This window comes from Phlebotomus papatasi, chromosome 2 (genome assembly GCF_024763615.1).
Source record: "Phlebotomus papatasi isolate M1 chromosome 2, Ppap_2.1, whole genome shotgun sequence".
Taxonomy (NCBI): Eukaryota; Metazoa; Arthropoda; class Insecta; order Diptera; family Psychodidae; genus Phlebotomus; species Phlebotomus papatasi.
Genome location: NC_077223.1, coordinates 57,913,377 through 58,160,980, shown reverse-complemented (window position 1 = coordinate 58,160,980; position 247,604 = coordinate 57,913,377). Strand labels below are relative to the sequence as shown.

At 33.0% G+C, this 247,604-nt stretch overlaps 2 protein-coding genes across 25 annotated transcripts; one reads left to right on the top strand and one right to left on the bottom strand.

The window, feature by feature from the left end:
• Positions 1–22,027: 22,027 nt before the first annotated feature.
• LOC129800996 (odorant receptor 82a) lies at positions 22,028–26,187 on the top strand. The gene is made up of 2 exons (XM_055845746.1): positions 22,028–22,507; positions 26,119–26,187. The coding sequence occupies exons 1-2, from the start codon at positions 22,028–22,030 to the stop codon at positions 26,185–26,187; spliced, it is 549 nt and encodes a 182-aa protein (XP_055701721.1).
• A 24,734-nt stretch (positions 26,188–50,921) lies between these two features.
• Positions 50,922–235,535, bottom strand: LOC129801883 (capon-like protein). Of its 24 annotated transcripts, none has more exons than XM_055847305.1 (10): positions 234,949–235,532; positions 234,406–234,742; positions 120,638–120,709; positions 112,517–112,612; positions 109,133–109,300; positions 76,476–76,668; positions 71,009–71,100; positions 70,761–70,931; positions 68,352–68,474; positions 50,922–51,897 (listed from the first exon to the last, which is right to left on the bottom strand). In XM_055847305.1, the coding sequence occupies exons 2-10, from the start codon at positions 234,505–234,507 to the stop codon at positions 51,622–51,624; spliced, it is 1,293 nt and encodes a 430-aa protein (XP_055703280.1). In that variant the 5' UTR covers positions 234,508–234,742; positions 234,949–235,532; the 3' UTR covers positions 50,922–51,621. The 24 variants fall into 24 exon arrangements, with proteins under 24 accessions (XP_055703280.1, XP_055703282.1, XP_055703285.1 ...); XM_055847307.1 differs by having other exon boundaries at positions 70,761–70,928; XM_055847310.1 differs by having other exon boundaries at positions 70,761–70,928; positions 235,140–235,532.
• Between the last annotated feature and the right edge of the window lie 12,069 nt (positions 235,536–247,604).

The window sequence follows — 247,604 nt, the reverse complement described above, 5'->3', positions numbered from 1 at the left end:
ATTCTTGTAAATTTATTCTTTAATATTTCTTACTTAGTAATTATACTTTCAATCAAAATAAACTTGTCCTCTCGCATCACTTAAATAGGATAAAAAAATATAGTTCTTAAAATGACCATATCCTCAATTTAAATTGGATTATGAAGTATATGAGACTATTTAATCATAAAGATGGGGCTCTCATTAGCGCAATAGGCAAGACGGTTGGCTCTTTGGCGGTGAGATCTCTGACTCGACTCTTATGGTTGTGAGTTCGACTCCCGCCCGATGAAGCAACAGAATGTCAGAAAAGACATTTTCACTGTGATAAAATGTAATAAAATGTACTATTTCTGTCCAATAAACATCAGGAACACGGAAGAAGCATTCACTACAGGATAATAATATAATTATAACATTATATAATCATCATCATAATATCATTATATATATAATGTTTACATTGTAATACAAATAATGTGCCTCGACACGATTAATAATAATAGTAATAATCATAAAGATGTATGAACGTCACTTAGAAGTAAATCTCCCCAAGTGAATACCCTGAATGGGCTCCGGTGTACTGGTCATCTGATTCATGAGTATAAGAAGAACCCACCCAGTCTTAATGCTTCAAATAGACGTGGTCTAAGAGCAGGACCCAGCCTCCGATGAATCGACGGCGTGGAGTGGTCTAGGCCATAAGATTAAAGGAATACTAAAATCGCCAAGCATCTGCACGAATGACGAATAATCTTGATTCAGATCAAAACCTGCTTATAACGCAAGCTAAGTGAGTAAGTGAACATTTTGTAATCTAAATGAAAGGTTTATGCCCAACGTACAATAACTTTTGTTTAGGAAACAAGTTTTTGACATTTCAATGAGAGTGAATGAAACATAGATCTAGTCATCTCGCTCATTCTCATGAGAAATTTTGAAAACACGTTTACAAACAAAAGTAATTGTGCGCAGGGCATTATAATGAATTCTAATTGTTTGTACAATTTTACTGCTCAAACTCAAAGCTGTTACATAATCCGTTTTATTCAACCGTTACCGATTTGAAGCCCAAACAGTAAAAAATATTAACTCCCAGTCTTCGGTGACCCCCAATAAAGACACAATCTTCATACGTTTTCTTATTTCCCCCCTTCTTCATTTCGTCTTCTAAAACCATATTTTTCTGTTTTTCTAAAAATTGGTCTAAGCTTTCTCAATGATTATCGGATATGTTTTAGAATTAGCCTAGGTGAACATAACTATACATAGGGGAAACTGGGGCACCACCAAACACGGGGTACCACCAAACACTGCGATTTTTTAATCAGATATTCGACTTCTAAGGACAAGGCCTATAGGAATTTATAGGCACTATAGGGATGCTTGTTTACTGAGGAAATGGTTGAGATAGTCCAAGTAGTTAAGAAATAAAAATTAGTGTTTGGTGGTGCCCCAGTTTCCCCTACATTCGCCATTTTGAATTTTTGAACCATTTTAGAGAGCTCATTTTTTTATGTAAACTTTGCACAACTTGTAGTATTCTAAGAGACTTATGATTTGTACCATTAATGATCAAATTCGAATCAAATTCGGATAAAAGATATATCCATTTTAACCCATTCAGTCAATCTGCCAGAAATATTTGAGATAGAATGTTCATATATTTTGGGATTGGTTTCCTAAAGATTAATAGAAGAATTTTTTGAAAAGAAAAAAAAATTATCCATAATGAGGGCCCGGGGAGCCTCCCTCAAACACGCGTTTTAACGGTCACTGAATTTAAATTCTGTACATTAATTCATTATAAACTCTATTGATTTAGATAGAGTAACTATCCAAAAAAAACACATTGGCAACCAGAATTCAAATCAGGAAAGAGAATAAAGGCCAATTTTAACAAATTTGACAGGATGTCGAATTTTCCGTCCGCCATTTTGAGCAAAAATTTTTGCATGACTTCACGCGAAGCGAGAAAAGAACAACAAAATGTATTCCCATCTCTGTCGGACTATTTTTCTTAAGAAATTGAAGGACTAAAGTAACTAAAAACCCATTCCCGACAGAAATTCGAATATCAATTACCCTGGAATAAATTATCTAATATCACTCAATTTGCGTATGATGTATAATACCATGGTAAGAAATGGGTTAAGATTTGTTTTTGGACGTTTTTTTAATCGCAGAGAGACCAATACAAGATCGAGCTTTTTCCATAGAAAATAAAAATTTGAGATCATGAGCGATAGTGAGTGAGGTATTGAGAAATGAACGTTTAACTTTAACCCTTTAAGAACGAATGGGACACCGCTGTCGCAAAAACTAAAACTTTTTTTTACTATAGAAAGTTGTCACGTCCTCTAAATGATCAGAAAAAATGGTTTTTGCTTTTGGTACACCGGTTTCTCACTCTTCCTTAAAGGGTTAAAGAAGTTAAAGTCGTTCCAATATGGCAAAAAACAGGATATATTTTTTTCATTTTGCGTCATCTTGTTATAATATACGAGTTACAAAACCAGTGATAAAGCAAACATTATTCACAGGCAAATTCGAAAGCTTGCATCTTGTGATACTTACAAACTGGAAAACGTGCAAATTCGATTTTGAGTTGAATTTTGGGTTTTACCAATCGCGTCGACTGAATTGTTCTCGGCAACCAAAAAGAATAAGATTTAAAAAAATTATATTTAGCCACAATTTAATTTGTAGGGTAAAGTGGTACAAGTTGGACAATGATACAATTTGGATAGGGCTTTTTTTCTTGATAAATTTAGTATTTCATTTTTATTTGTATATTTTTAATGCTTTAGTTTTATAATTTAGTTCCTTGTGCTTGAAAACAAATTTTGTATTGTATTTATCAAGAAAAAAGCCATGTCCAAGTTGTACCGGCGAATTGTCCAACTTGTAATACTATGTCCAACTTGTATCACTTTACCCTATGTGTTCCGAATTCTTCTTTGGGAAGACCCCAACTTATTCAGGTACAGCATACTAAAATTTTATAAAAATCGGTTAATTAACGCCAAAAAAAAAAACAATAATATCTAGTTTTTTTGTTTATAGTTTGGATCAGGGTACTGCAAGGGTAATGATTAACCCATCGTTGTAAACGTTTTGGTCTCAGCTGCTATACAATATTATCAAGATTGAAACAGGAAATTTTGACTTTGAATTTTTGGAAATCTATATTCCAATTTTGGCACCCCAATATGTAGTCTTATGAATAATTTCAATGTTCAGTTGTTGAGATGTAGAGACCTCTCCAAATCATTAAACCACTGATAAACCCTGATAAGATTATGGTAGCTGAGATTCTTAACAGGCAACATCGGAAAACGTGCTATTCGGGTTGAGTCACATCCATCAAAGAAGTACAGAAAAAGTATGAATTGTTCGAAGTCATATAGTGTGTGCGAAGCTTGTGAGAGCCTTCCCCTACTGTAGTTAAAAGGTTATTTTTCCACATCAAGCAAGTTTTTCCTCGGATCGCAATAAATGGGGGATATTTTAGAGCAATAATTCATTTTTGGAAGTTAGAAATTTAAGATCATGCATTAAAAGTTCAGATTAAGTTAATTTTTCATAGCTTTAGGTCCCTCTGGAAATCAATGTGTCTGTCTGCAAATCATATGATTCGGAAGAGAGTGTGAGGGAGGGAATGAGGGAGGGAAAGTAGGTGAATGAATGAGTAACTTGGGGAAAGTGGGTCGTCCGAGTATGAGTGGTTTGTGGGGAAATTCGACGCCACAGAATATTGAACTATCCCCGCGTGCGAAGCGTGAATATGTAGTAATTTTTCTTATTTCATTATGTCTCCCGATGGGGTGCCTTTGTATGCCGGATGGCTCTCTCTATCTGGCCGGATCTCTTCGGTCAGGGCTGGGTTGGAAATGGTTGGAAAAGGGCTCGATTGGGAGTGGCATCGTGTTGGAAAGCGATACTGGAGGGTGAATAATCCACCCACGATCACTCTTCTCCTTTTACACACATACACACACTTCATACCCACCAACATGCAACTGGTTGATTGGGGTTTTACTGAGGAGAATTCTCACGCTGGAATAAAAAATTCCGCACAAAAAAAAACTCCTACTCCAAAGCTCTACTGCCTTCAGACAAGTTTGCTGTCTGAGTTGGAAAGTGTATAATTTAAGATTTTCTCTGAAAAATTAATCTAAAATCTACATTAGGAGCAAGTCTTGATTACGAACAGATAAAAAAAAGAAAAAAAATATAATTTCTCAATTTTCCTCCTCCTCGAGAGAGCTGAAGAAATTCTCATAGAATAACAAAGAGAGGTTTACAAAGTTTTTCTACCAGCATGAAGATAAAAAAGAACTGTGTGGTGGGATTAAGTGGTGTACCTCACCTCCCCGAGAAGTTCTGGCTGACTTCGGAATTCCACAGAGCCACCTGATGACCTTCTTGGTTTGCTGATGTCCAACCTGAGGATTCCAGAGGGTCGATGCCTCTTCTTATCATCCTCCTCTTCCATCGTGTTCACCACAGATTTGCACAAAACACCAGAGTCACCCACTCAGGGTGAGCTTCTCATTCTCAACAAATTCTCAGATGTCAGGCAAAGTCTCGCACTGTTCGCGGCTGGTGGGTGGGTGGTGTTATTCACCTAGTCATTCACACGAAAACTGACCAAGAGAGTGAGACAAAAGAAAAACAATTACCAGTGGAGAAAAAAAGCTCAAAGACGCACGAGAGCTTAATTGACCGGAACTATGTGGCGCTAGAGATGCGTCTCCCATTCGAGCGGAACGCCAAGCAAACACCAACTACCGAGTCTGCTGTTTTATTTTAATGGGCAAAGTACAGAGGTAAATTGTCTCTTACGCTCTTGCACGAAAAGCGCGAGTGGAAAAAAAGCTCGAAGGGGTGGCAGTGGTGTAAAAGGTGAAGCATGTTGTATATCGTAATGTGTGAGCTTTATGGTGTGTACAACGCGCTTTACAACATCAACAATACCGCGGATCGTATAATGGGTTTATGTGGTCAAAAATAGGATTTCTAGTCTGCACGATTAATTGGATTTTAGATTTTCTGATTTATAAACCTGAGTCCAAATTCACAAGCGTAAACAAATGAGGTTTTAACTGGTTACTGGATTAATATATTTTATAAAGATAATTTTCTCTCACTGTGCTTAAAAGAAGGGAAAGTATTTCAGGTTAATACAAAATAGAGTATTGTACGAGGTAATTAGTTTTGGCCTTTTTCGCCATGGCTAAATATCCGATTAACTAGGCAATCGACAAACTAAATAAGCACTAACCAGTAACCAGTTGTTGTGATTGGTTACGTTCGAGAATTTGACTTCTGGATTATAAAGTAGTAATAATTTTATTGGTTCGTAATACAGTATCAAATATGTAGAAATATAATAAAAATTATATATACATAATATGGAAATGAAAATATCGTCATACCCATCAACCCTTGTCGTATCCGCATTTTTAATTCATTTTGGTTTTATTTGTATATCAATTTTTTCTCTTGAAATTTATCATCTGAATTATTTATTTTACTGCTTGAACTCAAAACGTGAACAGTTATATAATCGACTTTTTTTCAACTTCTCACTTTTCTGGAGCTTAAACGGTAAGAGATATCGACTTCCGGTCTTCGATGACCCCTCTTCAAATGACATTATCTCGTACCTAACCTCTTTACTTTCCCCCTCCCCTTTCGTACGTTACCTATCCCCCAAAAATAGGTCAAAAATTAGGTTTTCCAATTTTGCAAAAAATTGGCCCAAGCTTTTTCAATGATTTTTGGATATGTTTTAGAGCTGGTCCAGGCGAATATTTCGCCCAAACATATCTATGACCGGAAAATTCGCCATTTTGAATTATTGAAGGTCAAAGTTCAACCACTTTGGAAGGCTCATTTTTCAACCGATTTGGTTAAATTTGGATTTTTTGGAAAGGTACTGCAATGTCGAACCCGGCTGCATCGGTCTTCATCGGTATTGAACTGGTTAAGTACCGATTTTTGAATAATTTTACATCCCTAATAATTAATATTTCCTAAAAATAATGTTTTTTCATTTTTTCTCAAAATTGGCCCAAGCTTTTTCAATAATTTTTGGATATGTTTTAGAGCTGGTCCAGGCGAATATTTCGCCCTAACATACCTATGACCGGAAAATTCGCCATTTTGAATTATTGAAGGTCAAATGTCAAATACTTTGGAAGGCTCATTTTTCTTTTTGGTTAAATTTGGATTTTTTAGAAAAGTATTGCAAATTAGAACCCGGCTGCATTGGTCTTCATCGGTAATGAATCGGTTAGGTACCAATATTTTGATTTTCAAATGCTTTTGTGATTTATGAATCAATTTGATCTCTAGTAGATCAGTTATTCCAAAAGATTATGCAAAAAGCTAATTCACGGTGAGCTCTATCTCGTGAGTTCGAGCAATCCGCAAAGCTGGAACGCTTTGCCATCTCTTTTTTTTAATTCCAGTTCAGTGAAAAGGATTATAAATTAATTGAAAAATTAATTAAAAATTATCGAAAAATTGCGCATACAATAACTATTTATGTCAACAACTATATTACTATAAGTACATAAAAGTACAGTTAGACCAATAATGAAAAACTACAGAGCAACAAAGTTCTTGAAATAGAGAGCACGTTGTGAGTAAAGACAAGATATCGAATTAAGGTTTTCAGTGATTCTCCATATATGTATATATTTCTCAGAGAGCTATCAAACTTTTGTGTCTATATACAAAAAGAAACTAAAAAGCTACCATTTATTTTCTGAACTTTACAAAATTACCAAATCATAATTTTTGATATTAGGCGAATATTAATGTCTCTTGAGAATAAAAAAAATCAGAGATAATTTCAACTTTTATTTCCTGCAAGGGTTAATGATCTGATCATTCAACATTTATATGCTTAAGCGCTTAAATTAGAAGCATCCCAGGCTTTGCGAAATGATCGAACTCGTGTCTTAGATGCTATACCTCAAAAGTACTTTCGCATCATTTACCATTTACCGGTTCTCAAACGATTTGAACTGATATATAAATCACTCAAAGAACCCCTAAAATAGTTTTAAGAGTAATAAAATTGATTTTCAGACAAAAAGTACTTGCCGGTTTATAACCGGTTGGAAACTCAATAAGTCAAGTGGTAGAACACTCGCTCTATGATGCAAGTATCCCGGGTTCGAATCCCCTTTAGATCACCAGGAGTTTTTCTTGCATCAAAGGTGTTCGAATTGCAGCCAGTGAACTTCACTGCACTTGATTTCACGTTACATGGGACTGACAATCTCATCTCGTATAAGAAAAAAAAATTGGATGTTTCGAACTCCTCTTGCGGGAAGGCCTAAGTTCCTCTATGGAATGTTGCCACCAAGCGCCTGGCAAGTTGGCCTTTTTATATGGAGGTATTTGAAGCCAATTCCTAAATTGATCTCGGACTTAGCTCACAGTGCTCAAAGGAAAAAACTTATTTAAACAAAAATTTAGTATATTTATCGCTCCATATGAAAAGGTATCTTATAATACGGAAAAACTTCTCGCTTTTTAAATATTTAGCATAACGATTACGAGTGCAGAAAATTCCCATACGCATTTGTATGTGACAGTACGAAAATGGCTTCAACTTTGAAGGCCACTCGCCGGGAACTAGGTTGCCACCATTATTATTATTATTATTTACAATCGGTTCATTACCGGTTCACAACCGATTTGAACCGACTTATAAATCACTCAGAATATTTCCCAAAATACACCTCAGGAGTAATTTAATTGAATTTCGTATGAAAATTAGTTATCAGATTTGGAACCGGTTCAGTTTTACAGGAAATTCCAAGACCATTCCAACGAGTCCAAACATGACCCCATTTGCTTTGTAAATGCGCTCTCTAGTGTCTTTTTAACTTTTGATCTTGAAAAAAAAAACGTTATTAGGAATGATTCAACGATATTTTCGTACATGGTCAAATTTCCGTCTGGGTAATCTCTAAAACATATCCAAAAACACCCCTCTGGCATGTGGCATGTAGAGTTGAAGTCAAAGCGCATTTTTACGTGAAAACACGTAGGGGAAACTGGGGCACCACCAAACACGGGGTACCACTAAACACTGCGATTTTTTAATCGGATATTCGACTACAGAGGATAAGACCTATAGGAATTTATAGGCACTATAGGGATGCTGGTCCACTGAAGGAATGGTCGAGATAGTCCAAGTAGTTTAGAAATAAAAATTAGTGTTTGGTGGTACCCCGTGTTTGGTGGTGCCCCAGTTTCCCCTATGGGAATTTCTCTGCTTCTGCAACCGTTATGCGAAATAACTTAAAAGTGGGGACTGATCCCCTTTTGGAAGTTACTGATCTCTATGGAGGGATAAATATACTACATTTCTGTCCAAATAACATTTCTCTATCGGCTCTGCGAACTGAGTAAAGGAGCTGGTTTCAAATAGCTCCATATAAAAAAGAGAACTTGCTTTGGAGGTGTCCAAAAATGCAAAAAAAGAACGGACGACACGTTTTCAAGCAATCCAAACAAAAACATGGTTTTGGGGGAAGGGGGGAAGTGAGGGACGTGTTAACGATTCTTGGGTCGACTTATGTGTGGGGGGGTCTCTCGAACGTCCCAAGTCGTTATCTTATACCGTTTGGCCTCTGAAGCTGGAGACAGTCGGACGGACAGACGGACAGACGGACAGATGGGCAAACAGCGTGACGACTTTTCTCAGAAATCGTCTGAAACGTGAGGTTTTCTTGAGAAAAGTGGTCTCCCGGGGGTGGAAGGTGGAAATTTGGGGGGGGGGACTGAAAAAATAGGGGGATTGTATTATACTGCTCTCTCCGTGGAGTTGGAGCAGTAAAATTAAGAAAATATGACGTTTTTTTTTTAATTATTATTATTTTTTTAAATATTTGTAACCCTTGTTTTAAAAATGCTATCGGAAATTGGGTAGCGTGAAAATTGGGAGGGAATTTAAAAAAAAAACTGATGGGAATAGAGGAAAAGTGATTGGGAAAATTAAGAGTTGTGAATAGATAACCATAGTAAAAGAAATTTGGATTATTCTTAAAGGTGAGATAGTTGCTCAATAACTTCATACACATTCACTTACTGTAGCATAGAAAATTTTGTTGTCACAATAAAACCATATTATATAAAAATTGCTAACGTAAGCAATACAAGTAAAATCACTCCCGAGATATGAGGAAACTTTTAGTTGTTAGCCAAATGTTAAAGAACTATATAGTTCCCATAAGGCATTTTTACTTATTTATTTATTTATGAAGAAAGTATAGTTTGAGGTGCAGAAAGATTAGAGGAATACTTTCCTTCTAAAACTCGCCTCTTGTTCAGTTTATAGTGGTGTTTCAAGATGAGTGGTCACAGTAATAATTTCTTTGACTTTTTTAATGATTATCTGATTTTGAAAAATAATGTTGATAGATGCAGAAAAATTATTAATCTCTCGTTCATACCATTGAAGATTGCACAAACCCATGGAAAATTCTTTTTACTTGGATTTATATTTTTCATAGTTCTTTCCAGTGGCATTTCAACATTTCATCCTACAGGCGGTATTTTGAGTTCTTTCATAAGTATGCTCATAGTATTTCGATTTCTGCAAGTATTAGGCAGACTTTATGCACTTATTACTCATGAGGAAGACTTAAGCCAAGTGTTGGATTGGATTGAATCTCTTCATACGGTTCCCGATTTTTCTTTGATTAAAGATGCAGCTGGATATCATCTAAAAAGAACTATGCGAGTTGTAAAAAATATTTCAAGGTATAAGTGGTCTGATACTTCATCGTGGAAACGGGATCCAGAAGGACCGTTAATATACCTCTGGGGAATTGAATACATAGAAGTAGATTTAATCTTTAAGGAGTTATTTAAACTTTGTTTTTTTCAGGGTTGTTGTGATCCTTTATACTTTCACTAACATCACAATAACTATATATACTTAATCATCACTGATTCTAAAGTATTTGAACTACCTGGAATATCTAAGGAAGGGTCATCTTTTACAATAAGACATATTCTGCAATCTTTCCTTGTAACAGTGCCAGCTCAGCTTCTTACAGTATCAGATGCAATATTTATCTACGTAGCTCTATATTTAGCTTCATCTCTTAACATTTTGCTGGACTGTATTGGAAGTGTGGATAGTACCGCAATCATGCAGAAAAATGAGAACCTCATTTTGTATCTTCAATTCTACCACTTGAAAATCATGAAAAACCTTCAGTTATTTAGCGATATACTCTATTATGTTTTCGTTATTCAATTTAGTACCAACTTTTTCTTTTTACTAATCATGTTTTTTATGATTGGAAAATTCCAAGATATGTACTTGATTTATCCTCTAGTTGGGGCAGTTTTCTTTCAGTTAAGTATCTTATGTTTCTTCGGTGAGTTTATTATCGGAAGAACCGAAAATGTCTTTATAGAATTATACATGACAAAGTGGTATGAGTTCTCAAAAGAAAGCAAGAGAATTCTTTTTATTATGATGATAGTATCTCAAAAGCCTTTCAGTTTTAAAGCTGCAAAAATGTATGATGTGAATCTCATCATGTTAGTTCAAGTGATAAAAATTACATTTTCTTATTGTACAATTCTTTACTCATTAACGTAGTCACACTTTCATAAATTGTATTTAAAAACTGATTTTTTTTAATAAAGGGCAATGGGCAAAATGGTCCAACTTTTCGCCACGAATGGGACCTATACGATCGAATAGGTATTGGCAAAGATAACACTACCAACCGGGACCAACACCAAAAGTATGTAGGAAAAGCACTGGAGCATAAAATATATAATTAACCCTCTAACAGTGTATTCTTTAATATGCGAAAAAAAGTTCTAAAACAATATTTTCTAGGATAACTATGATCCAATAAAGTCGAAAAAACCATCCATTCTTCATTATCTCTTTTAGTTTAGGCGCTAGGTAAGAAAATATAAACATTTTTTGACTGTTTTTGCTTCTAAAATTCACATTTTTAGTTTTTTCAAATTTTTTAAATAAAATATTCAAAGTAGAATGACATATCTTTCAGTAAAAAAAAATTATTTTAGTCAGATAACTTTAAATCGGTATTTTTATGGAAATGCGAAATGAGTTTATTTGCACAAATATTTTTTGTTGCTTTTTCTCTAACCTGTCACACAAAACTGGAAATAGCCAAAACGAAGAGTCAAAATGAATTCAAACTTTCAAGAGATGTTTATAAGACTATTACGGAGGACACTATAGCACTTTTAAATAAATAAAACCTTTATTGTCGCTGTAAATGTGATTTTTGTGACCCGTTACCCATTAGAGGGTTAAGAAAAGTGATGATTTTTTTTTACAAAACTCCTTTTATAAAATAACAGTTTATCTTATGTTGGTCGTTTCAAAGAACAATTTGTAAAGAGGGGATCAAAGAAGAATTTTCTAGAACAAACTATATCTTTATCTCTTCATTTTTCTGCAGTTTTCCAGATTTACCTTGAATATTCTTCAAAGTCAAAAAACGATTGTATGTAGGGAAATGTCTGGCTCAGTAAATATTCTCCTTGAATGAAAAAGCGTTAGCCTCTGAAGATCACATGGTCCTAAAAGTTACCGTTATTCAAAAACACTGAATAATAAGTTTAGAGAAAAATATTTTAATTTAGCCATTATACTCTGAGCCTCTTATTAAAATTCCCTTGATAACGGTACCTTTCCAACCCTATGATCTTCAGCAATCCTAGCACCCTTTTTAAGGAGAATATTTCTTTTAAGGAGACAAAGGGACGCAATGCTTCTAATGGGATTAAGGACATTCGAGGATATTGGAAGAATAACGGAGAGATAGGGTATGGTTTCTTCTAGGAAAATATTCCTTGAGTTCTCCTTTAGAAATTATTCTTTGGCACTGACAATTTACGATAACCCGTTATTGAGAAAGGAAGCAAGTTTCAGAAAAATAATTCTACCTATTTTTTAAGAACTTTTATTTTAATGTATCTCAGAAACTTGATGCAACGTACTGTAAGTTTCTTTGGGAGATATGTTCAAGATACACCAAGGACTCCCAAAATACCAATGGTTTCCCGTCATACGATTTTTTCTTCATTTTATTGTCCTGTAATGTTCGAAGGCTTTAAAACGCGATTAGTTTGTATGGGAGTCACCAGATAGAGCAGTCAAAGATAAAATCTAAAAATATATATTTAAAACTTAGGTCGCACATTAGCTTTGACCCGAATTTCATTAAGATCGGTTAAACCATTTACAAGAAATAAAATGTCAAACTTGTGAATTTTCAGAAGGATATCGCTAATTTCTCAAGGACTGATAGTCCTTTTTGACTTGCGTCTCCGCAATTTTTAAGTCATACACCAACACTTACAAAATGGGTCTACTCCTATCTCTGGCGAAGGGTTGGACCAGCTCTCTTGCATTTCTGCCCATTGTCCTTTAGCACTTTTACATATTTTTGATAAAATATTTATATTTGTGACGTAGGATTATGAAAAAAATAGTTTGTAATATCATACCAATAGAATAAAATATTTATTTTGAACTTGAAAACTACTGCGACTAACTGATGCAATACCTCTAACCACCTTTAGTATTATAAGAATACTTTTTTCTGTATTGACTACTTGTGAACGTAGCATTATGAGATTTTTGTTTGTATATCACAGCTGCAAAATAAAACATTTATTATAAACTTGAAAAATGTTTAAAGTATTATATGTTCCACATGCCTTAACCCTTTAAGGACGAGAAGCTTTCCGCTAAGGGAAATTCAACGAAATCAAGTTTCCCTCGATATTTTAGCCTAAATAAGAGATTTATGGTTAAAAAGAAATTTTCCCATCCCTAGGAGTCCTGGAAAACTATGGGTCATATATGACCCAATCGTCCTTAAAGGTAAAAAAGCACAAAATTTTCCAGACGACTAGTTCACTCGTTTGCTCTGTTATTTTTGAAAGATAAATAACTTGAATATATTTGTAATAACAAAAAAAATATTTAGAGTACGAGTAAAAATTAAAACGATCAAAAATTAATTTTAAAAAATCTCATTCAATTTTTGGTCTCAAAGACTCTTGAAGACTTGTACACAAAAACAATAATTTTTATGAAAAAATGTATTAATGTTTACTTCATTTTTATTTTTTATGGTATTCATCGAAACAAATTTCGCATACCGGTAAGGTAACACAGAGATAAATATCGCATGCCTCACAAATACAATTGGTCTTATAATCCTTTTTTATGATAGCACCATGTACACCTCAGTTTTCTTCGAAACAAGTTTGATGGTAATGGGTAGGTGCAATGTTGTTTGCCTCTGGGAATTTAAGACGTACAGTTGCACATTGCTGTGGATCTGGGAGTTCTTCCGGAGTTGATGCGTTTTCGATGAAGACTTCAAAGTCCACTTCATCAACGTCTTGTTCCAAATATATTATGTCGCTTTCGTTCAGGACAAGACTGTCGGCATTCGGGTTCATTGATCATGATTTTTTTCCATTCTTGAAGTCATGTTCAAGAGTAAAATATATGAATTTACATAACACATACGCAGAAGTATCTTATAAATTATCAAAATATTACCTCCTTCAGTCAGTATTGCACTGGGAAATTTCAGCTAATTGATATATCACACAATATTACACGAATAATTAACTATTTTGCGCATACATAAACAAAAACATGAAACAGTCTAACCTCAAATCTTCGAAAATCCACGAGAGACAAATTTTTGGTGTTTTTTTTACCTTTAGGGACGATTGGGTCATATATGACCCATGAAAATTATGAAGCTTTCCTGAAAATACCAATAAACTATAATTTTTACTTTGTTGAGAAATATTATGTATAGTTATTATAGTTTCTAGTCCCAAGAGGTTTTTGCTTAAAAAAAATTAGAAATATTAAAATTCAAGCACCAACGTGAAAATTTGAAAATTCGTTATTTTTGAGCTCAAATATTTTTTATATAGCAAATAGATGGAGATTTGCAAAAAATATCCTAGATTCTTACATCTTTCTACTTCGTGATTATGTACAAACATTAGAAAGAAATTACTTCAGGTAGTCAGGAAAAATTATTTTCTCTATGGGACACGGGTGACCCAATCGTCCTTAAAGGGTTAAACCCCTCAATTACGCTTTATAGTCTTTATGTTTAATATTTATACAGCAAACTTTAGTGTAATCATAACAAAAACTTTATGATTTCAATGCTCGAACTCTAAAAAAAATAGGGCAGCAGCGAATGGGTAGTATTTTCGTAAAGAATGGTATGTAAAAATGAAAACTTGCAAGTAGTGAAATATTCTTGGTAATGGGAAAAGTAACAAGTCTTTAACCCTTTAAGGACGATTGGGTCACCCGTGACCCATAGAGAAGATAATTTTTCCTGACTACCTGAAGTAATTTCTTTCTAATGTTTGTACATAATCACGAAGTAGAAAGATGTAAGAATCTAGGATATTTTTTGCAAATCTCCATCTATTTGCTATATAAAAAATATTTGAGCTCAAAAATAACGAATTTTCAAATACTCTGTTCATATTTTACTAACCAAAATGAATTTTTTTTATTTACCATAATAGATTTTTCACTAAGTATTTTAAATTATTTTTCTTAATTTCTTTTTACCAATAATAATTATAGTCTCATTAGAGTTCTTATTGTGATGCTATATAGTTGATAACTATTTGTAATTGAGCATCCTGAATTCCGAATACAGTCAACTGCTAGAAATGGTTTAGCTAGGATTTGGGCACCAACGCTAAGACGGCGGTGGACGCATAAGCCTCTGTTATTATGCCTCTAAAAGAGACGTACAGTTTCAAAGGATGTTTGGTTTAAATAAAATAAATAGGAATGCCAGCATACCTATTTCTATTTAAATAAAGTGCGATATAATTCAGGTTTAAATATCTATGCGGATATATCTAAATCTAAATTTGTTTTAAGTAAGGTAAAGTGCCCTGTAGTTAGACAAATCATCCAGTGTTGTAAAACTCAAAAGTCCTTAAATAATTTTTGATGAATGGACGATCGTATAAGAAATCAGAATCAATGATATAAAAAAAATCATCGACTATTCACTTATGAGTACGAGCATACCGCGAGTTCTGCTTCTTCAGTGTTTCACAGTAAGAGTTGCATGTTGCATGATTTCCAGAGTTTGTCGCTAGTCTCTCTATCTCTAGTTCTTAAAGATTCTTCGAAATGAACGGTCAAGTATATTTCTATGAGGATTACCTCGCCCTTAGAGAAGTTATTAACAAATGTAGAAGAATTCTAACATTGTCGTTCATTTCACATAACATGTTTCAAAAATATGGAAAATTTGTTGTTATTGGATTTTTATCTTTTGTCACTTTATTTAATGCTTTGTCGATGTCACAGTCGAAAGAAAATAGTTTAAATATTTGCATGAACATCCTTGTGTTATCTGGATTTATTCAAGTTCTAAGTAAAGTATATGCAATAGTAACTAATGAGGAAAATTTGAATAATATTTTGGAATGGATAAAAGATCTTCATACCATTCTTATTTGTGATTTAGTAAAACATGCAGCTGAAAATCATCTCGGAAGATTTATTCGTCTCGTAAAAAATATATCATTGTGAGATATTTTGATGTCTAAAATTTCGATCTATTCTCTAAAATTTATTTCCGGTTCTGATTTCAGGATTCTTGTTGTACTCTATTTCGCTACTAATCTATCAGTATCACTGTACTTGATTGCTACTGATACAAGGGTTTTTGAATTTTCTTTGATAGTAACTGATAAAGTTCCTTACATCATAATACATATTTCTCAATTCTTATTTGTGACCATGCCATCACATCTTCTTACATTATCTGATTTGGTGCTCATACATGTGTCCCTGTACTTTCTTGCATCCCTTAATATTCTTTTGGATAGCATCAAAAATTTAAAAAAATTATCTGCCAATCGAAAGAAAGACGGATCAATACGATATCTTCAAATATACCACTTGGAGATCATCAGGAATCTTCAGTTATTCAACAGAACACTCAACTATGTACTTACTGCGCAATTCAGCACTATATTTTTCTGGTTCATTGTAATGTTCTATATGATTGGAATATTCAAAGATATGCTCTTCATTTACCCGGTACTTACTGCGGTTTTCTTTCAATTGAGCACTTTCTGTTTCTTTGGAGAACTAATTTTTGGAAAAACTGAAAGTGTTTCCACTCAATTATATTTAACAAATTGGTATGAATTTTCTAGAGAAGAGAAAATGATTGTATCCATGATGATGATGATGTCACATAAGTCTTTTACATTTAAAGCTGCTGGAATGTACGATGTAAACCTTATGATGCTTGTTCAAATTCTCAAAATAGCATTTTCTTATTGTACAATACTTTTCTCATTGACTTAAAATATCCTGCATTATATTGAATTTGTTGTTTTATTTCTTCATTAATAAAAAAACCAATATGAACCACAATTATATGCATGTTTCAACACCACGATATCATGTTGTTACCGAAATTTGGAATTCTGAACTTTTAAGAAAAACCATATTGCCTTTGCCTCTTGTTAATACTAAACCAATTTTCTTCAGAAATTAGGTACATTTTTATAGGAAATCATCTGAACTAAGGTGCAAAGGGTGGAAACGTTAATATTCTGATTTGTGTAATTTTTGATGATAATTACTCTAAATATGTAGAGGTATTAAACAACAAAATGATGGTAAAGCATCCCAGCTTTTTAAAATTCTTAAATTTCTGAATTCAATGCTACGCCTTCATGTCAGTACCTTGAATCAGTAGAGCTAAAGCACTATATAGGATCCACTAAGTGCATCTTTATAATGTGAAGATTATTTTTGTATTAAAAACTTAATTAAATTTAAATATATTATTATGAAAATACCAGTATATTTTATTCAGTATTTATAACATACATTCCTAAAAAAGTTTTTTTCAATTGTACTATCCATTTTGGTATGAAGAACAGTGAAATCACTCAGAAGATATCAAATGGAACCAACTATTCAGATAAAAGCAGCTTCTTCCTATGAAAAGTTGCAATAACCTATTTACAAACACTTACATAAATATCGACCAAAGATCAACAATTTAATTTCAATTTCAATTTATATAAAAGTTTGCTGGGTAGTAGGGGGAAGTGGGGCACCTTTGAAAGCGGGGCACATTTGAAATTGGCATTTTTCACCTATTTTTAATTAAAATTGAGCCTTATCGTGATACAATTTAGATACACGAACATATTGAGAAGCTAAATCACATTTTGATATGGCTCATTTCTACTTAAACATAGGAGAAAAATCTCAATTTCAAAGGTACCCCACTTTCAAAGGTGCCCCACTTCCCCCTATCGAAGTCGCTTTTGTTGACCAAATCTGATTTAAAAAGTTATCTATGGCGACACTTTGATTGTGCTAATTGCTATGGTAGCAAAAGTATGACGTTCTTCAGAAACTTGGGAATACTTCAAATATTCCTCCCTCTCATAAATATTAGGTGAGATTCTTAACAATCTCACCTACTATAATCCTAACAAAATTTCATGTCGTCCGATCGACCTCAAATTTGGCCAAAATGTGTTTCGCCACTTCCTGATTCCGAATATATATGTGGCTAATTTACGTTCCCGGCCGGCCGGCCGGCCGGCCGGCCGGCCGCTCTTTGGAGCTTAATAGCTCCTAAACTAAAAAAGATATCGACTTGCGGTTTTCGGCAAAGGTTATATATCGGGTGAAAATTGCAACTTGGTGCATAGACCCCCCACCCCCCACCCCTCCTTCCGCCATTTTGAAGACCCCCCTTTTTTTGTTTTCTCAATAGCTCCGCCCCTATGGCATTCAGCGGACTCAAATTTTAGTATGTTATAGCTGGGCCTTAGAGCTTTCCATCAATACCAAACTTAAGGTCCCTCGACCCCTCTGACCCGAGCTATAAGGGTCCAAAAAAAATTTCTTAAAATGGCCATAACTCCGGTTCTAATTGTCAGAATTTAAAAACTGAGGACTTTTTGGAAAGATCTCGTAAAATGCCACCTCCCCTTCTAACATCGTAAGTTCATAAAACCACCGCTAGGGGCGCTATTATTAAAAAGAAAATTTTTAAATCTTAAAAGTTAAATAACTCAAAAATTTCATTGTGCATCGGGCTGAAAATTTAGTATGTTGTAGCCGTTGATTATACCTATCAAACAAAAAAAACCTTAAGTCGATCTAAAACCCCTGACCCGAGCTATAAGGGGTCAAAGTTCGAACATTGACCGGCCTCTATCTCCGGTTCTAATTAACATAGCGAACTAAATTTTACCTTTTTGGTTTCGTCTCGATGAGCACTTTCAGATGGAAGTTCAAAAAGTCACCACAGGTGGCGCTGTGATAGCGTCAAAATTCATCGAAATTCAAAGTCACTTTTCTCAAAAACGGCATTGTGCAAGTTAATGAAATTTTAGTATGTTGTAGTCCAGTCTAGGACGTTTCCAAAATGGTGCGTATGCGCGCTGTGGTTAAAACAGAACCGGTGATATGAGGGGTCAAAGTTCACAAAATTCAAAAAATCATATCTCCGGTTCTATGTGACCGATTTTGATGAGTGAGGGCTTAAACGAAAGATCTCACCAAATGCTACAACTTTCTAGAATATTTGAACTTCGTGGGACCAACACCAGGGGCGCCACAGTCGAAAAACCAATTTCAATATCACATAACCTCAATTATCTCGACTGTCGCTGAACCGATTTTGATGATTACTTCAACATAATTGTAGAGCACATTTGTCTCTACATTTCGTCCATACATCATTTTCCGGTCAGACTACGCTATCACTCCGATTTTGCCGTTTAAGTGTTAAAAAATTGATTTTTCCAATAATAACGCTTTGAAATCACTCAGATGCCAATTTGACTGCCTCTACTCCACCAAGACACTTAAAATATGGTTTTAAATGGAAAGTCCCACAAAATACAACAATTCTTTGATATAGTTGAAGTTCAACAAATGAACACTTGGGGCACTCTGGATGAAAAAACGAGTTAAGAAACAAAAAACCTCGCTTATCTTGGCTTCTGAGTAATCGATGAGATCAAGTTCTATGGCAAAATTATAGAGAACATTCTGGTCTACATTTCACCCATATAACACTTTTCTGTCAGTTCATCCAAATCCTTGATATTTTGGTTTAAATACAAAATTTGTATAATTTCACGAATTTGATTCAAGATAACTGAATGGCGTCTCCCAACTTCAGCTCCAAATCGAATTTGCATGCACTCCGAGTTAGCTCACGTTAAGAATCTCACCTACATAAGCCGGTTAGGATTATCTGTCCCTTTTAGCCTCTTCATGATAATAATCGACTTGCCATTTGTTTCTTTCCCAAGTGATAAATGTATGCATAATGCAAATAATGCGCAGTCGATTTTTTATGTCGCGTACTTCATTATCGTCAGCCTCTTTATCTTGCTGAGCTGCTTAAACCTGGGTCGTCAGCCAGGAGGGGAATTCTGTAACGCTCTGGCAATGCCATGTGACAAATTGGGTTCGAATCTTAGGAGAGCTTTTTCGAAAATGCGATTCTGCAGCCGTGATATTGCCATTTCAGCTCACGTGGCATTGTCAGAAGTTACATATTTGAGATTTCTGGCAATTCAAATGACAATGAATTTTGTTAAACAAATCAACCAAGACGAACTGTATTTTCATAAAATCATCAATTAAAGGGATTTCATTAAAAATTCAATGAATTGCATTTTCGAACTCATATGATATGACAAAAAAAGCTCAAATGGCATTGTCAGGTTTCGATTTCGAACTCACGCGTGACAATACTACGAAAGTTACAGAATTCCCCTACAGGAGGTGAATTCTGTAACGCTCTGGCAATGCCATATGACAAATTGGGTTCGAATTTTAGAAGAGTTTTTTCAAAAATGCGATTCTGTAGCCGTGACATTGCCATTTCAGCTCACATGGCATTGTCAGAAGTTACATATTTGAGATTTCTAGCAAATTCAAATGACAATGAATTTTGTTAAACAAATCAACCAAGACGTATTGTATTTTTATAAAATCATCAAGTAAAGGGATTTTATTAAAAACTCAATGAATTGCATTTTCGAACTCATATGATGTGACAAAAAAAAGCTCGAATGGCATTGTCAGGTTTAGAACTCACGCGTGACAATGCCACGAAAATTAAAGAATTCCCCTACAGGTCTTCCTGTCTCGTCGTTCCGTCGAGGAGCCGCATTCAGCTCACTCTTTGTCAAAGGGGTGACTCTCTGGAATGAACTGCCCAGAGAGAAGAGGCGGCGGCTCATTCGATCCTTTCTGTCGTCTTAAAGTCTTTTTTTCTATGTCTTGTCTTGCGTATTTGTTTCTTTTAGCTTTTAATTCTCTGTTTAACTTGTACTTTTTGAATTTGGTTGGCTCAGACAGCTTATACAACCTGCGAAGGAGTTTTTCCACCGTTTTGCTCTGGAGATTGGTCACCAACGCTAAGACGGCGGTGGACACTACCTGTCTCTTTACTTGTTTAAACCATCTATGTGTTTTCCAGGGATTTAATCCCAATAGCACGCATTATCATTGTAAATAAATAAATAAATAAATAAATAAATAAACAAAATAAACAAATATCTTGATTCTAGTTAAATTAAAAGCAAATTTTTTGGGCTTTTAACTGGTTTTCTGATTCTCAAGACTAATTTTTCTTTTTATTGGCTAAATAAATCAATAAATTTCTCTTTATAGGCTCGATTGTTATTCTGGATTTCGAAAAGATTTTGTAATATTATGGGCTACAGTTTTAACAATTTTGAACTTACATATATTAGGATGATTAGGATATAAGGTCAATATTTTAAATTATAAATTAAGATATGATTTATGTACAGTATGAGATTTATTTAAAATCAATATTTTGTCTCAAAATGTACTTTTCTTTTCAAATTTCTTATACAAAGTTATCATTTCACAATTTTCTTTGGTTTTTATGGTTTAACTATGAATTACACTTAAGAAAATTGAAAATCTGTTTAAATTTTATTCTCAGACGAAAATTTAAGTACTTAAATAGTTTGAGTGCTTGAAATATCATAAAAGTAAACCGAGAATTTCATGTAGTTTAGTCATTTCCTTCTCCTTGAAAAGAAATTGCGAAAAAACTGCCAAGTTTTGATACTTTTAAAAATCCATTGAAAATTAAAAATGTACATATTGGTACAAAAAAACAATTGCAAAAGAAACTTTAGAAAAATAAATACTAAAACTTTTTTAAGTAAAAGCACTCCATGAGTTTTCCTTCGTCCTTTTTTATTACAGTTGCATGTTAGAACTATTTTTAAAGTATTATGTTTAGCTTAGTTCTTGAATGTTCTTCGAAATGGACGGTCAAGTATATTTCTATGAAGATTATCTCGCCCTGACAGAGGTTATTAATAAATGCAGAAAAATTCTAACATTGTCCCTTATTCCATTCAAAGTGTTTCAAAAATTTGGAAAATTCATTGTTCTCGGCTTTTTAATATGTGTTACACTGTTAATTACCTCTTCGACCATAAAACTTAAAGAAAATAGTTTGAATGTTTGCATGAACTTCCTTATGTTATCCGGATATATTCAAGTTATAATGAAGGTTTATTCAATCGTAACTAAATCTGATTATTTAAACAGTATTTTAGAATGGATTCAATCACTTCATTTAGTTCCTGACTGCGATTTATTTAAGATTGCAGCGGAGAAACATCTCAAGAAGACCATGTGGATTATAAAATATATTTCAATGTAAGTAGTCTGCAGTTTCCTTCTCTGTTTTCCAATAATGTTTTGAATTTTACTTTCAGGATGCTTGTGATACTTTATTTTGCTACCAATCTTTCTATGTCAATATATTCGATTGCTACTGATAGAAGAGTGTTACAAGTACCTTCGATACTATCTCAAGAGGTCCCTTATATTGTAACATATATTCCTCAAATACTATTAATTACCGTATCATCACATATACTTACTATGTCTGATATGGTATTCATACACTTGGCCTTATATTTTCCTTCATCTCTAAATATTCTCTTGGATTGTATTAAAAATTTGGATCATCCCTCAGCTAATCGCGAAAACCAAAGACTAATACGCTATCTTCAAATATACCACTTGGAGATCATCAAGAATCTTCAGTTATTCAACAGAACACTCAACTATGTACTTACTGCGCAATTCAGCACGATATTTTTCTGGTTCATTGTAATGTTCTATATGATTGGAATATTCAAAGATATGCTCTTCATTTACCCGGTACTTACTGCGGTTTTCTTTCAATTGAGCACTTTCTGTTTCTTTGGAGAACTAATTATTGGAAAAACTGAAAGTATTTCCACTGAATTATATCTAACAAATTGGTATGAGTATTCTAGAGAGGAGAAAATGATTGTATCTATGATGATGATGATGTCACAAAAGTCTTTTGTATTTAAAGCTGCTGGAATGTACGATGTAAACCTCATGATGCTTGTTCAAATTCTCAAAATAGCATTTTCTTTTTGTACAATACTTTATGCGCTAACTGAAAAGTTATCTTAAATTAGAAAAACTTAAAAATTATTTTTAAAGCAATAATTTTAGATTAGGGATGTTTTTACAAATTTTATACTGATCCCCAGCAATATAGATATTGTAATTCTATTTTAATCCTAATAACAGAAATATAATCTAAATTGAATGTAGCATTAACTATTGCTTTTTATCAAAGTTACGCTTATAAAAATAAAACAAGCACTGCAGAGATGTTTGTTATTTTCTTTACTTCCTATTCTTTTAAAGTTAGGTTCAATATAATAAGTCTCTATTTATTGTAATGTCCTGAATAAAATAAAATTGAAAAACTGTCGATTTTGAATCTCCAATACTAACATCTAAATATTTCCTCTTGTTGACCTTAAACTGATTTTTTTTAGCTTTTTCACGATATGGCATAATTTTAGATTTTCATATTAGAAATTTGAAGAAACTTTGTGTATTTTTTTAAAGCTCTGACTTCTTACTTAGTTTTGAAAAGTTTGCTTTCTCTTTTTAAATAATTATGTGTTATAGAATTTAATTCAAAGTTCAAGAAAAGAAATAGTGTCTTTCTTTGAGTTGAAAAATAAATAATTTAATATGAAAACTAAGAACTTGTGAAAGTCGTACACGACCGCAATATGTGTTTGTGGTCAAAGTTTCTCAGAATGTGACTTAATGGAAAGAGTTGTCTCGAGCAATGGGTTGTGTCTCGATTTTGCATACATTACACCACGCAATCATTTCCCCATACAACCATCCTACTTCATTTACCCCCTTTTCACTGGAATTCTACAATATGAGAGCAATATTACATAGTGACTTTTTGGTTTTTGAGAATAATGCACAGCTTTTAATGATTTGACAACAGTGGAATGATTTGGAAAAATCTTTTTGGTCAGTAAAAAAATCAAATTTGTCAGTAAAAAATAAAATATTGGTCAGTAAAAAATCAAACTAGGTCAGTAAAAAATCAAATTTTGGCCAGTAAGAAATAAAATTTGGTCGGTAAAAAGTCAAATTTGATCAGTAAAAAATCAAATTTGGTCAGTAAAAAATAAAATTTGGTCAGTAAAAAATAAAAATTTGGTCAGTAAAAAATCAAATTCGGTCAGAGAAAAGTCAAATTTGGTCAGTAATTTTTTTTTAAAATCCAGTAAAATGTGAAATTTAATTCGTGGAAATTTAAATATGATCAGTGAATAATAATTTAGTCAATAAAAAATTAAAAGGAAATCATTAAAAGTTAAAACTTTGCATATCAGGATAAAAAGTATTGCACATTTCGTATTGCGGAAACTTCGTATTTTAGAACATTTCGTATTTTACCATTTCGTATTTCATATTTCATCTTTCCTAAATTTTGTAAAAAAAATTAAACAGTACTGGTATCTTCCCAAAACACAGAAAATTTCCCTTTGCCTCAACAGGCGATACAGATAACTTTCCGAAGCACAGAAAATTTGATTTTTTACTGACCATGCAGGCTCTTTATTTTTTATTGACCATTTTTATATTTTACCGATCAAATTTCATTTTTTACAGATCAATTTTAATTTTTCACTGACCAAATTTGACTTTTTACCGAACAAATTTGACTTTTCTCCGACCGAATTTGATTTTTTACTGACCAAATTTTACTTTTTTTACTGACAAAATTTTAGTTTTTGCTGACCAATATATACGCTGATAAAATTTGATTTTTTACTGACCAGATGTACTCCTTGGTAGCCTCTACCTTTCCTGTGAATATTATACCGGAAAGTTAATTATTCCCAAAGTTATAGGGGTTTTAAATCATATCCTATACTCAGCATGTAAAATCTCAGCTTAAAATCGCTCTCCTGTAAAGTTTGCCATTCGCGAGATATTCTTTTTATATTCTGAGCTATCGATATTATGTCTTGAAGATTTCGTTTATAAGTATTAGTGATCACTATCATATCTTGCTTACGGTAACTGAAGCTTAAATATACAACAGTTTTTTTTTCAGAAAATATTGATATATTCATATTCATATCACTTGTTCTCAAAGATTTTTATTTTTTTTTGTATAGTATAGAAAAATAGAAAATTATCAAAGCATAAGCAGAAGCATTATTATAACAAAAACTCAAATAAATTTTAATAAAATTTGTTCTATATCCGCCAGTTTAAGAAAGATAATAGTTTACAACGAGTTCGAGTTATGGTCAATAGAAAATTTTTATGTTATTTGATTCCATGAAGCATGAAACTAGCAAACACCGATTAAAAACATACATAGGGGAGAGCGGGGCAGAATTAGCCACTGACAGAATTAAATACTGCAGGTGTTATAGTTTTGCTTAGAAAAAAAATTGAGTAAACTTCTATTTATTCGGAGTAATTAACTCTCTTCCTATTAATTGGATTATTTATCTGTCTGATTCAAACATATTTCCCACAAATTATAAGCAAATGAAAATTCCAATAGTTGGCTAATCCTGTCCGGTCTCCCCTATAGTAAATCTTTGTCATATAGTACTACTTCTTATGTGAAATATTAATCTGTATTATGACCAATTTAATAATATAAACCTACCATATAGATATACACTAACGGCCAAAACATTAAATACACCCTTCGTAAGCTTAAATACGCGTGATTTGGACCGGGAAAACGCTGTAATATCCAGTTCTATTGACTGAAATAGTTTCGTATATAAACATAAGAACAGTTTTAAACAATATTTGAGAAAATACATGAGCTACAAAATTTATAATTTGAGGATCAGTCAAAAATTAGCTTTTTTGACAAAAATGCAAAAGTAGCCCCACATTCTAAAACTGATCTAATCTTTTAATAATCATTTAATATAAGCTAAATACTATTAGTAAATATTATTAAGAGTCAGAAAAACTGAAAATAATACCGAGGGAATATTTTTGGTACGGATTGTGGTCGGTTTCCGGTGTGATCTGTTCTGAAAGGGGTTTCTTTTTTGAATATTGAAATTTTCAGCCCAAATTCTACTTTTTCATATATTTTTTATTATTTTTCAAATTACTATTTATTATTGTTGCAATTTCATTTCTTTTACTTCATTATTTTGTTTAAAAAACATGAATAAAATCATCAAATTCAGCTTTCCTCGAAGAATTTTCCTTTAGCTTTGATAAGCGCCTCACAAATTCGGGGCATCCTGTTGATCAATTTCTCCAAAATGTTAGAAGGAACTCTGCCCATATATCCTGAAGTGTTTCCACCAAGACTGGAACTGATGTCGCGCCTTCTCTCGAACCATCTGGTCTAGAAAATTCCAGAAAATTTCGATGTAGTTACAATTGGGTGATTGGGGTGGCTTGATCAACAGGATGACTCGAATATGTGAGGCGCTTATCAAAGTTAAAGGAGGATTCTTCGAGGAAAACTAAATTTTGTGGTTTCACTCTGACCACAATTAATTATTTAAATCTTTTATAAGCACTCGCGATCTATAGTAATGAGGGAGGCGACTATGCATCCTACTATCCGAGCACGCAATGTCACGCTCTCTACCTCATCACTTTTCACTTCTACATCCTAGCACGGTCACCGAGAGAATGATCGAGCTCTCTCACAAAAACTACCCCTAAGTGACAAAGTGCTCGAATAGCCGGATCCGCCGGAGGAGGGCACCACTGGTACCAATTCAAATGGGATTCCTAAGAGGGGTTATTCAACGGTGCCAGAGAGTGATTCCACACTCGGCCTTTCCTGACGTCCATCAACAACTGGTTGTTAGATGGGAATAAGGGCTTCTTGCGTAGCTTTTCCCTAATATATGCACCTAAATATTCCTTATGTCTACCTTTTATTTAAAGATAATACTACTCATCTACTTCTTCTTGTTCTTCCGGTGGGTATTCTAATCAAGTCTTCTATTGAGCTCATCTAATTGGCCATGATATGCATTCACATGATTCACGTTGACTGGAAGCCACTACCGCGATCATCTTTACAATTGCGTAGTTCTTCCAGCTCAACCTTGGGATTCACATCCATAGATAGCAATCCACTGATTGTCTATCCTATAGTAATATCCATAAGTTTTGTGATCCATAATGTGCAAAAATCCTCAAATGTGAATTAAATCCAACATCCACATTAATTTCCAAATTCAGTTATTATTTCCATAGTACAACAAAAGTAATGAAATTTTCCACATAAATCAATACTTCATTTTCCAAAAAGATCGGTAATTCAAATTCCACACATGACTAAATTAATTCTCATCATCGTCCACATAAGCTTTCTCAAGTGCACTCAACTCACCATTGTTACCCCATGGCTTCAATCTATCTGCTGAACACACATTTTCATAAGGAATCTGTGATACCTGTGTCAATGGAGTATCCTTCACCAAATAACGGTCACGTCCCATTATTTCCTCAACAATGTAGGGTCCTCTGTACCGAGGAAGAAGTTTCCTGGAAGTTCCGGTTGCTGGTGCATTCCATCTACAGAGAACAAGATCTCCTGCTTTGTACTCGTGCGGTGCCTTGCGCGACTCGTTAAATTTTTGGGCTTGTTGTTCTTGATGGTTGGTCATCCTCATCAGAGCGGCTTCACGGAGGTCTGGAAGTGGCTCTTGGAACTCCCTGTCATCAACTGTATTTGAAATGGCATTCATCAATTTGTTCTTCAGGACATTGCGGGGTCTATATCCCATCAACAACATTTGAGGTGACTCTCCAGTGACTCTATTCTCAAATGAATTAAGTGCCCACTGGATAGCGGGTAGACTTTGAGCCCAATTCTTTCCTGTCTGCTCACTGGAAAGGCTGCGCAATGAGTCCTTCACTGTTCGGAACATCCTCTCAATCTGCCCGTTAGCCCTCGGGGTGGCAACTGCCACTGGAGATCTCTTGATGTCATATTCTTTGCAGAAATCCCTGAACTCTTTTGACTCGAAGGCTGCACCCTGATCGCACACCAATACTGCTGGCATCCCAAAATACTGAGCTACTTCCTTTATAACCCTGATAGCTGCTTTGGAGGTCGGTGAAGGGACAGCTCTCAGAATACAGAATCTGGTGAAAGCGTCAACCAGACCAAAAATGTGTCCCTGTCTTTTTCCTTCGTCGAATGCTCCACAAAAATCGACATGAATAACATAGAAAGGGATAGGTTTCTTTTCCAATACAAAGATCTGATGTCGATTCTCATCTTCTCCGGGTTTGGTTAGGTCACAGCTCAAGCATCCGTCAATATACTTTTTAATGTCTCGTCTCATTCTCGGCCACCAGTAATCCTTCCGCAACTGATTCAAGCAACTTGTCAATTCCCGGTGACCCATCTCATTATGTACTGCATGCATTACGTTGAATCTCACTCCTCGGGGGACATAAAATCTCAATCCTTTCTCCGTCTTGACAAAAACTCGTCCCTCCACTATTTCAAAGTCATTTCGTATCTTCTTTTCATCTGGTTCACCTTCTAATTTATCTTCCAGAATATCCTTGATCCGACTGATCTCATGATCCTTCAGTTGTAGGGCAACTACCCAGTCATCATTTTGAGTGTACACATTCATAACTAGTTGATCCTCTTCATCATCCTCTTCTATTTCATCTTCTCTATCTGGTGGATGGCGGCTAAGAGCATCAACGTGTGCCATTCGTTCCCCTGGTCGATATTTTATTTCAAAGTCGTATTCCATGATTGTCAACCACCACCGAGCAATTCTATCATCCACTCTCCTTGCTCGATGAGTCAATCTAAGAGCATTACAATCTGTGTAGATCGTAAAATGTCGGCCAAGTAGATAATATTTGAATCTCTTCAGGGTCTCTACTACGGCCATGGTTTCCCATTCGAAACTGGTGTACTTCTTTTCTGCTGATGTGAGAGCTCGCCTGAAATAACTGACTGGTCGAGGATTCCCATCTTTGTCCAATTGGAGGAGAACACCAGCTATTCCGACTTTACTACCATCACAGTGAACTTCATGCACAGCATCCCTTGAGAACAAAGCCAGTACTGGATGATGGATTAAAGCTGTCTTGAGATTGGTGAAAGCCTTGTCCTGTTCTTCCGTCCAATTAGGATTTCCATTCTTCCTCAGCATCTGAGTCAGAGGAGCTGATATGATTGCGAAATTTGGGATGAATCGGCGGAAAAACCCAACGAGACCTAGAAATCTTCGGACTCCCTTCAGAGTTGTGGGTTGTTTGAATTCTTCAACAGCTTTAGTTTTTAAATTTCCTGGTGAGATTCCTGATGGGCTGATCTCATGTCCCAAAAATGTCACATTGGTACTGAGAAACTTACACTTATTCGGATTGAGAGTCAAATTGTGGAGGACCAGCTGTTGGAAAATCTTCTCAAGTATTTGAAAATGTTCCTGCACACCTTCTGTGGCCACCAAAATATCATCCATGAAACAGATGACATTTTCGTTTCCAATTGGTCTCAAAACGTGTGACATAACCCTCATAAATATAGCTGGGGAGTTTGACAATCCAAACGGCACTCTTTTGAACTCGAAAAGTCCTTCCGTTGTGATAAATGCAGTCAACTTCCTGCTGTCTTTGTGAACTGACACTTGGTGATATCCCATTAGGAGATCGAGGCAAGAAAACACCTTCATACCACTGAGCCTTGTCAATTCTTCCTCGATGTGGGGTATTGGATAGTACTCCTTTTTGATACATTCGTTCAGCTTCCGGTAGTCCACACACATCCGGATATCGTTGCTGGACTTCTTCACGTGAACCACAACAGGGCTGGCATAATTGGAAGTAGAAGGTTCGATGATGTCTGCTGCTAATAACTCCTTTATCTTGTCACTGAGGGCTTTCCTGTATTCATATGGGACTCTATAAGCAGCATATTTTACCGAAGTGTCATTCAAGAGCTCAATCTTCATTTCCTCCACTCCAGTAAATCCCAATTCCTTGGTGTTCATGGCAAAACAACTTCGATATTTATTCAGCAAATTTGTCAATTCCTTTTTATACTCCTGAGTAGCAAGATCTCCAACCACTATATCATTCTCCTTCAAAGGAGTTGGAGTCGAAATTGCCATAATCCGATTTTTCTTCTCCCTCTGAAAGTCTTCAGATTTCTCTGGATCCATAACAGTCAGTCCTTCTTTGGAAATGATCGCAGTCAAATTATTTTGGTCGAAATAGTCTTTTCCTACTAACAGTGGTTCCTCCTGAACTTCATCTGACACAATATGAACGTTGATCTGTCGTGAAATCCCATCAATTGTCAGCATTTGAGTAGAACAGCCGAATGTCCGATATTTTCCTCCCCCATAAGCATGAATTGTCGATTTCGGGTCCAATGTAGCAATTCCTAATTCATCAGCCACCTTCTTCCTCATAAGTGTACAATTGCTGCCCAAATCAATGAAAGAGGGGAAGGCCTTACCCAGAACTGTAACCTCCTTGAGCAACTCATCTTTATTTGGTCGGGTGGTAGTTGCTGAAGCCACCCTAATGGGAAAATCCCTCTGTTTTGGACATTGACGGATCAGATGATCTGGGGATTTGCACAGAAAACAGAGCCTCACTGTCTTTCCGGAAGTTCCCTGTGCCACATCTTTTTTCTTGTCGTCTATATTTTGATTGGATGAGGGTTCTGCCCGGTCATTGCGTCGATTTCCGGAGTCATTGTAGCGAGATTTCCCCTGGAATTGTGACCAATCTCCTTTGTCGTTGTGGGACTGAGTGTGAGACTTTTGGGATTTTTCGTGCCGCTGATAGGGTGAATATCGTCCCCGATTGTCCTTTTTATTTGCCCATTTGTACCCTGATCGTGATGTGGATTGAGTATTTTCTTCCTTTACTTCCGCTTTTTCCATCCTCTTCATCATTTCCAGAAGTGCAGAAGGGGAAGCATGGGTAGTAGCTGACAAGACGCTCCTTTGGTGGTTATTTTTCACGCCTTTTATGATGTAATTCATCGTTGTGGTATCGTCCAATTTGATTCTTTTTGCCATGCTCAGCTGATCGAAGTAGTAAGCAGTGGCTGTCTCTTTCGCTCCTTGACGACGTTTGCTCAATTTATCCAGGAATTCCGTCTTATCAATCACAGTAGGGAAGGTTTCCTCCAGGCAAGAGACAAATTCCTCCCAGTTGTTAATATCATTTTGAGCTGACTGGTACCATGCTCTTGCTGGGCCTTTGAGCGTCAAAGTGGCCTGAAGGAGTTTCACTTCATCGGGAATCTGGTATTTAGTGCACACTTTGTTAACGGTATCAACCCATTGCTTTGCTTCCAAAGAATTGTCCCATTCAGGATCGAAATGGGGAAGTAAATCACGTAGATCTCTCACACTAATCTCCATTTTTGATGGCATCAAAATTCCCAACGTATCCCCTGAGTTTGAGGAGGTGGGGTGGGATCCCCCACGTGTATTGGGCATCCTACTTTTTCACTGGAGAGTCTTGTGTGGGTTTAAAAGGGAAAAATCGAAAGAAAATGTCTCAAACAAATATTTCCAACATAACAGCTCTATTTGTCACTTTATAGAGCACAAAACTCTCAATTCCTCAATTAGTGTGTAATTACATATTTATTTTCATCCAAAATTACTCGAAAAATCATTTATTTGCACAAATTGCCTGGAAAATTTCATACCTTTACTCTGTACGAACACGATAAATCTTGTTTCACTTGGGATAATATTTCACACAGAAAACTCACTGAAAATGTCAAATATTCTTCTCAGGATATGCTACTTGGGTGGACAATAATTTAATTAATTACCTCTCAATAATTTTAGAACACTTTATTGCAAATAAATTGAATAAATCAGGGAATTCACAAGAAAATGTTTGCACTCACCACAATGGCGTCTGACTTTGGAATGCTCTGCGTAAAAGGCTGAAACGAAATCCCTTCTCAAGCAGATCACGCCACTCGTCACACACACACACAGTCGCTCTCAAGAAGGCCTTCTCTATCATTCTCTCGTTCACCCTCACACATTCCAATGTGCATCAATTTAATTTTCTCCCTCTCACCCTTGTTATTTCTTACTCAATTTTCCATCTCCTTCGATCGCGCCACCGATTGCGTCATCCCGCCAATTTTCCTTTCCTGAAGTCCCAAGCTCCCTGATGATTTTTTTTTTCAGTCTATCATGAATTTTGGTGTGCTTCCATTTTCTCTCGACATGGATTTCAGCGCCCCCGAATCTCACTCAGAAGCCTCATCTTCCTGGGTGTCACTTTTGGCGTTTCTCACTCACACACACGCGCGTGCAACTATTGCGCAACGATTCTAAGAATCTCGTATCCCACTTCTGACTCTATGTGGTTTCACTCTGACCACAATTAATTATTTAAATCTTTTATAAGCACTCGCGATCTATAGTAATGAGGGAGGCGACTATGCATCCTACTATCCGAGCACGCAATGTCACGCTCTCTACCTCATCACTTTTCACTTCTACATCCTAGCACGGTCACCGAGAGAATGATCGAGCTCTCTCACAAAAACTACCCCTAAGTGACAAAGTGCTCGAATAGCCGGATCCGCCGGAGGAGGGCACCACTGGTACCAATTCAAATGGGATTCCTAAGAGGGGTTATTCAACGGTGCCAGAGAGTGATTCCACAATTTGATGATTTTATTCATGTTTTTTAAACAAAATAATGAAGTAAAAGAAATGAAATTGCAACAATAATAAGAAGAAGTTTGAAAAATAATAAAAAATATATGAAAAAGTAGAATTTGGGCTGAAAATTTCAATATTCAAAGAAGAAACCCCTTTCAGAACAGATCACACCGGAAACCGACCACAATCCGTACCAAAAATATTCCCTCGGTATTATTTTCAGTTTTTCTGACTCTTAATAATATTTACTAATAGTATTTAGCTTATATTAAATGATTATTAAAAGATTAGATCAGTTTTAGAATGTGGGGCTACTTTTGCATTTTTGTCAAAAAAGCTAATTTTTGACTGATCCTCAAATTATAAATTTTGTAGCTCATGTATTTTCTCAAATCTTGTTTAAAACTGTTCTTAAGTTTATATATGAAACTATTTCAGTCAATAGAACTGGATATTACAGCGTTTTCCCGGTCCAAATCACGTGCATTTAAGCTTACGAAGGGTGTATTTAATGTTTTGGCCGTTAGTGTAATTTCGTCTTTTCAAAGTCGAGCATTTAACGAAATTTAATCCACTACGCTACATTAATCTACTACATGGTGTTGCATGTCCCATTTGCCTAGGCAGTTCCCTTTCGGGGAATGGTGGATTTATTTTTGGAAAACTGACCGGAAGCATCTGCAGAGTCTCACCACAGACACCAGAGAGAATTTATTGCTCAAGGGACTGACGTGAGGGATGCAAGCATTTTGCTGTGTAAAAAACCATCTCAAATGTTAATTCATAAATCACTTTGCACGCCATGAAACTTTTCAATTGGCCAAGAGTTGCAGTAATTAAATTTTCGAGCTTTTGTGTTTTTTTTAGAGGCTCTGGGAAAATGTGAATGAATCAGCATTTGATTTAAAGCGACTCTTTCATGTGAACTCTCCCCTCCGACCTTATTATTTTTTTGGTCGTATATATTTTTCGTCGCACCCACGCCCAGCCTTAAAAGAACACACAAGAAGACATTTCGGCGAACGGGGTGCCTGAGGAATGTTTTGGAGGTTGTTTGATGTGTATGAAAAATGATGAAGGACTCGCCTTCCAGACCAATTAACTTCGCGAGGTCGAATTGTCATTTTTTTTCGTGTGGAAAATCTGAAAAAATTAATGCTTGTTATGTAGGGTATATTTGTGTAAAGGGTGTGTAATATGAAACGCATCAATACCAGAAGTATCACATTGATAAATTATGCAATGGTTTATTAGGTACCTTACAAATACGTAATATTTAACTTATTTTAAATAGGATGAGTGGGTAGTTTCAGGTAGCCAAAGTTTTTTAGTATGTCTTCATCCGTGAGCCATATTAGGGTAGAGTCAGCCCTTTTGGCCATGTAAGCACTTTTGGCCACGTAAAGTAAAATCTTTGAGCTGCGGGGCTAGATTCTTATACGACTTTTTCGCCTATTTCTAAATGAAGCTGGTCCTTACAATTATTTTATTTAGTTCCACAATTGTTTTATCTATTCAAATTACATCATGTTAAAACCCAGTTTCCTTTACAAATATGCGAAAAATCGTATAACAATATATCCCCACAGCTCAAAGTAGCCCCACTTCCCCTATATGAAATATTTTAAACTATTTTGACAAAAAAACAAATACGGTAAAGTGCCCTCAGTCGACCGGATTTCTCGACTCGGCTTATGGGGTCAATTTTTGAATGTTTGATGGTCAATTTCTATGAAATTGTCACTTATTCGTATTATTTATGGTATAAATTGACTTATTATTGTTAGATCATACACTAAATATTATAGTTAAATATAAATAAATTTAATAAATAATTCTACCGATCGAGTCGAGGAACCGGTCGACTGCGGGCACTTTACCTTGCCTAATTAAAATATCGTCTAAAGATTTGCAGGGGACGCATTCAAGGCTTCGCTCATACAGTGGCTTCTAATACTTCGTATTTTTACTACTCCTACTTTTTAATTTGTCAATAATTGTGCCATCTGAAACAGTTCATGGGGGGGATGATAACTTTTTGATACTATCGAATCGATAGTATCGACAAATCTATATCTACTAGATTATACATATCGACTTTTTATGCAATGTTGAGCCATTTATTGTGATACTCTTAAAAGTATGTAGCTTTTGAAAAATATCTAAATTAGTTACAAAAAATGCAGTTATTGTTTAAAGTTTTGAGTATCGACGGTCAATACTATCGAAATGAAGTTATCATGTCACCCCAGGATTTATTAAGTGATGTTTCCCTAGCGCAAGCAAATGCTAATTCCTATAAATTGATAACAGTATTGTAATGCAAAAGATTTGTTCTATCTCATTGTTTTTTATCGTGCTTTTTTCAAAAAAAAAAAAACTCCGAAATAATTTTACTCCTGTTGTTTGATCATTCAACACTCCTATTTGTGAATGTCATCATTGTGATGATGGTAAATCCAATTGATGAAAAATCCAATTGCCACTCATTTATTATTCACATCTCTTCTTTGTCGCCCCATCTTGCCCAATCCTGTAACATCTTCACTCCCTATTAACGACCACAAATGCTGAGCACCAAATTGAATTCGTCATTTGGGATTTATTTTGTGGAGACATACAAAAAAATAAGAATAAGAGCACCTATTGAACAGGCAAAGAAGAATGGCATTTTCTTCAGAGTATCTCCCCAATCGGAATCTGTTCAATGCCAAATCAATTATGGATCGTTACTCCAGGACGACTTCATGAATCACTTGTCGTGCGTCGTTCCAGGACGTTTCTGCAAAAATATTGCTCGATGAATATTGCCAAAGTGTGGCAAAGAATAACACTGGGTGGAAGAATTTATTCATTGGGGAGGAGGATACTTCCATTCTAGGAGATATTTCATCCACTGGAAAACATATGATTTATTCATTTTTCCACGTCCATCTATTCTCCAATGTAATTGAATATTCCATTCTTAGGCGAAGAAGGATTGTTTTTCATTTTTCTGGCTGAGAAGAGTCTCACAGTGAAACTTTTTCATATTGAAGATGTCACAGGACTGCGTTAAAAGATGTAGAGATAGCAGCTCTTTCACAAAATAATAAAAGATGACAACTATTTGAAATATAATCAATTGTGTTACTTCAAGAAAAATGCTGTTGAGTCACTTTTGCTTTAATTAGGAAATAAAATAAATTACATCCTTTCATTACTTCTCTTTACTTGATTTTTTTCCCTTAATTCTTTAATTTCTCCAATGTTCTCATATCGTTCTTCTTGAATGTTGACATTCTAAGTACAAATGAAACAATTGAAATGATCTTATTTCTTCTTAGTGATGTCCTTCAGAGGCTTATTTAGTATTGAAATAATCGAAATTAATTTTTGATATTATACTTAGTAAGTTTTAAATCTTATAAGAGGCGTGGCCTAAAATTCAAGGGCGGAGCCTAACAATAGTTACAGAAATCGTGAAGAAATTTCAGAATTTTAAGTAATCGTGTATAAGATAGTGCAATAGGTGAAAGCAATTTTGAGTACTTGTACAAACATCTTCAGATTTGTATCATACATTGCTGCAGCTTTAAGTCCAAAAGGTTTCTATGGAACCATCATCATCATAGACAGATTTTTTTTGCTGATTTCTAGAAAATGCATACCACTTGGTTAAGTATAATTCGGTCAATAACTTTTCCGTTTTCCCATAAATAAATTCCCCGAATATACAAAAAGTGCAGAATTGAAAAAATATTCCCGCAGTTAAGGGATAGAGGAAAAATTCTTGATACTTTCTTAACATATAAAATGTGCCAATAAAAAAGAAGAAACTTGTGATAAATTGAATTACAAAAACATTATAAATTGTATCAGTAAACAACTCAAGATTTTGTATATATGTGGAGCTCAGAGGCAAAATGACACATATCCTATGGCTAAAGCATAGGATATGTGTCATTTTGCCTCTGAGCTCCACATATATAAACAGCATGTGATAAATCTGAAGGTACAATATTAAGTTTTTCTCTGTTTTTATGACTGAAGAATCGTTTAAACTTCTGACACTATCTAAAAGAATATTAAGAGATGGTATAAAATATAAGGCTATAGAAATAACAAATATATCTGTAAATACTAAAATTAGTCCCGTTGTTGCAATAATGGAGGATTGTAGAATGTGTCTTATCCAAAAATCTGTTGTATCTGCAATTCTAATGAGTTACTAGAAGTTTTACAATAAAAAATGCAATAGATGTCATGTAACTGATGCTGAGTAATCTAAAAAGAAATAAATTGCAATTTTATGTTTTACTCTATTAATATTCGACTTACTTTGAAATTCCTTTCAGTGTGTTAAATGTATTTTTTAGGTGAAATTCAGCAGAATTCCTAATAATATTACAATCAGGAACAAAATATAGTGTTCTAATCCATTCTAAAATTTTATTTAACTCTTCAGCTTGAGTGACAATTGAATAAAATCTACTAATTAGCTGTATTAATCCAAATAACATTATGATATTCAAGGAAAAAATCATGTTATTTCCTTTGGTTTAATTGTAGAAATTGTATTCAAGAGCGAAATAATTGCACTGAGTGAGAGAAATCCGAAAAAGTTAAAATAACATTCCAGAAATGCTTATTTTACCCTGCAGTATTGGTCCGAAATCGATGTAAATATTATATACTTTTTAGGTGTATTATGGGTTAAAGTTACCCTCTTCCGTGTTAATTTTATCCCTAAAAAGGTGTAAAATTAACATTAAATTTTTTTTAATATATTTTTACACTTAAAAAGTGTTAAATTTATGAGGAAAAAAAGTTTATCGCACCCCCTTTTTTCTCAGTGTATGAAATATGCAAGAAAAATAAATTTTCCTTATTTATGAACAGGCTTTAAAGGCATTTGTCAAAACCAGGATACTTTTGTATCTATTTAAAAGTTCTCTCAAATAAAGATAATCTTCAAAGCAATTAGTTTGAACAATCATCTTTGGAAATCGCAATGAGAAAAGTTACTACAAAATGTTTCAATTTAATATAGATTGTCTAAAAAAGGTTAACTGAGGAAATTATGTGCAGTATATCCCAGTATAATATTGACAAAATTATGGGTTACTACAAACTTTGTTCCATAATGTTTAATAAAATATTAAGTATATTATTATTAGTATAAAATTACTACTTTCACTTATTTTTTTTAAGTCAAAGTGAGGCATGTGAGGCATGAGGCATGGCTAACGTATAATTATTTCCATTTCATATCAAATATTTCGCATAATGTAAATTAAGATAGGGTATGTGTACAAAATTTCGACCACCTTGAAATTTCGGCCACTATGAGTATAACTTCGGCCAAGAAACTAAACAATTATGGATTTGATCTTCGAATAGTCAAAAAAATTTATTTTTTTTTTAATTTTTCACTAATTTTAGAATGTTATAACATAAAAAATGTTACAATTTGGGTATAATTTGAAATAAAATTGAGTGTGGAAAGAGTTTTACAAAAAAATGTGACAGATCGCTGTTATTGCCAGCATTCTTGTGGTTTGTAGTGAAGTATAAATGATTTTCCTTAAAGATCTTTCAATAAAATTGATAACTGTTAATTAAAAATTGCTCTTATTTATGTTAACGGTGAGTTGTTCTTTAGATTTCGAGTTAAATTTTCTAGCTAGACAACGTATTTGTAATGTTTACAATCTCAGCCACATCTTTTGCTTCCGAAAAATTCTTATTTATTGCATTTATTTTTCAATTTTTAGGTTGTAAAATGCCCAAAGAAAAAGAGAGGGATTATCTCTATGAAAAAGATGATGTGGAAATGGTCTTAGAAGACATCCGTAAGGGCAAGTAGCTACAGAAATCTGGTCGTAAATTTGGGATGACAAGGTCAACTCTTCAGGTTTTTAGGATAAATTACACGGAAGATCTTAGGGCTTATGGATCATATAAATGTAGTATACTAAATATTAAACTCGATCCGTATCACGTTTTGAAACTTTCTATCCGTTGTTCCACATGGTCACAAATAAGGCGCCCGAAATTTTACTCAAAGTGGCCGGAATACTACACAAAGGAATGACTATATTTTTATGAATTTTTAAATATTTTAGGAATTGGTTTGAAAAGCAAAGATTATAAACTACTTTTCAAGGTTCCGAGCAACACCCCTGAAAAATTGTTTTAGTCAGGAAATATCCGGGGTGGATCCGTACACATCGTATGGCAGAGCTTCATGCAACTTTTTCATATTTGAAAGTATTTGAGATATTATTCATTGATTTTATTTTTTTTTTTAAACAGATTCTAAAAGTCTAGGTAATGTTAAAAAAATATTTCAATATTTACAATGAAAGAAGAAAAACTAAAAAAATAACACGCAAATCCGACATATTTCTAATACCTTGTCAACAATTTGAATTATTTCTTGACGTCGTAGATAATAATTTAGAAGTTAAATTTTCCATGCTTCTATAGTTATTTTTATTTGTGGGGGAATCGAAAAATTATGAATTTGTTTGAATTGATATTTTACTTGCGGAATAAAAGTTCTTAAGAACGAAAATATAAGATTGGTCTAATGTAATACATCGGATCGCAACATTACAGTAGGTGTAATTAATTAGGAAAAAAATCCGCTTATACTAAACGTGCATAAGATTTTTCATATTATTGTACATATAGGGACTAATACCGAATAGTTTAATCGTTCTAATTTAATTTAAAGTACCCTCTCATACTCTCCTATTTGTATTTACACTTTCTTGACCTCCTTGACAGTCGTCTTCACCACTCTTACAGTTTCTACTCCTGGAAAGCAGATTATTGACTAGAGAAAGCGAAATTTTTTCTAAAATAGAGCTTTAAATGTTTATAGCGGCTTTTATAGATCTTATATTAATATAATTTTTGAATTTAAATCGCTATATTTGAAATTCTAAAAATGAATCTTATATTATCATATCTATGGTAAAATTAAGATAAATGATATGGTAAAATCATAGAAATATAAGCTTTTCGGATAAACTACATTAGCTGTTATCTCGTTTAATGTAAAAGATAAAAAAGCACAATGTTCAGAAAGACTCGATACCGAAAGCTCGTTAGAGCCAAAACAAATAGCAATTTATATTAGCAAACGATAGTGTTAAATTTACATTCAAATAGAATTAGGGTAATTTACAAAATATGTTATGAAATTCAAATTGAATAATCTATTTATTTTTAATTTAAATATTTTGCTATGAGCTGTTCTGATTTATTTTCAAGATATTCCAAAAGCGCATATTTAGAAGAGGAAGAGTCGAAGCATATTGCTTCAATGAACATTGTGTCAGCTTATATGGATACCCTGAAAGTCTCTATGTCTAACCGTAGAGATTCTGGTAGTTCTAATGAAAAACAGATAGATACGTTTAACAGCAGCGTGATGATTTTTTTTAGATTGTCTTTAACTCGTATAAGGGCACTCAATGGGTCAACTGGTAGAGCACTAGCTCTATGATGCAAGTGTCCCGGGTTCGAATCCCCTTTAGGTTACCAGGAATTTTCTGGCGTTAAATGTGTTCGGATTGCATCCAGTTAACTTGAACTTGATTCCACGGGGCATGGGACTGACAACCCCATCCTTGGATAAGAAAAAAATAATAATGGGATGTTCCGAACTCCCCTTGCGGGAAGGTCTAAGTTCCTCTACGGAATGTTGTGTCACTATTATTATTATTAATATTGTAGAGCGTACAGCTCATTCGACAATTGTTAAGCCAAGCGACGGCCAAACCCACCAATCCCAATCTTTCATTCATTTGACACACCCAACACACCATCCCTAGGTGGGTGCTGAAGGTTGCTGGGACTTTTGTTCGAGTCAGCTGTACCTCTACTTCAGTGAGTGAGCATCAGTCGCCGTGGACAGTTCACTCCGAGGAAGTTGAAAGATGACTGGCACCTTCAATTCCCCATTTTCCCTTAGTTATATAAGTTATAATATTATTTCAGTAAGCTCCATCAAAGATTACATTATTGTTATTATAAGTCGTATAATTTACAAAGATCTTATGACATCAAAATAAAGAATTATTTAATTATATTGCCCTTTATGTGTGGATTCCGAACAATAAAATTTAATAGAAAATATATTATTTGGTTTTAATTTTTATATGAGAGATGGCCTAAGATAATTTTAAGGATGGATCGCTACTGTAATGCCCTAGACACACTTACGACTTAAATCGAGAGACGGCTTAATGTAAAATAAAAATAAAAATAATGATTTGACCAAATTCCCATAAGAAAGCTTAAACCGGGAGTAGGATAAGTCATAAATTGAAGGATATATAATTTAATTATTATTTTGATCTTAATTACATTATGCTGTCTCTCGGCAAAAGTCGTAAGTGTGTCTATGGCATAAGCGAAGTAGTTTTAAAATTCTAAGTAATAGTGTACAAGATAGTGCAATAGGTGAAAGCAATTTTGAGTACTTGTACAAACATCTTCAGGTTTATATCATACATTCCTGCGGCTTTAAATCCAAAAGGTTTCTGTGACATCATCATCATCATAGACAGAATTTTTTGCTCATTTCTAGAAAATGTATACCACTTTGTTAAGTATAATTCGGTCAATAACCTTTCGGTTTTCCCATAGATAAATTCTCCGAAGATGCAAAAAGCAGAGAATTGAAACAAAATTCCCGCAGTTAAGGGATAGAGGAAAAATTCTTGATACTTTCTTAACATATAAAAAGTGCCCAGAAACAAGAAGAAACTAGTGCTAAATTGAATTACAAAAACATTATAAATTATATTGCTATACCGATTGAGATTTTGTATGATCTGCATGTGATAAATCTGAAGGGACAATATTAAGTTCTGCTTTCTATTTACAGCTAAATAGTCGTCTAAATTTCTGATGCGATCTAAAAGAATATTGAGAGCCGGTATAAAATATAAAGGTATAGAGACAACAAACAAATCTGTAAATATTAAGACACATCCTGTTGTTGCAACAAATATAGTTTGTAGTATGTGCCTTATCCAAAAATTTTCTTCTGATACTGCAATTTGAGGAAATTCAAAAATAATTGAATTAGTTATTAGAAGTTTCACAATAAAAAATCCAATAGATGTCATGTAACTGATGCTGAGTAATCTAAGATAGAAAGAAATTGTAGTTTTATTTTATGTTTTACTCTATTAATATTCGACTTACTTTGAAATTAGTTTCAGCGTATTAAATGTGTTTTTCAGGTGAAATTCAGCAGAATTCTTCATAATATTGCAATTAGGAACAAAATATAGTGTTCTAATCCATTCCAAAACATGATTTAATTCTTCATCTTGGACAACAATTGAATGTAACCGACTTAGAAGTTGAATTAATCCAAATAACATTATGATATTCATAAAAAGTATCACGTTATTTTCTTTTGGTTTAATTGTAGAAACTGTGTTCAATAGCGAGATAAGCGTGAAATATCCCAGAAAAATAAATTTCCCATAGTTTTGAATGGACTTTAAGGGAAAATTCATAAACAAAAGAATACTTTTGTATTTATTCAAAAGTTCTCTCAAATAAAGATAGTCTTCAAAGCAGTAAATTTGACCACTCATCTTAGAACACTCTTGAAAACACAATAAGTCACTTTAAAATGTTTCTATCAAAGATCGTATTTTATAAGTTACTGCCCTAATAAAAATAAAAAACATGTGCAATATATCCCAGTGAAATAATAACAGATTATGTGAATATTTATACAAACTTCTTCAAAAGATTGTGCTTTTAATATTTAATACATTATTAGGGGGAATAAATTTGTTCTACTTTAGAAATATATACTTTGAAAAAGCTATATTGAGTTTTTATTATTTAAGCCTAAAGTGTTACGTGTGTTAAAGTTTTAAATACGTGTTGTGGAGGGCTTTCAGGCTTAAGAAATATGACTTATCTATGACATATATTAATAGCTAATCTTCAGTCACATAGTTTCTTGAAAAAAAAAAAAAATGGATCGAATTCATTAAAAAGAATATTGGAAAAATTATGAAGTATTCGAAGCCAGAGGGTCAGCGAAGCTTGAAATCCTTCCCGTATTATTGTCTAATAATGTAAAATTATGAATATATGAAAGCTTCAAATCTCATAGTATGAATGTTCTTTTTTGTCATATTGAGATTGCAGATTTGTGTGTATTGTGATAGAAGCATTAAAAAGTTTCATTTTAATTTACCTTATAACAATTAATTAAAAAAAGAAAAATTCAAGAAGGGAAAGGCTTTCAAGCTTCGCTCACACTCTGGCTTCGAACATTTCATATTATTTTTCTTAATTTTTATTTTTTTCTTGTTTTCTGGTCAGGAGGATTTTTTTCTCTTTAATGATGCAGATATGGCTTATACAACCTGAGAAGAAGTTTTCCACCGTTTTACTCTGGAGTAGGTTGGTCACCAACACTAAGACGCCGGTGGGCGCAAAAGAATACTTCCTGACCCCATTTATTTACTTGTTTATTATTTATATGTATCTCTGGAATTTTTTTTGTATATTAAGCTTTCAAGAGTGCAAGCTCAAAAGCAATATATTGAAATTGAAATTGAAATTTTAATGAATCTTATGTAATCTATATTCCAATATACATATTGCGTGACATTTCATGAAAAAATAAAAAATTTCTAGATTTCCTGATAGGTATGAAGTGTTCAAAACCAGGTAGATTAAGGGCTCATAATTTTGTCCAGTCTGCTTATAAGCATCGATGTTCCAATGCGATATTTTCGATATTAATTGACTTTTTTTGTTACTCTCTTTTCAGAAGGGTTGTTTAGAAACTTAGCAAGCTATTTAGGGTAAGGGCTCATAATTTTGGACAGTCTGCTTACAAGCATCGATGTTCCAAGTTTGAAGTACGATATTTTCAATACTAATTGACTTTTTTTGTCACTCTCTTTTTAAAAGGGTTGTTTAGAAACTTGGCAAGCCATTTTTCGTCTTATTTTTACTAAAATTAGTTTTAATACGTTTAAAAATCAATTGATATGTAAAGGTGAATTGTGGAGCTCAGAGGCAAAATGACACATATCCTATGCTTTAGCCATAGGATATGTGTCATTTTGCCTCTGAGCTCCACAATTTGACTCTTATTTTGGACAACTTGTTTATTAATTTGGCCAACTTGGCTGTAAATTTGGACAGCTAATCCGCTCAACAGGATGCCCATTGTTCTTCATTTCATGAACCAATCTTACAAAGTCCTTTTCCTGTTCATGTTAGGGAAACGTAGAATGCCACAAGGAGCCCGGAAACTTTCCATATCATTCATTAAAGTGAGTTGACTTCGATACTCCAAGTACGTGCGGATTCGCTCATTCCCTGACCTTTCCGGGAGACTTTCAAGGCGTTTCTCGCTACATCTCTTTCGTAGAGATGATGCTCCTTTGTTTCTCCAGGCATTTGTCCAACCTAGTCATCACAAAAGCCAAAACTTCACGAAATTTCGTGAGAAAAACACCTGTCCAAAATAAGATCCATCACCTCACTGGTATATGTCTTAAAACATTTCCCATTTTTCACACGAAAAATCTAATTCACAAGGCAAATCTCACTTCAGGTGAAATGCACAAATCACCACTAACGTGAATCAACACAATTTTCAATGTATTATATATACAATAATATCACTCAAAAAAAGCGAAAAAAACATTGGTAGTACTTCATCACAGCTAAATAAGACTGAAGTAAACACGAAGTTCTGTCATATTTCTCGTGAGCAATTGCTCACACTGAATTTTCAACAAAGCAATTTTAACTCAAATCATATTCAAAATTTAACGTATTTAGTGTTAAAATCTTCCAAAAAGAACAAATATTTAGATAGTATTCATTATTCATCAAATATTGGAATAAAAATCCATCATTTTATTTAATCAATTTATTTTTAGTGTCCAATTTTATCCTCAAAGTGTCCAAAATAAGAAACTGGACAAAATTATGAGCCTATTCCCTATGTGATAATTTATTTTATTTCATCTTTTTATGATTTTGAACATTCGTGATTTTGGCTTTTGGGATTTTCGCCCTTTTGGGATTTTGGCTGCGTCCGGTCTATAAAAAATACATTTTCACATGTGAGAAAACGTAATAAAATGCACCGCCTATGCCCAAAAACTCCGGGAACATTGAAGAAGCACCCACACTGCGAGGAAGGCATTCCCGGGCGATCTGTGATCATCAGCAGATTCTTCCAAATAAAGTGTCTTGATACGATTAATATAATAATCCTTTAACGATTTTGACATTTTCATCCTAAAAATGTTTTTTATCATTCTAGTGTAATATGTAATATCTTTCAATTAGCTCACCTTATTGTACTTGAAACATCTTAAGTCCAGATGAAGATTGTGTAAGTTTCCATAGAAATTACTCTAGGTCTTTTTTTTTATTAAATAAGATGAAGGTAGTCACGCTTGAAACGTCATCATGGTCACATAATTCTTGTTCAATGCAGTCTTATTGATTACATAAGCAAACTTCTTAGTCTTTAGATTGATACTTAGAAATATTGATTGCTGAGGGTAGGCCTCTTTACAGTAATAAGGCATATGAGGTATTACAATAATTCTTTCGAGGAGCAAAAAAAAGTATTATAATCACATGAAAATAAAAACAGTGTTTTATTTTTTTTTATTCTTTGCAGCTTAAGTTAAAGCATAAAGGATAGTGCAATAAGAAAATGCTATTTTGACGACTTGAAGAAACATCATGAGGTTTACATCATACATTCCAGCAGCTTTAAATCCAAAAGGATTTTGCGATATCATCATCATCATTAGCATCATTCTTTTGTCTTCATTGGAAAATGCATACCACTTTGTCAAATACAATTCTGTAGAGATCCTTTCCGTTTTTTCAAAGATGACTTCCCCGAAAAAACAAAAAGTGCTAAATTGAAAGAAAACTGCTATAATTAGTGGATAAAGAAAGAAAATGTTATGAGCTCTGCCTAACATGTAGAAAGTAACCAAAAAGAATAAGAAGTTTGTGCTGAATTGAACAACAAAAACGTGGTAAAGCATATTACTGAATAACTCAAGATTATGTAAAATTTTCAAGTGGTAAAAGTAAAGATGTAGCAGTAAATTTTTCTTTTTTCCAATTACTGAAATATCGCTCAAACTTTTGATAGCATCTAAGACAATGTTGAGAGATGACACAAAGTACAAACTGAGGTGAACTATAATAAGATCAGAGGATGCAAGAAGCGGTGCACCTAAAATCATAAAAATGAGTTGAGGTAAATGTCTGTAAATGTAGGATTGTTCATTTGTTAATATTCCAGGAAGTTCAAAAACTTTAGTATCCGTTGCAAAGAGATAAATAGTTATTGTTACGTTTGTTGCAAAATAGAGGAGTATTAGTAACCTTAAAGTAAAGAAAATTTTCTTAATTTTAGAAAACGAAAATAAATATGTTTTGAGTGACTTACTTAGAAATATGCTTTACTATATGAATAGATTTCCTTAGATGAATTTCTGTTGGTCTGTTCAGAGTATCGCGTCTGACAATATGAAGTGACTTAATCCACATCAAAATTTCATTTAAATCCTTGTTATAAACCATAATAGCGTGGAGTTTGCTCATAAGTTGCAGCAGAGCAAACAATATGATAATGTTTATAAAGAAATTATAAAGATTTTTAGGCTTCATGGCGGACCCTGCATTGGAGATAGTTATAGATGTTGCAAATCCAAGTACAAGAAATTTTCCGTATTTTTGGACTATTTTCAAAGGAATACATGACAATGACAGAATTGCTCTACATTTACTTAAAAGGTTAATTAACGAAAGGTAATCTTCGAAACAATCAACTTGACCACTCATCCTGAAGTTTCTTAGTACACTGAAGGAAGTCAAACTTCGCGGAAGAATTACAAATTTAGAAGTCATTTTTTATTTATTGTATGTAACACACCACTTGTTCGTAAAATATAATTTTCCCATGGATATATATAGAAACTTTTAAAAGAAATTAACCTGTAAATGGCATTTATTTCGTATTTGCCAAGCTGTCCAGTCAGGCTGGCGACGCCGATGTCTATTTGCGTCAATTCTCTTTGAGAAAAGTTGTCATACCAATCAAACTTTGTTTAATCACGCGAAATGGCATTGTGGTACATTCGTGCTATTCCAATCAAAAATGAACGAATTATTTTTTTTAGCATTTAACTGTTCTCAAGGGCAATTCTCTCAAGCATTTTACTGTTCTTTTCTCTGTATTGGTTCCTTTCACGACTGTTTAGTGGTTTTAGAACACGACAAGAACTGAGGGAAATAGTCGGTACATGAACCAACACATAAGAAAAGTCGATAATGCAGCAGCACTTGAGAACAGTAAATTGCTAAACAATATGTTCAGTGTTCATTGGAAAGGCACCATTATGTGCCCAGAAAATTTGCATAACTGCAGGATATTTTTTATGACTTAATTCAACCGTAAAACGAATTGCCATGGGTAAAAGTAGTCAGAACAAAAAGATTCAAATGTTAAAAAAATGCCTTAATAAACAGGATTACATTTTGCACTTATGTTTCTCAATAAATTGTTAGAATGTTCAAATATGTTATTTTAATAAAAGAAATTGAAGTTTTTTTTCAGAAAGAGCATAAAGTGTTTTCAAATTTCACAAAATTGTATTCATTGAGACATAATTTAAGATTTCACAAATTGATTCCAAATGGTAGGCAAATATGCATAATTGGATGTACATAATCACGTCAAGTGCATTCATAAATTGCAAAAACCCAAGATCTGTTGTACCTATAAAGCTATTCCTTCAATTTAATCATAAGATAGAGATATTGTCTGTGCGGGATAGTGGAAATATTAAGTTTCTTTTTCTTTTTCTTAATAATCTTTTTAAAGTTTTCTTTTATGTAGGGTAAGTGTGCTAAATTTCGGCATAGTTGCATGCAAGCGTCAAAGTCTTAAGTTTGAAATGTAATATTTTAAATTCACATTGATTTTTTTTTAAATTCTTTCTTCTGAAACAGTGTTGCTGGGAATCTTGTAAAGAGTTTACCGTCTTTATTTACTCTAAAATCATTCTTAAAACATTTTAAAGTGAATAAAAATATAGATATAGCTTTGGTACCCTATTTCGGCCACCTTCATTCTCATAGTTCCTTGCCCTTCGGGAATTCTTCCAATTTCTTTTTCACGTCACGTCATCTCGTTTGTCGAAGCTACATTTTTTGTTATTCTTTTGCATTGTATAATCTCTAGAGTACGTAAAATCTAAAACTTCGTGGAAATTCGAGGAACAAAAAAGGTGGCCGAAATTGCAAGCTAGCCGGAATTTGGCACACTTACCCTATTTGACTCTCGTTTAACACGTAAGATACAAACGAACAGAGAAACAGACAGATAGCGTGACCTAATTTCTCAGGAATAGTCTGAAACATAAAAAAAAGTAGAGAACAATGGTCCCCTGGGGGTGGAAATTTTGAGGACTTAAAAAATTAAGGGATTATATATAGGGGAGGGCGGGGAAAATTTAGTCACAAATAGTATTAGATAGTGGGATGTTCTAGTTTGTCTTAAGAAGAATATTGAGAAAATCACTGTTTATTTGAAGCAAATACTTCCCTTTTTATTCAATTAAATATTTATCTTACCTGACAACGTTTTTTTTTAAATAATATATGCCCAATAAAAAATGTCATTTGTCGCTAATTCTACCTCGGTCTCCCCTACTGTATTTACTCTCCTCACCGTAAAATTCGAATAATATAATATGCGTAATTGTAATTATTTCTCTCTCTTCTTCCGATCGCCATGAATTTATTCGTATAAAGGGCATTTGGTTCTATGTATTAAATACAAACTAACGCAATGTATCCTTGCAGTTAATTCGTAAAAAAATAACTACTAATATTAAAAGCTTTGTTTTATTTTAAGACAATAATGAGAGGACCATAATTTGATGGCCCGAGGAATATGAGAGATCTTTTGTACTCTTTCCCTTATTTCTCAATAATTTATATAAACACCATAAAAGCTCATAATAACAGAGAGTTGTTAAAAACAAACATTGAAGTCCTTGTAAATCAGAATGTGTGAAAATTCAAAATTTTTGAAATAGAATTACGCTAACGAGAGACTCACAAACAAAAGGGATAAAAAAAGTTATCATGTTGCGCCTTAACTCTTTCGCGTCTTTAGGGTCATATATGACCCGGGGAAAAAGTTTCTTTTTGGCTATTTACATTAATTGAAATCTAACTGGAGTCTTGAGAAAATGAGCCAAGAATCTTACATCCTTCTATTATGATGTCGTGCACAAACAGATAGATTTCAATTAATGTAAGTACCCAAAAAAAACTTTTTTCCCCGAGTCATGACATTACCCTAAAGACGCGAAAGAGTTAAAATGAATAATTGCAAGGCATATAACAATTACATTACTTAAATACAGATAATCACACTCTGATCATTTGAAATCAATTTTCAAGGATATAGATCAATGTTTGAAGTTTTTTTGGTTTTTCGATCTCTAGTAAATTTGAAATATTTTTGATACACGCGCATTCTCTAGTTATTTAGAACCAGTACATATACATTTTTACCTCTTAGAAAAATACTTGTACTCATTAAGATTTGAGCCCTTAAAATATACAACACGTGTGCCATTATTGGGTTGGCCAATCTGTTTTTTTTTTTTTTTTTTTGTAAAATTTATAACTTAATCTACATTGATCTTTTTCAAAATTTCAGCTAATTGCTAATTTTACTGCATTACTGTACAAATACAGCGAGAAAGCTCAAATGGCGCATTTTTTTATTTCAAGATATATTTTAGTGACCGATTAAACTGACATTTTGTCCATATCGAATAGGAATAGTTTAACAAATGAAACTGTCGTTTAACAAATTTACTTGAACGGTTAGTAAAGTTTAAAAGTTAAACAGATAGAGTGTGTTTTTCTCAACAGATTGGAATAACTTCAGAGGTACTTAATAGGAAACTTTTCGAACGCGTAACAACCTTAGTGAATTTAAATTAGTTCTAAATCTGCTATAACTGATATCTAATTTAGATTTATCCAAAAGTTTAATACTTTATTTGATCTATGAATTTAGTTTATATCTATTTATAGGTCAATTAAAGAAAAAAATACAAAGTGCGATGCTGGAAGTCACGAGTATGATTACGACCGACGTTATGAGTTTAATTGAAAAATTTTGTTAATATCCAATCAATTATTGCAAAAGTATTTGTGATATTTAGCATTCGTTCCATATGTCGAAGTACAGAAAAAACGAGCGTTCTGCAAAACTTAAGTCACCTTGGTACCCCTTTGATATGTATTTTATGTCAAGCTTTTACCCCTATGCAGCTTGCGCACACACCGAGAGTGAAATGAAATTTTAAATCTGTTACTAACATCTTTTGAAAGTTTGAAATAATTTTAGAAAAAAATTATTTCACTGCTACTTTTTGCATAAAGTTGGACGTTAGAGGTTTAAATTAAAATATAATATTATATCAGATTAAATTCATTAAAAACATATTGAAAAAAAATTGTTCGAAGCTGGAGTCGTCCGAAGGTATAATTTAAACCGACTCACGGCTTAATTCATAAGTTAGGGCATAAGGTTTAGCTATATGGCTTAATCTCCCATTTCTTATCAGGTAAGTGAATTGGATTTCAAGAAGAAATGCTCCAAGGAGAAAAGGGAGCAATGATTTCAAGTCTATATTCCTCAACCGAATAGAATAATTTTGGACTCGAATTTTGTAAAAGTTTGACGTCAAGGGTTAAAAAGTCTTCAGACTGCGTATTTCTCAACCAAGGTGTCATTTTTGGGTTTATTGGAATGGTTTTGGAATTCTTGATAAGCCTAAACTAGGTCGTATAGGATATGTACCTATGTTGAAATGATAAATGAACTGATATTTTTTTCTGAAATAAATTGTTTTACTTGTAAGCTTTAAGAGATCTCTAAGTAAGAGAAAATCTTTTAAGTTATTAATAAATCGTTTCAAATCAAATCCGAACTTGTAATTTTTAAACAGTAAGTTTCACAGTAGAAATAGCTTTTCGAAACTCGTAAGCGCTATGATTTATTGTGAAATTGTACGCTAAAGAACTTTCGGTAACTGATATGAAGCTACTTTTGGAGTGTAGCACTTACTTACGAGTTCCAGTATTTCCAAAATCTTAGACGCTTTATCACCTTTTTCATTTACTTTTATACATCATTAATCAATAATAAATTATTCATTTATCAATAATTATTTCTAGAGTTAAATTTCTGAGCGCGTATTATATAAATCACTGTGTATAAATTTCCGCATGTTTGATGGAAAAGAAAAAAAAATATTTCCTAGAAAAGAAGACAGCTCCGCGATCAAAGAGGACGGAAATTCTCATGGAGATTGAGGTGAATTAATGTAGTCAAATTATGAGTGCTGTGTGCTGTCTATCTCACTTCTTTTGCCGTGTCCAACCCTCTGCAATTTTCCACCCAATTTCCCGCCTTTTTCTACCACCTCACTCAATTAATAGAACGTTGGAGGAAATTACAATTTATGATGCTTTGGCCCAAGAGGTGGATGAACGTGACACATGACAAATTGCTGGATTACCGTCGAATCGAGATAATTTCACATGAGAATGATTAAGTGAATCTCACACGTTATTTATCCCGACAAATGACTTTTTCTGCAGAATATATCCTTCTTATGTGTTGAAAACGTTGAAAAGGACAAAACAAAGAATTGGATGGCATGCAATTATTCCCTTTATTCTAAACGCTTTTGCTACAGGTATTACAAAAATTACACTACAAAAATAGGACCTATATTTGTTCTATAAAATAGAAATTTTCTATATCATTAAATCTGAAATGTATTGTCAGTCTTATTAAATATATAATGTTATACAAAAATTTTGGAGCAATTAAATTTTCCATCTCAATTGTTTACATTAATTGGAAAACAATGAGAAGAACATGCTCGAGGATCAATTCAATTAAATCAATAATTAGGCTCACAAGTCGTTTTAAATTTATATTGGCGATAATGATGCAAAATTATGGATAGTTACGCCAACAATTTTTTTTAGAATGTACGAGGAATTGTTCGAAAATAATTTATTTAAAACCACAAAATGGAATGTTTTGCAGTTTGAGGCAATATTTTTGTAAATTGCAAACGAATGTCACAGTAAATTTTGAACACATAATGAGGATAATTCGATGAGTGAATCCTAAATTAAATAGAGCGCACAGTAAAGTTTGCAACTCTACACCTTAAATTTAAAGTGAAAATATATTAAGTATTAAATTGCCACTTAAAATTTTAATTTGAAATCGACAACCTAATCCTATTAATTATTGGGAACTACACTACATCGTTTCTAAAATTAAACTAAAAGTTAATACTTCTACTGTTGGGAAGGTCAAATTGAGGGAAGTATTCCTCAGAACGTCGTCACTTTTCCAAGACGTAGTCCGAGCAATTTCCTCCGTTTCTTTGCACTCAACTTTGCCCAGAGATTTGCTGTTCCTTCTACTAAAAGATATTCATCGCAAAATTCTGGCTCCTTGGCACCTCCTGCGTCTAAATTGTCCTCGCCTAGGATGTTCTTTTCGCTTCGGGAATCTCCAGAAACGAAGCCACTCTCTGGGCGAGATAGTGAGGCTTGATTCCATGGCAATTGAGAAAACCAGCGAGCCACTTTGGCTGTTGATGACAGCTGAAAGATAAGACATATTGATTTTGAATTGATAAAGAATTCTAAAAGCTTTCAGTTGAACCTTAAGATTTGCCTCATCTCGAATCTGAACCTCTAGTTTATTTGAAAATATTTTAATAGATATAAAAGGAAGAACGTTTTTGAAGGAGCTAAATATTCATCACGTACATAATATGAAATTAAATGCATAAAACTGTAAAGACCCAAATAAACTCAGGCTGATATTTAGAAAATATTTGAACTGTAAAATTTAAAAGGTGTAAGTTAAACTAAATAAAATAAATTTTTATTTCTCAGTATGATAGTTTCTTCTGATTCCTTAACGCTAAATCTTGCAAACTAAATATTTTCGTAGATCAGCATTAAGGGTCAATTTGGGATTTAACAGAAGATCCAGATTGGTAAAGTATTGAAAAGTGTGAAAAGTGATAGGGTAAGTGTGCCAAATTTCGGCACAGTTGCACGAAAGCGCCAAGGTCTCAAGTTTTAAATGCTATATTATTAATACAAATTGAATATTTTTATTACTTCTTCTTAAGGAGTGTTGCTTGGAACTTTGTACACAGTTTATCGTCTTTATTTACTCTAAAATCATTCGTAATACATTTTAAAATAAATAAAAATGTTGACATAGCTTTGGTGCCTTATTTCGGCCACCTTCAGTCTCATGGTTCTTTGCCGATCGGGAATTCTTCAAATGCCTTCACGTCATCTTGTTTGTCGGAGCTACATTTTTTGTTATTCTTTTGCATTGTATAATCTCTAGAGTATGTAAAAATTAAAAATTCATGGAAATTCGAGGAACAAAAAAGATGGCCGGAATTTGGCACACTTACCCTAAGTGGGAAATTTTGCAATTAAGAATTACAGAGTTCTTAGAAATAGGCATCACGATAATCTGTGTTAAGTACTAAAACATAAATAAATATATATTTCGTGACTATTGAAAATTGCAAACGTTTTTTGAGACATTATCTAAACGTGATTTATACACATCGTGGTCTCTGACTAAATGTTCTGTTTGAACAAAAAAATGGAACCACTTTCATTTATAGTCATAAACTGAAATTCATTTCGAGTATTTCAAAAATAACAAAATGTTAGTGTAATGTCAATATTTACTGCCCAATGGTAATAAGAAAACAAGATAATTCAGGATTTTCGAATTATTCATTGTGTTACAATCGACCTAGGATTTCATCGCATGGTATTCTATGGCACAAATAATGTTGAAAAGGTTCTCAGATAAATCCTGGGTAAGTTAGAAGTGGGGAATAGGGATATGAAATTAAGACTTATGCTGCCTTCTTAAATATAAATATAAATTAAATTTCGTCTCCTGGTGACTTTGCCCTTAGGAGTTACTTAGCTGCTGTGTTGTTCGTAAGCTTTTCTTAAATTTTAGCGCTTAAGGATTGTCTGTCTTTGAGTGCTAGAACTAAAGAAAAGCTTAAAACATCAGGAGAGTAGAGTTACCCCGGAGGACAAAGTCATTCGCATCTACGGTATATTCCCTAACTTTGACTCAAGGAATACAATGATGATAGCCCCAGAAGTCGATAGATTAATGTTCACCATATAGGGGAAAGGTTCATAATTTTGTCTAGTTTCTAATTTTGGACACTTTGATGATAACATTGGACACTAAAAATAAATTGATTAAAATGATGGATTTTTATTCCAATATTTGATGAATAATGAATTCTATCTAAATATTTGTTCTTTTTGAAAAATTTTAACACTAAATACGTTAAATTTAGAATAGGATTTGAGTTACAATTGCTTTGTTGAAAATTCAGTGTGAGCAATTGCTTACGAGAAATACGACAGAACTTCGTGTTTACTTCAGTTTTATTTAGCTGTGGTGAAGTAGCAAGGTAAAAAACTGTCTTCATAAACATATTTCTGGATGAAGTGTAGGGGGATGAGGTAAACGAAAGATCACTACATTCGTTTCTATGGTTGACTTTCAACGATTTCCGAAAAGATCCAACGACTGTATCTATTAGCTAGCGTCTACTACACCCAAAATAGGGGAGACTGGGGCAACACTTGTCAAAACGCATATTTAATTCTTTCACGAGCTCTGAGAAAACTTAACGTTTTCTTTATTTTTTATAATTTTCCTCTATCTTTTCGAGAAATGTGCTTAAATTGAGCTAATCAGTATTGATATTTTTTGTAAGCCAAATATTCCAAAAATAGAACTCAAAATTTAATTTTTTTTTTATTTTACATAATCCTTCCTCGAATCCCTTGAAACTTTGTAAGTTTAAGAAGGTTCATGAAGGCTATCTATAATAAAAATTTCAAGCCTCAGTCTCTTATATTTTAGGAAATAGTGAATATTGAAATTTTCGTTTTGACAAATTTTGTCCCAGTCTCCCCTACTTAAATCTTTTTACTATTTTCATAACAATCTTTCGAAATTTGGGACTATCACTAATAGATTTCTTAGGTCAGAGTTAGGAATCACAGAAAAATTTGTTAAGAAATTCAATTTCGAATTGGAAGACCCTTACTAAAGAGTTTGCATTGGCACGCTTGGCTGAAAGAAATCTCAAGGTATGATGAAAAACAATCACAATTTTTATAATTAATTCAATGAAGCTAGAGATATATTAGTTTTAGTATAGGTTTATGTCAATTCTACTTAGACATCTTAGCACATTTTTTCTCTTTCGTATAAGAATATCTGAAAAGTTTCATTGGAAAAAAGTACAAAAAAAATCCATCAAGTTCTTCTGCTTGAATTTTCGAACTTCCAAGTACTTCTGAAAAAAAAAAGAGATTGAACAATCCTTGGCACTGAGAATTTGCATTTAAGACAGTTAAATAAATTAAAACTCTTATTAAATTCACTATTTTTATTCATTTCATGACATCATTTTCGGATATCCTCCAAATCGATATACAAAAGTAATTGTAACACTGGTAAAATATCTCTTGACCGCAAAATTAACAATTTATAATCTGATCTTAAGAATTATGTACAATTTCTAATTTCATTCAGAGGTTTGTATACCTTGCATTCTATCCATTATTTCAATTGATTTTCCGTCCTGAGTATTTCAATATTGAGGCTCAAATGTTCTTAGTAAATCAAAGGACAAAATAACATTTATACATAATAAATAGACTATAGTAGAGTGTTTTGAATCTGTAATTGAGCCTCAGGTGGACTTTGTGAAAGTAATTAATTTTTCAGCATGCATTTTCCAGGTGCAAATGACCAATTGAACATCTCCTCTGAGGATTCTTTGCTAAGTGCCCCAGAGACTTTACACATGAGAACGTGTCTCGTAAACTGAGTTATATTGGTTATTTGAAACTGGAGAGTTGCCAAAAACCACAGGACAGGGTCAAAGAAATGCCTTTAGTTCACATTTCAACATCATCCCTTAAGAATAAAATACTATAATCAATTTAAAATTCTTTCCTCATTCTTTGGCACTTTTTCATGGTTGTTCCTATATTTTTTTCTCATATATATAATCTAAAGATATTCCTATAAATATAAGATAATTTATTGAGTGTGTGATATTACTTGATTGATCCAAAAAAGAGAATTGAGTCAACATTCATTAGAAAGATCTATCTCACAATTTTAATTTTGGCACCACTTTCGTCGATTTTTTCATGTGAAATTGATATTTTTCTGAATTACTTAACTATAGACTGTATATATTTTCTTAGCTAAATAGTAGAATAGATTCATCTTTTTTTTTATTCATAAATATAAAATTGACAATTAGGAGTTGAAGCTATATACAGAAAGAAATTCTAAAGAGTTTTTTTTTGAAAGAGTGCGAAAATGTTCTTTTTTCTTGTGATGACGGCTCCTGAATCCCTGTCAGTTTGTTTCAGGAAGAAGGTAAATTGATGACTCGTCTGTGGAGCGTCTTTATTGAAATTTGCACAACAATAGAAAACACCTTCTTCATTAGTGAAAAGGACAGAGATTCAAAGGAGTTCTTGAAGTATTCACAAAAGTAGGAGTCTTTTTTTATCCTAGGAAAAATTCATGAAGCTTTCACATTTTTTGTGAACTTTAATTTTTGGCGTACTTTTTATTGAAGGAATTTAATAACTTATGGTGTCTACACACTAGAAGCAATTTTCGTCAAAAATTGCTTTTTTTTTAAATTCTGACGTTTCTGCCTACAAGGATATGAGAAATTCTCTTTTAAAAAGGCATTTTTTAAAGAAATTACTCCTAGACGCCATTAAAGGCCTCTACACACTAGAGAAATTTATGGCCATATTTGAGAAGAAATTTTTTAGAGAAATTTATGTCGATATTTATTCACAAATTTGTGTACAGAGACAGAACATAGGGGGAAGTGGGGCACCCTTAAACTGAAGTAACTTTGAAATTAAGGTTTTTTTCTTCCATTTTTAAATAAAACTGGACCTTAATGATGTAATTTAGCTTAAAAAACTACCTACGAAGCTAAACTATATTATTATAAGTCCCAATTCTAATTAAAAATAGATGAAAAAGTCCAATTTTAAAGGTACTACAATTCAAAGGTTCCCCACTTCCCCCTACATAAATAAATAAAATATTCTTTATCATTGCATTTATTTTTTCTTTTATTTTATGGGATATGAAGTCATTTAGAAATAGAAAAATATTTAAGGATTTTACAATGAAAGAAACGTTTTAAGGCAGTTTAATTTAAATATTAAAACTGATAATGTCATAGGGTAGAGTCATCACTTATGGACGTTATATACTTATGGATAGCTTGAAAAATCTTAAGGGCTTACATAAAACAGATTTCGAAAAATCACAAAATTGTTAATCACATCATAAACTAATAATTTTATCATTTTTCGAAAATTGCTTAAGAACTTAAGATTTTTGCACGCTGACCATAAGTGTACAACGTTCATAAGTGATGACTCCACCCTATAGAAAATAGTTTCGCGCAATTTTGTTTTTCTTTTCCGAACCGAAGATCCTAAAATCAAGTCATTTAATACGTAGAATATTCAACAAGTTTTTATTACGCAAAAAATGAATTTTGAAAAAGGAAATCAAATGGAAAAAAATATCGATTAATTATGCACATATTTGATTTTTTCAACGTTCCTTCGTCTCTCATTTGACATAGTAAAATTCACAAAATCAAAAATATTGAGTTTACCGTATAATAGAATAATTATACTTAGTGTAGTACGTTAGTATACGTTCATAATTATTTTCAGTATAGAGTCAGTACAAGGACTGAAATAGTAGTGTCAAGGCAAATGATGTACACAATTAAGCTTTAGGGATTCAAAAGAAAGGCAGAGACTTTAGTCATAGAACCACGCCCCTGGCAAGTTGCCTGAAATTTGAAGCCACTTTCTCATACTTCGATTTAAATTTATATGGAAATTTTTTTGCACTTGCAACCGTTACACTAATTAACAAAAAAGTGAGAAGTTTTTCCGAATTATAAGATACCTTTCCGAATGGAGGGATGAATATACTAAATTTTTGTTTAAATAATTTTTTTCCTCGGAGCACTGTGAGCTGAGTCCGAGATCAATTTAGGAATTGGCTTCAAATAGCTCCATATAAAAAAAATTAACTTGCAACCGATTAATCTTACAATTAACCGTCTAATTTTTACCGTTTAAGCCTTACAAGCTTGTCCAGTTTATTGTCGACAGCGTCTACTTAATGTTTTAATTGATTTTAGAGCTGTTTAATATTTTCAATTCAGTTATGATTCCAGAGAAATATTTATTTGAATAAATTTAGAAATATTTTAAATGACAATTATAATAAAATAACGCTAAGAATAAAACTTTAATAATAACAAAGATAAACGCAAATGATGCTATTCTGTGAGATATTAAATGATTCTTACATAATAATTGAATAAAATAAATCAAAAATGTAAGGAACAGATAAATAATTCAAGGGTCCCTAGGACTGAGTTCAATCGTTTGATTTATCATACGCTGACAAAACTGTTTCGATCATAAAAAATAAATCAATTGAAAAATTTAGTCGACTTGAAACTCAAACTTTGCTTGTTGTTTTTATGTAATATTGTTTTTGTTTATGAAAGGTTGAATTATTCTCGTTTTGAATTAAAATTAAATTAGACCAATTTATTTTTTTCTTACTTTTTTTTAAAAATTATTATTCAATTGTATAGGACATGCGATAGATAAATTTGATGAGATAAAATAGAAATCGGTAAATATTTGACGGTTAGTATGGTTCTACCCTAAACTAGTCCCCGGCGAGTGGCCTTCAAAGTTGAAGCTAATTTCTTACTTTCACATACAAATGCGTATGAGAATTTTTCTGCACTCGTGATCGTTATGCTAAATATTTAAAAAGTGAGAAGTTTTTCCGTATTATAAGATACCTTTCCAACTTGCCAGGCGCTTGACCCTAAATTTCAACCTGAGTCAAAATCTAATATATTTTGCATTTAAAAAAATTATATGTTCTGCTTAAATGGTTAATTCATTTTTTTTTGGCGAAGTTTTTGCCCTTCTTTGTGAGTAACTGCACAAGTTATAAGGACAGTTTTGGTTATTTTTAACTTTTCACGTTTTAATTATCCTCATATCAACCAACAGTAGGGGACACCGGGATAGAATTAGCCACCAAATGAAATTTTCCATTGCGTATAATTTGTACAAAAAATGTTTGTATGAGGCTGATAAATATTTCAATGAATAGTAACACTGAGAGAAATCCGAAAAAGTTAAAATAACATTCCGGTAATGTTAATTTTACCCTGCATTATTGATCCGAAATCGGTGTAAATATTACCCTTTTTAGGTGTATTAGTGATTAAATTAACCCTTTTTCACGTTAATTTTACACTTAAAAATGTGCAAAATTAACATTAAAAAATGTTGATATATTTTTACACCTAAAAAGTGTTAAAGTTACGAGGAAAAAAAGTTAATCGCACCCCCTTTTTTTCTCAGTGAAGGGAAGTATATATTTAGAATAAAGAGTGGTTTCCTCAATATTTCTTTGCAGGCAAACTATAACCACTATTTAATACTATACGTGGCTAATTCTCCCCTGGTCTACCTATAAGTAATATAAAAGAATAATTTTTAGAGTAAAATGAGTATTATTGACGTGGATTTTCTTTTACCTGTTGTCCCTTCCCTCCACTTTCCCCAAAATAATAAATTTTAAATAATCTATTATTCTGAATAAATAAAAAATTCCTAATATTACTATAAATACTATTTTCAAAGTGAATAAGACCTTGATTGCTTAACAATACACACTATTCATCAATAATTTTTTTTGAGCTGAAAGTGGCGGAAAGTATACGAATCGGTTGGTGAAACGGATGAGGAATCCATCTGGAAAGCTTCATGAATATCCTAACTAAAATGCCCTGCTTTTGTCAGATACTTTTCTTAATTCTAACTGAGCCCCCTATATGGGAAATCTACTTGGTCGTGTGTCGTGCCCATTGAGTTCTCTGTACTTGGACCATCATCTGACTCCGACTGGGCACCTTCTCGCTGGTGCTTCTTGTGATAAAGCTAGGTGTTGCGGGTAGCTTCTTTGTCACATTTCCACTCTCATCTGTGACTTTGAGAGTCACCATCTCCGGAAGAGTGACCTTCTTCTCAGTCTTTCGTCCTACAGCTGCCTTAGAGCTCGATGAAGCTGCTGATATTGGAACCAGAACTTTAACTTTACCCTCAGAATCAAGAGTAGTAAGTGTGCCCACTTGCGATAGGGGTTTTATAAGATGAGTTTCATGATCACTAGCATCTAGATTTCGTTCTAGGCTCACAGCTAGACTTTCGTCTAAAGGACTAGCTGAGAATGATGACCTATTGAGGGTACCTAGGGGCGATGGTGTTAAGTTGCTGCCACTTGATGGTGAATTGAGCAGGTTAGCATTGTTATTGCCACTTAAAGCGCTGGAGTTGCAGAAGATGTAAGAACTCTGAGGAGAATTATTGTTCACCCCGTTTTGAGTGCCATTTTGACCGAAATTGAGATTCTGCAATCGCGATAAGAGTTCTGCATTGAGCTGGAAGAGTTCTTGCTGAGATATTAGTTCCCCACTGCTCGATGGGGTGCTCCTGGGAGGACCAAAGCTCGTGGGCAGAGGATTGGCACCAAAAGTCAATTGCTGTAGATTGTGGAGGTTTTGCTGCTGCTGATTGAGTCCTGATAGCTGTTGGCTAAGCGTGGTCAATTGCTGGTTAATGGTACCCAGTTGACTAAGTGTTGCCGCATTTGGCGGCGCGAATGTCTTGCGAACAGGTGATCCTAGGTCATTTCCATCAGATGTTGGAGTAAGGAAGAGTGGCGACTATAAAATAAAGTCAGTTAGAAATGATAGATATCGTTTTTAATTTTATTGTTTTCGTGTAATATCGAATTGGAAAGCCTTAAAAACAACCATAGGAAGCATGCAAGAACTTTTTTTTTTTAAAGAAATTAAATTAAACAAAATTTGCCACTTACCTCAATCTTCCTAAATTTGTGACTGTGTTCGTGTATTTGACGCATAAATAAAATTAAAGAAAAAGAAGAGAAAACAACGTAAATGAACACGCTCTAGAGAACACATGCAAAACACACGAATTTAATTCTTTCGCTTGTTATAAACTCTGGCAAGTGGAGCACATAAAAGAGGCTGATGTGCACAATATAACGCAGGGATTTTTTTTCTGGTTAAGGAAAAACGGGGAATATATTGATCATTCCCAACGATAGTATTCTAATGTCATATTGTCTGTTAAATGAATTTTAAACTCTGATTAAAAAGATAAGATAAGGATATAATATAAGAGCCTATTAAAATCTCAAAGTTTAAATCAAAATTCATCATAATTTTTGTATAATTAATTCTTAGAAAAGCATTTTTTTTTAAATTGCGGTCAGTATAAAAGTAAATTCACTGATAAAGTTAAAATAAACAAATTACGTCAATTTAGACCTAGTAAAACAATGATTTTTCTATTTCAATGGATAATTGAAGTACTAAATTGACATAAACATTTCGTAAAAATGAAGCATTTTGAAATAAACTGCTTACATTTACAAATATGTCAAAATGCTTCATTTTGATGAAAATTTCTCAGAATGTGTAAAGGTCGTAAGGGTTACTGAATTGAAAACTTCGAGCAAACTTCTTATTCCATTTCTTCTACCTAATTCCAATCAGTTTAATTTTAACAATAAATGGATTATGGTGAACAACTATGGGATGTACTGCACGAGTACGAACTGTCTTGAATTGGTGGGAGCCATTCAGTCATTGTACAGAGACTGTAGTAGCTGTGTTCATGAAAACGGATCCAAGTCGATAGGTTATCAGGTATAGGTATTGGACTGTGCCAGGAATGTGTTCTATCACTATTGTTGTTTATATTATATATGAACAAGATGATAGAGTGCAGTCGGGGACAGAATGCGATTCGAATTGGAGATTTCAGGGTGAGCCATGTCCTCCTTGCAGATGATTTGGTTCTTTTTGAATCTTCCGAAGAAGAGCTTCAGAGTTCACTTGACCGATTTGTAAATGTTTGTGCCGAAACAGGTATGAAGGTGAACCTGGTTAAGTCGGAGGCAATGGTAATCTCCCGACAGCCTGAACTAGTGGAGACCCACTAACACAAGTGGAGAAGTTCAAGTATCTCGGGGTTTTATTTACGAGTGATGGTAGTATGGACTCGGAACTCTCGTCGCGGATCGGTCAGGCTTCTGCAGAAATGAGGGAACTTGGTAGAAGCGTGGTTAGGAAGGCCGCGACTTTAGTCGTTCTGCTAAATTATCGGTTTTCAAAGCTGCACTGGTAAAAATAAAAGGGTCAAATTGACCCTTTTCCAAAGGATGGATCATATTTGACTCTTTGAAAGGGTCACCAGGTACCCTTCGAAAGGGTCACGGTTTTGACATCTATTTAATTCCGGAATAAACGAATAAAAAAACAATGAAAAAGTGATCTTTGGTGTTCGCTCAGATGAGAGAAATATGATATCAGTAATAAGTTTACAATAAAACATGATTATTCGTGATAAATGTGCATACTAAATTTCAAGAGATACAAAAGTGAACCTTTCAAAGGGTCAAATACGATCCATCCTTTTGAAAAGGGTCAATTTGACCCTTTTATTTTTACCAGTGTGTGTTCCTTCCTATTTTCACTAATGGTAATGAGATTTGTGTAATTACCGAAGGTATAAGACCTCGTCGACCTCTAGGCAAATCTAGGACAAAGTGTCTGAAGCAAATTCAGGATCTTGTCTTGGAATGCCTTGAGATCGTACCCGAGCATCTTCCGGAACTGGCAGAGGATCGACAAGCGTAGGTTGCTAAACTAGATTGGTGTTATAGAACACGACGAGGAGTCGCGGAAACAGTCGAGACAGGAACCAACACAAGTTACCAAGTTGAATTTATCAAGTTGTTAATGCAACAGCATTTGAGAACAGTAAAGCTATCAAAACGTTGTTCAGGAGAATATTTTTCTTTTCATTCTTCATTAGAATATCAATTTTAGTAATGATTAAGAAAAAGAAGGGTGTGAATTTCGACTAGGAAATTTTCCTGTTCTAAAATATGTGCCGCAGCCATTATAAAACGTTTGCAAAAGTTTTTACACTCTTTTGCTCGTAAAATTGGATTGAACAGATTGAACTAAATTGTATTTGTTGTGGCATTTAAAAAAAGAAAAAGAATGCAAAAAAATGCAACAGACATAAGCAAAACTAGGGTGTGTTAGAGCCATAATATTCAGAATTCTTATATTTCGACAAATAAAATTTGATTTCTTATGGCTCGGGCACACCTTTTATATCGGTAAAATTTCATGTGATTGAAATTCACATCCCTCTTTCTTTCTCAAATAATTTGCATACAGATGTTTCATTCTTTCGCACTCAAAATTCAATTGAACTAAATTTAATTTGGTGTGAAGTTCAAAAGAAGAAGAAGAGTCCGAAAGACTGAGACAGATATATACAAAATATTTGAGAAAGAAAGGGATGTGAATTTCGATTATATAAAATTTTCTTGATCTAAAAGGTGTGCCGGAGCCATTTGGTATCCAAATTGAAAGAAAGGGTTAAAAAATATATGATTTTTTTTCGTATTCTAAATATAATACTATCGGTGGGAATGATCGATGTAGGGTTCTTGGGAAGGGAAAAATAAAAATTTAAGCATGACTTTTCTGACAGTGTGATTTTTCTTGTAATGTTTCGCCGATTACACAAATTGGCCTGTGGAGCTTTTTTTTTGTAGTTCACAAAGGGATGTGGCGGAGTGAATTCTCATGAGGAATCTCATCTCACAGTGTTTTCCACGCAACTTTTCCCCATTTTCCACTCGCTTCTCCTTTTTTTGCACCCCGAAATCAGATGAATTTATGTGTTTTTTTTTGGGGAAGTACAGGCGGTGATAGTTGATAAAAGTTTTCAGAAAGAATTTCCTCCACGTTTATCATGGGTTGAATTCTGTGCTGTTGAACATTTTTCTGGAATTCTTTTGAAAAGGATTCTGGTAACGTGTTTTTGTGTTTACAATGGTCTTTTCTGTGAATTTAGCATTTTTCCACTACGAAATGAGCTTTCAAAGTTTATCCCTTTTTTCTCCTTTTAGCAATTATTCGCAAAAATCCACTGTAATTGCACTAGAGCTTTAGCAGAGCTTTTTGTGGGAAACGCATAAAAAGAACCTGACAAGAGGCGCTTCTAAACGAAAAAAATAGTAGGTGAAAAAAAGAGGTATTAACAGGAAATTAAATTGAGAAATTTTCGTGCTATTTTCCTGTTATTTTCAGTCTGAAGGAGAACAGCTCTATAGGATAGGAATTTCTTCATTTTAGGGACGGTTTTTTTTCCAACTCCATCAGATGAATTATATCCACCCTCCCACTGGATCCTCTAAAAATTTATAGTTGTTAGATAAAAGAGCAACTACACCCTAATTCACTTCTGCTACATTTAATGCACAAATGAGGAAATTCCATACTTCCGTGCTCTCTCCCTTTTCACCCAAAAAACTTCATCCAAGAATTTCGTAGAAAACTTGAATGGCAATTCCTGTGCTTTCCCAAAGGACTTCTTCTTTCCAAAGATTCACAGTAAAAGTCTTTTCATTCATTTCTATAAATAAATGGTATGATAAATATTTTTGTTTTGCTTTTACAACTTTTGTAAGGTGATATACTTGTTATGAAACTTTTACTATCTTGTGAAAGCATCTGATTAAATATTTGCGGATTGTTCATTTTACTGTTGCCACTCAAAACTTCCAATTTGATTATTACCAGTAGATTTCAAAGTGGTGTTGAAAATCTATTTATTTAATTTAAAAATCCTAACACAAAATAAAGAGGAAAGTAACATCGTTTTTTTTAAAGAACTATAACAGAATTAAGTACCGTCGTTGCGGGTGACTTTGCACTCGGGGGGTGACTTTGCACTCTGCTGTCCGTAAGACTTTCATAAATTCTAGCACTTATTGATGGTCTTCGCCGATCCGGTCTACCATGTCAAAGTATATAGGGATATGTTATGTACCAAGTAAGGTACAATGATCCCTAAAAGGATTCTTGTAGTTTCAGTAATAGTCAATGAAATGCTAATATAGGTATTTTGTCAAAAAACGGCTCCGTGAAAAAGTAATCTGAAGGTGCAATTTTGAAATCGATTTCAGAGTAGTAAATTAACCAAATCCAATCTAAATTTATCTGGCTAGAATAATCCACTTCGATTTTGTTGATTATTTTTATTAAAATATTTTTTTTTCTCTATTATCTTCCTAAGAACGCATGATTTATGTTATAAAATTGCATATAATGGTCTTTCTAAAGCTTTAGTATAGTATTTGGCTAAAAATTATCCAATTTTGTGTGAATTTAATATAAAGTGACCGAGATCTACAAGATGGTATGGTCGCCATCTTGATTTGACGTTTCTGTCCGCCATTTTGAATAACTGTCAAAACAAAAATCTCATCCGTTTGAGCTGAAATTTTAGTATGTTCTAGCTGATGTCAAAGCCTTTTCAGAACATATATAAAATCCGACCTAGGTCAAGTGATTGTCTGGATATAGGGATCCAAGTTCAAAATTTTGACATTTTCATGACAGAACTACAGGGAGCTTCTTTTATCAAAACCATCACAAAAAAGACAGCGCTATCGTTAGGCGATGAGATCTAACAAAAAGAAAAGTAATGTTTTGGTTTATAACAGTGCATTATTTGAGAATCTTAAAAACTGTTTTCGCAAAGATGAAAAATAAAAAATTAATTAAATGCGCTTTTCGTTTATTTTTTTCAATTATGTTAGAGTAAATTAATATATAAAAAAAATCTCAACCATTTTTAATAGTTACTGAGGCATTTCGTTTAGGTTTCAAATATTGAATATTGAAAAATAAAGACCGCCAAAATATGAGTATTACAAAATTTAAAACTTTGAGCCTCTGTATCTAGGTAAATACTTAACGTAGACTGGAACATAGATACGTTTTGAAAAGGTCTTGATATTAGCTACAACATACTAAAATTTCAACCTAATCGAACTAGTTTTAGGGTTTGACAGTTATTCAAAATGGCGGACAGAAACGTCAAATCAAGATGGCGACCACGTCATCTTGTAGATCTCGTGCATCTTAACCCTAGAACTGAAGATTTTCATTGTCGTTTATTATCAGAAATTGTTGATTTTTTTGTATTTATTAAAAAGTGCAAAGTCACCCGCACCTTATCCTTAGTGCAAGCCTTTTTTCTTGATTTTTTTAAACATAGTAAAATTTTATAAAATTAATGTTAGTGGCACAAAATCCATTCATTATCAACTGAATACATATAATTTTACCCATTAACCTCCCTCCCTTCACTTTAACTGTCTACTTTTAGAGGGTAAAGTTGAAAAACAGCGAAAAAACGTGCAAAGTCACCAGCAACGACGGTATTTAAGTTTTAAATTTTATTCTATACTTAAATAATTTTACAAATCCGTTAAAAGAATACTATCTAAGAAAAAAAAAACAAATTACTATTGATAGGGATTGAAATTTTTGATTGTATATATTAGATATATTTGTAAGATACATCGACTTTCGGTACTCAACGACCCCTCCTCCTAAGTCATTATTATCTAGGACTGTTTATTCTTTTCTTTTTCCCAAATTCCCTCCTTTCTCTCCAAAACCTAGTTTTTTTTATTTTTCTTTCATTTTCGAATATGTATTAGAGTTTTCGGATAGTAAAGATGCATATTTCGTCCTTAGAAACCTGTCCGAAAAAACATTTCGAAATCGAATTTTCGAAAGTCAAAGTTCAACGACTTTGGTATTGTATTTTCTGAAAGATCTTGAAATTTCCTTCTTGATTTTAAGTTTTTTTTTAATAACAATCTTTCTTTACATCTTGTTCAATTCCATCTTTAAGAAGGTTGGAGATAAAAACAAACCCAAAAAAAGTAAATTTTTAAAGAAAGGTATTTAGAAAAATGTTCTGTCAAGATTTATTATATAAATAAATTATATAAATTACTTAAGCACGATCACTAAATTCTATAATTTAGAATAAAATTTGATTTTATAGATCTTTTGATTAAATAATTTTAATATTCTTCTCAAAAGATCTAGGTTACAGTCCTAATTTTTGTGGTGATCCGATAATAAATTTAAAAAAAAAAATGTATTTTTTAATATGACTCCGTAGTTGTAGGCTACATTAAGACTAATTAAAACTTGTTCCCAATTTGTGTTATATTTTTTCTGCCAGTTTCTAACTTGATTTTATAAAAATTCACTAATAAAATCATTAGCGTTCTTATAATATTTCAAATATACAGGCAAATTTTCTGATTGAATATTATCAGAATAAATTAAGCTTCAGTTTTTTAAACTTTTTTTTATCGATTTTGATTTATTTTTGTAAATTCATTAATTATTCATTATGTTTTAATTTTTATCGATTATAATTAATTTCTATCACGTTCCTTCATTGGCTAGTGCTTAAAATGCTTTTAAGCTCTAGTTAATCAACAACTGCACTGAGACTAAAATATTTGGTTAGTAAAGTATAATGTTTTGGTTACTTGTAAACGAAAATGTTTATAAAAGAGGGTTTAATTTATTTAATTTACTTAAGATAATTGCAGGTAAAAATGAAAATTTTTGATATTTCTCTCTCTAAAACTTGCCTGAAAATTTCACAGCTTTTAAAGTTCTAAATTAAATAAGAGGAAGCGAGCAAAATTAGCCAGGGGTAAAATTGGACAGTGCGATTAAAAGGAATATTGAATAAATCACTATTTATTAAGGGTAAACACATCCGTTCCCTATCCATTCAGTACATGTGGTATATTTCTTTACAAATAATTGTTAAAGAATCTACGTGGAAGCTAATACCGGCTCTACTGATCAAGTCGGATTTTTTACTGACTAAATTTAATTTTTGATTGCTCATTTCTTATATGAAATATTTAATAACATGTGAATTCGATTCCTTGACAATGTAATCAATAGAAAATATAATGAAGCTTATTACTTAAACTTTGTACATAACCAAAATTATATCAAAAAATATAAGCAACATATATCTAAATTTGAATATTTATCAATTTTTTTCCTTCTTGTATGAAATTTTTGAAGATAATCATCATACAAAAGCTCATTCTTTCTGAAGAAATAATTCTCATTGGAGCTTTCTCTAGGACAATATTCCCTTCTCCCAGTTCCATTGCAATTTCATTGAAAGCTATTTTGATGTTATTCACCAAGTGACCAAAATTGGGGGGAATTTCTCTGGGAGAATTGCACCAATAAACTGTGATTGTTCCTTGAGGGTAGATTTTTTTTTCTCTCGTACAAGATTCACCCCCAAGAAATTAATGAACAAGCAAATGTAGTGTGTGCTTCCCTTAAAGTCTTTTTCGTAATTTTCTTGCAACGAACAATGACGTTGTTGAGTCAATGAACAGTAAAGAAGACCACCATGTGTTTGGAATGCTAGCCACGTAAAAATGCTTTAGCTAGCGAGAAAATGAGAAACTTAGAAGAGATATTTAGCAGACAGCTAATAGCTATCTCATCGATGTTAAATGAATTTTCAATGATGGTACAGCATGAGACAATAAATAATACAGATAATCGCATTGCAATCCCTCTTGTGGAGCTTATGCTCCAAGGGATGTGCTTTGTTCAAAGAGATGTTCTCTCTACTATCCAGAATACCAAAATATGTATATATATAATGTTATTCTGTCGCCTTGAGTGTATATTTGTGTGTGATGTCAGAAGGTATGGCGTCAAACAATAAAATTTGCGAAATAAACAATAATTGTAGCAGATGGGTGAGGATGCTGAAGGCACAAAAAAAAATATAACACACACAGAAAATTGAATCAATATTAGAGACAGGCAAATCGGTGGATGGTATCTCCAGGCATAACATCCAAGTTTAGGGTAAAAGGAAGAGTATGTTACCTGAGGCGCAATCCCGAGGGTGGCCGCCGTCAAACTGGGTCTATCTGGCTCATGGTAGCCTCCCAAGGCGGCAATATGCTCCAGCAGTTCTCGATTTTGTTGCAGAAGTTGCTGTGTTCGGGCCTATAGAGTGAGAAAACAACCATTCAGAGACATACTCTCAACTCCACAGGATCAATAAAAATATCTTCCAACCCCATCTAAACAAAAAAAAACCCTCAGCTTTGGCATAAAATACCGCCAGACCCTCTTCCTCTGCTCGTCTTCACACAATTTAATATTGCTGAAATGCTATTGATTGAAACACTCGAGCAATCTTTCGCCCAGACTTTCAATTACTTTAAACGAGTTTATTGACGTTTTCTGATTCAGGGTAAAAATCCTCGCAAGGATTAAATTTTTAAGAGAGTTTTTTTCCTCCCAGCTTTTCTATAAATGGAATGGGAGCTGTACACATCCCTATGAATTTCTAAAGAGATGTGGCTGAAAATTCCTCATAGAGCCAGATGAAATAAATTTGATTTTTGTAATTGTATAATTTCATTTAATAGTTGTACCGTTTAATTTGCTGGATAAATTTGATCAAAACATGTTTTAAAACTGAGATAACTGAGTTACAAGAGTTAGGGGAAAATAGGGTAGTGATGAACACTTTTGATAAGTGAAAATTTCACTTGATTTTCCAACCATACAGTAAATTTTAGGAAAATGTTACGCAGCTCCCTTGATTATGCGGTATATCGAAGCTCGTTAATTAAAATTATTGCACTGTATATTTTTTATTCGTCACAAAATATCTGAAGCAGACAAACACGATCATTGAAAATAATGTAAATCTAATTTATATTATAAATACACTAATACTATGTTAAAAAGAACTATATTTTGCTAAATTATTTAGTTTTTTCATTCTCATATAAAAATCTAAAATCTTATAGCGCCCCTCAAAATGACCATCCCAGCTGAACAGTGGTTAGTACCATTGACTTACTGTGTTATCACACTTGCACATTAAAATTTTAATATGATTCACATTAATTATCACTGGTGAGAGTCCAAATGTGTAATTTGTGTGTTTGAATCATTTTATATTCAAAATTTGATCTATTTGTTGATAAAAAGGTATACTTGGCCCGCAAAATTTGATATAAATTGATTTATAGCATTAATGCGAAAAATTAATACGATTTTCTCATTAATTTTTTAATGTGAAAAATATTTATGCTTTAGGTAAATTTAAACTTATTTTTGCAGGCCAAGTCCACTTCTTTATCAATAAATAGAAAAACCCCAAATATTAAGTGACTCAAAGACACAAATAACATATTTGGACGCTCACAAACGACAATTAATGTGAATCACATTAAATTTTTAATGTGCAAGTGTGATAACGCCGTCATATTTAAAGCTATAAAAAAGTCTATAACCTGAAATTTTATTATAAATATATTTTTATAATATTTTTAACAAATTAAAAGGACATTAAAAATTTTGAACGGAATTATTTTGTGAAATTCCTGTTTATAATTTTCAAATTTCCGCCATTGAGATATGATTTTCAGGAACCTTTGTGAAAGAGTGTTTTTTGATAGACAATAGCCCATATATTGAATTAATTAAAAAATGTAGTGAAGATATCAGGGATATATAGCTCGTAATAACACAAAAATAAATAAATTAAATGAAATTTGAATTTTTAGTGAAGTCTTTCACGAAATCCACACAATATTTAGTGAAATTACACAATGTTTTCTCGTGTCGTCACAATAAGTTCGTTATCAAAGAAAAAGCAAATGATTAATCTAGATCAACTTATTGAAAAGAATAAAAAATACTTTTTAAATATTTGAGACATAACTCAGTATTAGGGAATCCTCAATTTTTACACTTAATATTTAACTTTAGTTCTTCTTTAAACTTTTTTAGTCTCAGAATTTAAGGATTGAAGCCCAGTTCAACCGCACCTTGAAGCTCAGGGTAATTTAATGGTTAATGTGAAACTCCCATAACTATTTGCTTAGTGTGGGAATACCTGGTACATTTAAATTAGAAACTTTCTATTGAGTTCAGCATACAATAGTTTATAATTTTTATAAAATAAAATAAAATCAGCAATGGAGAAATGTATAATATCTCTTATTATATTTATTCAACTAAAATAAGGTGCATTTCTATTATGTGCCAACAGTCCACCGTTGATTCTTTTTTTTTATTGAAGAAAATACCTGCTGCTCCAATGAGCTTTTGCTTGCATCGAGTGTTCAGTCAGAAACCATTCTTTCACAAACCCTAGTCATTCAAACCTGTGCCACAAAAACCCACTTCTCTCTAATCCCATTCTTTTACCCGAACTTTACGCTTGGCAGACACGATTGTGATAAAAGCTAAAGAAAGAGTCCCTTTTCCTACCTGTGCTTCCACCCTGGCATTCGTTTCAGATATCAATTGTTCCCTCACGAGCATCAACTGGGCAAGTGCCTGACGTGTTTGTAGGCTCTGTTGTTCCAGCTGCTCCTTCAGCTTCTGAATCTCTCTGGCAGCTGGCAAAGGACTTGTGGATCTCTCCTCGTTCTCTTGCTGCTGAAACAGTATGACACGAGTGATTTGGGTGCTCATGCGGAAAGGCAGTGAAATGGAAAATTGGATGTACTACTCACCGGTGACTTCCGGCTGTCGTAGTTGACCTGCGACAGGATGTCCAGGTGATTCGGTCGTGCCAATACTGGCTCAGGCGTTATAGGGATGATTTCTGTGAAGAAAGAGAAGAAAAATAGATTTTGAGAGAGAGAGTTTCATTGATTTTTCGAACAGTACAATGGATCACGTCGTATGATTTCGTCACGCTCTTGGGAGGCATTAGCTGGGTAGGAGAGGATTCAATTGAAATGACCACAGATCTCACTATGTTCTGTGAATCGTGACCATCCTGAGGGACACTATGGTCACTGATTGGCTTCAAAAGGCCAAGCAGGTGATGGTGCAAAAGTCCCTGCTGAATTCATGAGGCGTGCAGACAGAGACAAATTGTTGGGATTTAGAGGGGATGAAATGCAGGATAAATTATATTCTTTTAGATAGAATAGAAGATATTCCTTCTAGTTTTTTTTTCTCAGAAGTTAACTGTGATGAACATGCAACAACCACCACAAAACACATTCCGATTTATCTCAAAATAACAATGAAATTCTATTCTATTTTCCCCACGCGACAAAGCACTAAAAGTTTGCATTTGATGTAATTTATGTCTCACAAATAAATCAAAATGCGTATACTATATAGTCGTTGACAAGGGAACTTCCTCATGCTCCAGTTGCAACTTTCATGTCTAAAAGCGAGGGGTTTATCTTAAAGCGTCCTCCCATTTATCTCTCCAGGGCTGAAGCATTGAGGCACACGCGACGAGGAAAAGTCGTGGAAATGACAATGTTATTGTTGTAGCTTCCGTTTTTGGTGTTCTCTCTTCCCTCCTAGACTTCTTAAGCGGAAGTATGGCTGAGGAAGTTTGGGGGGGAGAAAGAGGCCAAAAGACACACAATTTTGCGCGCGAGATATCATGGACTCATTTCGCAAAATTTCATACAAAGTGAAATGGCGCTTTTTTGTTTGTCTGGCACACAACTCTATGGCCATTAATTGGACTTGATTGCCAGATGTTTTGGTAAACAAGTCGATGAGACAATTGCCGGGAAATTGTGGCGCGAGAGTGGGTGGCAATTTGGCGAAACTTAAGCTTTTTTTTTGCAAGCTTGGTGGGAAGATTTGGGATATTTTTTTCTTGGTGAAAGCACCCAATTAACTGCCATGGAGGTGATCAACAAGTTGCTTCTCTTTGAACCAAATATAGGAAGAAGTCTTTGATAAGTTCATAAGAATTTTTGACATACTTCAATAATAAAAAAAAAATCTGTAGGAAGTTTAAGGAATTCAAGTGTAACGTGTAGATTTGGAAAACGAATTTGAGTAGAGAAATGTGGTGGAAAATTCATAAAACAGATCATTTAATCAGGAGATAATAAGAAATAAGGATATTCAAAGGGTCAAGTGGAAGAGTACTCGCTCTATTATGCAAGTGCATCGGGTGCGAATTCTCTTCAGGTCATCAGGAATTTTCCTTGTGGTTCGGATTGGATCCAGTGAACTTCACTGCACTTGATTCCGCGGGGCATAGGACTGACAACCTCAACCCGTATAAGAAAAAATAATGATGCATGTATAGGGGAAAGTGCTCTCCCTTCGAACGTTCATGCCTTCGAATAATGTGAATTTCTTTTGTTCATCTTAAGAGATTTACAATAAACTATCACGGAATTATCAACAATTAATGATAATCTAACATTTAATAGAAATATGTAAGTCTCTTAGGAAAATTAAAAGAAAATGCACATTATTCGAAGGCATGAACGTTCGAAGGGAGAGTACTTTCCCCTAGAGTATCTTCTTGCGGGAAGGCCTAGTATGAAATGTTTTGTCAGCATCATTATTATTATTATTCTTAGTAAAAAAAACATTATCAGTAAAAATTAAGTTTGGCCATTTTGATCAGTAAATAAATTCAATGGAATTCACAAATTTTGAATAAGGTATAATTTAGGTAATTTGGATAAATTTCTAATTCCAAATTTTGAATTTTCTTCACTATTTCAGATGGGCAAAGTGAAAAAGAAAACCACGAAGTATGTATCTACAAAACTATGAACAATGAACCACATTTTCTGAAATTTTCATTTAAAAATTCAGTCGTTTGAGCCTGATTTTCGAGGACTTTTTTGAAAAACCGTTGTAGTGGACAAAAAATGTCTCAAACCATATACATCTGAAGTTAAAAAAGGAAAGACAAATATTTTCTGTTAGCAGCTGAGACAAAATTGTACTTGAACGGTATGTCTTTTTTTGGCATTGAATAAATGAACAGTAAAAAGTTAAAATTCATCAGTAACAAAAAAATTTGAAACAGTGATATTATCGTCCAAATTTTGGCAAAGGGAAAATAAGGGGCTTTTCACTCTATATGGAAATATTTTAAATGTTAAATATATAAATTAGGCCCATTTTTGTAAAGATTTAGGTATTTTACCGACCATAATTAGATATTTTACTGCTCATTTTTAATTTTTTACTGCCCATTTAGAATTTTTTACTGATCGTTTTTTTTTGCCTTTTTTTAAATGAAATTTTTGTGTTGGAGAGGAGATAAATTGTAAATTGTGATCAAGGCAAAAACGTTCCACAGTGCAAGTACGAGTTTAACTAACTCATCTTCTAAAAGGAAATATTTTACTTTGATTTTGTCTTTTTTTATTTATTTTCTGTTTTTTATATCAAAAGATTTTTATTCTTTTTTTCTAATTTATATGATATAATAAATTAGAAAATTTGTTAAACGTTGATAAGAGAATTTCACTCACTCTAGGTTTGAGAGCCTTGATGCAGTAGGGTAAATTAAGCTAATTCAAAACCTGTTCCAAATGGAAACTTTTCGCTACTCCAAATGGAAACATCATTTTTTTTCATGATGAATATAGTATTAAATTTTTATTTATATATTTTCTATAACTCAGTTTCATTATTTAGTTAATTTTGCTCTAAATAAAGCGAAAATCCATTCATATTCACAAAAAATAATTTATAAATTTCTCAGAAACACTAAAAGTGTACATTTTCACTATCGAATTTTTCATCAATCAACCATGTTTTCTAATGAAAAACACATTAGGGTGTTTGTTCTTTATTATATTATTTTTTTAGATATCTGGCAGAATTATGTGAAATTAAGTGCTAATCTTTATTGTTAACGGCACGTGAAGTTTTCAACAAACAACAAACAACAAAAAGGGTTTTTCTGAAGTGTCTGCAAATGCTTCAATTGGAAATACCGGAAATATGATTTTTTTTAAAGTAATTTTCTTATTGTCTCATATGGGAAACAAGAAAAGACCAGGAATAAGAACAAATCCTGCACTCAGGAGCAACTCAACAAGGTTTTGGAAGCCTTTCGTCGCGATTTCACTTACACTGTTTGTCTCCAATTAGAAACTTTCCTTTGTCTCCAATTGGATTAATACATTTTTAATAGAAGCATTTTACGCTCGCGTATTCTTGTATTTAAGAAGTTTACATATTATATTAAAGAATTTTTAATAAAAGGTAACATTCTAGAAAAATTAAGGAGCAAATTTATGTAATTTTCTTCAGAAAAATATTGACCTAATGTGATGAATCTTCTGTCAAAGTTAAGCGTCTGGAAATGGTTTCGAATTAGGACATTTACCCTAGGTTTTTCTTACATCATGTTTTTCGATATTTATCTAGGCCTCTACATTGATAGCAATTTTCGACAAAAATCACTTTTTTCAATTAAAAAAATGCCTAAAATTCTTCAATTGGATTTTTTTGGAATATCAAAGCGAACTTTTCGCAAAAGATTTTTTTAGAGCAATATTAAAAATTTAAAATTTTTATGAGTGAATTGAAAGTGTCCATTTCAAAGATCATCACTCTGAGTGACAGAAATCGCAAAATATACTAGTAACTTAAAGGATAAATTAATAAACTTTTAGTTTATGTTTTGTATTCAATTTAAAACTCTTGCGCAGAGTTAATTTTCTATATTTAATTTTCAATGTCCTCAAAAGTTACGACAGCTATTAGTTACCATCCTTTGGACAAAATCCATTCTGGAAGGTGTTGGAAATTGTGCTAAAAAGCAGTGGGAGGTACACAAAATAGTCCCTGGCCACATTTCATATTCACTTCCTGAAGCCAGAAAGTTGCCACAATTAATGATTCTTTGGGAGTGTTTGTGATTGCTGAAGCATCATTCTCGTCATGACAGACATTTCCTGTCCCATACAGTTTCCTCAGAAACGCATTTGCATATGGTTGAGCTTTTCCTGGGTGCTTCCAACCGTGGAAAGCTTTCATCAGATCAATAATATGTGTCTCAGAATTGCCCATGATTTCACTCAACTCTGCGGAGATTAATGAAAGTCCTCCCCATACCCCAAATGTAATAAATTTGTGAAAAGGGTTAATTAGGGTGGGTGGATGGGTTGTTGTCTGTTTATTAAACAATGGGACTCTGAATTTTTCTCAATAAATCATTTCCATTGCATTAATTGCGTCACTTTTGCTGACTATTTTGCCAACACCCTAAATGCACACATTGTAAATTAAATCGTTAAATACAACACACACATGCCCTTTTTTCATGACCTTTCAACCCTCAAACTTCCATATACTATCCCAAATGGGGTGGATAGCAATAAATTCACTAAATGTTTTCCTGGCAAATTTTTTTTTTCTACTTATCGTGTGCATCACATTTGAAGTCGATGTTGTGCAATTTTTTCCTTGTTTGCAGGAAGAGTCAAACAGAATGTTAATGGTTAGAAAAAAAAAACCCATAAAATTCCACCCAATGTTCTCAAAAGAATGGGAGATGTGAGCATTATTTCTGCATTTTCATCTTACTATCATGTTCTCTCCTTCGTTGAGAAATTTAATAAATTCTTCCTTGAAAAGCTTTTTGCTAAAAGCTTCTCAATTGCGTAAATGCTTCAATATCGTCCCTTCTATCTCAACTTTTGAAGGCTTCTGAAGACATTGACTTGTGGATTTGGGTGAACATCCATACCCACAAAGCTTCATGAATTGACTCATCTATACCAAACTAATTTGTCCATCGTTTGAACATTAAGATAAATTGATGACAAATCAAATTAATTATGCATTGTAAGCAATTTGTCCATTTCAACTCTGTCAACTGTGGCTTCAAATAAATCAACAGTGAATCTATTCCATGTGAAGATATCCAAAATTGCCGTCAATTGTTCACTATATTCTCAATTTAATGGCATTGAGCATTGAATCAATTTCCATCCAATTGTTTAGCAATTCTACCAGCCATTTCCATATTTTCCACACGAAAATAATAACCCAGGGGGGGGGGGAGGTCAAGGGTGATTTTTAGCCCATCAATAACCCATATAGATCTAAGCGGAAAAAAGTGCGGGAGTATTGCGATTGAAAATTGGTCAGAGTACTGAAATCCATGCATTCCAGATAAATAAAATAGCATGTGTTTTGGTTCAATGCAACTGCACGCATGGGGTTTCTGTGGCTTACCTTTACGAGGTTCCTCATCATCAGAGAGTGGGTCTGAGCATCGATCCTGTTCTGATGTATCACAGGGCGTCTCTGAGCCTCCATCTTCAGCACGATCCAGGGCTGTAACCTTGGTATTTTGGGCAGACACCTTCCTATTGTGACAGACCTCAAATGCCTGACCAACTGTGCGGACAATCCTCATTGCCTGCGACTGAAAGGAAAATCCAATTTAATTTAATCAATTCTGACTACATTTGTGTATTATAGAACGTCTATTTTCTTTCATTTTTGCAGAGATTTACTATTTTGACCCCCTAAATAAACCTAGTTTAAATAGACCACGCCCCTCATTAGCTAAGGTCAACAAAATAGTTTTCAATTTCTGATATAGAACAATCAAAGGTTAAAGTTAAAAAACAAAATTTTGAAAAAGAAGCCTCAACTTCTGAATTTGTTACTTGGACATCATGAACGAGGCGTGGCACAAAATTCTCTGTAGGCGGAGCTAACTTAGAGAGCTAGGGGAATGTAGGCATGGTTCGCACAGAGTGAACCTTCAAACAATGCGAATTTTCTCTTTGTTTGCAAAGAGCTGATTAACCATTTCTTGTCTCGTATCATGAGCTTAATATCTTATATGGCTAAGAAATGACGAACTAGCTCTTTGCAAACAATGAGAAAATTTGCGTTGTTTGAAAGTTCACTCTGTGCGGACCATGCCAACATTCCCCTAAATACTATATCTCTGAGAATAAAAGAACATTCCCGTAAAAATTGATTCTAAAAATTTATAACATTTGAAAACCTTAAATTCACAGTCAAACATTTTTAGAGCTAGTCTACCTCAAGTTCAGAGTCTAAACTATTGCTCCTCTGTCGTATAAAGGCATCATTTTCTGGTTCTCTGAATGAAAGTTTCTTGCGTGGCTTTTGAGGAAGTTCCAAATTATGGTTTTCTTCGAGAACTTTGTCCTCCGAAATGGTTGGTGATCTTGGATCATGAGAATTTTGTCGTATAATTGTTGCAGGTTTCGGAACATTCAAAGTGCTCTCATCGTGGGACATAAACTTCTGAAGCTTTAGCCTGGCTTTAACTGTAACATTTCCCTCATGGTATGACACTGGACGAGTTCTAGGTGGAGATTCTTCTGGGATCCAATTGAGATTCTCTCCCAGAGATAGACTTAGATCATCCCGCCTTAGCGGTACATTTTCTCCACCTTCACAATCCAAGCTTTTATTGCGTGTAAACTTGCCCCTTGGACGTTTTGTAACTGCTTCAGTTGTAGCATTTTCTCCCAAAATCTCCTTTTTGGAATCTATCTTCTTGTGTTTCGCACACAGAAAGAAGTCAAATGTACTGCGGTGCTTATGAGGTGGTTTTACAGTTGTCTTCGAAGCTGATGGCCTCTTCATAACATCACCCAAACTACTCAGAGTTGATCTAGCTCTGAACATAACATCATTTTGAAGCTGCCTCAAAGTAAAGTCAGCACGACGTCGCGATGACGGAGACATTGAGATGTCTCTAGCTACTGGAGAGTCTTCCCTTCTCTGATGACCAACCATTTCACTCATAGTACTTTACACAAGTTTTAAAATTAAAAGTTCTACGCTGCGATTCTTCTTTCTTTTTTCAAAATGAAAATTGTCCACAAAACATTTTCATTATAAATTTTCATAAATTCACTTTTTACCTAAATTAAAAAAAAAGGTTTGTATTGCAGCATTTCTGCAATTTATCTAACAGATAAAACTTGGAATAATAATATCTAATAAAACAAATTATTATAAAATACTGTCAAAATGAGTGCTTTTGATAAATATTTATGATGATGATAAATATGTTAATTAAATATTGCTCACAAAAGCTTATCATAAATAACAAAGCTAATTGATATTCATCTAGTGAATTTCCACAAATAAATTATAGAAATATCATTTTCAATTTGAAATATATTTTAAATAATTCCATAGGTAATTGACAAAAATTTTATTTTTGGCGAGTAATTTCATATATTAATTGAAAAAAATTCCGTGAACAAAAATAGTCCCAGAGAGTGTGTCTTTCAGTGTTCAAAAGTACCAAAACCAAACAAAAATAATTTTAAAAGTGTGTTTATATCTCATCTTTTTCCGTTTCTGAAGTATTTGTCTTAAATGTTCCAATAAAATCGATTTTATTGGTTTTTCTCCGTCCATAAACAAGATCATAAAACTCATCCAAAGAGGAGCAACTTGTGTGATTAATTGTCTTATTGGGAGGATCGATTGATTCACTGGTAAATTCTTGTATATGCCTTCTTGATATCAAAATAAATCATCTAAGTATGTGAATTAAAAGAAATTCAGTCGTGAGAAACATTTTCTATAGAAGTCAATTTTGTCAATCACTCTGGTAATCTATTTTGGCTGAACTGACAGCTGAAGCTTAATTTCAAGCCAAAATAGACTCAATATACTGCAGTTTGTGGGATGCAAAGTGGCGGAAGTATATTTACATTGGCGCTCTTTAACAAATCTTGCACACTGTGCACTTTTCTAGGGGTGTACAAGTCCTAAAGTGGGACGAAAATAGAAAGAAAAGTAATTTTAAAATTCTAATTTTAATTTCAAACATTTTTGTTTTCTTTTTATACTAGGAGAGGGTCTTCATATTTGAGATACGGTGGATTATTTATTTGATTATTTAAATAAATGTGACAAAAACACTAATCGAGTCATTTTAATAAAGTTTCTAGTGAATATACTAAGCGCTTTATGCCCAACGCACAATCACTTTTGTTTGTAAACATGTTTTCAGAATTTCCCATGAGAGTGAGCGGGATGACTAGATCTAGATCTCACTCACTCTCATTGAAATGTCATAAACATGTTTACTAAACAAAAGTTATTGTGCGTTGGGCATTACAAAATTTGAAGATAATTTTTTGAGTTTTGAAAATAATACCTTAAAGTCAAAATACAAAAAAAAATGTCTTAAACATTCCGGCTCTCCCCTAATGCCGCAGTTTAAAAAAGACTAAATGGAAAATGGGAAAAATGTAATGAAAAATCTGTATCAAACGCAAGAAAATATGTATCATTGATTGGATCAACAATGGAGTCGCAACTTTCTTATCATCTTTATCAGCAATTCTTATATCATTATTTGAAATACACAAGCTATACATAAATTTCAGATTTAGGTGACGAACAAGTTACGACAATTGCTAATCTAAGTTACGTTGCGTACATATTTGTACATATTTCAGACTTTAACTCCTCAAATTTTAGTTTTATAATCTTCAATGGATTTAGAGAAATGTCATTAATATTCCTCAATTATATCGAGGTAAGATTTTCATCGTAAGAAGTAGTTTTCATAAAAGGAACACTAAACGTTACGGCGTTATTACACTTGCACATTAAAATTTTAATGTGATTCACATTAATTGTCATTTGTGAGCGTCCAAATATGTTATTTGTGTCTTTGAGTCACTTAATATTTGGGGTTTTTCTATTTATTGATAAAGAAGTGGATTTGGCCTGCAAAAATAAGTTTAAATTTACCTAAAGCATAAATATTTTTCACATTAAAAAATTAAAGAGAAAATCGCATTAATTTTTCGCATAAATACTATAAATCAATATATATCAAATTTTGCGGGCCAAGTCTACTTTTTTATCAACAAATAAATCAAATTTTGAATATAAAATGATTCAAATACACAAATTACACATTTGGACTCTCACCAGTGACAATTAATGTGAATCATATTAAAATTTTAATGTGCAAGTGTGATAACACAGTCAAACTTTAATGTGGTAAGAAAATGCTACAGTGGTAGTAAATCCATTTCCTTCGGAAAATATATTATGTTCTTCCTAGCTAACGCAATAAAATAAATAAAATTAGCAATAACTACGTCCTCTTGAAAGGGTATCCATCAGAAAACAAATATAAAATTTAATATAAAATCCGAAACACATTTTGATCACTGTTGCTGACTTTGCAAATTGAAAATATTTGCCCTCTTTTCTTCAGTGTTTTTTTCATTTCCTTAATTAAACACCTCCAAGCATTATTTGCTTTCCTTTTCCTCGGAAGAGATGAAATTCATGGGGTGACATTTATTTGACTTTGTGCAAAGTAATACAATACTTGTTCAATAAATTGTCTCATTTGTCTCCCTTTTACTGCAATGGCACTTTCTGTGGGTATTTTTCTGGAGTTGAAAATTGGATTCCTCCTGAGACATGCCATTCATATATTGCAGATATTTTCACTATTTTTCCACCACCAGATCCATTTCACCTTACAATGTGCTAAATCACCCTCCATTAGCTTCTATGCAGAAGCTCTTTTGGTTGGGCAAGAGCTTTTCTCCAACGCGCGCGTTTGGGATTATTTTTCCAAGGGATTTGCACATTTGGACGACACTGAGGATGAATTGCATTAAATATTCCTCCCACTTAAAAATCCTGCTGTAATCCTTGGGCGAAAAATCCTTCTAGATGGAAAGGTATGGGTAAAGATGACGAAAATTGTGCCATAACACTCTATGATACTTTTGTTGAAAATGAGCAGAATCATGGTTGGTGTTTTTGAGGGACCATAACACAACCCGGGATGTGATACATGGCGTACAAAAATAGACCATACAGAGAGCTTGGCCACAAGAGTTCAATTTACTTTCAACAATAAACAAGCAAATAGAGAGTGCAATCAATCACTGTGGAACTCTAAAGTCATTAAGAGATTGATAATCTCTTGCATAGATACTCTACTGTTTTCTGTCGCACTCAATCTTCTGCTAAAACATGGGTGGGTGTATCTGCGGGAAATTGCATTCACAGAATGTTAATATTGGCATTACCCTTTTGGGCCATAAATTCTCCCAGAAAAATTACCTACAGAAAAAAACTAGAAAATCCGACGACTTAAAAAAAACGAATATTAAACGAGCTAGGGATAAAGTTAATTAAATTCGACGATTCTATCGGCTTTTGTCAAAGTTGAAAGAAGAAAAACAATAGATCGTTTAACTAGGATATTTTCAAGGGGGAGATATTAGGCTGAAAATATGTACATCACTTTCAGACACTTCCACAATTTTTATGGAAGAGCCCTTTACACTTCCAGCATTTCGGAAGACTCCCGAAAAAGCTGTAATACTTCCATTACTTGCAACACATCTTGCACTTCATGCACTTCTCATACTTAGGAATCAGTAATTTATTCAACATTATGAAAAATCTAATTAAAACACATTAAAAATTCTCAAGAAATTTATTTTTACGTATATTTTTTTTTAATATTTTGCTTATATCTTAAATTTCTAGCGGTAGATTGTCTTGCATACTAATGCACCGAGAAAAATTTTATGGGTAGTATTAATGTTTTTCTGGGTAAAATCAAAAAAAAATATTTTTTTCGTCAGCCAATGGTGAAATATATTTGTTTCTAATGTTTTATTTGATTTGAATACAGACGACTTTTACTTCAAATATTTTTACATTTGATCTGAAAGGCAGTAATCATAGCCACAACAAATATATTTGTATTTATTTTGAATGGCACTGTATTTGAAAAGAAAACATGTCTTTTAAATCAAATACATTTGCACTTTATTTCTAAAGTGGATTTTAAACACTTTCATGGGTAGAATCAAAAATTTCTGGGTAGCACTACCATAGTTTCAATAGTAGAAATATTTGTTTTAACCACGATTTACCATTAATTTAAATAGACAATGGGTAAAATTAAAAATTTCCTTGGTATATTTAAATGTTCTTTACCATAGATTCAATGGCAAATATGTTTGCTTTGATATTCCTCCACATTAAATAGAAAAAAAATCATTTGAAATAAAATTTTGAAACAATTGTTTAAAAAGTCTTTTTCATTTGAAATAAATACAGATAATATTAAGATGTATACAAAAATGTCAGTATTAAATTTTACCCATTAAATTAATGCTTGTTGCATTTGATTTCATAAAACAGTACTTTTAAATCAAAAGTAAAATTTTATTTTTGACAACACAACGTTGCACATTTAATATAAATGTGTAGTTTTTCATTTTCAATGCATAATTGTTATTTTTACCATATATTATCTTTGATTCAAAAGCTGAGGTATTTATTTCAAATATTTAAACATTCGCGCTAAAAGAAAAATTATTTATTCTCCGTATGAATGTAAAAATATTTGAAATTATTGTTATTACTTTCAAAATCAAAATTATTTCGTTTGTATTGAAAGAAAAGTCAATTGATTCGAATATTTACCCAGAATTTTTAACATTAAATGCAAAATATTCAATTTAAATAAATTCCATTTTTCTCGGTGTGGTATTTTAATATTATCTGTGTTTTACGACCAATAGAATTTCTTTCTATGGATTTTCTAAAATACTAGTGAAACTACTTTTGGAAAAGAGAGTCTTTAAAAAGTGTATTGTAGTTTCTAATTTATTGAAACTGTGTTGGAAAGTCTCTAAGATACTAAAAGTAGGAGTGCAACTGATTCATTACTTCAGAACTACAGTATCGGCCAATTTTTTTTACAAAGGTATATTTGAGAAATCAGGTGGGAGGTGGGAGCAATGATAAAAAAAATGCTTTTTTAAATTTTTCTTTTTGAAAATGAGGTGCCTGTAATTCATAAATATTATTTATATACTTCAAAAAAAAATATCGTATCAAAAATAATTCTTTACCAAGTTAATAATTTTTTACCGGCTAAAACTTCCTTGTCACATTTGAAAAAGTTACTTAAGTTACTCTGAAAAATATAGATCAATCGACAGGATAGTGGTCAGATAAGTGAGATCTTTTTAAGGTTAATGTCAAAATCCTATGCACCACCACGCTATTACTTCATTGCCGTTAACCCCAAAGACTTCGTACCCGTTCAACCACCGCTCATGATCCGGCAAATCATATACTCCGGAATTGAATACAAAGGTCTTTGGTTAAAAAATTACCATAAAATGTACCATAATAACCCGTAATACAGTTCCTACACTTCTCCTTATTCCTTTCAGTTAAAAGATATGGCAGCCATGTATCGAGCTTTTAAATATATCCAACCTTTTATAAATAGCGAAATACGATTGAATTATTGTTTTCCACAACCTTAAAAATATCTTCAAATGTTATCGATAAATTTTCTTCCACACGAATACTGGAAATATTGCCATGAAAATGATTCAAAGTCAACTGCAATAGGTATATCATTATTTGCGAACAACTAACATGAATTTGATACTCCTGTAAAAATTAAAGAAAATTATATTGCAATGAAAGACACATTTTTCATTAATAATAAATATTGTGAATAAATTTATAGCCTTCAACAGAATATTTTGTCGGCCAAATTACAACAAAAATTAAGCTATAATAAATTTCAGCTTTATTTACCCCGTTTTGTTATCATAACCGAACTTGTAAATTGTCAACCAACTTTTTCGAATTAAACAGAAAAGACTTTATTTTCGGACACTCCCACTTCCAAGAACTTCCAAGCACTTCATTTTCAGCTGTCCATCACTTCCGACCCTAATATCTCCCCCTTGGATATTTCGAAATTGTAAATCTTTCTCAGTAGTTAACAAAAAATTAATTATTTTTTGTGTGGTGTCGAAAATATTTTGCATTGTGAGTATTAATTGCGAATTCGCGCGGTTTTAGGTCTTGCTAATATTCTTAACTCCTAGAATCAGTTCAACTAATTAGGATTTTAAATATTCCTCTATATAGGAACTTTGATAATTGACATTTAGACGTAGCTTTTGGTATATTAGGTATTAAAATCATAAAAAATCCATGCTAATATCTAGACTTAAATACATATCCCTTCTGGCAGTCGAGTAAAAATTACAGCTTTTGTTAGTTTTTTTGGCTCAGAGCTATGCATTGAAAATTTTATGTATGTTCCATGCATATCCAATATATTGTGTAACAAATAAAATCCAATATTCAATGCAGATTGACTAATTCATTTGCTATTTCTATAAAAGTCAATATTGGAGCATTTTTTCAGTTATACTTGTGAACAACGCTAGGAAATTTTCACATTCAAAATACATTCAGGGGGATTGCTATTCAAATAGATACTACTGTATAGTGACGTAAAAGTTGAAAGCACCCCTTACGCCAAGTACCTATACTTATGGCTACTTTTACACTTTACTATAGTGTAAGATACTTTACATATTTACGTAGTATTTTATAATAAATCCTATTGAAAAATTAAAGTAAAATAGGGAAATAGCATGGTACGGTTATAGAATGTTTTCAGCGTTATATATAAATAATAACTTTAAAAATGGGTATAAAGGGTGTAAGTCATATTAAATTTGCTACAAGGGAATGCATATACCTTATGGCGAATGTCCCATTACATACTATTCTAACATAAAACACTAAAAAATCAGGAGAGTGATTTTATGTTGAGAAATTTGAATCATATATGGGATTACTTTCTTTCTCGAAAAAATAAGTAGAGGAGAGTTGCGCAGTTTTGTGAACTGTAACTTTAAATTTTTACAATTTTTTACTATCTTTTTGAAAAGAATTAGATGAAACCCTTGGATCATAATAGCAATATTTAGTTTGCATCTCCACGGAAACTCTTAATTTTGTAAAGCTTCTAGGGCTAGATGCTGAATTTTGCGTAGTAGGGGAGACCGGGGAGGTTGGGACAGGAGTAGTATGAGACGAGGAAATTTTTTCATTAATTATTGAGAGCTCATGTAAATAATCAAGAATTAGAATAAAAAAAGGAAAGAAATCTAGGACAGTAATACAAAGAAAATACATTGATTGTCGAAGTGATTGACAAAAAATGACTCTATTGAACAAATAAAATTGATATTAATTTCTAAGTGTGAAATAAAAGATTAAACACTTTTATTTCTGTTAGAAATATTTTTAATCTAATATTTAAAATTAATTAACATGCTCCAATAATGCAAATTATGCGAGAAAAAATGCGTCCCAGACATCCCCTTTACGTCTCATACTGCCCCACATTGGGGAGGTTTTATCTTCTCCAAGAAAATTCAGCTGTTTTCCAAGTTCTATCGAGTACTTTTTATAAAATCAATACTCATAAGTATCCCCTACACTGAGAGAAATCCGAAAAAGTTAAAATAACATTCCGAAATGTTAATTTTATCCTACAGTAATGATCCGAAATCGGTGTAAATATTACCCTTTTTAGGTGTATTATGGGTTAAAGTTACCCTTTTTCATGTTGATTTTACCCTCAAAAGGTGTAAAATTAACATTAAAAAATGTTGATATATTTTTACACCCGAAAAGTGTTAAAATTATGACGAAAAAAAGTTAATCGTAGCCTTTTTTTCTCAGTGTATAAACCGCATGAAATTGTAATACATTATCGTGATTTTTTGGAATACTGTCTCAAAGTCAAAACAAGAAAATGTGTCCCAATCTCCCCGGTCTCCCCTATTTGGATTAAATACATTGTTTGAAGGAAGCCATCAATCGAAAACAAGGGAATTGTGCCTTATCAGACAGCGCAAGGCCACACACATTTTTGGCGACTTGCAAGAATGTCCGGGAACTTTGTTGGAGAGTTTTATTACATATAGGGGAAGTCTTTCAGGTTTAGCACATACTCTGGCTTCAAACACTTCATATTTTTGTCATTACTCCTTTAATGAATTTGACCTAAAGGCAAAGTATTTAAATAGCTAGTCTAATATATTTATTGACGTATAACTTATTCTCAGTCGACTTAAAACAATATGGATTGAAACCACCGACATGTGAAGTGTCTAAATCTAAAAGAATGAAGCTTTCAAATGTATATCCATCACTTCAATTCCATTTTCCAGCGAAAGAAAAAAACGGTGAAATAAGTCGATCTGATTATTGATCTCCCAGTTGAATTGGTAAGACAGCCACCATCCTTGTGATTGACATTCTAATCACAGACTGACGACTTGTGCATCAACCCGCCCCCAAATCCCACCCATCAAGCGCCCCCATCGCGACATTTTGCGCTAACGAACCATCAAACTCGAAGATGTTGATTGTTTACACTATTCTGCACACATTCGATGCTCAAACACTGACACAAATATTTTTGTCAGACAAATTCTCCACAGAGGAAATTGTCACAGGCATTTGGATTTTCTTAAATTGAGAGATTTATTAATTTGTACTCATTTTTTTTCTCTCTTATGAATGTGTAAAAAGGTGGCCCCAAACTGCCATATGCATCGTAATTGCTGAGAAATCAAAGAGATGTGATTCACAATTAAATTTCTCAAATAAATTCATCTTCGTACGCTGCTGAAACATCATAATTCTTCCAAGAGTATGAAAAATTAGATATACAGCGCCTTTGATATTAATTTAGTGGATGGGAAGACTCCACATTCACGTCACAATATTTTTAATTCATCATTTTATCACACCAGATTTTTCTCATCAACACGATCAAAGTGATTAATTTATGGACTTTGTAGCTGATTGATTATTTTGAATAAAGTTGTTTTGAGGATGGTAAATCATTAGACAGACACTCTCTATATCCCCCATGCCCATTTCATGTAAATCGCGGATTAATTAACGAATTTTCCCCAATAGCATCCCAAAACCCACAACTTTTCCGCACAAGTCATCAAATGGATTGTTAATGTGGAAAAAAGCGATTTTGAAGCTGTTCTATGTTTGGTGCGAGAAAGGGTTGAAATTGCGTATGATGAATTCAAACTGAGAATATTGGATGTTGTTCGTGATTATTGGCAAAAACGATTTTTAATTAAATCCCAAAATTCAACGGGAGCACCATTGGATTTTGGTGCTGAATGGCACAAACGACAAGCGCTGATGGTGCTTTCGAGATTGATGTTTTGGGTCGGATATAGTGGTTGATAAGCCGATTTATTGATTTTTGACTTGCAACGGAAAAATAATTGAAAATTGTCTTCACACTAATATATATTGAACGCTTTAGGCTTCCACACTCCCTGGACATCATTTTGCATTCACGCAACTGGCTTTTATCCCATATATATTTCAATTTAGCCTACCCCATTTCCATTCTCATTGTATATTTTATTTGATTAGCTTTTTCACTGACAGAGCTTTTGGTTTAGTCGTTATGTACTAAATGTACGCTGTTGTACATAAATAGTTTTAAAGTTCATTTATTTGGTCTATATCTGCTGAAAATTGTCCACTTATGCACCGTAAATTTTCTAAAATGCCAATCTTTCATCCAATAACAATTACTTGGTCATCTGCCAAATGTCTCTCATAAGCTTAGCCTACGAATAACCCCTTTTGAGATATCTCATTGTGACACTTTAATACACCACTCGTATTCTTATCTCAAAATTAAATTACATATCATATGAAATTGTTAAATATAATCCATGTGAGTTCAAATTGATCAAAGACATTTTCTCAAAATGTCATATTCAGAATTTAATTGCAAATTCAAGATTCAAGATCACCTCTTTCCGTTTTAGATTAATGTATATAATAGTTTCTTCTTTCTGCTGGAGGTTGGATGGGGCAGTTTCACTTAGCTGAACTTTTTTAGTGACTCATTTGCTAAACGAATATGAGCCATTTACAAACTAACTACGTTCCCATTAGTTTCTCTTAAGTATTGACTAGGGAAAAATGGTACAAGTTGGACAATGGTACAATTTGGACAGGGCTTTTTGTCTTGATAAATTTGGTACTTCAATTTTATTTGTGTATTTTTAATGCTTTAGTTTTATAATTTGGTTAATTGTGCTTAAAAACAAATTTTGTACTGTATTTATCAAGAAAAAAGACATGTCCAACTTGTACCGGCGAATTGTCCAACTTATAACACTAATTCTAAATTATATCACTTTACTCTATAGTAAAGTAAAAAGGTAATTCCGATGCTTTTCATAGAGTGCGACTTTAACGCTTGTTTTTGGACTGATGAAATATTTTTCCCCATTCCAAATCAATAGAATTATTCTTTGTTTCGTTTAGAATCATGATAGAAAAAGAATTTTAGCAATAATATTGAAGAAAAATAATAAAATTACGATAATATTAATATATGCGCAACAACGTTACTGCGATGCTTTTTTCTAACTCCGTTGAATTCGATCAAACTCGGATGCTCATTTTAAGGAAAAGTTTAATGCATAAAAATGAGAAGATATCATTTCAAAAACATTTTTTTAAGTTTTATTCCATTAATTCACATTGCTGATTTCGATCCTCTTCTTCTGGCGACGTTTTAGAATTTCTCCTGGCCAAAAATAGCACTGTTTTAGTGTGTCGAAAATCGGTTGAGTTTCAGGAGGATCGAGAGCCTCAGAAATTTGCAGAGAGTTGATTTCCAGGGGTGACTGGATCATTGTCGGTGGCCTGATCGTGCTGGTTATTGATAATGGACTCCTCTTCCGAATGTAGCAGATGGCTTCATGCCTGGCAGTGTCTCCTATAAGAGACATCCGATATTGGCCATCTGTAGCTCATGGAATGGCTTGATGGAATAAAACTTAAAAAATATGTCTTTGAAATAATATCTTCTCATTTTTATGCATTAAACTTTTCCTTAAAATGAGCATCCGAGTTTGATCGAATTCAACGGAGTTAGATAAAATCATCGTAGTAACGTTCTTGCGCATAATATTAATATTAACGTAATTTTATTATTTTTCTTCAATATTATTGCTAAAATTCTTTTTCTATCATGAATCTAAACGAAACAGAGAATAATTCTATTGATTTGAAATGGGGAAAACATATTTCATCAGTCCAAAAACAAGCGTTAAAGTCGCACTCTATGAACATCATCGGAATTACCCCTCTTTACTATATACGATTCTGCTAAATATTTAAAATGTAAATATTTATGTATATTTTTGATTGCATTACGAAAAATCACAATTGTATTCTACTGTTTAACGGTGATAAGAAAAAGAGTGTTAAAGACTGGTATATATATATATATTACTAATAAAATTTTCCTGATCTAGGAATAATTTTTTTTGAAACTATTACAATATTTAAAATTAAACACGCGTTAATTTTTGAAAATTTTTATGATTTTTTTCGTGACTTAGGGTTTTATCAATTTTTCCTTAATTCTTCAATTCACTTTCACACAAAATCGAAATTTAAATTCAGAATCGAAAGTAGTATACAGAATGAGGTTGAAGATATTTTGAATTGATAAACTTTTGACATAACTTATTCACAAAACCACAAAAAAAACTAAACCGTTCTTAAGGCAAGTAAAAACTCTTGTAATTGTATAATATAATAATAATGGTGGCACTACGTTCCATAGAGGAACTAGGCTTTTCTAAAAGGGAGATCGGGACGTCCATTATTATTTTTTCTTATACAGGGATGGCGTTGTCAGTCCCCTGTCCCGTGGAATCAAGTGCAGTGAAGCTCACTGGATGCAATTGGAACACCTTTAAAGCCATAAAAAATCCTGGTGACCTAAAGGGGATTCGAGCCTGGGACACTTGCATCATAGAGCGAGTGCTCTCCCACTTGACCCATTGAGTGCCCAACCGGTTATAAACCGGTAAGTCATTTTTGTCTGAAAATCAATTTTATTACTCTTAAAACTATTATAGGGGTCCTTTGAGTGATTTATAAATCGGTTCAAATCGTTTGAGAACCGGTAAATGGTCATCATTGTACCTTATGATAGAAAAGAAAATACTATAAATACAAAAATGATATAATTGTTGTTAAAAATCAATTCTTGTATTCTTAAACATTTAGAAGAAAATACAACAATAAAATTCATATGGAAAATTTAATTTATTATCACAATTTTATGAATGTAGGTCAAAAATAGAAGCTTTGATTATTTTAAAATATATAATACAATAATTTTTGGAAATAGCAGAAACTAGTATATATAATTGTGCCAAGAACTAATGAATTTTCCCTATATATTATTAATCTATGGCAAAGTTCTTTGTTTTCGGAATTTTCTTGTTAAAGGTGAAGGTCTTTTAACAAATTGTTTGATGACTTGTATTATTCACATAAAAATTTGTGTCTTTTTTTCATTTCAAATCAGTCAGTGTATGAAAATTCAGTGAAAATTCTCACCGCGACAGCATCATTAATTTTCTTTTTCCCCAACCTCCTTCGCGCTAAAGCGTCGTTTTATTATTAAACCCAGTCGATGGAATGGGTATAGCAAAATTTAGCAATATTTTATCCACCGTCACAGATGATCTTGTGTATTTTCTTGTGGGTATTTTTCAAGTTTTTTCCGAATAATAAAAAGAGTTATTGGATAGTGTAATTGAAACATCTTTTCATGGTCAAATTAATAACTCAGAAACAGGAAAAGTAAGAAAAAGCATATTTCCTAGTGAGAATTTCTCAAATATGACACAAACTGCCAATTTTTTGGGCATAAAAATTGAGTTAAAAAAAATTTATAATAATTTTTTTGGGTTTGAAGGTGTAGCAATTTTTTTGAATGGTTTTACCACTGTTTTTTTTTTTTGAGAGAGTATCATTTTATTTGCCACTTCTTGTGTACACCAATGCTCAAGACCACAATCGATCAGAAGATTAAAAGAACTGCGAAAATATTTGTTTATCCTAAAACGTGTGAGAAATGTTCCTAAATTCAGCCCCAAAGCACTCATTTTGACCCTCTCAAGATTTTTTTTTCACTTTTCTCATTACATAATCCACAAACACTTGGAAAAATTGCCAGAAAATGCTACAAATTGAAAAGAAAGTCACTGCTTAGAGCCACTCTTGATGTGAGAAAAACTTGCCACCAACAATTTATTAAGTGTGAAATTCTCTCAAATTTCGCGCTATTTTAAAACCACAGAAACGCATCTAATGAAAAAAGTTACCAGCACTATTTTCAACGATATCTGGATGCTCACTGAAAACAGGGTGAGTTGGGGAAAAAGCGGATCCCGATGGATCGGAGAAAGATGCCCGCATCGGACGCCAATCGGTGCCTCGAATCGCGTTTTGTTGGAAATTTCTGGTTTACATTGGAAAACTGCGTAAGTGGCCACGATCTTGCGCGCTTGATGAGCTTCCGCACTGCGCAGGTGAAAACGCATACAAAAAAAATCATCTTGACTTGACTCTCAGTCTCTCCCTCTTTCCATTTCTTAGAATATTTAACGAACTGTATCAGAAATTTTGCCAAAAAGATTAACGATAGTTAATGAATTAGCCAAAAACTTGTACTTTACCGGAAATAAATTAAAACACATTCATAGAATAATTGTCAAATAAGTCTCTCCCCAAGGATCATATTTACGTAATTATTTTGGAAACCAAAATTTTGACAAATTTCTACCCAAATAGCAAAAACGAGTCCTACAGAAAGGCGTCTTCTATACGGAGGGATTTCGAAATGCACCCCACTGTGCTATGCACCGGTGAGTCTCGGGAAATCTCCCCTAGTGCCCCTAGTGGTTCATTCCTGTGATAAATTTTCTCCACCCTCTGTTATAAATTCTCCAAGTATGCTCTAACTGAAATAGATAGTTTGGAAGACTTTCTATTTTATTTCGAAACGTTTCAAACGTCAATCACACAGTATTTTACAACCAAAGAATTTGTTAAATAGTGGTAAAGTTAATATTTATGCCTGGTGAAGAACACTTTATAAGGAAGAGGATATGGGACATCCATCCCCATCCTTTATATCAAAACCGCAGGATTTTATGCCAATATTGTTGCTAAATTAAGGAAATATCCTAAGTTTTTATTTTTCTATAAATCAACTTTATTCTATTTAACTTTTCTTTATTTCTTTTTAAGGATGTCTATTTAACAATTCGACCATATTCTAATGAAGATTAAACGATACATTTAGAAGAGTGATTGATATCGTGTCCCTATTTCACCTGCTTTTCGACTCTTGATAACTTTGAAAATAGTTCACGAGAAAAACATCTCTTGAAAAACAAAAAGAAATGATTTAAAATCGCTTGAAATGTCAAAATATTCGAACATGAACAAATGGAGCTTTTGAAGAGGGAGATTTTAAGCGCCAAAAGATAGGCAAAAATGCACCGGTCTAAAGCTCAGTGGGGGAATTTTGTTTCGAAATGGCGGTTTCGAAATAAAATCCCCCCGTTATGATGCTGCCAAAATGGAAAATTCCTTAACAGAAACACACAGGAATTTAATTTCAAATCCCATCCGATGATTGGCCAATAATGCTTTAATTCTGAAACATTGATTATTTGGTTTTGATTGAAATTTGCAAATCCAAGACATTTTTCATTTTTCCGCTACTGTTGAACTTAAGTTTCCGACCTCTCAACGCGGAAGATGTAGAGATTCTAGCCCATTTCATTCGGTCAGAAATTCTAAACTGAAGAACTTCGGGGATTCACATCCAATTAAAGTTGCTAAATTAGCATTAAAATACGTCTAAACGACATTTTCGTGACCCAATATCTTTCCTTTAGTTATTCGGTGTCAATACTATTTAAATAAAATACAAAAACATTTTTTTGTAGGATTAACAAAAAAAGTCATTGTGCAACGTGATTAAATACAATTTCGAGAAATCATAACCTAGCTTTTTGAAACGACGTAAGCCGTTTACAGTGTAAACTTTACATTTTAAAACAATTCTCTTACATTTAGATTAACGTCTCGCGAGTTAATTTCAAATAGCTTACACCCCACGCGTTTTGCATTCAAAAAGCTCCATTTAGCATTCAACACTCCCTTTTACTTCGTGGCACAATTCCATAGAAAATTCTCCAAATTATAGGGCTTTTACGGTAAACCATGCGGAAATCGTTGAATGCCCTCTTTCACCTTTCGTGCACTCTGCGTGCAATTAGATCACAACAAATTTGCCAAAGATAAAGTTTAGTGTTGGAGAAAGTTTAAAGAAGTAACTCTCAATTTACTCGGATGCTATTTTATTTTTCAAGACAAAAGCTCAAAAAGGGATTTACTCATTTCTGATGAGAAAGAATTTTGTGAGAGGAATCGCGTATAGAGCCATAAATTCTCAATTACTATCTTTCATCTGGAAGCTTTTTCGGTGGCGAGCTTTTTCAAACGTCAGCAAAAGAGCAATAAAAGGAACTTTCGAGCCACCAGAAAAGTCTCGTGAAATTGAATTATATCCTCTATTTCCCAGGGTAATTTCCATAATTGCCATTTACGATAAATATGCTAATATTGGAATATCTTCACGTTTCCCATCAACTCGTGTGGTTCTCACATAAATCTCTTGGCCGAAATACAGTCCCGGTTGGGATTTTCAAATTCCATCCAATTTATGACAAATGTATTTTTTTTTCTTTTTCAATTTTCTTGTCGCTCTCTGCACTTAATTTTTATTGTTCAAATTTCAAGAAAGGGCATTATACGTAATACATAATCTTAAATTTTATATTTAGATTACCGAACAAGAGGCCAAGCGGTAAGAAACATCGAATTCCAATCTTTATGACCACCCCAGAAGTTAACATTCCCTACAAACGTTTTCAATGCTATTTTAACCCGACCAAAATCCTTGGTTTATTTAGAATAAGTGTCCAACGATTCCTACCAAAATTTTGGATTTGACATTTTTTTTCTTGTTAAAAAAGGTTTTTGAACAACAATTTGAAAAAAACATTTCGGCGATTTCGGAGAAAGAACAAAAAGTGTCAACTGATTTTTTTTTGAAATGTGAGAGTATAAAATATAATGAAGCGAATCAAATACCGTCGTTGCGGGTGACTTTGCACTCGGCTGTTCGTGAGACTTTCATTAATTCTAGCACTTATTGATAGTCTTCGCCGATCCGGTCTACCATGTCAAAGTATATAGGGATATTCAACTATGTACGGTCTGGTTGAGTGAAATATCTGGTGAAAACGGAGTAAGACCTTTTTTCTCTTCTTTCAATTTTCATTCGCTACAACGTTTCGGGAATACGATGTCCCCTTCGTCAGGTATAGAATAATTAAGGAAGAAACACGTAAGGTATATATCGTTACACTGGACTTGCACTGGGTGGACAAGATTGGATCGTGGAGCTCATCACCATGGAGAGGATCCATGGTCTATCCTTCGATTTTGTTCATTATTTTTATTAAAATACTTTTTTTTTACTATTATTTTCCTAAGAACGCATGATTTATGTTATAAAATTGCATATAATGGTCTTTCTAAAGCTTTATTATAGAAGTACTTGGCTAAAAATTATCCAATTTTTTGGGAATATAAGATAAAATGACCGAGATCTACAAGATGGTGTGGTCGCCATCTTGATTTGACGTTTCTGTTCGCCATTTTGAATAACTGTCAAAACAAAAATCTCATCCGATTGAGCTGAAATTTTAGTATGTTCTAGCCGATGTTGAGGCTTTATCAGAACATATATAGAACACGATGTTGGTCAAAGGATTGTCCGGATACTGGGGCTCAAAATTCAAAATTTTGACATTTTCATGAATACAGAACTACGGGGAGCTTCTTTTATCGAAACCATAAAAAAGGCAGCGCTATCATTAGGCGATGAGATCTAACAAACAAACAAAAAGTAATGTTTTGTTTATAACAGCAAATTATTTGAGGATCTGAAAAACTGTTTTTGTAAAGATGAAAAAAATAAAAAATAAATAAATAAATGCACTTTTCTTTTTAATTATGTAAGAGTAAATAAATATAAAAATAAAAGCCTCAACCATTTTTAATGGTATCTGAGGCATTTCCTTTAGGTTTCAAAATTCAGAATTAGAATATGTAGATCGCCAAAATATGAATATTTCAAAATTTTAAACTTTGAGCCTCTGTATTTAGGTAATTGCTCGACCTAAGTCGGAACAAAGATACATTTCGAAAAGGTATTTACATTGAGCTACAACATACTAAAATTTCAGCCTAATAAGACAAGTTTTAAGTTTTGACAGTTATTCAAAATGGCGGACAGAAACGTCAAATCAAGATGGCGATCATGTCATCTTGTAGATCTCGTGCATCTTACCCTTAGATGTGAAGATCTTCATTGTCGTTTATTATCAGAAATTGTTGATTTTTTAGTATTTATTAAAAAGTGCAAAGTCACCCGCACCTTAACCCCAGTACAAGCCTTTTTTCTTGATTTTTTTAAACATAGTAAAATTTTATAAAATTAATGCTAGTAGCACAAAATCCATTCATTTACAACTGAATACAAATTATTTTATTATGCTTGTCAATATTTGGCCTCGGATTTTTGAGAATTTTCATAAAATAAACTTTTAGAAAATAGCTGGAAAAGCTTATTTCTTTGCAAGACAGAGAAAAGTAGTGTTTGGAAAACTGTAGAATGGAAAATTTTCTATAAAAATTATATGATTATAAAATCTATGTGATGAGTACTTATGAAAACGGTTTATGAAATTTTGCCACAGGCTTTCATATTATATTCTCCATAAGTATGTAGTAAAAATTAACGTAAGGTAACTTTTATGTTATAAGGGATTTATAATAGGGGAAAGTGGGGCACCTTTGAAATTTGTTTAAGTGAAACTGAGCCATATCAAAATGTAATTTTGCTTCTCATGTTGTTTCTGCAGCTAAATTATATCACGATAGGGCTCAATTTTATTTAAAAATAGGTGAAAATCCCAATTTCAAAGGTGCCCCACTTGCTCCTACGAGGCCGAAAAAATTAGGTCAGATTCATTAAAAGAATAACGAAAAATATAAAGTGTTCAAAACCGAAGTGTGTGCGAAACCTGACAGTCCTCCCTTACATTGCAAGCTATACAATGTACAAAATACACAGAGTGGCCTAGTGCACAAAAATAAATAAACAATAATACCAATATTTTTACGCTAAATATTCATTCTGGTACTAATATGTTAGTGGGGTATGGATTTTACAATTTTAACTGCTCTAAGTCTATTAGAGAGCAGTTTTCACAATCCATTTTTTTTCAACCTTATCCTGGTTGCCAAACGATGAGAGATATTGACTTCCGGGTTTCGGTGACCCCACCACAAGTCAACATTCTCGAGCGCGCTTATATACAGTACAGAATAGTAACCATAGCCATAGAATAGAACCAGAGTTAATTAAACAAACATATTAAAAAGGACTTTTTTGGATCATTTAATATAAAAGTTTTACCAATTCATAGAACAATGCAATAGTAAGTAAAGTTAGAAAATTCCATCCTTTTTCATTAAAATACGTAGGTGAAATTTCATTATTTTCACCGTGATATACAACATATACAACCCACATTTCCAAATAATTCCCAAATCTGTCGGCTACATAGCAGAATAATTGGCTATAGCACCCCGTTGACCTTCAGTTGAAGACGATTTTCGGACGCGGAAGTAAGAAAAATGTATGCAAAAGACGCTTCAGTTTAGAGTCCCAAAGTGACGATGATTTCTGGGCGTCTTCTCAGTGGGTGATCGTAAAAAGTGCGTAAAATTGGCGCAAAAATCAATTTCGAGCAGTTGTAAAATACAACAAACTTTGAAAATTAAAGGCTATGAAAATATTATACGATTCTTCACCACCTGTTTTTGCTCCTCATTCACCCAAACATTTAGTGTTTCTCTTTTTTTTTAATGTAAAGAATCAGTGACGCATTTTCCTCGAAAGCCACCTCAAAATTGTTGATTTTTGAAAACCAAACATTTTCTCCACCTTGACATTCGGTTTTACCGACCACATCTCAAATATTTCACCGGGTACAAAAATAGGTGAGAAAGAATTTTTGGCGAAGACAACTCCAAAAGTCACGTAAAATCCACTGAGAATTAATTGAAATGCATTTGCACAAAATGTTACTTTGCTGCTGAATTTTTTTTTGCTCTCTCTTGCAAATTTCAAAAATAGCTCCCAGCTCAATTTCAATTAAATATCCAATTTGTTAGGCCAAACAGTATTCCTGCAGACATGCTAATTTCACGTGTTACATCATTTTCAATTTATGGAATTTTTTCAACTGAAATTTTAAATGTGAAAAGTGCATTAAAATTTATTGCAATTTTCCAGTAATTACGGAAGTGTTAAATCAAAGAATAATCATTTGTTGAATTTTCAAGCAAAAAAAATGCAAATATATTTTTTTTGCATTCACAAAGGAAATTAAAATACATTTTATTTCGGGAAAGCTATTTATTCAGTATAGCAAAAATACGTCATGGATTTTCCTGGATACATTAAAAATACAAATCTAGGGCAGAATTAAAATGATGTACAAAAAAAGTATTCAATTGTATAATAAATTCATGGACCATTAACAAATTAAAGAAGCGAACAAAAAACAAATATATTTTTAAATAATCCCTTATTCCTTCAAAATTTCATTAACAAAATAATTCAAATTAAGGACTGTACCAAAACTTATGCAAACAGATTACACTTTTGGGGTAGATCTATGACATTTCGCTAAATTTTGTATTCATTATTTTTCAAATGTATTGTTTTCTTTTCTGCAATGAAATAAAATTTAAGTCAATAGGGGAGGGGGGCACATTTGAAATGGAGCAATTTGTAAAATAGGTTTTTTCCTACTATTTTTAAATGGGATTAAGCCTTATCATGATGCATTTTAGTTTCGCAAATGGTTTGTGCTGCTAAATTATATTATCCCAAGGTCCAGTTTCAATTTAAAATGGGAGAAAAATGCTCTATTTTAAGCTACCCCAAATTAAAAGGTGCCCTACTTCCCCTACTTCTACAAAACCGTCTCTTTCGATTTATCAAGAGCATTTATATTAGATTATTTTGCTAAACACTATAAAAACTAAATGGTTCTGATAGTGTTAAATTCGTAACTTATCTCCCTCGCACTTTACGGTTAAAATATTAAAAATTATCTTGATCTACAGGACACCAATATTCTTCAGGAATCTTAAAAAAGAGAAATAAGAAAAAAAGTATTTACGACACAGAAGAATTAGTCAAAAGGAATGACTGTAAGTCTACAAATGTATTAAAAAGTTTGCCTTTGTAACCGTTCTTGATTTCTAAAACAAGGCATTGAAACTTTGATGTGTATGGGGAAGTAGGGAGCTTTTGCATTTTGGCACGTTTGAATCGGGCTTTTTCACATATTTTTAAATGGAACTAGACCCTATTATGATATAATTTAGCCTCACAAACCAATTGTAAAGCTAAATTACAATGGGGTACGGCTCAATCCAATTTGAAAATAAGAGAAAAAAACAATTTTAAAGGTTCCTCAATTCATAGATGCCCCACTTCCCCTAATGTACACTAACGGCCAAAACATTAAATACACCATTCGTAAGCTTAAATACACGTGATTTGGACCCGGAAAACTGTGTAATATCCAGTTCTATTGACTAAACTAGTTTCATATATAAACCTAAGAACAGTTTTAAACAAGATTTGAGAAAATACATGAGCTACAAAATTTATAATTTGAGGATCAGTCAAAAATTAGCTTTTTGGAAAAAAAATGCAAAAATAGCCCCACATTCTAAAACTGATCTAATCTTTTAGTAATCATTTAATATAAGCTAAATACTATTAGTAAATATTATTAAGAGTAAGAAAAACTGAAAATAATACCGAGGGACTATTTTTGGTACGGATTGTGGTCGGTTTCCGGTGTGATGTGTTCTGAAAGGGGTTTCTTCTTTGAATATTGAAATTTTCAGCCCAAATTCTACATTTTCATATATTTTTTATAATTTTTCAAATTTCTTCTTATTATTGTTGCAATTTCATTTCTTTTACTTCATTATTTTATTTAAATAAACATGAATAAAATCATCAAATTTAGTTTTCCTCGAAGAATCCTCCTTTAACTTTGATAAGCGCCTCACAAATTCGAGGCATCCTGTTGATCAATTTCTGCAAAATGTCTGAAGGAACTTTGCCCACACATCCTGAAGTGTTTCCACCAAGATTGGAACTGATGTCGCGCCTAATCTCGAACCTTGTGGTCGAGAAAATCCTAGAGAATTGCAATGAGGCTACAATCGGGTGACTGGCGTGGCTAATGCATTCGGTTTATTGGGCGTGGGTTTTTTTTTTCAAGAGGATAACGATCCCAAGCATTCCTCGAAGCTTTGTAGAGGCTTCCTTCTTGAGAAAGTGAAACGCAGGGTCCTAAACTACATGCATTAGTCACCCCAATCACCCAATTGTAACCACATCAAAATTTTCTGATAGTTTCTAGACCACATGGTTCGAGAGAAGGCGCCGACATCAGTTCCAGTCTTGGTGGAAACACTTCAGGATATGTGGGCAGAGTTCCTTCTAACATTTTGCAGAAATTGATCAACAGGATGCCTCGAATTTGTGAGGCGCTTATCAAAACTAAAGGAAAATTCTTCGAGGAAAACTAAATTTGATGATTTTTTTGATTTGATTTGATATTCCCTCGGTATTATTTTCAGTTTTTCTGACTCCTAATAATATTTACTAATAGTATTTAGCTTATATTAAATGATTACTAAAAGATTAGATCAGTTTTAGAATATGGGGCTACTTTTGCATTTTTTTCCAAAAAGCTAATTTTTGACTGCTCCTCAAATTATAAATTTTGTAGCTCATGTATTTTCTCAAATCTTGTTTAAAACTGTTCTTAGGTTTATATATGAAACTAGTTTAGTCAATAGAACTGGATATTACAGAGTTTTCCGGGTCCAAATCACGTGTATTTAAGCTTACGAATGGTGTATTTAATGTTTTGGCCGTTAGTGTATAATTTCATTCGTTTGTCTGCCTTATATTCCTACTCGTAAATTTTTCTGGTGCGTATAAAATTATTGAAGTTGAAAATTGTTCAAGAAGAGGGTTTCAAAAAATCATGAACTAGAGCAGAAGTGATAAAAAAACTGCTTGAAACTGAATAAACGTTAAATGAAAATTGTACGTCTATTATCAAAACGCTACCTAGACAAATTTAGGGTAAGGGCTCATAATTTTGACCAGTCTACTTATTAGCATCTATGTTCCAAGTTTGAAGTGCGATATTTTCAATACTAATTGACTTATTTTGTTACTCTTTTTTCAGAAGGGTTGTTTAGAAATTTGGCAAGCTATTTATCGTCTTAATTTTACTAAAATTAGTTTTAAAACATTTAAAAATGAATTGATTTGTAGAGGTGAATTTAACTCTTATTTTGGACAACTTGGTTATTAATTTGGACAACTTGGCTGTAAATATGGACAGCTAATCCGCCTCAACAGGATGCCCATTGTTCTTCATTTCATGAACCAATCTGAGCAAGTGATCCTCCCATTCATGTAAAGGAAACGTGGAATGTCACAAGAAGCCCGGAAACTTTCCATATCATTCATTAAAGTGAGTTGACTTCGGTACTCCAAGTACGTGCGGATTCGCTCATTCCCTGACCTTTCCGGGAGCCTTTCAAGGCATTTCTCGCTACATCTCTTTCGTAGAGATGATGCTTCTTTGTTTCTCCAGACATTTGTCCAACCTAGTCATCACAAAAGCTAAACCTTCACGAAATTTCGTGAGAAAAACACCTGTCCAAAATAAGGAGTATCACCTCACTGGTCAATGTCTTAAAAAATTTTCCATTTTTCACACGAAAACTCTAATTCACTAAGCAAATCTCACTTCAGGTCAAATGTAAAAATCACTACTAACGTGAATCAACACAATATTCAATGAATATTCAATAATATCACTCAAAAAAAGCGAAAAAACATTGGTAGTACTTCATCACAGCTAAATAAGACTGAAGTAAACACGAAGTTCTGTCATATTTCTCGTAAGCAATTGCTCACAATAAATTTTCAACAAAGCAATTTCAACTCAAATCATATTCAAATTTTAACGTATTTAGTGTCAAAATCTTCCAAAAAGAACAAATATTTAGATAGAATTCATTATTCATCAAATATTGGAATAAAAATCCATCATTTTAATCAATTTATTTTTAGTGTCCAATTTTATCCTCAAAGTGTCCAAAATAAGAAACTGGACAAAATTATGAGCCTTTCCGCTATGTTCACGTGTATTCGGTTTTAAACGGTTCTTGCTCACTACTCAACTAGAGGATAAAATTTGTATCCCCTAATCAAGAATTAAACTGATAAAGGATACCATAAGTCCTCAATTAGGTGGTACCCTTATTGTAGACGCCAGTTCTTATATTAATATTTCAACGGTCATTGTTTGCATTATTAAAAAAAAATACCAATAACTTCCCCTCTCTGAAAGGGGTTCGAAAGAGTAAGTGGATAAACGGAGGAGTCAGTCAGGTTCGTGCGATCAAGAAGACAGGAGTTTAGAGCTCCGTGTTCTTGACCTTAAAGAGTGGAAAGGTTATAACAGGGTCCAGGGTCCAGGACAATATTATTACACTCAATTCTACAAATTTATGGACGATATCTGAATCTTTTTCAAGTATTTGCTATTAGACTGTTGCTCTCTATAATATAATCCTCAGTTTTTTTCATGTTTAAATCATTTTTAGAACCTTAAAAAATTCTTAAAATACTGTAAAGAGCAATTTCTGAAAATAAATAAAAATCTATGAATTGAACGGGAAGAAATATACCACTTTACAACTCTGTTGCCATTTAATGCAAAATAATCCGAATGCGATTTTTCTGTCGCATTCAAAGAATCCCCAACTAATGCAAATGCTGAAAGCTCGTGAGAGCAAAATAAGGAGCTTAGTGCATAGTATAGAGAAGATGAGCACAGTTTGATAGTAGGAATAGTAAAGTAGCTTTTTTTTGCAGATTTTCCCCCAGTGATACCCTCAGGAGAGATGTCTCACTGGAGAATTACACACAAAATTATACTCAAAATGATATTCTATCACATATTCTATAGCTCTCGATGGCCATCTTTCATTGTCGAGAGGCAGAAAAAAAAGTCAAGCATATTGACGAATTTTTATCGTTCGCCTTCATAGAGCTGAAGAGCATATATACAAGAAATTTCCATTTCTCTGAAGAGTCAATTCCAGTATGATTAATAAAGTCTTGGGTGGTGTGATGAGAAAGAAGGGGGCGGGGGGTATATAGAGAGTGTCGGAAAAATCCAATTTACAACACTCCGACGAGAAGGAAGTTCAGTGGTCGACACCACACAAAAAGGAGCTTTCCTCTGTGGCCCATAAAGCCGCCCCCAAAGATGTTGATTGAATCCATAAATTTTGTCACCTCGACTTACCATTTCATATTTTTATTGTTGTTCCAGAGGGTGAAGAAAACACGCTGTGAGAAAAAAAAGTCCCCTATTCTTGCTAAAATCCTGATATAACATGAAGAGAATGGGAGGGAGCTTTTAAATGAGCATTGTCATGTAAATGAAATTTTCCTTATCTCCAAAACACGCGCTCTTGCACGAAGTCTCACTTGAGCTTTTTTTTCTGTGGGCGGGAAATGCAGGAATAACAATTCGACATACAAATTATCTCGTTCGCGGAAAAGTGTGGGTAGTGAAGCATAGACATTATCGTGCAGACGGCTTCTTTTTCCTTTTGGCTTTTGTCCTATACGAATCCAAATGGAGTTGCTCCGAAGCACAAATGTCAACAAGAGAATAAGGAGTGTTCTCATGATTTTAGGACCCTCATCTTCACGAGCTGTTTGCGCCTGGTTTCCACTAACTGCCCATTAAGGACGATGGAGAAAAAGTTGAAGGACTAAAGTTTATCATTTGGTGGAAGGAGAAAAAAAACTTAAGATACATGTGACTTGGGAAATTTCATTGGAATTTTGAAAAACGTAAACTCTTTACAATACTGTTGAATTTCTCTAAACAGAAATTTCCTATAAATTGCATGAAAAATTGAACTATAACTTGACGATAAAACCTTGTGACTGAAAAAGGGTAGTTCTAATCCAACTTTTCTCAAGATGAAACAAATTGAATTGACTCCTTTTATTCCTAATGAGTTCTCCCCGAGAGAGAAAACTTACGCTGGAACTTTTATCTCTATCCTTAACATCAAGGACACAATCTAACAAGCTTTCATATCCTTTGTTTGTCTACGCCTGAAACATTTTCACCCCTTTCCCAGATGGACTTTCCTTCTATCCGCGAGCTTTCATGACAATTTAATGAGGATGGCGTGTTTCCAGTTCATTATCGTGGATTTCCTCATTCAATTCATCTCATGGGTGCTCTAACAAAGCGCCTACAGGAACATTTACGTGAGAACTCCTATGGGAATAGAATGGTTCACTACTCAAATAATTTTATTTTGTTAATGCATTTCTCTCAATTTCAGGGAGATTTTGGAAGTTTGAATAATACCAGAGACGATTTTTCCATGATTCAGAACCAATATTTGAACATTGAAAGCTTTTTATGCATTCATCTATAAATCCCAATACAAAAATCTTTGGAAAAAAATTTGAACAATAAATTATGGTGTGGGAAAATAGCTGAGGATACCCAGAATGATGGATGAACAGAGAAAAATCAGTTATTGTATGTGGGAACTGAAGAAATGATGCTAAGAACTTTCATACCTGAAAAAGTTTAAGAGGAACTGGAGAAGCAATCACAACACAATCCTGTTTTTTTTTTGTTCGAAAAAATCACCGTGAAGATTCTATGAGATGAACATTATCATTATAATTTATTGAATTGATCGGTGTAAGGGAAAATTTATTGTGTTATTATATAGACTCACACTGTTTATGTTTCCTTTAATTACGCTGTAAATAATTTATTTTTTAATTAGTAGACCGCCTCACCTTAAACAGACCTTCCACTCCTTCCACTGTTATGTTTTATAGCTTGATCTTAATGAGAACGCAATAAATCATTGGTTTAAAAATTTTGGTTAAAATTTTGAAATTGTTTCAAATTTTTTGAAAATTTACTTACTTGAAAAAAAAATATTAATTTGAGTTCACGGATTTCTTTTATAAGTGGCTTGACAATAAATTTCTTTGGGCAATTTTATTCAGAAAATTACATTACTCTCATGAAAACTGGGATTGATAAACAAAACAAAAATTAAAATATTGTGAAGTCCTTGCTATTTCATTTTAATAAGTACTTTTCTGGATAATGGTAAAATACTTTCGGAAGTTGCCCAATATGGGCCTGTGCCAAATTGAAAAAAAGTCATTACCACAATAAAATTCGGTTGCATGTTTTGATTTTAAAAACAATGATTAATATTGTCCATATGTAAAGTCAATTAGTTTCACTCAAAAACACATTTTATTCAGATCCTGAAACCAATTAGCATCAGGATTATTTCCGGATCTTTTTCAGGAATGATTAAAGCAGAATGAAGTGAGACATTAAAATATTTATCATACACAGAAAAAAATATTTTGTAAAATTGTTCGCAAATGTTTGTGAAATCCTATGGAGGACTTACGAAATGCTCGTGAATCATATAATCCACAAGCAAGTTCGTAAAATTTTGTACTTTTTTACCAAACATTGTACGTAAAATGATCATTTGACAAACATTTTTTGTACTTTCGTAGTACGTAAATCTTCGTAAACGCACAAAAAAATGTTCGTAAAATTTTGTCATTTGTTCGTAAATGTTCGTAAATTTTTGTTTGTCTGGCAGAAATTTACGAACGAATACGAACAAATGACAAAATTTTACGAACATTCTTTTGAGTGTTTACGAACATTTAAGAACAAATGTTTGTAAAGGTACAAAAAATGTTCGTAAAATGATCATTTTACGAACAATGTTTGTGTACAAAAAAAAAGTACAAAATTTTACGAGCTAGTTTGTGGGTTATACGATTCACGAGTATTTCGTAAATCCCCCATAGGATTTCACAAACATTTGCGAACAATTTTACAAAATATTTTTTTCTTTGTAAAATGAACTACAGAGATGTAAATCAAGAGAATATTGCAGACATGTAACAGATGGGGTAATAGACAACTACGTCAGTTCACTGCATTTGGAACTCGACTATTCACTATATATTATATTATAAAAATAACTACACATTTGCAGAATTTAATTATTATTATGATGGGGCCATCACTTCTGTGTGTGACTGACTAATTAGGTGAATACAAAATAGTGATTAAAAATTAGATATAAGAACGTTAACCCTTTCAGGACCAGTAGAACACCGGTATTCCAATAACAAAAAAAATTAAATTGAAAGTTATTTTGTCCTGTAATTTTTATTTTTGGGACACCGATGCCCCATTCGTCCTTAAAGTGTTAAGCGTGTCCAAAGATGATGCATTTTTGGAAAAACTTATGCTGATCAAAATCTACATCATATGTACTTGTACATTTGCCATTGCACCTCCTATTGAAAATTCCCCAAAATATAATAGAAGAACAAGAGGTGGTAGATGAGAAATATGCTTCCACACTTCAATACAACATCCAACTTCTCTTATGGTTATGCAAACAAAATTGGACAACCCATGCTCTGAAAGTGTAATTTTCTGGGAATGCACAGTAGCAGGAGGGCCCATTTGTGAAAAGAAAATCGAAGGATTTGGAAAAATAGATAGTCAGCATGAATTGAATAAGACACACTGTATTAATATTCGTGCAAGTGGATCATTGGCCACTAAGGAAGTGGTAGTCAAGTTGATGCCATCGTGGCACAGTAAGTAATTCACTTAACTAAAGATCTCCAATTCAATCCATGAGTTGAAGTAGAAATTTTTGCTATCTATGCTGTAGTTTAAATAAAGGACCTTTTACGTACCAAACTAGAACTCACTTCAAAAAATCTTGAAGATCTTCAAGTTTATTAATTGCACTATACTTTTTCATATTAAAAAAATCAAATCTGCACTCAAAATAGATAAAATTACCTATAGTTTGTAGCCCTGCAGAGTGGTTAAACTTTGACCTTCAATAATTCAAAATGGCAAATTTTCTGGTCAACTATTTTTATGGACGAAGTGTTCGATAGCGGTACTTCCTAAATATATCCGAAAATAATTGAAAAAACTTTGACCAAGAGAATAACAGGGTTTGGGTGGGATTGGAGGGAAGTGAGAGGGGAGGAAAGAACGTATGGAGATAATGTTTTCTATTGGTGGTCACACAAGATCGGAAGTTGATATTTTTTACCGCTTAAGATCCAGAGCGGTGACAGGTTGGAAAAAAGCGGATTATATAATTGCTCCGTCTTTGAGTTCGAGTAGTAAAAAACGAAGACTGCCAAAATCCTGAACACTAAAATCCCGAAAGTGAAAAAACCCGAAATCCAAAATCCCGGAAAGCCAAAATCCCGAATGTTCAAAATTCTGAAAGGGATGAAATTCTATGGAGGAAAATGTGTAGAATAATTTCCCAAGACCCAGAAAATTTCCCTTTGCCTCCAGCAAGCGCGGGTGCAATCGTAGGAGTAGCTATAATATTTTTAGGAATTCGAGATTTTGGCTTTCGGGATTTTGACCGGGACCCTTAAAAAGGATGCAAAAACGTCCCATGCTTTACGAAGTTCTTGAAAACATAACTTAAATGCTATACCTCAAATGTATACTTTCGCATTATTTACCGTTTACAAGCTGACCACCGATTTTAACCAGTTTATAAATTACTCAAAAGATCATTAAAAATAGCTCAGGGATAATGCAATTGATTTACGGACAAAAAATTGTTATCGGTTTATAACCGGTTCATTACTAGTTCATTACCGGTTCATAATTTAATGGAACTATTTTAGACTTGTTAGAAATTTTAACACCGTTTGCGTTGCGGTCGAGAAATACATTTTCTAAAGCCGTTCTCAATTTTGACCATGGAAAACCGTTATTAGGAATAATTCAACGGTATTTTCCTATATGGACGAAATGTTTACTTAAGCAACCACCAAAACATATCCAAATCCCAAATAACATGGTTTTAGGAAGGGAATAACGGATTTTGAGTCGACTTATGATGAAGTCCTCGAAGGTCCCAATTGTCTGTCTCTTACCGTGGGGCCTCTTTTAGAGCTATCGATAGCTGGATTGACAAACGGACACGCAATGTCACACCAAAAAATTCGAAATTTCAGATTTTTAAAATTCCACCAAAATATTTATTACCTCTTAAGGGTGTAAGGAGTCGAAATATACTTAAATATATAACTCTAAATCGAGGGAATATTTTACACACTTCTCTTTCTGTGGAGTTCGAACACTAAAAATATTACAACCGTTTAGAACATTATAAGTTTATTTAATTAACGTTAGGGAATTTTAGATACAAAGCTCGTCATAATTTAATCCGATTAATTTTTTTGAGCAAATAAGCCAATTCTACGTTTCAAACCCAAGCAAAATAAATGCTAAATGTACAGGCTATAAATTTAAACAACAGATTGTTAATCGTATTGGTCATTTCCAGACAAAATTTCATGCTCCAGAAATTATATAAAAACTTATTGATGACTATATGCTTTATCTTTCATGATAAATATACCAAATTTGGGCGTAATTCGAGTGGGAGGATGGCAGGGTATATGTATTGATTGATTTATCAAATATTTATCCATAAATGGTATGTGGTTTTTGGGCATGAAATGTTGAAATTTTCATGGGGAGAATTTTGCAACCAAAATTGTGGGAAGCTTCCTGGAGAAATTTCAAACACACAATATGCCACGGATGGCGTTATAGTTTTGACTTGGTATGCTGAGTGAACTTACGACTAAGGGTGAGCAAAGTTCTCTCAATTATCCTTTTAGAACCAAAGAGTTCCACAAACTCCTAAAAAGTCTCATGGATGGCAAGAACAAGTGTCGCGAGGTACTTTTTTTTTTTACTAACCACTAAAATACAAAATTTTTCAGGTGCTGCCAGTGAGAACGAAGTGAAGAAATTCAACACTGCAGAGAATGTTATCCCATGATATCGGTCGTTAAACTTTCTAGTTAAATGGTGAGTGAGATTGTGAATTTAGCCACGAAGATAAAATTCATCGTAAAAGTTATCTAAATGAATTGAACAAGACTTGATATCAAGATACTCGAAAAGGGAAACATTTTTGTTAGAGAGACCATTACTCTTGCTGATATCGTCCTCGATATCCCAAAATATTCATAAAAAAAGCAAAAGGAAGGACTTTCCGCCCAAATGTAGGAAAACTTCCCATTTCACAATTGAGATAAATTAAGTCATCCCTATGGTTTCCTGTCAGCTTTGAGAGTATCAAACGACTTGTTCAGATGGTTGCCAAGAGACTGGATGATTTGTCTATTCGATCTTCCTCCCTAAATTGAACTGGTCGTTCAATAAATCTCCCTAGCCCTATTGAAAGCTCTGTGGAAAGTCAATGGAGCAGCCGTGGAAGATGCACTTGAAATATCCTTTTGGAAAATGTTTTAAAATAATTTGAACATGGCAAAGTTTTCTGTGTCACAGTGTTTTCTCTTGGGTATAAATTTATCCATGTGACAGTTTTTTTTTCTTGTCTAACACGCCAAAAAAGTGCTTCCATTTTATCCACCCCTAAGGATATGATGCGGGTAAAAAGCGAAGGAGAAAAACATTTACAGTTTCCGGATTCACCAACCGACAATGTCGTGTGAGTATGGTGTAATGTGAAAATGATGATGAGTGTTACGAGCAGAGGAGGAAAGAACTCCACTCAAATGGACCAGAAAACTCCCTGGGAGCTTTTTCTTCTTGTCCCCATCCTCTCTAGCACAAAGAAATTGCAAACAAACTAAAATACGTTTATGACTTGCTAAATGTTTGACTGTGAAATTACATTTTGAGCACAAAAGTTCTACCTACAAATAGTACCATATTTTTTATTCTTACCTTCTTGTGACTTTTGAAGACTGAGCATTTGAATGTATCTGTACTCCCATCTCTTGCAATATAGCTAAATATCTTGAGATCACTACTATCGTGTGAGACGTAGAAAATCCTATAAATTGGATGATTCATGAGTTCCAGCCCATTTCCATCGCCATTCCACTGTTTTTTCTGCAAATAAACATACCAGGAGAATGCATATGAGATGACTGCAATTATATTCACACCACTGCTTCTTATCATCTCAGCCAAGAGGGCAAATATTATTTCAGTAAGGAGGAAAGCTCCACTGTGTTTGCTCCAGGGAAGAAACAAACACTGAAAATTAGTACTTGTACTTGCTACTTCATCTTCTTTTTATGGTGAAGAAATATACTTAAGGACTAGAGTTGAGAAAGATGTAGATCAATCTTTCTAACACACATTTTTTTCAATGTTCAATAATTTACCTTTTTTTATAACGTCTCACCGTTTTGAGAACTTCAAAACATTGAAATTACAAATTTTACTAACAAAAAAAAGTCTCATGCATACTACAAACTACGATTTCTTTTTTGGATTTCTTGTTTTGCAACTAGGATATTTTGAGTAAAAATTAAGTAAGCGAAAAAAAAGTATTTTTTCAAAAAATAAAACTGGATTTTTTTCTAAGTCTTAAATTGAGTACCGAATTTAATTTTTATTGAAAAAGAAAAGGAAATCTCATCCATCGAAAAACATCTTTTTCTTCTAAAATAGGTCTTCGAAAATCTGATTCCAACAGCTGAATTTTTAAGATTTTTAAATGAAAATTTCAGAAAATATTGTCAAAATGTTCTACTTTTATATGCTTAAGAACTTAAATAATAATAATAATAAACATTTATTCATGCCCCAAGCAAAGCATTTTACAATTAAGGGACTATACAAATACAATGATAATTACTTTAAAATACAATCAGAATAAATAAAAATAAAAACTCATTATCTTCAAAAAATTAGAGAAAATATGGTGTTTTCCAGGCTTTTAGTCCCACGTAACTCCTTAAGTCTTATTAGGGATGTAGTTTATTTTCTAGTACGTAGAACTTCGAGTTCTATGTATAATTGAATTAGTGGTTAATGAAGTGGATAAAGCATCATGTAACGTTAGCTTTAACTGAGTATAACTCCAAAAAGACGAGAAGACGAATAATAAAATTTAATAATAATAAGATAATAAATAAAAAAAACGAAAAATAAAAAGACGAATAAAAGAACATTTTTTAAGATTCCTTTTTCGAAAATCAAAAATTCGAAGGTCAATTTCTCAATGTTTGATGGTCAATTTCTATGAAATTGTCACTGATTCGTATTATTTATGGAATAACTGACCTATTAATGTTAGATTATACGCTAAATATTATAGCAAATACAGTAGATGTCTAAAGTTTGTTGTCTCATGTATATTCGGGAAACCAGGTGTAAACGATAAAGAAAAATACTTTTTAAATGTTTTCTTTTTGCGAATTAGTTGCCTGTAACCCGTAGATCTTATTTATGTATTTCGAAAAAATTATTTCAATTTATTTCATATAAAAAAATAATTGTTTTCCAAAATTTGTTCATTATTTGTGCGTCAAAAGCTTGTTGCCTTATTTGAAAAGTTACTCAAAATGTTCAAAAACATGCAACCAACTTAAAATAAACCGGCTATATTTTGAGCTTATGTTATTTGAGAGGCAAATGGTGGGTTTGTATGTTTCTAAAGTTGTCAATGGAAAATATATGTATATAAAAGTATTGATAAATAACAAGAAATAATCTGTTTTTTTTTATAATTCATAATTTAGGTTAAAATGGCATGTTAGAAGGAGTTGAAAGGTGGGAAATCGTCCAGAAATACTGCTATAATGACTTTTGACGAATCAAAAATGACCAACTTTCGGAAAACAATAATTTTTTATATGAAATAAAATTATTTATTTATTTTTAAATATATAAATAGGATCTATAAATTACAGGCAACCAATTTGCAAAAAGAAAAATTCGAAAAAGTAACTTTTTCTATCATTTTTGCACCTGGTTTCCCGATCATACATGAGGCAACAAACTTTTGACACCTACTGTATAAATAAATTGAATAAATAGTTCTACCGATAGAGTCGAGGAACCAGTCCAGTGAGGTCACTTTAATTTATAATAGATTCCAAAAAATAGTAAAAGTTCAACTTTACACTTTACATTTATTACAGTACATGATTTTCCAGAAATGAGTTTGATAAATCGATCGCTCAGAATAAGAAACGAATAACTCGCAGTAATAAAAACAAAAGAGCGATTTGAAGGTGAGATTTTACATGCAGAGTATAGAATTTTTGATATTTAAAATCACTATAACTTTGAAAATATTCATCTCTCAAGTATAATATTCACAGGGAAGGTAGAGGGTATAAAGAAGTATCCAAAAAGCGAATAAAACGATTATTGTAAAAAATCGAGTTGTTCGACTTATATTGTGAGTGGTCGTAATTTGGAAAGAACAACTACACTCTATAGAAAAAAATTTTTTTATTGTTAACACTAATCTAAATTTGTTATGTTTCTGTTTACTAATATTTTATGAAACTTTCAAGAAAGGTTAGCAAAAGAATAAAGAAATAAAATTAATATAATTCTAGATCATTACTGCTAAAGCTAATTCTATATCATTTCTGCTAAAGCTACGGTTAAATCTAGAAAAATTTAAGGGCAGAATCACATTGACAGTAAAATGCTCACCGTATTTCGTTGATTTACGCATTTTCATTGCAATTCTTACGTAAATTTTCAATTACCTTATTACCTTATCTCATACTCGGTGGCACTAGGTAAAAATGGTAAAAGAAAATTGAATAAATAAAACGAAAATGCGATAAACGGTGAGGAAAAAACTGTAGGATTTTTTTGCTACAATTTTTTCGTACAATGTTTTTGCTCACCGTTTATCGCATTTTCGTTTATTTCTTCAGTTTTCTTATATTATTTTCACCTAGTGCTACCGAGTATGAGATAAGGTAACACGGTAATTGAAAATTTGCGTAAGAATTTCAATGAAAATGCGTAAATTAACGAAATACGATGAGCTTTGACGGTGACAGTGAGGATTTTACTGACAATGTGATTCTGCCCTAAATTCATTGATGTAAAAAAAATAGATATTTGGTTATAAACAAAAAATAAATTACACCAATTCTTCTGTAAAATTCTCATAATTAACTGATATTATGTTTATCGCTTATTACATAATTTCTCAACTCTGTGATAAGAGATGAACCTTGTTTTCGCTTGTTTTACTACTCTTGAAATTGAGGGTGAAATAGAGTTGTTTCAATTAAAATGTTGTCTCCCATAAATTCGCCTGAAAGCTTTTGTGATGGATTTCCTCACCTTTCTTTTCTTCTTTTTCAGGCACACCCGAACACCGTCCACGGACACCTCTATGGACACCTTTCGCTTCTTCATGTTTTGTACTTTGCACTCGTACTGCAATGAAACAGAAAAGATATGGTTGTAAATTTCAGTCAAGTTACCTCTAGAGATGAGATAAATTTGAGGGCGAGAAAATCGAGCTCAATGGAGAGGAAATGCCATTTCTCTGATGGGGGGAATTTTGGGGTTGATGTGGCAACAACCAGCATGTCAATATGGGATTCATCGATGCTCATTAATCACCTGCCAGCGGAGGATGAGACGAGTGTCTTTCACACAACTCTGATGCTTGATCCAACGATTGATTTATGCGAAAGACCAATAAATCCCATCTCTTAGGGATCCGGCAAATTGAACGTTATCACTTGCATGCATACAGGGTTGTTCTCTTTACTTTTCTCTACCCGCTTTTGTGGAAGCATCGCCTCAAACTGATACTTTTTTTTTTTTGGAACAAGTATGAAAAACTTGATGATGGTTTTTAGAAGGAGGCTCATTACAGATAAGACGAATAAATGACAATTACGGGCATAAGGATGAGGCTATAATTTAAGCAAATCGCCTAATAATTTGTAGGTAATTTCGTCATTTGCTAAAACCTTTACTAATAGGCGAATAGTCGACTTAGAAAATGTATTAATTAATTTGACCTTATATGAGTGATTCTTGGAAATACGGTTTATGTAAAAAAAAAATTGAATAAAACCTGTTATTTTAGAACTGATAAATATCCTTATATAGTGCTTATATTATAAATAGTGCAATGCAAATAACATAACAGAAGCGGATTAAAATTGATATAGGATTTTAAAATAATAGAGATAAGACAAAATCGGTTTCTCTACAATCTGGCAACATAACTGGTTTTACAAGATCAATTTTGGGGATCTCAGTGGCGCAATAAGCAAGACCGTTGGTTCTTGGGCGGATAAATCCCCGGCTTGACTTACAATTTTGAGTTGGAGTCCCGCCCGGTGCAAAGATCTGAATTTCTAAGAAAAAAGACATTTTCACTGTGATATAACGTATTGAAAATGCACTGCCTCTACCCAAAAATTCCGGGAGCATGAAAGAAGCATCCACATTGCTGGGAGGGCGCTTCTGAGAGCGATCTACGATCAGCAGGTTCTTCCAACACGGAAAATATGACAACACGGTTGAATTGTAACAAATAATATCCCGATACGATTAATTAACCCTCTAACGGTGTTTTCTTTAATATGCGAAAAAAAGTTCTAAAACAATGTTTTCTAGAATAATTATGATCCAATAAAGTCGAAAAAACCATCCATTCTTCATTATCTTTTTTTAGTTTAGGCGCTAGGTGAGAAAATATAAATTTTTTTTGAAACTCTTTTTGCTTCTAAAATTCACATTTTTATTTTTTTCCAATTTTAAAATAAAATATACAAAGTAGAATGATATATCTTTCAGTAAAAAATAAATTTATTTTAGTCAGATAACTTTAAATCGGTATTTTTATGGAAATTGGAAATGAGTTTTTTTGCACAAATATTTTTTGTTGCTTTTTCTCTGACCTGTCACACAAAACTGGGAATAGCAACAAAACGAAGAGTCAAAATGAGTTCAAACTTTCAAGAGATGTTTATAAGACTATTACCGAGGACACTATAGCACTTTTAAATAAATAAAACCTTTATTGTCGCTGTAAATGTGATTTTTGTGAAGACCACCTGGAGGCGGTCTTACCCGTTAGAGGGTTAATAATAACAAGATCAATTCTTAAAGACATCTTTTAGTACTCGAACTCAAAGAGAGCACAGTTATATAATCCACTTTTTTTTCAACATTTCACTGCTCTGCAGTTTAAACGGTAACAGATATCAACTTCCGGTCTTGGGTGACACCCAATAAAAACATTATCTCCAGGCTTTTTTTCTTTATCCCCCACCCCGCTCTATTCCCACGAAACCACGTTTTTTTTTAGTTTTTCTCAAAATTGTCCATGGGTATTTCAATAATTTTTGGATATATTTTAGAGGTCGTCTAGGCGAACATTTCGTCCATACAAAACTATGACCGAAAAATTCACCATTTTGAATTAATGAAGGTCAAAGTTCAAATACCTTGGAGAGCTTAGTTTTTAATCAATTTGGTTAAATTTGGATTTTAGGAAACGCATTGAAATTTCTTATCCGGCGATATAGTTCAAATTGAAAATAAATTGCTCAGGTAATCGTATTGATTTATTTTTCTTGAATATCCATTTAATTTGTATGTAAACATGTTAATGTCGGAAACATACACAGAATGCATACTTCACAACCAATTTAATCGGTATTAAACCGTTATAGGGTAAGTGTGCCAAATTTCGGCATAGTTGCATGCAAGCGCCAAAGTCTCAAGTTTCAAAAGTAATATCTTTAATATAAATTGATTGTTTTATTTCTTCTACTTAAGGAGTGTTGCTAAGAACCTTGTAGACAGTTTACCGTCTCTATTTAATCTAAAATCATTCTTAATACATTTTAAAATGAATAAAAATGTAGACATAGCTTTGGTGCCCTATTTCGGCCACCTTCATTCTCATAGTTCCTTGCCCTTCAGGAATTCTTCCAATGCCTTTTTCACGTCATCTCGTTTGTCGATACTACATTTTTTGTTATTCTTTTGCATTGTACAATCTCTAGAGTATGTAAAAAATAAAAATTCATATAAATTCGAGGAACAAAAAAGGTGGTCGAAATTGCAAGCTGGCCGAAATTTGGCACACTTACCCTACATCCAAAAATCATGCGAAAAACTAATCCACGAATAATTCTTTCTCGTAAATTCAAACATTTCCCAAAGCTGGAACACTTTGCCATATCTTTAAAATCGGGATCTGTGAAGATCAGATCGATAGGAGATGGTTTACTGTTGAGATGCAATTCAACAGCTGTGAATCTAAAAGTGTCATACCCAAAATCTATAAAGCATTGTGAATTTAACCTTATTATAAAACTCCATGAGTACTGCATAAGAAGATTTAATTACCTGTAATAATGCAATATTTACCAAATAGGATGCTAATTAGCATTATTTTCCGCACGAATTGTCTACAAATTCGTTTAAATTTAGAAGCTTTTGTTAAAAGCTCCAGTAAGATCAACAGCAATTATTGTTATGCAATTAAAATCATGCATTCTAATCAATTTACGCTCCCGCACTTATGCTAATCAAATCCTTAATCAGTTGCCACATAAATCTGTTGAATGATTAATAAACTTTTTAGTGTAAAATATGAAAATTTACAGACTTCTGTGAAAAAAGAAGTCGTCCTTTCAACATGTAACAGGAAAAGTATCCGCCTTCTTGAATTTTTTTCTAGCATTTACCTCAATTTGCAATTCGATTTTCCGGGAATTCAATCGTCATGTCTTTCTGAGAAATTCCGTGGGAGGGAAATTGTGCCATTTGTGGGTGTTTTGTGAGCCTAAATTCTCAGTTAAAAAAAAAATTGTTGAAAAGAAAACGTCCAATTGGAAAACGAGTAAAGTATAAGGCAATTTCTGCTCAAGGATGGGAGATAGAGAGAAAAATTTCACATATTTATCTTGAGCGTCTTTTTGATTACATTTGAATAGAGAATTTTCCTTGGAATTCCACCTCCAACGACAAAGCAACTGATACAGTCTTTTTTTTCTGAGAGGCTTTCCTTCCGAAAAGAGAATCAATTTTACCTATTTATGCAAATGTTGTTATATATAAAAATTCCCTTTAAGAGATATATTTCTTATCTTTCGTACGTGAAAATTCCACCAATTCCATGGAAAGATACATATAACGTCTGACGGAAATGAATAATCGCCAGGTCGATGTAAATCTCCCGCCAAAAAGTTAGCTTCACCCCATGGCTTCGGATGATAAGTTTGCGGACAACTTTTGTGGCGTCTTCCGCATCATGCGGAAGAATCCGTGCAGGAAATATCAAAGGGTAGAGAAGCATCCGTTAGTATTATCATCTAACCATGTACTATGTGTCTGTGGGTGGGAAAAGTTGTCGCAGAATCATTAGAAATTAATGAGAAGACAAAGGGTGGAAGTTGAAGATAGATGACAGTCAATTAGAGATGTGCTTTTCAAGAAGCCAGAAGCCAAAAGCACAAACCTTGTATGTTTAATTAATTAGAAAACCTTTTTCCCCTTTTTCCACTCCGCATAATCACATCAATATTTGATTACAATTTCTTCTGCAAATATCTCCAGTGCTTCTCAATCGAGAGACTTGGATAATTGATTTTTAAATATACCGCAATTGATTCTCATTAATTATTCATTTTTTACACAACTCCACGGAAATAGGGATCAATATCGTATCAATGGTATGAATGAGGGGAAGAGCTTTAATTTAGCCATTATGCTAATGTTATGATTTTATCAGTCTTAATTACAAGAACAAACGTTTTATAGGAAAGTGTACTTTAAGGGATTTTTTTGTGAAGTTGCGAAGTATAATGAGTTATCGCGTAATGGACTTTCTCATAATGATTATTCTTAAGAAAAAAAGGCATAATTTTTCAAACATGATTTTATTGATTTTCCTGATTAAACTTTGGTCAAATATAATTTTAATTACTGCTTCTTGCATCAGGAGAATACAATATCGTCTAAGAAAAATATTATGGATATTACGATCTTAAAGATAAAACCTTAAATTTTCGCCTACCTAAAAAATAGTCCACGCCCCCAATAAAACTTTTAATATTGTAATTTTAATAAGAACAATTTTAGAGAGACAAATTTTACATTTTCTTGTACCGTCTAAAATTTTATAAGAAGAAAAATTAATGGTCTTGAGCAAAGACAATTAGTACAGGAGGGCGTGGTTCTAAGGGGGCGTAGCAGTACGCCCAAGAAGCATTTTTTTCTTAATATAGTCTTGTAGAATTCCCTAAGTAAGGCATTATAGAACCAAAATCTTTTTAAATGCTTATAACGCTCTTGGTTCCATCACTGAGATTACTATAAGTGGCGCACTCTTAAGGATCTTAAGAGCTTCTATAGGAATTAAAACAGAAAATTCTAACTTTAAGCGCTTTAAGCCTTCTAAAAGTGCACTAAAAGACTTGTCTAATACTTGGTTCTATAAGGCAGCTATTTTGCTTCTTGGGACGTGTTTCTGTCTTCACCAATCAAAATTTGAAATTTCAAGACCTTCTAACGAGTTCAAAATATGATACCATACGGTGGAAAATTACGCTCTCTAAAACTTTTTTAACCGCTTAGGTAACCTCTAAAATATATCCAAAAATAAAAAAAATGAATGACTTATTTTCGAGTAATTAAAAAAACATGGTTTTGGAGGGAAAGAAGATGAAATGAAGATGAAGAGAAAATGAGGAGCACGTTAATGGTCGCAAGGTCGACTTATGGTGGGGGAGGGGTCTCCTGAAGGTTCCATGTTTCTATCTTTAACCGCCTGGCCTCTAAGAGTTGTAACAAACAGGCAGAAGGACTGGCACTCGGATAAAGAGCAAGACGTCAAAAAAAACTCGAGACTTCAGTTTACCAAAAAAATTCAAAATTCATTTTGATAAAACTGAGAGAAAGATATTATGAAAGGTCTCTATTGTTAATCATTTTCTTAACAATGGTAATTATCCATCGAAGTAATTTTAACTACATTGATTCCTTAGTATAGTTTTATGATAATAAGTCATCTAGTATTGGATAAATTTTGATTTCTTATGGAAAATTTGTATTTAGATTTGAAAGTAGGAGAGGTGCAATTTCAGCCAAATTTAAGGAATAGTTCTTTTTATGTACAATAATATTAACTATTTATGGACCATAAAAGCTGAGATTGTAAATGAGTATCAGCTTCTGACTTTAAAGATTCAATAAGAATAGTTAGTTTTTTAATTATTAAATTTCGAAATATTATACTTAATTCGAAATATACTTTTGTTTTTTTTAATGAAAAAGTCAAATTTGAACAATATTTTTTCAAAATGATTAAGGATCGAAAATTTGTACTATCTTTCAGTATTTTACCAAATCAGAATTTATAAGAAAAACGTATTAATATAATCTCTTATATACTAATATATACTACTCTTATATACTAATTAGATTTTAAGATTACTTGTATTATTAAATTGAGAGGATTTAGCAATTCAAAAGACTTTACTTTAAACTTATGAATAAATTGTACGTAAAGTTCTGTAATAGTAGAAATATTCTGTTTTTGTTTTATAAAGTCTTGAATAGGTTTACACAAAGTCAATTTGCATTTCGCGCATTAATAAAGCATTTTTTTGATTTCTCAGGTTTCGCTAGGAATTGCTAGGTTTCTCAGGTTTCACGAAGCAATTTTAGGTTTCTTTAGTTTCTCAAAGAAATTTTCGGAATTGCTGAAGTTTTTTGGAGAAATTTTTGGGGTGTCTCGCGTTTTAGTAGCCGTTTTTTGGGAATTAACAGAAGTTTCTTCATAAAAGTCACCTCTCGCTATTTTACTAAGACTGACTTCGACTGTGACTTTCAGAATTATATTAAGTGTATGTTCTACTTCTCATATTTTTGTAAAACTATCTTGAAATTTGAAATCCATCATATAACTTACCCCCCTACCCTGCAGCATAATTAATAGTAGTAATTATTTGTTTATAAAGTTGAACAATTTGTTTCAACTATCGTAGTTATTCGCGTACCTATTTTTTTTATTATTTATTTATTAATCAACGTATCTGTGGGTTTCCCGCACAATACAGTATCATCTAAATTCTTTGTGATAACATTTTATTATTTCGTTATTTAGTTTTATTTTTCAATCAAACATTTTCCAGTCGAATATTGGTTCGAAGGCTAAGGTTCAATTTGATTCTAGTCGTTAGAAAATTTAATTGACATATCTCTTCTCCCCTAGGGTGTCCTTCCCTCCTTCTAGTGGCAATGTTCAAAACATCTTTAGGGTTCAACAAGGATATATAGGAATATAGACGATGATATATCAATTGATAAAAGGAAGTCAAGTCAGATGCTCGCACAGCAATAACTGAGTCTCCAGTAGGGGAAAGTGCTCTCCCTTCGAATCTTCATGCTTTCGAATAATGTGAATTTCTTATGTTTCCGTAGGAGATTTACACTAAATTATCACGGAATTATGAACAATTGATGATAAGCCAACTAATATTTAAAGAAATGTGTAAGTATCTTAGGAAAACTAAAAGAAAATTCACATTTTTCGAAGGCATGAAAGTTCGAAGGGAGAGTACTTTCCTCTACAAACATTAGAAATTTCTTTTTTTTTTTAATAGGGGAAAGTATTCTCCCTTCGAACGTTCATGCCTTCGAGTAATATGAATTTTCTTTTATTGTTACTAAGAGACTTACACATTTCTAATAAATATTAATTAGCTTATTATCAAATATTGATAATTATGTATAAGTCTCTCAGAAAAAGTAAAAGAAATTCATATTATTCGAAGGCATGAACGTTCGAAGGGATAGTACTTTCCCCAAGTGGTTTGCTTGTATCTTGTGGACCAAACCAAGTTTTCGTCTGATTAATTCATTATCATTGACGTTGTCTTAATTCATATAGTCGGAATTGAATAATGATAAACGGATAACGCGTTACTGATCCCACATATATATGATATTTTCTATGCCGATCCAAAATTATATTCTCCTTTTAATTGAAATTCCCATAAAAGTGCCCACACTTTCAACGTTGGTCATCACCCCACAAATCATCTAAAAATTGAGACAGCTCTGTGCGACAAAATTTTCAATTTGGCAATCAATTATCTTTGATAATGATGACAAATTTCACCTAAAAGCATTCTGGCATATTCTCTCTGTGCCATGAATTTGGTGAAAAACAAGTGAGAAATATTGCACATCGGCCAAATGGACAATTAATAAATGGCCTCAGTCATTGATTCTATCGCCAATTTTAAACGACTAATTTATTGGATGAAGTTGAAAATGGGCCCATTTTAATGGGTGGAAAATGGCGTGAAAACGCGTCAAAAATGAGATGATGTTGTTATCATTGAGTAAATATCCCTTCATTGGGTGCTTTCACTGAGTTTGTTATTTTATTGTATAATTTTCAAGAAGAGTGTCACTCACCCGAATTCTCCTCATTGCCTGTACAATTTCGGTTTTACTGCTTGGTCTTGGCACTTCTTGCCACCCGATGAACTGAAAAGAGAGAAAAAAGGAAGAAGGGTCCGTGTTAAAGAAAAGTTATTGATGGATTTTCTTTCGGAGGGCAAACATCATACAAAGTTATATGAGCTTTTATGTGGGAGGTGAGAGGGAATATCATAAAAATGAGAATTTACTTTCACAAGCAGCAAATTGAAAATTACAAGGAATGATATTTCTGCCAATGTTGCGACTTTTCTCCCAAACTTCTTTCTGTATACCAACTGTCTGTGACACTTTTTCCTTTTGAAAGGAAGAATTCTGGGAAAAAGTTGGAAAATGTCTCAATTGTCTCATTTTCCCACAGACAGTGTCAGACACTTTTCTGTCGTGTTGGAAAATCTTTCTATTTTCATCAAAATTATTTTGGAAATTGTTCTGGACAATATTTTTAAGAAAAGAAAAATTACGAAACTATAGAAAGAGCCACACTATTTGAAAAACACTGAACTAATAACTTTCAAAGTGTTCAATTAATCATCGTGTGTACATGAAAGTGCAAACAGTGGTGAAAAGTTTAAGATGAAATTTATTGCAAGGCATTTGTTTGCAAAAGCTCTCGTAAGAGCATTTCCACCCCCCAAAAGTTCCCTGATGAGTCTCTGTCGTATTTGTCTACAGTCGCAACTCCAATGCAAGAATTTATGCAAATTTGGATTACATGAAATACCAACTAAAACAATTCATTTTGCTCACTTCAGTAAAATTTAATAACAAGCGATGCCTTCAGGGGATTTCTTGCTAAAAAGAACTCAAAGGGAGAACGGGTCATTCTACAACACTCCAGTCTAGATAAATTCGATGTAGGGGAAAGCGCTCTATCTTCGGACGACACAAGTTTCGAACAATTCTTTCTTTAATATATTTTTATTGAATTTGATCCATTACAATATTATATTCTTTTTTATTAGCTTGTTCAATACCCCAAAAATCCTAAAAAAAGGGCCATCGAAATTTTAATCCGTCGGTTTACCATCTCAACTTCCTGTTAGATACTTCCTCTGTTTCGAAAAAAAGTCGTACGTTTGTTAATACGTTTTGTATTAAAAAAAATGTACGATTTTTTTCGAAGCAAAGGAAGTATTTATATTTGAACAAATTTATATTAAAAAATGTTCATTTGTTTTTGTTAATGGGTTTATTCATATTTCTTAAAGTTTTAAATCAATTGATAACTTACTTCAAAATAAATTTTAACAGCGTCTCAAAAGACGAGTTTATGTAAGGGTCACTGAATATCTGAAGTTGATATTGGCTCCGTTCAGTAATAGGGGAGACTGGGGCAAAAAGTCACAAAACGGATATTTTATTTTTTTACAAGCTACTCGAGCCCTTCATTTCTAATCAGCGCAGTTTTATAGGAAATTTACCGCTCTACAACTTTGTGAAAGTAATATTCCTCTATTTTGTAAGGAAATACGTTTACTGACCCAATTTCTAAATGGTAATTTTGTGACTATTCTAAAAAATGCTGGGGCAAATAGTACCAGACATTGGGTATTATCATATTTTGATTCGCTTCATTACAGGCTTCTGTAAATTTGAAAAAATACCTAGAGGACATATTTTTATAGAAAATTTATTCATCTACACCTTTGTAAAACACCGTTTTCTCTCCGAGAAAAGTGAGAAAACGAGAAGAGCGCTTTTCAAGCTATTTAAAAAAAACACACAGAAGACTGCAAATCGTTTGACCAATGCAAACAACAAGCGTCGAGACATGGTAATGACGTTTCTTTTCGCCGTGAGACATCAGAAATTGCTTCGCTTTTTTGTTACTTTTTGCTCTATACCTTTTGTTACTTTTTACCCCAAGTGGCCACTTTTAAGAAAAAGGATTTTTGGAACTTTATGAACTTTTGTGAAATTCTAAAATAGATAGAGGATTCGTATTCAAAAAATCCAAATTATTTAGAAAATATTCACCAGTGCATCAATTTTGGAAAATAAGTAGGTAATAATTGTTATGCTCTGCAAAGAAAATATTTCAAAAATAGGGCTAAAAATTTCGATATTTTTTAATTTCTAAATTCCTTGTTCGAATTCTACGAAACTTACGACATTGAAGAAGGTCTATGGAGGCTATCTATAGAAAAAAATTTGAGCCGCTATCTTTTTTACCTTGGAAGATATTGAATTTTGAATTTTTCGATTTGTGACTTTTTGCCCCAGTCTCCCCTAACCTTTCGAAGAGACAAAGCCACTCCAAAGCCAAGCCAAACCTATTCGAATATCTACCGAAAGTCTAAAGTGCAAGCTCACGTTCTCGCCGCTTTAGCGCTGATTGTTCTGCCATTTCGAATTTCGGTATTCTTGACACTTTTATCGTCCAACAATGTCAACAACAGTGTGCAAACGTTTGCTTCAAAAAGTGAATTTTTGTGTAGTTTTGTGGAATTTCAGGATGGCAGAACGTTTCAATCGAAATTTTATTAAAACAAATGTCCTTTTAATAAACTTGCTCACTTTTGTGTAACTCGTTTGTTTAAAAATTCGAACTTTCAATGGGTTTTTAGGTAAGTTCTCTCTGACATTACCTTCCAATCGGTAAAGGAAAAACCTCAACCGGATAGCGCTCTCAAATCGGGAAGGTTATTACTAAACGAGAGGAATGTGTAGGGAAGAGCTTTCAGGCTTCGCACACAGTCTGACTTCAAACACTTTATACTTTTCCCATATTCCTTAAATAAATCAGACCAAGACCAATTTTTTCAGGAAATGTGTATGACTTAAGACTAGGTCTTCAAATATGCCATAGCTAGGCGAGATTCATAAGGTATAATGGGAAAAAATGAAGAGTTCGAAGCTAGAGCGTATGCGAAGCCTGAAAGTCTTCCCCTAAGCTCTCTGAATCATGAAAAGATGAAGGATTCTACAGAAGTATCGAAATATTGAGAGGTTGTGTTATATTACTTTCTCTGCATAGTTCGAACGACCAGCAAATGCAATGTTCTTCTACAAAAGATTATCTCTCATAACCTTTTTCCCTGCAGAAACTTATCCAAATTTGTATAAAGATAATTCTAAAGCAAGAAATCATAAACCCACTTTATGAGAAAACGCAGTAAGAATTTTAGGATGGAAATCATTGAGTTATCTGCCTAAAAAGATTATTCTGCCTCCCAAAAGCCTTTTAAAAGAAGAATCTCATCATTGTTGTTCATACATTCCTCGGTGGGTGGTATTAGAATTTTTTATTAAAAAAAAAAAAATAGAAATCGTCTAGAGAATGAGGAAGCAAGATGGAAGACTGAGTAAGTGTCATCACTTGTCTATTGTAAGAGGAATCTCAAGAGTATGATTGAAGTGTTGTTGGGATTTTCTACTGCTACAATCTTTGAGGATTTTTTTCATCTCTCTCCTTACAGAATTCCTCTCGCACGTCTATTCGATGCGAAATTCTGGAAATAGAAGGCAATTTTCACACTTTTCTCCCTGAAATTATTTTCAATATCACCCTCCAAGATCAAGAGTGACAGATTGTTTGGGTGAGATTTCTTGTGAAAAATATCCTGCCACTGTTAAAATTGCAGATAGAGCACCATTTTGCTTTCTCACGAAAGGCGAAAAAGCTCAGTATTATTATCTTTTTCACTAAATTAAATTCACTTTGTGTGAGAGCTACCCCGAAATTGGATTCTCTGCTACTCTTTGCATATTTTTCCTCACCATTTGAGAATGGAAAGAAAATGAGAGTATGGTAGCAAAAAAAAAAAAGCTGGAGCATCCATTCACAGAATTTTTCTTCGACATCCCACTTCAATGGTGTGAAACTAATTTGAAACATTTGTCTCTAGCAAATGAATTAAATTGATTCTTCAGTTTTGACTCTTTAAAATAAACCTCAATTTGTTGAATTTCATTTAAAGTCTCTTAGGTAATTTTTCAGAGTGTTGATATTTTTGGGTCTTTAAACTATCTGTTAAACTATTTTTCAATTCCTCTTTGTCAATTTCTTTCCACTCAATAGAGAAATTATTTGATTGGACAGAGATAAAAAGCCTAGGAAAAGCTTTCAATAAAGTTGTGAGAATTTGTGGTAGTTGTTGGACCCTTCTATACAAGATTTTTGTCTTTTGGACTTTCTTTCGTCAGACTCAGAGGCACCTTTTCATGTTCGACGGCACTATATCAATATCCTTTCACTCGATTTGCGAAAATTCTGATTGAATCTCCGATTGTGGTCATTCGTAGGGATATGCTATAGGAAATTCCATCTCGATGGACATATAAACTGATTTCCGGGGAATTTTGTTCTCTTTTCGCCAAATCATTCCACAACCATTTGATTTTGGTGCGAGATGAACACGCATTTTCCCAGAAGCTTCCTAAGCTTTTACGCTACTTCCTTGGGCATAAGAAAAAAAAAGCTCTCACCTAGAGAGAGGGAAAGGAAAGAGCTGAAATATAAATTTAGCCACGGATCACTTATTCCGGATGTTTTCACTTTATTTACACGAGTCACAACAATAAACTAGAATGAGAAGGGATTTTCCACAGCACTTTTCCACTCACTAATGCTAAGTGAAAGGATTGAGGAAAATATGTAGACTATGGGATTAGGCTCCGGGATTTTTATATGGGAAAATTTAATTATCGTAAGGGTGAGTGAGAAACGTTTAAAAATATCGTAGTACATTGCTCTAGAAAAAAAGTTTAAATTATAAAGAGTTTACCAAAGATTATGTCTTACTTTTTTTCCTTTTTGGTCTTTAACTATCTGGATAAACAGGAAAAACTTGCAAAGAATTTATGTCACATAAAGACTTCAGTAAATTGATCAAAATTTTGAATGAAAAAGAGACGGTGAAAAATGCAATATACTAGGTCAGTAAAAGAATTAAATCTGGCAAGTAAAATATATTCAAACTAGTCAATTTATTATTTCAAAATAAGCAGTAGAAATTTTCGATTCACTGAAAAAATAATACGTTAAATTGTTTGTAAATGTTTGAGAATTCTACTGGGGACTTACGAAATGCTCATAAATAATTTGAGCCACTAAAACTTTCGTAAAAGTTTGTGATTTTTTTTTACAAACTTCGATAGTAGCATGATGACTTAACGAACTTTTTTGTTACGAACAAACGACAAAATTTTACGAACATTTTTTTGTGTGTTTACAAAGAAAACCCCCACCCCCTCAATAGTCGACCCAAGGACTGTTAACACACTCATCATTTTTCCTCCACCACTCCAAAACTATGTTTTTTGGATTGCTCAACAGGAAGTCCGTTTTTTCACTCCTAATAACGGTTTTTCAAGGTCACAGGGCATGGGATTAATAATCCCATCCTTGTGTAAGCAAAAAAAATTGTACGTCTCGAAAATATCGTTTGCAAGAAGGTCTTCAAGAACATCTTGTGCATTTGTTCACTCCTAATAACGATTTTTCAAGATCAAAAGTTTTACAGGCCCTATAGAGCGTACTTTTCAACCAAATAGTATCATGTTTGGGCTAGTTAGAAAGGTCTTGGAATTTCTGAAAAGTCCTGACAGGTTCCAATCGGTTATAAACCGGTAATAAACCGATAAATACTTTTAGCCGCATATCAATTCTATATCACTCTTCAGCTACTTTGTCTAATCTTTTGGGTGATTTATGAATCGATTTAAATTGGTTGTAGCAAAAGATATAGCATCAGGAGTTCGAGCAGTATGACAAAGCATGCAAGACTTTGCCACTTCGTTTTTATTTACTGTCAAATTGTATTGATACTGACTATTTTACCAAATATAATCATTATTATTACTAGGCTTTCTTTTATTTCCTTTCGAGTAACTCGACTAAATAAATGCAAGTTTTATTACCATTTATTTCGAAGAAATGACTAAAAATTAAGAAAAAAATTCTCACGAATAAAGTCTCACGAACACTGTGTGTTTCGCAATTTTCTGCAGAAAATGTCAAGTAAAGAAAATTTCTTGTTTCTCATCTTCCTCAATCCAATAAATTTGCGGGAATTGTACAAGGACGAAAGGGAAGAGAAGCATAAGTATTCATTATGTTTACCTTCCCATATCGTGTGTGTGTGTGTGTGTGTGAATTGTTGTCTTAAAGAGAGGAATCTCGTCAGATTTTCTTCCATACCCACCATATCGATAGAGATATTAAATGGAAGGATGAAATATAAACGATTGAGAGGAAAATTTCACGATCATCTTGAACAAATTAATGATTCGTGCTGAGAATGGTCTGTAGAAGGTTTTAGTGTGCTATACCTTTTTGTGTCTCAAAAAAATGTGTATAAAAGAGAATGAGTGAGGAGAGAAAAACAAGGTGACGGTGGGAATAAATTAAATTGAATTCACAGGAAAATCATTAAAGCTCCCAAGCTCAAGCATCCGTCTTCGCATTGAAGGAGCTGCTGTTGGAGACCCTTTTGGAATGAATTCATCTTAATGAGGGACTTTATCGTTGTCTCTCTGACTTTATCATTAATTTAATACATTCACTAAATCTACCTCAAGCTTATTGCTTTACTTCTTGCGAACTCTAGGTATATTGGTGAAGTAGACACTTCTTTCACGTGAATTTTCTACCCTTTTATTTACACATGAAAAGATTAAAATTATTTATTTATTTTCTCACGTTACGTAATGTATGGCTTTCGGTAGATTTAATGAAGAAAATCCTGATTTTGTGGCTTCAAGAAACCTTCGAGGTTTTTTGCCACTTTTGCCATGGAGACGCCTGGTAAAAGCTTCTCAAAATTGAATTTCTTACCAAACTTTCCCGTTAATATGCTTTTAAATCCATTTCAGATTAATTTAGTATCAGGCCCACCAGTGACCTGTATTACAAAATTATACTCTCAAGAACAAGGATGTCACCTCTTCACACAGGATGAGAAAGTCTTGAAGGCCCTTGTGTAGTCCTTTCCTTTCACTGTGCAGTGAAAAGGGTTCACGAGAAGAACGCTACAGAAATTCATTTGAACTGATGGCTTCATTAACTTTTCGTCAATGACGGTTCAGTAGGGAAATATAGGGCAGTTTAAGCAGTAATTTAGAATTAAATTTTGAGATTGTTTTACAAATAGATTATAGAAGTAACACTTATTATTATTTGTAAGTTGCAGTTAGATTTAGAGTTGATAAAAATATACTCACTGTATAGGGTAAATTAAGCTAATTCAAAACCTTCTCCAAATAGAAATTTTTTGCTACTCTAAATGGAAACGTTATTGTTTTCATGATAAATAAAGTACTAAATTACTACATTTAATTATTTTCTATACCTCAATTTCATTATTTAGTTAATTTTGTTCCAAATAAAGCGATAATCCATTCATATTCACAAATTTAATTTGTTAATTTCTCAAAAAAATTAAAAGTGTACCTTTTCACCATCGAATTTTTCTTCGATGGACCATGTTTTTCAATGAAAAACACAATGAGGTGACTGTTGTTTATTCATTTCGTTTAACATTTATGTCATATTTCTAGCTAAGTTTAGTCAAATTAAGTGCTAATCTTTATTGCTAACGGTACGTGAAGTTTTCAAATTAAATAATTACCTATTTCGAGTACAAGAAGGATTTTTCTGAAGTGTCTGCAAATGCTTCAATAGGAAACCCCGGAAATATGATTTTTTTTGGAGAGATTTTCTTATTGTTTTAGATGGAAAAGGAAAAAAGACCAAGAATAAGAACAAATCCTGCACTCAGGAGCAACTCAACAAGGCTTTGGAAGCCTTTCGTCGCGGTTTCACTTACACTGTTTGTCTCCAATTAGAAACTTTCCCTTGTCTCCATTTGGATTAATTTGTTTCCAATAGAAGCATTTTACGCTTGCGTATTTTTCTTGCATTTAAAAAGTTTTCAAATTATATCTAAAAAATTTTCACTAAACAGTAACATTATAGAAGAGTCAAGGAGCAAATTTATATAATTCTCGTCGGAAAAAATATGAAGTTAATGTGTTGAATCTTCTGTCAAAGTTAAAGCGTCTGGAAATGGTTTTGAATTAGGACATTTACCCTACAATGACTTTCTGAAAGCCTCAACAGCTAAGGTAATTCATGAAATGGAAAAATTTGCTTTTATTTTTGAAAAGACAAAAATGTAATTAAACAAAGATCATACAACAGAATTCCTTCTTATGAGTCAGAAAATACGAAACTTTGTCATATATTCATCATTAATATAATAATTTTGAAAATTTGAAATGAAAAAGAAAGACTTTTCGTAGAGTCAAAACACATTTAAATAATTAAAGCTTAATATATCACTTCAGAATTTATTTTCTTTACAGAACACTTAATTAATAAAACAAACTTTCAAATTCTGAAATCTCAAAATCCTAAAAAAATACGTATTTACCATTTTAAATCGTTTTTAAATCTTATTATTAGAGTAAAAAACAAAATTCTTTTAAAATAGTAAATTTTCTCATCTTTTTTTTTAATTCCTATACATTATTATTATTAATAAACTTATAAATTATTATAAATTTAATAAATATATTTTTTTATACTTCCATCTTTTTCGATAAAACAAATGCTACATTTGTTAAAGGGTATTCTTCAAAATTAGGAATTTGGAGTATTAAACTATGTCTGATCCTGTATAAAACTACTTCTAACGTACTTTAAGAAAGAGAATATATTTGTGGTCAGTAATTTAGCAGATGGATCAGTAAAACTTTCAATTTTAATCAGTAAAAAACTAAAAAGTGATTTTAATCCTTTCAAACCGAAAATATCAAGGTGGTTCATAAATTCTTTATTTTCCCTTTTCACTACTTGTAGCCATTTACAATTTAGTATTTCCGTTTTATCTGCATATTAATAAAATTTCATTTTTACTAAAATACTGCCTAATCTGCAGCACCTTTAAAAGTTAATATTTCGTTTTCCTTTCTTGAAGACTGCTATAAAGTTAAGGGTTTTGGTGAACAATGTACCTTAATAGCATTAGGATTTTAAATCTCTCTCACTGGGATAAGAAAAAATCAAAGAAGATGAACTCTGCCTGACATTCCCCTACATATTTGCCCAAAAGAGAGAGAAGAGATGAATAAATCACTTTAATTTATTACACAAAACACCTTCAAACCTCTTGTATTGATTTGTAGTATTGAGCATGAAGAACTTTACGTTCAACACTGCACTTTTGGGGTGGCTTTTGAGGTTGAAAATCTGTGGCTGATGCATCAAATCATGGCTGGAAAACTTACAAAGCTCCTCTACAATACCCCAGCTTTTGTGGTGCTAGGATGAAAAATGACCAAGAGGATTGAGATGATAAGCAAATTGTGGTGCTATTGTTTTAATTGAGAATTACAACATTTATCAATTAGGGAGTGGATGAATGCCTGGGAAATACCTCACTGAGAAACACATAAGCTGCCTCATCACACCATACCCATTTCCCATACCCTTTCCTGCTGTAATTATACCATTGGGTTGAACAGAGGATGAAAATGGCTGAAAAGGAGACGCGAGAGATGATGACAAAAGGTTTATGCAGCAAAAAGCAAACCCCTTCTTCATTTAATATGAAACAGCTGAGCTTAATTTACTGACCTATACGTAATAGTAGAATATTGGGCAATCGAAAAGGACTTTAATTTTCATTTTCTCAGAACTAATCTCTCTGTGAAATACACTAATTTTCCTTCAAAAACCACTCATATACACTTCAAAAGCTCGAGTTCTCTTGCCACAAATGCACTCTAAAGTTTAAACAATTTTCAAAGTGGTAATTTTGAACTTGGTTGAGTGGGAAAATTCAATATAATGAAAATTTCATGTTAAGGATATGCTATAAGGACTAATTAAATGGTAAATGTTGAAAGGGTCTCCTATAGATATCTTGCAAGTTAGATGTTGAGGTCACATAGGTCCCCTAAAGGGCCACTTAGGATTGTTATCCGACTTGAAGCATTCTGGTTCTGGTCATCCCCATTGAGACGCTAAAGTAGAATTATTGTGAGACAACAGGACATTAATCGACGCCCACAATCAATTTTATATCTCACCCTAGATACCAATAAATCTCCCTTCAAAGCTCCAGGGATGAACTGAGGGGGTTCACGTCTCAAAAAGGCAAAAAGAAAAGCCCACAAGAAACTTTAATGTGATGATTGCAAAGTTTCATGTAACTCGTAGAAATGTTGAACCACAGAGGAGGAAGTCAATTAAATTCCATCAAAGTTGTGGAGCTCCTTAATGATTCACCTCAAGGTTTCTCATTCCTCAAGTGTACGCTCCACCCACTTCCAAATACCCCGGAAAGAGAGCTTTCAATTGCTAATCCCCATGCTGCGTGCGGAAATAAATGATGGTCAGAGACGGGTATTTAGTTTAAATTCAATGCCACAAGTTTAATCTTTCAGACCATCTTACATCTCTCAAGAAATTATGGAGGCCGAATTTGGGGGTGATTTTATTTAGAGAACACCCCTACCAAAAATGCCTTGTTTAAACCTCCATCGCAAAGTCACACAGATATCATGTGAAATGAAGTAATCAGAAAAAAAAAATTCTCCAACAGAAATTCCATCACCAACTTCAAAGGCACCGTCACGTCTTAGTGAGAGCCCTTTTGAGCTTTCTCCTCCGGCAGCCCCTCGCATACCACCCTGCAAATTGTCTTTGGCCCCGCAATTGAGCTTTACGCCTCTTTGGACACACACACGGAGAGGGTGGGATAGGTCTTGTGTAATGGGTTTGGTGGTAAAGTGGATTCCGGGAGAGAAAGAAGCAATTTTCAGCGAGAAAATTGTCTTTCGTGGCGGAAAAGAGGATATTCTCTCAATGAGGATTTTTCGGCACGATAGACACTGTCGCTTAAAATTCTTGTCATTCATCCGTGTACAAGGAGGAATGATTGAGGGAGCTATCGCCGAAACTACTTTTCTCTCAAAAAGAAATGAGCAAATTTTTATGGGCAGCATGTGCCTTTGGAAGCAATTCAATTTGTCAGGAATGGTCGTTTATTTTTTTGCAAATGGTCTATTCATTTAAATTTAGATCAATTTCAAAGTTTTTTTTTCTCTATTCTAAAATGAGATTGTATGTTGCTTTGAAATTTTTAGATAAATTCTCATGAAAAAGCTAAAAGTCCTTGTATGTAAATCCAGGAAAAGCAAAACTTAGAAAGTCAGGTTAAAGCAAAGTTTTTGAACTACATAACTTTACAAAACTCAGATAAATTTAAATTTCTACTTTTTAAGTTATATTACGGAAAGGAGTCCATTGTGCATTTCCGGGTTTAAAAAATAAAATGAAATGGAGATTTTTAATTTTGGTATGTTTGTTATGTGTCTTAGGGCATATTATATATACGGTAGCAAGATTTTCGGGACATACAATTTTTTTATACAAGAATTGAGTTAGCAGTCCCATGTTCTGCGGAATCAAGTGTTGTGAAACTCAATGAATGCAATTCGAAAACCTTTATTGCCAAAAAAAACCCTGCACTGAGAAAAAAAGAGGGTGCGATTAACATTTTTTCCTCATAAATTTAACACTTTTTAAGTGTAAAAATATATAAATATTTTTCAATGTTAATTTTACACCTTATTAAGGGTAAAATTAACATGAAAAAGGGTACCTTTAACCCCTAATACACCTAAAAAGGGTAATATTTACACCGATTTTGGATTAATACTGCAGGGTAAAATTAACAATTCCGGAATGTTATTTTAACTTTTTCGGATTTCTCTTAAGTGTGATGACCGAAAGAGTATTCAAATCCAGGATATTTGCATTACAACACCAAGTACTGCGAATGCTCTACCACTTGGCCCATTGATTTTAAAATACAAGTTCCATATTTTCTCCTGAATTAATTTTTCATATTTCGTATAGGTACAACAAAAGACTTAAATCAATCTCAGTGCAAGAATTATTTTCTATCTTCAGATTTTTATTTGCCAGAATTATGTTAACAATCCTAGTTAAACTTATTTGTAAATTACTTGAAGACTGTCTCTAACTGTTTGATTTTTAGATCGTTGATTGACTGATTAAAAGTCAATTATTTTGTGATCCGATAATGCCTCTAAAAACCTTCGTAAAGCTTTTAAAATTTTATGTCATTTACAAATTGTAAATGAAATATGAAATATTTGTATGTCCATCATTTAAATACGTCAACCAGACTCAAATAACTTCCATAAAAGCTCTGGTAAAGCTCCCCGGCTATGAATAGATTGGTGGTTGAGCGACGATGTTTTTCACGTGAATTGCACACCAATTGAGAGTACTTCTTGCACCCCAAAATCGTGCAACATTCGCAATTGGCATCAATTTACATCAACTACGTGTCACTGAGTGAATTTACCATGGACTACCACACATCATCGGATTTTCCGCCTCCTGTAACATTTTCCTGCTGGACAAAATTGCACAAGCACAGGATTTTGAGATCTACCATGGCAATATCACAGAACTTAATCTCATTAACCAAATTTAAGTCAGTTTCCACGAATGAATGCGGTGGTCTCTCTATGGAAATTCTACCAGTCACTTGGATATCTAGGGGAAAGTGACCATGCTTGACAACGTCCAACCTTGATAATAACTAATTTTTTCCTATGTTAATCAATAATTGTGACTTATGACAATATATTTTAATAGCTGGTCCTAAGCCTCACATTTCCTGATAAAATTAGGAGCGTAGCCCTTTGTTCCCAGTTTTAGGAAGCAAAAATAAAAAATAGACCCAAATCTGTAATTTCTATGGATGACATTTTATACGATTTTTCATAGTTAATATTATTTATCAAAAGAAATTCCTATTACAGGTCACTTAGGGTTCACCATGGTTAATATTTGTGGAAAAATCTTTTTCCTAAGAAAGACTTGTTTTGTGGGTGGTGGAAAATTAATAAATCCTGCTTATGTCCATGCTTTATAATAAGAAAGAGCCGTGCTTGATAATTCACTATCATTATGTCAGATTCCTTCGTCTTCACACCTATTGTAATCATGCGATTTGATCGAATACTAGAATCTAGAAAGTAAAAACCATAAAGTCAATAAATCAAAAATAATCTCACACAATTATGCCGCAATTGAGTATTTATGGAACAAATTTGCAGTATTTTCACATAAGAATATTTTTTAAAGATTGCAAAAACCGATTACACAATGAAAGAATCACATCTCCCATAAGCTCCCACAGCTTATAACTGATTTTTGTGTACCTTTAACATAACCTCACTTTCATATTTTGTTTTTTTTTTTTCAAAAGAAGTAAGTTTATGAAGATTGTGAAACAATTTGTGATTCAGTTCAAAGTAAGGTGAGTTAATTATTTTATTCATTTTAGCGATAAAAATACAATGCAATATATATTCAATTTATTTTCGCAGAAGATCCAGAAGATGGTGAAAATCAAAGTTAGAAGTGAGAAACGCAACAGTGTGGATGAGACAGTCAATGCAGACTATAATCTTCAGGAAATTTCCCAAAACAGAACGAGAACTGGGGACAGGACACTTCTGCATCTGCAGCATTTGGAATCTTGATCTTCCGGAAAGTCAGCAGTGAACTTTGAGTTCAATGGTTTCCGGAAGTGGAGGGCAATATCACATCTTACTCAATAAAAACTGCTTAAGATGCTTAACTGCCCCTGAGGTTTTCTCAAAATCTGTACTGATGGTCCTGTTCATCCGATAAAGCTTCAATCCTGAGCCAAATCCCTAATTCTGCTACTGTGTAGATTGGATATCTTCAGGGAGTTGTGCGGTCTTCCAAAGAAATTTTTAGAGGATATCAGGCTTCACAGGGCAACGGTGGAAGTTAGGTGGTCTTCCTCTTCACATTTCTTCAATCACTTATTAACTTAAATACTCATTAAACATTGGAAAATAGATTTTTTTAGCGAAATAATCACCAGATGTTTTATTTTTGTTTGTGTCAATTGACATAACCTTAAACTTTCGTGTTCATATTTTAGGAAAATGGTTTCATTTTTGTTGTGAAAATACGTCCTAGAAAAATTGCTTAAAAGCGATTCTTTATTATCTTATCCCTTGTGCAAACAAATTAATCAGGTAGATTAGAGTTCTGTCCAAATATTAATGTGTCATTTTTTGTGTCCGGTGTAATATTTACGGCGGAAAATGGGCTGATATAGGTAGGGAAAATCTCAATACAGGTAGGCATATGGTCCAACCCTTATAATAATCGCCACTGTATTTTCATTTTCCTTCTGGGGAAATTAGAAGGATTTCCAGGAATTACTTCAGGTGGGATTATGGACCTAATAAGTGTGACATTTTTTTGTCGTAGTGGAAAAAACGCTGCGATTTATGTGGTAGTCAGAAAAAAAATCCAAAACTCGGACATCATTTTACAGTATCAAGCATGGTCACTTTCCCCTACTAAGCATGAACTTCCGCTCCAAAAACCCTCAATCTCAAGTGACATTCTCTGAAATGTTCAAAATCGCGATTTTGCAGACCATAAATCACCATTTGTGGCAATCGATGTGTCCAAATGAGAAATGCGAGTGTCCCCAAAAGGGATTGCTTGCCAGAAAAATACTCCTTTCATTAAAACTCCATCACTTCTCTGGAAGATTTCCCCCATTTTGCCTGAGAGTATCACTGGCACGTGGATAATTATTTTCTTGGTAGAACATTCTGCCTTTTCATGTAATTTAATTCCCTTCCACACAATTTTCTCTTCCAGCTTTATTGGCTCGTTAATTCCATCAATTTCCGCTTTCACTGACGGAAGTAGCCCCATCCTCTTTGCCTTCTTCGAGGGCCCTCTCTCTCTCTGGCACCACATTCACCTCTAGAACCCTCCCACCATCATTTCCGGTGGACTGAGGATTGATTGATTGTATCTGATAGTTGTATTTCTACATATGTGCCCTCATAATGAGAAAATTGGCTTTTGTGAGCAATATGGTTGCGGTGGAGGTGTCTCCTCATAGTAACTTCCTGGAGAGCCTTCGGGTAAGGCTATGAGGAATATGGATGGAAATAAATTGCGTCAGAAACGAAGGAAATCCTGAGAAAACCAATCAACTGGACCTATTCCAAACCATAGGGTCTTTATTGTCCTGACAGAACAGATTCAAATGAACAATACTATGCTGAACTGCGGAACATAATAGGGCGGAGTCAACACCATAAATTTATGATCAGCTAGCAAAAATCTTTAACTCTTACATAAAACGTTTCGAAAAACCACAAAATTGTTAATCACACCATAAACTGATAAATTTTATGATTTTTTGAAATCTATTTCAGGTAAAAACTTATAATTTTTGCAAGTTGTCCATAAATGTATAACGTCCATAAATTATGACTCTACCCTACCACATTCAATATAATTTCGAATTTAATATTGAAATATAATACTTATATGACGAAAAAATCATATTTCGAATATTTATACGGGAGTATTTTAATTTGAAATCTCCTTTTAGTAAAAAAAAAAAAAACTGCTCCAACAGATCTTTACTCTGGTTAATTTTTTCCTATTTTTCAGCATGTAAAATCTAATCTAAAAAAACTTTATTCAAAAATTTGTGATTATTTGAATCAGCTGTATTTTGTTATTAAATTATTGACTAGAAAATAAAAAAAATAGGAATTCCCAAGTCAAAACCCGAATTTCTCTTATAAACCTTTATCTTAGCCGTGACACAGTTGGGGTATTCTAATAAACGGGGGAGATTTTATCTCAGGATCAAACAGGGACGATTTTCCAAGACTCACAGGTGAATAGGACAATGTTATGCGTTCAATTTTCATATGGTTTTTAATTAGTTTTTTAAATCAATTTAAATATAAAAAAAATAAAAAATCAGTATCATCATCATCATCATCATCATTATTTCTAACTGCTTATCCCTTTTGAAGTTGCGTATAATAATACATACGTCTATTAAGAATTCCGCAAAAGGAGGCTTTACTATTTCGTTTTTTCTCGTGTTTAATTAGGAAAAGAGATCACAAATAAGTACAAACCCTACACTGAGGAAAAAACATGGATGCGATTAACTTTTTTTCTCATAATTTCAACACTTTTTAGATGTAAAAATATATCAACATTTTTTAATGTTAATTTTACACCTCTTTAAGGGTAAAATTAACATGAAAAAGGGTAACTTTAACCCCTAATACACCTAAAAAGTATAATATTTACACCGATTTCGGATTAATACTGCAGGGTAAAATAAACATTTCCGGAATGTTATTTTAACTTTTTCGGATTTGTCTCAGTGTACACTCAAGAGCACTTACGCAAATTACCTCATTATAAGTTTATCTTTTTCATTTCTTGAAAAAATTGGTTATCAATATCTTCTTCTCCTGAAGTTACAATATTTGCCGTTGGAAGGTACGTAAAACAAAAATCCCTTTCCACGTATCCACAAAACAGAGATTTATTGATATTTTGAAAAGACAAATAATCAAGATATTAAATTTGGGTTACTTAACAAATTTAATCCTTTATAGATGGATCACCTGTAAATTCACATACGGTTAACGTGTTAAACAATTAAAGTTTGCAAGCAACCGAAATGAATCCCATCTGTTCAATCGATCAAATAGTCAACTAATATTATATGCAATTAGTCAATATTAAGCGAATTTCGTACAGGAAGCTAAATATTTAATTAGCACGTCAATCGATCACCTGTTTTAGCCACAAAATTTGCGCCCAAATCAATCAATTGATTTTTAGTCAGTCAACCAATATATAATTAATTACCATGCGGGATACATTAGTTAATTAAAATCCTTTTGGGAGTATAGTCTATGTGCAAATATTTGAGTTTGCTAAAGGAAGTTACATGTATTTGATCTCAACCACATTAGATGGGTAGAGATAAATTATTTTTTTCCGCATAGTTGAGAAAAACAGAAGAAATAGAGACAGACACCCATAAGAATATTTCCCAAGACATCTACTCCACCAACTTGGCAAGTTTTCCTTCTAACTTCTGGCTTCATAACTGTGACGTTTTTCTTGTGGTGCAATGCTCCATTTTTCATGGTTCTTCCTCCCATCTCCTCTCGTCTCCGCACTTTTATTTTATGAATGTGTTGTGTGTGCCAAAAACTAAAAATATAAATTTATTTCGTCGCTCTCACTGCGCCATCGAGCCATACCTCATCATCCTTCTTGGACTATCTAACAATCACCAGCTTAAGAATTGACTTTTTTCCCCAACACGAAGGACAAAGAATCATGTGATTACACTCTCATTTCTACACTATTTTTCCTTCATCTGCGCCAAACAGACACCAATTTACCCCCCTTTTCCCCAATACCCCACCAGTGACGTCATTTGGCGGAAAATTCAACTATGAAGATGAGCAGCTGAAAGAAAGAAAAAAAAACTAAAAGCAAGACGAGAAAATCTATCGCGTAATTCAATTATAGTGCTTGCTTCTTGGTCTGTTTCAGGCTTTGATGGAGGCGTCGGTTTTATTTATAATTTTGTCACTCTTCCAATGTGTTTTCCGTCAAAATATTTTGCGAGGAAGAGAGTAGGAGAGAGAGGGCAGAGAAAGGAGGTCAAACGTTTCAGCCATGGAATACAAATATTTCAAATAGATGACCAAAAAAAAGTTCCAAGTGCATTTTTGCCAACGATTTTAGATTCATGGCTTTATAGAGGCTTCATAGTGTCATTTATCTGACACTTTATTATGTTAAATAAATGTTTGGGCAAAAATCTGATGTTTAAGAGATTTTTAGAATTACAAAAAAGTAGAAAAATGATTATGTAGAAAACTGTCAAAAATTTTGCGAAAAAATGTAGCGTTTCGACAGTTGCATTCCGTACGGTGAAGTCTACATTTAGGGTAAAATGGGGTAATTTAGAACCATTTACAATTTGGAACACTTCATATTTTCTCACTGTTTCAGATGAGCAAAGAGAAAACAAAGACCGCAAAATAGAAAAAAGACGATTAAGAAGGAAAGGATTAGATTTCTTCCTTTTGAATCTCTAAAACCGTGAGAAAATCTCAAATGTCCCAAATTGTAAATGGTTCCTAATTACCCTATTTTACCCTATGGATGTTATATATACTTATGGACAACGCAAAAATCTTGACTTATTACATTAAACAGATTTCGAAAAATCAAAAAACAGCTGTTAATTACATCGTAAATTAATAATTTTATAACTTTTCGAAGTCTGTTTTACGTTATAACTTAAGATTTTTGTACACTGTCCATAAATGCATAACATCCATAAGTGTAGACTGCACCTTATACTTTCAAGTTCTTCAAATAAGGTAAAGTGCCCTCAAGTCGACCGGTTCGTCAATTCGACCGGTAGAGTTATTTATTCATTTATTTATATTTGCACTAATATTTGGCGTATGATCTAATATTAATAGGTCAATTATTTCTTAAATAAATTCAGTAACAATTTTATAGAAATTCATCATTAAAACATTCAAATATTGACCACCGGTCGAGTCGAGGAACCGGTCGACTCGAGGGCACTTTACCTTTTATGTACTCATCAAATGTGAACAATGAGTGGTTGAATTCAAAATTCAAAATTTGATGTTATGTGAACAATGTTTCGCGTGGAGTTTGAATTAGAACGATTTTTCTCTGGAGTTTCCTGATTATTATCATATTATGTTACCTCTCTCAACAAATTCCATTTATTAAACAATAAATTTTATTGATATATTCTCTAAAATTATTTTTTTTAATTTAGGAAAAGTATATTTCACATGAATTCCATTCTATTCCAAGCGGTTATGAATCGGTTCATAACCCATTGGCACCATTTCAGACTTATTATGAATTCCAAGACCTTTCCAGCGAGCCCAATCACGATACAATTCGTTTAAGAAATAGGCTCTTTATGGCCTTTAAAACTTTTGACTTTGAAGAACCGTTACTAGGAGTGAACAAATGGAAAACGTGTTTTCGAAGACCTCTCGCAAGCAAAACTTTCGAGACATCCATTATTTTTTTTCTTACACAAGCATGGGATTGCACTCGGTCCTGAGATTATGCACATTTTCGGGATCGAAAAAAATGCGCGAAATGGCATTATGCATCTAGAAATTTTGCATACCTGCAGGCGATTTCTTTTGAATGAATCGGTCGGAGAACGAATTTCGCGCGGAGTAAAAGTAGTCATAACAATGACATTCAACTGTTTAGAAGAAATCCATCAACAAACAGTACTTTTTGGTCAGAGTTCTTCAATGAATTGTTAGAATATTTAAAATTTTTACTTTAATAAAGGAAATTAAAATTTTATTTTGAAAAATAAGCATAGTGTCTTCAAATTTCCTGCGCCACCAAATAGTATACATTCAGGCGTATTTCAAAAATGATTTCATAAATTGACTCCCAAAAGTAGGCAAACTTGCATAATTGTATGTGCATAATCTCGTCAGGTGCATAATCCCGAAGTGCATAATGCTGGGACTGAGTATATTAGTCCCATGCCCCGTGGAATCACCGGAAACAATTCGAACACTTTTAATGCCAGAAAAATCCTGGTGACCTAAACAGGATTCGTACCCGGGACACTTGAAAGAGCAAGTGCTCTATCACCTGACCCATTGAGTCCTTATAACTTCCTGTTTGGTCAACATGCAATACATTAACAAAAAAAAATTTGTTTGATTCACAACATTCAGATATCCAAGTACAAAAAAAACAGTAAAATTAGCGTAGAAAAACACCGTAAAATAATCAAACTTTTGCAATAAATGGCAGAAGTATTTCTGTGGAGAGATATTGATGATGGATGGTTCAAAATAAATTTCTATCTGATGGTATTTTGATGCTGAAATATTTAAAAAAATCTACGTCATACTGCGCATTTTTCTGTACTCAGATAAACCAGATAAAGCTCTATAAAGCTTCCTGAAATCTCGTGCGATGTGCAAGAAAATTATTCGGCCAATTAATTAGAATTATACTTGATGAGTGATGAAATTACTTCTGTTTTCTCATAAATCATCGTACATAGTGTAATTTTATTTAAGAATGAGAGAATTCTTGATACTTTTTCTTTCTGGGTTAAACTTGTAATTTGATATGAATTGAGGTAATTTGCTTAAAGCTTGCCCTTTCTTGTGGATTTAAGGGGATTATTGGAAGCCCATTGTGTGAAGTCACCAATTGAGAAGTCTTCTAAATTGCTTAAGGAGAGAGATTAATTCTTTGAAAGACACTTTGTCAGGCTGAAAATTGTGCCTTGTCTTCCAGATGAATTTCTCAAATTTCACTGAAAAGTGCGAATGATGGGTTTACAGAAAGATTCATGGCATTTTGAGCATCTTGTCTGTTATCACATTAAAGTAAACCGAAAAAAGCCAGCATACCCAAAAATCCATTAATCTCGCCGTGTCATTGTCCCCGGTGGATTAAACACGAATTTAATTAGACGGAGAAATTGCACAACCTATATTTCTATCCATGTTATTTATTTATTCTGAGGAAAATTAGGAAATAATTGAAGATTGTTATAAATAGATTCCTCCTACTACTGTCTGTCTTGTTAAATACACTTAAACATCATCACTGTGCTAAACATTCTTCTGCAGAAATCTCCCTAAAAAAAAAAGAAGACAACATGCCTCGCCAGAAGGAAGAAACGTCAGCAAAAAACACCTCTCAGCTTTTGGCTTCCGCCGAAATTTTAATTAGACCTCCCTCCCCTTTCTCCCGGCAGGTGCACAAGATCTGTGCCACTTTTGATTCTCTGGCGCCTGGGGAACTCATCATCCATCCACCTGGCTCTTCCTCCTGCCTCACGGTTGATTTCTCAACCGAAAATAAATCCCAAAATCATGCCTGGTGCTTAAAAATTCATTGGGATTTTCACTGCTTTCACTCATTAAAAGTTCATTTTTTCACCTTTGCCGAACTTTTCTGACTTTGGTTCTTGCTCTAAAACGAAATTTCTTTTACTATGCTACAATGAGCTTCAAAATTATATTCTATGTAAATTTTAAAATTTATATTTGAAGCTTTAAATTTGGGGAATCTTGAAGTTTTCTCATTGGAAAACTATAAAATATCGTTCACATAAGTTTCCAAACAATGGGTTTATGAGACTTGCTATGATGAATAACTAAAACAAATCTTTCTCGTCAGTAAAACCATAAACTTGATCAGATATGGGGTGGCAAAGTGGCGAGGTTTTGCGATATGCTCGAATTTGTGATTTTAATGCTATATGTCACTTTCATCGGTGGTCTAACGCCCTGCCTGTCCAGTACAGAAACATAATTCTTGGTATTACTAAAGCGTACTTAAGGCGTTATACACAGAAAGATCAATTAATTAATAAGAAAACATACGCATAAACACGAAAAATAACGTCCAAAAGCTCTTTTAGGTGGTGGTTAAATTAATCAGAAGATTTCCCTTGTTCACCACCCGAGGGCAGAACTAGCGCTGACAAAATTTCACAGGTTCTAAATTTAAAGAGTTTTGAACTTGAGTATAATGAAGCATTCAAGAGATTATTTATAATATGTAGAAATCAGTTCTTCTATAAAGTGGTGACGTCATATATATATATTTTTTAAATTCACGAGTTAATTCCCCTCACTAGAAGGGAACGGAGAGGGGAGAATTCGTGGCGAGAGGGAGTCAGTCTTGGTTGGAGCGAGGAAGAGGATGCATCGGGCTCCGTGTCCTGGGTCAGATGAGGTGGACAAATGGCATATCAAAAGGCCCAGGGCAAAAAATATGGACTTCAGATCTAAGGCTTAGCTATTTGGCTTAACTCCTCTAATTCATCACCAAGCATAATTTTTTATGGAATTGTTGTTTAGGATTGAATATTAAGGATAAATGATTCATTATGGTTAGAGATGGTAAAATTTCAGAAATTTCACAGCAGTCGCCACCTACTTTAGGCGGAAATTCATGAAATTTCTTGAAATTTACCAACTCTAATTATGGTGAAGAACACCATACGCTCTGGCGGAAATCTTCCGAAGTAATTTTTTAGAACTATAATTTTTTTTTGTGTACTAAAGAGTTTGTCAAGTACCTATGAGTCAGTCTTGTCAAAACCTCGTGGAAGAATCAATTGAAGTGAAAATCAACATATCTACAGTTATACATTTAATTTAATTATTATTTAATCTTAAAAGTTGTGTAAAGGAAGTGTACTTTATTATCTTTTAAATAAAGAAGTGATATCAGGAAACTGGATCCTTTTTCGCCGGATTTATTCTTTATATTTACAAACAGGTATCTGTTTTTGATAGTCTCTTGGAAGTATCACAGGACGATTTACTTAACGCAGATTAATTCTGAACAAGTAAAATTCGTAACCACAATTGAAAAATTAATAAAATTACTTGTTATTAAGATTTTTGAGACCTTCGGGAACTAGGCTAAACTCCCAGTCTGAGGCCGGCATAAGTCTTTTTTTTATGAGAGTTTATTGTTCCACAGATTTTGGAAAGAAATATTAATAATATACAGAAAAAAATGTGCATTCGTTTCGCAGAAAACATGGAACTGGATGTCTCTGTTTCTTGATAAAACACAGCCTAGGCTGAGATGAACACGTTTCGTCTGCATTAGAAAACCTATGCACATAAACAAAGAAAATTACGTTTCGTATGAGATTTACGAGTTTAGCCTGTTTCATTAAATCTTTGGCAATATGCGTAAAAATCAAAAATTCTTTGGAACTGTAAAATTGATTGCTTTTGCCTCACAGTTGCAAGGCTTTGAAAATTTTTCAATTTTAATTTATTTTCAGATGATCATCATAGAAAAAAATATTTCTTCAAGTCTTTCGTCTAGGATGATTTGCTTACTTTCAAAGCAATTACCTGTAAAACTGCATAAGATTACATAAATCACGATTTATGACATGAAATTTATTAATTCCAATTATTTTTCTACCTAATTCGATGTTAATAAATGCAACAAGTTGCTCTCGAGGAATATATTCATTAAATAACAATTACATTAGCTGTAATGTCAAGTTTTGTGCATAACACTTATTAATTCAAAATTGAGCTTTTAACGACCATTTTAAAAAGTATAAGGGCCGTGACAGACCTGAGGATTAGCCAAGAGACGGCTTAGCATAATTATACTTGAAATAATGGTTCAATTTCATTTCCATCACTTTCCGCTAAGTCGTCTCTCGGCTTAAGTCGTAAGTGTGTCTAAGGCATAAATTATTCAAAAAAAAGAAAGCATGGTTTTTGTACATCGCACCCTTATTTCTTTCTTTTCTTACAGCATTCTACAATAAAAATAAATGCCATAGAAAAAAGAACAAAAATGTCTTATTCAATTAAATTTCTCTTTATTCACTTGGTGATATTATTTCTAACCCGTGTCAATTTTGAACTCTTTGATAATGTATAAAATTCACCTGGATCATAAAGATATTTCTTTTCTAAATTTTCCATATCGAATACTTAATCAATAAAACATATCACTTTCAATTTTCATAAACTTATTTTATGTTATTCTCAACGTCAGCACTATACCAAGAAAACCCTTTAGTGCTTTCGAAACTCTTGTCCTCCAATATCTATAATTTAAAGTTAGAAGAAGCTTAACACGGAGGAAAATGTCTCTAAGAACCTTAAGTGCATGTTGATATGGAAATAGTGATTCTTGTTGAGATGGTTTTAGTGCCCATAAAAAGTCCATCTGGCCATTCAATAAGCATTCATGGCAAAATGATTGGTAGTCTGAGATGAACGGGGCAGCATGAAGAGGTTGGGAAGGAAATGGTACGGTGTTGGGAGACGAAATGTCCATCGAGAAGGGTGCTCATTAATGATTCAAGAGTTATCTGGGGAGTGCATTTAAAGCAATAGTTTTGAGTGTGAACGTGGCATGGAAAGCAAACATGAGACCAAGGGCCGAGTACACAGTGGCAACAACATATAGGAAATGGCACAATGTAAACTTCCCCCTTCCCTGGATATTTTGCTTCTTGTGACAATTTGTTGTGTGATGCGGTGAATGAGGGATTTGAGATCCCCAGCATAGTGAAAAGGCTCGGTATATACCCCTCCCTATCTCAGTGTCATTAACCCCAACCTCACGCTTTCATGGGACAGCCTTATAAGTTCCATATTCTGAGCACATGAAGGAAAATGCTCTGGCACAATCCATAAGATATATTCCTCTTATTATTTATCACAAGAGAACCATGAAGAATGTTCTTGTTATATTGATATCATCACACATGGGATGCTCCAAGTGAGATGTACAAAGGGTTTATCAATCACAAAATTTCTTATTGTTGTTATAATTTTCCTGTAATGATTTTTAATTATTTGAAGAAAATCTCAGTTGAAAATTAGCTTTGAGGCCTTCACACTACTCAAGAGAGGTGAAATATTATTATAGATAGCAACTTAGGACGATGCATAATAATCAATTTAGAAGCCACAGGATTAAGCTAAAGGCAGACAATCTAGTTAAATTGAAAGGTAACGTCACTATTCTCAATAAGTTCTCAAATGAGATTGCTCACAATTCATTAGAATCCGCTCCTTGTGGGGCTGTTATTGAGGATAAAGGCATGAGATGTTGGTCTCTGTACAACTAATCGCCCAATTATCCTTTAAAAAAACATGGCTAAATAACGATTCTCCGATTGATACTAAATTGCACAGAAATAAAACCATGACGCTAAATTTTCAAGAATCATCTACCATTTTTTTTTTGCATTAAATTAGGATTGAAAAGACAAAACAAAGTAAATATTAAAACAGTCTGTACATACTGTACACATTAATAAAAATATAAGGATCACTGGGAATTCTTTCAAAAGAATCATTACACTTCTTTAAAGTATCGCTTCCGTAATGATGCCAAGCAGCGATACTGTCAAAGTCTCATCAATTCGATCATTTTAAAAAGAATAACATTTAAGCGTATACTTCAGGAGAAAAAGTTTTAATAAATAGAATAGAACTTTAATAGAATATTCTGTTGAGAAAGTCTTTCTTCCTCAGAGACACACGTATAAGACAACCGTTATAGGGACAGTGGCTTTCCCATGTTAAATATGTTTATCAGGATACTTAGTATCAGTATACCGCGTAGAGGAAATTTACACAAAAACTATACTCAATCAACCAGGTTAAGAATTGTAGACATTAATAATATTGTTTACAAATATTTACGGTAGGGTAAGTGTGCCAAATTTCGGCATAGTTGCATATAAGCACCGAAGTCCTAAGTTTGAAATGCAATAATTTTAATTCGTATTGATATTTTTTGTTACTTCCTTTTCGGGAGGGTTGTGTGGAACCTTGAAAACTAGTTTATCATCTTTGTTTTCTTTAAATCACCTCCTAAAATATTGAAAAATTAATAAAAATATGGGCATTTCTTTGGGTAGTATTCCGGCCACTTTGAGTGAAATTCTGGCCACCTTTTTTCTCGCCATCTTTTATAACGCAACGGATGGAAAATTTCAAAACGTCAAACGGAACTAGTATAATATTTAGTTTAATATGTTTATAAACCTACAAGCCCTGAGATCTTCCGTGTAACTTGTCCTGAAGACCTGAAGAGTAGCATCTCAAATTTACGCGCAGATTCCCGCAGCAATTTGCCCTTCCTGAACTTTTCCAAGGCCTTTTCCACATCATCTTTTTCATAGAAGCGATGGTTTTTTTTTCAATGGACATTGTAAGACTCAGAAATTGAAAAAAAACATAAAATGAATAAGAAATTTAGGAAAGCAAAAGATGTTGCCGGAATAGGCAACACTACCTCACCGGTGAGACGCTCATAAAGTACAGTTCTGTCTCTCTATATGCACACTCTCTATATGCACAGCTTTTGTGTCGGTTGCATTCAAAATCAATTTATTTACATTTTGACAAAGTAATAAAGAAAATTATTTTCTTGGCAACTAATTTTTCTCGTTTTTAATTATCTTAATTTTATTTTTTCTGTCTCATATTATAGTTAAAATAACACGGGAAATTCTAGAACAATAAAAAAATAATAATTTATTAAAAGAAGGAGAAAAACCGTTGGGAATTTCAAAAAAAGTTGTGCATATTCAGAGAGAGAACTGTCAAAAAAAGTACCCAAACTGTGCATATAGCGAGACAGCACTGTATATACTTTTTTACGCGAAATACAAAATCCAGCTGGGAAATTTTACCCGAAATTTAAAGATTGATTTAATATTAACATAAACAGAAACAATCTTTAATGAAAACTAATCAATTTTCATGAAAAACACCGAAAGACAACCATTTGCACTTCATCACAAATCACAAGACTGCTAAAAACACAAGTGATCTGTCACATTTTTTGTAAGACTCTTTCCACACTGAGTTTTTACAACGAAATTTAAATTCAAATTATACCTAAAATTTAACGGTCTTTGTGTTAATACATCCTAAAATAAATAAATATTTAAAACCAAAATGAATTCATTGACTAATCGAAGACTGCATACATAATTTTAATTAATTTATTTGCATGGCCGAAATTACACTCAAAGTGGCCAAAATTAGAAACTGGCCGAAATTTGGCACACTTTACCTATAGATTATGAAATTCTAAGAATTTATAAACAGGATAAAGCCATTTTAGATATATTTCTTCTTCTATCATATCTCGAGACAGAAAATTCCGGCAAGGTAAAATTTCTCTTATCATGATTATTTTGTTCATCATACCAAAAAGAAAAAAAATCTTAAACGACGATTCCTATAGGAGAAAACTAATTTTCAACAATTTCAAATGCAAATAAATTCAACTGTTAAAACTTCAGAGCTTCGAGTAACTGCTAATGTGCTTTTTCTGCAAACTGATCCATTAAAAACAGCTCAACTCCTAACCCATAATCTCAAACAATTAATTCCCTTCAGGCTTCCTCCCAATACACGTTTTGTACCATCCGAGAGGCTCCCGTATGTTCACAGAAGGGCAATTTATCCTTGAAATTTGAGACACTGTCAACATTTTGCCTTAGCAAAGAAATCAATAATGCAAATTCAGGCACGCTGGGAGCTTTCTGGCGTCTGAAATAATTTGTAATGCGATCCCAGTGATGTTTTGTCGAAAGATTGCCGGAGGAACTGGGTTGATGTGTTCCCCCCATAATGCTTCCCGCGTGCGGCAGCTAATTGAAGATGAATCAGACACTATGGCAAATTTGTCTGATGCGACATGGGGGAAAATATTTAATAATGGTTGAACATCTCCTCAATAATCCACCCTCGTTTTGGGTGAGTGAAGTGGTAGAATCATCCCCATGGAAAATCATCTCCTGTGGTGAAAAGACATTTGTCACGGAGCTTAATACCTTTTTCGATGTGGTTCACCTTGTATTTATTGTGTTGGGTATATTGAGTAAATGAGATTCGTCTCTCGTCACCCACGTCCACCTTTTTTCTTTGGCGCCACGTGCTGGAAAAACGGCGCCAAAAATCAACCCCCGGCGTCTTCTAAATCGCCGTCGCGCGAGCTTTTCATCGCCTGTGGCAAAAGTGGCGGGAAATTGTCACCATAAAACGAAGGTGATATTCATTATTATTCTTGAGGCAACTATCACAAAACTAAACTCAACGCACAACACCCCTTCCAATGGCAATAGAAAACTAACTTTTATGATACAACCCACACTTTAGATATACTCTTCCGCAATTTACGCCCCAAATGTCTGTTCAAACACGATATGGAGGAGGGCGGTTTACCTGGGAATATTGAGGGATGCTGAAATACTCATACTCTCTATTAATTTTCTAAGAGAGATTTCACACTGAGGAAACAGCTCAGATGGTTTACCAGAATGCTCCCAATCGTAGTTCATGAAAATTTTACAATAATCCACAAAGCAAGATGTATTATCCTATAATGGTATCTTATGATAATGTTCAAGGATTCAAAGATAAATGTGCAATTGTTTGCTTATTTCATTGTAAATTTGCCTAAAATTTGCAGTTGAAAACCAAAATATGCAATTTCACACGCTATACGAGCCAAGTCTTCTTCATCGGTAAGTTTATTTATCATGGGGCCTATACGTTTACTGGAATAACTTGATATTCTATCCTAGACAAAAACGGCAACTATAGAGAATTTCACTTGTTGTACTGAAAATAATTTACTGAACTAACGGTGTTATCACATTTGCACTTTAAAATTTTAATGTGATTCACATTAATTGTCGCTTGTGAGCGTCCAAATATGTTACTTGTGTCCTTGTATCACTTAATATTTGGGATTTTTCTATTTATTGATAAAGAAGTGGACTTGGCCTGCAAAAATAAGCATAAATTTACCTAAAGCATATATATTTTTCACATTAAAAAAAATTAAAGAGAAAATCGCATTAATTTTTCGCATTAATGCTATAAATCAATTTATATCAAATTTTGTGGGCCAAGTCTACCTTTTTATCAACAAATAGATCAAATTTTGAATATAAAATGATTCAAACACACAAATTACACATTTGAACTCTCACCAGCGACAATTATGATGTGAATCATATTAAAATTTTACAGCTGAATGTTGAAACGAAGAATAACTTCAGTTGAACCTCAGATTAGCGTTAATCTAGAGTTAAAATTAAGCTAGGTTTAGATATTTTTTCGTATGCAGAAACGAGGAATAGTGCTTTGGCGTAAGTTGTTTTTGTCATACGGCAACCCCATATTTTGGCATTTCTGGCATGCCAGAAAATGTCAATTCGTCAATATTTTCGTTCGATTTAGCAAGATTCCACGGCTTTTTCTCGTTATTTGATAATCTTGAACCACCAGACTTGCTAAAAATTCTCTAAAATAAAATAGGAATCAATATTGTGGATGTGAAAGAATGTGCATGTTTTTTGGGTGCAAAAAAAGCGCGATTCTCGCGACTCCTACTTCAGTGGCGACTCATTGAAGTTGCATATGGTGGATGTTTCTTTTTATTTCAGGCAAAATTGGCTTTTTAAGAAGCTGTAAATAGAGTGAAGGCCTTATTTCTTTTCATTAAATCCACTAAAGTGCAGATTACATCAATTTGGTATCATTTAACAGTATTTTCAGGAAGAATTTACGGATAGATGTGAACAGGCTTATTCCATCTTTAAGCCAAAAATTATACCTTCGAAATCGGGGGTCTAATTTTTGGCTTAAACGTTAATCCATTGTTTAAATTTATCCTATTTCTCGTTCAAACATTAGAAAACGGTGGATCATCCTCGAATTATCTTTATACTTCGATTCAACATTCAGCTATTAATGCAAGTGCAAGTGTGATAAAACAGTAACTCACATACATATAATGTACTAAATGGAAACCTCTCTAGAGCAAAGTGCTATGAATTGAGAATCTCAAAATATTGTAAGATAAAATTAATTTTGGTCCTATTAGGATGAGAAATGAATATGCCTTTTAGAACTTTACTGTTTCCAAGTGCTTCTACATAATCGACTATTCTTCGTATTGGTTCCTGTCATGACTGTTTGGTGGTTTTAGAACACGGCGATGACGAGGAGAAAACAGTCGAGACAGAAACCAACACAAAGAAAAATCGATAATGTAGAAGAAAAGTTCTAAAAAATATATTTATATATAGAATGTTTTCATAAACCTCCTTAAATTCAAAGTATTAGCTGTAAAAATTATTGATGCAGCTTTAAAATATTTTCCTTACAGGAGATATCGAAATTCATTAATTTAATTTCTAAAATCTACAGATTAGTGACTGTTTCTAGAATATTTTGGATCCACTGAATACAAAATTGTTGTCTCATTTAGAATTTTGCGAATAAAATCTTAAATTAATCAATCACCATTTTGGTAAAATGTGCCAAAAATCTGCGCAAACTTACATTTCCTTGAGCCCACTTTGCCTCCAGTTTGCCTTTTCTGATTTTTCTAAACCACTACATAGATATTTTTATTAACTCATCTTATATAAAATAATATAAAAATACATTTCTCAATAATATATAAAAAAAAAGCTTTTGAAAAAGATTTAGGGAGAATTGGGACTAAACATGCTGTAGCTATATTTAATAAATTCCTAAATTCTTTAGGGATCCTTGTCCATTGAAAATATGGACGATTTAAGTTCAAGTAGTACAGAAATAAAAATCAGTGTTTATTACTGCCCCAGTTTCCCCTAGAAGAGGTTTAAGTCCTAGAAGATATGTCAATTGAATATTTCTATTCCTTTTAAGAGCCCTTAAGAGAAAGCAAATTCAAATGTCACAAATTCCACGATGCCTACCATTATTTTGCCATTAAATGAAATTATAGAAAAAGGATAGAAAAAATATTTCCTTTTGAGATGGACAACATGGAAGCTCACAAAAAATAAAATATTCGCTTTATCCCATTTTTACCCACATTCCCCTAATATTAACTTTTCAATTTTCTCGACGATCTGTATCAAATAACTTGTTTTTGAAGAACTTTAGACAAACTGGAAAACAACATTGCATCAGGATTTTGGACTGTTCCTTTAAAGTAAATTTGTTAAAACATCAAGTGATAGATAAATATTAAACTTGTGCTGAGTTAAATTTTAACTATAAACAAAGTCATAGTCTATGTCACATGGCAAGGTATATATACGTGAAAGTTACTTTAATAATTTAGTATGTTGATCTTCTAAAGGACACTTCAATTTTATATTATTATTTTTATCACTGAGAAAAAAAGAGGGTGCGATTAACATTTTTTCTTCGTAACTTTAACACTTTTTAGTTGTAAAAATATATCAACATTTTTTAATGTTAATTTTACACCTTTTTAAGGGTAAAATTAACATGAAAAAGGGTAACTTTAACCTCCAATACACCTAAAAAGGGTAATATTTACACCGATTTTGGATCAATAATGCAGGGTAAAATTAACATTTCCGGAATGTTATTTTAACTTTTTCGGATTTCTCTCAGTCAGTGATATTAAGTTCTCATGATCTCATTCGCTTTAACATTTATTTTCAAGCTTCTTTAACATAATAATAAACTGTTTAGTATGCATTTAATTTGATACTTCATCCTCTTTGAGCAAAAATAATTTATTTTCAACAATTTAGTTAACCATTCATTCAAAAGCCTTTTGTAGAATTTTCTGCAAATGATATCTGCATAATCGTTTAATTTAATCGTTTATTTGAAATGCAATAGAAGAGCTTTTTTGAAACAGATATGCTTTTAACTAAATGTTTTTGAAAACTATATCATATCAAAGCGTTAGTGTTCAATGAGATTTAAAATGGTCTAATAAATAATATTTGTTTGACAATGTGTGTGAAAATTATGAGCTTAGGAAATTTTTCGTGAAATTTTGTTCTATCTGACTTAAGGCACAGATAAAAATCGTTACTGATGTAGCAGAAGCTTAGGATTTCCTGCGTAAAAAGTATTATGTCACGAAGAGATGCTTATCATAAATGAGTGAATTTTGAAATCTTCTTTTATAAACTAGATTGAACATCATCTGAAATTTTCTGTGCTCTAATCTAATGTAATATCCTAATCAAAGTTCTACTGATTAACAAAGTCTAATTTATAAAAGTCTTTCGCAGATTTGTTTTGCAGCAAAAATTCAGCAGATGTAACGCTGAATCCAATTGTTATTTTATACACCCACGCTCTTGAATGCACCAGTGCAAATAATTAAACTCCACAAGTAAGGTTCTTTTTAATGAGTTCGCCCCCAAGACTGCGATTTATTTGAAATTTATATAGAGACAAGAACTGGAAAATGTTCCCTAAAGAAGTTGAAATAACAGAGGGAGAAAGCAGCCAGGAAGAAAATATTAATGAGTTGCTGAAGGAAAATTCTAGCGAGGAGAATTAATTAAATTTTCCCTCCTGTTTTTCCAAACTCTTTCCAGCCACCACCGTGGCTTTCCACATCCATGAGGAGTTTTCCCCAGTGGTGGCCAACACATGTGGTGACTGCATGTGAGGACTTCTCTTCTATCCCACAAAATAAGTGCTGAAAGTTGCGGGAAAGGCAAACAAACAGTTCACATGGAAAGAGACTTGAGAGAGAATCTGCCGCTAATTTGGGCGACAAACAACACCACAGATTTTCCGGACAGACATGGAAATTGTTGATGCTCTTCTATCCCAATTTCCATTCCAATTTTTCACCCTCGGGCTTGAATAATGCTCCATTTGGCGGAAAAGCAACATGAGAAGGGTAGTTGGAAGTTCTCCAAGAAAATCAACAATGTGTAAAAGAAATTAAGAGAAAAGTCCACAAAAGCACAATTGAGTGGAATTCTCATACAACAAATGCAAATTCTGCAAATTTTCAACTGCATAAATTTACAATAATGCACCATTCGGTATAAGGATATGAACTAAGAATTATCACATTGAATATGGGGAAGTAGAGCAACCTTGAATTAGCGCAGCTTTGAAATCAGGTTTTTAAATTAAACTGGACCATATTGTGTTAGTTTTGCTCCATAAGCCAATTGCGAAGATAAACTACATCATGATGAAAGCCTCTGCACATTGGAAGCAATTTTCGTCAAAAATTGTTTTTTGAAGAAAATTGTCTGCTCAGCTATACACTGAGAGAAATCCGAAAAAGCTAAAATTACATTCCAGAAATGTTAATATTACCTTGCATTATTTATTCGAAATCGGTGTAAAAAATTATGCTTTTTAGGTGTATTATGGGTTAAAGTTACCCTTTTTCATTTTACATTATTACATTTTTATCAATAATTTTACACTTAAAAAGGTGTAAAATTAACATTAAAAAATGTTGATATATTTTTACACCTAAAAAGTGTTAAAGTTACGAAGAAAAAAATTAATTGCACCCTCTTTTTTTCTCATTGTAGGTACAAATGTCAAAATTCTGTCAAAAATGCAATTTTTGACGAAAATTACTCACAATGTGTAAAGACCCTAATGGCCTCTGCACACTAGCGAAATTTATGTCCATATTGAAGAGTTTTTCCTACAGAAGCTTAGGGAATTTGCTTGAATATGGACATAAATTTCTCTAGTGTGTAGAGTCCATAAGGTTAAATTTGATTTAAAAATAGGAGAAAAAAGCCCAATTTCAAAGGTGCCCCATTTCAAAAGTGCCCATTTCGCAGTATCTTAAATTTCAACAACCAATCAATCGCGTGAACGAAAGCGAGCAAAAATAAAAACTAGATAAGTTATATTAGATTTTTGCTCAAAATATTTATCTCAATAGTTTTACCGTCTCTTAAGCATTATGGGAAACTGGGGCAGTAGTAAGCATGGGGTAACTCTAAACACTAATATTTGTATCTACATTACTCGTATTTATATCAACCATTTTTCCAGTCGACAAGGAACTCCATTTATCATACTATATTAATTCATATAGTTTTCGTTCTTCGAAGTCTAACAACTAATTTAAAAAATATAATTATTTACAACTAAATACCCTTTGTTTGCCATTGCTCTAGTCTCCCCTAAACACATTTAATTAAATATTTCGTCCCATAAATTATTTGAGTATTACCACGTTCTCTAATTAATTATTTCTTGATTAAATATTTAATGTTCTAAATACATGATTATGTACTTTGGTGTATTTTTCTGAGGTTTTGTATTATGCAATTCTAAGCATTTCTTATTAGATTATTTGCATTAGGATATAGATTTCTCTGTTGAGTTTTCACTGTAACAGAATTACCATTTCATGCTCTTATTCTTAATTTACCAGAAGTGTTTTTAAATATAGTTGACTTCGGTTTTTAATTCGAAGAATATCAAACTTCTGGACGGAAAAGCATTAGTCAATAAGAATAATACCCGAGATACCCGATCCTCAATTCTTCCAATGTAAGAAAAATTTTAATCTCTCCTTAATAGGTATCCAACTGGGATAGAGAACTCCCTCTAAGGATATACCTTTACTGGGCTACCTATTTATTGATTTAATCACTTTAATCTTAAGTTTTAGCTATATCACATAAAAAATTTAGCATATATTCTTCAAGTTGTTTTAGTAAAGATATGCGATAAATAAACAAATGTACCACAATTTCTCAATTTAATTAAATTTAGAAAAATACCTACATTAAAAAGCTACATATATTTTACGGAAAACCATATGATACCTATATAATCGAAATGCAAAATCTTCACTGCAACCCTTCTGTAGAAAATATTTCATAATGAACTTAAGTGTGCCTTTAAATCCGAAAATGATCGATTTTTCGTGAGAAAACCCCCTTTTTTGATCCGACCTTGCGTTCCAGTGCGACAGATCTTAAATTGCAGGAAAGTGTGAGTACAAATTGCGCAAGGAGAACGACTAAGACACCGTGTTTCACTTCATTGAAAGGGAAAGTCATCACGCAAAAGAACCAAGGCATGGAGGAACCTGTTTCTCAACATTGTCATAATTTTATTATTGCAAGACAACTCGTAGATATACTGCCTTCCTTGGTACATTTTGCATCTCTAACCCACATTCCTCAGATGTTCTTTTTTTTTCTGTGAGCGTTGTGTTGTGGGTGGATACGGTGCCCAGGAGGTGGCTGTAAAAGTCTTCACCGAACGCCACTACGCCACTGATTATGCAAACGATAATATGGGTGGGATAAAAGTGAAGTAGACGAATAAGAAATCTCTCAAGAAGGATGATTATTGATCCATGGGGAATATGACCATCGCTGACACATGATTTTGGCCAGAAAAGTGCCCTAAGATCCAACAGAATCTTCTTGAGCAGAATCCTGTACAATTAAGCTGGGCTCCCTTTAGACCTTTTGCTTCTCTTGCATCTTTTCCCTTCGAAAAACAAACGATCATCGGAAGAAAGTTTGGGGAAAGGGGAAGGTTTCTGGGACGAAAAGCTCACCACAAATATTTTCGGGGCGATTACCAAGGGATTTGGCCAAAAGTCACAAACAAATTCACCCCGTAATACCTTCCATCGTGTCATGCTGTTTTTTCTCTGAAAGTCTTCTTCGGCTTTTCTACTTCTTTGACAATTTCTCGTTTAATATTTCACTAATTTTGTATTGCCCGAACTTAAAAATATTGCAATACGTACATGGTTCTTTTATTTTTTTTACCGACCTGGGGGTGAATTCTGAAATTCATGAGTTTTTCACGTGATAAATTCACAGATCTTAGATTACCTTTTGTGAGTATTTCATGAACTTTTCATACAAAGTTTCATGTGAAACAGTCACGGTATCCTAGAATTTAAATGAAAATTTTTGATAAGTCTTTCGAAATAGGATGATCTCAGATCCGTGAATTTATCACGTGATAAACTCACAATCTCAGAATTCATATCCTGGAGTCTAATTGTAAGAAATATGTATTGACTTCGGAACTACGGTTATCCCCTCATAAAAGAGCATTATAGTGATTTTTCCCACACCCATTCATAAGCCGCCAAAATCTTATTATTTTTGCTGAATTCGAAATATGGATATAGAAATTTCTTCCTGTTTTCGAAATTAAATCACTTTACCAAGCTTATTTTACAATCGATTTTTCTAAAATTGGTTTTAAGTAAAAGGTCTTCAAATTTTCAACTAAACTTATAAATAATAAAGAAAAAGTTAAAAGTTTATTATGAGCCAGTTTAAATCAATAGTAAAACGATATAGGGGGAAGTGGGACTCTTTTGAACTAGGGCTATTTTTTCTCCTAGTTTTAAATGGAACTGAACAGTATTACAATAAAATTTAGCTCTACAAACCAATTGTGAAGCTGAATTGTATGATGATAAGGATCAGTTCTATTTTAAAATGGGAGAAAAAACTTAATTTTAAAGCTGCCTGAATTTACCCACTTCTCTCTACATAAAAAAAACTACTATCGATGGATAATTCACGAAGTGCTCTATCCAGTGAATTTAAATATTCCAAAAAAGCTGGAACATTTTATCATACTTTTTTTTGATAATTATGAAATCCGTAAATTAAAATCCAATTATATATTTAACCCAGTTGATTGTAGTTAATGATTCTTTCTGCAAAAATGTATTAATCTGCATTAAATAAATCACTGAAATAATCCGTGAAATAATTGAAATGAATAATCAAATTATAGTTTAATTGCATTGCGCTTAAATATTTCAATTGTGACTTTTGAAAGCTTTTGCATTTGATTGAAAATGAACAGGAATGCAGATTTTCGTTTAATTAAACTTGTACATTGTACAAAATTCCAATCAAATATTGCATCACTAGTACAGGTTCATATAAAATCAGTGATGAAAAGTTTTATATCAGATTGATATACTTTTTCACAGAAGTTTATCTGTGAATTTTCGAAAATTCGTTTTCTTTCGCAAATTTTCGAAATTTCCTTTTCTTGATTAAATAAGGTATATAAAGTAAGACATCCAAGGAATGCCAGCAAAAAGATCTCTTTCAAGACTTTCACCCACAAGTTTTGCTCCAGGACAATTTGCTGAACTTTTGCAGAGTGCACCTGAAACTTTGAACATGACTTCCGAGAGACCAATTGAGAAGCAATTTAACATTGTGAAAAAGGAAGAAATCCCGCGAAATGTACCTAGAAAGCAGGTATGATGGCAAAAGGAGTCCCAAGTGGAAAATGTCGTTCTTCTTTTTACAAAGAAAAAGCGTTAGGAAGTTCTCGTCAAGAAGTCATATGAGAATATCAATTTGATGTTTCCAAGTCCCCAAAGTCTTTCTTTTATTTCCCAACACTGTTTCTCACATGTTTTCTTCCACTTCTTTTTTTTTTTGACTACTAAAAGATCGACAATGTCTGGAGGAGAGAAAAAAGAGAAACGTGAAAAGTCGTAAGAGTTTTCCATTCAATAAATTCTTGAAATTCAATTCTGAGCCTCCGCATCATGGACTTTCATTCACTCTGCCTTGAGGGTGACGAAGGAAAAGCTCAATTTTTTTTCGATAGGGGGACTTGGGTGGCAGAAACTCCCTCAACATCTCAAACTCTCCAGTTTCCCTATGCTGTGAGAAAATGCTCATTGGGACACGATACGAAGAGACCTTCTGCCAAAGCGAGGGTGGACCATAAAAATTCATTCGCTTATGATTTCGCTTTCTTTTCTTTTCTTTTTCTTTTCTTCCTCAACTCATTCTCAAATTCTTCCTCTTTAGGCACCCAAAACACGTTGCCACCAGCTCATTTATGCCACAGAGCGTCTGCCATGGGGGACTAAAGATGGGTGGGCGCCACGTTGACTTCCTTTTGGAGAATTAACAATTCAAGTGGGTAAAATTGTATACCATCGACAAATAGCAATCAATCAGTTTCTTGGTGGCGGATATTGAGGCGCCTTCCAGGACACAAAACACCGCGATATTGATGGAATTTCTTTGGTTAGAAAGGCACTCCTTTTCCTGCTAAAATCGACAGAGTGTGGAATTACGAGGGAAAGGCAACCTCTAACACCTTTCACGAGTGCTACCTCCATGTTTGCTGGGAAGGTGTGGAAGAAATGAGTAATGAGCTGTCGCTAATTAAACACTCTCTTTGCTATTTTCTAGGATGGTTCTGAGGTGGAGATTTGCACCTCTTGCAAATGAGGAATTTACATAATGAAAATCAAGGGAAGTGCATTGGAAATCAAGAGCTTATGGGTGTGAATTGAAACTTGTTAAATAATAAATATCTCTTAAGGAATTAAAGGAAAGGATTATAGCAATCCACTTAGGCTATTGCTGTCTAATCTCTATCTCCAAATTATCTTGCAAATTATGAAATTTTTCCTAAAATCCAAATTAAACTTTTGAGTATTTAGATTTAGAATATCACCAGTAGTATAGAGTTAGGGCAGAATCACATTGACAGTAAAATACTCACCGTTACCGTCAAAGCCCTTACCGTATTTCGTTGATTTACGCAGTTTCATTGCAATTCTTACGCAAATTCTCAATTACCGTATTGCCTTATCTCATACTCGGTGGCCCTAGGTGAAAATAGTATAAGAAAATTGAATAAATAAAACGAAAATGCGATAAACGGTAAGCAAAAAAAACTGTAGGATTTTTTTTACTACAGTTTTTCATACAGTTTTTTTGCTCACCGTTTATCGCATTTTCGTTTTATTTCTTCAATTTTCTTATATTGTTTTCACCTAGTGCCACCGAGTATGAGATAATGTAACACGGTAAATTGAGAATTTGCGTAAAAAATACAATGAAAACGCGTAAAGCAACGAAATACGGTGAGGGCTTTGACGGTGACGGTGAGCATTTTACTGTCAATGTGATTCTGCCCTTATTCTGTAACTCTCTGACAATGTCATATAATAAATTGCGTTCAAATCTCGGAAGAAGATTTTCTAAAAAGTAATTCTGTAGTTGTGATTACAAGACTCTACAAAGCTAGAAAAAAATTTTTGAACCTTAATTTTTAAGTCTCTCGTCTTTAATATGAAAAAAAAAGAGATAGCAAAGCGTCCCAGCTTTGCGGAATGCTCGAACTCACGAGATAGAGCTCACCGTGAAGTAGTTTTGTTTTGCATAATCTTTTGGTATCACTGCTATACTAGAGTTCAAATTCATTCATAAATCACAAAAGCATTTGAAAATCAAAAATTTGGTACTTAACCGGTTGATTACCGATGAAGACCGATGCAGCCGGGTTCAGAATTTCAATACCTTTCCAAAAAATCCAAATTTAACCAAATTGGTTGAAAAATGGACCCTTCAAAGTGGTTGACCTTAGACCTTTAATAATTCAAAATGGCGATTTTTCCGGTCATAGGTATGTTTGGGCAAAATGTTTGCCTGGACTAGCTCTAAAACATATCCGAAAATCGCTAAAAAAAATCTTTGACCAATTTTGAGAAAAAACAAAAAACGTTGTTTTTTGGAAGGGCTAGAGGGGGGTGGGGAGGGGGAAAAACAAACGTCGCGAGATTTTGTTTTTTTATTGGGGGTCATCGAAGACTGAAAGTCGATATCTTTTACAGTTTAAGCTCCAGAAATGTGACAAGTTGAAAGAAAAGTCAATTATATAATTGCTCTCTCTTTGAGATCGAGCAGTAAAAGAATTCAGAAATAATGTTAAAGTGTCTCAACATCCAGCCCTACCTAATTCATCAAATATTAATAATAAAACTATAGGTACTCCCAATAATTTTATTTTTTGGTAAAACGATATCATCCATTATTTCGTTTCTGTAAGCGCATGCAGTTATAACAGATAGAGATCTAGGACTTTTGGTAGCTTCTTCCCCATAATGTTCTCCTTTTCCTGCAGCACAATTTATTAGTATTCGCTAAGCATTTGTAAGATTTCATACAAATCCTTCCTTGTTCCACAAATTCAATTGCCACAATGTTTAACAGTAGTTCTATCAGGGAATTTAATAAGAAATCTAAATGAGAAATCTTTACGAGAAAATTGAGATAAAATCGTGCAATTTCTACCCAGCTGTCTCTCTAAATATTTTCCACGAGAAACAAACACAGAGGGATGATTTTCCTGCCACCAAAATGATCCTCTAGTGCAGCTGCAAAGGCCAATAAATTCCCGATGTACGGCACAAAACATATTTGTTGGGAATACCAATGTTACCGAGAGTGAAATATGGTGACTCCCACGAACGATATAAATTTAATATGAAACTAGACACTTTCCTCTCTGACCTCTTCTCACCACTCGGCATTGTTATAACGTTTTGGCCATTGAGGATACACTTCTCAATTGTTCAGGGATCTTCATGCCTTTAGATTACACATTTCACTGGTTCCTAACTGACAGTCAAGTCCAGAGGAGTCTGGCAAATTTCACTCTTATATAGAATAATGCTAAATATTCATGGGGTGGAATACTCGCAAATAATCACATGGTGAGTGTTGGGCCAATAATTTTCCCAACCATATGACTAACTTTCCACTTCATACTCTGAAAATTAACATGAGTTTTCGCGCCACTCACTCTCATAATTAAATATTCACGCACTCGAGTACATCCCCCTTGGCCCTCGGTGTCAATAAATTCACCCCTTAATTGGGTTATATCGCAACTTTCCGAAAATGTTATTAGGAATCGTGCTGAAAAGTTTTCCTCAGCACACGTGGCTCATTTGACACTTTGAAAGCTTGGATTTGCCATTTTGCCAGACACTCTTCCAGCCCCTCATTTATACAGGTGTTTTTTGGGTAAAGTCCTGATATCTTACCTATTGTAATTGATATGAAAAGTGAAAGTTATCGAAGAGTAGAATGGAAGTACAAATTCGATCTCCCTCATGAAAATTTCAAGTTATAAAATTTACCAGCTGGTTGTCCATTGTACGAATGCTTCTGGTAAAGAACGGTAAGAGATATTTACTGAAGGGTTTCGTAATTATTTCGTCAGAATTGTAAAGCCTTACCCTTTATAATCCTCCTATTTTCCACTTTTGAGAAAATTCAAATTTCATTTTTCTCACTATTGTAAGACCTGATGGGGCTCACCTAAATAGAACCACAAACTTATAGAGGGAAAATGGGGAACTGATGTTGTCACCCTTTTTTCAACTTCCTGAGAGTGAACTGTCCACGGCGACTGATGTTCACTCACTAAACATCAAAAGGAATAAAGGATTTGGATAGGTGGGATACAACCGTCGACAGGGTTGACATGTGTCGAATAGGCCGTACGCTCTACACTATCTCAGTTTCTTAATCATAGATTGTACAGTGTAGGATACACTCTTTGTAAGGTTGTGGCATGTCATTGACATATATGGCCACGGCCAGTACATAAAAACATGAGCTTCAAGGATCACAAAACTAACACTCGAAAGTAAAATATAGAGGTGTGTTTAACAGTTTTATTCGTCCGCCATTGATGTACGTAACAAAATTCAGTCCTTAATTCATGCCTACCCTTCAGATAATACCGATAAGGCCTCAGATAATACCGATAAGTGCCTAAATCTGGTGTTAATTGAAGCCTTAACGATGAGTCTCCCTTGTACGGGCTTCAGACCTAAAGCTTAGCCATTTGCCTTAACTCCTCTAATTCTTTATCACGCACGATTTTTTAGAAAATTCTTGTTTAGGAATAGATATTAAGGGCAAATGATCCATTAGATTTTGAAAAATCAATAAAATTGCTTGTTATTAAGATTTTAGAGACCTTCGGGAACTGGGCTAAACCTCCAGTTTGAAGCCGACATTACCTTGTGTCAGACGGGAATCCTATAACCGGGTTCTATACCGAAATTAAACTAAAAAACTTATTAACTTCATTATTATAATAGTACCTAATTTGAAGAAAATACTTTTATGGCAGCGAACTATAATTAGAAATGCATCAAATTGTTTAGGTTTCTTTGCTAATCGTCTCACAACGTTTAAGCTCTCATTTCATACATTTTTTCATCGAATAAATATAATAATGTAGAAAACCGAGGAGTACTGCAAAAAATTCAAATTATTTATGACTCATTAGCGAAACGCTTATAAAGTATATTTATTTAACTAAATATTTGCCATTATTATATAAGTTTTTTCATATTAATTTTATTAATTTGATATAGCAGCACCTTTTCCAATAATATTCACAAAAAAATTCAGAGTAAGAGAGGAAGCTTACAGAGCTATCACATTTTTATTTAATTACCAATTAACTCCAGTTGGTAGAGTATTTGACTATTTACGAGAGGTTTCCAGATCAACTCTATTATACATTATTATATATAATTATTATATTATTTTATGTATATAATTATATGCAGGAATTATAAGATATTTCAACCGATTTTTGTGGCAATAAAATCAAGGCGTGATTGCGGTCTAATTTATGCTCTGCAATCTTACTTTATTTTCTCAACTTTCAAATCCTGAATGAGATCTGCAGGTCATCTTAGTATACCCAGGAGAACAATATTACGAATTCTTACCCTATTAAGAGGTCACATTTTGGTAAAATTTTGAAAATCCGAAATTGCCAGTTATTGACGACACGTTGTTTGGCGGTCCGCCTTTCATCTGTCAACAGCTGTAGGGTAAAATGATACAAGTTGGACAGTGGTACAAGTTGGCCAATGGTACAATTTGGACAGGGCTTTTTGTCTTGATAAATTTAGTACTTCATTTTTATTTGTATATTTTTAATGCTTTAGTTTTATAATTTGGTTCCTTGTGCTTAAAAACAAATTTTGTACTGTATTTATCAAGAAAAAGGCCATGTCCAACTTGTACCAGCGAATTGTCCAACTTGTAACACTAATTCCAAATTATATCACTTTACCCTAGATGTCAAACGGTTATAGCGACTCTGGACCTTAGGGGAGACCCTAACATAAGCCGATCCAAGGATCGTTAACATTCTCCTCATTTTCCACTCACCCCTCCCCTTCCCCACCAAATCCATGTTCTTTGGACTGCTCGAAAATGCATCGTACGGTTTTTTTTTTAATTTTTGAATGTGTTTTAGAGATAATATATGCGGAAATTTGGCCCTTATACAAAAACGCAGTTGAACCATTCCTAATAACGGTTTTTGAAGGTCAAATGTTAAGAGAAGGCTCTATATTTATAATCCGAATGGCATCATGGTTGGATCCGTTGGAAAGGTCTCGGAATTTTCGATAAAACTAAACCGGTTCCAACCGATTTTGAACCGGTAATGAACCGGTTCATAACCGATGACTTATTTTGAGTGATTTATAAATCGATTCAAATCGATTGTGAACGTGAACCGGTAAGTATTTTTTTCGAAAATCAAATTGCTCATAAAAATAATTTTTGAGTGACTTATGAATCGATTCAAATTGGTTGAAAACCAGTAAGCGGTAAATGATGCGAAAGTATTTTTGAGGTATAGCATCTAACATGAGTTCGAATTCGTCACGAACGACTTCGAGCACTTCACAAAACCTTGCAAAGCTTTGCCATCCATTTTATAACTTCAATCATAAATGATTTTTATGCATTCCAAATGACTCAAATTAAGAATCTCACCAACCATAAATTGATCAAGGCTTATGTCATGACTTTTAGGTGTCAATCAAGATTTCGCAGAATTTCTCACACGTTTGATTTCTTTGAGAAGTTACCACTCTTTGGGTTTTATATTAAAATGTAGAGAAAAGTTTCCTTGAAGAACTCTTTCCATCAATCTTGTTTGAATTGGAATCTACGATGATTTTGGTTTGAAAATGTTTGCAGAATTATGTGGCAAAATCTCTGTGAAGACATCCAATTTAATTTTTTTTATAGAAATTTATATTCTAATTTTCATGTTTTTTTTTTGAAACCAACAAACTCTAGGAAAAGTTTCTTTTGAAACATCTGGATTGAGTTTCTCCATACATCACATTCGAAAGCTCATTTACCATTTTTTTTTTTTGGGAGGGTGGGGTGCGGAAATTTCTCAAAATTGCTACATTATGCAGGAAACTCAGAGTAAAGGTATTAAAAATGACAATCATTCGGCCATGTGCAAGTATAAATCATGCAGAATATTGTGATTTATACTCAATTTGAACTCCGCAAAGAAAAGTATTGGGGAAAATTTTTCTTATTTTCTTCTTTTTTTTTTCAACAGAAGAACTTTTGCATCTGCTTTCGTGGGTGTTTTGCAAGAAAAAAAAAGAAGCTGTGAAAATGTTTTGTGGTGCTTTCCGGATGGGAAAATTCACATTCTCACCCACAACCATATGATGTTGATGGTGGTCGAAGGGTCAGGAGGAGCTGATTGTGGCATTCATTGTTATTTTTGAGTGCCCCACTTTTCCATTCTCCCACAAACTTTTACTCCTTATCGCCAGCCAAAGTTGCAAAATGGACAGTGAGAGTTGCCACCAGAAAACGGGCAAGTGATATGGAGTTGGTGAAAAGTAGGAAAGAGGTAGTATATGGGAGCATTATAATTTCCTCCCCCACACATTTGCCGCAGTTTCCGCTTCAAAGCTCCCTCTCCTAACCAACTCCATAGTGCAAAAGCTTAGTGGGTGGTAATGGGAATTCAAATACATGCGAAAAAGGAAGTACAATCGGAGAATTTATGTTAGTTGTTAATTGAGGAATGAATATCTCAAACATATTACAGTATTATGCCACTACAAATGAAAATGATAAGCTCTGAAGCTCTTGAGAATTTCAAATGGGAATTAATTCAACTGAAGATAAATCACTTAACAGGATTACTGGCATGGCTAACACAAATTTTCCAAGGGGAATGGGATGGATGAATAGATGTGAAACCTTATGTACTTATTAGGAGGCATTTATACATAAAGTTTCCCATTTATAAAAAAGTTTTTAAATACATGATAAACTTTCTCCCTACCACAAATTGAGAAATATTCAATGTTTTTAGCTTCTTTGTTCACAACAAAGATGTGCATTTGATGTAACAGCAACTTTTCCATTAATATATACAGGAAAGTTCAGAGAGAGAAAGCTTACAAAGCTCTCATATTTCTCATTCAACTACCAACTATCCCCGAAACTGATACCATCAATTTTTAACAATTAACTTGTGTAGTATTTTCTGTATGTGATTTACATGATGGAGCAAAGTTCATGATATGTAGCACTTGTAAGAGCTTTACAGAAAATATATGGTGCATTGGAAGTTTATTAGGACATTTTATTCATTTGGTTTCCAACACTAACTACTCAAAACTTCTAAATATAATAGGTCTGATAGAATAATTTGATGCTTAAATGATTCTCACCATTTTAAAATATACAACTCCAAAGTTTCAAGCTTTCATAACTGATAATTTTCAAGTTAATAAACATTTTCGATAGCACGATTTTCAACTTTTAATTCAATTTTGACGCATTTTCGCTACACATAATTAAATATCGCACAGAACATTAAATTAATCCGGCTAAAGTTCTATTTATTTCAAGAAATTTTATGACTGGAAATATGTACTATTTACCTACATTATAATGTTGTGGATAATTAAGCTGATAAAAGTTATAAACAAACCTTTTGTAATTAAGGGAAAGTACCCCTTCGAACGTTCTTGCCTTCGAATAATGTAAATTTTCTTTTACTTATAGAAGACTTATATATTTCTATTAAATATTAGTAATCTTATATCTTATAATCAATTAGTAATAATTATGTGATAATTAAGTAAAATCTCTTAAGAAAAATAAAAGAAAATTCACATTATTCGAAGGCATGAACGTTCGAAGGGAGAGTACTTTCCCCTATGTAATAAAAGTTGTCAAAACGCAAATATAATTCTTTCACAAGCTCTGAGAAAACTTAAACGTTTTATAATAAGCATATTCTTATAGGAAATTTACTGCTCTACAACATGAAATTTCACGTTTTTCTGCTTATTATTGATGGCGGCTACGGTGAAATTTCATGAAATTGCAGAAGACTAGGGGAAAGTACTCTTCCTTCGAACGTTCATGCCTTCGAATAATATGAAATTCTTTTACTTTTCCTAAGAGATTTCCACATGATTGTCACATAATTATCAATAATTGATAATAAGTTAACTAATAATTAATAAAAATATTCAAGTCTCTTAGGAAAACTTGAAGAAAATTCGCATTATTCGAAGGCATGAACGTTCGAAGGGAGACTACTTTCCCCTACTTTCCTCTATCTCGAAAGAAATGTGATTTTCGAATAATTTTCCAAAAGTTGATTTTGTGGAGATTCTCAAAATTGATGGGGCAAATTTGGCAGTCTTCGGATAATTTGTGAAGTTTTATTCTCGCAAACGTTAAAAATATCAAATGCACATATTTTTATAGGAAATTTATTCCTCTACAACTTTGTCGAAGATAATTTTTCTCTACCTTAACGAGAAATGTGCTTAAATTGAGCTAATCAGTGATATTTTCTGTAAGCAAAGTATTCCAAAAATAGGGCTCAAAATTTCATTATTTTTTATTTTACATAATCCTTCCTCGAATCCCGTTAAACTTTGTAAGTTTGTAAGGTTCATGGAGGCTATCTATAATAAAAATTTCAAGCCTCAGTCTCTTTTAGTTTGGAAAATAGTGAATATTTAAATTTTCGTTTTGACAAATTTTACCCCAGTCTCCCCTACATATCTATTTCGCTGCTTAGATCACTATTTGTCGTAAATTACTGGTCTCAGTTTAGATGTGCTTAGAGTACACACATTGCCCTTGCTCGCCGAATAAGTCACAAGTCCAATAGCCAAATTTACCGCCAGCATAATCTTCTTTATAAAAAAAAACTAGTTTAGAATAAGAATATTTGGTAGAAGACTGAATAAAATTATTACTAACATAAACTAACTATTTTGCATATTTCAATTTTTTATTGTACTGAAGTTTTATTTAACTCAAATTTTAAATAAAATACTTCCCGCAACATTTTTCTAAGAAACTTTGGCATAAAATAGGAATTTTGATGAAAATTTTCCAGGCATGTTGGTAATGCATAAAAGCTGTGACTGCTTGCGATAGCGGATACTTCTTTCGTTTTTACTGCTCGAACTCCACAGGGAGAGTACTTATATATTATATTTTCTTACAAATCTAAACCGGTTCCAATCGGTGTTGAAACGATAATGAACTGGTTCATAACCGGTAACTAATTTATCATGAAAATTTAAGATATGACATTGTCATACTGTTACAGAATTCCCCTACTGGTCAGGGCATTTCTCAACTATATTTTCAAACACCACAGAAGTCTAGTGGTTGCGTGATGTATCCATAGAAAGATATTCCTAAAATTATTCTGGTGTAAGATCGTCTTCAGCTTCAGACTAGAGGTTTAGCTTAGTTTCCGACAGTCTCAAAATCCTAAATAGCAATCAATTTAATTTGTTCTTCTGATTCAAATTGATTAATTTCCCTTAATAGTCCATTTCTAAGTCAAAATTTTCCAAAACCGTTCGACTGATAAGAATCTAGAAAAGTTAAGCCTTATGGCTAAACCTTAGGTATGAAGCCCGTATAACAGTCCTGCAATTTTCAGTTGAAGATTAGTTTTAGGAGTTTATCCAATAAGTGGACAAATTTAGAGTAAAGTGGTACAAGTTGGACAGGGCTTTTTTTTCTTGATAAATTTGGTACTTCACTTTATTTGTATATTTTTAATGCTTTAGTCTTATAATTTGGTTCCTTGTGCTTAAAAACAAATTTTGTACTGTATTTATCAAAAAAAAGCCATGTCCAACTTGTACCGGCGAATTGTCCATTGTCCAACTTATACACACTTTACCCTATAAGAAAAATATTACCATTATGCACTGATAATTTTTTTTAATACTTTATATTTCATAAATTTCAATTCAGATTTAAAATAGCATAAACCAAATGTTAATAATTCACTTATACAATGAAAGGCCGCACGATTTAGCAATCAATCCTAATAATTGTTGAAATTCTTAAGGATTAACTCTACGAGAGCTGATTAATCTGCCAAATTCAATGCAAAATCACACTCGTAAATGTCCATAGTTTACAAAAGAACTCCCCCCAGATTGAGAATTGTCCCCAAAAGCCCTATAAATTCTCCTCTGACGCCTCCAGGAATAAATTTCCAGTACCTCTGGGAAAGAGGATCCCAGATGGAGACTCAAAAGTTAATTTGACAGAAAAATTATCTTCCGGTTAATCATTTGAGCAATTACCCTATCAAGTTCACCCAGTGGGGTTCTAGAAGGTCTTTTGGGAAGTGTGGGTGTTAATTAAAAATTTTCTCAATTTCCTCTCCAGCCTCGAAGTTCCTTGGATGAAAGAATTTCAGCTACTGAATGGATTTGTTGAGTTTACTCATGGGTCAGATTACCAGGGAAGTTATATATCTCTGATGGAATTTAGAAAATCCTAAAAGGAATTGCCTCAGTCACGTCTAATCGCCACAAGATCCCACAAGACGCATCCCAGTGGAGCCGGCCAATCAATTTTTACGCCACAAAACCCATTCATCTGCCGATTTCAGTGACTCTCTCTCTGTGCACTTAATGAATCGGAATAACTCCATTGCGATGGTACATAGCTACGGAGCTTTTCTTACTTTGCCTAGAGAATTTATGAGGAAATTGGGGGAAAATTCATGAGAGGATGATTCACGTAAATTTCGTTAAAATTCAAGCTAAGTGGGTATAGTTTATATCCAAAAATATACAATTCTCCATAAATCCGTATACTTCTCAGTATTTAAGTATTAAAGTTTCAAGCTCAAAGAAACTCCACCCGAGAAATTTTGAGGATTAAAATAAAGTTTATCCACTGAGCTTTTATATGTATTCGATTTTGAAAATGAAACTTTTGCGAAAACCATTCAACTTTTTGGAAAAATTTTGACAATAATTTTACTGTGTAATATACCAATTCAACTTCTAATGCCTCTTTCAGTGTTCTCTTGAGAAAGTGAAATTTATCCACAAACTCATTTAAAATCCCGACACATTCACAATAAAACTTTGTATTGTTTCAGTGATAGTAATTTATTGTTGTAAAATATATATATTTTGACATGAATTTTGAGAACACAAGGAATTAAAGCATGTTAAGGCATTGTGAATAATTTTCAGATAACAATAATTTTGCAGATTAAGAAGGCAAGTAAGAAAAGCAGATAAGTTTCCTTTTTGAAAGACATTCTAATTACGTTGCCTCATTTCTTGGGGAATGACGGTAAGATAGAACTTTTATAATGGAGAGGAAATGCTGTAAAAAAGTGAGACAAATGAATAATAAAATGCGCGAAATTGCAGAACGTGATTCATACTATCATAATTTCTTTCTCTTCTTCGCTAGACTTATTTTCCAAGACGCTCTTAACGACATTTTGTGCTATAAGTCCTTAAGACTAGGAAGGTCCAAATACAGAACACTCATAGAAAGTTTAACAAACACTCAACTAATTTGAATGCAGAGAGCTTTACAAGTTTTCGTGAGAGATTGAGGAGTATTCTGCATGGCCACTCAATGATGCCTCTCATTGGGGATCAGAGTGAAAATATGGAAATTTTCTTATTGACATTGGAATTAAACTTAAATTAATTTTCAATTTACACAATGGACGTTTTCCGGGTGAGATTAACAATGCTTGCCAATCGTTATACCACAAATTCCAGCAAATACAGTGCTTAGCTTCAAAATTTGCTCTATTTTATTTAAATTTATTTTAAAAATGCTTCTATTGCTCATTCGTGTATTTTTTTGGCTTGAGAGTGACAACTTTTGATTTATACTTAAAATACTTGTGGAGACTTTGGCTTCTGCACGTGACCCGTGAAATGTTTTGTCTTGAATTGACGAGAAACTTCGTCACAAAAATCTTCGATTTTATTAATAAATTTTCATACGTGTATATTTTTTCGGGACGGTTTGACAGGCTCTATTAAAAAAGCTTCCCCTAAAACATATTACAGTTAAACATCAAATTGAACTTGAAGAATTTAATGAATTCGTTGCACTATGCATTGTTTATAATTATAATCATATATATAAAAAAAAAATATTTTATTAGATTTATAAATCAGTGATATTGCCATTTTGTTAATTTCTTTAAGTAAAGTTTTGATCAATACAACAATGAAGATATCGCTATTGTCGTCATTTACATCAAATGAAGATATTAAATAAACGCAGATACTATATCATGATATAGGCTAGAAAATATCGTCAACAATATATAATCATTTATTATACAAAAACTTACATGTTGATAATTTAGACAGGATCGTTTTATTCTGGACTAAGAAAATCTTCAAGCTCTCATTATAAAATAAGCAAAAAATATGAATCCAAAATAAATCTAATTTTCTCTTTTTTGTCCTAATGGCCTCTACACATTTGGAGCAATTTTTGTCAAAAATTGCTTTTTGAAGGAAATTCCCTGCAGTGTTGTAGGGGGAAACGTCAAATTTCTGTCAAAAACGCAATTTTTGACGAAAATTGCTCCCAATGTGTAGACACCTTAAGTTCTTTAATAAATTGTTAAAATCTACAAACATTTTATTTTTAAAAAAGCCTTTTCTGTAAGTTTTCTTTTTAAATGGATAAAAAGTATTTTAAAATTTACCAAGTCAAAATTTTATACATTAAAGACGTAGGGCCGAAGGAAAACCTATAGGGTAAGTGTGCCAAATTTCGGCATAGTTGCATGCAAATGCCAAAGTCTCAAGTTTGAAATGTAATATCTTTAATAAAAATTGATTTTATTCATTCCTTCTACTTAAGGAGTATTGCTTAGAAACTTGTAGAAAGTTTATCGTCTTTATTTACTTTAAAATCATTCTTAATATATTTTAAAATGAATAAAAATGTAGACATATTTCGGCCACCTTCATTCTCATGACCATGTCACATATAAGATTAATATTAAGATTAATACTTTCTGAACTGCGAGAATGGCAAAAAAAGATAGCAATTGTTTTATCTTGCTTCTCTCTCACATTTCCCCTCTGCGTACGAAGTTGGCAGCACTACATAGCTCGAAAACTGACCGAATCACAGTTGGCACGCATGGAAAATTGCTCGTGTGCCTGTAATACGATTCAGAAATCAATTAATACGAACAGTAATATCTTACTCATCGTATTAATCCACTAGAGTGTACTCTTTCTAACACACGTGATATTCCATTTGAAATTGTGCACATATATACCTCTCTCTCCGGCTTTTCTTAATATTAATATTAATCTTATATGTGACACCACGGTCATAGTTCCTTGCCCTTCGGGAATTCTTCCAATGTCTTTTTCATGTCATCTCGTTTGTCGAAGTTATATTTTTTGTTATTCTTTCGCATTGTATAATCTCTAGAGTATGTAAAAACTAAAAATTCATGAAAATACGATGAACAAAAAAGGTAGCCGGAATTGCAAGCTGGCCGGAATTTGGCACACTTACCCTAAGCACTTTAGAAAATCGTATCCTGATCTACTGGCACCCTATTTTAATGTGTCATTTGAAATATAAAATTTGAAAATGGGTTCTTATTGAAAAGGGAAGATTAATCAAAAAACCTCATATTACTTGCATTTTATTAGATACATTAAGTTTCAAAAATTTAGATTTTAGAAATTAGCTCATAGTAGTGGAGAAAAGTCGTCGTTATCTTACTAATTCCAATGTTTTTTTTTTATCTCGAAATACCGTGTATCTTTCCTTTTATACGCTGTTCCACTAGAATAAAAAAATCCGTAGAAAAAGACGATTTGCGGAAAATATTGCAAGAAAAATGCATCAAGCTTGTATTTTGTTAAAATGTTATAGGGGTGTGGTTTATTTTTTCATGGAAGCATCTGCCGAAACTGAGATGATGAACGTATTGTATTACAGGTATTTTGTACTATTCCCTTATTAATAAATAAAAGTACAAAAATTTCAACACAGCCATTGTTCTTGAGGGGGAGTGGCTAAGAATGGTATATTAGAACATGAAAACAGCTCATTCAAAAAGCTGAATAAGGCAGACCGGGGCAGAATTAACTACGGATAATATTAGACAGTAAGTTATTGTATTTCTTTCGAAAGCATATTGAGCTAATTACTATTTATTCCGAGTAATTGACCTATTCATTGAGATACAATATTTATCAATCAGATTCAAACATGTTTTCCATAAATTATAGGCAGCAAGAAAATTCATTTGCTAGCTAATTCTGCCTCGATCTCCCCTACTTATTTTCGAATACAATAAATCATAAAATAATTCCATTAAAAGGGACAGATAATCCTAACCGGCTTATGTAGGTGAGATTCTTAACGTGAGCTAACTCGGAGTGCATGCAAATTCGATTTGTTGCTGAAGTAGGGAGACGCCATTCAGTTATCTTGAATCAAATTCGTGAAATTATACAAATTTTGTATTTGAACCAAAATGTCAAGGATTTGGATGAACTGACAGAAAAGTGTTATATGGGTGAAATGTAGACCAGAATGTTCTCTATAATTTTGCCGTAGAACTTGAACTCATCGATTACTCAGAAGCCAAGATAAGCGAGGTTTTTTGTTTCTTAACTCGTTTTTTCATCCAGAGTGCCCCAAGTGTTCATTTGTTGAACTTCAACTATATCAAAGAATTATTGTCTTTTGCGGGACTTTCCATTTAAACCCCTATTTTAAGTGTCTTGGTGGAGTAGAGGCAGTCAAATTGGCATCTGAGTGATTTCAAAGCGTTATTATGGGAAAAATCAATTTTTTCACACTTAAACGGCAAAATCGGAGTGATAGCGTAGTCTGAGCGGAAAATGATGTATGGACGAAATGTACAGACAAATGTGCTCTACAATTATGTTGAAGTAATCATCAAAATCGGTTCAGCGACAGTCGAGATAATTGAGGTTATGTGATATTGAAATTGGTTTTTCGACTGTGGCGCCCCTGGTGTTGGTCCCACGAAGTTCAAACATTCTAGAAAGTTGTAGCATTTGGTGAGATCTTTCTTTTAAGCCCTCATTCATCAAAATCGGTCACATAGAACCGGAGATATGATTTTTTGAATTTCGTGAACTTTGACCCCTCATATCTCCGGTTCTATTGAAACCACAGCGCACATACGCACCATTTTGGAAACGTCCTAGACTGGACTACAACATACTAAAATTTCATTAACTTGCACAATGCCGTTTTTGAGAAAAGTGACTTTGAATTTCGATGAATTTTGACGCTATCACAGCGCCACCTGTGGTGACTTTTTGAACTTCCATCTGAAAGTGCTCATCGAGACGAAACCAAAAAGGTAAAATTTAGGTCGCTATGTTAATTAGAACCGGAGATAGAGGCCGGTCAATGTTCGAACTTTGACCCCTTATAGCTCGGGTCAGGGGTTATGGATCGACTTAAGGTTTTTTTTGTTTGATAGGTATAATCAACGGCTACAACATACTAAATTTTCAGCCCGATGCACAATGGAATTTTTGAGTTATTTAACTTTTAAGATTTAAAAATTTTCTTTTTAAAAAAAGCGCCCCTAGCGGTGGTTTTATGAACTTGCGATGTTAGAAGGAGAAGTGGCATTTCACGAGAGCTTTCCAAAAAGCCCTCACTTTTTAAATTCTGATAATTAGAACCGGAGTTATGGCCATTTTAAGAAATTTTTTTTGGACCCTTATAGCTCGGGTCAGGGGGCTCGGGGGACCTTAAGTTTGGTATTGATGGAAAGCTCTAAGGCCCAGCTATAACATACTAAAATTTGAGTTCGCTGAATGCCATAGGGGCGGAGCTATTGAGAAAACAAAAAAAGGGGGGTCTTCAAAATGGCGGAAGGAGGGGTGGGGGGTGGGGGGTCTATGCACCAAGTTGCAATTTTCACCCGATATATAACCTTTGCCGAAAACCGCAAGTCGATATCTTTCTTAGTTTAGGAGCTATTAAGCTCCAAAGAGCGGCCGGCCGGCCGGCCGGGAACGTAAATTAGCCACATATATATTCGTGATCAGGAAGTGCTGAAACACATTTTGGCCAAATTTGAGGTCGATCGGACGACATGAAATTTTGTTAGGATTATAGTAGGTGAGATTGTTAAGAATCTCACCTAATAAAGCAAATGCGTAACTTGTCTAAAAATTTACTCAATAAATCATTTTGATATCAATCCTGCTAATAATGAAATTTATTTAATTAGTTCAACAAATGTATTTTTGTATGCTATTAAATTTTTCCTATTCAAATAAAAAAAATCTAATATAAATAATTCTTTCTCTTTAAATCGTTCAAATACGGTTCTGTACGATTTTTCAGATTGACGAACCCTTAAGGAAAAATTCTTGGTGTGGCTGTACTCAAAAATACGTGCACGTACTTAGTCGTGTCTGTAAATGGAAAACCCACATCTGCTAAGGATGAACATCTTCAGAGGTGTCACTCAAGTTTTTTTTGTCCATTTCTGTTCCATATGCAGGAATTTGCAATCAATTCCCTGAAACGTCTTTTACACCGTGAATAGAAACCACAGACATTTTAATGAACTTTCCAGGGAGATGTTTCAGCTGCAGAGAATTTAATTGAATTCATGTCTTTTGGGGAGGAAAAGTATTGCATGAAAGGAGTGAATGGATGTTCGTGAGGGAAAACTTGGGAATAGCAAGAAGCACCTTGAGATTTCACCACTTCCTCTTGTTTATTATTTTAACCCCAATTTTCATTTTCTATTTTTCACAAGAAATTCTAAAAACGAAGGTTGGAGTAGATGCGTAGGCTAAAACCTTAACAATGGATCAGGATTTTCAGCCCATTTTCTTCTTCTTTTTTTTTTTGAAAGTCAGTCAGCCCAGGGATACAATGAACTAAATAGAGTTGTATACTTTTGGGCATGAAGAAGGTCTTTTCTGCAAAAGAATTTTTATTTAACATTCTAAATTCTATAAGCCACAAAGATCCACAGAAAATTCTGTTATAAAGGCACTCTCTCACCACTCTATTCGATATGCCAATTGAATTTTCAATTTAATGCCTTTGGCAAAAAATTGGAACATCTCTACGTGAGAGAAAATTACGTTGTGTATCAAATTACTCGATATTTTCCCATTTTCAGCTTATACTTTGGCCTCTTCGCCAAGCACTTATTATGCTAATTTATTCAATATACCCCCGGCCACAAAATTGTTCCAGGTACAATGGCAATTTGGGTGAGGTATAACACTTTTCACAATGCTCCTGTGAGCAATTTTATTGCATTGTCAGGGATCCACAAAATTGGGATGGTGAAGGGTAATTAAAACAATTTTGTAATTTTAATGAAAATATCACCGTCCTCTCTTTTCAACGTTTAACTTACAAATATAATTTATATTTTGCTGGCCAAGAAAATGAGGAAAATTTTCAAAATCCAATTTATTTAAGAGTTTAATGATGGTTTGAAGAATTTTCCAATTAAACCAGAAACCATTGAAGATTGTGACGGTATGAGAAAGAAGATTCCTATTCTTCTTAAGCGTTCTTCTGCATCCAAGTGCAACGTCTGGGATAAAAGGTTTCTATCATACTATCCCTTGTCTGATACAGAAGTTACAGTTTAAGTGTTTTTTGTCTAGCCATGTGCTGTGATTCGTAAAGAAAAATTTCGTATAAGGAGAATTAATCAACTCAAAGTCACCACAATAATCGTTATTCGCGACCACATTTCGTTGCAACGCCATCCGCAGAATTTGCGGTGGTTTCGCGGCAGATGCCTTTTGTTTATACTTCATGCTCCAGCTACAGCTTCGGGATTCTACGGGGCTCATAATTAGTTACAAAATTGTATTCCTCTCGAGTCGATGTCGGTGTTTGTTTGGCTAGTTTGGTGTGTTATGTAAATCCTTAGTGTTTGCCAGATAAACATTTATGGTGGTGATTTTTAGATATTATTTCGGCGTTCTTTCTTCAAATATTCCCACCCAGAAAATTTAATATTAAAATTCTCACATTTCTTCTTATTTGCTTTGTGACACTCTTGTGAGGAAATTTTCGACATGGTGCGTGTCGCTTCAAAGTCGCAGAAATGTGATTAGATAAACATTATAACGAGGATTTTATGGATGGTTTTATTAATGAAGCATCATGCTTAAAGAGAATTTTGTAATTTACAAAATAAATATTTTTATTAATGAAATTCAGGGACATTGTTCATTTTCTCAAAATATATTTTTTAAGCTCAGCATACATCATCTTAAATTTGAATAATTTGTAAAAAAAAAAAACTCCTTTTGCTTCTTGAACTCTTAGGAGAAAGCGATACACTCATTCGGTCTTCAGACTAAAAGTTTAGCGCAGTTCTCAAAGATATTATAGTTCTAAACAGTTCTAATGCTAAAATGCGATTTTTCAAAATTTGGGGAAATCTTTTGCTTTTATTTTCTTTTTAATTGAAATTTTTTGAATTATCTTTTTAATTAGATATTATAATAAATAAAATACATGTATATATACAATGTATATGTATATATACAACATATATAATATGGACAATATTTTGAATGAAATAATATTTACTAATTTTCTTTAATAAGACTTACAATTTTCACAAAAAAACAGCAAGAACTTTTTTATACAACCAATAGAACATTTAAACAAAGTTGAAAATCTTTATTTACCTAACATGGCTGTTGGATTTATCCATAACATCCCGAATTTTCATAAATTATTGTTTTTGTAATATAATTTTATTAATCTGAGATAATATGTCTCAGATTAATTATTATCTGAGATAATATGATACGATTAGAGATATCGATTTTCGATTTTTGACGACCTTCTAAATATTAACGTTGTATTGCGAATAATATTTGCAATTATATTTCGGTTACATGCCTTTTGAAGGCTAAAACAGCATATTTTCCGATTTTTTTCAGAAATGTAGTGAAAACATTTCACACAAATATAAACAAGTACATTTCAAGAATTTACTGATTTTTTTTATCTTTAAAATGTAAAATAATACTCCCTCCGTTCCGAAATAAGTCGTACGTTTGGCGAAAAATTAGGGATTAAGGAATGGTTTCAAAGAATGTTTTTGTTATTTGTAAATATCTTATATATGAACTATCTTCCATATTCAGGGATAATATGGGGTAGATGGTAAGTTGAGGAATCGATATGTTGAAGTTGTCCATTTTTTCGCGTTTTCTCAAAGAGCTCCGGTAGATAGTTAATCACTACAAGATGGACTGTGATTAACATTACAGGCTAAAATTTGTTCTAAATTTTTAGTATGCACAAGTAGAACTCAATAGTTATTACCGATATGACATTTTTTATATCTCAAATTTTGCAGAATGAGCAATAAAAAGAACATCCTTTTTTTATGTGTTCGAATATCTGGATGCATAATGGTGAGAGATAGGGACTTGAGACCTTTAGCGGACCCTCCATATTTGACCATGGGACCATTTATATGTTTCTCTAAAACATATCCAGAATTGAAAAAAAATCGCACGACGTGTTTTCGAGCAATCCTAAAAACATGATTTTGGAGGGGAAGGGGAAGGGTGGGGGCAAAATAAAGCACATATTAATGGTCCCAGGGTCAACTTATGGGGGGTCCCCCGAAGGTCCCAAGTCTGTATCTCTCACCATTCTGTACCTATTTTAGATTGAAAATAAAATGCCAAAAATAAGACATTTTTAAGACATTCGTTCCTCAACTTACCATCAAGATTGGACCCCAATTTTAGTGCTGGACATTAGCAATAGTTCTTTACAAGAGATAATTGTTGATACACAAAACATTTACCAACAAACTTTCCCTTAATCCCATTTTTTCCCCAAACGTATGACTTATTTCGGAACAAGAATTTTTCCCAAACGTACGACTTATTTCGGAACGGAGGGAGTAATACAAACAAAACATATTGAAACAAAGGTTAAATTTATAAAATTATCTACGCAAATTTTATCAGGTTATAATTTGTAGGGGAAGATGGAACAGTTTCACGTAGTTAAATCATTTATTATCCCAAAAACGTTTATTTTCGACTGTAATGCATGTGTAAAACTACCCCACTCTCCCCTATATTATGGAATTCATAGTATCTTTCTGTGTCAAGGGAGGGAAAGGGTCTCTGATTAACGAGAAATGGTGCATTGTACAAGATAATAGGTATTATCCGAGTGTACATGAATAGAAATATGTATAATGTATATAATAACTACAGGAGGTACTGAGATTAACATTATCAACGTATGAGATATTTATTTTTCGAAGTGTAAAATACAAAATAAAAAACGTAAATTTAAAAACTATATTTTTTTTAAATTTTTGTTAAGGCATGACATGATAGTAATGGCGTGCCATTTTTGCCCTAAGTTTCTCAATAAATTGTTAGACTATTCAAAAATATATTACAAAAAACATATTTTGAAAGTTTTTTCCTAGTAGGGGTATATAAAGTGTTTCCCAATTTCCATTGTAAAAAATTACACACGTCAAATATGATTTCACAAATTGTATAATAGTATGTAAAAATCATCGGTATGTATCTAATCCTGACGTTGTATTGATTGTTTTGTAAATTTGATCTCAGAATTAGCTAATATGCAAATAAATACAATATTCAAAAAAATTTAAAGTTTATTGGCTTCTATAAATATTTAGTTTCCTTATTTTTAAAGGTAAATAAGGGGTAGGGGAAAGTACCTATGCATCCCAATCTTCGTGATGACTAAATTTTTCCTATTTATCTCAATAAATGTGACTCATCGCACCTATATTTTAAAAAAGGGGAAAGTGCCCAGTTTTTAAAATATATTGCGGAGTCACATTTATTCAGAAACATAAGAAAAATTTAGTCATTAGGGAGAGGTGGGGCTACTTTGAGCTGTGGGACTAGATTGTTATACAATTTTTTCGTATACTTCTAATGGAAACTTGGTTTTAACAGGATGTAATTTAGATAGACAAAATAATTGTGGATCTAAATAACTGTAAAGACCAGCTTCATTTAGATATAGAGGAAAAAGCCGTACAACAATCTAGCTCCATAGCTCAAATAGCCCCACCTCCCCCTACGAAGTTTGGGATCGTGCGAAGCATGGGCACAATTGGGCACTTTTCTAGAGTGAACGAGAGAGGTGCTATCGTGTCCAACGTGGTTATGTACTTGAAAAAATAAAAGAATAAGAAAATCGATGATATTTGCAAAACGTAAAAATATGATTAAATGGCAATTGTAACAAGGAAAAGTAAAACAAAATTTAATTCCTTTGATTGATGCAATTTTCATTCGATTTAATCAAATAATCTCAATCAATTAAGCTACGTCTGGAAAGTATTCCCTGGAAAATTCCCTCTTAACTTTTCCACTGAGTGCCCTAAAGTGGTCAGATGATTGTGGGGCAAATTGGATAATTTGGTGAGTTATTGTGGGTGGAAAATAGGGATGAAATGTATTATAAATGAGTGTTAATTTAAGAAATTAATGAATTTCTCCCTCGTCACCTTTGACGCCCCAATTTGCCGAATCGCCCTATCCAATTATTAACATTCAGTCCCTCTTAAAATCTCCCCAAAACTGAGCTTCGGCATTTTTGGGAGAGATGAAGAATGTGGGAAAGATAAATTGATGAGGGATGATTCATCGTGTGGAAAAATAGCGAGACACCCTCTAGAAAGTTTAACAGGATAAAAAGGGTTATCCCCAACCATTTTGTCTTTCACCTCCGAAAAAGCACCACAAAATGAAAAGCTTTCAGTTTGTGGGAAGAAAAAAAGGCGAAAAAGTTCTCTATTTCACATGCTATTTGTTTAATGCGTGTACATTCTCTCTCCACGACCACTTTGGTATGTCCTTTGTCTTTGAGAAGACGAAATGAAGGAAAAACCAGAGAAAAGTGCTAGAGGATTAATGGTTAAAGATTTCCGTTGAAGGAAAAAAAGGTGACATGAAGTTAAGGAAGAGCATTAAGTGAATGTTCCATGCGATAAATGCTAACACCTCTTTGACCCATTAAATAACAACCATTTCTCTTGTTTTCCCATCCATTGAGAGAGACTGTGATTTGTGATGGTCCTACTCCAGAACTAAAAAGAAATTGCAAAGAGGATTTCAGAGGGACTTCCTGATTATGTAGGCATATTTTTGTCATATTTCCTTTCTACAATTTTTCAGTATAAAAAATGAGACCCATTTTTCCTCCTTCAAGAAAACTATAAATAATCTTTTGACAAGGATGGTCCGAAAGCTCTGAAAGGGAATCCATAGAAACATTCGAAGGAAAATTGATTTGTTAGACTGTGGGTTCTTCCAGGCCAAACAATAGAACCATCTCAATCACTTTCTTCTTTTGAACAATTCTCTTTTTTGCCACGAAATTGATAAAAGTTGCTTCAAGGCATAGGGTGAACCATATTTTGCCTGATGCATGAAAATTGTAAATTTATTTAATGCAATTTCATCGACGATTTATTTTGAATCTAAAATTATTCTCTCAACTGTATACCCCCGAATACTGTGAAAAAGTTCATTGCGTGTGTGTGAAAAATCTATTTTCACATCCACGTGGTTATTTTGATTTAGAAATATCACCAGGAATTTTCTAGCAAATTTATTTACCGAGAGGGGACAGGTTAAGCCACTACCCATCAAGACGTTGATCACACGGGCAATAGATTAAAAATTCTTCAGAGAAATTTTGACATCAATATTCGTGTCAGGGAAGTTATTAACTGCTAAATAGTTTAGCTATGTTTCTGCTTATCACTCTTTTGCGCTGAGATAGATTTGGAAGGAATTCCATCGAGCAATAAATCATAAAAAAAATCCATCAATCACTAAAAAAATTTCCAGAATAAACAATGATGAAATTTTGTTGCTTTTCCCGAGAAAAGGACATCGTTTTTTTCTGCAGAAACATAGGATGGTTTTGAAAGCCTTCTATCCATTAATCATTCGAATTTGTGGTCAGAGAAAAAATATACAGAAAAAAATTGAGTGACGAAAGATCAAGGAGTGACCCTATGGGAAAGCTCCGAGAAAGCTCACAATCAATTAAATGTGTTTGCTGTCCCATTGAGATGCTGCATTGAACCATAAACTGTAATTGGAATATTGAACAGCAAACGCCTTTGTATTAGGTAAATCAGATTTAATCGATTTAATTCATGCCATACCAATTCTCGAGTGTCAATGTGTAGATATATCTAAAAGCTCCAAGCATCATACTGTCTCCCCAAAGGTTGCGCAGATAAATTGAGTTTGTGATGCTTACCTGAAAAGATACAAGAAGACGAAGAAATGTAATCTCATACTGCCAAATTCTCCAATAAAATTCAAATAATAGAGCACTGATAAGACAACCAACGTCTTTGCACAATTATCTCATTAGCTTTTCTCAAAAGTTGCTGAACCTTCTCAGACAGACCTTTTAGGTAATCAGAAGAGAACGGTTATCAGAGGGGTTCATTGCACTTGCCGTTTCACAGCAAAATCATTTATTCACTAGCATTCAGCGGCGAGCTTAATTGAGCTTTCAAAGAAACCACAGAATGTAATCGAAACTTTTGAGTTTATCATTTAGAGAAGAGACTAAATACCAGAGAACGTCTTAATTAGAAAATATACAGTGTAGCGTTTCACCCCAAGAAACAGCCAAGAGCTCTGTATCACTTGTTCAGTATAGCTATAATAAGCGATTAAATATATTTTTGTATTAAATTAGATTTTTTCCACCATTTCATAATAAAAAGCAGTCCCCTCTTTAAATTTAACATCCCGTTTCAGTTTCACAAGTACAATAATTTTAAAAGAATTTAATAGATTTTCTCTATTTGTACTAAAATTCAGTGATTAAGTTACTTTCTTAATAAAAAAATCGATACACTAAATTACTACTGAATTGTACTAAAATTGATGTAGCACTTAAATTGTCGTACTTAAATGAGAGGAAAAACAATTCTAAACTTTATTGCAGTCGTTTTATATTTTTAAAAAATCTTTAAATTTTTAAAAAAATAAATTGTGCCAAGAAACAAAATCTAGTAAGATATATTGACTATAGGTGTATTAAAAAATATGTAGTAAAAATTTTAAGTTCATCAAAATTTAAAGAACTATTAAAAGTTAATTGCAAACATGTAATGAGAAATTGAACTAAAAATAGAAATTTAAAAAAATAAACATTTTCTAATAATTTTTCAAAGAGTTAAAAGTTGTGCGAAGTGCTACAAATGTACTATAATTTTATACTAAAATAAAACTAAACATATCATTATTTCAATATAGAACATGTAGTTGCTTGAATAACATTATTTAATAGAAAAAAAATGAGTATACCAAATTGCTTTTAAATTGTACTAAAGTTGAGGTACTACTTAAATAGTACATAATTTAAAAAAAAGCCTTAACTATATTGTAATTATTTTGTATTATAAAAAATATTTTTATTTCTTTGAAAAAAAAAATACAACAAACACAATCGAATGAGATATTGACTCTATTGGTGTATTAAAAAAATTAACTTCCTCAAAACTTAAAACACTATTAAAAGTTAATTACAAGCGTATAATGAAAACTTCTACTTAAAAAAAAAAGAAATTTTATAAAATAAACATGTTCTAAAAATTCCTTAAACAGTTAGAAGTTGTGCAAAGTGCTTGCAATTTCTTTTGAATACTGTAAATCCAACAATAGTAAAGCACTGTGGTAAATGACTGAGAAGAGAATCAATTTACTCACAGAGAGCTCCCGTTCTTCACCTTATCTATTGATTTTCTTATATAAAGTCTTTCTTTGGCTTTTGATCTGGCTGGGGATTGTCTCAATTGGCGTTTGTGGCTTTATTTTTAGCCAGCGAATGGATTGGCAGAGAAAAAGGAAACCTGTTTGCATTTCGAGAAACAAAGGTGTACTCCCATATGCTCTGCCACTGCCACTATTCCGACAAAGCATAGACTCACTACTATGATGCAGAACTTTACCTATTCTTCCAGATCAATTGAAAAAAAATGCATTAAGCTTCCATTTCGTGTTGCATTTCCTCTTTTTTTTAGAACCAAGAAGCAACACATGAAAAGTGCTAAATTCAGTGAAAGAATAAAGAAAAAAGGTTACTTTCCAACGCGACGAAAATGAAAAAAATCTATTTTAGAATGTTATATTCAATGTTGAAAATTTTCCAGAGAAAATCCCAGTTTGTGAGCTTTTCATGAGTACCATATCAAAACAAAAACAGATGGCAAACTGAAAATACTTCGCGAAATACTTAACACTGGAAATTGATTTTGCATTAACTATTTAGATAATTGAACTTGTTTAGGAGTTCAATTCACAACTCCAATACTTTTTCTTTATCAAATTTCAAATTGTTCATAAATCGCATCAGAACGTGCACTGAATCAATATATTATTAATGACAGAATTAAATTTCCAATAAAAAATCAGTTACACAGCTTTATTGATCAAAAGTGTAATGAAAGGAATGAAAGTAAGTTCGAATTCCTGGTATCCCAAAAGGGTCCATGGATTCTCTGACCTGGCAGTGATTAGTTCCTTACAATAATTCCTTAAAATAGTTCCTTAAAATAGCTTACGTATAATAAGTCCAATTATATGTTTAAACGCAAAATAATTATCGCTTCATGATAACTAGGAACCAGTCGAGACTTTCCAAAAAAAAAAGCTTTCCAATTAATCTTAACTTACTGCAATCGGATGAGGCAAATGCACCCCTAACGATTTTCAAACTTTGACCTTAAAGTCCGTAAAGTGTACCTTTAGTACACCTTTACACTTTTAGTGAACTTTTAGGTGACGAGATATAAAACGTATTAATTTGAAAATAAGGAAGAATTGTTGTTTTTTTTTTTAATATACCTAGTTGCACATTCTTAAGTTCCTTTTATTAGGATGAATGGAAAATAGAGATCACAATGTGGCCTCAGAATGGACTTAAGACAGCGCATCTCATGAATACTCCAACTTTCTCTCTCAAACCGATTGGGCTTCAGCTCTCAGGCTTAGCTTATTTTCCAAAGATCTAGAATTTCTATACAACAATAATTTTCTATGTTTTTCCAACAAAAAAAAATCTTTCCCAAAAAAGTAAATCGCCTGTTTCTTCATGAAAACGGTTAAGCCATATGAATAAATCTTAGCTGTCTAGGGTAACTATACCAAATTTCGACCAGCTTACAATTTCGGCCACTTCTTTTGTTTCTTAAATTTCTCTCTAGAAATTATACAAAGCAAAAAAAAACAAAACAATGTCGTTTCAACGAACGAAATGATGTGAAAAAGACTTTTTAAGAAATACAGAAGAGCAAGGAACTATGAGAATCAAGGTGGTCGAAATATTACTCAAAGCTATGTCTATAGTTTTACTCATTATAAAATGTATAAAGACGATTAACTACCCACGAGTTTCCAAGCAACCCTTCTTAAAAAAGAGATAACAGTAACAATGGACTTCAATTTGTATTAAAATATTATTTACGTTTAAAACTTAAGACTGCCGATTGCATACAACTATCCCGAAATTTGGTAAAAACTTATGTCGTTTTAATCTCAAAATCTCATAAATAATATGGACAAAGGGATTGACGTTTGAGCAATACTCAAAGAGAGAGCAGTTGTCTAATCTATTTTTAAGTTTAAACGATAAGGGATATCAATTTTCGGTTTTCCGTAACCCCCAATAATAAACATTATCTCCAGATTGTTACCCTCTTCATGCCCAACAAAAACATGTTTTTTCAGTTTATTACGAAAACGGCACTATAGATTTCTTTATTTTCGGATATGTTTTAGAGCTAGCCTAGACGAACATTTATTCGAAACCAGTGGCAGCCAAAATCCCGATAGCCAAAATCCCGAACTCCAAAATCCCGTATGTTCAAAATCCTGAAAGGGATGAAAATATGTGGAGGAAAATATTTAGAATAATTTCCCAAGGAACAGAAGACATCCCTTTGCCTCCAGCAAGCGCAGGTGCAATCGTGGGAGTAGCTATGACACTTTTAAGAATTCGAGATTTTGGCTTTCGGGATTTTGGCTTTCAGGATTTTGGCATTCGGGATCTTGGCTTTCGGGATTTTGACCGGATTTAATCAATCAGTCAATCACATTGGACAATTCATTTTTTAACCAATTTGGTTAAATATGGATTTTTTGGGAAGGTCTTGACATTTCTTATACAGCTATATCAGTGCGAATTAGTAATTCTCCGCGACTCCCTATTTGTTGAGGGAATCGTTCTTTGGAATAATTTACCTCGCGAGCGGAAGAGGGAGCTTATCCTTAGATTTGTTGGTGCCGCGCGCTCCTCGTGCCCCACATGAGCCTTTTTTCTTCTTCTTTTTTTTCTAAATTTAAAACTTCTTAAATTTTATGAAGCTAAGCTAATTGTATAGAGGACAGATTGTCCTATTCTTTATCAATAAATTGAATTGAATTGAATTGAAGTAATCAATTTTTCAAGTAATTGTAATTGATTTACTTTTGTCGAATATCCCTTTTTGTGCTAAGCATGGTACTAAACACAAACATTTTAAAATGCAGATTTCTTAGCCAATTTTATAGTAATAGCCGGTATACACCCAACAGTGATGCGAAAAGATAATTCTCGCATAGCTCTATCTCGTCAGTTCAAGCATTCCGCAAAGATGGAACTCTTTGCCATCTCTTTTTCTCAAAATATTACTCAATTAGGAATAATAGATGAAAATTTAAAAATATCGAATATAGTAGAAGGATTTTATGTAAATTATTTTTATTAATATTAATATTCTATATCTGCAGAGCTCGAGCAATGAAACTCTGAATTTACTTTACAATATAAAGGGTTTTGGAATGGTTTTCATGAGCGAAAAAAATTATAAACAATGACTGGGAAAATCCTTTAAAAAGCTTTCAACATGTGAAAAAAAATCCTGAAATCTAATGGAATTATGGGAATTCAATTGATTTTAAATGAATTAAGGTGCTTCGGGGAATAATGAGTTTCCAATACTGCTCGAACAGAGAATAATGCAACGTAATGAAAACTGTTTTGCAAATAAGTTGGTGAGAACCTCATGCAAAATCAAACTCATGGAATATTTGTGGTTAATAGCCCAAAGGGTTAATAAGTGCTCCCATAAATTGTTAAACAGCAGCTCCTGCATTTGATGGTCTGTTCTAGTTTATCTTTTGAAGATGTGTACTTGTGGAATTTACATGGTATACTATCGTAAGCTCCCATTTTGAGCCTATTAATCTGTTCATTCGCATCAGACCAACCCAATCGATATAATACACTAAAATTTCTGAATTTCTTGGTGAATTTGAAATTTCAAAGGAAATATTTTGTACATATTTACTACCAAGGTTGTGTTAATTAAAATGTTATTACAGGAAAAATAAACTATACAAAGTTTGGTATAGTGTGTAATTAAATTTTCTTGATACCAAACATACTTCTTCTAAAAAACATAATCTAGCCAGAATATCTGCAATTAATCGTCTGGAACAGTTCCCAAATCTCAGTCCCAGTATTTCATGTTGAAATTGAGAACGACATTTTGGAGACGATAAAATTGCAATGCTCAATAAATCATTCTCCACAAAAGCTTTTGCACCCACAAAGCACAATGAAAAGTGGTGCATTTGCTTGAGAAATGACGGAGAATCATGGAGATTTCTTGAAAATATTCTCCTTAAGTCTACAATAGAGTAAATTACATTGTTGTGCAGAGAGACATGTCATTGAGGAAAACAATATGCTAAAGGTGGAAAACATCCAAAATCCCTTGCTGTGTGCTGCATGGCAATAAGGTGGTGTAGTCGATGGGGGATGAGAATTAAGCAGGTTTAGATAGAGCAAAAGCTCCAGGGAACTTTCAAGTAGATGAACAAAACATTGAGATGTTTGAGAATATACATATGGAAAAAAAAGAATTTCACGTTTTAGACATTTTTCTAAGATACCACCACTTGGCATGGCAATAAAGATGTATATTGCGGGGTGAATTGATGAAAAATTTACCCCCTGAGCACTCGACATCGCGAGAATACTCAAAATTTTCATTCAAATTGGCCAGGTGAGTGCGGTATAGGGGTCTCATGAGGAATTTTCTAAAGCCATTTCTGTGGTCTTTCATCCTCAATCTACGAGCTTTCAACTTGGATTTAGTATTCTCTGTATATCATCTTGCTTCAATACTGAGTACAGTAGGAAAAAGACTTTCAAATGCACACATAATCTATTGTATAGCGTACGGCCCATTCGACAGTTGTTAACCCAGTTGGACAGTTCAACTTTATTTCTATGACACCCCCAACCCCTTTTACTATGCTTGTTATACACTTATACAGCTATTATACGGTTTAACACCAGTAGTTCAATGAGTGAACGTCGCGTCGGAGATTTCACTTCGAGGAAGTCGAAAGATGCTCAGTTCCCCATTTTTTCCCCTTTATATCTCGTAATATTATACTCGTACTGTCCCAAAAAAAGGCGTACATTCATTCATATAAAGTGTACTAGCAAACGTACGATTTTTTTTTTGGTACGGAGAAAGTATTATATTTTTAGGTGAACCTTACGCTGACTGAGAGAAATCCGAAAAAGTTAAAATAACATTCCGGAAATGTTAATTTTACCCTGCAGTATTGATCCAAAATCGGTGTAAATATTACCCTTTTTAGGTGTATTGGGGGTTAAAGTTACCCTTTTTCATGTTAATTTTACCCTTAAAAATGTGTAAAATTAACATTAAAAAATGTTGATATTTTTTTACACCTAAAAAATGTTAAAGTTATGAGGAAAAAAAGTTAATTGCACCCTCTTTTTTTCTCAGTGTATCAATCCTTACTCTATGCACATGCACATATGGTTATTTTGCTAATTTTCTGATTTTTTAGTGTAATTTTTTAACGTCCTCCTTTGCTTTAAAAGAAAAAAAAGTGAAAAATGCAGTTCATTTTCTTTGTTTTTTGCATATTTTAAGGTGCACTTTTTAATTGAGTCTTAAAAGAGATAGTAAAGCATCTCAGGCTTTGCGAAGTGCTCGAATTCGTGACTTAGATGCAATCACTCAAAATATTGTCCAAAATACCTTAGAAGTTATAAATTTGAATCTAGAATAAAAATTAGTTATCGGTTCTGAACCGATTAATTACCGGCTCATAACCGACTGGAATTGGATTAGACTTATTAATAATTCCAAGATCTTTCTGATGAGCCCAAACATGATACCATTCGGTTGAGTAATACGGGCTCTAGAGCCTTTTCAATCTTTTGACCTTGAAAAACCGTTACTGGGAATAACTCAACGATATTTTCGTAGAAGGACGAAATGTCCGGCTAGGTATTTTCTAAATCACATTCAAAAATGAAAAATATTACGCGATTCGTTTTCGAGAAATCCCTAAAATCATGGTTTTGGAGAAGAATGAGAGGGGTGAAGGAAAATGGGGGGTATGTTAATGGTCCCCAGGGTCTATTTATGGATTGGTCTTTGGATGGTCCCAATGTCTCTATCTGTAGCCGTTTAGTCTCTAGGCGTGGTAATGGCCGGACGAACAGGCGGAAAGACCTGCACACGAACAAACAGCGTGACGTTAAAAAAGTTGAAACTTTACATTTCCAAAATTCTACCAATTTATACTGCTTCCCTGTAGAGTTCGAGCAGTAAAAAACTGTCTTTCACAAGAGGTCCCGGGATTATGCAAATCTTTGTGTCCGAAAAACACAACGTGAAATGACTTTATGCACCCATAAAAATTTAATACTTTCCAGGTCTGAAGATATTTGCAAAGGCTGGAAAATATGCAAATTTTTCGGACAATCTTCGGTGCTATTTATTCATTCTAACACATTTAAAATTTATTTCATCAAAAATATGCATACGTTTAGGGGTATTTCAAATATGATTTCATGAATTCGTTCCTAATGGTTGCATAATTGTGTTTGCATAATCCAGCCAGGTCGGGTGCATAGTCCCGAAGTGCTGCATAATTAGTATGTTTATAATCGTTATAGAGGATGAAATTGTGCAAATCTTTAACGCTTTAGATAATTAAAATCGGATAAATAGGATCGGAGATAAAAAAAATTCGAATTTCGAAAAATATGAGAAAAGTTTTAAAGGCTTATCACATGTCTTGTATTTACAGTGGTCCCTGCTGAGACACTCTGTTGGAGAATTGCACGATATTGTAGAAACATGGGATTCAACATGCAATCTTTCCCGAGGACATTCGTGGTCGTCATCAGATGAAATTTGTCCGTGATGTTGGAGGATGAGTCCAAAGAGATTTCTTGTGTTAAACAACGTGCAAAGCCACTTTTATTCACTCTCACACTATTTTCTTCTACATCTCCACCCCTACCTCGATATTTCCCGCAGTAGAAGCAAAAGAAAATTACAAATTTTTCACCAAGTCTATTGAGGAAACAGTGTTGTACGGTGTTGGGAAATAAAATGAAAAAAATTGTCATTCCAATGAGTTTTTCTGTGCCAACTTCCAAATCCGCCCACCGAAAAACTTTTTCTCCTTCAAACTTACAAGAGACAAAACTTTTTAGTGTTAGTTTTGCAAAATGACACAAAGTTTCTACTTGAGGAAAAGGTGCTGGAAAATTTTTCGTCGTCGTCGTGCAAAGAGATGCTGAAGGAAATTATGAAGTTGGAAATACAACAGTTTTATTGTATGGAGCAAAATTGAATTTTCAGCTATGGAACAATTTGTTTTTTTCTTTAATATTCCTCTCCTCATCTTCATTTTCTTCTCTGTCCTTATTTCAAGGGGGTCTTTGGGCATAATATGTTCACATTATTTTCAATTTTTCGAAAAAAGAAAAAAAATCCCACAAAGTACTGAAACGTGCGTGAAAACTCCACAATTGGTTTTTTTTTTTAAATAAAAAGTTAGAAATTGAATGGGAAGTGCACTCCCTGCACAGAATTCACATGAAACTCCCTAATATGTAAGAGACTATTAATCTCAGAGAAGTGTATTCTTGGCTTTGAATTTCTATTCAAAGACCATTTTGGAGTGAAAGCTCTCAGTCCAAGTGGGGGGAAGTACTTGAGTCTCTCTGACGCCTCAGCGATTGTTCTTTTAACCCTTTATCGTTCATTGTTGCGAAATTGGGTGGTGGATTGTTTCGAGGGTCGATTTGTTAGCAGCAAGAGCCACTCCATGAAACAAGAATAGCCATCACGAATATCCATTTTGAAGAGCTTTGGTGGAATTTTCCTGGGCGATATTGATCTGTGTGCTTTGTCATGAGCTTTTATGCAAAAGAGTGCTTTTCACAAAATGCACCAAAAGGGAATGGATTTATGCTGTGTTTCATTGCTCTAATTCTACAATGATACAAGTATAAAAATTCGATTTTTCCATTTTTATCCCCATAAAATAAAAAAAAATTATCATAAAATTGTGACGCTATGAAGAAAATGATGGAATAATGCCCAGCACACAATAACTTTTGTTTTGTAAATATGTTTTTAAAAATTCAATGAGAATGAATGATATGTAGATCTAGTCATCTCGCTCTCTCTCATAGAAAGTCTTGAAAATATGTTTACAAACAAAAGTTATTGTGCGTTGCTCATAATGGTTTACCCGTCCGTTCATCCATTCTTTACTAAAATTGGAGGCCAAACGGTTAAAGATAGCGGCTTGGAGTCTCTGAGAGACCTCCTCTATAAGCCAACTCTGTAATAACTATCTGCATATTGTTTTTCGTTCTTTTGCATAGCCTTTCAATTCACGTTATTTCAATTATTTTAACAAAAAAAAAAACACTTTATCAATCGTCTTTTTTCAATTTCCTGATATATTTTAATACTTGTCAAGCCAAATTACAGACTTTGTCTATCATCATTTCGTATTCTGACAGGTTTTCAATAAAAAATAATAAATTAATTAAAAAAAAAACTCTGTTGACCATATGATTTAACCAATTGACACAATTTTCAATCCCTTTGAATTAATTTTGAATCTCATTGTATGTCCGACTGTATCTAACTGTTCAATTGATTTGATCAAATATTTGATTGAAAAATATAGAAAATAGATTTATCGTAATTTTTATGTGTTATTTTATTTTTTACAAAAATATGTAATTCTGACCTTTTGTTCTTTTACAAACATTTTTGTTTAACTGGCAAAAATGTACGAACAAATGACAAAAATATCACGAATATTTTTTGTGAGTTTACGAACATTTACAAACAAATGTTTAAGAACAAAAAATCTTGTGATCATGTTGCAAAAAAGTTTAAGAAAAAAATACAAACTTTTACGAACTTTTTAGTGGATTACATGGTTTACAAACATTTTGTGAGTTCCTAATAGAAATTCACAAACGCTTATGAACGATTTCATGAAATATTTTTCTCTGTGTAGAATTCAGAAATTCAATAAAAGAATCACTGCTTCAATAAGCTGAGAAAAGCTTAACACAGACTCTTGCTTAACACTTTTGAGTTTTTTAGGTTTTTAACTGTCATGAAATGGGAAAAAAGTCTAAAGTTTTTGCTCGATTTTTGTTGACATCTACACCAAGAAAATTTCTCGTCACTAAGTCCTTCGCTTATATTTGAATTTTGCATTTCATCCTGTAGAATTCTATTTAATTCCTAAAAGCTGGCAAAAAAAAGAGCAAACAGAAAGCAATTGTATCAAGTGTGGCGGAAAATTGCTAGAAAATCCCAACCAATTGCAATTTTGATTCAGTCGCGGGGGATTTAGTTTGAAATTCTGATTGAGGCGGACTTATGTGCATTGAGGCAATTGTCATGCTAAGCCTTTAATCATGACTTTATTCATTTTGCTCAATATACAGAAATTGACGCAGCACGATGCAAATCTTACAAATTCTAATAAATTTTCTCACTATGAATTGCAAATATGCTGTGGTTTGCATTGAGCATGGCAGCGATTGTTTGTAGCTGCTTCAGGAAGTGAATGTGTTGGTTCAAAGGATCGTCATCAGGGTCAGTACAGAAAGATGCAATTGTTTCCCATTTGCAATGGAAAAAGTGGGAAGTGACCATTTTAAGAAAGCCACAATTGTATAGCACTGTTGCAGCGCAGTCTCGTGATTAATTAATGAGATTGAAGAAGAGAAAAGTCCGTTAATGCTGAAAGTTACAAAAACTTCCAAGACCATATGCTGGTTGAGATGAATGTGACAAATGCACACAAATTAATTGATCCAAATTGGTCTCAATTGAAATGGCTTATAGAGCCAAGTGGTGCCTTTTGTTCACTTCAATTGCAACAAATCAATTTGTGACATAAAAACATATACTGAGAGTAGAATAGGAGAAACGAGGAAGCTGAAGAAGTGTTGAGAAAAATGCACAAATGTTTTCAAATGCCATTTGTTCTTAATTGGGAGAATTGGGAGAAAATTCTTTGATATAATTATGTATATATATGGTTTCAATGACATTTCCACTTTAACCTCTTTAAGTAGACAGCTAACTTTCTCACAATCTTTCCATTAAGACCAACACTTGCAATAAAAGTTTCCAATGGTTCTCTAGATTTAAAGAGAGCACATAAAATTTTCAATGAATTAGTTCGGGAGCATGATAGTATATATATTGCACATTTTTTTAAAGATTGTAACTGCTAGAGAAAAGGCAGAATAATTTTACACAAGGCATGATTCGTACATCGTACATCGTAGGATCGAAGGAATACCTATTCGCCAAGAAACATCTCTTGGCAATTTCGGCCAAATATGGAAATTTAGGGGATTGTTGGCATGGTTCGCACAGAGTGAACTTTTAAACAACGCAAATTTTCTCATTGTTTGTAAAGAGCTAGTTCGTCATTTCTTAGCCACAAGATATTAAGCTCATGAGACGAGATGATAAATGGTAAGTCAGCTCTTTACAAACAAAGAGAAAATTCGCATCGTTTGAAGGTTCACTCTGTGCGAACCATGCCTACATTCCCCTAATTGTTGTATCTAATAAATGCAAGTACTGTGACGTTTTTTCATTAATCTACCTCCTCTACTTCTTTCTTATTTATTTTATTTTATGTTACGTATGCGATCTTATGAGTTCTGCTCAGGTGTAACTAAGGGTAATCGCGCAAAGTTATAGAGTCCTTAGTTGTTACAGTTATGATGTATCACAAGACCTTTTATTTCCGTTATCAATGATCAAATTCTTATTATTAGTACGAAAAAAAATTGTGATCATTTTAAAATTTAATTTTTCGATGCATCATAGATTGAATAAAAGGAGACGGAGGGGATCACGTACTCTGAAACGAAATATCTATTCCTTCTTTTCTTATTTCCGAAATATTAAGGATTTTTTTTATTATTTTGTCCATCAGAATTATTTTTCTTTTGACCAAATTATAAAATATTGAAATTTCTAGGAACCTTAAAGAAAATTTAAGGCTTGAGGTCTCTGTATCCAAATGAAAATCGAATTTTGGAAAATTAGATGTAGATTTCCACGCATAATAGTAATAAATGTATTTCGATGAAATTTTAATTTAAAGAAAAATCTACAGTTGCTTAAAGCAACTTCATAAATTCACGTTTCTTTTCGGACCACAGAAGTTAAAATTGTAAAAAAATCTTTCATTTTTTAAATAATAAAAACTTTTAATGATCTTGCATGAAGTTACAGAAGCTGTAATTTTGTCAGTATACATTCGTTTTGTTTATAAGGTTAAAAGAAAGTTAGACTCAAATCTGACAATACAAAATATGGTGCAAGCCTAAACTAAAAGATTTTTGAAGACAAAAAAAAAGACAAAACGAATTCAGGATCAGTTATAAAATTAAAGAAAACTTAGAGATTTCAACTTGATTTTATGAAAATTGAATCAATTTTTTAAAGCTTAAGTTAACCAAATTACTTTCCACATAGTGGTAGGTCTACATTTTTTGCTATGATATAAGATAATTTTAAAGCTCAAAAATAGCAAGTGACAGCCCGAGTTTCAAGAATTTTTAAAATTTGGGCAAAAAACTGAGAGAATTTTAAAAACTAACAATTTAGCGTCCTTAATTATAGAAATCGTATATAAGGTAAAGTGCCCTCAATTCGACCGGTAAAGTTATTTATTCAATTTATTTATGTTTGCACTAATATTTGGCGTATGATGTAACATTAGTAGGTCAATTATTCCATAAATAAATACGAATCAGTGACAATTTTATAAAAATTCACCATCAAACATTCAAACATTGACCACCGGTCGAGTCTAGGAACCGGTCGACTCGAGGGCACTTTATCTTAACAGAAAAAATATCTATCTTGATAAAATATCCCCCAGATTACAGATAAGTAAATTTTAAAATTTAAAATTAAAATTAAATCAATAAAGCCAAAACCACAGATATCTTACTCTGAGCTAAAGAATTAATAAAGCTTTATTGTAAGTTCTCCTCAAAACTTTCAGTATTTGGAGAAGCCAAAAACGTCCTCAAAACTAGCTTAAAATTTATGAAAACTTTAACATTTAATTGTAAAATATTATGTAAATTCTAAAATGCTGTATAAATAGTAAAATTTATTGCATTTTATAGTTTAAACAAAAAAATCATATTTCACACTTTAAAATTGATTTTTTTTGATCAAAGAATATAAATCAGCTTTTAACCCTTTAAGGACGATTGGGTCACCGGTGACCCAAAAATGAAACTTTTTCTACGATCTTCTAAAGTTGTATTTTGTTCTAAAAATGTTTTTTTCTGACCCTCAATTTTACTGAATTAAAGTTTTAAAACTTAAAGATTTATCTCAAAATTGAAGGGTATAAGGGGTATAAGAATGAACTTACAGATTTAAGGGAACAATTTGCAGAAAAAATCAAGACATTTCATTTAATTTACCTTTAATTACCATTTGTATATTTCTTGTTAAATTATTTGAATAATATATTAAATCTTCTGTAGTAGGGTCAATACAAACAAAACCCTTGTACAGGTGAAATAAGGCATTATATAACGTGCCTAATTTTAAAGATGAGCTATATATAAAACTTCTCAAAAGGTTCTTCAGAAAGCACATTGACTTGACCTTCTGGAAAAGTCCCCTCAAGACAACTCGTTACCATGAGACACCCAAGTGATACCTAGATAAATTCTTCCCAGAATTGCCGATGTTTGCAAAAAAGGCCAGGTAAAATTCCGCTCGCGGAGTTGTTGAGCAATTTCGCCAAAATCTGCCACACAATGGATACCTCACGAAGTTCCGCTCCAAAATCAAAGCACCAATGCCAAGGTCGCGGTCTAAAGTGAAAAGCGCGGCAAAAAAAAACCGCCAACATCTTCTCATGCGAGATAGAAGAGCTGGTGCGAGTGAGAGAGGCGACAGTGCAAATTTATTCCAGTGAGAGAAATAATTAAAAGTGAAAAGTGTCTTGCATAATATTTTGAGGTGAGTTACACTTTTAATACGCGCGGGCATAGAAGGGGCATCGAAGCGGGATGACTGAGTACCCTCCTTCATGAGCACTCACCTGAGTTTTCAGGGGGATTTAGCTCACTGACTGAGTGACTCTGTTGGAGGAGCCACTGAGTTTAGTTGCTTATGTTTTAAGCGAGGCCACAAAAAGAGCCGAGGCGCAGGTTAATGACCTCTTTTTGTGCACTAACACAGGCATCGTGTGCTTGGGAGACCAGACAGATGCTCGACGAACAGAAAAGAATACCAATATCCCAAAACGGCAAAGAAAAAAACCAACACACGTCTTGCAAGACCGAGGCTCTCTTGGAAACCTGTTTGAGAATTTCATTAAGTAACAAGGCACAACAATTCACCGTCTCAAACCCACAAAACCCATCCCGAGAAGAATCGAGAGTTCTTCTTCAAACTCTTTCACCTTCATTTCCCCAGAAACACCAACTCTAGTACGGTCGAATTCCTGCTCGAATCTTATTGGATTTATTATGAAGTGCATGAAGATGGAACTTTTCACCCAAAACATTTCCCATCTTTTCCGCTGAAGAATGCGATGGATGTGCCCGTCCCTCACTCAGAGTTACATGACCTTTCGTACCAGATATTCAGGGTCATGGCCAAGCGGTTGCCTCTCAATTACGTGATGTAAATTAATGGTTTCAACTCAGCCGTGCGAGATTTAACATAATCCTTTTCAAAATGTTCCCATATTTTCCCCGCCAAGACTTAATTAAAAGAGACATTTTGGTGTCTCTTCCTTCTCTACGCACATTTTCTCGAGAAAATCACAATATTCCAGCAAAACCCACGAAGCACTTCATAACACTCTCTTCTCGGAAATATCAAAGTGCATTGTACTCATTTAGACAATTTTATGGTGTTCCAATGAAGAATCAAGACACTTGGACAGAAATAGAAAATGTTATGCATTCTTGTGCATTGCGTAGGTTGGGAGGAACATTGCTCAACATTTTCGTACAATTTATCAATTCTTGTTTTGAAATAGAACATTTTGCTACTCTTCAAATGTGTTACTGTTACTGAATCTCTGCTAGTGGATATTAAAATACATAATATTTGTCTTCATATAAAAATATAGTTTATCTTATTAAATACTCAAATAATTAAATATTTTCATGCTATTTTCAGTATAAAACCAAGTAAAATTAAGAACTTTGACCCTTAATAGCTCAAAGTTTCGGTCACATGCGACATTTGAAAAATGGAAAAGGGAAATCTTTGTCCTGAACATTTTATTACTTCACTGTTCTCAAGTGTTTCTGCATTATCGACTTTTCTTTGTGTTGGTTCCTGCTTCGACTGTTTTCCCTAGTCCTCGTGGTGTTCTAGAACCACCAAACAGCCGTGACAAAAACCTACACAAAGAAAATTCGATTATGTAGAAGCACTTGAGAACAGTAAAGTGTTAAAAAATCATATTTCATTGGAATAGCACCGTAATTCTTGTCTGGGGCAGTTTTGTATTTGACTCGAAAAGTTCTGGAAATTCTAGTACTTATATAGCACTGGATCACTCAAAATTTTTCTGTATGATTGAATTTTCTCCTCTAAAACTGACGAAAAATTAAAAGATATTCTCTTTTAAATAAATTAAAACTCGAATTTATTTCAAAATTTGGAACATTTACACTTCAGTGATTAGAAAAAACTCTACATACATCTTTCGGTTTATTTCTAGCAAGGCCACAGGGACCCAAAATGATCCGATCTTAAGGGAAAATTAATGCTATAAAATCCATCTATAATATTATCAAAATTTGTTCCCAAAGTTGTTCTGATGCAGTTCAAATGTTCTAAAATATTCCTAAAATATGATGTAACGCAATTTAAAAATAAAATCTATGAGTAAGGGTTAAAATAAGTTATTATTTTAATTTTAAATACTTGCTGTTTAAAAATGGTTACCTGCAGATAGAAATAATTGTATTAATAAATAGCCAATATATCCGGCATGGAGCACCCGGTAGAATATTGTCTTTGATGAATGTCCTCTTGTTATATTTATCACTTGAAAGACACTTTTTTTACGATTAAGTTACAATTTATTCTCAATTTGAACTTGTCTTTTTCACTGCTTCTTACTTACTACTTTTTATAATAATTTTTATTTTCTGAAGTTACTATTTTAATCACTAAACTGCAACACTTGCGATTGTATTTAGAAATTACGATGTCAACAATGCTACATAATATAAGATTTCTACCATACATTTTTCCTTACAATTAAATAGTTTCTATATGTGAAATTAAAGTGATCAAAAAATTGCAAATGAAGCAGATTTATCAAATTACATTTAACATTAATATTAGAAAACTCTTTAATGTGAAAATTAGTCTATGAATAATTTAGTGCTCTAATCTTGTTTTGTCAAAAGTTCGAGAAACGGATATGTGTAAATGCAATTATTTGTTCGTAAATTAAACTTCAGATCCGAAAGTTTCTCTCGTTAGGGCGTTTTCTACAGTTTGCAAAAGCAAATTTAAACTTGATATACTTCTTACAAATTATAAATCTGTTTGATAAGATTTAAAACAGTGGAAAATTGAGGAAAACTAATAATAGATTTTATAAGAAAACATCTGAAATACTGAAAAATTCATAATGACGTCCACTGTCCAAAAAAATTGTTAGCACTAGCTTCTTCCAAATGGTTAAACCCCCCGTTGGTATTTAAATTTGACATCATAGATGTTTTTCGGAGCGGCGCCGATTTCTCCTAAGTGTGTTCCCAGTGTTAGCCTGTGAGTTACCCCTTCGGGGGGTTATCGTAGATATGATTTGTATTGAGAGAGTTGGTTTATATTGGATCGTCGTAGGGAATAGATCGTTAGAAGGAACGCTGAGGGTTTTGGAGAAACCTCTTTGGCGGCCCAGGCGCTCATCCACGCGATTGCTTTATGAGCTCCGCCCTTAGATTCCCTGACGGATCTAACAGAATTAAATATTCCAACATCATATATAATCAGTAGGGGAAGGCATTCAGGCTTCGCACACATTCTGATTTCGAACACTTCATGTTTTTTCCCATAATCCTTTAATTAATCTGACTTAATGTTTCTTAGGAAATGCGTGACTTAATATTAGCTATTAAAATTTATTGCAATAAGTCAAATTCATTGAAGGAATCTAGGGATAATATTAAGTATTCGAACCCAGACTGTGTGCGAAGTCTGAAAGCCCTGCCCTACTGAGCTGAGACAGCTGATACGCAAAACCTTATTTTAAATTTTCAATTGATATCAAATAGTTGGTCGTTGTTGACCAATGAATTTTGTAGAATCCTTTTCATATCCTTTTCATATCAAAGATATTTCAGAATGAAAATTATTTTATTACCTACTGTAAAAATTATTTTTCCACACACCTGTGATTTTTTGAACATGCCTAAAATAATAGTATAATATACAAAACTGCGTGTGGAATTTTGCTTTCAAATACAATTAATTTTCTGTGTTAAACCAAAAGAGATTATTCTTCATTCCATGAAATAATCTGTGAATTGAATCTCTTGTGAAAAATTTTCTATTCTCGGAAATCTATGAATCTCTTATGCAAAATTCCAAGAGAGTTCCTCTAACATCTGTGACACCAATAAATGATCAATGTTCACTTTATCAATAAATTCATGATGAGTCTTTCTCTCGTATTAGCTAATTCAAATCCAACATAACGATTGTCCATAGAAGTAAAAACATCTATAGTTAAACTAACAAAAGTGTCCTTAATTGCCTGACTCGTTAAAGCTCATCTTCATACCCTACCGAGAGACAATTTCCGCTCAATAGGTTTTTTTTTTGTCTTTTAGCACTTCTCCACCCTCAAAATGCAATATTTTGACAATTTTCCTCTTGTGTCGGGTGAATTTTCCATGGGATTTTATGGATTCTGCACACGAGGACAATAAATATTTTTGGTCATCCTCTGGGGCCGAAGAAAAAGTGCTCCATATTTATGATTTATAGATCAGTGGTGTTGTTTTTTCCCTCTACTCACCAACTCTCACCCATTTTACCCTCGACAGTCGTAAAAAAATATAAAAATAATATAAATTTTATAGAGCTCTCAATGTTCTCCTCCATTTCCACCCGAGCCATCCACATTTCGCTGTTTTTTTTGTTCTTGTTTTTTTTTTTAGACTGGACACAAAAAGTTCCATAATATCCTAGCGTTCAAAAAAAAATACTGCGTCAATGTGCTTTATTTTGTAATTTGTGGCCTCATCCCGCTGTAAGAATTACATTATTTTGCCATCAATATGTAAAATGACAGCAAATGAACATAATTGTGTTCAAAAGTGTATTAAATATTAGAACTTGAGAGAAGATTTCCTAAAGCACCTCGTGTGTTATTTAATTAAACCTCAACTTTTCACCATTTCCATGTGGTTTCCCACACTTCCCTCATGTCACGTTGAAGGGTCCTTTAATATCCGGACGTAGGGAGTTATTACGACTGTCAGACACTTTAAATCTCATGGATTTAGGAAAGTGTCAGAACTACTTTATTTGCAGAAATAGCGTAGGACATTCAAAATTTTTTTTTCGTAATGTATAAAAGTGGTTACATCTCTGTCTCTTCCTTATTTAAAATTTATGAGCAACACACATCAGTTACGATTAATGTGTAAATATGTAATTTGACATTTCAGCAGAAATGACAACGATGCCATAAATTCGAAGCTAAAATTTGCAAAACGAAAGAAATGCTACTAATCATGTAATAAAATTAATAACAGTAACGGTAGAAAATCTCATAGAGAAATTATGTTTTTTCGTAAGCGGGATACAAATAAACTGAGCTAACTCTATGGAATTCTGTTAAGTGAAGTTTACGGGATGTAATTTCAATACCTTTAATTCCAAAAAATTTTTGAACACATAAAAAATGTTTGAACCCAGGACTCTTGCATTATACCACCTTGTTTAACGGGTTTAACGTATTACTCGACTTATTGCGTATTCAATATAATGCTATCCACACTGAATTTTACAAACCTGCAAATGACAGTACGAAGAAAAATTACCAAAAGCTAATACTAGTCGTCTTCGTTAAGCGATCTTAAAACGAGACGTTTATCCTAGTTTCCGGAGGTCTAAATTTTTTAATCGACAAACAATTTCAGTATTTTTGCGCTGATGATATCCAGAAGTGTAGAAATCTAAATCTAAATTTTCCCGAAAACCTGCCTTATTGAGAAATTACAGAAGTTAAGCTATATATAGATAAATATTAATTTTTTCTTAACGTATAATCGAGCATTAGACTGTGTGCCTGTCCGGCTGTCCATATATCAATGTAATCTGTCCGACTATGTCACCAGTTTTAGAAGTCAAACTCTTGGAGATAAGGACTTGGCACCTTCGAGGACCTCACATAAGTCGACCCAAGGCTTTGAATGACCTTTATTTTCCCCCACCACTCCCCTACCCCTCAAAATCATGTTTTTGGAGATTGCTCAAAACCGCGTTATGGGATTTCTGGCTACGTACCTACACTGAGAAAAAAAAGGCGGTGCGATTAAATTTTTTTCCTCGTACCTTTAACACTTTTAGGTGTAAAAATTTAACAACATTTTTAATGTTAATTTTACACCTTTTTAAGAGTAAAATTAACATGAAAAAGGATTAATTTAACCCCTAATACACCTAAAAAAAGCAATATTTACACCGATTTCGGATCAATAATGCAGGGTAAAATTAACATTTCCGGAATGTTATTTTAACTTTTTCGGATTTCTCTCAGTGTAGGTGATAGCATTTTTAGTACTTGATTTATAGCATAAATGTGATTTTCATATTATGTTTTCAATGTTAAACATATTTTTCTTTACTTTAATTTAAACCTATTTTTACACTTTTATCAATAAGTAAAAAAAATCTTAATACTATATGATTTAAAGATACAAATCAGACATCAATTCAATACTGATGCTTTTTAGGACTTAACTACACGTTTTCAATTCATTTGTTTAAATAATTAAAATGTTAAATGTTAAATGTCATAACTAATATGGATTAGTAGGGGGTGGGCAGTTTACGTAGCTCAAAATTTTTAAGGACACATTTTCTAAAGTAATGTTCGATTATTTTCTTAAATAATGCATATGTGAAACTACCCCATCATTCCGTACATCAAAGCAAAAGGTCAAATACCCCCACATCATACTCATTTTCAATTTTTCAGTGGTTTTCTAATGATGAGTGAGCCAATTTAAATCGGTAACCAAAAAAAAGCAAAGGGATAATTTCACGTAGGGCTCTATTTTTCGAATACAAGTATTCGGCAAGTCTAATGCACTTTGTTATGTCTTTTTAAATATAAAAATTTTCTGCGCTTCTTATTATTTTATTAACTACTTACATAATGTTGCTTTTGATGTTGTCGTTTAAATGAGATGATATTACGTCTTACCTGAAGAGAAAAGAAATATCGTTAAGTACTATGAATGATTTTTTCAACATAAATAACAAAGGTTAAATAATAATGGTAGAGCACTCGTCTAGTTAACGAGAGGTCTCCAGTTCGATTTTGGGTGGAGGCAGGAATTTTTCCTATCTCCACCGAGAAAAAAACAAAACTGGATGATTTGAGTGTCATTTGCTCTGATTGACGCTTTCTCTGTACATAAATACAATTAACATTGAACTAAAGTTCGTAAAATTCTCACGGTTGAATAATCCTTTAAAGAATGAAAACAAATGTAGTAAGAATTTATTGAGTTGGGATATAAACATAACTTCAATCAAAGAATCAGACACAATTTATTATGTGAGCGAAAACGTCCTATTTTATTGAGTTTACAAAACACCTCTCCTTTAAATATCTGTGCTATTTGTCTTCCAATTGCTTATTTTAGTACCCGATTTTTATTAAATCGTTTTGCTCTTCCGAGATATCATAAAATACACTATTTTATGTCTTCAACATAAAATGTTTGAGGTTAATGTGAATGCAGTAGTAAGTTTTTTTTATTTAATAAATATAACAAAAATAATAAAGAATTCAATATTTAGAAAAAATCGTTGAAATTTCAGAGATTTTCGATTTGCATACACTTTTACAGGACACTAAATCAGACATTTGTGAGATTCTTGAAGATTTTATGAATATAAATGTTGTAAGAAGATTTAAATTTGCCCTTTTGACCACAAAGAAAGTCCAAGAATTCTTCATCTTACATTGTTGAAAGTTTTCACTGAACCACGATCACAAATCTCTCTCAAGAAAAGCTGTTATAAGGCTCTTCTGTGGAGTGATTTAATGGAATGTCAGGTGATAGAGAACCTCTCTTGCATTTTATTTATGGTGACGCATTATCAGTAAATCCACGAGACGCATGAAGAATTTTTGTGGTTGACAAAAGCCATCTCTAAGATCGTAAATTTGCAGCTTAGAAATAAAGGTTTACTTGCATATTTCCGCCAAAAACACGTTCTAAAAGGGAAAATCACCTCTGGTTTGCTGAATTTCTAGTGATGATGAAAAGTGAATGTGAGGTCGATGATGAAGCACTTTTGACTTCTCAAAGCTCAATCTTGGGAGTGTATATTTTTCGCCTCGCGACACCAATGAATTATTCATTCTGGGCGAGGTTTCCCTTTGAGACATCCGCCCTATATGAAGGGTTGAAAGCCTGAGCTTTTTCCGACATTTTATGGTTTGTAGAGAGAGAAAAAAAGCATTTAAAATTCTGATGGTAAACTTTAAAGACAAAATTTCTTCGTCTCATTATATAAAATTCCTCCTGGATTTTAGTACTCTTAACATGGACCACTTTTAGTAACTTTAGGTGCATTCAAATTCAAAAACTTTCTGATGAATTTCCCTCTGGAGTTGGCAAAACTTTCATACTAAAATCTACGAAACATTTTATCTATATGAACTAAGAAAAAAAATATCGTATCGTCTTTCAATCTCTACCATTTGTCTGTCTTTTAGGTAAAATTCTCTCGGAACAGGCAAAAACTTTATATTGAAAAGAAAGACCATAGAGTAAAAATTTCTAGAAAGAGTACTTGTTTGTTTTTTTTTTATACTACAGTGAACAAATTAAAGTAAATAATACTTTTAAAAATTAAAATTCGTAATAAAAAAAGCACGTTATCTTATCTGTACAATTTTTTTTTTTAAAAATTTTACGTATATAAAAATTTATTTAGAAACCATAGTGCCATTCCGCATATTCCACCTCTTAGTTGCTTTCTCTAGGGAAACAAACTATCTATAGAATATGTGTGCATTTTTGCTGGATGAGTCACAAAAGTGCCCTCACTCTATGTGAATGAAAAAGTGAGTAATATTATGCAAATGCCTTCAAATGGCTTGCAGTGGTGTCACGTGAGGAAAATGAATAAAATTCAGCAGATATTGAGAAAAATATCTCCCTATCGAATGACAATCAAACAGCAAAAGCGCTGAGATTTTGTGCTTATTCAACTTTTATTGTTGATATTTGGGCGGTAAAGCTTGAGGGAGTCATCTCGGAATAGAAAATGGTATGAGATGGAAATATTTCCAGCAATTTCCGTTTCATCGATTGGTTGAATTCTGCTGTAATTGCGTCATAACCGCTTGTATCATTTCTGATGAGTCATCTGCACTCGATAGGCCCAATGAAAGAGCACCCAGAGATTATAATTGACCATCTTTTGTGCTGATCATTTCGCTGAGAGAGGTTTTCGATTGAAAGGGGACAGATAGAATATTCTCTTTTAGTACCCTGGGATGGTTTTAAGGCATGTTATACGAAGAAGAGTCGTTTGCGGTGAATTTGCACAAAGCAATTTAAGCTAAATTTAGGATTTTGTGGAGTTGAGAGAGAAATTGTGACACTCAATTGAGATGATTGGATTAGAATTTAGAGTAGAATGTCTCATAAAATTCATAATTTCAAAGTTAGAGGTTTGAACTTAAAACTTTAACAAGATTTATATTTGGATTTTTCCTTAGTCAAATTATATTTAAAATATATCATTCATATATACAAAAAAGCTCTATTTTGAGTTACTTACTCCATAATCTTTTCCTCTCAGCTAAGTTACTCTGATATAGATAATACTGCGAGATTCGAAATAAATATGGTACATCAGAAATTTTGATAAACACTTTTTTGATATTTAAATTGCACTAAGAACAATAATCCTTCAAATTTTCACGTAATCTGGAAAGCTTTTTATATGATACTATAGTTAACACTAAACCTGCCAGGACCCGGTCAAATTGACCAGTTTAAAATTAACAGATATTTAAGCAGTACAATGTCACTATCAAACTTTATCAATTTCTTAAAATATGCATGTAATATATTTTTCACTGTTTAAATTTTAATTTTTTGCTTTTTTCCAATACAAATTTGTTGAGTATCCTACCTTACCGCGGTTTGTCAATTGACCAAAAAACGACCAAAAACGGTTGGTAGGTAGGGGAGACTGGGGCAAAAAGTCACAAAACGGATATTTTATTTTTTTACAAGCTACTCGAGCGCTTCAAAAAATTTCTAATTAGCGCAGTTTTATAGGAAATTTACCGCTCTACAACTTTGTGAAAGTAATTTTTCTCTATTTTATAAGGAAATACGTTTATCGAGCCAATTTCTAAAAGGTAATTTTGTGACTACTCTTAAAAATTCTGGGGCAAATAGTACCAGACATTGGGTATTATCATATTTTGATTCGCTTCATTACAGGCTTCCGTAAATTTAAAAAAAAATTCCTAGAGGGCATATTTTTATAGAAAATTTATTCATCTACGTAAAAATCGTTTTCTCTGCAAGAAAAGTGAGAAAAGGAGAAAAGCGCTTTTTAAGCTATTTTAGAAAAAAAACACACACAAAAGACTGCAAATCGTTTGACCAATGCAAACAACAAGCGGCGAGACATGACAATGACGTTTCTTTTCGCCCTGAGACATCAGAAATTTCTTCGCTTTTTTGTTACTTTTTGTTCTATATCTTTTGTTACTTTTTACCCCAAGTGGCCATTTTTAATAAAAGGATTTCTGGAGAAAAGAACTTTTGTGAAATTCTAAAATAGATAGCAGATTCGTATTCAAAAAATCCAAATTAATTAGAAAATATTCACCAGTGCATCAATTTTGGAAAATAAGTAGGTAAAAATTGTTATCTTCTGCAAGGAAAATATTTCAAAAATAGGACTATTTCGATATTTTTTATTTTCTAATTTCCTTGTTCGAATTCTAAGAAACTTACGACATTGAAGAAGGTCTATGGAGTCTATCTATAGAAAAAAATTTGAATCGCTATCTCTTTTAGCTTAGAAGATATTAATTTTGAATTTTTCGATTTGTGACTTTTTGCCCCAGTCTCCCCTATAGTGTTAATGGAAAAATAATTGTGCTTCTTTTTTCATCTATCCATCCTGTTATAAGATAACATCGTACGTCTTTGGTAAACTTTTAAAAAAGTCCAGAGTAAAATCAATCCAAATTGTCGCTTATCAATATTATGCCTGGCTAACGCCATAATTTCATTTAAAATTTTATTCTTTTAATTTCCAAAATTTATTTTTTTTTTAATTATTTGATTCTTAAAATTCATTGTATTTTTATTGTTCATACTAATAACTTTGATTTGTAAGTGTTATTCATTGTTCATATTAATCATTTTAATTTGTAACAGTGCATAAGTTGATTGAATATGAAGAATATTAGATTACTGTGGATCTCGACATATTCTACCATCTTATGACTTTCATTCCATTGCTCTGCCATAGAATAAAATTTAGTTAGACCTAAGAAGTCCAATTGCTAACACTCTTGAGTGTCGACTCCCAATGCCTTAGACAGACTTACAACTTAAACCGGCAAACGACTTAGTGAGAAACTGATAGAAATGTAGTCTAATCATTATTTTGATAGTAATTACGTTTTAAGAATGTTCACAAGATTACTGTTTAAAAAATTGTCTTGAAATGAAAATTGTCTTGATCAAAATTCCTAAAATGAAAACATCTCAGTTCCTTATGAAAATTTTTCAAAATTACCCCTGGCAAACACAATATATTTTCTTTCAGACTCCAAGCACTCAGCCAAATCTTATAAATTAGCCTTAAAAACCTCATTTTATTTTTCAAATATGGACTAAATGGTTACAGATATCTTTTTCGTTCTTTCGGCAAATACTTCCCTAATAGCTTTATTTAGATTTGGAGAATTATACGAATTTTTGTAATCCATCTCAAACTCAATTACAAATGTTATTTAGAATCCAATGTAGAGTAGTAAACTTTCCCTCCAAAGCTTCTTTCCAAATATGCATGTTAAAGCTTTTTGCCTCCCATTTGCGAAATATATTACATCACCCTAATCTGCGGAAAGGTAAAAAGCACAGCGTAATTCGAAAAAAAAACAGAGGTAATGTTGTGGGAAATTCTTTCTAATATAATTTGATTTTTCACTTGTGGCTTTTTCCTCTCGGATTTTTCGCACATTCAACGCAGTGGTTAAATTTTTCTATAAGAGGAAAACGATGTTCTTTTAGAGGATGGGTGAGTTGCAGGAGAGAGCTTCCTCTGTCACATTTTACCACCCCTAAAGGGGCGCTATGTGTTGTGGAAAAAAATGTGTAGTCAGTTTCATGGTAACATAATTAGATTTGTTGGCATGAGAAGTCAAAGAATCCCATCGAGATATTTCACGTCCGTCGCTCAGGCATCCATTTCCCTGAAAGCTTTTCCATTTTCCGGAAGATTACGCCATTGTGTGTCGTTAAATTGTTCTAATGCCATAAGAATTTACTATCTCTCTCGTACAAGGTGATTTGTTTTTCTGCAATTATTCCTTATAGTCATTAATTACATGATCCCTGGGGAGGATGATTGTGTGATAGGGGAGCTTTTGAAAGTCAGCACGTGGCTTTCAGACAAAAATACCTCTCAAATAACATCCTAAAAATGAGCATTTCTCCATCATCTCAAGTACTCTCTCCGTCTTACGCTAGAGAAAAATAGGGTTCGTAGGGATTAAGAAATGATTTGTAAAAAATTCTTTTGTCATTGGTAAAAATCTTTTAAAAAATCATACTTGAGACATTTGGAGGACATTAAATATTTACCTTAAAATATATTCCTTATTTCAGAGATTTTATCGATTTTACAGTAATTTTTCGCGTGTGTAATGTGTACAATTTTTTTTCAGAATGGAACAGGGAGTAGGGTAAGGGCTCATAATTTTGGACAGTCTGCTTATAAGCATCGATGTTCCAAGTTTGAAGTGCGATATTTTCAATATTAATTGACATTTCTTGTTACTCTCTTTTCAGAAGGGTTATTTAGAAACTTAGCAAGCTATTTATCGTCTTATTTTTACTAAAATTAGTTTTAATACGTTTAAAAATGAATTGATATGTAGAGGTGAATTTGACTCTTATTTTGGACAACTTGTTTATTAATTTGGCCAACTTGACTGTAAATTTGGACAGCTAATCCGCCTCAATAGGATGCCCATTGTTTTTCATTTCATGAACCAATCTTACCAAGTCCTCTTCCTGTTCATGTAAGGGAAACGTAGAATGTCACAAGAAGCCCGGAAACTTTCCATATCATTCATTAAAGTGAGTTGACTTCGGTACTCCAAGTACGTGCGGATTCGCTCATTCCCTGGCCTTTCCGGGAGCCTTTCAAGGCATTTATCGCCACATCTCGTTCGTAGAGATGATGCTCCTTTGTTTCTCCAGGCATTTGTCCAACCTAGTCATCACAAAAGCTAAAAATTCACGAAATTTCGTGAAAAAAATACCTGTCCAAAATAAGAAGTATCACCTCACTGGTGAATGTCTTAGAAAATTTCCCATTTTTCACACGAAAAATATAATTCACAAGGCAAATCTCACTTCAGGTCAAATGTACAAATCACCATTAACGTGAATCAACACAATATGCAATGAATATTCAATAATATCACTCAAGAAAAGCGAGGAAACATTGCTAGTCCTTTACCACAGCTGAAGTAAACACGAAGTTTTGTCATATTTCTCGTAAGCAATTGCTCACACTGAATTTTCAACAAAGCAATTTTAACTCAAATAATATTCAAAATTTAACATATTTAGTGTCAAAATCTTCCAAAAAGAACAAATATTTAGATAGAATTCATTATTCATCAAATATCGGAATAAAAATCCATCATTTTAATCAATTTATTTTTAGTGTCCAATGTTATCCTCAAAGTGTCCAAAATAAGAAACTGGACAAAATTATGAGCCTTTCCCCTATCCAAATATCCAAAAATTAGTATCCAAATACTAAATCAAAGAATCTCATTTTAATAGCGAAAATGCCACTCAATCACTGAGAAAAAAAAGAGGATGCGATTAACATTTTTTCCTCATAACATTAACACTTTTTAGGTGTAAAAATATATCAACATTTTTTAATGTTAATTTTACACCTTTTTAAGGGTAAAATGGGTAAAATTAACATGAAAAAAGGATAACTTTAACCCCTAATACACCTAAAAAGGGTATTATTTACACCGATTTCGGATCAATACTGCAGAGTGAAATTAACATTTCCGGAATGTTATTTTAACTTTTTCGGATTTCTCTCAGTGATGGTTATGACCGTTATGACATTTAAAATCAATTTTCCTCTTTACTTGTCAATTATGGGGCAGTTTTATGCACGGCATGATTGCAGTTATGAGCTATAAATGACATTGATTTCCCAGAAAAAAAAGTCAATCCCACATGCTTTACCAATGAGGTGGAAAATCACATTTCTCTCTCTTACAATTTCTTTGGTTTTCTGCAAAGACACTCTGCAAAATTGTCTCCGTTGACAATGCACCATCTCTGCAATTTATCATCTCACAGACTTTTCTCCGCAACTCGCCTTTCTTGGGCTAAATTGAAAAGTCGCGCGCAAGAGAGCTGAATGGAAGGGAAATGATGGAAAAGTAGATTGCGGAATCATTTCCAAGAAATAAAGTATCGGGTGAAAATCACAGCACTAAAATGCCAGTTCAATTAGCTAATTGAAATTACTGTTCTAATTGCATGCAATTGCTTCTTCATGCGGTTTCCTCAGTTCCCAGAGGAAGGAATAAAACTAGACCAAAGGGGCTTGTTATTCAGAGGGAAATTTTGAGGTTTTATTATACATGGTGTGATGTCTAAAACAGAAGGGCCGGATTTGCAAGAGAAACCATTTTCCTTATCAATCCATAGGTTTTAATGAGAATTTTTACGGTCTTTGATCATACTAATGGAAGCCTCTGTGGTCTTTTGTCTAGGCCTCGCCAATCTCTCTTCCTGATCTCTCTTCCTCTTTTCACACCCTCACCACTCCATATGTGGTCTCCAGACCACGATGGTTGGCGCCGGACAAAGGCAGTATGGCTCAAAGAGTTGCTGATTTACATCACTGTACCCCCCGATGTCAATGTCAACGGCCAAATGCGTTCTTTTGGACTACAATTTGCGTGCAATAAATGTCCCTATCGTCAATATTACTATTTTTTTGTAATTCACTTTGTCCCACTGCTGTCACTCCGTACACCTTCCTCATGTTGACTCTCTAGTGCAGCAATGCTTTTGTGGCCAATAAAGCGGAAAATGAAAATGTATGGTTGAAATTCTGCCCTCGGTCTAAATATTAACTTTTCCTCCATCACGTAATCCTATTTGGTTAATAGATTTCATGAAAAATTTCTTATTTTAATACTTCATTCCAACTGTAGATATGTATTTACTTTCCAATTCCAAGAGAGAAATAGTTAATATTTTTTTACTGCTGGAACTCAGAGAGAGAGCAGTTATATAATCCAATTTTTTTCGACTTGTGATACGGCTAGAAGCCAAACGGTAAGAGATATCGACTTTCGGTATTCGACGACCCCCCCATAAGTCAACAATGTTCTTCCCCTAAAAGACCATGTCTTTTTGGTTTATTTCAAAAACGACTTCTACGATTTCTTTCATTTTCGAATATGTTTCATAGTCAAGTCGAATACTTCGTCCTTGGACACCTATGCTTGAAAACCATTTCGATATCGAATTTTCCACCATCAAAAAGTTTAACCACTTTTAAGGGCCTATTTTTCAACCAATTTGTTTAAATTTGAATTTTTCTGAAACACCTTGAAATTTTCAATGCGTATCTACCCGACTTGCTCATAGTAGTGAATCCAAAATATACCCCTAAAGGATTTACCTTTCTCCGATTTACTTTTTCATTTATTCTTATGCTTATAACTCATACTAAAATATTCTTAAACCTACTTTTCTTAAACAATTTCTTATTTCGAAGTAAATTTTTAAGCGGTATGTATTCAGAAAGCATGCGAAAAGATAATACACGAACAGCTCTTTCTCGTGAGTTCGAGCACTCCGCAAAGCTGGGGCACTTTGCCATGTATTTAGAACAAGAAGTAGCATAACATTCCTTAATATCAAAATATTCAAGGAATAATTCGTAACGAGATAAAAAAAATAGCTCACAAGATAATGCTCAAGATTGCCGAGAAAAAAATAAGTTGTAAAATCTTCTTGATTTGAGGAATTTCCAAGTGATTGATATCTCTTTAAAATTATCACAGAAATTCCAGGAAGTAGGAGAGTCTGAGGCAAAATGAGACAAAGTTGATACTTATTTTATTTTTAACAAGTTATCAAAAGATTTGAATTGTTTTTTAAGAGTATATTCATACGACAAATGTAGGGACAGCTCGCTACCTTTGAAAAACTCAAGCTTCGGACAACTCATTCTTTTTTCTATGTACTTAATGGATTTCACCAGTAGTTTTTTTCTGAAAATTTGAGGCATTGAACCAGCTAATAAAATTATAATATTATAATGAGCCAAATTGATTTAAAATGCATTAAATATAATTTGTTCGAAGCTTGAGTCGTCCGAAGTCCGAAGGTAGCGCGCTTTCCCCTAGTGTTAAATAATTCTATCGAGGACTATTTTCCTCTATTTCGAAAGCGTATATTTGCTTAGGGAAACTGATACTCTAATTCGCTTTATTATACCGTCTTATAAATGAAAGAAATATCTAGAAGACATAAATAAAGTTTACAAAAAAATTAGTTAGTTTCGCAAATAGGTAAGGTTCTCTTGAACAGAAAACTTTCTCACATTTAGAAATTAGTTTAGAAGAATTCAAATTCTAGAGTAACCTAAATCCGAAAAAAAGGAATTTAGATCTTTGAATCAAACCCTTAAATTATGTCTGTTCCAATAAAACTCCTACCATTCTTGGAAGTTTTTGAAATATTTCTAAATATTACTCGAAAATTTCAAACCCATTCAATTTCAATTTTACGTGTAGATATATGGGTGTGTCTGGGGCAAAACCATAGGGGACTATACCAACCCCTCGAAATTTCATCAATCAGTCACTGATACTGAACTCTGAACTAAAAAGCACAGCAAAAACTCAACACAATGTTGCAGATTTTTTTTCTCATTGCACTTTTGTACAATTTTCCAATATTGTCTAAATTGCAGAATTTTTTATCACGACAATTTCAACGCAATCCAGTTCAGAAACAGAAAAGAGGTACATAAAGTCATTTCCTCTTGGAATAAATATATTAATGGTTTGTGGAAATAGCCAGCAAATTCTTCTTACTTCTGACCAAGTGGTATGAAAGAATATCAAAGGAAGCTTGTTAGAAGAACCTCAGGAATTTTCAATGCAAGAGTATAATCAGGCTAAAATCACATCCTTTGATCCCTTATATAATGCCAGAAACCTTTATGACTTGGATGTTCTTTGAGTATACAGACCACAAGTCTATCCTCTTGACCTCAATCTTTTCAGAAGAACTTGTGAAAAGCTGAAATTTTTGGTTTTTTTTTTTCATAAAGACGATTTTTTTGTAAGAAATTCATCAAACTTAATTGGTTTACTGTGGTAAGTGGTGTAAACTTTCCCTGACTTCATCCTCTTTGATCTAATCTATTTAATTGCTATTTAATCGCTATTTAATCGCTCTCAATCCATTAAGCGATTGTTTTACATTCGAAACTTGATTCTCATAAGCCTCTTTGCAAATGTATGAATGCTATTCAGATTTAGGTGGAAGGAGGAACGTTAACTTTAAAAACTAAATTAGAAAAAGGAGATTAGTAAAAACATTTATGGTCAATTTCAATTTCAATTTTGGCAAGTAAAAAAATGCACTTTGTTAGTGAAAATTTAAAATAGTTCATAATTTATTAATTTTTCCTTTGCCATCAGAAAGTATTTCACAATTTACTAATTTTTATTTTTAGAGACGATTTTTACCAAAATTCTGCCCGATCTGCTGCAGAATCCCGTAAAAATACAAACTATCATAAGAATTTCGGTTCGACAGAATGTAGCAGGAAATAGACGGAGACACTGAACCTTTCTTGATTTTCACTAGAGTTGGTAAATTTCAAGAAATTTCATGAATTTCCGCCTAAAGGAGATGGCGACTGCTGTGAAATTTCTGAAATTTTACCATCTATAATTTTCACAATTTTATTCTCTACGACGTTTCGAGGATGGATGTCCTCTTCATCAGGTATCGAATATGGCAGGGAAAATCACGTACAGGTGGGAGTTGTTACACTGCACTTGAACTTTGATCACAAATTGATCTGTGATGTTCACCATTCGACTGACCGACACAGACCGACACTGACCGACACATTCTGTGTCGGTCAGTCGAATGGTGAACATATCCATCCTCGAAACGTCGTAGAGAATAAAATTGTGAAAATCAAGAAAGGTTCAGTGCCTCCGTCTATTTCCTGCAACTATCATAAGTTTATCACGTCTTAACTCTGTTTCTTTTACCTCTATGTGTTATTGAAAAGGCGAATAATCTCTAAAGATCAAGAAAATCCAGCAAGTGCAATTTAAAGAAACCGAGAGTTTCTAACAAAAAATACCAACTCTAGAAAAGTCAAGAGAAGCCTTCGAGTCATCATTTGTGCCTCATGAGGAATTCTCAAGACAAAGAATCATTTCACTGAGAAATCTATCTCATTAATATCTGAAGAATCCAGACACTGAACCATAAACTGCTCACCCAGTGAAAAAAAGCATGCCTCACTTTTTGCTCCCTCATCATCTTCAACCGCGGAAAATTCCACCATTCTTTTTCTGTATAGAATTTCTGTTACGCATCTCAACAGTGCACACATTTGCAATTTATTTCAAATAAAAGCAGCAAAATGCAACTCAAGAAAACGTGATTGACAGTGAGTGATTCATCAAATTGATGCTGCAATTGCAATTATCTCACAAGCTGCACCTTCATCTAGCACTAGTGCCATGACTATATTACGAGAAAATCCAACATCAGCTATTAAACATTGTCAAATCAGCCAAATAAATTCTCTGGTAATAATGTGAGTGAACTGTTAGAAATAGAGATAAGTTGCAGGAATCACGATTCCACGCACTTCTTCGACGTTGATTGCAAATCAACATGGAATTTCAATAGCTGAAGGCGCATACGATGCTGATATTTCGTCAGATTTGTCTCTCATTGCGAAGCATATGCACTTAATCACTATCATTATCAATTCTCCGTAACAGATCTTTGGAAGGAAAATTTCACTTCTCGAAGAATGAGAAAAGGTGCGAGAGAAATGTTATAATTTCAAATGCATCATTTTGCATCTCTCACAGATAATTCGAAAAAGATTATGATGCAAACTGCAAAAGCATCAAACACCGGAGATTGAACCAACTTCTCACTGGGAAATTACCATTGGAAAAATTTTCCCCACTTTGTGTTCCAAATAGAAAACCGTGAAGGAATCCAAATGAAGGTGCTAAATTCATCTTGAAACATATCACCATCTTTGCCACGTTTCTCATCTTTAGCACGTAAAATGATCCTTGGAAGCTTTCTCTTTTATCTCAAAGTGGAGATGGCATCAGAAATTCTTTGCAAGTATGTATATTCCAAAAGAACAACTCAACACTTCTTTGAAACTCTTGTAAAATGTTTATTTAAGATTTTGGAATTTAATATAAATCTATATTCCGAATCGAAAGCTATTTTCTTTTCAAAATACCTTTCTAAACTTTCTGGAAAGAATATTCAACTGAAGCATAAATGAATGCATATGCAGAGACCCTGGTTCATCTCAAAATCTTAACTATCTATATATAATAAAATAATAGACAGAGATCAACTTATAAGAGCTTATGGGAGTCGTGATTCTTTTACTTCAAATTTGATTTGTGTGCAAACTTGAATACAGTGGATTATGTATGAGTAATACCCATTTGTTCCATAATAAATCCAACATTATAAACCCGGAGAGTACCTCCCGTAGTGCTTGGAGTATATACAAACCCATACCAAACCTCTTACCACTGGTTACATGCAATTTTTCTAACAAAAGAAATAGATGAGAGCGGGGAAGTTTGAAACACTAGAAGTATCAGAGTATATTGTAAATGCCATGAAGTGAAAAATAGTGTAGTACACTACCAGTATTTAACAAAAATTTCATTTTTTGCATTGATCAGTTGTAGTACGGTATAGGGTAAGCGTGCCAAATTCCGGTCAGCTTGCAGTTTCGGCCACCTTTTTTGTTCCTCGAATTTCCATGAACTTTTAGATTTTACGTACTTTAAAGATTATACAAAGCAAAGGAATAACAAAAAATGTACCTTCGACAAACGAGATGACATGAAAAAGATATTGGAAGAATTCCTGAAGGGCAAAGAACTATGAGAATGAAGGTGGCCGAAATAGGGGACCAAAGCTATGTCTATATTTTTATTCATTTTAAAATGTATTAAGAATGATTTTAGAGTAAATAAGAGAATAAAAAATAGAATAAAGAATAGAGAAATAAAGAATAAAAAATCAATTTGTATTTAAAATATTACATTTCAAACTTGAGATTTTGAGGCTTTCATGCAACTATGCCGAAATTTGGCACACTTACCCTAGGGGAAAGTGGCCGGCCTTTGAATGCGGTAGCCTTTGAATATTTCAATTTTTCTCTTACTTTCCGAAGCAAAAATCGTCTCTCTAAACTATAGTCAATATAACTAACTATTTTCTATTAATTTCGATTAACAAAATAGAATTTTTGCTTTGGGAAATAAAAGAAAAAAATAAATCTTTAAAGGCTGCCGCATTCAAAGGCAGACCACTTTGCCCTATACAGGTGCTGTTCGTAGTTTTTGTTTCATTCTAGCACTTGAATGAATGGTATTCATCTATCTGATCTACCATATCTAATGGGTGAAGACCACCATCCTTAATAGAATTAAAGAAAAACAAAGTCACCAGCATCTTGGCTGCACTTTGCTTAAGAATTTTCAAAATAATTTACAGCACAAAATTCAATTTATAATTTACGAAAAATTTCGATTATATTATCGCCATAGTTTTGAAGGAATTATAGGAAAAAAACGATAAAAGGAAACATGAAATAGAAAAAGCGACAAAAATTCAGATTTTTACGAGCATAATAAAAAATTGCCTAAAAGATTGCCCATATATTAATTTAATAAGAATGTCGAGATATCCCTTTCCATATTGCAAATTGATTTCGAACTTATTTCTCGAAATATTTTCAAATAGGATCGTTAATATCGTTTCATAAAATTGGATGGATTTTAAAGTTAAGAACCTACCAAAAATTAAAAACATCGTAAATAGATACCGAAATAATGGAGAAAAAGCTACAAACAAGCTAATTACAACTTAATATAATGCAGCACATCCCATAAAAGTATTGTATTAAGCGAGATATCTATACATAAATATGTTTTGAATTGTACTACCCACCGGCCAATTGTTTTTTTTTATGGAGCTGTTTGAAGCCAACTCACAAGTTGATCTCAAATCGAACTTAAATTTTTCATAGAGCGCAAAGGTACTTTGACTGAAATCTAGTATATTTGTTCTTCTTAACAAGGAATAGAGTCCTGTACACAATGGATACCTCAATTCTGACGAATATCGTGTAACGGTCACGAGTCCAGTAAAATTCCCATACGATTCCGTATGTGAATGTAAGAAAATGGGTTCAACTATGAAGGTCAGTCGCCGAGAAGTAGGTTTTATAGAATTTGTTTTATCAATCGTATACGATGAAGCTCACTTCTGGATACAATCAAAAACACTTCAATGCCATAAAATTTATGATCATCTAAAGGAGATTCAAACCCGGTAGATGAGTAGACTTTCGTTGTAGTACGAGCCCTCTATCACTTAGCTCACTGCGTAGGGGAAAGTGCTCTCCTTTCGAACGTTCATGCCTTCGAATAATGTGATTTTTCTTCTATTTTTCCTAAGAAACTTACGCATTTCTATTAAATATTAATTAACTTATCATCAATTATTGGTAATTATGTGATAATCATGCGTAAATCTCTTAAGAAAAGTAGAAGAAATTCACATTATTCGAAGGCATGAGCGTTCGAAGGGAGAGTACTTTCCCCTATGAGAAATTTAATAGAGGGAAGTTTAAAATATATATCCTCGTATCCTCTAAAATATAAGTTCGATAAGAAATAAAGGAATTACGAAGCATTCTAATTGCAATAGCTGTGATTGTATACGAATCACAGGTAATCTAATCTGAAGCTCTGAAGTTCATAGTATACATAGTGTAAGTCCCTGAAAATCCAGAGTTCTGAGACACAAAGCTCCGAAGTGACCTAAAGCTCTCCTTTGCTAAGGCATGTTACAAGAAGCCAAAAACAGTGAAAAGCACTCTGCAAGTGAAAAGTGCCTAATCCCAAACTTGGTCAACTGCACGAAGGCTCTATCCCAAGGGTTTTCAATGAGAAAAGTATTATAGTTAGTCGTGTCAGATGCAGGTAAATGAGAAAATACCATGAGAGACCACACTCAGACTTTCTTTGTTGAAGGTACACATTTTGTTGCAATTGTGGCCAAGACAAAGACGTTGGATTTCTTCTCCAATACAAACACTTCAGTCCTAACTAATTCAATGGAACACGTGCACTTTTCCATGCAGCCTCCACCTGAGCAACAGAGAGAAATCTACACAGATCTCCAGTGATTTGGATGTGAGAAAGAGAGAAATAGTTGTTAAAGACTCCAATATTCCGTTCACCATCGTGATTGTCTCAATGCAATGACTATTTTGCAAATGCACCTACAGCATTTGCCCATGTTGGTCATTAAGTGCACCTCTCAGGGGGAAGTGAGGTGTGCAAGTGTTGCCTCTGTATTGGCCACAAAAACACCACTTGCAAGAAGCATGAGAAATTGTGCAGTTTTTGCAATCTTTAGCACATCATCCCATGGACACTTTTTTATCTACAACTATACCCTTAACCATTTAATTATTCTCCATCACTAATTACCCGTTCTTTGCTGTAAATGCACTTTTCCAGCATGAAAACAAATATTTTCCCTTGACATTTCCATGAGGGATTCTTCCTTTAGAAGAAAGCAATTTTCGCATCCTTCTTCAAACACAAATATCTTTTACAGAGGCTATGTAATATATTATCGTATTATATATATAATAGCAGAGTTATATAATTTAGTATTTAACGATGAATAAATATATCCCATTTATTTATTGCACTGCGCATTCAAACAGATAGAAGGAAAAACAATGTTGTTTTTCCCAATTATGTTTACAGCCCAGGGAGATATCTTTTTCCAAACTTCTGGCAAAATTGTAAAAAACAAAACAAAAAAAATCAATTTTGAGGATTTATAGAGATATGAGAATATTTTTCGAAGAAATAAGAATTATGAGAAATCTCGAAATCTCAAAAAGAAGAATCCCCAAGTATCCTTCAAAGATGAATGATAAGCTATTTACTGTTTCTCTGCAAAATTATTTGCCCTCAAAATTGCTTCGAGAGAAAATTTTCTATCTCCACACAAAAATATCTCTGACAGATTTCCGATCTGATAGAAAATACAATGTTCTGAAAATATTGTATTTGGTACTACCATCAAAAATAATAATAAAAAAAACAAACTCATATAAGTAGGGTCGAAGGACACCTATTAGCATTTTAAGAACTCGTTTCAGGACCTATTAGCACATTATTATGTGTCATTTGGGATATGAAATTTAAACACTTAGGGTGGAATAACCGGCTATCGCCATGTTTAGGAAAAAATTAAATTCATTTAATCATAACTTTTGAATGCTTGTTACAAGATAAGTCAAATTTGACACAAAGTTACTTAGATGTATTGGCTCTAGATACGTGAAAACAATAATCCTAGAACATAACGCTGGACTACTTAAAAAACTGATTTTTATTAATAATGCAAAAATAACCATTTCGTCGCCACTTTTTACCACTTTTCGCCAGTTTTGTAGAATTTGTAACCACTTCTCGCCACCCACTTGAAAAGAACCACACTCGGTTATTTTAGGCAATGCTATGAAAAGAATACATTCACCATTTCTCTTTCCTTGTGATCACTTTATTATTACTCTCTTTAAATGATTTTTCTTCACTTTTATTTGAGAAATCAAATTATGGGGCTTTTGCAGAAAGTAAACAATGCAGATTTGACAACTGAGAATGTACGAAGTGAAGTTAGCGTCGCCTATTGAAAAGATATGGCGACAGGTGGTAAAATCAATTCCAGAATATTACCACTTCTCGCCATGCCCCATTTTTATACAAAAATAATATAAAATGAAATATTAATTGACTAAATACAAATTTTATGTGTTCCACAAGTGCAATTAAATATTCAATAGACAAATTATTTACCCAAATAGGTATTTTTGGCCTGATGAAAATTTGACGACACTTAGTACATTTGGTAAGAGATGTTGGATTCGATGCACTTTCTTAAAATATTGCTCTAAAATGTGATCAAAATCGTGAATCCAAAACGAATAATTATTATTTTTCGATTCTATGCGTAGAAGCAGAAACAATACAAAAAAATTGCGACTAATTTATTTCATAAATTGCGAAAAATAGCGATTTCAATGTAAGTGGCGAGAAGTGGGGCACTGGCGAGAACTGGTGATTCAACCCTATTCTTACAAAAAAAAAGTAGTTTAATTAAAAGCGTCATTACATGCATTTCGTTATATAATTAAATAAATTCCAATATTTTGACGAAATTGTCAATATGTGTTCCCTGATGAACAGGTTTTCCTTCGACCCTACGTTAAATCAAACGATCATTGAATCATTCAATTCGGTCAGTAAAAAAATATTTTATCAATCGAAATACAATCTTAAAATTTTTAGAAAAAAACTAAAAATTAAAGTGTCTCATCCGTTTTGGATATAAAACCGTCAATCTTTTCGCACATCATAACTACAGAGATTGAAAAATTTTTATCACAATAAAAGATACTTTTGATTTGAATCTCTTTGCTTCAAAAAATAAATAAATAAAATATCCAAATGGAATTGTTCTAAAAGAATAATGTTTTTGATACATTAAAATGGTCAAAATATTTTTTTGGGATCAATGGTATAATTTATCGTTTATTTTGTTCCAAAATACACGAATAAAAATAACAAAAAAATATCTTTGATGTTAGTTCTGATTAATGATAGAAATATGCAGTGGGTTATAAAATTGGCGTGAAACTTGTTTTATCATGATAAATAAGCATGCAAAATTTCAAGAGATTCTATTGAACCAATTGAATGAATAAAAATGAATCATTTGAAAAGACGAATCATACTTAACCCACCAAAAAGATATGAATGGATCAAAATGGTCCATATTTAACTTCCACCTCACCACAGCGATAAAATTAAAACAAAAACAGGCTCATTAAAGATATATTCCATTCAATTTGAAGATGAAAAACGCTTAAAGATTTAAGTTAAATTATTTATTGTCAAAATTAAAGACTTCCTAATCAAACATTAAACGTGATGATAATCTTACTTCAAAATTTCCCCTGAACAAAGATTTAACCCTCTAACGGTGTTTTCTTTAATAAGCAAAAAGAAAGTTCTGAAACAATGTTTTCTATGATAATTATGATCCAATAAAGTCGAAAAAACCATCCATTCTTCATTATCTTTTTTAGTTTAGGCGCTAGGTGAGAAAATATAAACAATTTTTGAAACTCTTTTTGCTTCTAAAATTCACATTTTTAGTTTTTTCAAATTTTTAAATAAAATATAGAAAGTAGAATGACATATCTTTCAGTAAAAAATAAATTTATTTTAGTCAGATAACTTTTTAAATCGATATTTTTATGGAAATTGGAAATGAGTTTTTTTGCACAAATATTTTTTGTTGCTTTTTCTCTGACCTGCCACACAAAACTGGGAATAACAACAAAACGAAGAGTCAAAATGAGTTCAAACTTTCAAGAGATGTTTATAAGACTATGACCGAGGACACTATTGCACCTTTAAAATAAAAACTTTATTGTCGCTGTAAATGTGATTTTTGTGAAGGCGGTCTTACCCGTTAGAGGGTTAAAAAATTCTCCTGAGCAGCCTTAAAAAAAACTTTAAAAAGTTTGATATTCCTATTTTAGTTTCGTTATTTAAAGTTTGTTATATTTTTGCCTAAATACATAAATGAATTTGACACTTTAAAATTCAGTGTAATTTATTAGAAAATAAATGTAAAAAATCTCAGCTATTTATAACCTTCAAGATCAAAAATACCCCACTTTGCAACCATATTTTTTACCCATATAGAACCTGGAATTCACATAAAGAATTGTCAGAATATAAATCGAAAAAGTCGATTTTTTGCAAAAATCGTTTTTTTTTTGCTTTTCGGGTACTCCTTAACACTCTCTACCATCTCTGTGAATATTATACCGGAAAGTTAATTATTCTCAAAGTTATAGGTATTTCAAACCTTAAAAATTCTATAATTCAGCTTGAAATCGCTCTTATGTAAGGTTGGCCATTCGCGACTTATTCTAATCCATCGTCGATAACATTTTTCTAAGGTTTTTAACAATTTTATATTTTGTTATTGTTGAATATCAGTTTTCTATTCAATCTATTTATTTATCTCATTTATCTATTATATATCTATTTATTCTTTTTTTAACTTTTCAATTAACTCTTCAAAAGGAAAAAATTTCAATATATTCCCATGAAGACTTTCAACATGGAATTTAAAACTCTTGCCCATTCTCTTCTATTCAGAAATCCCAAAACGACCACAAGAATTTCCCACGGAATTTCGACTACAAAAAAAATTAAATATAAAATCACTTCTCATCTAGGCAATTTTACCCCAAATCCTAGGGTGGGGTCAATCGATTGGAAATTCTTTGTTTGATTAAAATCACTCCTAAAAGGTTCCCATCCCATACCATCATAATAGCGAGAGCCTCCAGCAAATAACAGAGAATGAAAATTTTCGGTGGATGGAAAATGAAATGGGATTTTTCTCTGACCACTCCCGGAAAGGGGTTGTGAGTGGATTTTCAATTAAAACTTTTTCAATGGCACTTCGATAGAATATTAAAATAAATAGAATGACAATAAAATGTAGAACATAATAGACAAACACTTTGACTTTTGATGGGATGGCACGATGGTACAAAATGGGATTATGGGGGACAGGCAGAAAGTTTCTCCAACGTGGTAGATTTTACCTTGGCAAAATGTGCTTCATAAACAATATGATTTCAATTTAAAATTAATTTATTGCATGAACAAATGATAGGACCCATGGAGACAATGTTTTCGACTTGAGCACACCTTGAGAGAGAAACACACCCAGCACGCAATTTTCCCTTCCACGGGATGGCTGATGTATATTTTGGAAGAATGGGAGAATGATATGCCGAGGGTGGAAAATTCACTGTGGATCAATGGAAATATTTCCTGGCCCTTGACATTAGTGGGGTGGTAAAGGGTAGTTGGGAATTGGGTGTAATCACACTTAAACGCACCCTCACCGAGTCACTTGAAGGAACTGCCTCTGAGATGGTGATTCTCACTTTTAGCACCCACTTCATACCTATTTTCTTCCTTCTAGAAATGCTCACGACATGGAAGATAGCGAAGATGGATAGTTAGTGCTACAATTCTATTGACCTTCCTACCCAGAGTTGCAACCAAACAGATTAGTTTCTTGTACAGTAGGTATAGGTAATCGACCAAATTAATTAATAAAAAATAAGAGTTCAAAATCAGAGCGTTTAGCACAGAGCTAAATTTTTTAGAACATGAATGTACTAAGCTAATAAGGATGAAAATTTTATTTTTTATTCATAATAACAATAATTTATACTGATTTATTAAAGGGAGCGGCGACCGAATTTCGATTTTTTAGTAACAGTTTTTTAATGCAACATGAAGATCATTGTTAGTTTTTTTTTCTTTTCAATAAGTTAGATATTTACATATACCTAATTATTTCATTAGATTTAATGCAATAAAATATGGTGATGTATCGATAAGACATTTACACTAACGGCCAAAACATTAAATACACCCTTCGTAAGCTTAAATACACGTGATTTGGACCGGGAAAACGCTGTAATATCCAGTTCTATTGATTGAAATAGTTTCATATATAAACCTAAGAACAGTTTTAAACAATATTTGAGAAAATACATGAGCTACAAAATTTATAATTTGAGGATCAGTCAAAAATTAGCTTTTTGGAAAAAAATGCAAAAGTAGCCCCACATTCTAAAACTGATCTAATCTTTTAATAATCATTTAATATAAGCTAAATACTATTAGTAAATATTATTAAGAGTCAGAAAAACTGAAAATAATACCGAGGGAATATTTTTGGTACGGATTGTGGTCGGTTTCCGGTGTGATGTGTTCTGAAAGGGGTTTCTTCTTTGAATATTGAAATCTTCAGCCAAATTCTACTTTTTCATATATTTTTTATTATTTTTCAAATTTCTTCTTATTATTGTTGCAATTTCATTAGTTTTACTTCATTATTTTATTTAAATAAGCATGAATAAAATCATCAAATTTAGTTTTCCTCGAAGAATCCTCCTTTAACTTTGATAAGCGCCTCACATATTCGATGCATCCTGTTGATAAATTTCTACAAAATGTTTGAAGGAACTTTGCCCACACATCCTGAAATCTTTCCACCAAGATTGGAACTGATGTCGCGCCTAATCTCGAACCTTGTGGTCGAGAAAATCCAAGAGAATTGCAATGAGGCATACAATCGGGTGACTGGGGTGGCTAATGCATGTAGTTTAGGACCCTGCGTTTCTCTTTCTCAAGAAGGAAACCTCTAAAAAGCTTTGAGGAATGCTTGGGATCGTTATCCTCTTGAAAAAAAAACCCACGCCCAATAAACCGAATGCATTAGCCACGCCAGTCACCCGATTGTATGCCTCATTGCAATTCTCTTGGATTTTCTCGACCACAAGGTTCGAGATTAGGCGCGACATCAGTTCCAATCTTGGTGGAAAGATTTCAGGATGTGTGGGCAAAGTTCCTTCAGACATTTTGGAGAAATTGATCAACAGGATGCCTCGAATATGTGAGGCGCTTATCAAAGTTAAAGGAGGATTCTTCGAGGAAAACTAAATTTGATGATTTTATTCATGCTTATTTAAATAAAATAATGAAGTAAAAGTAATGAAATTGCAACAATAATAAGAAGAAATTTGAAAAATAATAAAAAATATATGAAAAAGTAGAATTTGGCTGAAAATTTCAATATTCAAAGAAGAAACCCCTTTCAGAACACATCACACCGGAAACCGACCAAAATCCGTACCAAAAATATTCCCTCGGTATTATTTTCAGTTTTTCTGACTCTTAATAATATTTACTAATAGTATTTAGCTTATATTAAATGATTATTAAAAGATTAGATCAGTTTTAGAATGTGGGGCTACTTTTGCATTTTTTTCCAAAAAGCTAATTTTTGACTGATCCTCAAATTATAAATTTTGTAGCTCATGTATTTTCTCAAATATTGTTTAAAACTGTTCTTAGGTTTATATATGAAACTATTTCAGTCAATAGAACTGGATATTACAGCGTTTTCCCGGTCCAAATCACATGTATTTAAGCTTACGAAGGGTGTATTTAATGTTTTGGCCGTTAGTGTATATTTAATATATCAAAATTTAGATTTAACTACCTTTAATTAAAATTAATTAATTTATTTAAAAAAAAAAAAAATATATATATATATATATAGAGGTATAAATATATATAATATATAGGTATATATATATATATATATATAACTAAATTGAAACTAAACACTTTTTAAATTAATAAATATACGTTTTTAAAAAAGTAAAAAAATAAGTTATGGCCATTATAGGGGAAATTTAGAATTTTTTTGAATTTCGAATTTTAGTGATTAATCCCTAGGTTACATAATTAACATTTCGGACTATAGAATAATAGCCATTTTGAAAAAGTTCTTAAAAAGAAATTAATATTTTTGTAAAATTCGATAATTAGATTAAGTATACCTAAATACATTAAATTAAATAATATTTTACTGTTTAAAGTATTTTTTTTTAATATAAAAACGGTTTAAAATTTGCTCATGTTCGAAAAATATTAACATTAACACCTTAAATTCGTAAGGGACTGCCCAATTTCCAACATGTTACGGTCCTAAGTCGTCGGTAAGTTCGCTTACCATTGACGTAGCCGGTTTTTGGGCAAGACAAACTTAATTTTAGGCCTCGATACGATTAATAATAACTCCTAAGTTTTAAATGCAAGAAGTCGAAATTTTTTGTTACTTTTCATGTGTGTTGTTTGGAACCCTAAAATATAGTTTGCAATGTTTGTTTTCTCTAAAATTATTCTTAAATCATTAAAAATTAAATAAAAACATAGACATAGATTTATGTGCTGTAAGAATGTAGCATCTCATTCATAGAGGCGACTATCTTTTGTTTTTTTGTCCTTTGTATAACCTCCAGAAATTGCAAAGACTAAAAATCGATATTGCAAGCTCTCCAAAATTTGGTACAACTTCCCTATCTTAGCTTAGTAATGTGTAGTATTTCCCCTCAAATATTTTTCTTTTTAAATCTAATTTACTTCAAATTAGAATTTAAAAATTATAAAATGTTAAAGTGGCGATAAATGTGAATTTTTCTTCGCTATTTCTATACTTACGGCCAATGCTTTAAACAAGTAACCCTTCAAGCGATATGGTTATTTAATCATTACATATTATGTTTAGAATTCTCGTTATATAAATCGAACATGAGCAAAGATAAGACAAATATTGCACTGTAAAAATAGTAATTTCAATTTAGCGTTCAAAATTGATAGATAAATATTTTACATAAATAAATTTTTATTTGCATTTTTTTAATCTTACTCAAGAGTTCTGAAAATTAAAAGAAACCTGAATTTTAACTGCACATACTTATGAAGTAGCCACAAATTATGACTTTAAAAGTTATGACTTGTGCATAAAAAGCATTAAAGAGACTACTTAAAGTTATTCAAAAGAGGAAGTTTAGTAGATGTTATAACCAAAATTTTATTAAAATTCAGTTGTAAGTACAAAAGCTGCCAAAGAATTCATGAGGAGTACGTTATGATTTAATTTGAGATAATTTATCGTATATCTCAACCATTTATTAAATTATTTCTAGGAAACTTAATTGCAAATTAATGTATATTTAAAAACTTCAATCAAAATCAAATATTGCAACATTTCCCAGTAAATATCATTAGACTACCCAGAATATTTCTTCATCTTCAATCTGCAATGTAGAAATGTAACCAATCTCATGACCAAGACGAAGGATAAATGCAGATAGGATGGTATTTCAGCTGGAATGAGGTGATTAAACATTTTCTGGGAAAGTGGGTGATACTGTGTGTTGTAGATTGTTGTCTCCCACGAGAGGTGCCTATATTGCAGCATAACTATTAAGATGATAAAGCCACAAAAGGGAAGTGGAGGGCAGTGAAAATATCTTTGAGTGTAATTAAAACTACTCAAAGTTACTCTTCATTGGATGTCATGCGGAGGAAAGTGCCTCGCATTTCACTCGGAATTTTCCCTTCCAAGGATACACGGCAAATGGGGTTGTGCTTTTAGTGCTGAAGGAGTCTCATGGCAATTTTGCTTGTCGCCTAAGAATAAATTGCAGAGAAACAAATTTAAACAATTATGGCTCTTTTTTTACTACCATGATTCATCGTCGAATAATTCAGTGTCTTTTTTGACTGTGTCAACTCCTTTTTCTCTGCGCCTTTCATCTTTTCTAAGGACCAACTCACAATTTATTCCCTCATATCCATTTTCTATTTGAACCACTTTTCTCTGTGCGAGTGAAAATGGACCAGAGGGATAAGGGAGAAAAGAAGTGGAAAAGCACAAATAAACACGCCTCGTGATGCGAATGAATCCATGCAATTTTTCTCTATACCCTTAGACATACTATACTCAAACCCCCAATTTTTCCCTTCATGGAGGGTTAGGAAAGAAAAAAAAAATATGGGAAGCACTCCGAGAAATTTGTGCTGGAACCCTCAGAGCGATAATATAGCGAGATTCCAGCACTTGAGCACGAAGATGGCCTAAGGAGAAGGAGGAGACACGAAAAGTTGAGCACACAATACGCCATTTGAATATATTGAAGAATGGTAATCATCTATTTTATCATCTTGCCAACCCCACTTTTATCCTTTATAGCCAACGATACATTTCAAATTTATGTCTATTGCATTTCTCACTCCTTCATCCTAACGACAGGGTTTCCCAAAAAGTCAACAAAAAAAAAGAAATACTTTTGAGTATTTTGCCAAAACTTTTGTGCACAGAGCTTTAGGGGTCTGCGTTCTAACCAACTTCTGAAAACTCTCATTTGAAACTCAACATTTGCATCATTTTCGGTAATCCTCAAAATGATCAAAAACCCATCCCAAACATACCGAATAATCCTCAGATATTCCGGGAATTCACATCAAAAGCTCTACCTCGGTGTTAGACAGCATTTCCCTCCGCACAGAAATTGACTCAAAAGCAGCCAGAGAGAAAACATTGGCTTCCCAAAAAATATTTGTGAGGGGTGAATTGAGAACCATTGATCCTCGGCGTTTGAAGTAGAGAGGGTGCAGAAAAAAAAACAGAGGAGCAAGAAAAGAAATCACCAACCGCAACCACGTCAAAATCTCTTTTTTGGAGGGGTATTTTCACGCGCATTTTATGGAGCTTTCATCTGCTTTGGCTTTTCCTGCCTCTCTAAACATAAAATTCCCAATGGGGTGAGAAGGCCAAACAAGGCGTGAATGAAGTAAAATAAATTTACTCATCCCCTATGATTTTTTTTTCTGCAATTCCGGAAGTGTACAGCAGAAGGATGCTGAGAAAAATTTGTTTGCTAAGGACGCAAGAACAACACATTTATCTCTATTTTCTAACCCCAAAAATGTGATTTTGGCGCGCTTTCACCAAGAACAAATCAAAATGAATAGATTGCGCATTGTCTCTATGGCCTCGTCCTCTATCCCAGACATTACACTAAAGTCACTCTCTGGAAAAGGCAAAATGCCTTCCAGGGGTCTACATTGAGTGACAACACATGAGTTAGTTAACAGAGTGTGGATGGAAGTTTATTCAAATTCATTGAGCCACCCTGGCAAACGCCTTTGGTGTCGAAACCATAAGACACAAAGTCAAATTCTCTGTAGGTTCTCCTCGCGGAAATGGCATGGGGAAGTTGGTAATTCCTCAACATTGTCATTATTTATAATTCAAGAACGCACGAAAAGTCTGATGAAGAAGGATGAGAAGATTTGCGCTAAGATTCCATCTTTCCTTTTGAAAATTCACTCGTAAAATCCTCAAGTCTCTCAGGGAATCTCTCTTACATATCATGTCTTGCAGCATAGTTTCTCTACTGCAATTTGTTGTAATATTCGAATCACTGCGGAATAACACTGAATAAGACAAGAATAAAATGGAAACATCCACCACAGAGATGTAAGAATGATGAAGTTCTCAGAATTCTAGATAAGAAGCAATTCACATACAATTGTATTATAGTCAAATTTTCCAAATCCCAGAAAATAGGGTGGCGAAGCATACCAAACTCTCATAATTAGATGTACATTAATTGTTTCCATGAAGAAAGCTTTGCATATAGTGTTAGAATTTAAGAGGAAAATAAATCATACTCTGACCTTTTCGCTAAAAGACAAAGACCATTGCACACACACGGGATCCACCTCAAAATATACCCGAAATTGAGTATAGCAGTAAGAACATTGAATTTATCGTATTGCTACTATATAATCAGTTGAAACCAATTCAGATACATCCAACGCAGAAAATACTCTTAATTTCTTTCCTATTTCCAGATAAAATGAGAAACTATAAGAAGTAGAATATTTAAGTTAGTAAAAAAAATACGCTAACATTTTCTTTTCAATTTCACAAAATGAGTAGGTAAAAGAGCGGGAAATTAACCTTCATGCGAAATGTCTAATTCATTGACTACGTAAAGAATTGGTGGCGCTGTGTTCAATAAGAAGTCACATGATGTCAAAATACGGATAAAATCCATTGAAAAATGTCTTTGATTTCCATGCTTTTAGTTTTTTGCTATTTTAATCATTCTTTGTAAAAAGTGTAGTGATTTTTTGAAAAATATACAGTCTCAATATATCTCTTAAGTAATTAAAATAATTGAAAGTGGTCCGAAGTTAATTTCAATGGTGCAAAAAATGGTGTTTACATCCTCCCCAGAAAGTGTTTACTTCTACCCCAGGTATTTTGTGAAAAGAGAAAAATACACAGTGACACAAATTTTATTTTTATGGAAAACTCAATTGTTTTTCAGCATCCGCATTACCTTCGATGTATTGCCTATACCCAAGAGTAAAACATGAGGTAAGAAAGATTTTCCAAAAAAACACTGTGTGCTTGGAAAATCGTCTCAAATTCGCATCTATCGAAAATGTTTACAGTAGACTCTCTCTCAATAGGACATATGGGGCAAAATGTCATCAAAATTATCGATAGATTTGGGCATCAAAATCATTATAAATTTCACAAAAAGCGCTCAAATTTTATGAATCACGATAAAACAAGGGGAACTACAGCGAATTTGAATAAATTTGCTTTAAAATCGAACGTGAAAATCGTCATCAAAATTCTGCGCCCGATTGAAAAAGAGCCGATTGAGCGAGAGTCTACTGTATATGTGCCCCAGTCTCCCCTACAAAATATTCGCTTAGATGACATTTAAAATAAATGTAAAAAGACATGTTTTTTAAGGGAAAGAAGAAGGATTGGGAAAAAGTCAGCTTATAGTCTACCGAAAAAGATTAAAATATTTTCTTAAACTCGTAAAATACTAAAACTTTTTTTTCAATTTTATAAAAAAAACAAAAAAAAATAAAAATATTAAATACAGTAATTTATTTTTTTTTTCACTGAAATATTGTTCAATATAGTAACGTTAACTCTTGAAATTAACAACCCCATTACCAAACACAACTTTTTCACTTAGAAAAATAAAGAAAAATGATGTTAGTTTAGAAAATGGGGAAATCTATAATGTGAAATCTCAGAAAGAATATTCCAATTTTTGCATTATGTAATACTCGCATAAAGCAAAAAACACCATAGAATTTTGGAGATTTGCACAGTCAAAAGCTGTAAATTTTATTATCCCTATTGAGAATCAGAATCCTTGTTGATTTATTTAAATCAAACTATCTGTGCAGATGTTACTAACTTTAGGAATGCTTTATTAAAAATGGGAGAAATCTTTAAGACAGGGGAGGATGAGGTAGTTTCAGCCCTGAATTGCAAATTTGATTTTGAGGTCGTTTTATATAAAAATTGTAAAGAGGAATAAAACTCGTGCCTTACAGTTAAAATTAAGGTTACCAAAAATAGAAACAGTTTATCCTTTGATTTAATTGGTCAATTGTGGGGATAATCATTTAACCTGAATGACAAAATGAGTATGGGAAAATTTCACAACAAAATGGATAAGTTTATAAGAAGTAAAAATTTTCGTTTGTTTAAAATTTGAGATACTAGAAGGGATTATTATTTTTTATTCTTTCTAAGATTATAAATACGCAAAACTATTGTCGAGCATGGACATCTTACAGAACTTTAAAAATATTTTTTTATAAATACGCAAGCTTAAGATATTGTCATAATTCTCTACTAACTGCTCAATTTTGGTCATTTTTAAACGCTTGCTTATGAGGAATAACAGATCTGGTAAACCTAATATGGGCTTCATGTCTAATGCCCTAGACACACTTACGACGTTCGTTGGAAAGGTCTTGAAATCCCAGACAATTTTGAACTAGTGCCAAACAGTTATGAAATGATAATGACCTGAGTTTTGAATCGATAGTTCCTTAAATTCAATTGAATTACTCTTGCACTTTAAATGGCAATTTTAAAAAATTTTGATCATATAATGCGTTTTGAAAAGATAATTTCAAGACATAAAAATCGTATTAAAGGATTCAGAATGCTAGAACAAAGCTGAATAATTCTCTGACAACAATTTCTAAAACCTGTCAAAAAATTTAACACTTCTTCAAAAAGATATATCTCGAGTACAGATGGATAAAACTCAATTTGGTCTTTAATATCTTTTAGATGAAGCATTGAGCTACATTTTGTCCACATGACTTATATTCCATATATTATGAAATCCAGCTTTATTGGAAACAAATCATCAGATTTTTATATCTTAACCCTAACATTTATCATCAACTCTAATATCGCGTTTCTTCTAGTGACACATTTCTCACTATATATGCTCAGTCTTGTTATAAAAAGAAAACTCTCAATCTTCCCCATAAGGAGTGTTTTACATTGAATTCTTCCGCAAAATCCGTCTGTGCAGTACTTTTAAATCAATAATTCCACGAGACAGATGTGCATTTCATCGTGAACGAGAAAAGCTCACAAAAAGCACTACTCAAAAGCTCATCCTTAAGCTCTTGAGTTAATGAACATCTGAGGGAAAATTAATGATGTAAGAGACATCCTCAGGAAATCACTCATAAATGAATTGCTCTGAATGGGGATTCGTGCTTGATCTTCATTGTTAATTTATTTGGTCAAGGAATTTGTGTCTCCCAAAACAACTTCTAAAACAAAATACAATAAATCTCTAATGAGAATTGTTTATTTTGAATTGTTAGATTATTTAGTTACTGTTCACTTTACGAGAAAACATGAAGGAGTTGCTCTTCAGGCGTCTGTCACAACTTTCTTCCTAATTGTGAATTGATTAATTCAGTGAAAATCTTGCTTTTGTGAGAACCCTCGTTATTTGTCTCAAGAACGGAATATAGGCAGAAAAAAAATCTGTAAGACAAGAAATGGACTGAAAAAGTACCACATAAATATTATATTGACTATCAGTGTCCGATTTATGGGGCAGTATCTTTCTCTCTCTCGTTGGAAATCAAATTAATTTCCAGGACGATATTTTACTAGCTTTGGGGTAGAACTATGCGGAAAATTTGCAATTTATGGGCGACACAGAGGTCACAAAGTGTCTGGGCAAAGGCCAAGAAAAGAGATCTGTGAGAGGCACGCCTCTTGGAAATATTTACAAGAAAATTTTCTTATCACATCGTTAGTGGGTCAAACGTGTGTATGTATACGTCTGCCGGAAGACACTGGTGTATATGGCATGAATTGCAAAAAGGTGACTGGTTCTTTGACTCTCCAGCACGCGATTCCCTGACCAAGAAGGGCGGGTGACTTCACTAGAGAGCACGAAGATTTTATGGGAGAGACACTGACAAAGATCAAAAAAAAATCTGTTATACCTGAAATAATTGTCAAACATACCGTTTAACATCAGAACTCTCTCTCTTTTGCGTGTGAAGACCCCGCCAAGTATATAATTTTCCATTAAAAACATTGACTTCCGGTGGACTTTTATCGTCTTTTTGTTCAATTCTTTCTTTTTTCTTTTTATTGAGACACTGCCAATTTAAATTTATTCACCTTTTGACTCTTCATGACCTTTCAAAGCATGTTTGTATAAGAAATCATCAGGCACAGAAAAGTTCTATAATATATTCCTTATGGAAGGTTCTAACATCAAAGTGCAGTGTGTTATACGGTTTCCTCTTCAGTAATTGCATCATCTCAATACCATGAACAACATCAGACACTTTGAGAGCATCTGCATGAGGCTGATGATTCACCTTGCTTACCACAAAAACAGGTGAAATATAGAGTGGTGGGAGAATTATGTGATTCCCCAAGAATTTCTAATACATGATTTATTTGCATATTGACTAAGATTTTTTGATGATTGAGTTTACTTCCAAAAAATACTAAAGATGTGCGAAATTTCTCAAATTGACTCAATATTTGTTTAACTGAAACTTAAAGAAGAGACACCTTCACCGAATATGACTACAAAAATTCAAATTTCATGTTAATAAAACATTTCCGTTGAATTTAAATTCAAACTGACAGCTGTCAGATGACGTAAAATTTTGATCAAGGAATTCTCAAACACTCCGTCACGTAAAACTTTCCATCAACTTTTTTTTTTTGGTTATTGTATTACGACGAAGAATTCAGAACTTTTCATATAGCGCGAAAATCCTCCAATCTCGTCTGAAAAATCACTTAAAAGTTTTCTCCTGCAGAAAACTCTTGTACCACACTTTGTCATTGAACCAGGTGTATGCAAAATAAAGCTCAAATATCCCAAAATTCTACTACTGGATTTCCCCCTTGCAGGTGATTTAATTAATTTGTCTCCGGCAAATACATTTTAAATCAATTACAGAGGATTTTATATAGACTTTTTGGGAAATTATTTCATCATTATGAGATGGCCAATGAATCATTTGATTTTGGGTGAGTTACTACCAAGCAAAAAAAAATGTTTCGCCTCATTTGATATTAATTAAATTCAATGCAAATACTTTACCACCGTTTTTCTACTGTACAACCATTTTTTATCACTGATGCATTTATTTGAGTAAATTAATAATTAATTTGTGGAAATAGGATGACGTTTTTTGTGAGTTGCTGCTTTAGTTATGCACTAGCTATATAAATATAATCATGTTGTTCTAATCCAAAATATTCTATCTTACATTAGAAATTAGAAAATAATTGTTGAATACTTATCGAAAGTAACAGAATAATCAAGTAGATGAATCCTTAATTCCTGTTAATTCTAAGACTCTCAAACGCTCTCAACAGTGATAATCTGTTCATTAAAGTACGTAAAATATGTATAGAATTTTAGAATAAATTTCCACCAATTTTTATTATGTTTGATTATGTTTTATATATTTTTACTGATTTAGAACTTTAAAAATTAACTTTAATGCTTCATTCGGAAATATTCTAAATCCTAGAAGGTTACTTGTAATAAAATACTGATTTTTTATTCATGCAGAAGTTTTAAGAACTCGTAAAAACTTTAAAAATTTCATAAATAAAATATTTGATGGTCATATTTTTATTGTTTTATTTTTATAGTTTTATTTGATTTTATTTTTGTCTTAAGAATTGTGGTAAATATCCTTTATTGTTCTATTTTCTAGAACTTCTAACTAATCTTAAATGCGGCTTTAATACCTAATGTGCGAAAAATCAGACGAACACTTGACCTGGTACATGTCAAAAACGTTGAATATTTCAATAGTAAGTTCTATCAACACCCAAAGTGGATTACGATATTTACTTGCGGTGGATCTATGATTAGGAGAAAGTGTCCATGCTTCGTACGATCCCAAGCTTCGTAATGACTAAATTCCTCCCATGTTTCTCAATAAATGTGACTCATCGCACACATATTTTAAAAACTACTTTAAAAAAAAATTAAAAAAGTGCCCAAGCACATTTTTTTCGGAAACATGAAAAATTTAGTCATTAAGATCGTCATTATGGATCGTACGAAACATGGGCCCTTTCCTCTAGATTTTCTAATGTCTTCATTGTCAAATTATTTGTAAGGGTGATTTTATTTTCACTTGAATGATATTAAAAGTATCAACAATTTTTTTTTGAAAGATTTCGTTGCTTTCAAAAAATTATTATTTATCGTAGAATCTTAAAATCCTTTAAAAATTGCAAAATAAAATAGAAACGGTTTTAGGTGTTTCTTTTTAAAGGTATAACGAAATGTTTTTTAGTGTTTAAAGGAAAGGATAATAAATAACTAACCTTGGCCTGAAAGGTGATCCCATGATCGAAGGCTTGATCAGCGTAGAGGGGCACCCTTACGTCAAGATCGTCACTGACGAGATCGTATGGTGTGGATGGCATCTTGTGGCTCTGCTGACTAAACACTGATTTACAGTATCAAGAAATCAAGGGCATCCTTTTGTTCTCCGCACACCTCAGACGAAATCTCACGGATTTTGTGAGTGTCTGCTGTAGAAGGAGTCCCTGTTGAGCCTCCCACTGATTCTCCACACTCATTAAATCCACTTAATTGAACTCTTTTTTTTTTCTTCACTTATTCTCCAGATTTACCCAATTGATCACTGAATTTGGCACACTATTTCATTAGAAAAAAACACAGACTAATTAAATATTACGATTCTCCTCAATCTTCAGTGTAGAAATTGAGCAGGAAAGACTTTTCTCAGGACATTCTTGAGAACTATCCATGGAAGCTCCCCGGAATGTCCTAGGAAATGTCAGAAAAAATCCCTAAGATCAATCAAATGATTTCTATAATGAATATTTTTCAATTTTTTTCACCAGATTGGCGTTTTGAGAGCATAGTAAAAAAGCCAGAAAGAAGATGTGAGAAGTCAGCGTCAGTTTGGAATCCCATGAAGATGGGACTTGCCGCTAAAAATAGCATCAAATGGCAAAATTATACATAAAGAGTTTTGTGTGAGTTTTGTGAATATTGTGGCGCAGCGATGGGATGGTTTTTTTACTCTCACCACTCGCGTCTTTTTTATTTAAATAGGCCACAGAGTCATGTTTATTTTAAAATCATCAATCTTTCGCAGTTCTTGGACTCCTCTATCTACATCAGAAGAAATATTTTCAGCCCTTTCTGCTCAATTTCCAGGGACTTTCATCTCACAGAGCACCACTTCCGACCGCTCTAAGCTTACAATCACAAACCGTGAGTCGGTTTAGACAACTTCACACTCCTGCGGAAGGAAGCACCAAAAATCCGCTTCTTTAGGACTCCAACCACGTGATACGGAAAATGTGGTGGCTCTATTCCCAAAAGGAAGCACGAGGATGTCGGGGTGAAAAAGCGGATTGAGGTGAACGAGGAACGCGATCCAGCCGACACAACGGACACTTTGTGACTGAACGCGAAGCCGTTGAACAAGTCTGCGCAGAGCGGGTTCTTTCAAACAAAAAGCGGAAGCAACGTGCTTTTCCGAGACAGAACTATGTGCTGGTGTTATAGGAGAGACAAAGATGCCCAGACAAGACAGCTGGAGTGCATTCATACTGCCTTTCAGTGTGTGACGTGCGCTTTTACAAGAGAACGAGGATGGCTAGTGGCTGAAGCAGCCGACGATTTGGTCAGAGACTGAGCGTCAAACCCTAAGGAATTCTCAAGAGATGTTTCTCAACACCAAAGGGGCTTATAAGCTAACAGTTTAGAGTCAAAAGTTTCAATTACAAAAAAAAATAAATGAACAATAATAAAGTTTAAATCCTTTAAAATTCATAATCATTGTTCTCCATGTGGGCTAGTCCTTGCTGCACACGTATTATCCTTTATTACGTATCAACCCTTAAAGGACGGTTAAACCATTATACGACCTATTTTTTCATTTACTTCTATACTTTCTATAAAATGTTTAATTAAATATTCTTTCTTCTTTACAATAGATAGAATAGTACGATAGAATAATGAACCGTCAAGCAAAATACAGTACGCACAGTACGACTCTAATAATGTCAACAAAAAAATTAAAAAGATCGCATGAAATCCGAGATGGTATAGTACAATGCCCTAGACACACTTACGACTTAAGCCGAGAGACGACTTTCAGTAGAAAATGATGGAAATGTAGTTTCACCATTATTTCTAATATAATTACGCTAAGCCGTCTCTAGGCTAATCCTTAGGTCTGTCAAGACTCTAAGATATCTTAGGATTAAAAAAAATGTTTTGGATGAAATAGGATGGAGTTGGTGAGAAGTGAGGGTAATGTTAATGATCATTGAGTCAACTTAGAACAGGGGGATCTGGAGGTCCCTGAAAAACCCTATCGCTATGACTAACCGCGTTTAGTCTCCAGATTTTGGTAGCAGCCGAACGAGAGAGAGAGTAAAAAAGTAGATTTTTTTATTATTATTCGTATAATAGTCATAGCGATTCAATTTCTGGCTAGCCCTGCAAAATACGATATCTACTAAAAGTAACATGATAATTTTTAATAGACATCTTGGTCAATCCTGAGGAAAATGATCTTAGACCTTATGTGTATCTATTCATTTTCAGAAGTGTTAGGGACATTCTGGGCCCTATTTCGACAATGAAGCATCAGACCACCGAAAGTTTGGCCGAAATGTTCGCCTAGCACATATCCAAAAATAAACTAAATAAATAATGCCGTTCTCAAAATAAACCAAAAAACATGGTTGTGTCGGGGATGAAGGGAGAAGAGGGGAAAAAGTAAAAGATCGTCTAGAGATAATGTTTTTAATTGAGGATCACCAAAGACCTGAAGTTGATATCTTTTACCGTTTAAGCTCCGGACTCCGGAGCAGTGATAAGTTGGAAAAAAACCTCGAAGATTTAAATTAAATTTACCCTAGGTTTTCTGAAATAAACCTTATACCGGTTTCAGACCTAAGGTTTAGCTATATGGCTTAACTGCTCTAATTTCTTATCAATTACGATTTTTTGGAAAAATTTGACTTAGGATTGGATTACTAGAGACAAATGACCTACTATTTTCTCCAAAAGCAATAAAATTGCTCGTTATGTAGGATACACTCGACTCTTCGTTATCCGGCTAGCTGGGGGACAAAATGACATTTAGGTTTTTTGAATGATCAACGGTTTTTCTATTTTGTGCTGTGTGAATTTATTTTCTGCCTGACAAAGAACAAGAGAATTTTCTTCATGGTGTGCTTATGTTTCATTTTTTATCACAATTATGTATTAAAAACTTCGATACAATGATAATAGTACTTTAATTCACTCTGGAGAAACTTCATGTTTAGTAAAAATAATTTTTAATACATCAACCGCCAGTGTTTGGCAGCTGTCACCCGGATAACGAAGAGCTGAGTGTATTGAGACCTTCGGAAACTGGGCTAAACCTCTAGTCTGAAGACCGCTTTAAATAGCTTATTTGGCATTCGCCGATGTAGATCTTGATTTTAAAGTGTCAAACTTTAATATTAAAGACAAGAGGGTAAAAAATTGTGGGTCAGAAAAATCACTTTTTCTGACATATTACAGCAAAACATAACTTAAGGCCTTAGAATTTTTTTTCGGTGTTCCAAGCGTCCTTAAAGGGTTAAACTAAAATATAACAAACTACACAATATAATTAACCCTTTAACGACGAGACACTTTTTACGGACTGAAAATCAACAATAAAAATTAATCTGAGAAACATAATCAATGATGAGTCTTACATCTAACCTTGGAAAGTCCAATAGAGTCTGATTCGGTGTATTTTGTGCTTCTATGAACGATAGGGACAAAAATAGCCAAAAAATTTAAGTAATTTTTCTGACAATACCAATGAATAATATTTTTCGCTTTAATGAAAAATATTGCGTATGGGTATTGTAGTTTTTATTGCCAAAAAGGTTTTGCTGGAAAAATTGGAAGTATAAAAAATAAATAAAATCAATTATGAATTTGAGAATTTAAAAATTCGCCATTTTTTAGTTTAAATATTTACTACATAGCAAATAGCTAGAGACTTGCAAAAAATATTCTAGATTCCGTCAACCTTCTACTTTGCAATTATGTATAGACAGACATAAGAAAAAAATAGTAGGTGAGATTATTAAGAATCTCACCTAATAACTTTAAGTAGTCAGGAAAAATTATTTTCTTTATGGGACACCGGTATTCCAATCGTCCTTAAAGGGTTAAATTCAGATGCATATGGCAAACATCTTTAAGTTTTCTTTAATTTTAAAGCTGGGAACTGGTAAAAATAAAGGATCAAATTGATCCAAATTTGATCCATCCTTTGCAAAAGTATTAAATTTGGATCAATTTGATCCTTTTATTTTTACCAGAGCCAAAAAGGTCAAAAGAGCCTTTTCAACCTTTAAATAAAGAAATTTTTGTTACATTTCAATTTTAGGTTTAAAGATATTTAATACTTTAAAATTACAGCTCTTGATCTCAGATTTTACCAGAATCCTGCTGAAATCTGGTATCACATTTGTTCATTACAATTATAATGCCATTCACAATGTGCATTCAAATGCGTGAATTTTAATTTTGAATCACTTAAGAATTTGATCTATTTATTGGAAAAGTATATTTGGCCCGGAAGAGAATCATAATAAATTATCGAATCAAAACTTTATATAAAGGAATTTGAATCATTTTTTGCAAACCAAGTCAATCTTCTTATCAATATAATAGACAAAATACTAAAAATATTATGTTCACAATAATTCAGTGATCGTCGGATGGGAAATTTCAGCCCAGAATAAAAAACTTTTCTTCCCATTTTTTTGCTTTCGGTGCCTTATGCACCTTCTTCAGTGGCTATAGGAGCAATTTTATTACACAAAATTAATTTACAAATTTACTTTTTCATCTTCATCTTTTCACTCAATCGAAAATGTCAGGTTTCTGGGGCTTTGTCTTTCTTGGGGACCAAGGAGATGTCTTCACTGGGTACATTTATTTCGAATATTATGTGAGTCAAGTACACAAATCATACATTTGAATGCTCATTAGCGATAATTAATGTGAATTGCATTAGAACTGTAATGAGCCAGTGTGATAACGCCATAATACCTGTATCAGAGAAGTTGATTAGTACGTGGAATTCATTAATATCCAAACTGAATGGCCGATATCTTTAGAAGAAAATAAAATAGCACATTTTATAGAAAACGGACACTTTTCGATAACTTGTTTTATTCTCAATATGGGGCAATTTACTGTGATTTACAATAAGTTTTTAAATCATTGCTATATTAGCCTAAAAATATTTTTTTTTACTAAAAATGAAAAAGCTTTTTATTCTGAGAAATAAAATTCACTAAAAATATAAAGGGCCAATCCATCTCAAAACGACCGAAAAAATCGCAAATCGAGGGGTCATGGTCTTAGATGTTTTTGAATTTTACATATGTTAAAGTACACGATAAAATAATATACCCCTACACATGTGTCAATATGTAGATTTTTTTTTAAACGGAATTTCAAAAAAAATTTTTTTTTGTATTTTTTCAAAAATAATCCAAAAAATTTTTTTTTGAAAAACTAAAAGAAAACAAAAAAACATAATTAGTACATGTGTTTAATATGATTTTTTTTTTTTCGTCCGAAAAAAAAATATCAAAATGCATCTAAATTTATCTGAATTCTACCATAATATTTTCATCACCAAAAAATATTTATTATTTTCCAGGCAGTTAAATACGATATTCCATTTGAAAATCTCCCCTTTTATCTGTCTCTCTTGAGCGTCAGAAAAATAATAAACTCCCGTCACGTCTCCATTATTCATAATCATATTGACTTGGTGAGTGATAGAGCATGACGTTGAGGGCAGAAAAAGTGAGGAAAAATGTTTATGATCTGTGTTAGAAATTGTGTCTATAAGCATCGAATCAGCAAACAGCGCAATTCTTGATGCATTTCCAAGAAATTGTGAATATTTTCCCCGCAAAAAAGGGCATTATTTGTGCATTTTATTTTGTTTTTATGGTCAAAAAAATTTATTCGTGTATGCATAATTTTTGCAAAGAAAATGCTGTCTCAATGCTTGTGAATTTTGCAACATGGAAAAAGACTCATGCAGAAAGTGCCATGAATTTGATATTCAATCGCACTGAGAGGGTTGTTTTCCATTCGACGAAAACCTCATAATTTGCCACTTGTTGGAGATGGAAAGTTGAATTTTCTCAGTTGAATTGGTTGGTGATATTGGAGAAAAGGTTGGTCATCTGTTTTCAGGATGGTCCATTTCAATTTACCATCGAGAAAACTTATTGATAAATGTGTATTTGCTTACAGGAACTGGGATTATTTTGTGGTTAGTGGTATAAATCTCATTATTTTTAGGAGGGGGTTAATTTTGAATTAGGCACCAAGAATTAGGGGAAATTGGGGCACCACCAAACACTGCATTTTTTTAATACACAAAAAAAATATTTTGTAAAAATGTTCGTAAATGTTTGTGAATTCCTATGGAGGAGTTTCAAAATGCTCGTGAATCGTATAACCCACAAACAAGTTCGTAAAAGTTTGTACTTTTTTCACAAACATTGTTCGTAACATGATCATTTGACGAACATTTTTTGTACTTTTACAAACATTTGTTCGTAAATGTTCGTGAACACACAAAAAATGTCCGTAAATTTTTTTTCATTTGTTAGTAAATGTTCGTAAAATATTCTACAGGAAAACAAACATTTACGAACAAATGACAAAATTTTACGAACATTTTTGTGTGTTTACGAACATTTACAAACAAATGTTTGTAAAAGTACAAAAAATGTTCGTCAAATGATCATGTTACGAACAATATTTGTGAAAAAGTACAAACTTTTGCGAACTTGTTTGTGGGTTATACGATTCACGAGCATTTTGTAACTCCACCATAGGAATTCACAAATATTTACGAACATTTTTACAAAATATTTTTTCTGTGTAGGATATTCGACTTCAGAGGACAAGACTTATACAAATTTTTATGCATTATAGAGATGCTTGTTCTGAAAAAATGGTCGAGATAGTCCAAATAGTTTAGAAATAAAAATTAGTGTTTGGTGGTGCCCCAGTTTCCCCTATATAAGTTTCAGACTTAAGGTGTAATCCCACTTCCTCAGTGTCTCAAAGTACAAAAAAAAAACAATTTCAAATTTTTGTTTTAAAATGACAGATCATTTTGTCACTAATTTGTCTAATTTCTAATCGTTAGACTAAATTTTTCAAAATTAAATTATATGGCTAAATTTTGGATCTAAAACCTGTATTATTATCCACACTTATGTCCTAGACAAACTAACGACTTAAGCCGAGAGACGACTTAGTGGAAAATAATGGAAATGTATTTTAACCATTATTTCCAATATAATTACGCTAAGCCGTCTCTCGGCTAATCCTCATGGCTATCAAGACCCTTACGACTTAAGCCGAGAGACGGCTTAACCTAATTATAATCAAAATAGTTATGTTATATTACAAAATGTCCAATAGATTGCCACTAATTAAGCCGTTTCTCTACTTAAACCGTGAAACGGAGGGGTTCTTATAATTAATTTTCTTAAGAATGTATATAATTTTGTAATAATTTTGTAAGAATTGTAATAATTTTCTTAATGCGTGGGTCGCGAATTATAGGAAAAACAGCATATTTTCTTGACATTTTTTTTCAACATAATAAATAAAAATTTAATTCGAGCTCTCAAACATTTAAAAGTATAACATTTTAACTATATTTCTTGAAATTTTCATTTCAAAATTTAATAAAACCAGCCGTTTAAAAGCCAGTTTATGAAAAATTATAGTTTTTGGTGAACAAAATTTCTCATAGTATATTCATATAACATCAAAAAACTAAATATTTCCTGTTAGTTGATGAGTTAAACTCGTACTTGAATGGTAGATTTTTTTATCTTGATCACAACTTATTTTACAGGACAAAATATGGTGTAAAATACGCCGAAAATAGTTTCTTTTTGTATAAAATTCTACCAAAAATCAAAATTTCATTTTAAAAAATTCTACTGTTCAAGTACGAGTTTAACTCATGTCATCAGCTAACAGGAAATATTTAATTCTTTTTTTATTTCTGATAAACACACTCTGAGAAAACTTGTCCACGGAAAAGCACGTTTTTTTCAAAATAAGTCTCCGAAAATTAGGTCCCACACTGAGAGAAATCTAAAAAAGTTAAAATAACACTCCGGAAATGTTTATTTTACCCTGCAGTATTGATCCGAAATCGGTGTAAATATTATGCTTTTTAGGTGTGTTATGGGTTAAAGTTACTCTTTTTCATGTTAATTTTACCCTTAAAAAGGTGTAAAATTAACATTAAAAAATGTTGATATATTTTTACACCTAAAAATGTTAAAGTTATGAGGAAAAAAAGTTAATCGCACCTCCGTTTTTTCTCAGTACAACGGCTGATTTTTAAATATTTTTATATGAAAATTTCAGAAAATGTAGTTTAAATGTTTTTCTTTTATATGCTTAATTAAAATAATTTTTTTATATTGAAAAAAATAAATAAAATATTGTATTTTTCAGTCTTTTTGACCCACGTAACCCCTTAAATTTAATAATAATTTAAAATTTCTTTATGAAAAAGCATATTAATACTATTTAAATCTATTTAAACTAATTTTTGTGAGCCAAGTCCGGTTTTTCTTACGAGCATAGTTAGATCTAATTGTGATTCAGCTAGTAGAATGCTGGTTTAATGATACATCTGTTCTGAATTCTAAAGGCTAAGGCTGAGGGAACTAAGGTATTAAAGATATTTTATGACAGGAATTCCCCACTAAATTTAATTCCGTAGGACATTATTACTGACAACCCTATTCTTGTATACGAAAACATAGCGAGAAGATCTAGGGGAAAGTGACCATGCTTGATACGATCCAAGCTTGATAATAACAATTTTTTTCCTGTGTTAATCAATAGTTATGACTCATCGCAATATATTTCAATAGCTGGTGCTAAGCCTCACATTTCCTAAAAAAATTAGGATCCTAGCCCTTTTTTCCTAATTTCAGGAAGCAAAAATCAAAAATAGGCCCAAAAACTGTAATTTTGATACATGATATTTCATAAGTATTTCTTAATTAATGTCGCTGTTCACGAAAACTACTATCATAGGCACATAGAGGGGTCATCAGTACTAATATTTATGTAAAAATATTTTTACTTGGGAACACTGTTTTTGTGGGTGGTAACAAATTCATAAATTCTACTTGTGTCCATCCTATATTCTAAGAAGGGTCCATGAATGATAATTTAAATATTGCAACTCTATCATTAGATGTGATTCTTTCATAATTACACCTATTGTAATCCTCCAATTTTATCGACAATTGACATAGCCTTCAACCCTGTTGTCTGAATTTTAAAGTTGCAGAGCGACATTTTCATGTACTCACAGTGAAAAAATGGTTTTCGCTAGCGCCCTAATGTCATAAAAACATGGCTTAGAAAAATTACATAAAAGTGATTTTAAAACTAATAACCAGTCTTACAAACGACTTAAGCAGATAGATTAGAGTTCCGTCTAAATATTGATGTGCAATTTTTTGTATCCGGTGAATTTTTTGCAGTGAAAATGGGCTTCCGAATTGTCGAATCAATTATTATACAAGAAGGCCCCGAACCCAACTTGTATAAAAATCGCTACTGAATTTCCATTTTCTTCTTGAGGAAAATCTAAGGATTTCCAAGAACTATTTGAGGTTGGATTATGAACCTAATAAGTGAGACATTTTTTGTCATAGTGGAAGAATCGCTTCGCTTTGTGTGTTAATCAGAAAATAATCACAAACCTTGGACATCATTTTACAGTATCAAGCATGGTCACTTTCCCCTAGTTCCTCTTTGTGATACTGTCTTTCCGTTTTTGTTTAATCAAATTCGATGAAGTTGTTTGAATAATAGAATTTTGCATGTATTTCCCGTATTCAAAGTTAAAAACCTTTTGCTTGAATCTTTTATTCTAAAATTCAAAATCTAATTTATTATTAGTTAAGATATCTCTCTTTTTTAAAAATAAAGTAGACTTAATACTTCCCCCTGTGAATATAATCCCTATCCCTCAAAGGAGTCCTTGTCACAGAAGCTGTGATTGCGAATATACTTCAGTAAACTCAAGAAGAAAACGACTAGCACGTTTTTGCGTTTTTCTCGTTTTTCTTTTGAGTGAAAATTTATTGAATGGATTTTCAATTTTCTCAATGACTTCCATACTAACTTTCTAGATACTCCATTCACCAGACAACTATATCAGTTTCCCCATTATATGGTATTTCTCTTTCTATACCATATAACTTCTGGTGGAGACAAAGACTGGAAGACTAGAACCATACCAAAATTGTATAGAATAAGATGCCTTCAAGTGCATTTCCTTATCGAAAAATGTCGCGTTAACGGGAGTGCTCGCAATAGGAATAGTTCAACTTTATAGTTGGAGTTGCTGCACGTGCTTTACGCGCTGCTACCTCACCAAATAAGTTCAATGCCTTCGCGCAATCATCGTAATTACAGACTCACGGAAAATTCTTCACAGCCCTCACTTACTTGCACAGAAAATAATTTTGCGATGCATCTTCAGTCCCAAAAGATGATAAAATGTTCTCCCAGGAATTTATAATTGGACTTCTGAATGATCACCCAGAAATTGTCGTTCTTGCAGAGTCGTGAGAAGAAAACACACCTGTCAATCCGGTTTTCCTCAAAATACACCTCAACATCGTGCAATCACAACCAATTGCATTAGACCACAATCGAGGTGATCAACACCAAAGGGTTTATCACTTAAAACTTTTCAACATTTTCAAGTTTTTCCGCCCTAGAATCATCTCTAAGGATTTACGAAAAGTTTACAATTTATTTAAAAAAAAAATCATCCTAAAAAAATATTTTAAGTTTTTATATGGTTTGCCCAGTAAAAAAGTATATAAACAATTTATACTCCAGGAAAGTAAACATTAGTCAAACGTTATCGTATTTATAATTTGAATCCAGACTAAAAAGTACGTATTTTGAGAGGCGCAAATTGTAATTAATAATTCCTTATTTTCCATATCCCTTGCTTTTGAATCCTTTAAAAGCTTCTACACATTTGTGAGATATTTACATCAGAATAAACCATTTCTGGAGGCAGCATTAAAGATTCAATTTGTATCTTCCGCAAAATGCCTGGATAAATATTTTTACTTCTTTTCTATTTGATAGAGCTATTGCAAACATCAAAACTTTCATATTTTTTATTGTTCGAACACCACATAGAGAGCAGTTATAATCCCTCGATTTTGAGTATACATATTGTGACTCCTTACCCCCAAGGGGTCATACTTTGACAGTATTTTGGAAATCTAAAATTTCAATTTATTTTACATCACGCTGTTTGTCCATTTGGCCGCCTGTCCTTCCACCCGGCCGTTACCACGCCTAGAGGCCAAACGGTTAGAGATAGAGACTTGGGACCTTCGAATTACCGTTATTTTAGGAGTGATTTAAAGATCTTTTCATGTCCTCAAATACTCTTTAAAACCTATCTAAAAAAGCAAAATAAAATATCTAAGAGGTTTTGAAAAGCAGAGAAAAAATTAAATTCATGTTAATCCTTTAAGGCCCATTGGAACACCGGTGTCTCATAAAGGAAATAATTTTTCCTGACCACCTAAAGTTATTTTTTTCTTATGTCTGTACATATTTGTAAAGTAGAAGGTTGAAGGAATCTAGAATATTTTTTGCAAGTCTCCAGCTATTTGCTATGTAGTAAATATTTAAGCTCAAAAATGAGGAATTTTTAAATTCTCAAATTCATAATTGATTTTATTTATTTTTTTATAATTCAGATTTTTTTAAGCAAAACCCTTTTGGCAATAAAAACTACAATACTCATACGTAATATTTTTCATTAAAACGAAAAATATTATTCATTGGTATTGTCAGAAAAATTACTTAAATTTTTGGGCTATTTTTGTCCCTATCGTTCATAGAAGCTCAAAATACACAGAATCAGACTCTGTTGGTCTTTCCAAGGTTAGATGTAAGACTTATCATTGATTATGTTTCTCAGTTTAATTTTTATTGTTGATTTTCAGTCCGTAAAAAGTGTCTCGTCGTTAAAGGGTTAATGAATGGTGCCAGCCAAAATCCCGTATGATCAAAATCCTGAAAGGGACGAAATTATACGGAGGACAATGCGTAGAATAAATTCCTACACAGAAAATTTCTCTTTGGTCCTAAAACGCACGGGTGCAATCTTGAGGATAGCCATGACACTTTTAGGAATTTAGGATTTTTCTTTCAGGATTTTGGTCCTTTCGGGATTTTAGCTTTTGGGATTTTGGTTTTCAGAATTTTGGCTTTACGGGATTTTGGCTTTTCTGGATTTTGAACTATTCGAGATTTTAGTTTGCAGGATTTAGGCTTTGCGTGATTTTGACCTATTTACGATTTACGGGATTTTGGCTTTTCTGAATTTTGGTCCATTTGGGATTTCGATATATTCGGGATTTTAATTTGCGGGATTTAGGCTTTTTGAGATTTTGATTGAGTCTGGAATTTGGCTTTTGGGATTTTGGCTTTTTGGAATTTTGGCTCTTCGCAAAGTTGACCTATTTGGGATTTTGGTGTGCGGGTTTGAGGCTTTTCGGAATTTTGGCCGATTCAGGATTTTGGCTTTCAGGATGTTGGGCTTTTCTGGATTTTCACTTTCGGTATTTGGACTTTTCGAGATTTTGGTCAATTCGGGATTTTCTCTTTTCGGGATTTTGACCCATTCGGATTATCGAGCCATTCGAGAATTTGGTTTTCGGAACTTAGTCTTTTCCGGTTTCTGGCAGATTCTGAATTTTGGCTTTCAGGATTTTAATCCATTCGGGACTTTTGCTTTCGGGATTTTTACCCGAACCCGGTTATGATCTTTTAATCGAATCAAAATAGAGAAATTTATTTATTTATTTCTAGGCAAAATTCGAGGAATAAAAAACTCTTCTTTCTAAACAAAATCTAGAAGAATCTTAGTTATGAAGCACGTCTATTTTCCCCACTATATTTAGATAAGGGGTATTTAAGTGTGTTGCCCTTATTATTTAAAATTGTGAATGGAGAAATTAAACAATTTACTTCGAAATTTATTTGAAAGGTATTGGAATTTCGAAAAAAAATGGTATCTCTCAGTTTTCGCTGCCTCAGCTATTTACACCTACCCAAGCTACGTGGGTGCTCTTAGAAGAGGAAAAAACATCTCGGATTAAAGATAAGGATGTTATACGAAATAATTGGAGTTGAGCATGGCTAAATATATCAACCAATTTTGCATGTACAATAAAAAGGAATAAACACTATAATCTTTCACATTGCTATTGTACTTTCAATTTTGATTAAAAAAAAAATTAATAATTGTTTAACCCTTTAAGGACGATTGCGTCACCCGTGACACATAGAGAAAATAATTTTTCCTGACTACCTGAAGTCATTTCTTTCTAATATTTGTACATAATCACGAAGT

Excerpts from the sequence above, each read along its gene's own strand:
- LOC129801883 (XM_055847288.1), bottom strand. The coding sequence starts at position 78,035 with ATGAGTGAAATGGTTGGTCATCAGAGAAGGGAAGACTCTCCAGTAGCT. Across the intron at positions 76,669-77,300 it reads GTTTAGACTCTGAACTTGAG|TCGCAGGCAATGAGGATTGT; the intron begins GTAGACTAGCTC and ends TTTTCCTTTCAG. Across the intron at positions 60,210-68,351 it reads CCCTCGGGATTGCGCCTCAG|TCGCCACTCTTCCTTACTCC; the intron begins GTAACATACTCT and ends TTTATTTTATAG.
- LOC129800996 (XM_055845746.1), top strand. The coding sequence starts at position 22,028 with ATGTCTGATATGGTATTCATACACTTGGCCTTATATTTTCCTTCATCT. Across the intron at positions 22,508-26,118 it reads AAGCTGCTGGAATGTACGAT|CACGGTCACCGAGAGAATGA; the intron begins GTAAACCTCATG and ends TCTACATCCTAG.